Source organism: Pinus tabuliformis, chromosome 9, assembly GCF_031772625.1.
Source record: "Pinus tabuliformis cultivar Carrire ecotype Pingquan chromosome 9, CPIR1, whole genome shotgun sequence".
Taxonomy (NCBI): Eukaryota; Viridiplantae; Streptophyta; class Pinopsida; order Pinales; family Pinaceae; genus Pinus; species Pinus tabuliformis.
In genome coordinates, this window is record NC_142307.1 from 821,372,086 (window position 1) to 821,660,443 (window position 288,358).

Here is a 288,358-nt window from a genome sequence, read left to right on the forward strand (position 1 = left end):
TAACATAAACATTATATAAAAAAGTTGTCATCATTCAATGTTAAATAAATATAAAAAAAATTCTGGTTATCACTCTTTTCAATGTCAATTATATATATATATATATATATATATATATATATAATTGGTAGCTACCATAAAATCTTTAATTACATTAAAAAAATCACTAAAGAAAAATGGTTAAACAAATATCCATGTAATTTATTTTACAATTTTATTATTGTTGGGAGTACTTCTTACAACACATTATGAAATCAAAATATTTTATTTAAACTAAGCAACATGAAACACTAGCTATGGGGCGTTATTATTATTGCACTGGTATTTAATAAATAAGAAATGATTAAAATCACCTATAATAAATCATAGTTAAATTTATGAAGACCAATTTTGTTATAAATAATTATAATTAGATGATTGTTTTATGAAATTGTTTTTATAATTTAATAATTTAAAAATGAAAATTTAAATATTTTTCCCAATTTTATAGATTAACAAAGTATAAAATTATAGAAATTAGTGCTAATTTATTTAGGGATGTGTATATAGTTTAAATAATTTATGAAAATAATATTTTCAATCTTATATTTTAATTTTCTCATAAATTTTATCAATTTTTTGATATCGTAAATGTTTAATATAATAAGGCTTATAACAAAGTTTATGATGTTATTTGTGGGAATTGAATTTGAGTAAAGAGGAAACAGAATTTGAGTAAGAAAGATAATAATTATTCTTTCTACGCACCAAAGATAAATCCAATTGACATTGATATTTATAAATTATTTTCACACATTATTTATTAATTCCATATTAAAACCTATATATATATATATATATATATATATATATATATATATATATATATATATATATATATATATATATTGGGTAGTCTAACTCTTCTATGTTTTCATCTTTTTCTAGTCTAAAATATGGCAAAGATTTGTTGGAATCCCAAGTGTAAGTTGTGTAGTTAGCACAATGAATGCCTCAAATGTTTTTAGGGTGTTGAATCCATTTATACATTCAAAAATATATTTTAAACAATAAAAAATCATAATCTCAAAAAAATTGTAATCCCAATAAAAACCAAAATATAAAAAAAATCAGATTATACTTATATTTATTATTATTTTATTAATCGAATTAGTCACCGGAGATTCCACAGTAAGAACATTTTTCTGCCAACGTTTCAAATCCCAATCGGGATCCATCATCAGGACAACTTGAATGCTTGATAGAAGAAGAGCAGATTTTTAGGGTTTAAATAGAGATGAGGAGAGGAAAGAGGGGATGGTCGGCTCTCAATTTTTGAGAAGTCGGTTGCCTCTTGATTTAATTGATTCATTTAATTAATTAATTAATTAATTAATTAATTATTATTATTATTATTATTTTGAAATATTAATTAAAATAAATAATTATTAAGAATACTTGAAAAGGTTATAATGATTATAATCTAATAATTAGTAATTAGAAATATTAATTGCAATGATCAAATTTAATGATAATTATTACTTTAATTATTATTGTTAATATAATACTTAGTACTTAGTAATATTTATAATATCAAATCAATAATATTATTATTAAAATTAATTGAAATGATTATAATTATTATCATTATTCTTATTAATATAATAATTAGTAATTAGTAATTAGTGATACTTGTAATATCAAATCAATAATATATATTATTGAAAGGATTATACTTATTATAATTATTATTATTGATATAATAATTAATTATATTAATTATTATTAATATAATAATTAATTATTAATATAATAATTAATATAGTAATTAATATAATAAATAGTAATTAGTACTACTTGTAATATCACAACAATAATATATATTATTATTATTAAAATTAATTGAAAAGATTATAGTTATTTTAATTATTATTATTAATATAATAATTAATTATATTAATTATTATTATTACCATAATAATTAATTTTTAATATAATAATTAATTATATTAATATAATAATTAATTCATTTAATTATTATTAATTAAAATTAATTGTTAATAATTATTGTTATTAATAATTAGATATTAATTAATTATTAATTATAATTAATATTAATTAAAATCAATTGTTATTAATTGTTATTAATTAATATATTATTATTAAAATTAAAAGAAATGATTATAATTACATTAATTATTATTATTAATATAAAAATTAGTAAATAGAAATACTTATAATATCAAATCAATAATATATATTATTAAAAATAATGGAAAAGACTATAATTATTATAATAATTATTATTAATATAATAATTAATTATATTGATTATTATTAATATAATAATTAATATATTAATTAATTATTAATATGATAATTAATATTAATTATTATTGATTATTATTAAATCTTATAATTATTGAAAGAATAAATATTTAATGATTATTATTATTGTATTAAAATAGATATTTTTATAATAGGAAATTAATAAGGGTGATTAAATTAAATACCTAATTAATTAATATTGTAACTTTTAATGGAGAATTATATTATTATTATTATTATTATTATTATTATTATTATACTGATATTGGGTTAATCTTTCTGATTAGGGGAAACCAGCTTCCACTAATTTCCATACCACTGTCTCTGTTGAGATTGTGCGGGTGTTTGATAATTTCAAGAGCTTCTCTGATCTTTCGCTTATGGTGCTGCTCTTCCTTAGCGATAATGGAGGCGTTTTCCAAGAAGACATGGTGCTTAGTTTTGGACGAGTGTTCTGCGAGGGCGGAAGAACGAGACCTTTCATTTTTAATATCAGCTCCATGTTCTTTAAGTCTGGTCTGCAGAGAGCGACCTGTTTCACCAATGTAGCTTTTCCCACATGAGCAATCGATTTTATAGACCCCTTTAAGTTGATGTTTGTCAATATTATCCTTAACCGATCTCATACTTTGCCTGATTGTTCCAGGGGCTGAGAATTGCGTGCTTATGTTTTTCCTTCTTAGGACTTTCGCAATCTTATCTGTAACTCCATGAATGTAAGGAAGAAAAACCCTACCACCTTCAGGTTGATCTCGGGCTTTAGGTTCATGAGATAACAACCTTTTCTCGGCTTTCTGAATTGCTTTTTTAATCTCATTTTCTTTGTAGCCTAAACCTTTAAAGGTTGAGACTAAATGCTTCTTTTCTTCATCCAGATGATCAGCGTCAGAAATTCGAAGGGCCCTGATAGCAAGAGTGTTAAGAACACCAAGCTTTTGGGCTGGATGATGGTGGGAGTCAGCGTGGAGGTAGTTCTCTGTATGGGTAGACTTTCTGAAGACTTTGTGCCCTATGGAGCCATCATCTTTTCTCATGATGAGGATGTCTAAAAAAGGGATGCTCATGTTTTCTTCCAGCTCCATAGTGAACTTTATTTCTGAGGAGATGGAATTTAGGTGAATAAAGAACTTGTCAAGCTCTGCTTTACCATGAGTCCATTTTATATTAGTATCATCAACGAATCGCTTCCACCATGCTGGTTTCAAAGGGTAAGAATCCAAGGCCTTCTTTTCAAAATATTCCATGTATAGGTTGGCCACGATCGGTGAAAGGGGGGATCCCATTGCCACTCCAGTTGTTTGCTCATAATATGTTCCTTGGAAGGTGAAAACTGTTGATCGTAAGCAGATTTCGGCCAATCTTGCAGTCCCTGGATCAGTAACCTCTTTTATAACCTGAATGGCTTCTTCAAGAGGAATCTTGGTGAATAGGGACACAACGTCAAAGCTAACCAGGAGGTCCTCACGCTCTAATTTCTCATTCTTAATAAGATTTACAAAGTCATGGGAGTCCTTGATGAAAGAATCGGTGTTTCCGACAAGGGGCCTGAGGATTCTTGCAACGTATTTCGCGAGCTCATAGGTTGGGGATCCAATTGTATTGACAATTGGTCTGAGAGGGACACCTTCTTTATGGATCTTGGGTAGCCCATAAATCCTAGGGATGCATTCACTGGAGGGAATTAATTTCTTCTTTAATTTATCATCAAGGTTGGATTCCAAAATGGCCTTTTTCACCTCTTTCATAATCTTGGGGATCGGGTTCTTGCTCAGCTTCTTATAACTCCCACAATTTAGGTGTTCGTTCATTTTGCATATATAATCTTCTTTATCCAGAATCATTTTGCATATATATTTTATTAATATTATTACCATTTTATATATATATATATATATATTTTAAATTATATAAGAACTTTTTTCCATTTTCCTTTTTTATTGAGAAAAATTCTCATACTTTTATTATTGAAAATAAAAATAAATTTTGTGAATATTAAATCACATTTAGGAGAACCAAAATAACATAAATGAACATAAGCTTCATCCATACCCTAAATGAACATAAGCTTCGAAAGATCCATACCCTAGCAGAGAAACCATAAAAGACATACAAAAACATAAACCAAGGCCGAAGTCCCCAGAAAATATATAAAAGCTTAAAGGCCCGAATCAAACAACCCAAAAAGGGGCCAAGAAAGCCTGAACCCGAAAGGACTGAACCGAGAAGGAAGCAGATGTGGGCTGAATACCCTAACCAAACGCCAACAAAATCCATAGGAATTCCCGCAAACACATCTAGATGGAGACTTTTTAATATATCTTGTAATTTCCCGTTTTGAAAGCAATACAAATTTATCCTATAAAAACACATTAAAAATAATTTTGAAAACTTTAGGATATTCAACATTAATGATATTTGGAAGCTTTGATGTATTTAACATTAAAAAATTGTTAAATACATTTATTATGTATTAAAAATTGAAATTATATTTATGATCCTTAATGCATTAAGGATATTGTTAATATAATGACAATTTACAATTTATTTATGGATAACTAAATTTTAGTCAATAAATAATATTAACTATTTTTTATTTATTAATATTATTAGTTATTTATTAATATATATATATATATATATATATTTTACAAAATCGGTTGCTTGATATATTTAAAAAAGTTGGGGGAGTCTAAGCTCCGGTTTTACAATAGATGGAATTACAGAAGTAGCTTGTTTTTGTATTTCATTGTGGCAGTACACATGAGTACCTTTACTGCTCAAGTAAGGTCCTGGAACAAGTATAGATTCTTATGTATTGGGACAGCAGAAGACTGGTTTTGCTGTACATTTAGACAATAGTGTTAGATCTGATGAGTCAATCGGTGGAGGCCTCTGGCTGGCTGTTAAAAGTCACGAGTTCTGCTGAAGAGTATCTAATTTGATTTTTTTCCCAAGTCTTCAAGAATGAGAATGAACTGCGAAGACAGAGATTGTTGCAGATGGAGGTTAGATCAGACTCCTTGATAATAGTAGCGCAGTTCCTTGGAGAGTGGCGATTTGGCGCTGTCATATGGATCAAGGGATGAATTGGTGCAGGCTCGCTTGATTGCATAAGAGATTTCCTTTTCCCCGTGAGCTGGCATGACTAGCTCTCTTGTCCGCTTCCTGGTTGTTGGATCGAAGGACATGAAAAAATTGGCACTCAAAGTCCTGAGACAACATATTTTTACAGCGACTTATGATTTGATGGAGGAAGAGATTGGATGCTTGTCTATTGCTATTCATTAAGCTGACTATTATAGCCGAATCGCCAAAGACGAGGGCTTTGTTGATCCTTTGGTTCTGAAGCTGCAAGAGACCTTGGAACAGACCCAGAGCTTCAGCTCGATTATTGCTTAGTCTTCCCAGACCCCATTCAAAGGAGGACATCGTTGCACCTGAAGGATCCAGAATGATGCCCCCTGCGCCAGCTGCTCCCGGGTTCGATTTGGAAGCTCCGTCAAAAAATAAGGAATGAGTATTCTTTGAGAGAAGCCATTTACCGAAATCGTCTTTTGTGAGGCGGATTTTCCATTCTAGGTTGTTAGTTTTGCCACTGTACTTACTGATCTTTGCTGCTGATATGGTGCTGGACTTGTCTATCAGATTCCAAATAAATTTTCGCTCCTCTGTCCATAGACTGACGGGATCGATTCTCTTTGTTAGCTTAACTGCTATAGTTTCCGATGCAAGACTAGTAGCTTTAAGGATTATGTGCCTGGTTGTAGTAGCTTTGTCTCGGAAGATCAAACTGTTTCGGGCGATCCAGATGCGCCACAGAAGAACAAACGGAATGGCGTTCCAAACTCTTTTAGCTGGGTTTTGGTTCGCTGAGTGCCAAGGATAGCTTCTCCTCCAGTTGTTTAAGGCTTCGACAATTGAATGATGGGGATTCCAAATGGAGGGAGCAGAAGGTGCGATGTTGTTCCAGCAAGAGGCAGCAATGGGACAAGATATAAATAAATGATGTAAGGTTTCCTCCGCCGCTTGACAGTTGGGACACCTGGAGGGTCCGAAGATACCTCTTTTCCTGAGGTTCTCTGCAGTTAAAACTTTTCCATGGAGAAGAGTCCACATAAAAAATTTGATCTTTGGAATTGCTTCCGCTCTTTTTAGAATCTTCCCCTGAGCCCATACAGCAGTGGGGTATTCCTTGCTGCTCAAGTAGCTGTAACCTACTTTGATGGAGTAGTTTGTTCCTGAAGGGTCCCAACGATACTCGTCCTCTGCGCCTTTGATGGTGGGTGCAATACTGTGTAGACTGCTACAGAGAGAGCCAAAACTACCTTTGAGATGGTGGGGTATGGGTGGGAATTCCCATTGAACCCAGGCATTAGTTGAATCATTCCATTGAGAGATTTGACTCAGATTGAATATGCCTTTGCTGTGGAGATAACGAAGAATAGGATCGATATCTGGAAGGCTGTTTATGGGAGGGTTCCCCATGATTTTGTCCGAGCCTATATTCACCGTTTCACCTCCTTTTGGCACTTTAGAGACATTCTGCGCCATGAAGACAATAGTTTTTTTACAAAATTTCCATATCTTTGTACAGTGTCTATTAGGGATTTCAGCATTGAGAATTTGCGATCTTGGCTGGTTAAGATATTTTGATTCTAGGAAATTTGTCCACCATGCTGGTTGATTGTCCATAAGTCTCCAAATCAACTTCCCACCGAATGCTAAATTCATAATAGATGGGAACCTGATGCCCAGACCTCCATTCTCAGGGCTTTGTATAACCTGTTTCCAGTTTACTAAGTTGAATTTTTTCTTTTCATTCTTGCCCCCTTGCCAGAGAAAAAATCTAAGGATGCTATCCATTTTCCGGTGGAATGAAGCTGGAGCTTGGGCAAGAGAGAACTGGTATAAAGGAAGGGAGGAAAGCCCTGATTTTAGAAGAACCTGTCGTCCAGCTGGATTGAGCCACAAAGTTCCCCATCTCTGAAGTTTCCTTTTCATTTTGTCCAGCGTTAAGTCCCAGACTCCAGTCTTTGCTTTCCCTATGGTTACCGGCATTCCCAAATAACTGAAACAATCCCAATCTAACTTGTAGGGGACACCAAAAATATTGGCAATATTATGTATCATTTGGGATGAAGCATTCCATCCATAAATACAGCTCTTAAGGTAATTTATTTTACCTCCTGAATATCTCATGAACTTGTCAAGCAGGGAATTGAATCTTCTTGCAATAATGGTGGTCACCCCCCCCTAGCAGAAGGGTGTCATCTGCAAATTGAGAATGATTTATATTTTTAATGCCATCTTCAAACTTGATGCCCGTAATGAGGCCTGACTGCCTCTTTTGATCGAGGGCACAGCTAAATGATTCTTCCATGAGGATGAAGAGATAAGGGGATAAGGGGCAGCCTTGCCTCAGTCCTCTTGAGGATTGGAAGGAAGGTCCAGGTCTTCCGTTGATGAGGGGGGCGATCCAAGGCCCAGAAATGCAGCATCTTATGACATTAATAAGAAGAGGTGAGAAGCCCATCCTTTGGAGAACTGCAAATAAAAAATAATGCCTTAGCCTGTCAAAGGCATTGGCCAGATCTAGTTTTAGAATGAAGCCTTTCTCATTCCTTGCATGACTTGAGTGTATGGCCTCTTGGACTAAAAGAATAGAGTCTGAAATTTGTCTGTTTGCCATAAAGCCTCCTTGGTTGTCTGAGATCAGCATCGGTAGAAGAGGTTTGAGCCGAGAGGCTATGATTTTAGTGAAGATTTTGTATAATGAGTTGCATAAGGATATGGGCCTGAAGCGAGAAAAATTGGATGGCCGGTTCTCCTTCGGAATGAGAGCCAAATGGGTAGAGTTTGTATATCCGCCTATTTTTTCTTTTTTTTGGATCCACTTGATGTATTTTATGAGGTCTTTCTTTATCAACTCCCAGTAATCCCTGTAAAAGCTAATTGGGAACCCATCCGGACCAGGTGCCTTGTTGGGATGGAGGTTCCAGATTGCTTCAACGATTTCTTCCTCTTTTATTTCTGCTGTCAAATTTTTGTTTAGATCATCTGTGACTTTAGAATGCAAATGCTGTAACAGGTCATCATAAGATTCTTCCTCCTGCACTTCAGTTAAGAGGTCCTTGAAATGCTCTGTAGTTGCTTCTTTAATATCTACTTGTTCCACATGGTGTGTCCCTGCGCTGTCCGAGATGGCATTTATGGTGTTTCTGACTTGTCTTGCAGTGGCTTGCTTATGGAAGAATGACGTGTTCTTATCCCCACTTTCCAACCATATTTGTCTTGATTTGGTGCGCCACTTTTCCTCCTCCTGCCTTTTAATTTTGCTCAGTTTATTGTACAACTCTTCTTCTTGAAATTTTTTACTGTGGCAGTAATCATTTTGCTCGATTGTGCACTGGAGTTCAGCGATTTGAAGCTTTAACTCACGCTTTTCCTGTTCTGGCTCCTTGTAGTGCGATTTGGCCCATTGTCTAAGCACACTTTGCACATTCTTCAGTTTTCTCTCCCATATGTAGCCTGGGGAGCCTTCAACATGCTGCCTCCAAGTGAGCTGAATGATATTTCGGGCAACTTGCTGTTCACTCCAGATCTGATTATACTTAAAAGGCAGTGGACCAAGGGCGCAGTGGGTGTTCAAGGAGAGGGTAATTGGATAGTGGTCTGAGGCAGCAAAAGGCAAAATGGTGGAATTAACAGATGAAAAGGCTGACAGAAATGAGATATTCACCAAAAATCGATCCAGCCTCTCCATGATATTGTGGTTGCCCAGCCTTCGATTGCTCCATGTGAACTTGCGATTTTTTGGAACTATGTCTATCAGATCACCAATATGTATTACATTTTCCATTTGATTCATGAATGGGTCTGGCAGAAATTTCCCCCCTCGCTTTTCATTTGCATGCAGGATTAAGTTGAAGTCGCCACCTACTATGGTGTTGTTGCTGTCTCCTTCCATGATGTGGTTACTAAGAGTTTCCCAACATTTTCCTTTATCCCTATAGTGATTGGGGACATATACATTGAAGATGATAATCTGTTGATTGCTGATATTATTTCTCAGGACTGTTTTTATCCAATGCTGATCGATTACCTCAGCTTCACTTTGCTAGTCATTTTGATTCCAGATGGTTGTAATTCCTCCAGAAGCTCCTCTTGCTTCGCATATGCTTCCTTTGTAATTTTTATACTTTCCAATGATTTTGCTAATTTCTGATTCTCTTTGCTTTGTTTCCTGAAGTAATATGATGGATGGTTTCTCCTGCACTATAAGGTCTGTTAGAGCATTGATTTTAGTGGGGTGCCCAAGTCCCCTGCTGTTCCAAGAGAGTATTTTGATCATTTCAACCCTATGTTTCGAGGAGGTGCTCTGCCTCCCTTGTCTTTGCTTGCTACTTCTTGATCTTTTGTGGCCTGAATGTAAGATTCTATTGGTTGCTGCAGGCCAAGTGCTATGTCTTTCTGCGCGTTTTCATCCTTGTGCTGCTTTGTAGTCTTTCTCCCCGGCTTCTTTTGTCCATCAAAGGAGGGACCCTGGTCCTTAGAGTTGCTACGGGTAATTCTAGGGGGGAGAGGATCAGTTAAGAGAGGGGGATGGGCGCTCATAGAATGAGGGGAGGAGGGCTGGTCAGGAGGGCTCGAAGAGGAAGGGTCATCTTAAGGGAGGGAAAGAACATGGAAAGGGTTGGTGGATGGAGGAGAATGAAGGGGGTTTTCAAGAACAGGGGAATGCGATTGATGAGGAGGGGAAGGCAGAGGAGACGGGATTTGGGCAGAGGTTTTAAGAGAAGAGGGACCAGGTTCATTGGGTAAAGAGGGACTAGGGGCAGATTTTTTTTTTTTAACCACTTCCCATTGCTGATCTTGAGTATTATTATCCACATTAATAATCTTAGTGCAGCGATTGGCAAAATGACCATACTCGTGACATACCTTACATTTGAAGGGGATCTGTTCGTAGTCGAGCTGTTGTATGTGCGACCATTCGTCGACTTTGATCTTGATAGCTTCTGGAAGTCCTTTGCCCAGATCGACCTCGACGCAGATACGGGCGCATGCTTGCATGTTGTCTCTTGGTTCACTTCTGTCGATATATTTGCCGACCGCATTTCCAATGGCTCGCACAGAGTCATCTCCCTAGCAGTGTAATGGGAGATGTGGGAGACGAACCCAAACAGGAACTGCATTAGGGATGTCAAGCTCTGGATCGAAATCTGGCGTCCACTTGTTTAGGTACAGACCTCTGGAGTCCATAAAATATGGTCCATTGCGAAAAATCAGATCCTTGTCATTCCTTGTTTCGAAATGAAAGGTAAAGTAGCCCTTCCCGCAGAACCTAATAGCAATTTTTCCTTGGATTTTGTCTGACCAATTTCTTTCCACCCACCTCTGAACTGTTTTAGGTGAGGGCCAAAGACCAGCGAATTGTCCTATCAGACCCTTTTCAGCTAGAGCTAGAGCAGCCATTCTAGGCAAAGTAGGAGGAAGGGAAACCTCCTGAAGTCCTTCTATTTTTTTAACAAATTTTGAAAGTGTTGGGCGATCTCGTTGAGGCGGCAGGGAGCTAACAAGGGCTGAGAAGGCCTGCTGCTGTGCAACCTCCTCCGGTGGAGCCTCCGGAGGAGCCATCAGGATGAATGGGGGCGCAAACCAGAGAACTGTAGGCGGCAGGCGGCGCGCGCACGCGCTAGGTTTCTCAGGAGCGCGATTTTTTGGCAACACTCCTGGCATTTGTTTATATTAATATTATTAGTTATAAAAGAGTTTGTTAAAAAGATTAATGATGAATTTGAATAATTCCTCATATATGGAGTTTTAGAAATAATCACCATATATATATATATATATATATATATATATATATATATATATATATATATATATATATATATATATATATATATATATATATATATATATATATATATATATATATATTAAGTCTTGTATAACACTTTTTATGGAATCACCATTCTTAAGAATTTACATTCAACCACATTACACAAGACTTATTATGAAGTTACTTTGCACAGTATTCTTTGTGGAACCACCTTGTACAAGAGTACATTAGCCATTTTAATCGATCATTCACACGAATGAATAAATAAAGACATCAAAACTTTGTGAATAAATAATTCTTAATAATGAGAAGATCACAAAAATATTATGGTATAATAAAAAACTAACTGTCAAGTTGGTTGGATGCTTATTTTTTTCTCTTGGAAATAACTCTCAAGTACTTCCCATTAATCTGAGGATAGTACCTAGTGAAAAGTGGATAGCATGGAATTAGTGTTCTTTCCCTATAAAAATCAAACCAAGAACCTACATACTGTGTTATATTTCCAACGACATTCTAACAACAATGGCTCTATTAGATTGATCTAAAACTCTAAGACATAAAATGGGAATTGCATCCCTATATTAATTAATAAGGGCTCACATGAACGATCTACTAAAGGACCCCAATAATAATGCTTTATTACAAGTATACATTCCCTGGAAATTTTATACATTACAACTTTGCTCATAATATCGTTAAGCACATCAACAAATGTAGTCACTAGGAAAGTACATATCGGACTAAACAACACCCATACATCATTAACCTTAGTCTAGAAGATTAAAAATATTTTTATATTATAGCTAGATTAAAATAAAAAATCAACATTGTTAAAATAAGAAAAGACTCCATAATGAAACAAGATATTAAAATTTTCTAAAATGCCATTGGTTGAAAGATTTTTTTTATCTATACGAGAGTGAGAAATTTCATAATGAAGACAATGTCCTCTTAGAATGTCCTACATACCACCATATTAGATCTCAATTTCTAAAAATTTGTAACGATATTGCCTTCCTAACCTATTAACGTAACAAAAGTATAAAGGTAAACATGAAATCTTATTCCCAATATATTTAAGCACAAAAAAAAAATTCTAAAGGAACCAATTAATCCCTTACAATTTATATTAAGGTACATTAGACCAAAGTCAATATCGGTGAACATCACCATAAATTCCATATAAATGATGGTTTTAAATGCTACAACTACAATCAGATTAAAATAAATTAGATCATTAAATATGGCCACTAGAAAACTTCATGGGTTAGTCTAATATCCCCCTAATTTTGACTAGGGACTAAATACACATTCATAAGAGGGTGACAATATATTAACATTCCCCATTAATGCTAACTTCATTCTTTCCAAATAAATTGGAAAGATGAATGAAGTTTATTTCTTTCAAAGACTTGGTGAAGTATTAAAAATCCTCTTGATGAACCAATCTAGATTCATCTTAACCTCAAATCTATCAAGCGTCAAGAGAGATCAAATATCTTGAAGTGCAAACCTCATTCTTTAGTACAAAACTTGAGGAAAGTTTTCCACCTCAAGAGATTTGATCCCTCTCGACGCTTGATAGATCTGGGGTAAGATGGATTTAGGCTAGTTTCAGTCATTCACAGTTACACAAAATTTGTTGAACATCTAATTATTCTAGTCATTTTAATATGCTAAATATGTTTGAGATTAATCTGGTCATTTTAATTTTAAATTTACTTAGTTACCTTAATTTTTTGAGATGACAGAGACTGTTAATAATTTGAATGATGGAAAATGATGAAATAGATAATGTAACCATTTTGAATGATAGAAAATGTGAATAATAAGAGTAGTGAATTACAAATAGTCTTCATTATGATCATTATCAAACTATTTCCTTCTACTATTCTTATAGTCATACTTGTTAGTTATGTCATCTTTTCATATCGTTCATATGAAAAGGGTGGTTGAAATCGTAGGCAATTCAAATCTTTAACTCGAGCTATTATAGCAAACATCATAACTTGTCTCTCTCGCTCTCCAATATTAATAGTAGGTTTCTCCATTGTCAATCATTGTGACTTATGGTGTGTTAAACCCCAAGTAAGTTTCAATGGTAGTTATTTTATATTAGCCTCCATCTCACCTTCATTGTCTATATATCTTAGCACCCAAAACACACACACACACACACTCTCCATTTATATCTATCTCTCCATGCCTCCCTCCCTCTCTCGCTCTCGCTTCTTCCCTCTCTCCCCCCTCCATCTATATCTCTATATCCCTTCATCTCTCCTTATTTGTCTCTCTATCTCACCCCCCAAACATACAAACTCTCTCTCCATATCTACCTATCTCTCACATTCTCTCCATATCTCTTTCTCTCTCTCTCTTCCCCTTCTATGCCTTTCCTTCTCTCTCTCTTCCCGCCCACTCTCCTCTCTCACTCCCTCTCTCTCCATCTCTCCCTTGTCACCATCTCTCTCCTCCACCTTTCTCTTTCTATGTCGTTCTTCTTCCCTCCCTCTCTCTCCCCTTCCACCTCCATATCTCTCTCACTCCCTCTCTCCTCCTCTCTCTCTCCCTTTCTTTCCCATCTCCCTATGTCTCTCCCCCAATCTCTCACTCTCTGTCTTCCCTCCAACTCTGTCACTATATCCCTCTGTTATCATGAACATAAATTATGTAAAAATAAATAAAAATAGATAATAAATAATAATCATAATAATATAAATATAATAATAAATAAAAGTAAATTAACTAATGATTAGTTAGTTAATAATGAAAATGCATGTCTTAGAGACATGCTTGTTTGTGAAAGGGTACTTACCTGGCTATATATACAGGACCCTCATTCTCATTTGTACTCGTCCTACATCAATTCTTTATATAATATACAATTTACACTTACTATCCTACGATGGATGTATTTGTCTACGAAGTATTTTAAATATTTTCGTTGTGTATACGACTTTTGGTCATTACATTGGTATCAGAGCTGTTCGATCCTCTAGTCGCTCAACTGCTGCACAGATTCGTGTTCTCTGATCCAGGTCTTTGACCGTCAAATTCATCAACATTGTTTTCGTTGAAGCGTTTCGCTACAAGAATTTGGAGTTTCTCCATTTCACTATCAAGCATTTGGCCATTCAATAATAATAATAATAATAATAAAAAATTATATATATATATATATATATATGGAGAGAAAATAAAAAGTCAAAAAACAAAGATTAAAAAGAAATAAAGAAAAAAAAAATCAAATTCAAAAAAGAAAAAAAAAAAAAAAAAGAAGTACATATAAAGATTACAAAAAAAAGATTTAAAAAAATAAATAAATAAAAAAGGTTATACATTATTGATAAAAAGTGCATGATAAAGTTAAGAGAGAATATTTCCAAATATATTTAAAACTTACGTAAGAGAAGGAATAATATTATCTTGATTCTTCATTAAGTGGTTTACAAGCCCGTGGTTTTAGAAACCCATGGTATGTTAAAATTAAAAGAAAAACAAAATCTCTTTATGTGAATGGTATGTTTTACTTTTTACGTGGAAAACATTAACGAAGGTTTTAGAAACCAACCCATGGTAATTGCCCATGGTATTTTAAAAGTAAAAGAAAAACAAAAGGAATACAAAATTTCTTTATGTGAATGGTAAGTTTTACTTTTTACGTGGAGAACATTAACCGAGTCAAAAGTACATAAGTGAACATATATTTTATAATATACACCAAAGGTGAATAGCCACATTTCATCAGGGCTGTAACTTTTCAAAAAGAAAAAAAAATATTATAAATAAAAGATATATAAAGAGAAGTATTATATTATAAAGGGGTATTTAAAGAAAAATTCAAGTCATTTATCAAAGGTTACCTAAGGATAAATTGAAACAATATTTAAATATTATTTTTAAAGTACAAAGGAAAAACAAGCGTAAGTAGAATTATAGAAAAAGAATACAAAAGAGTTTTGAAATATTAAGGATAATAGGAAATTGGATTAAAAGAGTCTTGAAAATAGATATATATATATATATATATATATATATATATATATATTAAAAAGACACTTTTAAAGGAGGCTTGAAGTACAAAGTCCAAAGGAACTTTAAATATAATACCTTAAGTCATCACAACAAAACAAATGGGATCAATCATTGAAAAAAAAATGATGGAGCTCAATTCTAAAATGATGAAGGAAGAAAGGTTTTCCTATAATGGTCTTTCAGTTACAGATTGTAGAGTAATTACATTAAAAGGAAATATCCAAGGAAGAGAAGTTAATGTCGCCATCAACCCAAACAATGATAAAAATTATATCAACATCAACTTGGGAAATCAACTATTAATTCCAGAGCTAGGCATTGGTGTAAAGAAAAATATTTTTGACCAAAACGAGTATAAAATTAGTGATCTACAAGTGACAATAGGTCATTGTAATGACTCCACATATACCTATGGTAAAAAAAATTAAAAACTTAATAATTACCAAACAAGATTTGAAACTATATACACCCATGTTTTCATTTGTCATATCTCTATACTTCACTGTACAAAAATTGAAGTACATTCGTATTCATATATTATGGTCTCTGATTAAAGTTTCGGGGTTATCGCTTTGTTTTAATTTATGATTAAGTGCCAACGCTTGTTGGACCTCACTAATTGCATCCGTGCTATGGGATTCTCCACCATATCGTCTACTGTCCTACGCTCATGTGGTCTCAATCAACCCGGATTATGACCTGTTACACTCTACTATGGTGTTGATATTTTGGTTATGGCATTAAATTGCCTGCTCCGTCCTAGTATGTGGCACAGGCAGGCCTGTTATGCTGCGGCTGCGCACCTCGGCTCTCTCGTCTCATCGACGGTAGAGGACCTAGGAACACAATCCTACAACTGGGCTCCTTCTGGTGGTTTTCACATCTCTGTTAGCGATAGTATTGCCTCATTTCACTCCTTTCTTCCTTGGCGCCTGCTCCAGCTCCGCTCCTCCTCTCGCAGGCCTGCTCGGGCTGTTGGTCTAGAGCTACAATGCATGTGGAATCTCAGAATCTGGCTTATGGTTTCCGTTCCGGTGAGAGTTTCCAGGGTAAGTTTGCTCACAAAGGTGACTCATTTGTATTTATTCTACAGTTGATTTGTTTATTCTCTGTCTCTGTAACCTGTTGCTAACAAGGAATTGCTGCGTTTTTCTTTAAACTGTAGGAGTCTCGGGGTTCACAACTGTGACTGAAGGATGGTTTTGTCATAAGTTTTCATTGCCCGAGGGCCTCCGGGTAAGGTTTATCTCCGACCTGGTGCTTGTTGACTAAGACGGAAACTCTTTCTGGTTGTTGGTAGCTAGAGCTGTAACTCTCTGAGTATCTATAGCTTTTCTTTCTTGTTTTTGGTAATATAAGTAGTCTCTGTATAGATCAAAGTTTAAGATTATCGGGCGAATGCCTACTGTTGTTCTGAGGTGTAAACATGAACAATTATCTGTATAATCGAAGGTTTATTAATCAGTTGTGGGTCTTGAATTTTATGGCAGCGTTAGTATAGTTTCTATGTTAATTTCTCTTTTATGTAAGTTTAAATCTCTCTGATTAAGAACTGTAATCAATTTAGCAATGCTCCTGGGGTTTGTAGCTGTTATCGTTCTTCTTGTGCCTATGATACTGGTTCCATTTGGTTTGTAATTTAATGTCTAGTTCGAATGCATGATTTCTATGTGTTATATGGAATGTAATTGAAGTCTGGATGTTGTACAAGTGTAATACGTTGATGTTTCTTGAACTACCCATGATATTCTTGCTCATAAATTTCAATTCCGGTTGGAATGGTTAGAGTTTTGTTGTGGAAACCTCGAGTCAGGGTTTCTCCTTCTTTTCTGTTTGTTTCTTTCTAATTACACAGCTCTGCGTCGAGATTGACTTGGTAAATGCCATTTGCGAGAATAATATGTAACTAATTCTCTATTTTCCGATTAAAAACTAGTACTTTAGTTAACTTGTTCGATGATTGGTTTTGTCGATGTTAATAGTATGGGGTTTCAATCCCTCGTAGGGTTTTAGGAAGACATGGCAGGGTTTTAGAATTTATTTGGCAGTCCATTCTCAGGTAATCTAGCCAGGATGGCTTTAGGGTTTCTACCCTTATACCCCTTCTTTATCGACCCCTTCTATGGCTTCACTCTTCGGGTAACAGCATTCCAGCATTCTTAATCAATTTCTAATTTTTCTAAGTTTATACACTCTCAACATAGAAATTATTCACCAGTTCTTTTCTACAGCAATCAATTTGTCATGCATTAAAAGACCTGAACAAAATTATTTTTCTATAGTAATTCTACAATAATCAATTCTCCTGCAGTAAAATCCTGTACAGAATTATATTTCTATAGTAATTCTACAATAATCAATTTTCCTGCATTAAAAGACCTGTACATAATTATATTTATGCAAGTAGTATGTTCCAGATTTACAGGAAAATTCCCTCGCTCTGACAGTTATTAATTCTTCTGTAAAAGATTACTACACTTAAGTTTTCCGATTATGTTACTATGTTCTCGGTAGTTAAAAATGTAAAACAGAACCATATTATTATCATTTTCAATTATCACTCCAGCCTTAGGTGCGCCTCTACATCATTTCATTCACAGTAGAAGACACATAATTTAGTTTGTGCAACAGTATAATTTTCCAGAAGGTACCTCATACCTGAGCTGTTTTTAAGTAAAGAACTCCAATGGTAGAGGTCACCTCTGGGTTCCGTTGCTAGTCAATCCTCCCGTCCATGAGATTTGTCTTTCGGGACCAAATCTCCCCCCTAGCTTGCTCACAAGACCTTCTGTCTTCTGCAAGTTGCTCGCACACAGTGCTTATGCTATCTGGTCATCACCAGACTTAGCAATTTTCCCCTTTACCGCCTGACATTTCAGTGTAGTTTTTCCTCCCCCATACTTCCTTTTCTTTGGAAGCATTTCACAGTTAGGGGAGGTAGTTAGGGTTTTTCCAGCAACTGCTTTTTTCAACTTCCTTCCATGAGAAGTTACAAGATCTGCTGATACTTAAATCATTTCTCATTTTCAATAAATAAAAATATTATTCAATTCAAACAGGTAATAACACTAATTATTCAGTTTGTTCTTACTGCGGTAAATAAAATATTTATAGCTTTCTGGGGACATTACATCTCCCCCTCCTGAAATCAAACATCGTCCCGATGTTTTCCGGCCACAAACAGTCCTGGATAAGCTTCTCTCATGAGTTGTTCATCCTCCCAAGTGGCCTCATCTGGCCCAAAGTGCTGCCATTGCACTTTAACCTGGGTGATGGCTCGTTTCCGCAGCATTACTTCTCTCCGATCGAGTATATTCAGTGGCTCGACCAAGAATTCTCCTTCCGGCTCGACCTAAAACACACAATATTTTAAGTCAATTTTTCCTTTAACAACAAAACTGATTGGTCTACCTAAGATACTTTCTTACCTGTATGTCTTGCCAATTGATTACGTGCTTAGGATCATAAACATATTTTTTTAATACAGACACATGGAAGACGTTGTGGACCCGAATATGACTTGGCAGGGCGAGCTGGTATGCCACTGGACCAACTCTCGCTAAGATCTGAAAAGGTCCACAAAACCGGGGTGCTAGCTTGGTGCACCCACTCCATTATAATGTGCTCTTTTTAGCTCGAATTCTCACATACACATGATCTCCTACTTGGTATTCCTTAAAATTTCTCTTTCGGTCGGCGAAGTTCTTTTGCCTATCTTGGGCTGCCTTTAAATTGGATCGTACCTTCTTGACCATTTCTTCCATTTCTTTAAGCATTTCGGGGCCCAGCATCAGCCTGTCCTCTGGTCCCCCTAGCTTGAGGGTGTGCGGCATTTCCATCCGTACAACACTTCAAACGGGCTCATCTGCAGGGACATATGATAGCCATTGTTGTATGCAAACTCGACCAAGTGCAGATAATCTTCCCACTTGGATGGTTGTTGCATTACATATGATCTTAGCATATCTTCTACAACCTGATTCACCCATTCTGTTTGTCCGTTGGTCTGAGGATGATAAGCGGTACTGAAATTCAATTGAGTCCCCAATTCCCCAAACAGAGTTCTCCAAAAGACCGATGTAAATTTTATGTCACGGTCAGAGATTATAGTTTTTGGTAACCCGTGCAACCTAAAAATGTTTTGCATAAAGATATGGGCAATCTGCACTGCTCTGTAAGTGGATTGTACTGGTATAAAATGAGCTGATTTGCTTAATTTTTCCACCACCACCATGATGGAATCGTTGTTTCTTTTTGACTTGGGTAATCCTGTTATGAAGTCCATAGAGATGGTTTCCCATTTCCACTCTGGAATTGGTAGTGGATGCAATAACCCAGCAGGGTGCTGGTGTTCTGCTTTAACTTGTTGGCATTCCAGGCAACGTGTCAAATATTCTGCTACATCTTTTTTCATGCCCGACCAATAATACTCCTTTCAGAGTGCGGTAATCAGCTTCTGATACCTCGAGTGTCCAGCGTAATGACTTTTATGAAATACATCTAAAATCAAGCTTTTAATGTCAATTTGGTTGGGCACATACAACATTTTTTTATAATTCAGCATGCCAGCAACATCCATAGCGTATCCTTGCTGATTTTCTTTACTGGTTGGATTCTGAACTTGCTGTCCTATTTGCTGATATTTTGAATCTTGTTTTGCTGCCTTTTTAATCATTTCTTTGAAGGTACTCCACCCTTCGCTGCAAGAAATTTCGTAGAGACATTGTACTTTTCGACTTAAAGTGTCCGCTACTCGGTTCTCTTTCCCTTTTAGATGCTTAATCTCGAAGTCAAAACCACTTAGGAAATCTACCCACTATGCCTACCTAACATTTAAGGTAGGCTAACTAAAATAACTAGTCAAGCTGTGATGGTCCATCATTAATAGAAACTTTTTACCCATCAGGTAGTGGCACCGCATCTTTAAGGTATGAATAACAACTGCCAATTCTAGATCATAAGCAAAATATTTCTGCTCATGTTCCTTTAATTTCCTAGACTCATAGGCGATTACCTTTCCTTCTTGCATTAATACCCCTCCTACCCCTTCCTTACTTGCATCTGTGCACACCACATAGTCCTTACCTGGATCTGCTATGCTTAATATAGGCGCTGTGGTGAGCAGATGCTTGAGTTGTTCAAAACTTTTTTGGCATTCTGCGGTCCATTTAAAAGTTTTCCCCTTTTTCTACAAGGAAGTGATAGGATAAGCCACTCTCGAGAATCCTTCCACAAACCACCTATAGTAACCCGCTAATCCCATGAAGGATCTTATATCCGCTACGTCCTTTGGCACTGGCCATTCCATTATGGTCCTTATCTTCTCGGGATCCACAGCGATTCCATCTTTAGAGATTATATGTCCCAAGTACTGAATTTGTTCCTTAAAGAAGTCGCACTTGCTGTATTTGGCGTATAATTGGTGTTCTCGGAGAGTTTGCAATACCAATCTGAGGTGCTCCTTGTGTTCCTCCATATTCCGGGAATATATCAGTATATCATCAATAAAAATTAACACAAACTTGTCTAAATACTGATGAAATATGTTGTTCATTAAGCACATAAAGGTCGCGGGGGCGTTGGTTAACCCAAAGGGTAATACCACAAACTCATAGTGTCCATATCGAGTTCTAAAGGCAGTTTTGGCTATGTCTTCCTCTTTAATTCTGATTTGGTGGTATCCTGATCATAAATCAATTTTTGAGAATACGGTTGCCCCTTTTACCTGATCAAAAAGTTCATCAATACGGGGTAAAGGGTACTTATTCTTAATTGTCAATTTATTCAACTGATGATAGTCCATGCACATACGAAGGGTCCCATCCTTCTTTTTAATGAACAGCATAGGGGCTCCCCAGGGCGACACACTGGGGCAGATGTAATTTTTGTCTAACAGCTCCTACAACTGCATTTTTAATTTTGTTAATTCTGGTCTGCTCATTTGATAAGGAGCTCGGGATACCTGGGTTGTCCCTGGCACCAATTTGATAGTGAAGTCTATGTCTCTCTTGGGTGGCAGTCCTAGTATCTCCTCCGGGAACACATCTGCAAATTCTCGTATCACTGGGATACTTTCCAATGTGGCAGTCTTGTCTTTTGAGTTGGCATAACCCACTTGAATGGCATAAATCTGACATCTTTTCTTGATACACTTTGCCAACTGAGAGGCGGTTATTGGCCGAATCTGCACTAGCCTCATAATACCTTGCATCTCCTGCTTTTCCCCAAGTTCATCCCTGTAGCAGATAGTTTTTGTTTTACAGTTTATAATGGACCAACATCTTTCCAACCAGTCCATGCCTATCAACATGTCATACGATCCAAGGGGAAGTACGTTTAGATCTGCCATCACTGGCTAACCTGCTATCTTCAAGGGGCAGTTATTGACCTTAGCTAACACACGTCTCTTTGCCCCTGTTGCCAGCTGTACTAGCCAAGGGTTTTTAAACTTAACAGTTTGTAACTTACATTGTTCCACAACCTTAGGACTAACATAGCTTAATGTAGCTCCAGGATCAATTAAAACAGTTACAGTATAATCAAAGATCTTACCTTCAAACTCCACCATAGTCGGCTGGTATTCTGCCTGACGATCTTCTAGAGCGGCATTAATTCTTAGTAAACTTCGGGCCACGTCGCCAACCGTAGATGCTTCATGGATCTGCGAAACCTGTTCAATACCCTTTCGATGAGGACAATTTTTAATGTAATGAGGCCCTCCACAACCCCAGCATTGTACTGGAGGTCTCGCTATCCCTTCATTGTCAATTTTACTAGATTGTTCGCTGATTCTGGATTCAATGGGTGGCTTCAATTTGAGCGGGTTCTTATGCAGATTCCTGTTGTTTTTCCCTTTGGGAAATCCTTTGCTAACACTGCCACGATTTCCCTTAGTGCCCACAACAATCTTATTACCTCTCTTGTCAACCCACCTCTTTCCTAGAATTTCTCCCTTCTGCTTACTTTGCTGATAACATACCCTGGCCTTTCGTATCACCTCATCCATCATTTTTGGGTTATCAAACTCAATTCGTTCCCTCATCACCAAGGGTAGGCTACTGACAAACCGTTGCACCTTAGCCTTCTCCTCTCGTATGTAAGGCACATAACAAAGTAACGAGGTAAATCGAGTGATAAACTCATCCATTGTTTGTTGTCCAAGTCGCAGGTCATGGAATTCCCTTGCTTTCTCGTCATAGAATCGTTCAGTCAAATATCTTTCCTTGAAATATTTTTGAAAAATTTCCCAAGTTATATTTTGTTCACTTACCCCTCGTATAATCTTGACCTCCTCCCACCACAGAGTGGCCTTCCCTTGCAATTGGAAAATGGCTAGCCGCGCTTTGAGGTTGTGATCATATTCATATAATTGAAAATATTTATTCATATTAATCAACCAAGCTTCGGCTGCCTCTTCCAGCTCTCCATCGAAGTGTGGCGGTTTTATTTTCCAAAACTCCCCTTGTAATTCTATCCGCTGCCTTTTCGATGTCGGGTGTTCAGAGGCATTATCTGACTTTTCCTCTCGATTCTCTTCCCCTCCTTCTGTTTCTTCCTAATCCATGTGGTAGCCTTGTTCTTCTGACACTCGTAACTGTTCAGGGCTGGGGTTCGACTGGCATTGATTCTGCTTGTCAGACAGGCTTTTCATGATTTTTTCTTGTTCCATAGTTAATCTTGCATTGTCCTCCCGCAGGCGGGCCATCTCATTCTTTAATTCCTGAACTGTCTCTAATATCGTAAGATTAGTGTTGCGGGCCTCCTCTCCTAACTGCACCCATATCTCAAGATTAGTTTCAAGGCTTGTTGCAGGTCCTAGACCAGTCACAATCTTGTGTGGAATACTGTCCATTCTCCTCATAATCTGCTGTCGTCTGTTTCCTGTTCTTAACACAGGTAGAAGCAAAATATTAACACAATAACTGTTTATTCTTATTTAATATATTTTCCAAAGGCCACAGTTTTGTAACCTTGGCTCTGATACCACTTGTAATGACTCCACATATACATATGGTAAAAATAAATAAAAACTTAATAATTACCAAACAAGATTTGAAACTATATACACCCATGTTTGCATTTGTCATATCTCTATAATTTACTGTACAAAAATTGAAGTACATTTGTATTCATATATTATGGTCTCTGATTAAAGTTTCAGGGTTATTTCTTTGTTTTAATTTATGATTAAGTGCAAACGCTTGTTGGACCTCACTAATTGCATCCGTGCTATGGGATTCTCCACCATATTGTCTGTTGTCTCGCGCTCATGAGGTCTCAATCAACCCGGCTTACAACCTGTTACACTTTACTATGGTGTTGATATTTTTGTTATGGCATTAAATTGCCTGCTCCATCCTGGTACGTGGCACGGGCAGGTCTGTTCTACCACAGTTGTGCACCTCGGGTCTCTCATCTCACCGATGATAGAGGACCTGGGAACACAATCCTACGGCTGGGCTCCTTCCGGTGGTTTTCACATCTCTGTTGGCGATAGTATTGCCTCATTTCACTCCTTCCTTCCTGGATTCTTGCTCCGGTTCTGCTCCACCTCTCGTAGGCCTGCTGGGGCTGTTGGTACAGAGCTACAATGCATGTGGAATCTCAGAATCTGGGTTATGGTTTCCATTTCGGCGAGAGTTTCCCAGGTAAGTTTGCTCACAGAGGTGACTCATTTGTATTTCTTCTATAGTTGATTTGTTTATTCTCTAACTCTGTAACCTGTTGCTAACAAGGAATTGTTGCGCTTTCCTTTAAATTGTAGGAGTCTCAGGGTTCACAAATGTGATCGAAGGATGGTTTCCTCATAATTTTTCGTTGCTCGAGGGTATCTGGGTAAGGTTTATCTCCGGCCTGGTGCTTATTGACTGAGTTGGAAACTCTTTCTGGTTGCTGGTGGCTAGAGATTCAGCTCTCTGAGTATCTCTAGCTTTTCTTTCCTGTTTTTGGTAATATAAGTAGTCTCTGTACAGTTAAAAGTTTAAGATTATCGGGCGAATGCCTACTGTTGTTCTGAGGTTTAAACATGAACAGTTCTCTGTATAGTCGAAGGTTTATTAACCGACTGCGGGTCTTGAATTTTATGGCAGTGCCGGTATAGTTTCTATGTTAATTTCTCTTTTATGAAAGTTTAAATCTCTCTGATTAAGAACTATAATCAATTTAGCAGCCCTCCTGGGGTTTGTAGATGTTATCGTTCTTCTTGTGCCTATGATATTGGTTCCATTTGGTTTGTAATTTAATTTCTAGTTCAAATGCATGATTGCTATGTGTTATATGGAATGTAATTGAAGTCTGGACGTTGTACAAGTGTAATACGTTGTTGTTTCCTGAACTACCCATGATATTCTTGCTCATAAATTTAAGTTCCAGTTGGAATGGTTAGAGTTTTGTTGTGGAAACCTCGAGTCAGGGTTTCTCCTTATTTTCTGTTTGTTTCTTTCTAATTACACAGCTCTGCATCGAGATTGACTTGGTAAATGCCATTTGCGAGAATAAGATGTAACTAATTCTCTGTTTTCCGATTAAAAACTAGCACTTTAGTTAACTTGTTCGATGATTGGTTATGTCGATGTTAATAGTATGGGGTTTCAATCCCTCGTAGGGTTTTAGGAAGACATGGCAGGGTTTTAGAATTTAATTGGCAGTCCATTCTCAGGTAATCTAGCCAGGACGGCTTTAGGGTTTCTACCCTTATACCCCTGCTTTATCGACCCCTTCTATGGCTTCACTCTTCGGGTAACAACATTTCCAACATTCTTCATCAATTCCTAATTTGTCTAAAATTTTACACAATCAACAGAGAAATTATTCACCAGTTCTTTTCTACAATATTTCTACAATAATCAATTTTTCCTGCATTGAAAGACTTGTATAGAAATTATATTTATGCAAGTAGTATGTTCCAGATTTACAGGAAAATTCCCTCGCTCTGACATTTATTAATTCTTCTGTAAAAGATTACTATACTTAAGTTTTCTGACTCTGTTACTATGTTTTCAGTAGATAAAAATGTAAACGAAACCCTACTATTATCATTGTCAATTATCACTCCAGCCTTAGGCGCGCCTCTACATCATTTCATTCACAGTAGAAGACACATAATTTAGTTTGTGCATCAGTATAATTTTTCCAGAAGGTACCTCATACCTGAGCTATTTTTAAGTAAAGAACTCCAATGGTAGAGGTCACCTCTGGGTTCTGTTGCTAGTCAATCCTTCCGATCGGGAGATTTGTCTATCAGGACCAAATCTCCCCCCTAGCTTGCTCACAAGACCTTCTGTCTTCTGCAAGTTGCTTGCACACAGTGCTTATGCTATCTGGTCATCACCAGACTTAGCAATTTTTCCCTTTACCACCTGACATTTCAACGTGGTTTTTCCTCCCCGCACTTCCTTTTCTTTGGAAGCATTTCACAGTTAAGGGAGGTAGTTAGGGTTTTTCCAGCAACTATTTTTTTCAACTTCCTTCCCTCAAAAGTTCCAAGATCTGTTAATACTTAAATCATTTCTCATTTTCAATAAATAAAAATATTATTCAATTCAAATATGTAATAACACTAATTATTCAGTTTGTTCTTACTGCGGTAAATAAAATATTTACAGCTTTCTGGGGACATTACAGTCATTATGACTACATATCTCAATTTCATGTTGTAAGGATGGATAAAAACACTGACATCATACTCGGTCAACCCTAGTTTAAGGATTTGGGTACATTCATGTTAAACATAAAGAAACAAGTTTTGACATTTCCTTATAAAGGGAAGATGGTCATGTTTCGAGACATAACAAGTAAATCAAAATCAATAAAATCTTCATTAGAAGACCTTAAGGATATCTCAGACTTGATGTTTCAAGATAAAATTGAAGAAGTCATTTGCAGCAAAGACAAAGAAATTTTGCGCCTCAGAGTTCACCAATAAAAATTACTCGAACAAGTCAAGAAAGCTCAAACATTAAAGAAGGAACTCAAGGAGTGTTTAGTAGAACAAGAAGAAGAAAATTTATGTTTAAAGAACCTTAACCAAACATTAGTAGAACAAATCAAGTGTTTAAAAGACGAGAAGCATGAAGGCCAAAATAAAGTTGACTAAGAGAATGAGGAATGCTTATGTCTCAAAAATCATAATCAAAATATGCTCAAATAGATTAAAAAACTTAAGGACGAAAAGAAATCGTTGACAAATAGGTTCAAATAACTTGTCACAAAGGAAGCATCAAAATCTCCAGATGTAACAGTCCAAACTGAAGAAACAAACATCAATACCACTAATCTCGTAGTTCAGGCAAATCCAAACCCTATTGAAGTAAAAACGTACTCAGAGGTTGTCGTTCAAATAGAGGAGACACCAAATAAGGATTCAATAGTTAAGTCAACAACAACAATGCCTAATGGAAATCAGGAAAGTACCATAAAAATGTTTAAGGAAGTTTAAACAAGAAAAATTCCTTATCTACATCCGAATCACAAGAGTAGACACATTAATCAATCTACAAATCTATATCACGCAGAACATAAACAAACTTATGTTTCGAAGAATATTGAAGTGAGCTCAATCTGGTCATATGATAACTATTCACCACACATCTCCAAGGATCAAAAGATTCCCCAGAAGATTAATCTAGGATGGTCTGATCTGTTTTCAATACGAAATTTCTGTCTATCACTCAGAACATCATATCATCTTGTATCAACAAAGATAAAAGCTCAGAACAAGATATTCTGAACAACAGAAGAGATATGATTCTTTATCAGTAAGCTTTGAGGACAAAGCTTTTTGAAGGAGAGGGCAATCTTATGAACATAAATTATGTAAAAATAAATAAAAATTGATAATAAAGAATAATCATAATAATATAAATATAATAATAAATAAAATTAAATTAACTAATGATTAGTTAGTTAATAATGAAAAGGCATGTCTTAGAGACATGCCTGTTTGTGAAAGGGTAATTACCTAGCTATATATACAGGACCCTCATTCTCATTTGTACTCGTCCTACATCAATTCTTTATATAATATACAATTTACACTTACTATCCTACTATGGATGTATTTGTCTATAAAGTATTTAAATATTTTCGTTGCATATACAACTTTTGGTCGTTACATACTATCTCCTTCTCTCTCTCCCCTTCTCTGCCCCCTCAAACATCTCTATGTCTTCCTCTCTCTCTCTCTTTCTCTTCCCTCCTCTCCTCTCTTGCTCACTCTATCTCCATCTCTCCCTTACCACTCCCTCTCTCTCTCCACATCTATATCTCTATGTCTTTGTTCTTTCCTCTTTCTCTCCCCTCCTCCCTCTCTAATTATCTCTCTTAAGTCCTCTCTCTCTTCCTTCCTCTTTTCCTTTCTCTCCCAACTTCATATGTCTCTCCCCCTCATCTCTCTCTCTCTATCTACCCTTCAACTCTATAATGATCTCCCTCCCTCTCTCCCCCTCTCTCCCCCTCATCTTTATGTCTCCCTCTCACTCTCTATCTTCCATCCTCTTCTCTCTCCCTCCATCTCTCCCTTGTCATGCCCTCTCTCTATGTCTTTGTTCTTCCCTCCCTCTCTCTCCCCCTCTCTCTATGTCTTTATTCTTCCCTCCCTCTCTCTCCCCCTCCAATTTCCTCTCTCTCCCTCCCTCTATCCTTCTCTCACTACCCTCCTCTCTCTATTCATTCCTCTCCCTCTCTCTCTCTCCTCCCCATAATTGTTTCTTTCACTCTCACTTTTTCTCTGCCCTCTAGATTTGTCACTATCTCCTTCCTTCCTTCTCTCTCTCTCTCTCTCTCTCTCTCCATCCATATGATCGAGAATTGTCACTAATTGTCACTTCGTGTAATCAATGATATATGTACTAATATATTTTACATCTTAATTTTTTATTGTAAAATGAGTAATGGTTTTTGCGCGTAATATTGATAAGCCATGGGATTGGCACATGTAATTGTAACAAAACATATTTATATGTTAATAATATCCATGATTAAGAATCTCGTTATATTGTAAGTACTAAGTTCTTAAGTTCTTATTAATTAAATTTTAATATGGTTATGGAATCATTATTAGTCCTTGCCGAAATCTAACAATTGATTTGCCTATTGATAACTATTAGTTTAGCATTGAGCAATACAAATTATAATGTTTAACTTTTGAAAATAAATATTTATTTTCCAATTTATTAAAAAACTAATTTTCAAACATTTGATTGGACCATAAATTAAGGTCTTATTACAACCTTTGCATAATACATTGCCATGTGGACAACTATCTTACATATTTATGCCATAATTTATGGATATCGTTGCAATATTCATCTATGTTTTTTAGATATTTTTGTAGTGATTTTGTACTCTTAAGCTTTGCAAGAAAACCATCCACTTCCCACCATAATTTAAGTGGGTCTTTGGAAAAAATGGATAGGAATAAGAAGTAAATAAATATACTTACCTGGAGTTATTTCCCACCATTATTTATGTTTTTCTCAGCACTTATGTAAGAGTGCAAGCAATTTACTTATCCACTTCACATCTCAATTTATTAGTTCTTGCCAAAGCAATACTATATGATGATTTGTCTATCCACCTCTATTAATTTCTAACTTGACTTGGAGGGACTAAGCTGCCATAAACAAAATTACATTATAAAAATTTATATTTTATTATTTTAACTTTTTATTATTAATTGAACCAAGATTTAAGTGTTTACACTTATTTACACACACTAGAACATCTCCCCCATATTTGGCTCTATATTACTTTTAACTTATTATTTTTTAATTGAGTCCACATATAAATGTTCATGTTTACAAGCATTTACCCCTACACATCCCCCCCTATATTGGTATGTAGAGTGCCTCTCTTCACAATAATTTCATGGATAGCCAAATATTAAATTCATTAGTAGCGCAAATGTCCATAACCTTTGAAAAAAGAGAAAATCCTGATAGAATCTTCCTTGTATGTTAGATAGATCATCAACATTAGCACTAACAATTTCAACATATAACTATAAGCAATATGATAATGTCTATCCAATGAGACTTTCACTTGCTTTTATTTCTCTTCCCAAAAAACTAGATTTGTAATATATGTAGGCTTTTGGATTTTTTTAGGAAAATTGCTTTAAACATTTCTATGGTAGGCACATTAAGTATTACAATTCAAGGGCACTTAGAAGTTCAAATTTCATTTTGGGAAAACAAAAAAACTAAGCATTGAGAAAGGTGTGTAACCTAATTAGTGACTATAACAACAGGTTGGGGAGAGGCAAACTTTGTAATCCTACGACACTGCCTAATATTGCATATAAGAAAAGCAACTTAAGGACCCATCACATCAACCATTGGTAACCTAATAAGACTCATAATAGAAGATCTCATGACAAATTCTGGCTTGAAACACTGTATTCAAATGACATGAGCTAAACGATTGGGCTCACTGGCTCTATTTTCAAGTAGAGATTGCAGTCCTGTTTAGAGACTAGATGCTGTACCATTATTTTCCATCTAAATATTCCAGAGAGAAGGGTAATCCCACAAGATTTTTCTTGAAATATATATAATGTTTACATTCCATATTTCCATTTTCCTTTATAAGCATTATTCATGAATTTTATATATATCATCCATAATAAGTTGTAAAATCTACCTTGACTTTTGTCGATTCAATAATATTTCAACTAAAGTAATAGAAGTAAGATTAAAATTACAAATTTGTGGATGTAGTAATAATAATTGTGTCAAAATTTTAATTGATCTAATGTCATCCCAATGATTGGGATGACCAATTTGATTTTTCCATTGAGAAAAGTCTTTTCTTGGCAAACAAAACCACATTGAAACACTGCCAAATGAAAACACAATAAAGTTTACTTGTTGCATCCACTTCACCCTTGCAAATTTCTTTGAAGGTGATTTACAACAACCCCACGCTAGAGTTGATATAACATTGTAATATAGGATTTACAGATAAGTAGATGGCCTAGAATTGAATAATATATCTTTCATTTTAGTGTTGAAATTAAGAGTTTCCAAATTTCAAAAGTAGTTCTCTTCATGAATCTCCAACTTTTGATTCAATTAATTAATAGGAAATAAGTTAGTGTAAGAAAACATTATAATTTCTCATTAATATTTTTTAGGTAACATATTTTGAAATAAATGGTATTTATGTTATAACAAAAATAGCATCCATGGTAAATTCTTAATCATGTAGAATATAAGGTTAAGGTAACAATAATCAACTTTAAAAAATAAATATATTAGAAAGTGAGACTTAAACATGGTAAATCTTAAATTTTTAGGATACAAAGTCCACAATAATCAACTTATTAGGTTGAGAGGTGCTTTACAATATGAGGGAGATGTTGTAGTGCAATATTAGGTGAGAAATTTAAAACTAAAAAATTAATGTATGGGAGAAACATAGCAAAGCATTTGAAGAAAATAAAAATGAATGTCTACTCAATTCAAATAAAAATTAAAATAAATGTCTACTCAATTCAAATATTCATATTACTCATATATTAACATTATGCACCTATAACATAAATTCAAATTCAAGGCATCAAACACTTTGAATTGAAATTACAAAACAAAATATCATATTAATTGAAGATATGCCAAAGAGAATATCAAAAGATAAGAAATCAATATATTTCTCTATTATTAGTTTTGTAGTTTAAATTCGAATTGTTTGATATCTTGAATTTGAATTTATGTTATGTGGATAATGTTAATAAGGATGACAAACACTCATTTTAGTTTTACCCACAGAGAGCACCTACCAAGCTAATTATTGAACTAATATCTACAAATAATAGAAGAAGAAAGGCAAGACAGCTGAAGTAAGAATATATTAAATCAAATAAGTGGTTTTAAAATGCTTTTAAAATCAAACATTTTAATATATATATGGACAATCATTTTTTTTTTAAATCTAAGTTATAGATCCATTTTACTATAAAAATTGAAAGAATGATAATTTGTATTTGTAATCATGATATTTCCAAAAACTTGAAGTTTAAATTTAATTAATTAATATATTAAAACTTAATACTTATCATATTTTTTGGGTAGCTCTCTCTATATAGTATATTCTATGCATTGCATATCATATTAAAATAACTAAATTTAAAAATTATAAAATATATTAAAAGAAAACCTGATATGTATTATGAAAGTTTTAATAAAATTAAAAATAAGAATAATTATTTTTTAATATATTAAAAAAAAATGTTATATACATATATATAAGTATGTGAAGTTTATACTTAATATAAATAATATTATAGAAGTTTAGTATATATTTATTTTAATTTTAAATTTATATAATATAAATAATATTACACAGATTTAGCCTATATTTATTTTAATTTTAAAAAGCACACATATTTTGAAGGGGTAAAAGTTTTGAAAATTTTAATTTATAGTTGAAACAAATCTATACTAATTAAAAATAAATATAACAAATAGAAGGTAAAATAATAACAGTTTAAATCTTTTTTACGAGCTTTATTTAAGTCAATCTAGGTCAATACCAGTTTCGCTCAATATGATTTATGATCCATTCAAAACTATGTGGAGTATTTTCAACTGAAATATAGTAGTGAAAAAAGGAATTAAAATTCAGCCCATTTCATTGCATCCTGCAAATCAGGGAGCATAATAGACACTGTAATCGGTTACATATCAAAATCGATTTTGAAAATGCCTCAATGTGTATTATTGACATAACGTCCATAGACCCTATGGTAAACCGTCCATCGCAAACATTTTCGTTTCATATAGAAGAAGACAAGAATTGATGACGATATGTCCGGTCTGCAAAACCTGAAGCATACTTATTTTGAACTATCTTCACTTCGTTACAAGAGGCGACTGCATTGAATTAATCAATGAAAGAATTATGATATTAGAAAGAGGGTGAGATATGGAAGCTCCAACTTCCAGGTATATACAATTATATATGAGATGGGCACTTGGGTTATCATCATGCCTGCAAATTATGACCTAACCATGCATTAGCCGCTTGTGGTCGCAGAAGGAAAATGCAGACGTACACTAAACTGATGTCAAATTAAACATGTAACTTGGCTTTGACCAAAACTTAGAGTACGAAAATAAGTGTGTCAGCTTCCTTCATATACAATTACGATAGAAGTGTGACCTCTGCCCACACCAGCGGAGACTCCTTTAGATCTGTCGTCTTATATGATGGGTTGATACCAGCTTCAAGCACACTAACGATCTGATTCATGGAAGGTCTCTTTGTATGGTCATCTTTAATGCACAGCCTCACCACATCACAAACTGTTTGGAGGTCACTGTAACGAAAATGCCTGAGTGAAGGATCAACCAAATAGGAAATGACCTCAGGGACCTCCAGATACTTTTGTGCCTGCATAATCAAAGTTCAGCTTTAGTTTCCATCTAAGGTTTTATAAAATTTCGATGCAAAGAAAGTAGATGCCTATACCCAGTCAAGCAAGGATCCCTGGTCCTTGGAATATGGAAATCTCCCAGTGATAATCTCCAGTAGCAGGACTCCAAACCTAAACAAGTTCAATTCAATATCTGTTGCATCTCTTTCCGAAGATTCTACAGAATCACGAGCCACTGATGCAGTGCCCCTGAAGATTGACCTCTTTTCGTTCTTTGAAAACATGGTTTTCCATATCTCAAAGTCTGCCAACTGAAAAAAGGAAAAACAAAAGGGACTTAGTGTATTTACAACCGTTCAAAATACTATTCGTTATATATGGTATTATTAATTATTCAATGATTGTGCATTCTAAGACACCTTGTAATTGCGTTCATGAGAATAAAATTGACATCGACACCGTCACATTCATGAGCATAAAACTGATATCGAAACAATCAAAATGGAGAAGCAATAGACAAAAACCTAACCACAAATTTTTAAGTTGCACAAAATGGATATGATAAGAATCTTTCGAGCGGATATGGAAAATTTTAGAAAATCAAGTTACCATACATGTGGGATATATAAATGTATTTTATATATATAAAGGTTTAAAAAGTGAGCATTTTGCGTAGAAATTTTTGGATCAAATTTAACCAGCTTTTTTGAAGTTTTCGAGGAAGAAATTAGAGGATATACAAACGGTTTTGATATCTTTAAGTATATATTATTTAAAAAAAATAATTTTTATTCGTATTCAAATTCATATATATGAGATAAATAATTAAAAAGTTTATTATTCATAGAAAAATTATCTAGTGATGGAGCCAATTATTATTGATTGCTATTCATGACTGTAAGTTGACTTATCACTGTTATTCAAGGAAAACCACACTCACTGGTATTACTCTCTGGAAAGTAAGCTTTCACTCCTGCCAGATGCCTCTAAATTTTTAAACCATTAACGTATTTCCTTCCGATAAACTCTCAACCGAACAAAAGAAAGACAATTTTAAAACATTCTTAGCAATTTTAAAACATGGTTAACTTTTATTAAAAAAAAATTGTTGATCCGTATATATAATCTCAAGACATTTAACTTTCAAAATATCACTTATGGAATTTTAATCTGTTTAGGCTCTTTTAATAAGTTGATTTTTAAATTTTAATTATCTTGGCACAATCAAAACCGTGGAAACAATCGATCCGCTGACCAAAATAGCCGAAACGACAATGGGAACTCATGCCAATATAACGTTTCAAAAATCTGGAACGTCACTGAACATTTCGACCGTGTTTCAGATAAATTTCTTGCTTCTGAAACATGAAAACGCATTTCGTACAACTCGTGTTTATGCAATGTGAAAACGCATTTCCGAAGCCTCGTGGTCGAGGTTCGAATAACATAGCACAAAACGTTATATTGAATCTTATTTTCTTTTCTTGAGTTTGAGGAGGTTAAGAATGGAATTCACGTAACCAAATAGTTTCATCCTAAACCATCACCACCCACCTTTGGCGAGAAGTCTTCTGTCAGGTACACTGCATTGGAGTCCAAATCCAAAATAGCTACAGGAGGTACGAGTTCATGGTGCATGTACTGCAAACCGTGTGCCACTCCTACTATAATTTTCATTCGAGCAGACCAGCTTAACTGCCCCGGCTCACCATCTGAAAAACAATAACAATAGTCGACCTCTCAAAATCTTAATCAAAGCCTATGAATATGAGATGCACTAAACCAATAGCATAAGATGAAACTGTAAGCGACTCACAATGAAGATGCTCGTATAGTGTCCCATTTGAAGCATATTCAAACACAAGCATTCTTGTGAATGGCTCATTTTCTGCGCAATATCCCAACAATTTGACAATGTTTCTGTGGTTCAACTTTGCGAGGTCTGCCACCTGAATGACGTATCCTAAAGTCAACCGTTATTTTTAATGCAAAATTTAAATTCAAAAGCACCAGAACAAGATAAATTTTGACTTTAAACCAGTATTTATTAATGGGCCAACCTTCTATTTTAAAACTCAATCTAATTGCCTGCAATTTGGAACCGTCAAAACCCCAATTCACCCGCACCAATATTCCTGGAGCATGGTCCAGAAAATGTAAACTTCGGAAGTACTATTGAAATCTTAGGTTGCTATCCAAAAGCAACGTAACAATCTGAGGTCAATACCTAAGGGCCAAGTCATAGAAGGCAATAGTTTAGGATATATTCCCTGTAATAACCACAAGACCCTAGCTGGTCAATCTAATGCAATAGAGCATCCGGAAGGCATGTCGAGAAATGGAGAAAGACGTGAAGTTCCTAGTAAACTATTCCTCAAGATATTCTCGGTATGGGGTCATGTAAGAACACATTAATAAACTATACCTGCAAGCAAATACCGGAACAGAAAAGATTACATGAAGAAAGATGTGAAGTTCCTAGTAAACTATTCCTCAAGATATTCTCGGTATGCGGTCATGTGAGAACACATTAAAAAACTATACCTGCAAGCAAATACCGGAACAGAAAAGATTACATGAAGAAAGATGTGAAGTTCCTAGTAAACTATTCCTCAAGATATTCTCGGTATGGGGTCATGTGAGAACACATTAAAAAACTATACCTGCAAGCAAATACCGGAACAGAAAAGATTACATGAAAAACAGTTTGATGATTGTCAAATTATTACCTTTCTTTGAACATAAAGTTCTAATTGGGTGGTCCAATCTTCTCTGGCAAAGCGCATGCTTGTTACGGCAATTTCTGTTCCCTGAGATGTTATACCTTTATAGACCATACTATCAGGAGATGAGCCAATAACGTTGCTGAAATCTTCACATGCTGCTTCAAGCTCTTCTCGACTGATCACTGGAACGCCGTTGATATCTCCAACATCTGCTAGTAATGGAGAGAATCAGTTTCACTATTACAGTTTGTAGCGACCTTGTCACTTCCACGTTACATGAATTTGCGAACCAGGGAAGAATGGTCCATGAATTCAAGTTATATCCAGACTCCGTACATCCTTATGGTTCTATCCTTTAAGGTTTGTATATCTTATCAACCTATGCAGATCTTGTACACTAATTGAAGTTATATATATTTTTATATTTTGGTTTTTTATTATAAACAGTAACGTAGCATTGTAGATATTTAAGTAATTTTTCTAGTCATCTAATATGTTTCATCATCAAAGTAATACAATTGTAGTAATACAATTTACACAACAGGAAAACGAAAATATCTTTATTTCTTTGAATACATTGCCTATAAATTCAAAACGCCCCTTTTCCCAAGAAAAACAACATATTGTGACAAGTATTTTTTAAAGTTCCCTGCCATTTACTCTAAAGGAGAATGTCGCATGCCATTTGTGACATTCACAGCATGTCACTCTTATCTGATACACAAGAGAACCCTAGGAACATGGAGAAAGTAGGGATTACCTGTGATCAATGCCTTTTGTTCATGACCACTCAATAATTTCTTCCAAGGAATTATTATGGCAGCATTGGTTCTGTGTTTGAAGATGGTCATAACGCCAGCAATCACAAAAAACAAAGCCACAACACTTCCCATGATAATTTCAAGAGGCAGTAGCCAAAGAGGCTTCGAAATTTGCCTTCGTTCAGATGCTTCATGTTCTTGATTTCCATTCCTGGTATCGTTTCGTGCTTGGTTCCATCCAACAACATTAAATTCTGAAGAGAAATTACGAGAATGTTATTATTTTGTATAGTAAAATTAAAACTAGACGTCGGTAATAAATACTTTTCTAATTTTATGTCAATAAAATTGTTTGAGGTCCATAACCAATGTAAGAAAGGTTATTTGTTGTACCCTCTAGAAACCCAGTATTTCAGGTTATTTTCTCTACCTCTATAAAGCCCAGTATTTCATTTACCAATATAATGAAGTGCAAATTTACGCAAAATAGGCCACATGTTTCAACTTTCAAAATTAATTATATCCACAACCCATGACTTGCAGCGTAAATAACCCAGATATATGTGGTTGCATTACAATACATTTGGACTTAAACGGGGCTATGATAACAATGTTTAGAGTAATGAGGGCTATGATAACGGGGCCATATTATTCTGTTAATGAGCGAGAGTGCCTATCAGAGACTCGAAAATTCTAGCTTATTTTGTTTCTTTGCCTCAAACCATGCATGTTTAGAGCAACAGGCCATATTTTTCTGTTAATGAGGGAGTGCCTATCAGAGACCCGAAAGTTCTAGCGTATTTTGTTTCCTTGCCTCAAACCATGCATTGGACTTTTGCTAGTGTGTGGTCGATCCTTATATTTGATGGGTCTAATTTGGTGCCCAAAAATAGTTGGCCCCTCACAGCATTCTAAGAGATTTTACTATATTTCAGCAGGAATGAGTTTGTTTGTTTGTTTTTTTTGTTGGTCAAAGTTTCCTTTGTCATAAAGAAGTTAACAAGTCAAATCTGAACCCAAGGTTATGTATATATATATATATATATATATATATATATATATATATATTTATTTATTGTAGTGTAACTTATTGAATTTAACATTAGAATATAAGAGACTCTTAACTCGCTGATAAATCAAATTAGTCACACAAAATAATGAACACAAAAGAATTTTAGAAAAAACATTTGAAGTAGGATAACACCATGAATTATTCTTCAAGAAAGGAAAACACTCATTAAACAATGCTTGCTACAATTACAACACTCTTCGCAATACCATATATATATATATATATATATATATATATATATATATATATATTTTGTAGTGTAACTTATTGAATTTAACATTAGAATATAAGAGACTCTTAACTCGCTGATAAATCAAATTAGTCACACAAAATAATGAACACAAAAGAATTTTAGAAAAAACATTTGAAGTAAGATAACACCATGAATTATTCTTCAAGAAAGGAAAACACTCATTAAACAATGCTTGCTACAATTACAACACTCTTCACAATACCTTATTGAAATGGTTGTACTTTATATAGTTTTATCTATACCTACTACAAACATTTTAGAGAAACTTTGTAGCACACAAAACTATCTAATAAACCTTTTTATATTCACTGCCTTCACACAACTAGATGGGACTTGATTACTACAAATGCTCTCCATAAATAGCAATACATAACCATCTATCTATTATTGTTTCCTTTGGGTACCTCCATGGTTACCCCATATTACCCTTGGTATACTACATTCCACCTGCCTTCACATGTTTCATTTTCGAAACTTGGGAAAAATCCATACAATATGATCAATGAAGCAATGTAGCCAACTAGAACTGAGCACTAGCATCCATCCATTTTAGTGAAATGTGAACATGGGTCAAATTGCTTCCTTGCTACCTTGATTTGGATTTTGACTGGTCCTTGCTATGCTACTTGGATATCTCCATGCACTATTGTTATTCCTCCACGTACTTCTCAATTGGTGGTCTTTTTGGTGTCATGTTGGTCGATAATAAGTTTGTTGATGCACATGCGCTGGTGTTGATGACTATTGTTTTTCCAGGTGGTGTGGGTGGCGATATACATCAATCTTAGTTTTTGGGTTTTTTGCTTGGACTCTTCAACGTGGTGTTTCTTTGAGTCATTTAGCTCCTTCGCTTTTTCTTCTTGGGGCTTTTCTTCATGTTCTTCTATGTCTTCTTCTTCATATGGCCTCTTGGGCCCTCTTGTTTATTAAGAAGCATATGCTAAAATATGATTTCCTTTTTCTTATACAAAATACTTATAGTTTTGTGTGAGTTTTGCACATCAATACTGATTGTACCACTTGATTCCATCCAAAGATATCATCCACATCATTCATATCTATGGCATGAAAATCAATGTGTAAGACATATTTATCGATGGTGAGCTTCAAATCTTTAAAAATTTGAACAAACTCACCATCAACTTGTGTGCATTGGATATGTTCTATTGGAACTTGCATGCTATTATCCAAGTGAACATTGATAAAATTACACTAGCAACTAGGGTTAATAGAAACAATGACCTTCTCTTTATGAATACATCCATGAACTTATAATATAGATTTTACACACGAAAATAAACCTTTGGTCTTCCTTTTATCATTCTTATTAGCATGAGACCATCTATCTCAAAGTATTTGTTCAAAGGCTTCATAAAAGTTCCATCATCTTGTCAACATTAAACAACCTCCACCATAGTAAAGAATTTTCTTTGAAACTTATATTAAATTTCCACCCATTTCCCCATGTTACATTCCTTTAGAGAGGAAAATAATGTAATGTATGATGATGACAAAATGAAATGAGGGGAGTCTCTATTTATACAAGATTCATCCCACTCATTTCTACATTAATACAACTAAAGAAGCCCTAATTACAAGTTTAATAAGTGTTCCACAATATAGAGGTTACAAGCCAACCTCATAGCTCAAAAACATGACAAAAATTCCATAAACTCCCAAACGTGTGGGAGAAAAGAATTCCTCAAGCATGACATCATCCTCCAAATGAGCTCTAAATGCCACAAATAAGTGTCGTGGCATAATGAGTGCTCCATACTCCAAGATGTAGCTCCTAGATCATGGGCATGACTCCAAAGTGCCTCCATACCAAGACGTCACATCCATGGTGCCCAATGTCACCCTCCAAAGGCAAGAGGAGTGACACGATACTCTCTCACTCAAGAATTGGGGCTCAAAAGTAAGTCGTGTGCAAGCCGTCAACTATCATCACAAAGACGACCGTCATCATTCTAGCTTCGAAACAAGTAATGCCCATCTAACAGTGTCAAGGCCAGCCTGGGGGCATCTTGGCTCCACTAGGCACATCATTAATATCTCCAACACCAAGCTTCATGGGCTCAGTGTTTCAGAATCTGGGGGTACCTCGGAGTGTCAACCATCATGCAAGGTCATCCAATAGCTCAACATTTTTCTCTGGAGAGGCAATGCCAAATCAACAAGGTCATATTCTCTCTCTAGAATGGGTAAAACAACCTCTGCAATGTTTTTGAGAAAGGAGGACAATCATCTCAAAGGCCTTTGTTGTTGTGATGAAGCCACTTGATAAAATCCTCTTAAGATCAAGTGAAAATCAGCAATCATTAGGTACAATAACCATAAATGCATTATAGTGGACCATACCTAATGCTAGGGGCATAATAATACTTCACACAAAGCTTACCTTCAAATATATAACTAGATCGAGTCTTGTAAACAAGTTACCTCCTTATGTTAGGGATGGTTAGATGGATAACCCTATTAGGTGTTTCCAACCCCCAAGGGGAAGTGTCAGCTCCCAAGTTAGGCCATCAATCCACTTGTGTGTGAAATGGTAGCAACAAAGTGGAAATGAACCCAGGGTAGGGTGTTACAACCATGTGACTAGCTAATGGTGGTCCAACATCCTTAGTGTATAGATATAAGGAGGGAGAAATCATGGAGGAATGAGTTACCCCTTTCCTCGGCCTGCTTTTTCCACCCCTCTGGTGTACCTTTTACTTCTTAATGATTTGCTTTTATTTTGGGTGCATAGCTCAAGAGCCCAAGCTTGCTTTTTGAGATTTAGCATTTTAATACCCCTTAATGATGAATTGGATTGTTGCTCATCAAGGTTGGGACAATACAAGAGTTCCTTTTATGGATGGAGCATCATGTGCTTGAGGAACTAGGTAATGGCTAATGAGGGGAGTAGAGCTCATGCTAGAATTTTACCGACGCACTAATCAAATGTCCTAGCTATATTTTGCATTTTATCTTTTTATTTCATTGTGGCTTCCGAATGCTTTTAACTTTCTTTTAGCTGCATCAACCCCTAGGGCAAATTTTCCCAGCCTAGACTCAAGGATGAGGATGAAAAGGTGCCAATACCAATACCAATGACCAATGACCACTGGACTACTCATCCTTGAGTCCCACTGGACTCCTCATCCTTGAGGTCTCGGAGGTCCCACTCGACTCAGTCAAAGACTAAACTCCCAGGTGAAATGAAGGAAAAAGAATACAATGAAGATTAGTGAATCATCCAGTTCACCCCTTGATCCATATTAGTAATGCCCAAAAAGATCAAGTGAAAGAACATGATAACAAAATGGTTAAAGTACTTGCAATGGATGACCCACCTTCCTTCAAGAAGAAATTCCATGTCATGTACTAATCAAATAGGGCTACTAGCGAGTTGGCTGTCCAAAGAAGTTAAAAATTTTCTCCTATAAATTACCCACTTTTTGGTTGGTGAGTAACAAAATGACATGAAGATGGTTTGTCATATATAGCAGACTAGAAATTTAACAATTTTACTAGTGCCTGCTATACCTAAGCTAGATGTAGCTACCTAGACTGGGAATGCTCCCAAGCCTATATCGTTAAAGATTATGTTCAAGTATAGGTACCGTTTCCTCTTTAAAGATTTGTTTTCTTTACTTTATACTATTTTAAAATGGATCCACTGAAGAATAGAACAATAGATAACTATATATGTCAAGAGAATGTTGTTATCTGCATTACCATGTATCATATAATGAAAAAGTGAATGTAAAGCTTCTCACATACCACACTGCTCCTGTGGGCGTTGATGCAGATTGGCTCCATTGTCTTGCAAGCAGTTCCATTCAAAACTAGATCTGTATTCAAATTGTTTAGAGTTATCAGGAGATAATTCGTAAAGAAATGGATGGAAATCATGGGACAATTAAATTTATTTTCATATAAATGACAAATAGCTCTGCATGACAATTAGTGAAAGTTAGACTTTTATCATTACCTTGGTAAGTATTTCAAGCATATGGGAATTATTCCAACAAGAAAATTATGAGAGAAATTTGCGATCTTCAACTGCTTTGAATCGCACAGGCCAGATTTTCTTCCCTGCACATTGTACCTAACATGGGATATACATAAATGCTGTTACTAGCTTTTTAGAACTCCACACATTTCATTCAGAGATAAGTATGCCTGGAAATGCATAATAGCAAACATATGCCAATAAAATATAATGCTGCATGAATCATTTGCAACTTCAATGTATTTCATAGTGCAAGATGGTTGTTTTGGGGCATTCAAAACTCTCAATTTCCTGTTTCAAAAAATATGACGCATGATTCCATCATATTTTTATTCACAAGTATAACAGATATATTTGCATTGCTTGAATGGAAACTATATATAGAAGCCATCCATGTTCCATGAATACTTCCTTGATTAATGATTCACTGAAATTGATCCAAAGGTCTATGCCACGGTGAGCCTATCTGATTCAACCTTGGATGTGTAATGTCAAAAGTTAGAACACATTAGTAAAACTCAAAACAAGTTTTTGTTCATGCAAACGAGGAACAAATTGAATTTGATTTATTGTTTCTTGTTCCAAGCAAAGAACAGTACAAATTAAGGAAATACGTTTAACTTCTTCTAGGCTGGCTCTTCTCCTTTATTTTCTGCTTCGCAAGCAGTTTCCTAACAAGAATCATCTGTGAGAAGAAACTATGTCGTAATAATAGTAACTAGTTTAATATCTATTATAAACAGTGATCTGCTGTTAAAGTTTTGGTACAATATGATTATTATGTCTACAACTAACTCATGAAAGTCCTTTGTAATGCCCAATCCAACATTACCTGGATTCTAGTTAATGATATTTCAACAGACTATTCATAAAGCCTCCCTTTGCAGTTATCAACAGACTAATCATAAAGCCTCCCTTTATAAACTGCAATATTACACCACCTTTGGTAGTTCCCACGGATATCATTTTCAAAGCTACAATCTTAACATCTGTAGTCTGTTTTTGGAATTTGACCTAATATTATAGACCCATTGGAAACTACTTCCCAACGAAATAGAAATTCTACATCCTACTTGCACAATAGTTCTCAAACTCACCTATCACAGATTGGTCATGTTTGAAACCAACGGTATTCTTACTCAGAAATTACTTTTGTTATTTTGTTGCAGATCATAGTTTCTGCTACTGGTTCAAAATGCATGGCTCATTTCAATTTTCATGGGCTCTCCTCTCATGGCCTCACCAGCACAGCAGAGAAACCTTGGAGACAGTTGCAGGTTGCAACTTGGAGACATTTATCACTACCTCATTGCATCTTCAATGGAGTGTCCTACACATGGATGGTACCCAAGGGCTTAGGACCACACGGATGATGTAAGCTTGAAGGGCCCTGGATGAAGCACTACCTACCTTGGGAAAGTCCAAGGCACACTTATGGAAAGTTAGGGATCAAACAAAGGCCCAAGGAGAAAATGCCTACATTTAAAGGTGCCATGTGACACTAAAAGTGTACTTGGCATGGTCAAAGGCCCACTTAATGTAGAGTGCTTGTTACCCCTCATGTCAGCAAGAGTACATATGAACATTGTTGCAATATTAATCACCACCATTATAAGCTCAAGTTCACAAGTCAAAAGCAACGTAAAAACCATGTAAGGCCTTGAATTAGGTATCCTATGCCTTGTATCTTATCATTAAGTCTGTATCTTGTCGCTTTGGTTGGACCATGGCTGGCCCCTTGAGGTTTACTTCAGGGTCCTTTTGTCCTGTACAAGATTTGAGGGGTGTTACCACTCAAACCAGCAAGGGACCTAAATGGGGTTCCTAAGAGGGCAACTGTTAGGTTAAGGGCAACAGTGGAGGCTTAGCCCACTGTCACCATAGCTAAGTCTCCCTGCTCTTTACGGACTTTCACCAATGGGAGGAGTCTCGGTAGTGTAGGGATCACTTGTAAAGTATATGTCAATTGATAGGTGAGAAGTGACCCTGGAAACCCTTTCCCAAGGATGGAGTGAAGAATGAAACTTGCTTGCTCTTTAAGCAAGGGACTTGGTCCACCAAGGGTAAGGGGTGAGGATTGGAAGGTTGAGGGAGAAGGAATAGGCTTATAGGCTAAGTTCTCAATCCCTATCATCCTTGGGAAACTTGGATTCCCAAATGGTCCTTGACAAATAATCTTTATTGGGAAGTGGGACCACACGGGGCCAAGTATACCCAGTCCAATTTTGGGGATGGAATGTAGCAACCAATGATATTCCTATCCTAGACAAGGTGAAAGGAAAGGACAAACAAGAATATTTACCTCGAAAGGTTGAAATGATCCTGTTGAGGTCTAGTCTTGGGGAAGCCTAGGCAAAATTCGATCCTAGAGCTAGGGCTTGGGACTCCCAGAGATTCCACTGCTAGAATTGCCTCAAATTTGGAGGAGAGGGAGGGGACCCACCAACGCAGTAGCCTGTAGGAGATCGAAGTTTTTCCTTGGGTCAATTCCCGGGAAATTGATGCCCTAGGTGACCTAATGGGGCTAGACTTGGGGAAAAAGGGGAAAATGGTAAAAAGAGGGTTGAAATGATCACCCCTTTTAAGGGGCCAGTGCCTTTCACTTGGGGATGTGGAGTCAAGGATGGTGATGAGTAAGAACTTGGTTTCTTGATCAAGGAGGCCCAAAAAGTGAGCTTCATCTAATGTTGAGAGAAATAAAAGAAAAGTGACCTTCAAGCATTTATACTTCAAAGAAAACGATGCAAGTTTATCGATACAAATAATCTCTAGGATATTTCATTCATATAACATTGGCCCATACATTAAATTAGGTAAAACATGCTCAATTCCACATTTTGATTATGCAACAACTAGCCCTAATTTTAGTAGTATGCAGCAACAAGAATAATAACATCAAAATTTACTTACAATGTTATAGATTATATCCAACCAGCGTTTCGTTTACAAGACAAAGTTCCAAGACAAGATAAACAACCCAAATCCATACGTCAAAATTCACCCATCTCCAAAAAAATATCCTCCAAGGAAAAAATGTGAAGTTCTCTATGATTAGAGAGATCCCAAGTCAAGTGATGATACAAATGAATGTATCTAACATCAATATATAGCCTCCTAAGGAGTTCGAATTAGCCTATGGGCCTACATTAGCCCCTAATGATAAAATAATGTGCAAATAAAACCCCTATTTGTGACAAGCCCACCAAACTAGCTCAAAAGTGTAAAAATAAGCCTCACAAGGGGCCAAATAATAATATGTACATGTCATAAGGCCCTCCAAAGGCTCAATATTATCCTGAAGTGCCACATTGAGAAATAAATTCCTTAGAATATGATGGACAAGGGGGTGGCCCCTTCTTCTCCAAGTAGTAGACCTGTGGTGCTCCTAGTGGGTCCGAGGGCACTTAAATGACCCCATGGACCTCCATATGAATTAGAGATGCTTGTAGATCCTCTGCAAGGGTCCAAGTGGTGGAATGAATGTTGCCATGACATCGTACAAGTCCTGGGACACCTGTCAAAAGTGTGGGGTTCCTGTGGGGACCTGCTACGCATAATGTACCAAGCATATCACCATCATCCCAAAAGTGGATCGCGAGTAGTCTCTGAGCATCCATGAAGATCCGTGGAGTGTTGTTTGCTACTGTGGAGGCTCATGGCTCTCTATGCATAATCCACATGTGCCAATGTAGACCTCTGGGGGTTAGGATTCCATATAGGGAAACCAAACCCAAATGGAAACCACCTGTAATCCTGCATAAGATCCAATGCGTCCCCTAGGCTTCCAGTACAACCAATCATTAAAATAATTGGGTAAAAGAGCTTACAAATCATGGATAACAAAGTGGGCACTTCATAATGGCATGCCCTTCCGTAGTGGGTTTTGGCATGTGCTAGTGTCTCCAAGCTCCAAAGGGGGTTAGCCAAGTACCTTATTAGGTGGTTTCAACCCTTAAAGGGGATAGTATGTCCAAGGTACATCCCTCTAATGGGGCTAGCAAGTGACAAATAAGTGGAATGAAATAGGGAATGAGAGGGGCAATCTTAGGCCACATAGTGGGGCATAGGGGTAGCTAGATAAGGGGAAGCCCACAACTGGGTATGTAATATACAGGAGGGACAAATCGTGGTACATGAGGTGCCCCGACCTTGACTTTTCCACCCTTCTTTATATACCTTTTCCTTTTATGAATTTTCTTTAATTAATTGCTCAGGGCTCAAAGGACAAGAGCATGATATGTAAGATATAGCAGCACTTACCCCTTTCAGGTAGGGTGGTTCATTGCCCTCCAGGGGTTGGGAAAATCATGGGTTCCTGAATGATAGAGGAGGCTCATCTAGGGCCTATGGAACCACGGTGATGGCCATGGATTGGGTACAGCTCATGTAATGGCTTTTGGCCATGTGCTAATTATTTTTGTCATGACCATCTTTTGCATTTTGTGGTACAATTTCCTGTTAAATGTGGCCAATTATGCTTTTCACTTTTTCTTTTAATACCTTCAACCTTCAGGGAATCATTCTAGGCCAAACCCAAGGTGGGGGCAAGGGGATAGAGAGGATAGCCCTATGTGGAACTAGAATGGGAATGTGGACCCAAGTGGGAGAAAATATGAATGGGCGTATAGTGAGTGGAAAGGGAGTAATATGTGCATGTAAAGGAGCGAGACCATGCACCCAAAGTCAAGGTTTCCCAAGTAGTATTACCCTAGAACCAAATGGTCAATAAAGGAGATCCCACGAGACTAAGATCCAAGGGTAACAACCAAAAGAGATCAAGGGGACAAGAGCACAAACCAAGCCCACTCTTTCCGCCAAATCCCCTGATCAATCCATACCCAGAAGTATCCATGATAAGTAAACTCAATGCTCAATTACCAAATGACAAGACATACGTTTAGATTCAGTAGGCCCACCTTCAAACATATGATCAATACAGGTGGGTGAGGGACCACATGGCTGGCTTAGGTGGCAGAGAAATGGCACAACGAGCTAGTAGGAAGCATCAAAAGGCTGTTGGCTACTGGCTGAGGCTCATCATGGAGAAAAATTTCTTTTGGGATATCACCCACGAAGTGGTGGGTAACATCTGGCTCCAACTGGGACGTGATCTCTCGAAGAAGTGGACAAGGTTGCTCGAATGGGAGGTCACGAGAACTCCAACAATCTCTTGGCCACCATAGACCTGTCATCTGCACAAGTCAAAGATCAAAGCCACGGGGCAACATGTTTTTCATAGTGTCTTATGATCACCCATGCTTAATGTTAGCCCATAAAACCAACAAGAAGTAGAATATGCAATTTTTAATCTAAATGCAATCTAATCTATCATGAGAAATATCATATGCGGTTGGTTCTAATGGAAAAATCATCATGCAATGCATTCTACCCTAACATGCATATGACAAAGCTTCTATTAAGTGTAATCATAAAGCCAATGCAACCAACATGTCATCAAGTCAATATAAATATGCTTGCTTGTATGATTACTCATGCAGCAAACCCCAAAGCAAATGCAAACCCAAACACATGGAGGATGCTGCGGGTAGGAGGTGGGAAAATATGATGCCCAAACATGGATGATTATGTGAGAAGAGGTAAGAAAAGGATGCAATCTAGTCCATGAGATCTTCTCTTGCAACCAAAATATAGAGATGTCAACAACCAAGCTCATAAACTTTTGATGGATGGCCACCTCTGGCACATCACTTCCACCATTGTCCTTATTATTTATGTCATGGCTTATGGCCTTCATTGAGTTATGATTAGTAGGAAAGGGAGGCCGACGAGATGGAGAGACACAAGTAGGTTGCACATGATGATCACACTAGAGAGGGGATACCATGGAGTGATTAAAACCCTGAGGGTACGTCCAAGGAGGAAAAGTATAATCAATGAAGGTCTCTTCCTTGACACTATACTCAGGAGGGAGGAGGGGCTCACAGTTACTTGAGATCATATGACTAGAGGTGAGGGAATCATTTAATGAAGACTCAAGATGATGAACAATAGGAAAAAGGGAGGAAGAAGTATTGTATTCAACAAGTTTTGCTTTCCCAAGATCATAATCTAAAGGCTCAAGTGATTTGAACATAGAATCATACTCATGAGAAGTGGGAGCCTTATCAGTTTCCCTAGTATCAAAGATAGGGTTTCTCCTAAAAGGAAAATTTATCACTTCCAACTGCCCCTCTTTATGCAAAGGAAAATGAAGATTCTCCCCCCCAAGGGTATCAATGGGTATGCCATCACAAATAGTGCCCGAGGGGAAAGGAAGACCAATCCCATCCTCATCCTCCTTGTCGGTGTCGTAAATGGGAGCACCATCAAATTGAGGACCAACAATTTCCCATTTCTCCCTTTCAATGTGGAAATAATCCTCAATGTCATCTTTCAAGGGGCTAATGGGATCATATTTCTCAAGGTTTTCAGAAGAGGATTCATCGGGAGTAATATCCTTGAGAAAGGTAAGGTTGGTCTCAATTTCACTTTCCATAAATTCATCCTTCCCAGCACATGTCCTCAAAATCATTATTTTCATCATGTGGACCCAAGGAGGACTTGTCTTCTTGCTCATTACCTAGATTCTTAATGTCTTGATGATGCTCGATGAAGGCTTCCTCTTGGATGCATAATGCAGGGTGTACTTGAAAATGTCTAAAAAAGCCATCAATGAACTTTTCAATAGATGAGATGCTCCTAGGTTCATGATCATGCAGCCATGAGTTATGACCACTAAGAGATCCCATGAACAATAACATAAGGACATCTTGGTGGACAACCTTCTCTCTTGAAGCATGTGCATTAAATCTTTCTACGTGGTCAATTGCGGAGAGTGGATCACCATCAAACACGGGCATCCCACGTAGCATCCTTCCCGCGACATGATTAGGATGTCTAGGGATGCTAGCAATGTCCAAAGTGGGAAATTTACGAAAGAATGACAACCTATTTGAGGTATACATGAAACATATGTAGGAGTCGTCAGGGTGAAATTAAAGATGCCTAGAAAAATGCTTGCTTCACCCTACAAGCATCGACCTTAAAGTTCAATGAAGAACTAGGGCTTCGTTCTTCCAATGGAGTCGCCAATAATGATATGTCAATATGTCATATGAGAACAAAACACACGTTTCGTGTCCCTGACAACAGTGTCAGAAATGTTACCACTCAAACCAGCAAGGGACCTAAAAGGGGTTCTTAACAGGGAAACTACTAGGTTAAGCGCAACAGTGGAGGCTTAGCCCACTGTCACCACAGCTAAGTCTCCCTACTCTTTACGGACTTTCACCAATGGGAGGAGTCCCAGTAGTGTAGGGATCACTTGTAAAGTATATGTCAATGGATAGGTGAGAAGTCACCTTGGAAACCCTTTCCCAAGGATGGAGTGAAGAATGGAACTTGCTCCTTAAGTAAGGGACTTGGTCCACTAGGAGTAAGAGGTGAGGATTGGAGGATTGAGGGAGAAGGAATAGGCTAATAGGTGAGGTTCTCAATCCCTATAATCCTTGGGAAACTTGGATTCCCAAATGGTCCTTGACAAATAATCTTTATTGGGAAGTGGGACCACACGGGGCCAAGAGGACCCAGTGCAATTTTGGGGATGGAATGTAGCAACCAATGATATTCCTATCCTAGACAAGGTGAAAGGAAAGGACCAAACAAGAATATTTACTTCGAAAGGTTGAAATGATTTTGTTGAGGTCTAGCCTTGGGGATGCCTAGGAAAAATTCGATCCTAGAGCTAGGGCTTGGGATTCCCGAAGATTCCACCATTAGAATTGCTTCAAATTTGGGGGAGAAGGAGGGGACCCACCAACGCAGTAGCCTGTGGAGATCAAAGTTTTTCCTTGGGTCAATTCCCGGGAAATTGATGCCCTAGGTGACCTAATGGGGCTAGACTTGGGGGAAAAAGGGGAAATAGTAAAAAGAGGGTTACAATGATCACCCCTTTTAAGGGACCAGTGCCTAATTCACTTGGGGATATGGAGTTAAGGATGGTGATGAGTAAGAACTTGGTTTCTTGATCAAGGAGGCCCATAAATTCAGCTTCATCCAATGTTGAGAGAAAGAAAAGAAAAGTGACCTTCAAGCATTTATACTTCAAAGCAAACAATGCAAGATTATCAAGACAAATAATCTCTAGGATATTTCATTCATATAACACTAGCCCTGTTGTAGCGGCTACAACGACCATCCAAAATTTTGCCTTAGCCTATTTTGGAGCCTCCCTACCAACCTTACATAGCACTTTGTCTTGCCTCGTCAAGTACTCAAGCTTTAAGTGTTTTCCTCGCACAAAGGAAGCCTATCGATCACAGTTCATCCATTCCCCTCACAGGCTGCTCACCCGGAGTTGGTCCAGCTGCAGGCTGAGCAGCTTCCCCTTGAAAATTGCGCATTTTTGGAGGGCAACCAGCCTTCCCTCCAGGAATTGCGCAATCCTCTCTGACAGCCTGCTGGGCTCTAGGAGTGCGCAATCCTACCAACCAACCCTCCCAACAGGATTTGCACAAAATTTCCCAACAACAGGCTGTTCAGCCTAGGATTTGCGCAAATCTGGGCAGCAGTCAGCTGCTCTTGCCAGAAATTGTGCAAATCCCTCGGCAGCCAGCCCAGCTCCTAGCCAGAAATGAGCATTTTTCTCCAGCAGTCGAGCAATCTCTTGCATGTGTAGCTGAGTTGACCGGTTCCCTTCGGGACTAAGCAAAACAGAGTTGCATGCATGGGTTGCTTCTCCCAAGGCAGCATGCAAAGGCATCCCTTGTTTCAAGGATCTATGTTTAGCAGTTGGAGGTTACACGCAAGGAGCAATTCCGAAACCTCCCACCAAGTATCGCTTACCCTAGATTCGTGGCATGCGCATCACAACCTCGATGTTATCAAAACTCATCAACCAAATGCTGCAAAGCTCATTCCTCACATCAACCTTGTAGCTCTGACATCCCACATCACATCTAGGAGCAGTCGGCATATTCAACTCAGTTGTTTTGGGGTAAGCCCGCTTCCCATGCCTTGTGCTGCATTTCTGTCACTTTTTGTGTTTTCGCTTGTAGGAGTACTGTTTGCTTGATTTCTTTGAATGCTTGCTATTGTTTACATATATACTAGCTCGACCTAGCTCCGTTTCAGTTTTCGTTGCTATCTCATTGTTGTTGCATACATGAAACTGTTTTGCACGGACGTTCGCCCAACCGGCAAACTGCCTCACCCACATGCATGTTGATCTATTTGTTGAATCTTTCATTCATGTTTTGCATGCACTGTCAATCACTTCTGCTATCACTTAGTGTCACCATGCATTCACTGACTTACTTGCTTTCAGTCGCCCATCGGCGAGTCGGGCCAACCTTGGCTCAGGCTCTGCCTTCACCAAGGCTGCATTGCACAATCTGGGAAAGGAAGGCTCACCTTCCTCTCTAGATTTGTGCATTCCTGCCCGACACTGGCCTCCAGGACTATTTTGCGCATTTCTGGAGGACAGACGCTGCTTGAACCAAGAAATTGTGCAGATCTGTCCCTAGGCCAACAGTCCTTCCCAGCTGGAATTGCGCATTGCACAACCCCAGCAGTCAGCAGCCAGACTGGACTGTGCATTGCGCAGTTCCAGCAATCAGCTAGTCTCCCAACAACCCAGATTGTGCCTTAAGCAGTCTTGGCAGTCGGTTTCCCGACCTCCCGGCCAAAATTGCACAACCTTCATGATCATTCACCCAGGTATGTTGCAAGTCAATTCTCATGTTCATTTTGGTTTTTGACTGATAGATTGCTTGCTATGAGCGTTGCCATGTCTCTAGGTACCGCAGGTGTTCAGCTGCCTCTCAGCAGTACAAGTACAATGGTTTCCAGGAGGGCAGAGACGAGGACACTGTTCAAAGCTCGCTTGGGGATACAGTCGATCAAGTGTCTATGAGCTTGCTTACGAAGGCATCAAGTTGTTCGTAGACAAGGACATCAAGCGGCAGCATCACAAGAAGCAACATCATGAGCAACAGCTGAAGACAACATACCAAATGCAATGAATGCAAGAGGAGGGTTGTTGACAACACAGAGGCAGAACAAGGTTGCAAGCTCAAGCAGGTCCATTGATGATGAAAGCAACTTTGGAGACTCCAGTTATGGAGTGACGGTGCGACATGAAGATCGCGCGAAGGCAAAAGATGTAACAAAGAAGGAGTTGCATGTGCTGAAGTAGCAACTCAGGAAGAACATGAAGCTGCGCAGATAGACGAATGAATTGCAATAGGATCAGGAACAATAGTGGGCTCAATGTGCGCTTACTGATGAAACTGCACCCGACCAAGTTAAACATCCATCCCAACAGCTAACACGAAGCAGACATGGTGAGCAGTGTGGTTGATTACATGCAAGGGATTCAGCAGCATGCATGTCATTGTGCGCACGCGTGCAATCCAACCCATTCAACACACTCACCAAGGCGAAGACAAGAAGCAAGTCCAACTGGAGATGAACAGGTACTTCGGCAAGTTGATGTGCATGACCACCATCACACACTTGAAGATTAGCACGAACACTATGTGTCAGTGTGCTGCCGGTTCAGCCGCACCCAAGAAGACCATGCGCATGCTAGCAAACGAGTTGGATGAAGGGGCCGAACCAATGCATCGGTTACAACGAAAGCAAGAGTTCGCTTCAACAAGATGTCATGATGAGGTGCATGCACACCATCACGGATGACCAAGCTTGGCATCAGCTCACCATCACAAGCATGTCAAAGAGTTGGTCTCACCACAGCCAACGGAGTGTCAGTGATGTCTTGCAAGGCTTGCTCAAGCCATGTTGTCTCACATGAGTACATGTGCATTGTAATATTGAGTCATGTCAAGTGTCAACAGTTGGATGTAACAGTGATAGAGTAGGTGAAGAGTCATGAGGGTAGTTGAACTATCACAAAGGGGAATGTCAAGGGTCACCCCACCCTTTGCTATAAATAATTTCTCATAACTCATTGTATAGGCTTTTGGTCAGCCAAGCTTCTACTAAGACTATCTTGAAGAAGGCTTGGACAATATTGTAATGCGCCTTGGCTTCTCCACTGCACGAAACTAGTACATCTCTTTGGAGGAGCAGGCGGATGTGGCTGTAACGTTCCCCTGTTGGGGCTAGTAGGTTTACATGGATGTATTGTATGATTGTGACTTACACTTCTTTATATAATAAGAGCCAACACATTTTCATGCATATGTTGTTATTGTAGTTGGATCAATGTTGCACGAAGCGCCCCCCCCCACGGTTCCAAGCCCCGAAGCGCGTCCCGTACTGAAGCGCGTTTCCGAAATTCGAAAGCGCCGCTTCTGAATTTTTTGCCGCTTCCTGGAAATTCGGAAGCGTGGTATGGAAGCGCGCTTCGGAGGAGGAAGCGTACGCTTCCGGAAAAGTGTTTAGAAAATCGTTTTTTTTTTTCAATTTTTTTTTTAATTTTAGGTGAGTTTGCTTGTTGGGGGTGAGTCCACCTTGGGTTAGGGTGACGAATGAAGGCAAAAAAAAATATAAATATAGCATATGCTCCCTCATGGTAATGTTAAATTCTTAAAGTAAAAGTGACATTCTCCTTTATTTTTCATTTTCATCCTTTTACTTAAATTTTTAACATAACCATGAAATGACTCAGGATGTTTGAGAGTGGTTCCAGCCTCATTGGACTTCATATGGAGAAAATAGAATTTCATATCCTATTCAAAATTCAGCAGACTTAACAGTTTTCAGGAATTCAAGATCAATGGGATTGTGGCATTTCATTAGATTATATCAAGTATGAAGGTATGCGATTAGCGTTTAATCAAGAGCACCAAGCCCTATATGTACCCTAGTGTTGGTGGTGTTAATTGTTGAACTCCTTTGTCACGCGGCACGCCCTTAGCAAAAAATTACCTTTCAATCAAGTCAAAATCATCGATCAAGCATGTTAAGCTTTTTCTACCATATTTTAAGTCTTGAATTAGGTAGTTTGATCAAAATTGGGCAATCTTGACTAATATTCCTAGACAATCGAGGTAGAGGCAAAGGCTAGACAAGAGGAGAAGAATCTAGATTCTAGATGGTTGATGCATCTAAATGGTTGATGCTCGAATAATTAATCATTAATGTACAATGGATGTTATATCTATCTTGATTTATGCAAAAATATGCATGTTTTCATGTCTTCTACAATTAATTTGCTATTTGGGATGTTTGTTTTGAGTATAAATGCAAAAAAATATAAATATATATATATAGCAGATGCTTCTGCGGACGCTTCGCTTCCTAGATTTTTGGAAAATGACGCTTCTGCGTCCCCGCTTCCAAAAAATGCTTCTGCTTCGCCCCCGCTTCATGCAACATTGAGTTGGATTGCTCCAGTTGCTTTAATGATATATGTTGTTTAACTTACGTACTTGTGTATGAACTGATTCACATGCAAATATATGAATCTTGTTGTTAATGTGTTGCATATGTTTTTAATGCTGTCACCGTCCATGTCGACTACTTTGTCGAACATCAGACAGACCTTTCACTTGAACCTTGCCATAACAACCGTCACACTCATCTCGGACTGATCCATGAGTGTTGTACATGTTATCTTACCTTGTATGATGTGACTGCCGCATCCGAGTGGACTACTCCACCGGAAGCTGTGCATGTCCTTTGTGTTGTGTTTTCCTAGCCGAGTTGGGATTGATCCCTTTCAACTTGGAACTCACCTTCACCTCCTTCCCCCTTCGAAGTGTTAGAACCTCTCATACACCTTCCTTGACTCACTGTATCAGTCACACCCTTGCTGCTAACAGAGTTATTCTACTTGCCTCTGTGCGACATTGCGGTCAAGGCATTACCTTACGACCCACTGTTGGGAATCCTACACCAAACGGTCTGATGTCTAATTGGGATTTCTTATTGGGGAGATCCCCTTGACATGTTGGCGGGTCCAGCACCGTCAACATTTCTGGTGCTAGAAGGAGGGCCTGATGACAAGTTGTGTCCTCTCATCCAGTTTTGAACCTTTGCATATCTTTCATGGAGTCTTGCACTCTTCTTTCCCCGAGGTGTTTTTCGAATCGTGAAAATGTCTCCATCTTGGGGAAGCTTTTCGATCTCTTGTCCACTCACATGTATGATGGTGAAGGCAAAGTGGCCTAGCCTGAGCACTTATATAACTTTCTTTTCATGATTTATGGTGAGTTTTCTGACGAACAAGCCGGTTTGCTGCTTGCATACACACTTCGCGAATCTCCATTTTGTTGGGTGCTCAGCCTACCGGCTAACATCGTGCACTCATTTGAGCACTTCTGTGATCTTATTGAAGACACATTCTATCATTTTGATCCAGACCATCTTGACCGGAAACTGTTACAGCAACGGAGGGCTCTGCATGAATCCGTTATTGATTTTTGGTAGCGCTTCCGTGACTTGCAGTTTCAAGCTCCGAGGAGCTAGATGAAATTTGCTTATCTTTGGGACCAGTTCGAGTATTGCCTTAAGAAATCTGCCCGTCCCAAGAGGAAGCTTGATATCAAGCCTCGCTCAACATTCTTCATTGATGGAACTACGCAATCTCATGTGGGAGCGAGCACTGTCTCAACTGATTGTCCGCCTTCCTCTCATTCAACAGCTCCACCACTGCCCAGTGATGTTGAAGATCATGCTCACACACCTGTTCATCCTTCACACTCTCCCAACATCACTCCACTCAGTTTTCGCGCAGATTTGGTTAACCTTCGAGTTATCAGATGCATTCTTTTCGTTGCCCTCCGTCTCCGCACTCAAGTGTTCCTCCGGATGATGCTGTCTTGTGTTCGTCCATTCCGGACTCTTCACTTGTTGTGAACGAGGAACTACCCACTTACAGATTTGGTGTTGCACAACCAATATGCGCTGTCATCCATGAAGAGTATGAGTGGGAGCTTGAACATAAACACTCGGCGAAGGATGACTCCCTTCCGTCCGAACCCCCTCCGTTCTTTCCTAACATCGTTGGTGAATCTGCCATCCATGATTTCACATGTGTATCTTCATCCACGAATGCACCCATTGTTGATCACTCACAGGACTCACCGGATGTTAGTCCATCATTCGACAACAGAGAGGATAAGTTACTCATTGAAAATCCACTTGATCCTTCATCTGTCTTTTCCGGAAACACAAAGGATGAGTTTGTTTGCTTTTCATCTACCCCTTTGTGTGATTCATCCAACCATGAGGATGCCGACCAACATCCTGAAATTTCTGATCTTGGTTGTGATCTCTTCACCTCATCATTCGATTACAATATTGATTCACTCATTGTTAATCCGTCTAGGCCACTGGTCTACGAAGATCCATCTATCAACGAAGTCGAAACCCCACGGATCGTCGAGGCACTTCAACTCGAGCTGATATTTATTTCAAGCCCTCACTGTCTTGTGGTTGGTTCGCTTCTGATCAGGAAATTGTTCAAACACTCAAGGCTCCTCATCACTCATTTGTATGCACTCAAGATCAATCCAACACTCAGATTTTACTTCCTCCACTTGAACTACACGATCCCATTGCTCATGCATTTCATAGGCTTACATTGCAAGCACTCGTGCGCGACACAAGTTATCTTTGTTTCTTTCGTTTGCTTGCATGTCACAGTCAAGAGTGTGCTTATGCTTCAAAGTTGCACGTAGTGTCACACAACACCATGATAAGTCCGCGGACTGCTCGTCATGCACATGCACTCACTTATGTCCCGTGGGCACTTTGAATCACGAAGTGTGGTTGTCTTCATTGTTATATCTTTCTTGCTTGTTGGTTCGCACAACTGGGTTGCTCGCGGACCAAGCCTTCACCAACATGGGTCTACCAATGCGCCGGTGGCTGCATTGGAAGTATCACTTCATGTGATCAGGCCCATGTACCATTAGTGTAGGAGTAGGAGTAGTGTTTGCTTTCAGTTGTTTGCTTGCATGCTTGTTTGCTTACATGCTTTGTTTGCTTGTTTGTTTACTTTCTTCACTTTCATTTTTGCTTCTGCTCTTGCTTTGCTTTGTTGATTGTTAGTTCGTTTGCTTGTTTCGTTCATAGGTTAGTTTTACATGAAACCATGTATGACTCTTGAAGCGAGCTGGGTAAAGTACAAGAGGGCTTGTACAACTATCACTACTTGGTTATCTGTCATCTTGCCTCTGTATGATGAGCTTGTTACTTTTAGTCCATGATATGTCGAAGGAAAATATGTATTGTTCGAAGTGAACCTTGGTGTAAACACAACGCTTGCGCGCTAACTAGTGTCACCTTCTCTAGTCGATTGTTTTTGGGTTAACCCTTGTCAGCTCAGTCAAGTAGAGTAAGGTGAGGGGGAAAACCTTAACAGGCACGTCAGAGATATAATAAACTACTTCTCTGTTGGAACAACCTCTTCTGCTCTCAATAAGTCGGGATCCCTCTTCTGCCTCTGAAATGAATAAGTGCTATGCACAGTGAAAATGAAAAAAAAGGAAAAGTAAAAAAAAAAATGAAAAATGAATAAGGCGAAAGAAGAGAAAGGCTTCTTGCGTAGGGAGGTGATGCAAGTAACTCCGCCAGGGTACTGACCAGGCTCACTGGCAGCGGAGCCATGCTTGTGTTCCTATGTGACTCCACCGGGGTACTGTCCAGGCCTACTGGCAGTGGAGAAACACCAGAGATGAAACTAAGACTCTTACGACTGTATTGCTTGTGCACCTATATACACCTCAACCCCAATCGAAACAACTGGGTTGCCTTGGCTTGGAATGTGTGTCAATCAACCGAGAGTCTGGCAGATGCTACATCTTACAATCAAACTAGTGCGAAGCCAAGATGAGCTGAGAGCTGAACAATACTTCCGAAGGTGTTAGACTTGCTTTTCACGAACACAGTCCATTCATAGAGCTGGAGTTCTACTAGTGTGTCACCAAGTGTTGTAGCGGCTACAAACACCCTCCAAAATTTTGCCTTGGCTTGTTTTGGAGCCTCCTTACCAACCTTACACAGCACTTTGTCTTGCCTCGTCAAGTACTCAAGCTTCAAGTGTTTTCCTCGCACAAAGGAAGCCTATCGATCATAGTTGATCCATTCCCCTCACAGGCTGCTCACCTGGACTTGGTCTAGCTGCAGGCTGAGCAACTTCCCCTTGAAAATTGCGCATTTCTGGAGGGAAACCAGCCTTCCCTCCAGGAATTGCGCAATCCTCTCTGACAGCCTGTTGGGCTCCAGGATTGTGCAATCCTGCCAGCCAACCCTCCCAGCAGGATTTGCGCAAATTTTCCTAGCAGCAGGCTGTTCAGCCCAAGATTTGCGCAAATTTGGGCAGCAGTCAGCTGCTCTGCCCAAAAATTGCGTAAATCTCCTGGGCAACCAGCCCAGCTCCCAGCCAGAAATGCGCATTTTTCTCCAGCAGTCAAGCAGTCTCTTGCATGTGCAGCTGAGTTGACCGGTTCCCTCCGGGACTGAGCAAAACAAACTTGCATGCATGGGCTGCTTCTCCCAAGGCAACATGCAAAGGCATCCCTTGTTTCAAGGATCTATGTTTAGCAGTTGAAGGTTACATGCAAGGAGCAATTCTGAAACCTCCCACCAAGTGTTGCTTACCCTAGATTTGTGGCATGCGCGTCACAACCTCGATGTTATCAAAACTCATCAACCGTACGCTGCAGAGCTCATTCCTCACATCAACCTTGCAACTCTGGCATCCCAAATCACACTAGGAGCAGTCAACACATTCAGCTCAATTGTTTTGGAGTAAGCCCACTTCCCATGCCTTGTACTGCATTTCTATCGCCTTTTGTGTTTTCGCTTGTAGGAGTACTGTTTGCTTGATTTCTTTGAACGCTTGTTGTCGTTTACATATATACTAGCTTGTCCTAGCTCCGTTTTAGTTTTCATTGCTATCTCACTGCTGTCGCATATATGAAATTGTTTTGCACGAACGTTCGCCAACCGGCAAACTGCCTCACCCACATGCATGTTGATCTGTTTGTTGAATATTTCATTCATGTTTTGCATGCATTGTCAATCACTTTTGCTATCACTTAGTGTCGCCATGCATTCACTGACTTGCTTTCAGTCACCTGTCGGTGAGTCAGGCCAACCTTGGCTCGGGCTCTGCCTTCACCAAGGATGCATTGCGCAATCTGGGAAAGGAAGGCTCACCTTCCTCTCCAGATTTGCGCATTCCTGCCCGACACTGGCCTCCAAGAATGTTTTGTGCATTTCTGGAGGACAGTGGCTGCTTGGCCCAAGAAATTGCGCAGATCTGTCCCTGGGCCAACAGTCCTTCCCAGCTGGAATTGTGCATTGCACAATCCCAGCAGTCAGCAGCCAGACTAGACTGTGCATTGTGCAGTTCCAGCAGTCAGCCAGTCTCCCAGCAGCCCAGACTATGCCTTGAGCAGTCTTGGCAGTCGGTCTCTTGACCTCCCAGCCGAAATTGTGCAACCTTCATGATCATTCACCCAGGTATGTTGCAAGTCAGTTCTCATGTTCATTTTGGTTTTCGATTGATAGATTGCTTTCTATGAGTGTTTCCATGTCTCCAGGTATCGCAGGTGTTCATCTGCCTCTCAGCAGTACAGGTACAATGGTTTCCAGGAGAGCAGAGACGAGGACACCGTTTAGAGCACGCTTGGGGATGCAGTCGATCAAGTGTCTATGAGCTTGCCTACTCACGAAGACATCAAGTTGTTCGTAGACAAGGACATCAAGCGGCAACATCACAACAAGCAACATCATGAACAACAGCTGAAGACAACATACCAAATGCAACGAATGCAAGAGGAGGGTTGTTGACAACACGGAGGCAGAACAAGGTTGCAAGCTCAAGCAGGTCCATTGATGATGAAATCAACTTTGGAGACTCTGGCTATGGAGTGACAGTGCGACATGAAGATCGCGTGAAGGCAAAAGATGTAACAAAGGAGTTGCATGTGCTGAAGTAGCAACTCAGGAAGAACATAAAGCTGCGCAGACAGGCGAATGAGTTGCAATAGGATCAAGAACAACAGTGCGCACAACGTGCGGTCACTGATAAAACTGCGCCCGGACAAGTTAAAGATCCATCCCAGCAACTAACACGGAGCAAACATGGTGAGAAGTGTGGTTGAAACACATGCAAGGGATTCATCAGCATGCATGTCATTGTGCGCACGCATGCAATCCAACCCATTCAACACACTCACCAAGGCGTAGACAAGAAGCAAGTCCAACTGGAACTGAACATGTACTTCGGCAAGTTGATGCACATGACCACCAACACACACTTTAAGATCAGCACGGACATTATGTATCAGTGTGTTGCCGGTTCAACTGCACCCAAGAAGACCATGCGCATGCTAGCAGACGAGTTGGATGAAGGGGCCGAACCAATGAACCGGTTGCAATAAAAGCAAGAGTTCGCTTCAGCAAGATGTCACCATGAGGTGCATGCACACCATCACAGATGACCAAGCTTGGCATCAGCTCACCAGCTTCACCATTACAAGCATGTCAAAGAGTTGGTCTCACCACAATGGATCGAGTGTCAGTGATGTCTTGCAAGGATTTCTCAAGCCATGTTGGCTCACATGAGTACATGTGCATTGTAATGTTGAGTCATGTCAGGTGTAAGTCAAGTGTCAACAGTTGGATGTAATAGTCATAAAGTAGGTGAAGAGTCATGAGGGTAGTTGAACTATCACAAAGGGGAATGTCAAGGGTCACCCTACCTTTTGCTATAAATAGTCCCTCATAACTCTTTGTATAGGCTTTTGGTCAGTCAAGCTTCTACTAAGACTATCTTGAAGAAGGCTTGGACAGTATTGTAACACACCTTGGCTTCTCCACTGCACGGAGCTAGTACCTCTCTTTGGAGGAGCAAGCGGATGTGGCTGTAACGTTCCAATGTTGGGGCTAGCAGGTTTACATGGATGTATTGTATGATTGTGACTTACACTTCTTTATATAATAAGAGCTAACACATTTTCATGCATATGTTGTTATTGTAGTTGGACTGCTCTGGTTGCTTTAATGATATATGCTGTTTAATTTACGTACTTGTGTATGAACTGATTCACATGCAACTATATGAATCTTGTTGTTAATGTGTTGTATATGTTGTTAACGTTGTCACCGTCCGTGTCCACTGCTTTGTCGGAAATCAGACAGACCTTTCACTTGAACCTTGCCATAACAACCGTCGCACTCGTCTTGGACTGATCCGTGAGTGTTATACATGTTATTTTACCTTGTATGATGTGACTACCGCATCCGAGTGGACTACTCCGCCAGAAGCTGTGCATGTCCTTTGTGTTGTGTGTTCCTAGTCGAGTTGGGATTGATCCATTTCAACCTGGAACTCACCTTCACCTCCTTCCCCCTTCGAAGTGTTGGAACCTCTCATACACCTTCCTTGACTCACTGCATCAGTCACACCCTTGCTACTGACAGAGTTATTCTACTTGCCTCTATGCGACACCGCGGTCAAGGCATTACCTTACGACCCACTACTGGGACTCCTACACCAAACGGTCTAAGGTCTAATTGGGACTTCTTACCAGGGAGATCCCCTTGACATGTTGGTGGGTCTAGCACCGTCAACAGGCCCATACATTAAATTAGCTGAAACGTGCTCAATTCCACATTTTGACTATGCAGCAACTAGCCCTAATTTTAGCATTATGCAGCAACAAGAATAATAACATCAAAATTTACTTACAACATTATAGAGTAAATCAAACCAGCATTTCGTTTACAAGACAAAGCTCCAAGACAAGATAAACAACCCAAATCCATAGGTCAAAATTCATCCATTTCCAAAAAAATATCCTCCAAGGAAAAAGAGCGAAGTTCTCTATGGTTAGAGACATCCCAAGTCAAGTGATGATACAAATGAATGTATCTAACATCAATATATAGCTTCTTAAGGAGTTCGAATTAGCCTATGGGCCTACATTAGCCCCTAATGATAGTAAAGTGTGCAAATAAAACCCCTATTGGTGACAAGCCCACCAAACTAGCTCACAAGTGTAAAAATAAGCCTCACAAGTGGCCAAATAATAATATGTACATGTCATAAGGCCCTCCAAAGGCTCAATAATATCCTGAAGAGCCACATTGAGGAATAAATTCCTCAGAATATGATGGACAAGGGGGTGGCCCCTTGTTCTCCAAGTAGTAGACCTGTGGTGCTCCTAGTGGTCTGAGGGCACATAAATGACCCCATGGGCCTCCATATGAATCAAATATGCCTGTAGATCCTCTACAAGGGTCCAATTGGTGGAATGAATGCTGCCATGACATCATACAAGTCCTCAGATACCTGTCAAGAGTGTGGGGCTCCTATGGGGGCCTGTTAGGCATAATGTACCAAGCATATGACCATCAACCGAAAAGTAGATCACTAGTAGTCTCTGACCATCCATGAAGATCCGTGGAGTGCTTTCTACTGTTGTGGAGGCCCATCGCTCTCTATGCACATCCTACATCTGCCAATGTAGACCTCTGGGGGTTAGGATCCCATATAGGGAAACCAAACCCAAATGGAAACCACCTGTAATGTTGCATAAGATCCAATGCATCCCCTAGGCTTCCAGTACAACCAATCATTAAAATAATCGAGTAAAAGAGCTTACAAATCATGGATAACAAAGTGGGCACTTCATAATGGCATGCCCTTCCGTAGTGGAATTTGGCATGTGCTAGTGTCTCCAAGCTCCAAAGGGGGTTAGCCAAGTACCTTATTAGGTGGTTTCAGCCCTTAAAGGGGATAGTATGTCCAAGGTACATCCTTCTAATGGGGGTGACAAGTGACAAATAAGTGGAATGGAATAGGGAATGAGAGGGGCAATCATGGGCCACATAGTGGGGCATAAGGGTAGCTAGATAAGGGGAAGCCCACACCTGGGTATGTAATGTATAGGAGGGAGCAATCGTGGTACACAAGGTGACCCGACCTTGATTTTTCCACCCTTCTTTATATACCTTTTACCTTTTATGAATTTTCTTTAATTAATTGCTCGGGGCTCAAAGGACAAGAGCATGATATGTAAGATATAGCAGTGATTACCCCTTTTCAGGCAGGGCGGTTCATTGCCCTCTAGGGGTTGGGACAATCATGGGTTCCTGAATGATAGAGGAGGCTCATCTAGGGCATATGGAACCACGGTGATGGCCATGGATTGGGGTAGAGCTCACGTAATGGCTTTTGCCCACGTGCTAATTATTTTTGTCCCGACCATCTTTTGCATTTTGTGGAACAATTTCCTGTTAAATGTGGCCAATTATGCTTTTCACTTTTTCTTTTAATTGCTTCAAACTCTAGGCATCATTCTAGGCCTGACCCAAGGTGAGGCCAAGGGGATAGAGAGGCTAGCCCTATGTGGACCTAGAATGGGAATGTGGACCCAGATGGGAGAAAAGATGAATGGGGGTATAGTGAGTGGAAAGGGAGTAATATGTGTGGGTAAAGGAGCGGGACCATGCACCCAAAGTCGGGTTTCCCAAGTAGTACCACCCTAGAACCAAATGGTCAATAAAGGAGATCCCACGGGACTAAGATCCAAGGGTAACAACCAAAAGAGATCAAGGGGACAAGAGCACAAACTAAGCCCACTCTTTCCACCAAATCTCCCCATCAATCCATACCCAGAAGTATCCATGATAAGTAAACTCAATACTCAATTACTAAATGACAAGACATACCTTTAGATTCGGGAGGCCCACCTTCAAACATATGATCAATACAAGTGGGTGAGGGACCACATGGCTGGCTTAGGTGGTAGATAAATGGCACAACGAGCTAGTAGGAAGCATCAAGAGGCTGCTGGCTGCCAGCTGAGGGTCATCATGGAGAAAAATTTCTCTTGGAGATATCACCCACGAAGTGGTGAGTAACAAGGGCCTTAGGTGAACTTTCTTTACCACTCATGGTTTTATGAGAGTCCTAGGCATTATCACTGATGTATGGGCTAGTTCAACATGTGTCAAGGTGCACCTGTGTCTTACCACATGGTTATGGTCTATAGAATCTATAGGTAGCCTTGGCTTTGGTGCAATATTCCTTGGACAACTTTCATTCATTGCAGCCTCTTATTGATGACTTTTCACGTTTCCGAAGGTAGTTCATGATTCCTAATCTAAAGTAGTCCCCGTTGTCAAAAGGTCAACTTGGTCTCAAATTTTGAAGTTTGATGAGAGGAATCTATGCCACAAATAATTTTCCCAATCAAAGAAGGCAATGGCTAGTTATAACTTGGTCAAACTTGGCCAACATATCAAAGTAGGATTCCAAGTGGAAAAACAAGTGGAACATTGTGCAAAATCACACATGCATTACATCCAAACTGATTAGGAAAACGATTAGAACAACACCTTGGTGCCAGATTCCAAAGATCCATCAACGCGTTAGAGATCCAGCGTAGATGACAGAAGACGTGGCAGAGTAGGTGATGATGTGGTAATGCCTTGTAAGATATAGAGAGAACAGTACATATCCAATCCAGCAAAGTAAGACCTAGGTTCTAGAATTACCAGAAGGGAAAGGGCATTGGAGATATTGCCTCTAGATGGCTAAGTTGATTTACTAGAGGTAAAAATCATGTCAAATATAGCCATTGGTAAAATCAAACTAAGTCACCAGGTTCGGCAAATTTCAACCTATAAGTTCAAAATTCACCAAATTCCATTTGAATTTAAATTTATTCATTTTAGTTCATTGAACTTCAATGGAAACTCAAATCCTTACACTAAAAGTGAAAAACTTGCTACCACCAAGGTTCATTCTATCCAATTTAGTCCCAAATTAATCTTGTGGGTCACCTCCACGCTCCCAAAATTGTGCCTTCGGTCAATTCTAATAGTCCACCTGCACTTGTGGTGGTTACTACCAACTAGTTTCTCGTCGAATTGGATAGTAAAAGGTAGAGTTGGGGTGTGTACTTGTTCTATTGTTGGAGTCATCATGATATGCATCGTGGTCTATTGTCGAGTGTAGTTGTTTGTTGAATAGTGATCTGCTTCGTGGCTAGGGTTCGAGACCCACGATGGATTCATTGTACAGTTTTGGCTCTAGTTCCAAGGCTAGGTTTGAATTTAGTTATATATATATATATTAATTTCAAGGCTAGGTTTGAGTTTAATTATAGATATTTTTTAATTTCAAGGCTTGAGTTTACTTATATATTTTTTAATTTCTGAATTTTATAGTATGTAGAACTTAATGCCGAGTTTTATTCCCAAAAATTTTACTGTCGAATTTCAAGCTTGCCGAACTCGAACACGAATGCGAATGCGGTGACTTAGAAGTCAACCAGTTGTCAAAGGGTCTAACTAGTTGTTGGAGACCTGATGGACCAATTTATTGAGTAATGGACCAAGAGAGTAGCCATTAAAAGATGTAATCCTCCTCCAATGACCAAGTTAGACTTCTCTCCCAAGTTGCACCACTCAAAGGATTGAGTCGAATTCTTCATGGACCATCCAAGATGAACATTGAGCCAACCAAAGTGTACTATTTTCTATTATTGACCATGTTGAGCCATTAGCAAAGGAAATCAGGGACCAAATTGAGGAAACTTTTCCAAGTTGACCCCTTAGTGGGCAATGAAAAAATTGTACTGTAATGTTTTATGAAAAATTACTAAGTTGCCAACTTGTGGATGACTACCAAATTACTATTTTGAGGAGTCAAAACTAGTCATTATCTAGCCATTAGAAATTGTTCTATAAAAGGCTGGGCTCCCCGCATGGTATGGTTGTTGTTGTCATATGAGATTTGTGCTTTCAAATGATAAAGAGCTCACTTTTGCAAAGTCTATAATTTCTATATACATTGTGTGGAGTGGTTTTTATCTTCATTTTTTTCTTGATCTTGTGCTATTGCGGTTTAATTTAATAAACTTTACAATCAACAAAACTACATAGACATTAACAAATCATACCATTGAGGGGCTACATAGTCACGTGGAAGGGACGAACTAGGAGGCAACCCCACTTGGTCTTTTTTTTTGCAAGTGGATCAATCTAAGCCATTGGACTATTCTGAAGGGAAGCTTCAAATCATATAGGATTCCATATTCATCTTCAACACATGATTTGAAGACCGCAGATGCCACATTGGAGGGGCCACTACTAGTTGGGTTCGAACTTTATTAATGGTATTATGTCAATGATGGGAGTAATTTCTCTTTGAGACCAGACCCACTCCCTTGATTTATCAAGCTAGATCAACTTAAGAAGGTATTGATTTCACTCTTGCAAGGATGAGGTAAGTTGGGCACAAGTATAATCTCAATAACCATTTTTCTACAAAAAGACAAAATCTTTTATTTTAAGCATTAGTTTAGGATTTAATTGCTTGCGTTTATTCATTTATTTATTTTGTTAGCAAGCATTTCCTTTGGAAAAATGAACAAAATTGTTAGATCTAACCAAGGAGGTGTATTTGCACATTTTATGATTGTATGTAGTTGAATAATTTTGCATATCCAAGGATTTATTAGATGTAGCATATAGGATATTCAACAAAGGCAGGGGTTTTGGCACTTTCTCAAGTAAATTACACATCAAAAATCCCTCCTTTGACTCTATCTTGCTTAATATCACTTATTTCACTATTTACAACTGAGTTTATTTCATTTCCAACCACATTTAAAGCTAAAATACAGATCTAGAAATTTTTAGCACGCTAGAAACTGACTTTTTCATCTGTAATAGGTTGGGGAGAGGCCTCATCAGCCTCTATTTCGATCCTCAAACTTCTCTACCCCTGGACATAAAATCTATAAGTGCTTAAGAACTTGTAGGGTGGCTGATTTGGGTAAAAGGTTGTTTCCCTGTAATGTCCCTTCCTATTTTTTTTGGAACAGGATAAATTTCTACATTTTGGGGCCGATTTTGGAGGTGATGGGGTCCATTCAAATTTATTAGGAGGCTAGACTTAGTAGAAGTTATTTCACTGTGGTTAATTTGTACGTGTGGGCCACCCACACTAGGAGAATACACATTCCCTAGTTCGATTTGCATGGAGGGGAAATCGATGGTTAAGTGAGGGACTCATGATGTAGAGAAAATGGAGGGAAAAGTGCTCCACGAAATCTATATAAAGAAGACAACTCTCCTCATTTCAGCATCTTATCTTTCGACATATTTAACTCAATCTTAGTTGCTCGAGCTACTTAGTCGGGTTACTGTATTGTTTAGCACACGCGTGTCTCTGAGCGAAGATCTCAACCCTTGCTTCGGTAGACTTCGAGTGCCAACCCTAGAAGGGAGTTCTTCTTCATCTCAGTTCATAGCAGCAACAGGGAGACGAGTTACAGCAGCTGTAAGTCGAGTACCAGCAATAGGGGGAGTAACAACAACGCAGGGATTGCGCAGTCACAGCATGAGGCACTCCGGGAAGTTGGGGAGAAAGGAGCATCCTTCATCATTTTCAGGAGTATAGAGGGAAGCTACAAACAAGAGGGCCATCCTACACGCAGCTCTCATTTCATCACACATAAGGCCGCGTCATCTTCTCCATGACTGCACAGTCATTGGAGTGAGACTCTTTAGGGCAGCACTATCCGGCGGAGTTTGTAACTGGGAGGTTGGGAGATCATTTGGAGGGCCATTTGAGGAAGATTGTTGGAGTTAGAGAGAAGAAATTGACAGGATCAATCACAACAAAAAAATTCGAAATTGGAGGAAGGCCAAGCTATAAAGGGTCAATTTTTGAAGGTTGGAACCAAGGGAAACCCTTTTTTGGTTTTTCGGGGTTTTGGGCAAGGATCACACTCCTAATTTTATAGAATTTTCTGGGTAGATCTAAGGGGTCAAACAGGGGCCCCAACTCAGCGAGCAGCAAGAGGAGCTAAGGGGAATTTGGGACAAAATTCTGAGGTCAACATTTGGCCAATTCCTTCATGGGTTATTTTGGGTTTCTTACATAGAGGTTGGGATTAAATTGCCAAAATTTTCTGAGCAATAGGGAAGGCTCTAACAACATATCATTTCAGGTAGTAGATTCTTTCTGGGCAGTAACAGTGCAGCTCTTGGGCCGGATTACCAACAGATTTGAGGAAAGTGTTCCATTGTTCATTTTGGGCTTTTGCTAGCTTACCTAGAGCAAGCCTAGGTGCACACATTCCAACACCTTGTTGTAAACCTCTTCCCATTTAATAAAATGAGTAGACATTGCAGTTTGGTTGCCAATTTTGTGGTCTGATGGTCTGATTTAATTTTATGGTGTTGCTTTTATTGTTTTCTTTGCATAGCACTATTTTTCCTAGTTTGGAACATTATAGTGGTATCAGAGCATGATCTTGGCCCAACTGTGAGAAACTAGCCAGAAGATCATGGAAGCTTTAGGTATGAATGCACAGTGATGGGTGAAACTAGAGACAAACCCATGGTTCAAGGGAAATCCAATATGTAGAAATTATGGGATAGAATTCACTAGGACGATGAGTGGTTGGCCCAGTTGAGGAGGGTGACAGACCAAACCCATCCTCACCCTTACAACAGAGACGTTAGAGGTGAGCAGGCCGTGGGGGTGCAACCATCTACATCATGTGGGGAAAGTCGACCAAATCAAGGCACCAAATCTCCTGAAAAGGAGCAGACAGGACAGAGACAGTTAGAGGGTGAGACCAGGGGGCGCTTTTGCTGGTGGAGACCTAGCTTTAGATATCAGGAGCCTGAGGAGGAGGTTGAGCATGATGCTGAGAGCCCACAGGATGGTGAGGAGCACATCGATATACCCGGTGTGGCACAAGAGTCACCTTTATTAGAGACCTCTTTGATAGCCCCAGTTGACACCTTGGTGGAGAAGATAGAGCCTACACACATAGAGCCATCTGTTGAGGAGGAGCCACCCATGGACGAGATGCCAACAGTTGCTAAGGTATCTGGAGCTGTGACCGAGTTTAGAGGCGATAGTTTCCCGCAACAGTTCCACCAGTTTCATGACGACCTTCTAGCATTAAAAAGGAAGGTCGCATTAGTGCGTGAGCCTATTCTACAGTAGAATGAGGAGCTGGAGGGCACGAGAGCGGTTTGTGCTGATTCAATGGCCAAATTGACTCACGTTAGGGAGCGGTTGGATTCCCTACTGGTGCGGCTAGAGTGCACGTTGGAGAATGAGAGCAGCCCTCTTCGAGCATACATAGATGGGGCTAACAACATTTTTAGGTTATCTGGGCCCATTGGACAGAGAGAGACAGAGGTACCAAGTCAGATTTTATGTATTGACCAGGATAGCAAGATGAGAAGACCTGAGTTGCATAGGGTGCAGCACCCGCATGTTGGGGTTGTTCTATGTGCAGGAGTTTGTGCATTCGATCCCTCTCTTGGGGTTGGATGGTGAGAGATTCTGAGTTGGTACCCGGTGGAGTGGGCTATGGAGATGGCAGTGGAACCAGGTGAAGCTCAACAAGAGCTTCCAGGCATTGGGGATACTGGCAACATAGACTGGCATTGGGTTCTAGATGGAACTACCTATCATTTCCCAGGTATGCCGGTTTACTACAACCGGGATGGTGCAATTGACCTAGCAGTTGAGCATGCACATTCGCTAGAGGAGTCTCGGTCAACACCAGTGGCCGACCAGTTTATGGACAAACACTTTTGGTTTTCTTGGTATGGCATTTGTACACGGGATCACTGGGTGATCAGCATACTCTGGCAGGAGTTTGTCGGAGGAGGTGGCATTGGCAGGCCACTAGACGGTGCCTTGTATGGAGCTGGGGATTCTTCACTTTTGTGTGGGGCACAGAGGATGTAGAGGAGCAGCGTAGGGGCAACATCACTGCTGACACATAGGGAGATTCGCTTCTCAGATCCCTCAGGGGGGGTTTGGAGTGAAGATCCATTCACCGAAAGGTATGATGATGCGACGATGGAGGTGATGATACCGGTCGGGTGTGGGCCGACGCATAAGGACACAACTTTAGGCCATCTCATTCGGGGATGGGTAGGAGCATCTAGCCTGGAGCATTCATTTGCAGATGGGCATGGAGACACATGGGGGAGTGCCTCACATCGCATTTAGTACATGTGGGGAGTGACCAGTGATCCAGATGGATGTTGGTGGCCACCTGCCTATGCCACTTGGATCCCCACCACTGTCTCTTTCGGTTTTTCAGTTTCCTTAATTGTAGCATAGTTTACTATATTTGGCAGCTTTTCGGGTCCTGAACTTCCAGAGTTGTTTTGAGGCCCTAAACAACGTTTTTTTTTTGGCAAAATAGTTATCGTGTCGGGCAGCTATAGTCCTCAGAGAGATATTTCCAACGAGGTATCATACGCGTCAAACAGAGATAATATGACCAAGTTACGACCCCAGGAAGTTGGCTTCCCCACTAACCCCAACGGGGCCCATAAACTCTTGGTGTTACATCTTCTCGGGTTAGGATTTTGGTTGTTTAGGGTTTTCTCTTATTGTTCAATAATAAAAAGGCCTTGAGCCTCATTGTAACTGAGTTCAGAGGCATGTAGCCACCACATCTTTTCTCAGAGATAAGCTACCATCGCCCGAGCTATCTTATTTCCATTATGTTTGTAAGCATAGTTCAGTATTTTTCTATTAATGAAATGAATTATTTTTCTACTGCATCTCTGTGTTTATGATTATATCTGTAAGTTGTTGCGTTCCTCTTTAAGTTCAGATCAATCGGTGTAGTGAAACAGGCGGGACACAGGACGGTATAGGATGGCATAGCTGTAGCCGGGGGTATCTAGTGGTGTACAGGGACAGGTTGCGGCATATAGTGGCATGTCGAGGAATGTGGTGTTGTTTGGTGGTGTGCAGTGATGCATGGTGTGGCACAGTGGGCTCTTGGAGTGTTGCCTCCAAGGGAGCATATGGACATGGGCATTAGGTGTACCGTTGGATGCAACTCACCTAGGATCGATGAAGACATTGTTGAGCATCTGGGGACACCATGCTTAGTGGAGACAGGGCTTCGAGGGAGTTATCAGCAGATCCGAGGTTGAAAGAGTGTCGTTTGTAGGATCACTCTTGGGCATTCCGACAGAATTTTGATCATACCGTTTGGGGCATACCCCCCTATCATCCTCCAGTGTTGCTTACAGTCACAGAGTGTTTGGTTGTCTCCCCTTGACACTCTCCATTCAGGCAGCAGGTTATGGGAGGCTCACCCTAGACAGTTGGATGAGACACTGCGTGCCATGAGCCAAGAGGAGACTCTTCAGTTGAAACTTGAGATCCTTGGTAGGTCCACGAGTTGTTGGATACAGGTTTAGGGATGACATGGTTGATAGTCGAGGTAGCATATATTCCACCCTTGAGCTCACACTTGAGGGATGGTGGATGGTAGACTTTGTCTATAGGAGGGTACCTAGACTCCAAGCAGCGTCGAGGTGTATCATCAAGAGTTGGGATAACGGATTTCACTGCGTGGTCTGGTAGGAGCAGGGTAGGTTCACAAGCATGAGGCCTACTCCTTATACTTGGGGTCCACCCATGGAATACATACAGGGATCGGAGATGAGTGCTAGATGGGTTCTAGCTGGTAACAACGTTAAGTAGTGACATCCTATGCGGAGTGGGAGTTGTGAGCTCCTCGTATGTTTGAGGAATCCGGGGATCTAGTTGGCGGGCAGATCACTCCACTTTGTGACGAGCAGGTTCATGGCAAAGGATGATCTAGTTCACTTTGGGTTTGACACATGGGGGATCACTGAAACCTCCACTGCATGGCAAGGCAGACTAGTCCTGTTATGGCTTAGAGTTGAGATTGGCAGTGGAGAGGTACATATTGGCATCATGGAGATGGCCAGACATGACGAGCTTGACTCTCACAGATTTTTCGCCACTAGGCCTCAGGAGGGAAGGATACTATCTGCGCACGATGGGGAGTATGTCATAGTCAGAGTAGCGCAACGTCAGCATGGTGGCACCACTCTGGGACTAGCAGGGAACTGGGGCATCACAACTCTTCACAGCTCAATAACCTTTAGGGATGCGCTGGCTACTACAAGGGGAGATCATACAAATCTTCCATTGGGCTTTAGCAAGTCACTGATGGAGCAGGGGACTTCTGGTACTTGCACCAGGCAGGATAATGAGTGGAGCGAGGGGAGCTTCATGTTGGACAGGATGGCCTGGGATCCTGGTATTGAAGGATTCTTTCATATCAGGACAGTGCAGAGGTCAGGCACGATCCAGTGGCACATCTGGGACCTTGGCACATTTTGTAGTGATAGTGGGAGCAACACAGAGAAGGATGCTTGCTCAGGCATTGCTTGAGGACAAATGATTTTTGGTGCATTGGAGGAGCTTGCCGGATGAGGATGCTACTTGGGAGGGCAAGCACATACTTGAGCATCCAGCACTGAAGTTGCTTGGGGACAAGCAACATTTGGGAGGGGAGGACTGTAATGTCCCTTCCTAAATTATTTTGGAACAGGATTAATTTCTACATTTTGGGGCCGATTTTGGAGGTGATGGGGCCCATTCGATTTTATTAGGAGGCTAGACTTAGTAGAAGTTATTTCAATGTGGTTAATTTGTACGTGGGGGCCACCCACACTAGGAGAATACGCATTCCCTAGTTCGATTTGCATGGAGGGGAAATCGATGGTTAAGTGAGGGACCCACAATGGAGGGAAAATGGAGGGAAAAGTGCTCCATGAAATCTATATAAGGAAGGCAACTCTCCTCATTTCAGCATCTTATCTTTTGACATATTGAACTCAATCTTAGTTGCTCGAGTTGCTTAGTCGGGTTACTGTGTTGTTTAGCACACGAGTGTCTCCGAGCGGAGATCTCAACCCTTGCTTCGATGGACTTCGAGTGCCAGCCCTAGAAGGGAGTTCTTCTTCATCTTAGTTCATAGCAGCAGCAGGGAGATGAGTTACAACAACTGTAAGTCGAGTACTAGCAGCAGGGGAAGTAACAACAACGCAGGGATTGCGCAGTCACAACGTGAGGCACTCCAGAAAGTTGGGGAGACAGGAGCATCCTTCACCATTTTCAAGAGTATAGAGGGAAGCTACAGAAAAGAGGGCCATCCTACACGCAACTCTCATTTCATCACAGGTAGGACTGCGTCATCTCCTCAATGATTGCACAGTCATTGGAGTGAGACTCTTTAGGGCAGCACCATCTGAGGGAGTTTGGAGATTATTTGGAGGGCCATTTGAGGAGGATTGCTAGAGTTGAGAGAGCAGAGATTGATAGGATCAGTCACAGCAACAAAATTCGAAATTAGAGGAGGGCCAAGCTGTGAAGGGTCAATTTTTGAAGGTTGCAACCAAGGGAAACCCTTTCTAGGTTTTTCGGGGTTTTGGGCAAGGATCACACTCCTAATTTTCTAGAATTTTCTGGGCAGATCTAGGGGGTCAAATAGGGGTCCCAACTCAGCCAACAGCTAGAGGAGCTAAGGGGAATTTGGGCCAAAATTCCGAGGTCAACATTTGGCCAATTCTTTCGTGGGTTATTCTGGATTTCTTGTGTAGAGGCTTGGATTAAATTCCCAAAGTCTTCTGAGCAACAAGGAAGGCTCTAACAACAGATCATTTCAAGCAGCAAAACCCTTCTAGGTAGTAACAGCGCAACTCTTGGGCCGAATTACCAACAGATTTGAGGAGGGTGTTCCATTGTTCATTCTGGGCTTTTGCTAGCTTGCCTAGAGCAAGCCCAGGCACACACATTCCAACACCTTGTTGTACACCTTCACTTTCACTCCTTTCACTTAAACAGTTCTTTGATCATCAAGAGTCATTAATTCAAAAAAAATTAATAAATAACACAATTTTTTTTCCTTGGTTTATTGATTTATATAAATCATTTGATTTCTCACAAATCGCCAGTCAACCTCATGGTCTTCCCAATTCCGTAAAATAACTACATAATTTCAAGGTAGATCATTCACAAATTACACAAGAGTTTTGGGATTTATTTACTAGAAGCATGCAAACATTGCAAGCTTGTCATGTAGATGTAGCAATGAAATGTTTTGTACTTTATTTAAGTGGTGATGCATCTAGATGGTTTTCTAATTTTCCAGATAATAGCATAAGTTATTTTAATATTCTAAAATACAAATTCTTTGAAAGAAGGGCTGAAAAGAATACGTTAGGTTCCTTTTGAATGCATTGACTAATAATAAGAGAAAACATAAAGAATATATAGAAGAATTTAACATTAAATTTGCTAAAATGGTCCAAGACATTCCTGAAGATCCTAGACCCCTTGATAAAGCAATTCTAACATATTACCTTAATGCATTTAAAGGAAATTTTGCATTTTTTCTCATTCATTTTAAACCTAACAATATCGGTGAGGCCAAAGAGAATGTCAACGCCATTGATGACAATTGGGCATTATCTAGTAGACCCAACATGATAACTCCATCTGAATCGAGAATCAAATGCAAACCCAAGAATTTTGAATCAAAACACAAAGCTTCCACATCTAACATTTAAAACTCTGGTGATCCAATTTCCCTTTTAGCTCCACAATTAAAGATTTCAAATTAACCATGAAAGATATGATGCAAGGCCAATAGTCTAGTTAAAACAAAATCATTCAATTGGAAATCGGTTAGCAATATTTCCCCCCTAGAAAAAGTTCCCCGCCTAAAGGGATTTAAAAGGTGTGAAATTTTTTTAATCTACACATCATAAATCCTACTACAACCACTGGCTTATCATCTCCTACTTGATTTTACATTCAACAAGTTTATTTAATTACTTAAACAACGATGAAAACACTATTGCAGACTACACATACATATAGATCATGAACTGAAATAAAATGAGACAAGCACACAAGGGACAACACTATTTTTGGATAATCATCCCTGGAAAAACCCAATTTGGGAAAACTGGTGCAGCATATAGAGGGTTTGTATTATTAAGAAGACTTCTAAATACAACTAGGGTTCCAAATTCGGCTCACCCAACAGAGAATAAACCCAGCAGAAGTACCTATATCTGGAGACAAATATTTTGGCAAATCCAGCAACTAGATGATCAAACCCCACAGATGACAATGTTGTTCCCAGTGTTGGGCAACGATGGTTGCTCCAAGCTCTGCGCTGGAACTGCGTCACCTTCCTAGTGAGCCTTCCTTGCTCAGAAATCGATATACTGAACTGTTGCTCTCTCTGCCTCACAGATACCCCAGCGCTGCCTCTAAATCACTGTGTCAGCCCCTTTGGCTTCTGTGTCACCCTCTCTGGAGTTGCGTCGTCTCTCCTGGTGTTGCTCTACCTCTCTGCTATCTATTCTTGGCCTTGGACTGAAGTCCCTCTGCCGAACTTCCCCTCTCACTACTACTCAGATCACTAGATCAATTTTCTTAGCAAACCTTGCCCCAGAAAACTTGAATTCTTTGATCTCACAGGTGTCTCTCCAACTGACCCTCAAGCCTCCTCTTATACTTTTCCTGTTGATGAATCAATGGCCAAGATTAAGTCCCTAATCAACAGCTAAGATTAAAACAGACTTGATCCTCGTCAGCTAGAAGTTTCTCACCCATATTCTTATTAATACCCATTAATATTTTTGTTTTCCTAAGTTTAGACTTAGGAACCCATTAAAAATATTAATTATTTTAATAACTCCTTATCCGGGTGGAATTTCTCCAAACGATTTTTGGGTTCTGGAGATCTCATGTATTCTAGCCCTTCCACAAAATTTTGGAGCTAGAACACATCCGATGCTACCCAAAATCAACAAAAGGTTCCTTATCAAGGATAGAAACCTCCAAACTCGTTGGAGTCTAACAATGCCTTAGAATAGTTCAATCCTCATTTTTGTAGAGTCTGTGACTCCATCCACTCAGAGCTCACATGTGTGGCCTTTGATGAAGCATGGAATGCACATAATTATGATGGTCCAAAAGTACCAAATACATGCACCTTGTCCTCTTTTTTAAGGATTGGTAAATTGTTTAGTGAACTAGAACCAATGGAAAAGGTGCTTGAAATTGATAGAGCCACTCAATTGTTTCGGGAGATGCCTTCTTCTAAAGAAATTCAACGTTGTATGTCAAAATTTTTAAGGTGAAGACTTTTCAAAGAAGACCTAAAGATACATCCCTCCCAAACCAAAACCCTGGTTAAGCTCCATCTTCTTCTAAGACGTTCATAGATAAACCCGATTCTTTAGACTACAAAGAATTGGATGTAGACATTTTTGGATGGGCTAGTAATGTCAAAGTACCTAGCCCTTTCAGTGAGGTTGTTAAGTTTCCCACTTTTAAGAGTCAAATAAGGATGGTCCTAGGTTTTGAGAATCCCAAGGTTGATAAGAGCATTAAGAGTAAGCAACCTGTTGTGGATCAAGTTGAAGATCCTCTGCTTTCCCTCACCTCCACCATTTTTAATAATCCAAGCAAGCCCCCTTCACATGAACCATTTTGTTTCAATGACTGTGACTAATTGGATCCTTCACAATTGCATGCTGAGTTCAGGGGTCGCAGTTAATGTCATGAGCTTAGAGGTGGGAAACAGGATGGGACTTAGAAGTTAGAACCTCACATCCATATAGAAATATATGTGCCTTTGATTCCCATAAGATCCCATTCGTAGGCTTAATCAAGGATTTACAAATCCACCTCATGGAACATGCCAATGTTTCCTAAGTATGGATATCGTGGTGTTGAATGTGCCCCCAACTTGGAAAATGATTCTATATAGAAAGTGGATGGCGAACATAGGTGGCACAATAAAAATGGATCTATCATACATCATGCTACCTACCCTTGAAGGTGAGCCAATTTGTTTGTATAGGGAGGAACACTGAAAAGATCATCTGGAAGACCATAGGAAACCTCATGAGATGAAATTTATAGAAGAGAGTATGGGATTGTACACCATTATGGCTTTTGATGTCCCTCCAAAGAAGGATGCCAATGGGTTATGGAAGATGAATTTTGATGGTGCATCCTCGAAGTATTGAAACAAAGATGGGATTTTGTTTGTGTCCCCTGATCAAAAATTGATTCATTTCTCATACCAATTGGAGTTCAAAGCAACAAATAATGTCGCCAAGTGCAAAGCGTTATTTTTGGGGTTTGTTGTTGTTATCGCTCAAAATGTATAGGTAAGATGCGACAACTAATAGGACAAGGGTTGTCACTTTGATCTTCGGCCTCTCCGTTCTAGCTGTCTCCCAACAACAAGCTATGGAGGGTAGTCCCTATGGAATGTGAGAATGCGAGATTTGTTGGCAACCAACAAATCTGGGAGACACAACTGAATGGCCTAGCCACTTGGTTGATTTAGCAAGTTTTAGAGATTAAATTAGATTATTGCGTGAGACCAATGCCTTATGGAGTCAAACACTTGCTTTATATCAATTATATACCAAATGACCAAATGAACAATTGCTGCTTGGAGATGCTTTGCTATCCTATATGTTATGCAAATCCTACAACCTAGGTGAGATGCAAAAAATCTTGGTTTATTTTAATTATATGCCTAGCTAAATGTATCCCTTAATATTTAGCTATTTTGAGGCTAGTCTCTAAAGTAAGTTGTAGAGAGAAGTCACAGCGAAGCAAGTAATGGTTTGATTAACGATACCTCCCCTTGAAATCTAACTATCTGATGCCTCTGGCGTTGTAGAGACTATGGCTCTGATGACTGCAAGGTCATCGTTTTAACCACTAGAGAGGATCTAACCTTCGCAAGCTACAAGAAGAAGGGTGGCCCTATCTTTCTATCAACCAAACTTATTCTTGGAAGTTAGATAATTAATGCAGGACTAGACCTAGGATGCAAATGCAAGATGATGAGTTAATTAATGCAATATTAGACCTAGGATGCAAACGCAAGATGATGAGTGCTCTGAAGGTGAGATTGCTTAATGTTCTTTAAGTACTTAATTACAATGATCTTCGATTATGACAACGGAGTACTTAAATGATGAGTGAAAGTTAATCCCAACCACAAAAGAAAAGTGCTTAAACTTAACAATGTGAGGAGATATAGCCAATGGACAATTGCTTAAATGATAAATGAGACAAGATTAATATAAGCCACAAGTAACCAATATGGCAATTAGATATACAAGAGATAGAATCAAATGTCTTACCCACAAGAGATATTCAATTTAATCATGAACTATAACTTCACTTATCAATAGAGAATTTATCCACAATGTCACTTAAAACAATTAGCCAAGGCACTTATCAATTAATTAGAGCACTTATGTGAGATAATGCAAGAGTGAAAATAGATGCCAATGGTGTAAAACAAAACTATAGATCAGCGAATAAACATGAGATGCAGCAATAGAAAAATGATTCAATCCCACAATTAAATGCTTATCCAAGTTTCATAAAATGTAAGGAACATAAAGCAAGTGAAATTCTATAAGCTTCAACATTTTTAGAACTGCTGCAAATTTTTATATCAGACCTTAAACAAATCTCAACAAAAGCATCCTGCAAAGACATAGGCTTATAAGCCCTCACCCATCTGCGCAAAGTCTCTGACAGCCCCTCAATAAATAGCATAATCAACCTTGCCTCCAAAATGTCAGAAACCATCACGGCCAATCTCTGAAACTCTTCCATGTAAACCTCAACATTGGATGTCTACCTCAGATTTGCTAACTCCAGGAAGTGCAACTTTGGGTCCTTTCGGTCAAATCTCTCTATAAAACTCCTAGGAAACTTTGTGTAAGAGGTGATGGTCGCATGCATTAGCATAACCATCCCATGGCACCACCACTCATGCGCATCTCCATCCATGTGAAAGGTGGTGAACCTAATCGCATTTGTCTCTCGCATAGGGTTCAGCTAGAGGTAAGTGTCCAACTTTCGTATCCACACCCTAGCTGAACTCTTTTCCAACCCATCAAAGTTGGGATGCGTGATCTTCCCTGCCAAATTCTGTGTATCTTGGCTCTGTTGGCTTCCTCTATATGATGTCCCAGCTTCTGTTCTATGTTTCTCCTTGAGGTGACAAAACTCCCCAAATGATAGAGCCCTCCTGATCCTAGGGTCCTATTACTGCTCAAACTATTAGGGGGACCTAAAGGGGATCCCTAGAGGGCAAATGCTAGGCCAAGGGAAACAAATGGAGACTTAGACCATTGTCACCTCAGCTAAGGCTCCCTTATATTTACGGACTTTCACCGATGGGAGGAGAACTAGTATATTACGGAGTCACCGATGAAGGATAAGTCAAAGAGATGATGGTGGGTGACCCTAATAATCCCCATCCTGGAAGAGTTAGAAAGATAAGGCTGGCTTGCTTTCTAAGCAAGGTACAATGTCTTCTAGGGAAAGGAAGGGAGGATTTGAGGGTTAGGTTTATGGGATGAGACTTGTGAAGGAATTCCCCAATCCCTAAAATCCTTGTTAGAATTGGTATCCCGAATGGTTCTTGAAGAATGATCTTTCAAAGGAGCGAGACCACACGAGACCAAGTGGACCCAGTGTAGGGTATGAGGAAAGAATGTAGCAACCAGTGATATGCTTAACCTGGACAAAGGTGGGGAAAGGATCAAAGAAAGAATTTTCACTTGAACATGTTATTTTGACCCTATGAGGTACTAGCCTTGGGGATGGCAGGGCAAGTTTTGATCCTGGAGCTAGGGCTTGGCTTTTCTCCCAATTCCACCGTCAGAATGGCTTCAAAATTCGAGGATACCTTGAGGAAAGGCCAGCGGAGGAGACCCTAGGAGATCGAACTTTTATGGTGGTTAGCTTGTCGGGAAATTGATGCCCTAGGTACCCCAACTTAACTAGACCTGGAAGGAGGTGAAAGAATATGATTTTTAGTGACCACACTTGGTAGATTAGTGCTTTAATCTTTGGGAGAATGGACTCTATGATGAATATGAGTAGGATTTCTTGGTTCCCAGTCAAGGAGGCCTCAAGATCACTTCACTAGCCTTTCTAGGTCAAGGAGAAGTAACCTTGCAGCTTTTATAATTCGATGTGAAAAAGGAATAGATTATCAAGGTGAAATTCATTAATAGAATTACCCCTAGGATATTTCTCTCATATTAAATGGCCCATACATTGAGATATGCTATAATAGAGACAAATTCCACAATTTTAAGCAGTAAATGCATGTAGTAATTAGCCCTAGAACATCGAAAATCCCAGTCCAACGTATATGAAAAAAGTAAACAAGAATAACATTAAAAATCATGTACTTACATGTAACAAAGTATATCCAACCATTCGCAATTGACAAGAGAGAAGCTCCAAGAGAAGATAGACCAATATCTAGACGTCAAAACTCATCCATAAAGCTCCAATTCATCCTCTAGAAAAAGTGACAAAATCTCAAGAGAGATAAGATATCCAAACCAAAGTGATGATGAGAAAATCAACTCATCTCACTTGTATTTACACACTAATAGGAGTTTGAATTAGCCTCCTTGGCCTACAAGAACCCCAAAAATAAAATAATGTTCTAATAATTCAATTTTTGGTGACAAGCCCACCAAACTAGCTCATAAATGAAAGAATAAGCCTCTCAAGAGGTCAAATGATAATTCATGCATGTCTTAGGGCCCTCTAAGAGGCCTAATGAGGTCCATGGGTGCCATAATGAAGAGTAGACTCTCAAAAGCAATGGACAAGGGGTTGGCCCCTTGTAATAACCTGTGGTGCTCCAAATGATATGTGGGGGCACACAAGTGTCCTCATGGGTCTCCCAACAAATAGAAGATGCTTGTAGATCGTCTACAAGGGCTAAGATGATGGTGTAGGTGATGCCACATCATTGTGCAAGTCTTGGATCATTTGCCAATTGTATGGGGCAAATCTGGGGCCAACTGGGCATGATGGATCAGGTGCATTTTCCTCGTCCAGTAAATGAACCACGAACAATCTCTGAATGGTTGTGTGGATCCATGGAATGTTGTCTGTTGTTGTGAAGGCCCATGACTCTCAACGCACACCATACATGTGCCAATGTAGCCCTCTGGAGGGTTAGGACCCTATATAGGGAGACCAAACCCTAGATGGAGTCCATCTGTAATCCTGCATAAGATCCAAGGCGTCCCCTAGCCTTCCAGTACAACAAGTCATTAAAGAAATCGAGTAAATGAGCTTACCAATCATGGACCACAAGTGGGGACTTCATAATGGCTTGCCCTTCCATAATGGGCTTCGGGATGTGCCAATGTCTCCTAAACTCCAAATGGGGTTAACCAAGAATCCTATTAAGTGGTTTCTACTTCTAAAGGGGATAATATATTCAAGGAACATCCTTCAAAAGGTGGTGGCATGTGACAAATAGGTGAATGAAGTAGGGGAGATGAAAAGGGGCAACCCTGAGTCACATGCTGGGGTACAAGGGTAGCTAATAAGCAATGTGGAAAAAGTCGAAGTCGGGATTAATTCGGCAAGGGTCCAAAAGTTGAAAAACTCGGCAAAGTCGGGAGTTTTTCGAAAAAGTCGGCAAAAAGTCGGCAAAATTAAAAAAAATACAAAAATATTCATTTTTAAAAAAATCCGGACTTTTTCAATAAAATCCAGACTTTTTCAATAAAATCCCGATTTTTTCAATAAAATCCCGATTTTTTCAAAGAAAAAAAAATCATTAAAGAAACTACCACGATTTTTTGGAAAAAGTCCCGATTTAATCCCGACTTTTTCGATTTAATCCCGATTTTTTCGTTTCTTAAAAAGTCGGCAAAAAATCGGCCGATTTAATCCTTTTCTTGAAAAAATCGCGTTTTGGGGAATAAATCCCGATTTTATCGGGACTTTTTCCACACTGCTAATAAGAGGGAAGCTCACACTTGGGTTTATAATGTATATGAGAGAGCAATCATGGTACATGAGGTGCCCTGGCCTTGATTTTTCCACCCTTCTTTATATGCCTTTTGCCTTTTTATGATTTTCTTTGAGTAACTGCTCGGGGCTGAAGGGGTAAGAGCATGATGTATAAGATATAGCAGCAAATACCCGCTTTAAAGGTAGGGCGGTTCATTGCCCACCGGGGTTGGGACAATCATGGGTTCCTATATGATGAAAGAGGTTCATAGAACCTGTAGAGACGAGGGTGATGGCCATGATGATGGGGTAGAGCTCATGTATTGGGTTTTGCCCACGTGTTAAATGTGTATGTCCCAGCCATCTTTTGCATTTTGTGGTACATCTTCCTGTTGAATGTGGCCAATTATGCTTTTACTTTTCTTTTCAACTGCATCAACCTCTGTGGCATCATTCCAGGCCTGACCCAAGGTGTGGGCAAGGGGAGGGGAAAGGCTAACCCTATGTGGACCCAATGGAGGAACTTTGACCCAGGTGGGAGAAATGATGAATGGGGTTATAATGAGTGGAATGGAAGTGATATATGTGGCTGAGGGAGCGGGACCAGCAACCAAAATCAGGGTTTCCCATGTAGTACCATCCCTAAAGCCAAATGGTCAGTAAAAGAGATCCCACAGGACTAGGATGCAAGGTTAACATCCAAAAGGGGGTCATGGAACAAGGGCACGGACCTAACCCATTCTTTCCACCAAATCCCCCCATCAATCCATGCCCAGAAGTGTCCATGATAAGCAAACTACAATACTCAATTACCAAATGACAAGGCATACCTTTAGGTTCGGGAGGCCCACCTTCAAACAAATGATGATGGCAGATGGGTGAGGGGCCACATGGTTGGCTCAGGTGGCGGAGAAAAGGCATAATGAGCTATATGGTGGCTGCAAGGGGCTACCGGCTGAGGACCATCTTGGAGAAAAAAAAGGAATCTCTTAATGATATCACCCACAAAATGGTGGGTAACAAGTCCAACACATCATACTCATCTATCCTGTCCAAGAAATACCTCAACAAATCTGCAAAGGTATCCAACTCTCTCTCCCTTTCGGGTTCATCCAACAACTAGGGCATGGTAGGGCAACAAGACTGACCATACGCATGGGTGTTGTTCTGTCGAGTTGTGCATACATGTGTGTGGCTTCCTTCCCTTGTCCGGGAACTGCCTTCCCCATTGTTGGCTTGACCTTGCTAGTTCTGCAAATGCACCCCCATCAACTATACTAGAATGTCCATCATGACTCTATTCTACCTTGCCAACTCCTCTAGAGTCAACCCCCTTCCACCCTGCTCAGGTTGCTCCTGGTTCTCTTGGTTATCCATGTGCTCTTCGTTCCAACCTTCACAATCCCTAGCTTTCTTTAACTCTGTGTTTAAGAAAGGGTCATAACCTAATCTTCTACCTCGACCACTCCTACCTCAGGCTCTACCTCTATGAAATACTACTTCACTGTATCTAGGTGACATCACCTGCTCCTATGCCCATAGCTAGCCAAGCACATGCTTTGATACCACTGTAACATTCCTACTAGGAAATAAACAATAAATAAAGAGCTATGAACTAGGAACAAACACATAAATCAGTAGGCCAATAAATATGAGCAGAAATCTAAGCCATTTTATTAATATGGACAATCTGGGTACAAAGAGTGAGAACAATGGAACCTGGGCCTTCTCATGTAAGCTATGCAAAACCCAAGTGGAAATATGATGTCCCAAGTGCTAGAATGGATCGCCCACAAAATATGCACATTGCCTAGAAATTTTGTCAACTACTGCTGGAGTGAAACTGAAATTCTGCCCTCATTATTGCTCAGAAAATTCTGCAAAAATAACCTTGACCTCCTCTCACAAAACCCACAAAAACCCAGAAAGGGGTTGAGCTAATTCCAACTGCCCCAAAAGCCACCAAAAAGTGTGAGTTGCCCTCTCAGAATAACTAAGTCCACTATAGGAAATACTCTGCTAAATCGTGCCCAAATCCTCAACTAGAAATGCCTTCTATCTCCCTGCAAAATCTCCTTTGGAAGCACCCTTCTTCTTCAACCCCAATCTCCTTGAAACTCCTCTTCCTCAACCCCTGCACAGGCTTTGCCAAATGATCTCTGCACACTGCTAGAATAATATAAATTCAAACCTCAATATCCCTGCACTTCGGCCCTACAAATGCACCACAAAATCTCTAGCATAAGATAGGAAAATCTTCTGCAAAATGGTCGGTCTTTAACTTGTTGTAGAAGATCCCCAAATGAATAATTCGAGTTGCCTTTGCACCTAGGAAATGCGCAAAAATGGGGAAAAAATCCTGCTATGAAACTCTATGAGTGCCTTGTTACCGCTCAAACTAGTAGGGGACCTAAAGGGGATCCCTAAAGAGAAAATGCTAGACCAAGGGCAATAGATGGAGACTTAGCCCACTGTCACCTCAGCTAAGGATCCCTTCTATTTACGAACTTTCACCGGTGGGAGGAGACCCGGTATATTATGGAGTCACCAATGAAGGATAAATCAATGAAAGGATGTGGAGTGACCCAAATAATCCCCTTCCTAGAAGAATTAGAAAGATAGAGCTTGCTTGCTTTCTAAGCAAGGTACAATGTCTTCTAGGAGAATGAGGGGAGGATTTGAGGGTTAGGTTTATGAGATATGACGTGTGAAGGAGTTTCCCAATCCCTGAAATCCTTGTTGAAATGGGTATCCCTAGTGGTTCTTGAAGAATTGTCTTTCAAAGGAACGAGACCACACAGGACCAAGCGGACCTAGTCTAGGGTAGGAGGAAAGAGTATGGCCACCAATGATGTTCTTACCATAGACAAGTGGGGGAAAAGATCAAAGAAATAATTTTCACTTAAAGGTGTTAAATTGATCCTATGATGCACTAACCTTGGGGATGTTAGGGCAAAGTTTGATCTCGAAGCTAGGGCTTGGCTTTTCTCACAACTCCACAGTCAAAATGGCCTCAAATTTGGAGGAGGTCTTGAGGAGACACCAACACAAGAGAGGCTAGGAGATCGAACGTTTTGGAGGGATAGTTTGTTGGTTAAATGGTGCCCTAGGTGACCCAATTTGGCTAGACCTAGGAAAAGTTGAAAAGCATATGATTTTAGGTGACCATCTCTTGGTAGATCAGTGCCCTAGTCTTGGGAGAATGGATTCTATGATGAAAATGAGTGAGGACCTTTGGTTCTTGGTCAAGGAGGCCTCAAGACTACTTTGCTAGCCTTCTAGGTCAAAGAGAAGCAATCTTGTAGCTTTTATACTTCGATGTGCAAAAGGTGATGGCTTATCAAGATCAATTCATTGATAGAATTACCCCTAGGATATTTCGTTCACATTACATGGCCCATACATTAAGAGATGCTATAATAGAGACAAAATTCCACAATTTAAAGCAGTAAATGCATGCAGCAATTAGCCCTAAGAATAGCGAAAATCCCAATCCAATGTATATGACAAAGTAAAACAAGAATAACATTAAAAGCATGTACTTACATGTAATAGAATATATCCAACCATCCACAATTTGACAAGAGAGAAGCTCCAAGATAAGATAGACCAAATCCACACATCAAAATTCATCCATAAAGCTCCAATTCATCCACTAAGAAAAAGTGCGAAATTCTCAAGAGAGAGGAGATCCAATCCAAAGTGATGATGAGAAAATGAACTCATCTCACTTGTATTTATACACTAATGAAGAGTTCGAATTAACCTCCTTGGCCTACATAAGCCCCAAAAATAAAATAATGTTCTAATAATCTAACTTTTGGTGACAAGCCCACCAAAATAGCTCACAAATGAAAGAATAAGCCTCTCAATAGGTCAAATAATAATCTATGCATGTTGTAGGGTCCTCTAAGAGGCCTAATGAGGTCCATGGGTGTCATAATGAAAATTAGGACCCTCAAAAGTGATGGACAAGGGGTTGGCCCCTTGTTCTCCAAACAATAAATCTGTGGTGCTCCCAATGGGTGTGGGGGCACAATAATAACCTTATGGGTCTCCAAATGATTTGAGGATGCATGTAGATAGTTTGTAAGGGCTTTGATGATGGTGTAAGGGATGCCACATCATCCTACAAGTCCTGGGTCAGCTGCCAAGTGCATGGTATATCTCTGGGGCCGATTGGGCAAAGGTGAACCAGGTGCATCATCCTCGTCCAATGGGAGTATCTTGAGCATCTTTGATCATCCTCGAGGATCCATGGAGTGTTGTCTACTTTTGTGGAGGTCCATGGATCTCAACACACACCCAACATGTGCCACTGTAGCCCTCCAGAGGATTAGGACCCCGTATCGGGAGAGCAAACCCAAGATGGAGACCATCTGCAATCCTGCATAAGATCCAATCTGTCCCCTAGCCTTCCAGTACAACAAGTCATTAGGGAAATCGAGTATATGAACTTACCAACCATGTACCACAAGTGGGGACTTCATAATGGCCTTCCCTTTCATAATGGGCTTCAGGATGTGCCAATGTCTCCTAAACTCCAAATGGGGTTAACCAAATATCCTATTAGGTGCTTTCTACTTCTAAAGGGGATAATATGTTCAAGGTACACCCTTCAAAAGGTGGTGGCATGCAAAAGATAGGTGAATGAAGTAGGGGATGAGAAGGGGTAGCCCTGGGCCACATTCTGGGGTACAAGGCTAGCTAATAAAAGGGAAGCCCACACTTGGGTTCTTAATGTAAAGGAGGGAGAAATCGTGGTACGTGAGTTGCCCCGACCTTGACTTTTCCACCCTTCTTTATATGCTTTTTGCCTTTTTATGTTTTTCTTTGATTAACTGCTTGTGACTCAAGGGGTTGTTAGAGTCGGTCTAGTAGCCCTCCACCAGAGATCAAAGATCTTTGCATTTCATGATTAGGTGTCCCATCAGTGTGATCATGTTGCATTCCGTTAGGCATGCCATAATCTTGGTGGAGGGAGTTTGTGTCGTTATTCCCCTCTTGTTTGGCACTGTTGGATCATGTTTTCTTGAGTAAATAAAATCTTCACAAGGTCATTTCTCTGTTTTAAATGTCAAGGTCTTAGGTCTAGGGTTGAGTCAAGCTTTGTCTTGAGATGTCATAAAGGACCAGCAGGCCAGAGGGATGTCCGTCATAAAGCATCATTTTAATAACTCTTATCATTGTACAACTAATTTTTACCTTGTTTTCAAAAACCCTGTTTTTGAAGACAAAGGTCATTATCTCATTTTTGTAAAAATTTGTAAAAAGTTCAAATTCTACGAAAGTTGGCATGCAGCCTTGGTCTCCTTTGCCAAGACATCTCAGAAGCTATCCCTGCAAAAATTTTCAAGAGAAATCATCATTTCAACCAATTTATTTTGAAAAAAGGAAACCAGAATCCAACTTCTCATTGCCGGGTATAGATTAGTTGCCGGGTAACCTGACTTCCTTCCTTGCGACTGGACAGAACCTGACTTCCTTAACTAACTTTGGATGGCTCTAACTGGAAGGTGTTGCTAAACGAACTGCCGGAGGAGGAGTAACAAATAAAGGAGCGGCGGAGAAAGGATGGATGGAAGAAAGCTAGGCCGGCTGTCCTACCTTTTTGTTCTCGGGGCATCGATTAGGAGTGGGGCATCGAGTTCTCTGACAAGTCAGCAGCAATTAATTCAAAAAGTGTCATTTCAAAAACATTATAAAGTGGGTTTTGGGCAAATTAAATTCAAAAGTGAGCCTATAAAAGCCCCTCCCTCCTCATTGGTAACTCATTTGCCTCTCAACACTTCAAGAGAATACTTGTCAAGTCGATTTCAAAGTTCATTAGGCGAATTGGGCAATTACAGCGGCGCGCTACGCGTTGGGGGCGCGCTACGCATCAGCGTGCATTTCCCAGTGCAAATTAACTCACGCGCTACGCGTTGGAGGCGCGCTACGCATCAGGCTGGGCGCGCTACGCGTAGGGTTTCTTGCTCAGGAAATCGCCAGCAAGCCACCAAAACTACTTCTCTCTCAAAATCTTTTCAGGTAGGCCTCTAATCCATGGTGATTTTGGTTTGGCTAAGATGAATGAGCAATGAACATGCAAAAAATGCCATGCTAATATGGAGTAAAAACCCTACCTTGCTGTGTCAAAATTTAAAAATGTAAATGTGCTAGGGTTTCATTGAAATTTGCTGCCCAAGGTTACCCATTTTCCATTCCTCTTTCCCCATATTTTCATCACCATTTTCCTTGACCTTTTTCCATGCAATCATATAATTTCCCTATTAAAAATCATTAAAATCCCTAAACCCTACTAATTCCTAAAACCCTATGTAAATTTCCTAAACCCTACTTCCCATTAAAATCCCACAAATTATGATTGTATATGTTCCATGTTCCTTTCCTAAAATTTCCTTTCACATTTGTTTTCCCTAATCCCCTCAATGTTCCCTTTTCCCTAACATTTCCCATGTGTGTTTGTCCCCTTGGTAACAGCATTTAAACAAGTCAAAACAGCAGTTCATTGGGTGCACAGTCAGCATTATTTTTCAGTCACTTGCCTCCAAAACCATGTCAGAAACCGAAACAGATTATGAGCAAAGTGATGACCGTGAATCAACACCAGAGGTAGAGGTGCCAAGGAGGCATCACAGGGGTGGTAAAGCTGGTCAGCATGTCAGGGAGGAGCCCACCTCTTTGGCTTATCTACAAGCTTGTCCACTTGCAGTGACATGTTTCCGATACCAATCATGTTATGAATATTGCGAGAGAATCTCCCAAATTCAACACCACAGGGAATTGGTCCACTTGTTTGTCCTACATTTGCACAATGGGCATGTGAATCTTGCAGGAGTGGACTTCACATTGTCACCCGAGATTGTTGCTCAAGCAACAGGGATACCCAATATTGGAGAAGAGTGGAACAAGCGCCAGCAGTTGGACAGATTTCATTATGAGCCATATATCAAACCTGTATATATGAGGCACCTAACTGTTGTTTTTCCCTTCAGATTCTTAAGAGACGAGTATGCACCTTTGATGAGGATCATCATTCGCTATTTCACTTGTCAGGGCAGATTTTCACGTTTATATTCGTACCATATCCGTTTGTTGATGCATTTCACACGGGTACGAATGATGAACATTCCATTCTTCATGTGCCGAAATATTCGTACCATATCCGTTTGTTGATGCATTTCACACGGGTACGAATGATGAACATTCCATTCTTCATGTGCCGAAATATAGAGAGGATGGTGCCCTTGGTGCAAAGAAAGAGCCCAACACAACAACACAAGAGCATCTATCATTATGCACTGATCAAGATTGTGGTCATGCATCAGTTGGCACAACAGGGTATTCCATGGGAGGATTTCATTTCTCGTGACTTGTTCACAGTGCCACAGCCACCTCCTGAGGTTGTCCGTGATGAGGGAGGGCCTTCACATCAGTTTGACATTCCAGAGCCAGAACATGTCAGCATTCCTCCAGCTTATGTTACATATCAGAGAGGCCACAGGGCCTTATTTGCATCTGCACGGCGAGTATTATCTCCACATCAGGTGGAAGGGGTCTCGCCTTCTTCATCAGCACAGCGAGTGTTATCTCCACATCAGGTGGAAGGAGCCTCGCTTTCGACAGCAGCACAGGTACCAAAGAGAGGCAAGCAGCCCAAGATTGATGAGGGGCCATCAGGTGTTCCAGGCATAGATGTTGTTGACCTTGATATCATTTCTCCTAGCCTAGAGTCAAAGGAGATCATCCAGCAGCTAAGGGCTGAAAATGACTTGTTGCAGCAAAAGTTGGAGATGGCAAATTGGACAATTACTTATTTAGAGCAGTGCAACAAACAATTAGAGGATGAACATTCTCTTGATGAGTTGCGGAGGATCCGAGAAGACCGGAACTTGGCTCGCAAGAGACCTGGTGATTTGACACCTAAGGAGCAAAGCTCTATGCTCATTCAGGTGAACACACATTTAGAGAGGTTAATAGCAAAGGCAAACAGGGACAAAGACATGCTCCGCCACATGAAGAACCATTATTGGGCTCGAATGCATGTGTGTAAAGCAAGAATGAAGGTACTCAAAGGACGGTTGGCCAAGGCACTAAAACGGAGAAAAAGGCCCGATCCCCTTCATATTTTGGCTGAGGCTTCCTTGAAGGAACATGGCACTAAATGACACACCTTCAGCGCAAATTTCAGAGAATTTGGAGCACTTTTGGTCATTTTTGAATTTTTTTTGTCAAAAAACAGGTTTTTGCCCTCAACGCGTAGCGCGCCGCGCGCTACCCTGAAGATGGGCAAGTCCATTTCTCAAAAACTCAGCATTTTTGGATTTGTCATGACAAATTACACTTGCTCAGCAATTGCCAAGACATTTCATCAGGTTTTGAGCCCTCAGAAGGTCAAAAAACATGCAAAAAATGACTTTCTGCCACTTTTTGGACACACAAGAAGCAGTCTTGGGAGATTGCAATTTTGGAGGGGCAAATGGACACCAAATTGAGAAATTCCACTTGGGTTGGAAAGTAGACATCCAGACCTTTCCAACAAGCCTACTTTTGCCTCATTTGGATGCCGGGAAGTGCCTCAAAAGTTGGCTCAAAGGCGCGCTACGCGTAGAGAATTGGGGCGCTACGCATCAGGGAAATTTGCCAGATTTTCACCTATAGCTCAGCAAAACGCAGATTTGACTAGTTTTGACTTTTTGGAGTGATTTTTCATCCTCCTTGATGTAATTGATGTAATTTTATGATGTCATGGCACTTATTTATCTCTTCTAGAAGATTCATTCATAAAAAGTCAAAAATTTAATGAATGAATTGGTTTCCTAGCTTATAGAGGCAAGTTGTTTTGACTGCCTATATTTTAGTGCTCAGTTTAGAATTGGTTGAAACAGCTCCTAGAAGGATGAGCTCGACTCCTAGAGGCAAGGAAAGGTGTTAGCTTGCCTATATTATGTACTTTCTTAGTCATTTTCATGGTTGGACTCTTGAGGGATAAGCTTAGACTGTATTACTCTTTGTATCTCTGCAATTTTGGCAAAGGAAAGACCAAGGTTTTGCAGCACTATTTGGGATTCCTGTGGTTATTTGTGTTGATGGTGTGCTTCTCTCTTGTACTTGTAAGTGTGTTATGTGTATCATTTTCCAACTTCTCTTTTCTGCACATTAAGTAAATGAAGTGTTAAGGTAGAATTCATAATTTATATGCTCTGCCTTTAAGTTTGCTTAATATCTATGTTTTCCTCTGTCTAAAGAGAATTCTCGAAAGTTTCTTGCTCTCTTTAGCCCCTCACCGGTCATTTCTATCCATTCACTTAATTCAAAGGCATCAAGACAATCTCCTACCTTGCCCCAAAAAGACCTCTGCAAAAACTGTGTCTCATCCCCGCACCCAAAATTGTTGTGCTCAGTTTTCCACCAAAACTCTAAAAACTTAAAATCAAACTTCCCCTATCAGTTTACTAGCCTAAAATCTAGTGTTCTATATTGGTCATCTCTACCCTTTTGAAAACCTTTTGCAGAGATAGACCCGGAGAGAGCCCTCTCCTGCCCCGTAGGGCTAGCTACGAGGCTAAGTGGTTTGATGTTGCCTTGGATTTTGTCTTTTTCAGCCTGAGGCCAAATTCAAGCGCTAACAGGGGTAAGAGCATGATGCATAAGATATAGAAGTGAATACCCCCTTTTAAGGTAAGGCGGTTCATTGCCCACCAGGGGTTGGGACAATCATGGGTTCCTATATGATGAAGGAGGCCCATAGAACTTGTAGGAACCAGGGTGATGGCCATGATGATGGGGTAGAGCTCATGTATTAGCTTTTGCCCACGTCCTAAATGTGTTTGTCTCGGCCATCTGTTGCATTTTGTGGTACATTTTCCTGTTGAATGTGGCCAAATATGCTTTTGTCTTTCTTTTTAGTTGCATCAACCTCTGAGGCATCATTCCAAGAATGACCCAAGATGTGGACGAGGGGAAGGGGCAAGCTAACCCTATGTGGACCCAGGTGGGAGAAATGATGAATGGGGTAATAGTGAATGGAGAGAGGGTAACATAAGTGGATAAGGGAGCGGGACCATGCAACCAAAATCGGGGTTTGCCATGAAATACCATCCCTAAAGCCAAATGGTCAGTAAAAGAGATCCCAGGTGACGAGAATGCAAGGTTAATATCCACAAGGGGTCTAGGGGACAAGGGCACAAACCTAACCCATTCTTTCCACTGAATCCCCTATTAATCCATGCCCAAAAGTGTCCATGATAAGCAAACTACAATACTCAATTACCAAATGACAAGGCATACCTGTAGGTTCAGGAGGTCCACCTTTAAACATACGATCATGGTAGATGGACGAGTTACCACATGGCTGGCTCAGGTGGCGCAAAAATGGCACAATGAGCTCGTTGGTGGCTACAAGGGGCCGCTGGTTGCCGGCTAAGGACCATCTTGGAGAAAGAAAAAAAATCTCCTAGGGATATCACCCACAAAATGGTGGGTAACATGCCCGAAATGAACACCCAAATTTACTCACTAAGGAGACAATCAAACTTCTCCGAAATGAAGGTGGAGATTCCACTTAGAACTCCTGTGCTAAACAAGACTCCTCTCCCTATGCTAAATACGTCCAAGAGAGTTCGATTTCTAAAATGTGGTAGACAAAAGATCCCTAAATGAAGGTCTCCTTGTCTTATTTATAATTGTTGGCCCTCTCTCCCTTGGTGGACCCCATTTTCCACTAACTCGCACCTCCTTTTCCTCTCTCCTCCTCCACAAGTCCGAATTGCCTTTTGGTGTTTGAATTGCCTCCTTATGGCCCCCATATTCCACTAAGGCTGCAATTTTCTCCCTTTCTCCTAAGTCCCAATGTCAAAAATGCCTCCAATGCCAAAATTTTCAAAATTGGTTATTCCTATGAAATTCAGTAAATTGGGGATATCACAGTGTTGCTAGAAAGTTACTCATGGAGAGGTATTGAAGCTTCTATTGGACTCCTTGTGTTACCCATTGCATTGACTTTGATGTTAGAGGACATGGGAAAAATTATTTGTATCAAAGAAATTGTTAAGTCGGCTAGGAGTGTTAAAAAATATATTTACAATCATAAATTCATTCTAACACTCATGAGACAATTCATAGAGTGCAAGGGGTTGGTTTGTCTTGCTATCACATGTTTTGCAACCAATGTTTTAAGACTCCGACTCCGACTCCGACTCGGCCGAGGATCGACTCCGACTCCAACTCCGAAACGGTAATGACTCGGCCGGCTCGATTTCAATGACTCGGTCGTTGTAAAAGACACATTAAATATTTATTTTTTTTATTAAAAAACATAATTTTAAATATTTTAAACATAATTTTAAAGATTTTCATTCATGTTTCCAAACACACAGCATTATAATATAGATGGAAGACAACATATGATCAAAGTAGGCTCATGAACCAATCCACTATATCAAAATGGTACCCAATGGCAATACATAGTCAACTGTCATACATGATCAAAGACTCAAAACAAAATACGAAATTACAAATAACCAAGGAGGCTAGAAATGGCCTCTACAACAAAAGTAAACTGTGATGGTGACCAGACTACAATACTAGTACTACTGGCTAGTAGCTACTGCCAGAGGAGCCAAGATCATCTCGACCAATCTCTGGATCATCATTATCAGAGTCAGACAAGGGGCCCCATGGCTCCTCATCATAGAAATAGCTTAGAGTGAGGAAAGATTTGGCATGTTTCTTTGGTTGTTAACATTTCACCTTTTGATCTTGATTCAGTTCTAAGCCTCGCCCTAGATGAAGAGTGCAGAGGTGGTGTCACTGGGGCAGCTGATGAAAAAATTGTGTTTTTCTCCTTGGATTATGATACGGTATGCAATTGCTGCACTATAATCCATGCTATTGATATGCAGTTTGATCTCTCAGATTGCCATGTTTTCTGTAATAACAATTTTTTTAATGCTTGTTCCATTGGTGGCATAGGAAAAGTGTCTTACGTTAATTATCAAAACAGGGGTAAAAATTAGGCTTTAGAGTTCTAAGAATTAATTGGAGATTTTCAATCATGTGAAGGACAAATCTAACTCTTTGAATAACGAAGTCTCAGATTGTTAAACTCTTTTGTTTTGAGTAAGGCTTTTTGCATATTATTACACTTTTACTGAAACGTTACTTTAGAACACTGCATTGGGGAAGATCTTAGGGGTTATTGGGTCTTTAATATCTACAGGGCCTATCATCTACTCCTGAAGGCTGAAACATAGTGACTTTAATAAAATAATTATGGTGTTAGTATGTTCACACTTAGTATTTCACTAAAGCAAGGTAACAATCAAGTGCAATTTTCTCTGATAAACTGCATTAAACATTTGAAAAAATACCAAAAAAATGAATTTTTTCTAACTTTTTACGCTGCCCAGCCGTCCCAAGTGTGACTCGGCCGAGTCATAACGGACTCGGCCGGGTTGACCGAGTCACACATGACTCGGCCGAGTCATGTGTGACTCGGTCTACCGAACCGGTTAGGTGGCCGGGTCACTCCTCAGGCTAATGACTTGGTTCGACTCGGCCGAATCGGTTTCGAATCGGCCGGCTTATAAAACAGTGTTTGCAACTAACTTCATTTCTCTTCAATCTCTCCACAATTTGATGATGGTGTTGTAGAGGATGTTTCTCATAGATGAGTGGAATGCTTGTGTCTATAGCACTAAAGTGGATGGGAAAACCATAGTCCAACGTGTGAGACATAATTAGAGTTTTTGGATGGGAATGGAGGAGTTGTGTGCTATCAGTGAACCTTTAGTAAAGGTTCTTTGCTTGGTTGATGGTGAGAAATCCATAATAGGCTACTTGTATGAGGCCATGGATAAGGCCAAGGGAGTTCTCCATCGATACTATGAGGACAAGGGGGAAGAGGCATTCACTAGACGAGATGAGATATGGGGTGTGATTGATGAGTGATGGAACACCACTCTCCATCGTCCGATTCATGCAACGGGGCTCTACCTCAACCCTGCATTCTTTTATGCAAGTGGATTTAGGTTTGATGCAGAGGTTATGGATGGATTTTACCAATGTATTTAGAGGATGGTGTTGACTTCTGCTAAACGCAATGAGATTTCCAAACAACTTGAGGTATATAAGTTGAGTTCTGGGACATTTGGGTATGATATGGCTATCCAAGATAGGACTGCTAGGATGCTAGGTAAGCTACAAGTAAAATTTATTTCAATTTTCACTTTCAAATTTCAATGTGTTTCCTTTCTATGACTATCTATGATTCTATTTGAAATTTTGACATTTTTTACTTAATGGAAAATTGAAATATAAGTCATTATCTTTCCTTGGAAATTTGAATCCTTTCCATTTATTTGTTGTAGATGTTTGGTGGGAAAACTATGGTAGAAGAGTCCCAGAGTTGCAAAACTTGTCATTCGAGTGCTAAGTCAAACTTGCAGCTCTTCAACGTGGGAGCGCAATTGGAGTGTCTTTGAAAAGATACACTTCAAGAAGCACAACAGGTTAGAAACTTCAAATTTAAATTTAATGTTGTTTATAAGTTCATTAATTTAATTTGTGGCATACGTGGGACATCTTCCTGGATCTTGATTCCTCTAATGATTAAGCACAAAATGCCCCTCATGTAGGCTAGATGTCCACTGCCTCAATGACATGGTATATGTCTACTACAATCTCAGGTTATGGGTCAAGCAGATAAACAAAGTACGTGATATAGAGGCCATTTCATTGGAGGCATTTGACACCACGAATCTGTTGAGGGTGGAGACTGAGAAGCTTATCATGGAAGAGGTCGAGGAGAAGGAGGATGCTCCACTTGTAGGAGAGACTAATTTAGAGCAGGGGGGTGAATTTGAGAGTGTGCCAGAGCCACAACCACTGCTACCACAACCACCTCCACAAACACTGCCAACTAGGAGAAGAGGCAAAAGACATCACACTTCATCTTCCAAATTTCCCCCAAGAGTTTCACCTTCCACTTCAAGCTCAGGCTCAACACATCCACCTACTTCTTCTAGAAGAAGAATGACCTTTGCCCATAAAAGGGATATAGGGAATCGTTGAAACTTGCTATTTTAGTGCATCATGATTAGCCTTGTAGACTTGTAGTATCTAGATGCCTCATGATGATCATCTCATGAGATACACCTTTTTGTTTTGATACAATTTTCTTTGATCTTATTAAGACTTTTGACTTAGGAGAGTCAAGACTGCCAGTTTTTGTAGCATCGGATGTGTTCTAGCCACAAAATTTTGTGGAGAGGCTAGACTACATGAGATCTCCAAAACCCAAAAATCGTTTCTGGAAATTCCACCTAGAAATGACTTAATTAGATTATTAGTCGTTTTTTAAATATTTCCTAAGTCTAAACTTAGAAAATATGACTAATTAATCAGAATTAATTAAATTATGGTGGGAATGTTCTAGAAACTCACACGGATCGACTTTAAGTTAATCCTAGCCATCGATTAAGATCTAATCTTGGCCACTGAAGTCTCAACAGAAGATTTAAGAAGTTGATGGGGCTTGGAGAAAACACTTGAACAGTTCGATTTCATGAGCAGATCGATTTCCTGAGTAGCAGCATTCAGTTGTCGAAGAGAGAGCCATAGAAATCGAAGCAGTGAGAGAGGGGCAGGGATAGTGAAGCCAGAGGAAGATTTCTTGATCCGGTGAGTGCATTTGCAGAGAGGCAGAGAAGCCACAAAGAGGTTGACGCGGAGCAGCGCAGTAGCCTTTAGAGGCAAAGTCGAATTGTTGGGGAGAAGCAGAATTTCAATGCCAGAAGTTGGGCAGAGGTTCCAAAGGCCAGGAGAGACGTTTTCCCAGAAAGCAGTTGATCAGACGGCTTGAGGAGAAGTTGTTCCAAGTTGAGAGAAGCAACAATTGTGTCAGGGTTATGCAGTGACTGCGTAGAGGCAGTTTGGACAGCTCAATTTGAGCTGAGGTCAGTGCCGAGATTTTCCTGTGGAGTGAGTAGTTTCTCCTCACTAGATTTTCTTGCTAGTATTTCTCTGTAGGATTGCCAGTTTCGGCATCCAATTGTACTCAGATTATTTCACTGCTGCATAATAATAAAACCCTTAGTTGTTGCACTGGTTTTCCCGAGTTGGGTTTTTCCAGAGACATTGGTCCAAAAATAATTGTGACATGTGAAAATTCTATCACTACAGCAACTGATTTATTTTTCCTACTTATTCCACAATAAGTTATTTATGAAATTACTTCAATAAACATTATAATAAACGCTGCTACAGATATCACACCATAATACAGAAACAAACATATGCACAAGCATTAACACATTGACACAGATATTTTGGACAACAGTCCCTGGAAAAACCCAATGTGGGAAAACCGGTGCAGCAAGGGAGGATTTTATTATTCAACAATTCTTCAATACAACAAGGTGCCAAACTGGCTTACCCACAAAGAGAAATAATTATATAGCACTTCTCCCAATCCTAGTGTCAGCCCGGTTGACCTTTGCATGGCTCTCAAACCCTCTGCATCAGCCCCTGCTTGACTGTGTTAGCCCTGGGCCTCTCTGTGTCACCCATGCAGGCCCAGCTAGTGACTGCGCAGTCTTCTGCTACTTCTGCGTCTGCCTAAAAAGCCCTGTGTCTGCCTCTCCTGCCTCAACACTGATCTCTAGTGGTTGATCCCACCTCTTTGCTCTGTACTTGCTGCCTCCTGACTGCTCACCAGACCACTGCTTCAATTTCTCAGATAACCCCGCTCCAGAAATTGAACTGACTGGTCTCCCTCAGTGTGTTCTCCAAGTGACCCTCAAGCCTCCTCTTATACTTTTCTCGTTGACAAATCAACAGCCGAGATTAAGTCCCTAATCAACGGCTAAGATAAGATCTGGCTTCATCCATGACTTTTGAACCATTCTAACATAGTTTTATATTAATTCACATTAATATTTTATTTTCCTTAAGTTTAGACTTAGGGACTTCATTAAAAATATTAATTATTTTAATATCTCCCAAACTGTTTAGAATCTACCCAAACCCTTTCAGAGTATTGGAGATCTCATGTGCCTTAGCCTCTCCACCAATTTTCGTGGCTAGAGCACATCCGATGCTACCCCAAATGAGCATGACATTTTATGTGTGTGTGTGTTAGTATTTCTTCCAATGTTTATGTGTTTATTTCTTCCGCAGTTTATTTGTATAGGTTGCAGTGTGATTGATTCAGTATTTGTTGTAGCTCATAGTAAATAAATTGTTAAATTTAATTAACAATTAGGAGAATTATTTCCAGTTGCAGCAATAAGAATCGGGGGACCGTTTTTTCACATGGTATCGGAGCTAAGTTGAGCAACCAGAGTGCTTAGTAGCAAAGGAGGAGTTTCGTTGTTCATTGAGAGGCAGAAGTTCAAAACCCTAAAGGCAGTGTAGTCACCTTGGCCAAGAGGACAAATTCTTGAGGAGAAATTGATTTTTTTGAGAGGGACAAAAAAATTTGATCTCTCCAGACGAGGGTTTGCAGAGGCAGAGGGAGCAGCTAGTATTTTTTGCAGAGCAAATCTCTAGCTGGATACAACAGTTTGTTGGATCAGAACTAGCGTCAGAAGGAAGAAGAGCACACACTGAGGGAAAATCTTCCTTAGGGAACTTCTAGTCTCAAGAAGTTCGAATTCCTTAGCAGATCAACAGTCGTTGTGTGCAGAGTTCCTCACTCCAGAAGGGAGGGCGAATAGATGAGCAACAGCTAAGCAGAAGGGAAGAGGAGATTTTCGACATCATTTTGAGATGGCCACTGTCGGACTTCGAGATCAGGACAGGTTGGACGGTGCTTCCAACTATGTCATCTGGAAGGCAAGGATGTCCTTCCTTCTAGATGAATATGGCCTGAAGCCATATATTGATGCAGTGGTAGCTACCCCCATGGATGCAAATCAGCTGAAGGAATACCAAAAGGAGATGGCGAGGGCGAAGAGATTGATCCTAGATGGTGTCCAGGATCATGTTGTATCACACATAGTGACCAAGGGAATAACCAAGGAGATGTGGGATATACTTTCCACGCTATACCAATGCACTTCCGAGCAACGAAAGATGTACTTGGAGGAAAAGTTGAGATGCACCAAAATGGAGAAAGGGGAAAGCATAGACCCCTTCCTCACTAGGATTCAAGAGATCCGGGATCAGTTGTCAGTTGTTGGGGCAGCGCCTCAAGCCACAAAGCTAGTGTGATTGGCACTCAACAGTGTCTCCGAGGAGTGACAGGGATTCGTCAAAAGCATTTTGGGCAGAGAAACCTTGCCAAGGTGGGACGGGATGTGCGTCGATTTGCAGCAAGAGTAGTTGAGATGAGCTCTATTGAAGAGCTCCATCAATGGCAGCAACAACGGATCGAAGCAGGTGAAGGAGGAGGAGAATGTGGCCCTCGGATCAAAGGGTCCCAGTCAAGGATAGGGGGAGCAGCGAAAGAAGAAGGACTTGTCAAAGGTCAAGTGCTTCAGATGTGGTGAGCTTGGCCACTATAGCACCCAGTGACCTCTTAGGAAGAAGGACAAGGAAGAGAAGTAGGACCAATAGGCAACATCAGTAGAAATCGATAGGCTTTCCTCCAGACTGGAAGAAGACTTCACCATGTTTGCTGACATACCCCCAGGAGTCAAATGGGGTGACTTGGTGCTATAGCCCCAGAGTGCTACAAATGGGCAGGATTCTTGAGGAGGTCCACCTCTTGAATCAATACCTTACTACAGGGCCCACAGTATCTTGTAGCAGGATGGATCAATGGAAGTAGATGCAATCAGATGCCACAATGACAGATGCAGAGTCTAGTTGCAATCAGATGTTAGGGAGGGCAGTGCAAAGTTGGCAGCAGTGCAGGTGGCACAGTGCAGAGTCAGCAGCAGCGCAAATACCTCAATGATAGCGCAGATACTAGCAATAGTCAAAGACTCGGGAGAAATACGCATCATATTGATCACAGTTGATTCAGTGTTTAGGATGCTATTCAGTTGTATATGTTGCAGTTGCAGCAGCAACAGATGGAGAGGGAGTTGCGGTGCAGGTGCAATGCTGGCAATAGTTTTGCAGGGTCAGCAGCAGCATAGATGCAACACATATCAGAGTTGCACAATAGTTGGTGGGTAGTAGCAGCCAGACATCAATAGCGTGACAGGAGATGATGCAGAGACAAGGTATTGCTACAGGACGCAGCAGCACTAGAACACATTCCTCGTTAAGAGGGAGTGTTAGTTTTTGTAGCATCGGATGTGTTCTAGCCACGAAATTTTGTGGAGAGGCTAGAATACATGAAATCTCCAAAACCCATAAATCGTTTATGGAAATTCCACCTAGAAATGACTTAATTAGATTATTAGTCGTTTTTAAAATATTTCCTAAGTCTAAACGTAGGAAATATGACTAATTAATCAGAATTAATTAAGTTATGGCGGGAATGTTCTAAAAACTCACAAGGATCGATTTCAAGTTAATCATGGCCATCGATTAAGATCTAATCTTCGTCGTTGAAGTCTCAACAAAGGATTATAAGAAGAAATCGATGGGGCTTGGACTCTGGAGAAAACACTTGAGCAATTCGATTTCATGAGCAGATTGATTTCCTGAGTAGCAACATTTAGTTGTTAGAGAGCCAGAGAAATCAAAGCAGTGAGAGAGGGGTAGAGACCGTGAAGCCGAAGGAAAATTACCTGATCCAGTGAGTGCATTTACAGAGAGGCAGAGAAGCCACAGTGAGGCTGATGCAAAGCAGCACAATAGCCTCTAGAGGCAAAGTTGAATTGTTGGGGAGAAGCAAAATTTCAATGCCAGAAGTTGGGCAGAGGTTCCAGAGGGCAGGGGAGACGTTTTCCCAGACAATAGCTGATTAGATGGCTTGAGGAGAAGATGTTCCAAACTAAGAGTAGCAACAACTACACTAGGGTGACATAGTGACTACGCAGAGGCAGTTTGGACGCTCAATTTGAGCTGAGGTCAGTGTCGGGATTTGCCTGTGGAGTGAGGAATTTCTCTTCAAGATTTTCTTGCCAGTATATCTCATAGGATTGCCAGTTTTGACATCCAATTGTACTCAGATTATTTCACTGCTGCATAATAATAAAACCCTCAATTGCTGCACCGGTTTTCTCGAGGGTTTTTCCAAGGACATTGGTCCAAAAATAACTGTCATTTTATGTGTGCGTGTTAGTATTTCTTCTGGTGTTTATGTGTTTATTTCTTTCGTAGTTTATTTGTGTAGGTTGTAGTGTGATTGATTTAGTATTTGTTGTAGCTCACAATAAATAAATTGTTAAATTTAATTAACAATTAGGAGAATTATTTCCAATTGCTACAATAGGAATCAGGTGACCGATTTTTCACGAAGACAAATATCATATTTAAGTATCGATGTTTGATGTACCACTTGACATCTTATACATTTTATAGAGTAGTTTTATCTTCATATATATGTGACAATGTGTTTGTTTGATGTTGATGTTGCTTTACAAGTTTAAAAAATTGAGAAAAAATGAGTATTTTTTTATTTTTTAAGTTTCCGGATAATTTCCCCGATATTGCTAATAACTAAGATTTGGGACCCCTGGCGATAAATTGCCGATAACGAGAAATGTAACATTGATCCAAGGTCCACAACCTACAAAGAGCATTTTCACAAGTTATTCACAAACACTTGTGAAATAATATGTCAATCACATAACTTTATTATTGAGAACTATTCCATTCCCAGCCAGGATTTCACACAACACCCATGACCGCAGAATCAGATAACATCCATATCTGGATTTTAAGAGAATTTATGGTGAGTGAAAAGGGAGAATGGTGCCCATATCTTGTAATTGTTGTTACATGCATGGAGTCATTTCCTATCTAGGTACTGTACAGCAGTATATTATTTTATTATTTGCGTACTTTATTTTTTTATAATTAATTTATTCTGCACTCTTGCTAGTCCTAGTTCATCTCATACATGAAAGTTAAATTGATGAACATCAATACTCTTGGTCACTCTACTTCATCTCATTCATGAAAGTTAAATGTAAACTAGTGTTGTGCACTCACGGTCCTTGAAGCTTTGGAGTCATATTCATTGGTTGACTGTCTCCAGGAATAGTTCCTTGCAGCCTGTTGCTCTGCAGACGCAATTCTTCAAGTTTCTCCAAATCCCCAAGTTCTGGAGGTATGGTGCCTGCCAAATTATTGCCCTCCAGGAATCTGCACAAGAAGGTATATACTTATGTGAGTGCATTTAAAATAATCAAAAGAGAGACATGCTAATGCATTTGTTAATAATATCCAGCATCGGGGTCGATCAAAGTGCACCAGATTGGATTTATCTTACATTCTGGCAATGTTTGACAAATTTCCAATTTCATTGGGAATGGCACCACTAAGCCGATTCAAAGCCAGATCCAAATTCTGTAGATTCTTTAGTCGACCAAGTTCTCTTGGTATGGTACCCAGAATATTGTTTGCACGAAGGTTCCTGCATAAGATACCAATTTGCTCGAGGTTGTTCATGTCAACAGTTCGGCAAACGTGTTCATATTCCTAGATTAACTTATTACTGTACAAAAACTTGGCTCATGTGCAAGCTTCATTTGAGTAATAGGCACTTACAGTGTCTGCAGCGAAGCTAGAAGGCCCAATTCTGGTGCTAGAACCCCTTTAAGAGATGTGTATGGAAGATTTCTGCATATAAATTTCTTAAACTTATTCGAGTACTTTGAATCTCAAGTATACAATGCATCAAAAGAAAACAACTGATTCAAACAACTTGGAGAGACTCAACATCAAATGTTCTTCCAATTCTACTCATTTGAAATTAAAAATGGATCTGTGATTCAATTCATCATGGGATTCTAGGTGGCACAACACCAGGACTTGGGACATGCAAGAGACGTGGATACGAGCGTCCAACACAGGACACAGCAACATTCGAAATGTGACAAGGATATATATATATATATATATATATATATATTCAAAAAATTTAGAACATTTACAAAATATTAATATTGATGCAACTAATTCCTACATCAAACATACAAGAAATTGGAGTATTCAAGAATCAACACACATAAAATAGTAGTTTAGAAGTTAGAACTACAGTTTTCTCATTGAGTCCCTTGATGTCATCGAAATCACAATGTATTACATAGACACTAATATTACAGGTAGACATGCCAATGGCAAAATACAAAATAGAGCAGATAGCAGATACGGTGGATATGTTCTTTCTTGAGCTTGGTGTCTTGTTATAGCAAAGTGGTTTGCAGTGCCGGCAGTTTCTCCTATAGCATAGTGGTTTGCAGTGCCGACAGCTTCTCCTCAAGCAGACAGAGTAGTGACAGCAGTAGATGGACTTGGAGAAGGGGATGAACACCAAAATTGGCGTTCTTCCCTTTTTCCTTTAACCTTTGTGGTATAAAAGAAGAACACTAAAATTGGAGAAACGACAATTTCACCTCCTTTTTTCTTCTTTACCTACACAATGTTAGAGCATTTTCCTGTGGCTGGAAGTGAAAAAAGGAGGTGAAATTGCTTTTCTAGTTCTGTTTTGGTTCCTTGCACGTCCAACACTCAAGACATGATAGGTCATGTGTCAGAATCAAGTTTTCCACGTGTCTTGTTTTTTTTAGGAAATGTGTCAAACTCATGTCCAACACCTGCCTAAGTGTGTCATGTATTTGAGACATGGGATACAGACATACAGACCCTGGGGGATGTGTCTGGCCTCTTAGGAGATACATATAACATGGCCTCACACTATACAATTCTTGGCTATTCTGAATCCATATTAACTATATTAGAACCATGATAACCATTCAATTGTTGTTGATGTTGCTTTTGAAAAAAAGTATCCATATTAACTATATTACAACCATGATAACCATTCAATTGTTGTTGATGTTGCTTTTGAAAAAAAGTGTCCTATTTAAAGTAATAAAAGCACAACATAACATTACATCTGCTCTAGAATGTGCACACTATTTTTTGTGTTCTAAATTGACTCTCTATTGTCAATGCAACTAGATATAATGATCATCTGATTGCCCTCATTTTTCTAGGGAAAATAAAGGTTCCCTGGAAACACAAACTGACTTTCACCAATTTAAGAGTGACATAGTGGGTGAGTTCTAGGCACCTACCAAAACATGGTCGAAATTTTTGTGCGCTTTGCAGGTTTGATAAAAGCAAAAAAAGCATCCTGCAACTTCGGAGTGCAATAAGATTTGCAAACTCTGTAAACAAACTTTAGAGAAATGTAGTTTGAGAAGTGTTATTTTCCTGATAAATAATTGGATTGCTCAAAATTTTACAAGGTTGAAGCCAGGCAAAGAAGATCCAACTATAGAGCTTCATAGGGCAAATGGTTGCATATATAAAGGCATACATTCTCAAGTTCCAAGTTCTCTGTACAATTAACGCTTAGAAGCCATCCAATTAAAAGGGAACTAGGGAGGGTACATTGTCACCTATTGTATACTCCCTCTACACTTTGGGCTAGTGCTTTTCTACCCTCAGGAGAAATCCTTATGTGATCTAAAGTGCAAAAAAAATGACTTTGACCATCAACGACACTTTGTATCGGAAAATTAGTTTGCTGTAATTCAATTGTTACACTTAAATTCTGCTGAGAAATTGATGGGACATCAAGCTAATGTTCAGATCAGCTCTTATAATCATTAATTTGCTAAAATTCTTTGTGCAAATCTGCTCTCAAACACCTCAAATCTGCACTTACGAAGTGCAGACCCACATGTAAATCTCCAAAAGCAATGATGAGAAACTCTTAAAATTTTGTTTGTGACTGTAGTGCCTTGAATTCTGTGGGTTATGGAGACGGGTGTAGAAGAAAATTAACTGAGCAGGAGTGATTCCCAAGGCCAACCAACTCAGAAAATTCCAAGTAATAAAAAACACCGATAAAATGAGAATTAGCCTCCAAGTAACTGTCACCTTTATCCAATGCCATGCGTACAAGGTTTAGAGATATTGACTTCAAATTCAAAGTGGATGTCAACAGTCAGATTACTTCAAAAGCACCTTTTCCCACCAAGTTCAATGGTGCAGACGCATCATCACCACCCCACCATGGTTGCAGCATCCCGTGAACATTGAGAAGAGGTCAAGCGAGATAGCACTGTGGAAGAGCTAACGTGACAGTGGGTAATTTTTGTCCCAGGATTCATCCTCCACCATCCAAATTCCCTTGCTTTCATCTGACAACCCACGGTTTCCCAGACCCAAGGATTCTCGTAGCCAGCTGGAACTTCTGTTTCAAGAGGATTCGATCAGTATTTCTAATGTTTACATTTTGAGCAGTCCAAGCTGTAAAAAACCCCATGAGAAAATGACCATTTCTGCGTTGCATCATCTCTAGTTAGTTCCTTGTAATCAGCCACACTTAATTTGAATGATGGCTATTCTGCTGCCACATTACCAAGTGAAAACATCCTTCTGAGCCTTTTCTTCGAAATCTGGGTCTTTGTATATGTAATGATTGAATTTTGCTCCTAATCTTCCAGTCCTCATCTGAGTTATCCATTCTTGGAGCTGATAATGATGACGGTCCACCTTTAAATCACATCTATATGGCTTGTCCGGAAGACTTTCTGCAAAACAGCATGCCAAAGACAGCAGCCCTGTCTCCAGATGTGTTCATTGCATATTCCAGGCTTCTAAACAATAAGTTTGTAGATGAACAAAACATTTTGGAGGCTGCTTTCAGGATCAAAATATGAGACTAATTCCTTCAGTTGCTGGACTCAAACAAGCATCGTGAAGAAGAACATTACACGCAGCAGTCATGTTGAGACTAAGACTTCCAGCATTCAGGGATACTATCATTACAGCATTGAAAACTTTACTCTGAAGTAACCAGGACTGTTTATAACATGGACCAGTGTGTTCCACCATTGCATAATCAATAAGCCATGCCAGATATGACATTTAAAACCTTAGTTTGCCTTTGTACCTGGAACTATGAACCTGTATCCTCCAAAATATCCTGACAAGACCTGAAATAAGCCTCATCCCTTATGTCAATAACATGTTCGGAGCAGTTTCTTTATCACTGCCAAAACGGATTCCTCAACTGGAGAGGGCAGTACCATTCTGCTGTCAGAGTTGTATCTGTAATGTCCCCATTTTCAGTTTCCTCTATAGTACAGCCAAGATGGATTTCTAGGGTATGTGATGGCCAGGCCACAGGAGCAGTATTACATCATCAAGGGTCATGGAGGGGTTTTGAGGGATTTTTATGGGATCCTGTTATGAATATAATTCATATAAAAATAATAAATATAAATATAATAATAATAAATAATAATTAATTAACTAATGGTTAGTTAGTTAGTAATGAAGAGGCATGTCTTAGGTTTTTGACCAGATTCTCATGTATGAGAAATCAAACATGTCTTTTAACAATCTTGTCTATCCCCATCCTACCATTGCACCATTTAGGAGCAAGTGGGGATGGCACAATATCCACTAGGAAGCATTTGTCAGATAGGTCTTGTTGTCGCTGCGACAATGACCCTCCAAAATTTTTCCTTATTCATTTTTGGAGCCTACATGAACCGTCATTCCAAGCTATCTTGTGTCTTCTTGTTATTATTTCATGTTTTCCTAAGTGTCAACCATCCTTTGATCATTCCTAAGTGTTTCTTTTCCTCCTAGGTCAAAGTTTCCTAAGTGTCGTCTTCTTATCTTTGGAAGCACTTGTGTCATCTTTCTAAAGATAGGAAAATCACTAGATTTTCTTTGACTTAGTGTTAGCTTTTTTCACTTGACATGCATTCCACACAAAAGCAAGAAAGCACAACATTTTCTCCTAGAAAAAGCGTACTTTCTAAACTTAGTGATCATACAGGAACTGTTGGAGGAAACAATGCCCTCTTGAGCCTAAGTTCACTCTTATATCCCAAAGAAGTGCACTTCCTTCTCTTAGTTAAGTGCACTTCTTGCTCTCAACAATTGCGCCCTCCTTGTAAACATAAAGTGTGCCCTCTTGTTTCTCAAATATGTGCCCTTCTTTGCATGTTGAGGGCGTTCCTAGAAAATAGGGGCCCTCTCCACATAATGTAACTAACTCACTCATTAGTCGACAAGTGGTGATCATGCATTATCTTGCTTTGCATGTTGATTGTTTTATAAGTTGTCCAGTTCATTGCTCATTCTCACAATCACTATTCACTTCGGGCAGAGTGCATTTTTTCACCACAAGGACTTCTTATTCGATCTTGGTCACAAGTGCAGTGATTCTTGGTAAGTTTTGCAAAGTGTCATTTTTGTTTGCTTTAGTTGTTTTTTAGTGGCATTTTTGTTTTCCTTAGTGGTGTTTCAATCTATATTCTGTAACAGCCAAAAGTCGTATACGTAGCGGAAATCTTTAAAATCTTGATTTTGGGTAGCATCGGATGTGCTCTAGCCTTGAAATTTGGTGGAGAGGCTAAGGCACATGAGATCTCCAAGACCCAGAAATCGTTTGGAGAAATTCCACCCGGATGAGGAGTTATTAAAATAATTAATATTTTTAATGGGTTCCTAAGTCTAAACTTAGGAAAATAAAAATATTAATGGGTATTAATAAAGATAAGGGTGAGAAGCTTCTAAGAGATGAGGATCAAGTCTATTTTAATCTTAGCCATTGATTAGAGACTTAATCTCAGCCGTTGATTCATCAACAGGAAAAGTATAAGAGAAGACTTGAGGATCATTTGGAGACACACCGGTAGATACTCAGTATCCCAAGGAAAATCGATTCTCAAAGAGAAGGAGATCGATTTCAGAGGGAGAGTTGCAGGGTGGAGGAAGAGGAGGGCATCAGCAGCAGTCAGTGACTGAGGAGGAGGTGACGCAGGGGCATTGAGAGACAACGCAGAGGGAGACACAACCCTCACGTAGAGGGATGCAAAACCACGCAGAGTGATGCAGAAGTGATGCAAAAGTGGGAGAAGGGTCTCCAGGGTGTCAGAAAGTTTCCAGGGGAAAGTCTCAGGTGTTTTCTCTCAATTTCTCTGTAAAATCATTCCTTGTAAAGCGATTGTTGCTGAAGATTAATAAAACCCTCATCTGCTGCACCAGTTTTCCCACATTGGGTTTTTCCGGGGACAATTGTCCAAAAACAATTGTGTTGATGTGATTGGTTCTTGTGCATGTATATTGCTGTTATTTTCTCTGTGTAATTATGTGATAACTGTAGTAGAATTTATTTTAATGTTTGTTGAAGGGATTTCATAAATAACTTATTGTGAAGAGTAAGTAGGTGAAATAAATCAGTTGCAGTAGTAGAATTTCAAGTTAGAAATTTTCACATGGTATCAAAGCAGAGATCCGGCAACAGGAGAGAAGAATCAGCTATGGCTCAGGAGCATGATGCAGAGGCATCAACCCAAAGGGACTCACGCAGATTTCCAAAAGAAAGCACAAGGGACATGGATCACGGTTATTCTTGTTAGCTTCCAGACTGAAAGAAGAAGTCGCTTGCCTAGCAAACTCTGCCTCCTCTGAGGTTTGGTATATAGATAGTGGAGCTTCTTGGCATATGACGGGAATTCGAGAATGTTTTTCAAATTATCAGGAAGAAAGGATGAACTTTTAGATCACCATGTGAAATAAGGCAAAGTGTACCCCCATAGGAAGAGGTATTGTAGTCTTTCAAACTGTAGCAGTAGAGCGGCTTTGAGCAACCAATCTGCCGCATGTGCTAGGATTGGGGGTGAAATTACTCTCCGTATCTCAACTTCAAAACAAGGGCTATGACATTTTCTTCATTAAGGGGAAAGTATATGTCAAACACCCGAGTTGGAAAAAGAAGGCCCAGATTGGTATCAGAAGTAACAGGCTATATAGATTATAGTTAGAGTCTCCAATAGCATTGATAGGCAGCAATGGAGATAAAGATTTGAATGAACTATGGCACAGGAGGATGGGACACTTACACCATGGGGCTCTGAGAATTCTTAGGAAAACAGTACCAGGAGTTCCATAATTAAGTACCAAATGAGATGATGTATGTAGAGGCTGCGCTCTAGGCAAGTATGCCAAAGCAGCGTTTTCCAGAAGTAACAATAGAGCTCAGAGTGTTCTAGGATTGATACACTCAGACATCTGCGGACCTATGTCCATAAATGCTCTTAGTGGTGCCGAATACTTCGTCACCTTCATTGATGACCATTCCAAGAAAACTTGGATCTACTTTCTAAAAACCAGGGATGAGGTTTTTGGTCGATTCAAAGAGTTCAAGGCTCTAGTAGAGAATCTGACAGGAAAGAAGATAAAAGTGTTGCGCTCAGACAATGGTGGAGAGTACGTTGACAAGGACTTCACCGATTTTTGCGCTAGGGAAGGCATCAGAAGAGAGTGGACAGCTCCCTACAATCCAGAGCAGAATGGAGTAGCAGAAAGGAAAAACAGGACTATTGTGGAAGCAGCTAGGGCAATGCTGTATGATCAGGATATGCCCAAATTCCTGTGGGCAAAAGCATGCAGCACGACAGTTTATGTCCAGAACAGGACTCCACACAGGGCATTGGGCAAAATCACTCCGGAAAGGGTCTTCACCGGGAAGACACCTAAAGTCAGTCATTTCAGGATATTTGGGAGTTTGGCGTATTGTCGTATACCCGAAGAAAAGAGAAAGAAATTAGATCAAACTGCTGAGAAAGGATATCTTGTGGGATATAGTGAGAATGCTAAGGCATATAGAGTCTATCTTCCAGGGAGTAGGAAGGTAGTAGTTCAGCGGGATGTAAAGTTCATGGAGGACAGAGCTTTCAGGAAATCCCGAGAAATGCCTTCCGAGGAGCAGTCAAAAGACAATCCATTGGTCCAACCACTTTGACCAGTAGAAACTAGTACCAACAATTCTCCTAAAGGCAAAACTTCAGAACAGGATGAATCTCAAAAAGAGGAAGAGCTGATAGATGTACCCACTACCAGTGGAAAAACGAGTTGGGAACTCTGACAGATTCTACGAGATGTAGAGGACTTCATTGGTGCACCCAGGAATGATAAAAGGGAGTGAAGACAACCAGAAAGATACCAAGCCCTAGTAGCTCAGGTTGGGGAACCCTCTAGTTTCCTAGAGGTCAATCAACATCAAGTATGGGTAGATGCTATGGTGGAGGAATACAGTTCTATAATGGTCAATGATGTCTGGGAAGTGGTACCTAGGCCTCAGGATAGGTCAGTGGTAGGTTCGAGATGGATCTACAAAGTCAAATATGTTGTAGACGACAGTGTGGAGAAATACAAAGCCAGGTTTGTGGCTAAGGGGTATGCTCAGAAGGAAGGGATAGACTACGAAGAAACCTTTGCCCCAGTAGCCAGGTATACTTCTATTAGAACCGTGATATCCCTTGTAGCACAGATGGGGTGGGAGATTCACCAGATGGATTTCAAGACGGTGTTCTTGAACGGGGTGATAGAAGAAGAAGCATACATTGAACAACCAGAGGGTTTTGAGACACATGAGAAGAAATCTCATATATGCAGATTAAAGAAATCCTTGTATGGGCTTAAACAGGGACCTAGAGCATGGTATGGTCGAATTGATGGCCACTTGCAGAAGATGGGGTTTGTCAAGAGTGACGCAGATCCTAATTTCTACTATCTTGTCGTAGAGAATGAGCCTTCAATCTTGGTGTTATATGTGGATGATCTTTTCTTGACAGGATCATCCAGCCTCATCAAAGACTGCAAGAAAAGCTTAGCCACAGAATTCGACATGAAGGATATGAGGAAGTTTGATGGCAAAGATCCAGTAAATTGGATACTACAGATGGAGCAATATTTTGATCTACATGAGGTGCAACTATTACAAAAGGTACGTATTGCATCTTCATATTTAGAACCAACATTTGTCATCCTACTACTGTCATTCGGGGCTCCTGTAGCCAGATATGATCCAAGAATTTGGGTACCTCAAGGATCCTGCCCCTCATCTTCTGTAGTCCTCCTGACTACAACTCGATGTCTCCCCACCTCTTCTCTAGAGGTGCATGAGCAGTCGTGGCACAGTCGTCATCCGTCTCGACTTCTTTCTTCGCCTTAATAGGCGCTGCCTTGGAGTCAGAAGCCTCTCCCTTATTCTTCTTCGTGGGACACTTTTTTGCATAATGACCCAGCTCCCCACAATGGAATCACTTCACTTTGGAGATGTCCTTCTTCCTCTTCCCTTGTTGTCTTGCAGATGCCAAAGTCGCATCCTCCTCCTATTTCTTGATTCGACCTCCTTTGCTGCTACTTCCTGCCTTGGTCAACCGTCTGATCTCTTCCCATCCTAGAAGAATAGCTCAGCCCAAAATGCCTTGGACAAATGTCTCCCATTCCTCGGAGACTACATTCAGGGTGGTCCTCACCCTGCACTCTTGATCCGGTGTGGCCCCTATGGAAGTAAGTTGGTCCCAAATCTCCTGCAATCTGAGGAGGTATAGGCCTATTTTCTCCCCCTTCTGCATTTGATACGACCGTCACTGATTCTCTAATAGCATCTTTCGCTGCACGGAAGTGCCCTGATACAATGTCGTTAAAGTATCCTACATCTCCTTTGCCGTGTTCTTCTCGATAATATGTCGTACGGCATGATCCTTGACCCCATCAAGGATTATGCACTTTGCCTTCGCCATTGCATCCTCATACTTCTCATTATCAGCTGGGTCTACTGGGATAGCCATGGTTCTCAAAGCGAAACCCTTGATGCGATTTCTATCGAAAACAGACAAGATCCTGGCCTTCTAGATGACAAAGTTGGAGGCCCCATCCAACCTGTCTTGATCCCTCAGTCCATTCATTGCCAACTCCGCTCCTCTTCCGGACTCCCTCTAAGTCTCGACTTCCCTCCTGGAAGTTCTCTCCTAGACTCCATCTACCTTGGTTCTGTCCCATTAGGTACTGTTCTGCTCTAACAAAAACAACACCCCACCAACTCCACAATCTACCCACAGCTCCCTAGGCCCGACAACTGAAGAAACTGAGCCTTCCAGCGTTGCGCAATCCCGGCAAAGGCTGAATCACTCCTCTTGCCAACTACGTCAAGCCCACCTGGCTGAGTAGGATGACGTGGCTCTTCGTGAGCCTCTTCTGCCTCTCTCTGCCTCTGCGCTGGCCCTCTCTCTGGCTCGAAGTGATGACGCAGGTCCTCTGTGTCACTCCTTCTATGCTGCCTTCTGCTTAGGAGCAGCTCTATCTCTCGAGACAACTACTACTGCTACAAATTTCTGATATTGTTGGTGCCTTCAGTCCTCCTGTGATATGCAACACTTTTATACCATGTTGAAATTTCTAAATGTTACCCATTAGAAATCCCTACTGCATTATCTGGTTTATTTCACCTACTTGTTTATTCCTTAACAAGTTATTTATTCATATAAATACTGAAAATAAACACAAATGCAGCCTTAACTCATATATAGATCAACAACTGAAATACTAGACAAACACACAAGGGACACCGTTATTTTTGGACAATCATCCCTGGAAAAACCCAATGCGGGAAAACCGACGCAACAGTTCTAAGGGTTTTATTATTATGCAGATTTCTTGACTACAACTAGAGTGCCAAATTGGCTCACCCAACAAAGATTTTTACATGGCAGTAATACCTCTTCTCGAAGACAGATATTCAGCAAGTCTGCCCCACGAAAACTTTTCTGGTGCTTCTCCAAGGCTCTGCATCAGCCCTGCTAGCCTCTGTGTAGCTCTGGAACCCTCTGCGTCAACCTTCTGCCTCTCTGCGTCATCTTTCTGGCCTTCTGTGTCAACCACGCAGGCCCCTCAGCCTCTACACAGTCTCTAGCTGCCTCTGCGTGGCTCCTGCTGCCTCTGCGTAGCTCTGACTGCCTTTGCGTCAGCCTCTTCAGTCACTGTGCTGACCCTCTGGCACTATCTCTACCTATCTGCTATGTACTCACTGCCCCTCGCTGCAATGGATCACTTGTTTGAATTTTCTCAGCAATCCCTGCTCCAGAAAATCGAACTGACTGATCAATCTTGGTGTATCTCCAACTGACCCTCAAGCCTCCTCTTATACTTTTCCTGTTGAGTCTTCAACTGCCGAGATTAAGTCTCTAATCAATAGCTAAGATTCGATTTGGCTTGATCCATCTCATTTAGAACATTCTCACCCAATTTTATATTAATACCCATTAATATTTTAATTTTTCTATGTTTAGACTTAGGAACCCCATTAAAAATATTAATTATTTTAATATCTCTCTAACTGGGTGGAATTTCCCCAAACCATTTCTAGGTCTTGGAGATCTCATGTGCTTTAGCCTCTCCACCAATTTTCATGGCTAGAGCACATCCGATGCTACCACAAATCAACAGTAGCCTTATGAAGGGGTCAAAATTCTAGTTGCATCCTGTCTCAATAACATCATGAGGTTGACCGCACCTATACCCCCTTACAACGATGATATTATGAGGGGAGTTTTCAAACTGATAGTAGAGACCTTTCAGGACTTGGATAACACCGTGGGTCCTACCTTTGGGAAAAAGCTCTAGATTTTAGAAATCATGGCCATGATCAGATCATATGACATCATGTTTGATCTAGAGTGTGATGACCTAATTCTTCAAATGTTCCAATGCTTCTTCAGCATTAAGAAACATCATCCTGACATGGTCAAAACACACATGCAGTCCATTTTGTCTTCAGTTATGGGAGATTGTGATGCCATCTGCAAGTGCAGTCTAAATTGTTGGCCATTTAGAGGAAGGAACAGATGGTCTCACCCGCTGCTTATGAACTAGTCGAAAGGTTGGTTGAGTAGAACATAGGGAGGAGTTGTTGAGGATTTGTGGACCATGCAGCAAGAATGACTTATGGAGAAAGGGACTTTGCTTCATTTGCAAGGAACCTTGGGGGCCTAACCACTCATGTTTGAGTGACACTGAGGAGATGAAAGAGGTAGCTCAAGAGGAGATTCCTTCTGACTTTCCAGATGAGGATTCATCTTTTATAGTTGAGTCCATGGGTTTTTACAAGGATACCTCTGAGGAGGAGGAGCAGTCATGTGGAATTATTGACAGTAGCCCAAATGTGCATTCATGTTTGAGGGACAAGTATGATGAGTAGTCAACAGTCCCCATGAATAAAGAAGACCGAGTTGGAGACATTCAGGGAGATGAGCTACTAGTGCTAATTCCGCATGGAGAACACGTAGAGGGACGTGAATTGGATGAGGATGTTATGCATGATGAGCTATGTGTGGAGAGGCAGTTAGTGGCTCATGTTGAGCCCATGGTGGAGAAGGATGAGCAACCATCTTTTGGACCGACCATTGATGAGGGGTAGACAAATGCATAGGCAACCAGCGAAGCTGTAGCACTTTTAGACGTTAGGCCTTTCCAGGGGTACATAGACAGGGCTTGTAGCATGGTTTGCCCACTTTTGTCCATTATTGAAAGAGGGGCAAGGTTTCCTAGATGGATCCTACTGGTTGACTAGGAAGAGTTGAATGAGCTAAGCATGATGCGGCATACCGGAGCCCATACATTTGATCCTTCCCACGAGATGGATTAGTGGGAGATCATTAGTTGGTGTCCCACTGATGCGGCGATATTCTTTAGTTAGGGGCATAATACAATAGGTGCCTTTAGACATGAGAAATGCTATAGGCACCAATTGGCAGTGGGAAGTACGTCGACGACTCATCAACATTCCAATTGCACTAGCCCCGCATCAACATAGTGGTGTTGACCTTGGTTTGTGCCAGGAGTTGGATTAGAGAGAAGTGATGAGTTGGTATTTGATTGGTGGAGCAACATCTATGGCCAGAGGCAGAACACAACCAGAGTCATGGGGTATGGGCAATGATGAGTGGCCATTGCAGGGCTTTGGGATCCAGGAGGATCCATTGATGGCAGATTGAGTCAGCAACTTTTTTGGGACCCAAGTAACGAGGGAACCATTCATTTTTATCTAGCATGGAGGCATGATGTGACCCAGTGGTTTGTATGGGATCCTAGTATCAATGTGCAGATGCCTCTGTGATGGACAGATACAGATTGCTTGAGGGCAAGCAATCTTGGGGCGAGAGGACTTGTAATGTCCCCATTTTCAGTTTCCTCAATAATACAACCAAGATGGGTTTCCATGGTATGTGATGGTCAGGCCACAGGAGCAGGATTACATCATCAGGGGTCCCGGAGGGGTTTTGAAGGATTTTTATGGGATTCAATGACATTTACTTGGCATATTCATCATCAGGAGAAGTTCCACACAACTTGTTTTTGGTTTCGTTGCTTTCTAATAATTCCCATAAAACAGGGTTATTATTGAGCATAACTTAATTAATTATGCTTAAGGTGGCATTCCGAGAGGAATATTTGATGGAACACTTTAATGTAATAGCTCATTGGAACCAGAACGAGAAGATATATAGGATGAGATGCTAAGAAGTGACTTCTAGTGGCCAAAGAAAATATGGTGGGCGATTTACCATTTTCCCAAATTAAAAGTGACTTTAATTAGTCACTTAATTAAAAAGGGAAAATATTAATTAAGGGGAAAAGGCCAAAAGTGACTTAAATAAATTAAAAAGTCACTTAGGATGAAATCAAGGAGGAGCTTCTAGAATAATAATAAAATAATAAAAAATAAAATACTTCTAGAAGATTTCAGATCTATCTATCAAGCCTCTAAAATGAGGAGGAGATCATTTGGGACACCTTGGATTTAAGTATTTGTCTTTGGTGTGGGTTGGAGAACCTAGTTCTCTGCTTCTGTATCCCCAGGACAAAAACCTTTGGGTGATTTTGTGAGAGTGGGCGAGAACCCATCTCTTCCCTTGGAGAATTCATCCAGAATTCACAGGTTCTTTCATCAAATCAATTGTTATAGACGCTGATGCAACATTATTGTAGATCTCTTTGGGGCCATTACTTCAGCCATATTCCTGTCTCTTGTACCAACATATTTCCATATTAATAAAATAAGGCTAAGATTCTCTGCATGTTTATCTTGTTTATTCTTCAGTTGCAGATTATATTTTCGAGTTTTTTGTCGTTAATTTTATGGTCCAATCTACGTAAATTGTTTTTCAAATTGATAGTGTTAATTTTCGAAGCAAATTTATAATTTGGTATATTACAGTGTCCTCAAGCAAGGTTGTTAACGCGCACTTCAAGATTTCAAAATGCCTAATCATTTTGAGGGGTAACAAATGTTATGGATTACTAATCTTATGAGATTGTATGTGATGATGTGAAATATGGTTGGGCGGTTTAATCATTAGCAGGTTGTCGACCTTCCTTTTTCGCTTATAATCTCATGTTATAAATTACCTTCATTGTTTCATGGTTGCACGTTATCTCTTGTTTGCAAATTCTTAATGTTGACAGTACATCTTGCATAAGGGCCATCATGTACTCTCATTTAACCTACAAAAATCTACTAGGACTAGTGGTACATTAGTGTAAAGCTTGACTACATCTTTTCCATGTAAAGCCAGACCCTGTTTGTCCATATTTCTTGACTCCATACCTCTTGGATTGGCACTAGTCTCAGAAACCCACCATCCGTTTCTCATAAAATATATAATAAATTTACTTAGGGAAACCCCCCTTGTGTTGAAGGAGAATTGGCCTAAAGAGATAGAGGGCATTGTCATGGTGACATGGACAACCCCTCTTCATTCCTCTAAAATTGTGCTTTTGTTGTAGGGCTTTACCACATAAGGTGTGGGTTTGGGAGTTAACACCTCCCATTTTGTGCTAGTTTATTTAGATGTTATGTGTAGGCATCCTTGATTTATTGTGTTTTTGAGATTTAACTAGCACCCTCGTGGTTGTTATTTCCATGACATCCTCAATCACACCATTCAGGAATGGAATCACATGAATAGGATTGGAGTGACCCTTACACTCACTGAATAATCTGCTCTCCCACATTCACCTGAAATGAATGGAATGGCATGGAAGACTAGAGAACTCAAGAGAAATGGTGATCCATCATCTCAACTTCACTCTCAAGCGCTTATAGAATGAGCTTAGGAGTTTACAAAAAGATAGTTCCCTAGAATAGAATGAGAAAAGAAGCTTTAATTGATCCAGCGAAAGCATCGTACTTTTTTTGAGAATAGAGAAAAGAAAAGAAAATCTCCAAGGAAAGCATCTCCAAGGCCCACTAGTCATAGAAACTGTGGAGTAATTATTGGGAATTATAGCCAAGACAGAAACTTCCACACAGGTTTAGTGCGAATATGCGAGAAGTGATTTGTGATATTTTGAAAAGTAATTTTTGAGAAGTAATTGTATTTCCAAAAAGTCATTCGATTTTGAATTCACTTGAGTAAAAAATTAAAATCTTATATTCAGTTGTTATGTCTAAAAAGGTGTATCTCATGCATGCATAACTTAGACTAGGAGTAAACTCCAAAATAAACAAGGTTCTGGTCTCAATTAAAAGTATGAAGACATATCAAGATAGAGGTTTTCAACACACAATTGAGCAGTTGAGCAGGTTGAATGACCAAAAGAAAGAGAGAGGGAAAGGATTTAGGCAGAGGTGAGTCTGGGCAATGTGTAAAGGTCATACAGGGATCCACACAGTTTTGTACAATAGTACAGAATAATTCTACAATTGTAAAAAAGTCCATATAGTCATATGAATGGGACCATACAAATCTATATGATCTTACAGATGAATGAATCCATACAAAATGTACAAGCATGTTGTACAGTCATCCATACAACTTGTATAGACAGACCATAAAGTCTATACAACAAACCATACTTCTTGGGCAAGTCATTCCACTCAATTCAAAGTGATTTCAGTACCATGTAGTGCTGATTTTTGGAAGCTTGTGGAGATTTTCCTTGTAATTTTTTCCGAAGGAATGAAAATTTAATTTGGGAGGAGCATTATCTATGTATGTGTGAAATTGATTTTATACTTTTCTTATTTAATTGCTAGCAATTGTGTGATTGATGCTATGGTTTGAATTTGATTTCAGCACTAATTAAATTAAACAATTTGTTTAATTTAGATCATAAGGATGCCATTCATCTAGGCTTGGAATTTTTACATGGCATGAGAGTTAACTTCTCTTATTGAGATTCTCAAGGATTTGTAATAGTAAATCAACTGCCAAGAAAAAGGACCAGCAGTTAGAGGATTTAAATGTTTTATTTTCTGATTTGAGATTTTGTACAATAGATCTTAGATAAGTTAAGATAATTTTATTAATGTCTGACAAGTGACCACAAAAGTAGACCAATGGGATTGAAGAGTACAACTAGTATGAATACAATGTGGGAGTGCAAGTGCGTCTCCTAGAAAATGCTAAAAACAATACAAAGAAAGAAACCTACATAAGAATATTAGCAGAACATACGTATAAAACCATGACAAAGGGGCAATGATACAATAAGTGAGCATCCTGAGATTGATGGCCAAGGGCATGGAGGGTAAAGTGGGCATTGTCTCATTGTCAGAGTCCCCTAGAACTCTGAGGGAGCCAGAGATGGCACCAGTGAACCTTAGATTTGAGGATAGATTGAATGATGCCTCAAATTTCTTATCGTGGAAGGTGAGGGTTACACTCTCACTAGAAGAGAATGATCTCTGGGATACTATCAATGACACTATGACTCTACCTATAGATCCACAACAATTGGAAGCTCACAACAAAAGGAAAGTGAATGCCAAGCTGATGATCTTGGATGTTATATGTTATAGTGAAATATCGCACTTCCCAAGATGAAGTCCAAAATCTCAAGTGAGAGACCCACTACACCTCTAAGGGAGACACTGTCACCTCACCAACCCTCTTCTTTCTTGTGGGAAGCTCTCTGAATCGAGGAGGGTTCTCCCTGGTAAATCTTAGGCATCTAATGGCCCAATCAAACTAATTTACGAATCCCCAAAGCTTTCTACTTCAAATACCACCTTTCAAAGGATTGCACCGTTTAGGGCTTAAGGTGGATAGGATTGCTAGGGTTCTTGGGTAATTTCAAGGTTTTACTTCAAAGGGAAAATACCCAAACACACTGATCCAAATTTAAGAAGCGAATGAAATGAAATTTAGATTTAAAACCAAACACAGAGATACAATCAAACTGAACTTCAATTAATAAATAGATTTATTAAAACTATTTACATGCAGAATGAAAGAAAACTAGCTTGAATGGTGGTAGCTTATCTCTGAGAAGAGATGTGACGGTTGCATGTCTTCCTAAACTATGTTATAATAAGGCTCAAAGTCCTTTTTATCATGAAGAAACAATGAGAAACCATAAACATCAAAAACCATGATCCTAGGAGATGAAGTGCCAAAGGCTTATGGGCCTCGATGGGTAAGTGTTGGAAAATATGGAAACTTGTAAAACATAACTTACTTTCCTTATCTTCATTATTACATGTCATGTTAGTTGGTATTTTATTACTTCTTTAAATCTGTTCATCAAGCAATTACCAAACACAATGAAGATCACAAAGAGACATAGTACACAAGATGTAGGCTCCAAGCCAGGGCAAAACCCCTCCAAGGGGAAAACCAAGGAAATGCTTATCTTCTTATTTAGAATCTTCTTACAAAAGAGACTTCCAAGACCTAAAGACCCAAGCCAATAAACCCTCCAAGCCCCAAGCTAGCCCCCAACAAGATCTTCCTTGAGTCAGCTTTCAAAACTTCGATATTGCTACACTGCTACTGCAACTTTGACCCCTGCAATAGAATTTTGGCCCCCTGCATCTGCTACAGAGTTTCAACCTCCTGCAACACGCAGCTTCAAAAACCCTAGAGATAGAAGAGAAAACTTTCCTTGACAAAATTTTCATTTCTGCTCTTCTTCTTTGTCCTCCCAGCTACTCTTATTCTCCTTCGCTATTAGGGATTGAACTTGCTTGAGATGTGTGTCCAAATGAGTCGAATTGCACTTCTTTATATAGCCTTTTGTTGAGGGTTGAATTCCCTCCTTTTAGGCCAACTTGATCTACTCCTTGGGCCTGTTACCCACCATTTTGTAGGTGATATCCCTAGGAGAAGTTTTTTTCTCCAAGATATTCCTCAGTCGGCCACCAACAATCCCTTGCAGCCACCAACTAGCTCATTGTGCCATTTCTCCGCCACCTGAGCTAGCCATGTGGTCCCTCACCCATTTGTCATGATCATATGTTTGAAGGTGGAGCTCCCGAACCTAAATGTATGCCTTGTCATTTGGTAATTGAGTACTGTAGTTTGCTTATCATGGACACTTATGGGCATGGATTAATGGGGGAATTTGGCAGAAAGAATGGGCTAGGTCTGTGCTCTTGTCTGCTAGACCCCTTTGGGATATTAACCTTGGATTCTAGTCCCGTGGGATCTCTTTTACTGGCCATTTGGATTTAGGGATGGTATTTCACGAGAAACCCTGATTTTGGTTGTGAGGTCCCACTCCCTTATCCGTATATATTACCCCCTTTCCACTCATTACTTCCCCATTTATCATTTCTCCCACCTGGGTCCACATTCCTCCACTAGGTCCACATAGGGCTAGCTCTCCCCTTGCCCACACCTTGGGTCAGGCCAGGGATGACGCCCCGGACGTTGATGCAGTTGAAAAGAAAAGTAAAAGCATATTTGGCCACATTTAATAGGGAAATGTACTACAAAATGCAAAAAAGATGGCCAAGACCATAGTTGCAGGAAGCTTCCCCCCCCGGTTCTAAGGCCCGAAGCGCGTCCCGTGCGGATGCGCCCAAGAAGCATCCTTGGAAGCGTGCTTCCAAAATTCGGAAGCGCGCTTCCGCCTGTTTTGGATGCTTCCTGGACACTTCCTGAACGCTTCCTAAATGCTTCCGCCTGTTTGGGATGTTTGTTTCGAGTATAAATGCAAAAAAATATAAAATATATATATATATAGCAGACGCTTCGCTTCCTACATTTTTGGAAAATGACGCTTCCGCGTCCCCGCTCCATCCTCGCTTCATGCAACATTGGCCGAGACAAACACATTTAGCATGTGGGCAAAAGCCAATACATGAGCTCTACCCCATCATCATGGCCATCACCCTAGTTCCTACAGGTTCTATGAACCTCCTTCATCAAATAGAAACCCATGATTGTCCCAACCCCTAGTGGGAAATGAACCGCCCTACCTTAAAAGGAGGTATCCACTGCTACATCTCATACATCATGCTCTTATTGAGCCCCAAGCAGTCAATCAAAGAAAAATCATAAAAAGGAAAAAGGCATATAAAGAAGGGTGAAAAAATCATGGCTAGGGCACCTCAGGTACCACGATTTCTCCCTCCTATACATTATAAACCCAAGTGTGGGATTCCCTTTTATTGGTTACCCTTGCACCCCAGCATGTGGCCCAAGGCTGCCCCTTCTCATCCCCTACTTCATTCACCTCTCTATCACATAGCACCACCTTTTAAAGGATGTACCTTGAACATATTATCCCCTTTAGAAGTAGAAACCACCTAATAAGATGCTTGGTTAACTGCATTTTGAGTTCAGGAAACATTGGCACATCCCGAAGCCCATTATGGAAGGGCAGGCCATTACGAAGTCCCCACCTGTAGTCCATTGGATCTTATGTAGGATTGCAGATGGTCTCCATCTTGGGTTTGGTCTCCCTATATGGGGTCCTAACCCTCCAGAAGGCCACATTGGCACATGTAGGGTGTGTGTTGAGATCCATGGGCCTCCACAGCAGTAGACAACACTCCATGGATCCTCGAGGATGTTCAAATATTGCTTGAGATTCACCTATTGGACGAGGAAGAAGCACCTGGTTCACCTTTGCCCAGTCGGCCCCACAGATGTACCATGCACATGGAAGCTGACCCAAGACTTGTAGGATGATGTGGCATCACCAGCACCATCATCAGAGCCCTTACAGGTTATCTACAAGCATCTTCGACGCATTTGGAGACCCATGAGGTTATTATTGTGCCCCCACACCCACTGGGAGGACCACAGGTTTATTGTTTGGAGAACAAGGGACCAACCCCTTATCCATCACTTTTGAGGGTCCTATTCTTCATTATGGCACCAATGGATCTCATCAGGCCTCTTGGAGGGCCCTACGAAATGTATTATTTATCATCTGGCCTCTTAAGAGGTTTATTATTTCATTTGTGAGCTAGTTTGGTGGGCTTGTCACCAAAATTTAGGTTATTAGCACATTATTTTATTTTTCGAGCTTATGTAGGCCTAGGAGACTAATTCAAACTCCTCATTAATGTATAAATACAAGTGAGATGAGTTCATTTGCTCATCATCACTTTGGATTGGATCTCTTCTCTCTCTTGAGAATTTCACACTTTTTCTTGGAGGATGAATTAGAGCTTTATGGATGAATTTTGATGTTTGGATTTGGTTTATCTTATCTTAGAGATTCTCTATTGTCAAATTGTGGATGGTTGGATATATTCTATTACATGTAAGTACATGCTTTTAATGTTATTCTTGTTTTACTTTGTCATATACATTGGATTGGGAATTTCGCTTTTTTAGGGCTAATTGTTGCATGCATTTACTGCTTAAATTGTGGAATTTTGTCTCTATATAGCATCTCTCAATGTATGGGCCATGTAATTTTGAATGAAATTTCCTAGGGATAATTCTATCAATGAATTCATCTTGATAAGCCATCACCTTTTGCAAGTCGAAGTATAAAGTTGTAAGGTTGCTTCCCTTTGCCCCAGAAGGCAAGCGAGGTAGTCTTAAGCCCTCCTTGACTAAGAAACAAGGTCCTCCTTCATATTTATCCTAGACTCCATTCTACCAAGACTAAGGCACTGATCTACCAAGAGGTAGTCACCCAAAAATCAACTCTTTTTCACCTTCTTCTAGGTCTAGCCAAGTTGGGTCACCTAGGGCATCATTTTCCCGATAAAGTAGCCCTCCAGAAAGTTTGATCTCCTAGCCTCTCATGCATTGGGGTGTCCTCGAGGCGTCCTCCAATTTTGAAGCCATTCCGACGATGGAGTCGTGAGATAACCCAAGCCCTAGCTCTGAGATCTAACTTTGCCCTGTTATCCCCAAGGCTAGTGCCTCATGAGATCAATTTGACACCTTTAAGTGAAAATTCTTGCTTTGATCCCTTCCCCCTCCTCGTTTGGGTTAAGAACATCATTGGTTGCTAAATTCTTGCCTCTTAACCTAGCCTGGGTCCACTTGGTCCCGTGTGGTCCCACTCCTTTGAAAGGAAACTCTTCAAGAACCATCTGGAATACCAATTTCAATAAGGATTTTAGGGATTGGGAAACTATTTCACAAGTTATATTCCCTAAACCGAACCCTCAAATCCCAACATCCTTCTCCTAGAAGACATTGTACCTTGCTTAGAAAGCGAGCAAGCTCCATTCTTGACCCTCTTCTGGAAGGGGATTGTTTCGGTCACTTTATATCCATTTGTTGATTTATCCTTCATTTGTGCCTCCATATATATCGGGTCTCCTCCCATCGGTAAAAGTCCTTAAATAGTAGGGAGCCTTAGCTGAGGTGACAGTGGGCTAAGTCTCCATTGGTTGCCCTTGGTCTAGCATTTGACCCTTTAGGAATCTCGTTTAGGTCCCCTGCTAGTTTGAGCGGTAACAGGGCCAACTTGGTCTCGGACTTATCCATGGCTTTTTCTTGATAAAATAATTATTTTCCTTCATTAAAATGAGTTCAAATGGGACTATGACACATGACCAATATTATTTTTTATCCTCCTAGAAGACCTAAAAGCAAGAAGAACATGCTTTTGACTCAAACTTGAGTATGAACCCCATACTCCAAAAATATAATTTATTTTCTTTCATTTTCTTTCTTTATAAAGAATATACGATGTCATGATTACAATTACAGCATAATGAAGACAGAACCTAGTTACAATTTTCAACACTCCCTCTTAACTAGGGAGGTATTCATGGTACAAGGAATCTCAATCTTGAAGCATTCTCATTAGAAGAGTCGGATTGATAAGCCATCTTTGTCAAGCATCTTTTAATCATAACTAGCATTGTCCCTGAAGGCCTTAACTGGGCAAGCTCATCTTTAATTATGAGCATTATGCTGGGAGGCTTTACGTGAGCTGCCACACTACCTCTCAAGGTACATACCCCATCTGGATGTCTACAAGGTATGTTCTTTTAGGAATATTCTTATCTTGGATTCCCAAACCTGGATCCTCAAAGAATATTGGTCCTCTTCAACTACTCTTATCTTGGATGCCCTACCTCATCCTCAAAGAGCATCGGTCAACAACTTCTTTCCCTGGATTCTATAATCCATAAGAAGTTCCAATCTAGATGCTTATCCAATCCTCCGGACTCCATTCTTTCTTTATGGCCTTCACTAAGACTTACGGTTGTTAGTCCTAGTCTAGTGCCTGACCCATAAAGACAAGAACTATCTGATATCACTCCCTCTCAATTAGGGAGGATATATCCACCAAACCAAGCTTACCTCTTAGGTACTCAATCTTCTTGTTTGGTAATACTTTAGTCAAAATGTTCGCTACCTGCTCATCTATATGTAGATAGTGCAGCTCCATGACCCCATCTCATACCAAGCTTTTGATGTAGTGGTACTTGTTGTTTATATACTTCATCTTAGCATGAAACACCGGGTCTTCTGTCAATCTTATTCAACTCTGATTATAACAATGTATCCATGTAGGGCTAAGCGGTACTTCAAACAAATCTAATAGTAACTTTCTGAGCCAAATTGTTTCCCGACAAACCTCACTTGCAACAACGTATTCAGCTTTAACCCTACTCAAAGCAACCATATCCTACTTTCTGCTCATCCATGAGACCATGGAGGTGTTGATTTGGGGTAGCATTGGATGTGCTCTAAGCCATAAATTTTGCAGGGAGTCTTGGGCACATGCATTCCAAAGAACCCAGAAACTGTTTTGGGAAATTCCACCCAGAGACGATGATATTAAAAAGTCAAAATGATCTGAGCCCTTGATTAGGAGTTAATCTAGGTTGTTGGTTATCCAACAAGAAGATATAAGAAGGGGCTTGAGGATCATATGGAAAACACACCAGGCAGATGCTCAATTGCCCGAGTAAAATCGATTTTCTCACTGTCCGAAGTTCAGCAAGAGAAAATCGATTCAGAAGGAGAGTTGTAGGTGGAGGAGAGACAGAGAGGGTCCAACATCAGTCAGAGAGACAGGGATGAAGACGCAGAGCAGTAAAAGGAAAGCGTTGGGCAGATTGATGCTGGGAGAGGCAGCGCTGGCTTGGGTGACGCAAGCATTGCGCAGGCCAGTCCAGATGCCAGAGAAAGTGACACTGGGCAAGCCAGAGAGATGCAGAGGGTGGAGGAACTTCTCTCTCAGGTCAGATACTTGTTCAGGAACGTCTATAAATTTTTCTCAGAAAGCCTTGTTCTATACTACTGGGTGTAATTTGTACATGAAGATTTTTGCTGAAGAATAATAAAACCCTCATCTGCTGCACCGGTTTTCCCGCATTGGGTTTTTCCAGGGACAATTGTCCAAAAATAACTGTCATTGTGATTGTATTTGTGCCAGCATTTTACTTACATTTACTTTTTGCAAAGTTTTAATTGTGAAGATTGCAGTAGAATATATTTCGATATTTGTCGTAAGAATACAGTAGATAACTTATTTCTGAGGTAATAAGTAGAAGAAATAATATTAATCACTGCAGTAGGATTTCTATTTAGAAATTTTCACATGGTATCAGAGCTACAGGGAAGCAGAAGAGAGAAGCCAGAGGATCCAGTGCTAAGAAGAGAAGGGAATTCGAAATTCCTGTAGGGGCAGAAATTCGAATCTCCCAGAGGATTGCACAGTTCACACCAAGGAGATTGGATTTCGTGGGAAAACTCTCTCTGAGTGAGTCGACAGAGAGGTAAGTCTTTTCCAATCGAAATTTATCAGTGGTAGAAGGGACAGCGCAATAGAAGATTCAGCAAGGAGGATTATCTCAGGTGGGACGCAGTTTTTCCTACAGCAGTTGCTGGGATAGGTTAGCGTTAGAAATTGGCACAATATGGATACTCAAAGTGTCTCAGATTTATCTACTAGATTAGATGAAGAATTTGCATGCCTAGCTAATTCAGCATCAACGGATGTTTGGTACATTGATAGCGGGGCTTCAACTCATATGACTGGAGTACGAGAACATTTCTCGAGCTATCAAGAAGAACAAATGGACTTCCAAATAACTATGGGAAACAGAACAAAATGTACTCCAGTAGGGAGAGGCACCATAGCTTTTCAGACGGAAGCAGGGACCAACATCCGAGCCACCAATGTTCTGCATGTGCCAGGATTAGGAATGAATTTAATTTCAGTGTCCTAGTTACAGGACAAGGGATATGATGTATACTTCATCAGGAAGAAAGTATACGTTAAGCATCCAAGCTGGAAGAAGAAAAAGCAATAAGGGTTCGAAGCAACAAGTTGTATAGGTTGCAGCTCAAATCGCCAATGGCACTGATAGGCAACAACTATAATGGTGAGAAGGAGCGAAATGAATTATGGCACAGGCGAATGGGGCACTTACACCATGGAGCACTGAGGATGCTCAGAGAGACTATTATAGGGGTACCAGTCCTTAGTAGTGAACATGATGACTTGTGCTAGGAAAAAACGCTAAAGCAACTTTTTCCAGAAGTAACAATAGAGCAAAGTGTGTATTAGGATTAATACACTCTGTAATCGGCAGTCCTATGTCCACAAGGGCTCTTAGTGGTGGTGAATACTTCATCACTTTTATCGATGATCACTCCAGAAAAACCTGGATCTATTTCTTTTTGACCAAGGATGAGGTCTTTCATCATTTCCGAGAGTTTAAAGCTCTTGTTGAAAATATGACAGGAAAAAAGATAAAGGTATTGTGTTTAGATAATGGTGGAGAATATACAGACAAAGATTTCACAGATTTCTGCGCAAAGGAGGGCATCAAAAGAAAGTGGGCAACTCCATATAATCCAGCGCAGAATGGAGTGGCAGAACAGAAGAACAGAACTATTGCTGGAGTGACCAAAGCCATGTTGTATGATCAAGATCTACCTAAGTATCTATGGGCAAAAGCTTGCAACACGGAAGTATATATCCAAAGTAGAACTCCTCATAGAGCATTGGGAAAGAGAATGCCCGAAGGAGTGTTCACAGGGAAGAAGCCAGAAGTCGGTCATCTTAGGATATCGGAAGCACTTATTGCCACATTCCAGATGAGAAGCGCAACAAACTGGATCAGGCTGCAAAAAAGGGGTGTCTCGTAGGATACAGTGAGACCTCAAAAGCATATAGAATCTACATTCCTGGCAGCAGGAAGATTGTAGTAAGACGAGATGCAAAGTTCATGGAAGATAGAGCTTTCAAGAAATCTCATGAAATGCCAGCAGAAGATCGGTCAGGAGATGTTCCGTTAGTCCAAGAGCAGCAGGGGCAGCAAGAAGGACAGGCAGGAGAGCATACACCTGGGTCGAGTACAATGACCAACACCAGTATCTCCTCAGAGGGAGGAAATGCAGATACTTCTCAACAAACGGAACGATAGGATTAGGAGGAAGAGTTGGTTGAGCCTACCACCACCAGTCGTAGAATGAGCAGAGAAGTGCGACAAACACTGAGGGATGCAGAGGAGTTTGTTGGAGCTCCTAGAGCCAAGAAGAGACAACATAGACAACCAGATCGATACCAAGCATTGGTAGCTCAGGTTGAAGAACCCTCTAGCTTTCAGGAAGTTGTTCAACACCAAGTATGTGTGGATGCCATGATGGAAGAGTACCACTCCATCATGACGAATGATGTTTGGGAAGTAGTACCTAGACCAGAAAATAGATCAGTTGTAGGATCACGATGGATCTACAAGATCAAGTATGTTGCAGACGGCAGCATAGAGAAGTACAAGGCAAGGTTTGTAGCAAAGGGGTATGCTCAGAAAGAAGGAATAGACTATGAAAAGACCTTCACCCCAGTTGCTCGATACACCTCTATCAGATCTTTTATATCCCTAGCAGCTCAAATGGGATGGGAGATTCACTAGATGGATGTCAAGACAGCATTCTTGAACGAAGTGATAGAAGAGGAGGTGCATATAGAACAACTCGAAGACTTCGAAACTCAAGAGAAGAAATCTCGTGTTTGCGGGTTAAAGAAAGCCTTGTACGGGCTCAAGCAGGCACCTAGAGCATGGTATGGTCAGATTGACAGTTACTTGCAGTAGTTGGGATTTGTCAAGAGTGATGTTGATCCCAATATCTACTATTTACTGGTAGAGAATGAGCCACTTATTCTAGTACTATATGTAGATGACATGTTCCTAACTGGGTCATCTAGGCTCATTCAAGACTGCAAGAAGAATCTTGAAGCCGAATTCGACACGAAGGACTTGGGATTGATGCATTATTTTCTGGAGTTGGAAGTTGGCAAAAGAATGGGGAGATATTTCTTGGACAAGGAAGGTATGCTATAGAAATTATGAAGAGATTCAGAATGCAGGATTGTCGACCCATGGCTACTCCCTTGATCACCATATAGAATAAAATAGATGCATCAGAGGACAAAGAAGTAGATCCCACCTTGTACAGGCAACTCATTGGGTCGCTTATGTATCTGGTCAACACTAGGCCAGACATTTGTTTTGCTATCAACACTCTTAGTCAGTTCATGGTGGAACCAAAAAGGGTGCATTGGGCAGCAGCAAGACACATACTTAGGTATGTACGTGGAACAGTCGGATATGGGTTGAAGTACTCTAGAGGGGAGGACATCAGTTTGAATGGGTTCACCGATACAGATTGGGCAGGTAAGTAGGCCGAAAAAGTACCTCAGGGTACTGCTTCAGTGTTGGATCAGGGATGATATCTTGGTGCAACAAGAAGCAGAAATTGGTAGTACTGAGTTCAGCAGAAGCAGAATATATGGCAGCCAACACAACTACATGCAAAGCCATATGGTTCAGAAAATTGCATATGAGCCTATTCAGAAAAAGGATGGAAGCAACCAAGGTTTACTGCGATAATCAGAGTTGCATCATACTCTCTGAGAATCCAGTGTTTCATGATTGGTCGAAACATATAGATATCTATTGTCACTTTATCAGAGACTGTGTTTAGCGTGGGGCAGTGCAACTACAGTATGTTCCCATGGAATAGCAGGTGGCCGATATACTCACAAAGGCTCTCGGAAGAGCTAAGTTAACTCAATTCAGAGAGCAGTTGGGTATGGTTGAAAATTCGTTTCAGTAGCAGCAGTAGTTTGCACAAGGACAGTTGGCAGTGGCAGTGCCAGCAGCAGCACAGATGCAGAAATTTAGAGGGAGTTGTAGTACAGATGTAGCATTGGAAATGGCAGTGTCAAAGGCAGCAGTACAGTTGCAGTAGCAGCGCAATAATTGGTGGAAAGCATGTCAGACATCAGCAGCGCAGAGGACGATGCTTCAAAGTCAGAGTAGTATGCAATAGTAGTATATTGCTAGAACACATTCCTCGCTAAGAGGGATTGTTGATTTGGGGTAGCATCAGATGTGCTCTAAGCCTCAAATTTTGCAGGGAGGCTTGGGCACATGCATTCCAAAGAACCCAGAAACCGTTTTGGGAAATTCCACCCAGAGACGATTATATTAAAAGTCAAAACGATCTGCCCTTGATTGGGAGTTAATCTAGGCCGTTGGTTATCCAACAGGAAGATATAAGAAGGGGCTTGAGGGTTGTTGTCGCACAGAATGTCTAGGCACCGCAACAACGGCTCAGATCAGGGGCTGTCACCTTGATCCCCAATCTCTCCATTTAAGTTGTCTCCCTACAGCAAGCTAAGGGGGGTAGACCCTGCGGAAAAGTGGAATGAAGAAGAACTAGTTGGGAACCAACCAGTTCGGGAGACATAGTGAAGCGATCAAGTACTTGATTAAGATTTAGCAAGACTTATAGGATTTGATTAGATTTTAAACGATTGATACCAGTGCCTTATGGAGTCAACGATCTTACTAGGGAAATTAAGACCAAGTAATCGATTAGCAACTGTTGCTTAGATGAATGACTAATTTATATGAAATGCAGATCCTAAAACTAATGTGAGATGCAAGAATCTTGGTTAATTTTTGTTAAATGCCTATTTAAATGTGAACCCTTCAATCTTTTCTGTGTTGAGCCTGATTTCGTAGTAATTGGCACAGAGAAGATCATGAGAAGCACATTAAGGTGTGATTAACGATACCTCTCCTGAAATTCTAACATACCTGGTGCCTCTGGCGCTGCAGAGAACTGTGGCTTTGACGACTGCAAGGTCACCGTTTTAAGTACTATTAAAACAGGCTTCTCAAGAAAAGATGGATGGAGATCTATCTGTCTATCGACCAAGCTTATGCTTGGAAGTAAATTTTATCTATGCAAAGTTAACTTATATGCAAATGCACTGGAAGATGAGATGAAGTTAGACTCGAGAATGGGAAAACACTTATGCCGCAAAAGCCCTCAATTACCCAAATGAAATGCTTGCCTTTTTTTAGATGAAGACTTAGAAAATAAACTCTTGAAGATACTATAGTTAAAACACCAGCTTATTTCAAATCTTTTTGATACAATTTAGCTCAAAGAGAACAAAAACAACTTTCCAATTCGATATCAATGCCAAAAGATGCTCAAAAAAATACTTAGTTTATGAAACAAAGGATATGCATTTTATCACAATTCCATGACAGAGTACTTAATTTTCAGAAATTAATTTTTAGAACAGTAGTAAGAAAAACTTTATGACAGTAGCAATATGACAATGAAAACAATAAGCTAGCTATCAATGATATCTTTATGCCAAAAATTTACCGAAATTTTCCCAAACTTGGCCACATAAATTATCAAAAATTTTCAGCCTGTTGTGATGTGATTTCCAGAATTATATCAGATCTGATGTACTTATTACAGCTAGCAATTAAAACATGAAATAAGCCTAATGATGAATGCCCAACTCGAGAATTAATTCCTTAATGTATTAGACAACTTAGGAACTGATTTTAGGCTAATCCACATGAAATTTTTCCACTGTTATATTTCAGATTTCAGAAACAAAATTATTCAAAGATAACAGTGACCCAAAATGTAAATCTAGGCCAAATTCTTGATACACATCAAACATAAATGACTTATTAATGTATTTAGCAATTTTTTAGTCAATTTCAAACCACTTAGATGTGTTTTTCACCACTATTAGAAAGGTATATGATTGTTGTAGCAAACAGTGAAGAAAAAGATGGTTTAGAGATCAAACCCTTTGGCCCTAGGCCTTGAAGATCACTTGCCCAAGTTGCCAAAAAAAAATTAATATCTGAAACACAATTTTCACCAAATTTTCTACAAAAACCCACCAATGATTAGCTTCAGAAAATCAAATATTCAAATCAAAAATGGAGCAAGGGAATCTAGGGCCAATGAGAGCTAGCACTAGGCCCAATAGAACTAGCGTTGGGCTAGGAGAAGGTAGATCTGGGCTTAGGAGCCCCAAAACTTGAAACCCTTGTTCTAAAAAAAATTATTTTGCTTCAAATCTTCAGATTCATTGCAAAATCTTTAATGGCTGGCCTTGTAAAAAGATTTGGGATAAGATATTGCCCTCTAGGGCCTAGATCTGTCTCAAAACCCCAGATCTGCTTGAAAATCTCAGATCTGAAGATTTACTTGGCTGATTTCTCAGATCTATTTATGCACAAGTGAAAAGAGAAAAACCCAATATCCAATATGCACAAAAATAGAGAAAATCCCAAAAAAACCCAAGTGTTAAAATTCAAAATTATGTTACAAAATTTCAGATCTACACAAGTAAATAACAGATCTATACAAATAATTTACAAAGCTATACAAATAATTTACAGATCTATCAGTTCTGAGGAATATGAGTCCAACTCCACTCCTAAATCTATAATCTACAGCTCTTAATAGCCAAATCTATCAAAATTTCCACAAAATATTTAAAAGATTTTGAAATTTTAGAGAGGTACTAGCCCAAAAACACCCTGCAGAAAAAAGATTGTTAAAGAAATCTTGAGGCTTATATGAAGTAGGCTCTTCAAAAAATATGTGTTGAGAATTGGTTGGTCCAACCGAGAACTATCCCCAAACGCTCAATGAGAACCTGAGAGATCTTCTGAAAACACTAGATCAACCATCAAATAGAGAAATAGAACAACAATAAAATTCTGAAGAAATAGAGATACCTACTACTTCAATCAAAATTAAAAATGTTACCCTAGATCCAACAAACTGAATAAGATACATGTATTCAAATTATTCTAATAGAGCTATTGATTGATAGTTTTCACATAATATTAAATAGAAATTAAAACAATGTTACCATAAATTCATGAAGAGGAACACTACAGCACGTTGAAACCCCAAAGACTTTGAATTATTTCGAAAAAGCATATAAGAGAGCTTGAGAGCTTAGTACACGATCTAGAGATCGGATAGACTGACTAACAAATGACCTCCTATTTAAAGATAAATTCCCCAACGGCTAGTTCGAGTGATCCTCGTCAAAGCAATCTCGATTGTTGATGAGGATTAAAATTTCTTTTAATCTCATCCGTCGAAATTCTAAATTCTTGAGGAAATTCAAATTTTTCAGTTAAATGCATTTTAATTTTCTCAAAAATAAAAATTTTGAGTTAATTTCCTAAAAAATTTGACTGACTTAAACCCATGGACCAAAGGCTTAAAATTTAGCAAAATAATTAATTTACCTCAGTCCTGGGACCTTTTAAAATTTGAATTTTAAGGACCCACGAATTTTGCCTTTGGAAAATTTAAATTTACCTAGGACCTATAATTAATTAAATTTCTAGCTTAGGATTTTAATTAATTTTCGCCCAAAAAATTTAATTAATTAACCTATGAGAGGATAAATTATTTTTCCAACCCTCAAGACACTTTACATCATTATTTTCATATCTTTTACATCACAAGGGGGAAAACCCATCTGAAATAGACCCTCACAGACTACCCATTTCTGCGACACAAATATAATCCAGCAGACTAAGCAATTTGTAATAAAATAACCTAACCAAATAGTTAGGATTATTCCCAAATCACTTTTACATAGACTCGATCTATAAAACTAGGACTCGCCTAAGATCCCGATGACAAAATTCATTCCAGCTTTGGGGTAAGGCTGAAGGAAAACTCTGTCAACCATCCAAGAATGGATCGGTGAGACAAAAAACCTCCTGGAATGTAGATCGTCACCAGAAAAATAGGTTTACCTAGGCAATTACATACATGACATAGATCTGCTGAGATTATTTACATCATATACATGCAAAATGGGTTTACATTATAACATGACAATCAGGTTGATGATGAAAGCTGGACGGCACAGACACATCGATCAGGCGCTATCCCTCTTGTGAAAAAAGGGGGTGTACTACTATGGACCGTTGACACGTAGTGGTCAACAAGGGTCATTTGGAAAACACACTAGGCAAATACTCAGTTGCCCGAGTAAAATCGATTTTCTCACTGGTCGAAGTTCGGCTAGAGAAAATCGATTCAGAGGGAGAGTTGTCGATGGAGGAGAGACAGAGAGGGTCCAGCATCAGTCAAAGAGACAGGGGCGAAGACGCAGAGTAGTAAAAGGACAGCGTTGGAAAGATTGACGTTGGGAGAGGTAGCGCTGGCTTGGGTGATGCAAGCATTGCGCAAGCCAGTCCAGGGGCCAGAGAAAGTGACACCGGGCAAGCCAGAGAGATGCAGAGGGTGGAGGAACTTCTCTCTTGGGTCAGATACTTGTTCAGGAACGTCTATAATTTTTTCTCAGAAAACCTTGTTCTATACTATTGGGTGTAATTTGTACATGAAGATTTTTGCTGAAGAATAATAAAACCCTTATCTGTTGTACCGGTTTTCTCGCATTGGGTTTTTCCGAGGACAATTGTCCAAAAATAACTGTGTCATTGTGATTGTATTTGTGCCAGCATTTTACTTACATTTACTTTTTGCAAAGTTTTAATTGTGAAGACTGCAGTAGAATATATTTCGATATTTGTCGTAAGAATACAGTAGATAATTCATTTCTGAGGTAATAAGTAGAAGAAACAATATTAATCACTGTAGTAGGATTTCTATTTAGAAATATTCACAGGAAGACCCTAGGCTGAAGCACCTATCTATTGTGTTTTATCCGTCTGTCTCACTGCCACTCCAATCTGAATTTGTATATCCCACAAGTTGGACTTCATTACCAGTGTACTAGAGGCAGTGATATATAGTTCCACGTAAATATCTTAGGATATGCTTGGCTGCAATCCAATGATCATGTTTTGGCTCCATTTGAAACTAACTTAGGACATTTACTGCAAAACAAATGTCTGGTCTAGTATTTACTAGATACATCAAGGACCGAATCAATTATCTATAGCAACAAACTATATTCTGAACTCCTCAACTTCTTTAAATTGGTAATCATAGGAGTCATCATAGGCTTGCAATCCATCATGCCATACTTTCGATGCATCTTGATCACATGCTTACCTTGACCAAGTTATATCTCTCCTAGCTTCTACCATACCTCTAGTCCCAAATAATAATGCATAATCCCAAGATCCTTCATATCGAATTCTACTGCTAATTGCTTCTTGCATTCCTGAATCTAACGCTCTACACCTGTAACTAGTAGATCATCCACCTACAAGAGTATGATAATTGGTTCATCCTGGACCACTCTAATATATAGGTTAGAATCTCCAGTACTCATGGTAAAATCAAGTCTCAATATATATGCATCCATCCTAACATACCAAGCCCTAGGTGCTTGCTTTAAGCCATATAGAGCTTTCTTCAATCTACAGACATGAGTCTCCCTCTAATTTATTTCAAATCCTTGAGGCCACTCAATGTAAACCTCCTCATCAATGGTCCCATTCAGGAAAGTTGTCTTGACATCCATTTGATGGGTGTTCCATCCCATAGTAGCACCTAATGAGTTCTAAGGAGTTGATCTGCGCTTGGTTGCTCTGTGTATAGTTCTTTTAACTGCATCTTCTAAACGACCTAGCGATCTTATTGTTGTAAAACCTAGTTGTGGGAGCAAAGGTTTCTTCATAATCAATTCCTTCCTTCTACGAGGAGCCTCTTGCTACAAACCTTGCTTTGTATTTGTCTATGCTCCCATCTGTAGCGTGCTTTATCTTGTAAATCCACTTTGAAGTGATTGTAGATTTGTCACTTGGCCTAGGGACAATCTCCCAGACATCATTCTTCATTATGGACTGGTATTATTCCTGAATAGAATTCCTCCATTCTTGATGTTTAGCTGCATCTTCACAGGAGGAAGGTTTTGCTTCAATAAGCCTTGTCATATATGTTACATATCCATAATACCTCTTTGGTCTTTTACTTTCCCTAGATGTCCCTGATGTTGTATGTCCTTCTGCCTCTTGAAGAGTAGTTTTTAGCCAAACAGGCCTCTTCCAATTTTCTAGAACAATTACTTGTTGTATAGGCTCACAAGGACCTTCAACATCTTCTTGAGCAGGTCTTGGTTCTTGACCATCATTATCCCTAGAGATATCCTCAAAGATAGGTATCTCTTCTTCATCAAAGTCAACTGAAACATCCCTTGATTTCTTGTAAGCTATGCTCTCATCAAAGATGACATCCCTACTCACTTCAATTTGACGATCCTCCTTGATATAGATTCTATATGATTTTGATGAAGCACTATATCCCACAAAGATGCCTTTTAGACTGGTAGGATCTAACTTCTTCCTCTTGTCCTTGGGTATATGAATATAAACAAGACACCTAAATATCGAAAGATGATCCACACTTGGATTCTTTCCTGTTGATGCTTCTTTTGGAGTCATGTTGTTAAGAACCCTGTGAGGACTTCGATTCTGTAAGTAGATAGTTATATTGCATGCCTCTCCCCATAGGAATTGAGGGAGATCTTGATCATGTAGCATAGCCCTGACACATTCTTCAATAGTACAATTCTTCCTTTCTGCCACACCATTTTGTTCAAGATTATAGGGAACAATGAGCTCCCTCTTGATTCCTACTTCCTTGTAGAAAGTTATTAACTCTTTGGAGGTGTATTCTCCACCATCGTTTGATATTAGAATTTTGATCTTTCTCTCAATTAGGTTTTCCACTTCATTCTTGAACTCCTGAAACTTTTCGAATACCTAATCCTTGTTCTTGAGAAGGTATAACCAAGTCTTCCTTGAGTAATCATCAATGAAGATTACATAATACTTATGTCCACCAAGAGACTTGACAACCATAGGTCCACATACATCCGAGTGTATGAGATCAAAAAATTTCCTTAGATCTGGTACCACTACTTGCAAATGGTTTCTTAACATTCTTTCCTAGAGCACATTCCTTATAGATCCCTTCATGATCTTCCTTTATTTCGGGGATGCCATTGACCATTTGACTCAAAGATGGCAAAATCTTGTAATGGAGGTGTCCATAGCTTCTATGCCATAGTTCGGAAGGAGTCACTTCTAAGTGAGTTAGGGCTTGAGTTAGAGGTGTATAGAGTCTATACAATGTCCCCTCACGAAGCCCAATCACCCATGCTTCATTAATGCTAGAGCCCTTACCCCAAACCAAAACCTTGCCACCAACAAAAAGCAACTCTATCACCCTTATCCTCTAAACAAGAAATAGAAAGTAATTTTTTCTTCAAACCTGGAACATATAAAGTGTTGTTGAGGTGAATGCTTCCACCTGACTCGAGCTCCAATGATGTAGATCCAATGCCTTTCACTAGATAGCTCTTGTTGTCTCCAAGTTCGATAGAGTGAGATGTGTTTCCCTTCGATAGGGTTTGGATTTGAATGCATTCTCCCGTCATATGTCTGGAGGCACCACTGTCAATAACCCATGTTAGTGTCAGTCTTTACAGCCTTCCTCCAGTGATCAAATGTGCTCTTACATAGTGATTTTGAAGTGTCAAGGTCAAATTTTGTCATTTCAGTGAGTCTTCAAGCAAAATTTGGTCACTAAGCATTAGGTCTAGGGTTTGCCCAAATGTCAGTCCATGTCATCATTCAGCTGAGCCTATCATCATTCAGAGGGTTTTCATTGTCATGTCAGTGTCTAATGAGTCATTTCACACCTTGTTCATGCTTCAGTTGCGCCCAGGCAAGGTCATTTCCCTCTCTTAGGGTTTTGAAGGCAGTTTCTCTTGGGCGGCCAAATCACCGGAAAAACTTGTTTCCTGATGTTCATACACCTTCCCCTACCCTTCACCTACCTTATCAAACACTTTCCAACACTCAGATCCCCCAAATTCCTCATTTTTGCACAAACCCTAGTTTCTAGCTACAACCTGGCAATTTTCTAGGTTGGGCCTGTGTTTTGCCCTTTTGAACCCCTTCCCCTCGCTCAATCTCTGAGATTCCACTTTCCCCTGCTTCCTAACATCCCTCCCCATTCCCAAAAATTTCCCCAAGAATTTAGAAGCCTTCTGTCCCCTTCATTCCGCTTCATTTCGACAAAATTCCTTGTTTCACACATCGGGACAAGTTTCACTCAAAAGCTGTTTCTGAGCAATCAAAGATGAATTTTTCAAAACTGAGAGAGGTTTTTGTCCATAACATGCCAAATAAGAAAAACCTCCTTCAATTTTTACACAGGTGTCATGGTTTGAGAGAAATGTCAAAAATACCGGCGAAAACGAAGGTGCTCCAAGGACGGTTGGCCAAAGCACAAAAACGAAGGAAAACGCCCGATCCACTCCAAACTTTGGCCAAAGCCTCTTTGACTGAGCATGGTACTTGATTGGGAACTCCCAGCCCAAATTTCAAGAAATTTGGAGAAAATTTTGTCATTTGTGAATTTTTTGTGCAATTTACAGGTTTTGGTCATTGGAATGGTCTCACCCCGGGTGAGACCATTTTGGAGGACTGCTCGGAATTTTGAAAACTTGGCATTTTTGGAAAGGGCATGCAAAGAGAAAAATTACCAATACTTGGGAGAAGCCTGATTTTGAGATTTGAGCCTCCAAAAGCTCAAAATACATCAAAAAAATGACTTTCTGCCCACTTTTTGAGTTGCAGAAAGTGACCTTGGGAGAAATGGTTTTTGAGGGGGAAAAACAACTCCGAATTCGGAAATTCCACTTGGGATGGAAAGTAGACAGACCAAGCTTTCCAGTGAGCCATCTTGCACCTGATTTGGACCAGTGGAACCCACTCAAAAACAGCTGTGAAGGGGCGCGACCAGAACTTCCAGATTTGCCAGAATTCACATTTTTGGTCAAAAAACACTGTTTTGACTATGGTTGACCATTTTTACTTGTAGATGATGGATAAATGTAATATTTTTATGACACTTTGGTAGATTTTATCTTTCTTTACCCTTCTAGAAGCTTCCATGATGTAAAAAGTGAAAAATTAATGCATGGATGAGTTAGCTAAGTAATAGAGGCAAGTTGTTAGGCTGCCTATTTTCTAGTTCTTAGTTTAGAATTAGTTCAAACTGCTCCTAGGAAGCTGAGCTCGACCCCTAGAGGTGGGGAAAGGAGTTAGATGGTCTAGATGGTCTATATTATGCTCTCTCCTTCTCATTTTCATGGTTGGACTCTTGTGTAAGGAAGCTTTATTGTATATTGTGCATCTATTTCTGCAATTGAAGGCAAGGAAAGCCAGGGTTTTACAGACATCTTTGAGGATTCTTGTGGATCTGATTGTTGATGGTGTATTCTCTACATGTTCTTGTAAGTTTGTTTATGTGTTTCATATCTCTCTTATGCTTCTAAATTGGACAGATGAAGTGGTAAAGTTTGAACTCATGTTTTGACATGCTCAGCTTTTTAGTTTGTTCAATTTTAATGTTTTCTACTGTCTAGAGAGGATTCGAATTGTGTGTTTGCCCTCTTTAGCTTCTCCTCTATCATCTCTGATCATCCATCTCAGATTAAGACATCAGCACTCATTCCTACCTTGCCCCTTAGATCCCCCTGTGAAAACTGTGCTCAATCCCCGCACCTTGAATTGCACTTCCACCAATTGCCACCAAAAACCCCAAAAATCATTAAATCCAAACCCCCTATCAATTTACTAGCCTAAAATCCTTATTCTTAATTGGTCAGCCTAATCATATTGAAAGATCTATCGAATCTGACCCGAGAGAGCCTTCTCATACCTCGTAGGGCTAGCTACGAGGTGAAATGGTTTGATGTAGCCTTGAAGGTTTACCTTCCTCAGCCTAGGGTGAAATCTCAAGCGCTAACATATTGGCGACCATACTGGGGAGAACAAAATTGTTTGTTGATTGATGTGTTTGTTTCATAAGTCTTAGACGGAGCCTGAAGTTACGCCAGAAGCCTTCGAAAACGCTCTTGTTTTACATCAGCGTTAGTAGATAAACGCTGCTTCAGTCAATCTCCGTGAGCTTGTGAATACGACCACTTCATTTGCATTTCACCCCAGTACATGTATCAAGTTCAGATCTGATTGTTGATAGTGGACAACGATCAGACACTTGAAAGGCTGAAATCATTCACTGGTGACTCCTTTCACTGAAGAATCCAGCAATCAGTGCTTCATGGTGACTTCACTGCAGAGAGATCAGTAGCTTTGAGATTTCTCAAGATGGATCGGATTGCAAGAAGATATGCTCCCTTGAGCCGAGACCACATTCCAGGTTTTCCGAATAAGATGCCCAAGGTAGATTGGTCAAGGAATCTGCCCACATTTAACGCTGATGGTAAGAAGGATGCTGCTTTACATTTGATTAGATTTCATATGCATGTTCGCAAGTTAAAGATCAATTTTCCTGAGGACTGTTTGATGAAAATGTTTATGGCTACTCTAGAAGATGAAGCCCGATTCTGGTATGAAAGTTTGCCATCTGCTTCAATTTATTGTTTAAGGGATTTTCATACCGTGTTCTTTGAAAAGTATAAAGAATCATATCCATCTTTGATTTTAGTTCAGAACTGTTGTAGCCATGTACATAATTTTATTGAAAGCCTTGAGAAGTATTATGAAGATGATAATTTTATGGATGTTGAGATCATGGAGGCTTTGTATGAGAATCCATTTCAGCAACATGAAGAGAACCTAGAGGATTCCCATAGAGACGATCATGAAAATTTGCAGCAGGACCAAGATCTTAGTATGGTGGAAAATGAAAAAATTTCGCCTCTTGACAATCAACAGAAATTGCATGAAATGAATCAAAAGTATGAGGAAAAGCTATATTCTCCTTCACTTGAAATCAATGAAGACACTCACTGTGTGAACAAAAGAAAACAAAAGGCATTATCTCCTTTGTCCGAAGAGGAGATAGATCAGCTCTTGAGAGGTCTTGCTCCAGCTCAAGTTAACGCAGATTTGCAGTGCACACATGGTCAAGAAGATGATGGTGGACCTTCTTCCTCTTCTGAAAAGGATGACAGTCTTGTAAGCAGCTTTATAGATCAGCAGGTTGAAATTTGTTATATGGCTGAAGATGGTGAAAGAGAAGAGCTCATTTTAGATCTGCCCACAGAAGAAGACAGCATGCAAAGCCTGCATGAGGAGGTAATTCAGTCAGTTCATGAAAAGCAAGATGACATCTTCATTCAAGTAAGTGAAACAGTTCCTTTGGATGAATTTGTGGTAGATGATAGAAATGTCATTTGTGCACTTCAAGAATCAGCTGAAGTTTCTTTCCTTATGATTGAAGGATGTAATAAGGAACTAGATAATTTGGTTGTGATATCATATGAAGATGACCTACAACACATTCACACCATAGAAGATCATAGCATTCAAGATTTCCATTCAGATTCTTCATATGTCTCATGTGTTGAAATGTTATTCCAAGAAGAGATCTGCTCATCCATTTGTTCGGAGTTTTTTGAAGCCCATGAGCATACTTTCACCGTAGCACATGAGGAAGGCAAATCAGAATTTGAAACAAAAGACACCTTGTTCTTTCAGCAGGAGGTGGCAGTGGCAAATCTTCATGTTTTTCACGATACTCTAGCAAGTTTGTTGCAGCCAGCAGTGATAGTGTTTATTGCAGTCTTCAGTGATGAAGGAGATCATGGTCAGCTATGTTTTTGGATGCCCGGTTACCAGTATCTATTGTTGATCATGAGATCTGATTGGGAGAATCAGTCAAGAAGGCATTTGCTTGATTGGTTGCATTGGCATTTTGATATAGTTTGATGGTATTTTGTCTTGTAAGAAACACAGGTGGTTGTCATCATGATTTCAAATCTTGATGGACTGCTGCCCTTCTCTTGTTTTAGTTAAGTCAGTCATGAGTCATTTGTGTTTGGTTTGTTGAGTGAGTTTTTTCAAGTTATTTCAGTTTGCCATCGAGTCGGTTTGAGTCAAGTTCCAGTTAAGTTTCAGTCAGTTTTCAGTCAAGTTTTCATTCAATAAATGAGTCAAAGTCTTGTGTCGTTTGCCGAAATAATGACTCCATTGCCCAATGAATAAAGCACTGGTCTGCTCTCCCAGAGGTCTAAGGTTCTTGGCACCTCCAAGGAGCTACCATCCCCATTGGAGCCAATGTTAGTGTCAGTCTTTACAGCCTTCCTCCAGTGATCAAATGTGCTCTTACATAGTGATTTTGAAGTGTCAAGGTCAAATTTTGTCATTTCAGTGAGTCTTCAAGCAAAATTTGGTCACTAAGCATTAGGTCTAGGGTTTGCCCAAATGTCAGTCCATGTCATCATTCAGCTGAGCCTATCATCATTCAGAGGGTTTTCATTGTCATGTCAGTGTCTAATGAGTCATTTCACACCTTGTTCATGCTTCAGTTGCGCCCAGGCAAGGTCATTTCCCTCTCTTAGGGTTTTGAAGGCAGTTTCTCTTGGGCGGCCAAATCACCGGAAAAACTTGTTTCCTGATGTTCATACACCTTCCCCTACCCTTCACCTACCTTATCAAACACTTCCCAACACTCAGATCCCCCAAATTCCTCATTTTTGCACAAACCCTAGTTTCTAGCTACAACCTGGCAATTTTCTAGGTTGGGCCTGTGTTTTGCCCTTTTGAACCCCTTCCCCTCGCTCAATCTCTGAGATTCCACTTTCCCCTGCTTCCTAACATCCCTCCCCATTCCCAAAAATTTCCCCAAGAATTTAGAAGCCTTCTGTCCCCTTCATTCCGCTTCATTTCGACAAAATTCCTTGTTTCACACATCGGGACAAGTTTCACTCAAAAGCTGTTTCTGAGCAATCAAAGATGAATTTTTCAAAACTGAGAGAGGTTTTTGTCCATAACATGCCAAATAAGAAAAACCTCCTTCAATTTTTACACAGGTGTCATGGTTTGAGAGAAATGTCAAAAATACCGGCGAAAACGAAGGTGCTCCAAGGACGGTTGGCCAAAGCACAAAAACGAAGGAAAACGCCCGATCCACTCCAAACTTTGGCCAAAGCCTCTTTGACTGAGCATGGTACTTGATTGGGGACTCCCAGCCCAAATTTCAAGAAATTTGGAGAAAATTTTGTCATTTGTGAATTTTTTGTGCAATTTACAGGTTTTGGTCATTGGAATGGTCTCACCCCGGGTGAGACCATTTTGGAGGACTGCTCGGAATTTTGAAAACTTGGCATTTTTGGAAAGGGCATGCAAAGAGAAAAATTACCAATACTTGGGAGAAGCCTGATTTTGAGATTTGAGCCTCCAAAAGCTCAAAATACATCAAAAAAATGACTTTCTGCCCACTTTTTGAGTTGCAGAAAGTGACCTTGGGAGAAATGGTTTTTGAGGGGGAAAAACAACTCCGAATTCGGAAATTCCACTTGGGATGGAAAGTAGACAGACCAAGCTTTCCAATGAGCCATCTTGCACCTGATTTGGACCAATGGAACCCACTCAAAAACAACTGTGAAGGGGCGCGACCAGAACTTCCAGGGGCGCGACTAGAACTTCCAGATTTGCCAGAATTCACATTTTTGGTCAAAAAACACTGTTTTGACTATGGTTGACCATTTTTACTTGTAGATGATGGATAAATGTAATATTTTCATGGCACTTTGGTAGATTTTATCTTTCTTTACCCTTCTAGAAGCTTCCATGATGTAAAAAGTGAAAAATTAATGCATGGATGAGTTAGCTAAGTAATAGAGGCAAGTTGTTAGGCTGCCTATTTTCTAGTTCTTAGTTTAGAATTAGTTCAAACTGCTCCTAGGAAGCTGAGCTCGACCCCTAGAGGTGGGGAAAGGAGTTAGATGGTCTAGATGGTCTATATTATGCTCTCTCCTTCTCATTTTCATGGTTGGACTCTTGTGTAAGGAAGCTTTATTGTATATTGTGCATCTATTTCTGCAATTGAAGGCAAGGAAAGCCAGGGTTTTACAGACATCTTTGAGGATTCTTGTGGATCTGATTGTTGATGGTGTATTCTCTACATGTTCTTGTAAGTTTGTTTATGTGTTTCATATCTCTCTTATGCTTCTAAATTGGACAGATGAAGTGGTAAAGTTTGAACTCATGTTTTGACATGCTCAGCATTTTAGTTTGTTCAATTTTAATGTTTTCTACTGTCTAGAGAGGATTCGAATTGTGTGTTTGCCCTCTTTAGCTTCTCCTCTATCATCTCTGATCATCCATCTCAGATTAAGACATCAGCACTCATTCCTACCTTGCCCCTTAGATCCCCCTGTGAAAACTGTGCTCAATCCCCGCACCTTGAATTGCACTTCCACCAATTGCCACCAAAAACCCCAAAAATCATTAAATCCAAACCCCCTATCAATTTACTAGCCTAAAATCCTTATTCTTAATTGGTCAGCCTAATCATATTGAAAGATCTATCGAATCTGACCCGAGAGAGCCTTCTCATACCTCGTAGGGCTAGCTACGAGGTGAAATGGTTTGATGTAGCCTTGAAGGTTTACCTTCCTCAGCCTAGGGTGAAATCTCAAGCGCTAACAACCCATACATTCTTGTCCTTGAATGTGTCAGATAAAGCGAAGAACAAGATCCCATCTGTTACTTCCTTTGCGAGCTTGTAGATGATCTTTAATAGACAATTCTTGATAGATGTAGTGATATTTCCAAGAACCTTGAAATCCTTCCTTATAACCCTTGCCATAGTGCCAACAAAGATGTGATCTTCATCCTTCTTCTTGCACCTTAGCTCTGATACCATGTTGGAAAATATGGAGACTTGCAAATTATAACTTATTTTTCTTATCTTGATAATTACTTGTGATGTTAGTTGGTCTTTTATTACTTCTTTAAATCTGTTCATCAAGAAATGACCAAACATACTGAAGATCACAAAGAGACAAAGTACACAAGATGTGGGCTCCAAGCCAGGGAAAAACCCCTCCAATGGGAAAACCTAGAAAATGCTTCTCTTCTTCTTTAGAATTTGCTTACAAAAGAAACTTCCAAGACCCAAAGACCAGAGCCAATAAACCCTCCAAGCCCCAAGCCAGCTCCTAGCAAGATATTCCTTGAGACAGCTTCCAGAACCTCAATACTGCTACCGTATCTTCGACCCCTGCAACATAATTTTGGCCCTGCAATTTCGGTCCCCTGCAACTACTACAGAATTTCGACCTCCTGCAATGGCAGCGTCACAAACCTTAGCGAGACAAGAGAAAAGTTTCCTTGACAAAATTTCAACTTCTGCTCTTCTTCTTCGTCCTCCCAGCTACTCTTCTTCTCCTTCACTATTGCAGATTGAACTTGCTTGAGATGTGTGTCCGAATGAGTCGAATTGCACTTCTTTATATAGCCTTTCTTAAGGGTCGAATTCCCCCCTTTTAGGCCGATTTGATATGCTCCTTGGGCCGACTTGGTCTTGGGCTTATCCATGGCTTTTTATTAATAAAATAAATATTTTCCTTCATTACAATGAGTCCAAATGGGACTATGACATATGACCAATATTATTATTTATCCTAGAAAGACCTAAACGCAAGAAGAACATGCTTTTGACTCAAACTTGAGTATGAAACCCATACTCCAAAAATATAATTTCTTTTCTTTCATTTTCTTTCTTTAAAAAGAATATACAATGTCATGATTACAATTACATCATAATGAAGACCAAACCTAGTTAAAGTTTTCAACAGTAAGATGGAATGTTAACTTTCCAGGGTCGTAACTTTTGATTGTCGATGACATTTGCATACTACTGTTGCCTCTGTTGCCACACAATCTAGCAGGGGTCCTAAGAGGGGTACCTAAGGGACAACTACAAGACCAAATGACAACAATGGGACAAAGACCCACTGTTACCTCAATCAATGTCCCCTGCTCTTTATGGACTTTCACCAATGGGAGGAGTCCCAGTATAAGGGAAATCACTAGGATGATAGGATCAATGGCTAGGTATGGGTATTTCCAAGGCCCATTCAGAGGAGAGGCTCAAATAATGGCTCAATTGCTTCAAAAGGAAGCTAAATGGCTCTCCAATAAAGACTTATGAGGATATCTAGACCTAGGAGGGAAGGTTATTCAATTGCAAAGGATACTCCTAGACCTAAGGCTTCCTAGGGAGGCAAGATCTTTCTTAGTGTTTTGTAAGATAACAACCATATAAAGTTTTGGGACCACAAAAAAAACCTATAGGGAATCCAAGCAAGGCCTAAGGCTAGAAGATGATCCTCAAGGAGATATCTAGGTTAAGAAAGGATGAGAAAGGTCAACAAATGATTAACTTCTTTTGAGTTTTCAAGAGTATGTGACCTTTGGAATGCGACTAACCAAAGAAGTTGAAGTGTAGAATCAATTTTCAAGCTAGGGCTTGAGATTTCTTTCAAATTAGCCATGGGAATTGCCTCAAATTTAGAGGGTCAGTTGAGGACACTATAGCATAGTAGCCTACTAATTCGCTCACCAAAAGGCCTCTCCTAAAGCATATCACACTAAGTCCTAGGTGACCTTCTAGGGTTAGGGCATGAAATTGAAAAAGGTGAAGAAAGAAGTATGAGGGTTGATCACCTAGGAATGAGACCCAGGGCCCTGACAATTGGGAGAAATGGAGTCAAGACTTGCTTTGATGAATGAATTTTGCTCTATCAAGGAAACATATGCAACTTTCACTAACCCTAGAAGGCAACAACTCGACTACAAGAGGTATTTATACTTTGTTTGGCAAGAAATGATGGAGTTTCGAGGATGTAAGATAAAACAAGCCTCTAGGAACATTCATTCACATTTCCTAATGAGTAATGCATGCAATACTTCAATAATCCAGTGCTTTTCATGAATTTGCATCAAATTAGGGCACAAACAAGATTATGACAAGATATACCATACATTAGACATGTAGCAACATAAAGATATAGCATCAAAAACACACAATCAAATGCGAGTATATCCATCCATCATAGTTGCATTTAGAAGCTCCAAGACAAGATAGCGAAAATCCCAAACATCAAAATGCATCAATAACATCCAATTTCGTCCATCAATTGCAGGTCTGAATTCTTTTACAAGAGAAAATCCCAATCCAAATGATGATGAGTTACAAATGAGGCTCTCCTTGTATTTATATGAGCCTTTAGGAGTTCAATTTGGTCTAATTAGCCTAATTTAGCCCCTAATCAATATTTTAACGTGCAAATAATAACCCTATTCGTGACAAGCCCACCAAATAGCTCAAAAGTACAAAATAAGCCTTCCTAATGAGGCCGAAATGATAGAATAATGGTGAAAAGGGTCATTGGAAGGCCAAGATAAGTCCTCCATGTGCCATGATGAAGAGGAGGGCTCCCAAAATGATGACCAAGGGGTGGCCCCTTGGTTTCCAAGCAAAACATCTGTGGTGCTCCCAAGTGGCTGTGGGGCACAATCAATGGTCTCATGGTCTCCAATTGGATCAAACATGTTGATGCTCCATCAATAAGGGCTAGAATGATGACACATGCCCTCCCATGTCTCTCTGGATGAGACATACCCCATTTGGACCTTGGATCAGCTGCCAAGTGTCAGGTGCAAGTGTGTGGTTGGTTGGGCAACATGGTCCAAGTACATCATCATCTTTGTATAACTAGGGCATGAACAAGCAATATGTGGTGCTAAAGAAGCCCATGGCGTGGAAATCAATGCTCTATTGTGGTGGAGGCCCATGGCTCTCAACGCTCACCCTACAAGTTCCATTATGACCCTATGGAGGAATTAGACCTCGTATAGAGAGACCAAGTCCAAATGGAGACACACCTGCAATCATGTATAAGATCCAATGCATTTCCTCACCTTCCAGTACAACAATTCATTAGTGCAATTGAGTAAATAAGCTTGCAAACCAGGGGTAAAAGTGGACACTTCATAGTGGCACGCCCTTCGAAATGGGATTTAGAAGGTACAGGTGTTTCCTTGCTCAACAAGAGAGGTTAATAAAGGACCCAGTTGACCACTATGTGTCAACAACCCATAGCAGTACACCCCCTTTTTCGCAAAAGGAATAGCGCCAGATCGATGTGTTTCTGCCATACAACTATCATCATCAGCCTGACTTCCAAGATGTTATGTAAAACCTTTAAAACATGTGTATAATGTAAATAATCTCGGCAAATCCGTGTCATGAATGTAACGACCTAGGTAAACCTACTTTTCTAGTGACGACCTCCATTCTGGGAGGTTTTATGTCTCACCGATCCATTCTCGGATGGTCGGCAGAGTTTTCCTCCAGTGTTACCCCAAAACTGGAATGGATTTTGTTGCTAGGATCTTAGGCGAGTCCTAGTGTTTTAGATTGAGTCTATGTAAAAGTGATTTGTGAATAATCCTAACTATTTGGTTAGGTTATTTTATTACAAATTGCTTAGTCTGTTGGATTATATTTGTGTCGCAAAAATGAGTAGTCTGTGAGGGTCTATTACAAATGGATTTTCCCCCTTATGATGTAAAAAATATGAAAATCATGATGTAAAATGTCTTGAGGGTTGGAAAAATAATTTATCCCTTCATAGGTTAATTAATTAAATTTTTTGGCCAAAAATTAATTAAAATCTTAAGCCAGAAATTTAATTAATTCCGGGTCCTAGGTAAATTTAAATTCTCCAAAGGCAAAATTCGTCAATCCTTAAAAATAAAATTTTGAAAGGTCCCAGGACTAAGGTAAATGATTTATTTTGCTATATTTTAAACCTTTGATCCCTGGGGGTTAAGTCAAAGTCAAATTATTGAGGAAATTAACTCAAAATTTTAATTTTTGAGTTAATTAAAATACATTTAATTAAAAAATTCGAATTTCCTCGAGAATTAAATATTTTGACGGATGAGATTAAAAGAAATTTTAATCTTCATCAACGGCCGAGATTGCTTTGACAAAGATCACTCGAACTAGCCATTGGAGGATTTATCTTTAAATCGAAAGTCATTTATCATTCGATCTATCCGACCTTTGAGTCTTGTGCTAATAAGAAGCTCTTGTGTAATATTTTTCTGGATAATAAAAAAAGACTTTGGGGTTAAGTTTTGTTGGTGCTACTCTTCATGGGAATACTGTAAGATGTGTTGTTTTCATGCATAATTTTTTTCTAAAGCCATTGATGATAGCTTCTAAAGAGCGATTTGAGTACAGGTATCTTGCTCAATTGCTGGGGTTTGAATAATAATCTAAATTTTGAAGTTTGAACGTAATAGCAGGTATCTCTATTTGTCTAAGTTTTATTATTATTTTCTCGCTTTATTTTTAATGGCTGGATCAAGTTTTGCATGGAAATCTTGATTTTAGTTACTTGGGCGTTAGGGGGAGTTTTTAGTTGGACTAGCCAACTCCCGATCCGTGTTTTCTGAGGAGCCCAGTAAAATTAATCCCGGGCTTATCATAAGATTTTTTATTGGTGATGCACGAAGGGTTTTGAGTTAGCACCTCCTTAAAATTTAAAAATTTAATTTTTATGTGGGAAATTGATAGATCTAGCTGTTGAGAGCCTTAGATTATCAAATCTGGGAGCGGAGTTGGACTCATACTCCTCAGATCTGATAGATCTACCATTCTTGTGCATAGGTCTATAAATTTTGTAATTATTTTTCTAACGTGGGTTTTTTTGGGTTTTAGTTTTTATCATTGTATATATTGTTTGGGTGTTTTCTTGTTGTCGTGCAGCTACAGATCTGAGGAAGAAATTTGTGTAGAGTCCAGATCTAGGCCCTAGAGGGTAAGATTTGGATCTCTGGGGTTTATCAACATAATTTTGCAAGAATATTATTCAATTTTTTTTTGCAATCCAAGGGTTCCAAAAGTTTTAAATCCGGAAAATTTCATAAGGGTTTAACGGATAAATCTGAAGCTGAAGCATTTCATTTTAAAATAAGATTTTCTGGGAAATTTTCTTAGGTTTTTGGTTACCATTTTTCTCTTGTTTGCTGCCGCATTGAGCCTCTAGAATATTTCAAATTTTTTTTGTGTTGTCTACGTTTTGGGGTTTCTGCAAAATTTTGAATAACCTGCTACAAATCTGCAAACCTCTCACGCTGCCTATCCGTGTCTTTTCCATCTGTTGTGTCCTCCTCTTGCTGCCCACCTCACTCAGCTGCACGTTTCCCTTACCCTTCTCCTCTGCTCGTTGCTCCCTCCATCCGTAGCCCATTTCCTTAGCTCCTTTTCCCTGCGCAGTCCCACCTCTCTCTGCTGCATGTTCCCTGCATCCTCATCCCGCAACTGCTTCTCCTCTGCCTCTCCCATCAAATCCTCATCCGTCGTCGTTCCTCCCTTTCCACAACTACGCTTCCCTCGCTTCTGCCCATCAAGCCCCTATCGCCGCCTTCCAAGCTCACACCTGCACAACACTAACACAAAACATTCGATTTATTTTATTTTATTTTGTGTCTTTACGTTATGCATTAGGTTTAGTTTTTTTTTTTTTTTTGAATTTCTGTTATTTACTCTAGTTTAATTTAGGTTTCTTAAGTTATTCGATTATTTAGATTTATTTTATTTTTCATTTGGATTTATTTTAATTTGATTTCTGATTTTTTTTTTTGGGGCTTGTTTTGATTTCACATTTTCTTGTTTTATCTTTGTTTTTACATATGGTTCTTTGATTTTGATTTTTTTATTTCCTTTTTCTTTTTTATTTTTTGATTTGATTTTTGTTTTGCATTTTATCATTTTTTTAATTTTAACCTATGATTTTGATTTTTTTAAATTTCATTTGAAAAACCCTAAAAATTCTAAAATTTAAAATAAAAGCAAAAAAACATTTAAAAATCTAAAAAGTTATAAAAAAAAATTAAGAAATAGAAAAAATCATTTTTGTGACTATGAGATTACTAAGGAATTAAATCAACAGGACCTACACTTTTGCATCTAAAAAATTAAAGTCCTTTTGATTTTATTATTTTTGGTCACATTAAAGAATCTAATTTCTTCATTTTACACATTAAATTAATTACCTAAGGAATAATTAAAATGTTAATCTAAAGTTCCTTGGTGTCCTTTCGTGGTAGTGTTTTCTCCATGGTCAAGTGCGATTAATGTTTTGAAAATTATATTGGCTGTAGGAGAAAGATAATTAATTCTAGATCTAGGTTATTGAAGAAAATCATTTTTAATCTAGAATCATTGCTTAGCAGTTAATTTTCATAATTCTTCATGGGATTTAATTGCTAGAACATATTGCAGATTTGGGTGTTTATATTTAATCGTTCATGATTATCACTATTCATCACCACATTATAAATTGCTATGGGTAACTTGTTTTTATTTAGTCTTTGGTTAATTGAATATAAAGGCACTGGTCTATAATCATTTCCATTTTGTGGTTGTGTCTTGGTTGTGTTAATGTTTAATCTATTCATCTCAGTTAATCGGGACTCATTTACATTTGTCAAGTTGTCCATATTTAAGTCTCCTAGAGCCTGTGTTCCACAGGCTATTTTCATTCATTCACCTTACGGACTACCCACTTGACTTGTCTAGGAGAGAGTCTAAACAGAGTGAGTAAGGATTAGAGTGACAGCCCTTACTCTGAGCGTTGTCGCGGTGCCTAGACACTTTGTGCGACAACAAACCCTATTAGGAGGTTTCAACCTCTAAGGGAGCAACAAATCCATGGTACATCCGTCAAATGGCAGGTGTCATGTGAAATGATGGTGGAACAGAGTGGGGCAACAGGGAAGGCTCCAAGCCACATGCCATGGTACAAGGGTAGCTATAATGAGGGAAGCCCACACATTGGGTGTATAGATGTAGGAGGGAGCAATTGTGGTACATGAGTTACCCCGACCTTTGTTTTTCCACCCTTCTTCATATGCCTTTTTGCCTTTTATTGATTTTTCTTTCTTTTAACTGCTCGGGGCTCCAAGGGATGAGAGCATGATGTGTATGATAAAGCAGTGATTACCCCTGAACATGGGGCAGTTCATCGCCCACCAGAGGTTGGGACAATAATGGGTTCCTTAATGATGATGTTGATTTTGGGTAGCGTTGGATGTGTTCTAGCTCCAAAAGTTTGTGGAGGCGCTAGAACACATGAAATCTCCAAGCCCCAGAAACCATTTGGAGAAATTCCGCCTGAATGAGGAGTTATTAAAATAATTAATATTTTTAAACGTAGGAAAATAAAAATATTAATGGGTATTAAGAAGAATATGGGTGAGAAGCTTTTAGGTGATGAGGATCAAGTCTGTTTTAATCTTAGTCGTTGATTAGGGACTTAATCTTGGTCGTTGACTCGTCAACAGGAAAAGTATAAGAGGATGCTTGAGGATCAGTTGGAGATACACCAAATGATCAGTCAATTCAATTTTTCTAGCGCGAGGTTTGTTGAGAAAGTCGAATAGGTGATCTGAGTTGCAGCAGAGGGGTAGGGATAGTTGGGGTTGGAGGATCTTCTCCGGGACCCCGAATACTCAGCAGAGAGACGCAAAGATACACCAAAGGAGGCAACGCAGACCAAGGGAGGTAAACACTGGGCCAGGAGGGCCCACACATTGCTTGACGTAGTACCAACACAGAGGAAGAGTTTCCCTCCTACAGAAGTTTGAATTCAGCGGGGAGCAGCAGGATCAATCGAGAAGGCTGACGTCAGAGCTCTAGGAGGCAGAGGAGGCAGCGCAAAGCTGACACAGTGTCTCAGAGTGCTCCACGTAGGCCCACGCAGCTACTGTGAAGGGGCAATGCAGTTGTAGCCAGGGATGGTCAGTCTAGTTGCTGGATCATAGGGATTTTGCCAGGTGAAGTGAGGTAATCTCACTTAGGTTTCTACCAATATATTTTATCTCTATAATTGGATAGCCGAGAGGGCATTCGGAGTTGTATTCAGAACTATTGCTTAATAATAGAAAACCCTCAGAGATGCTGCATCGTTTTTCCCGCATTGGGTCTTTCTAGGGACGTTTGTCCAAAAATAATGGTTTCCCTTGTGTGTTTGTCTCATATCTATTTTATTTTATGATCTATATGTTAGTGTAGTCTGTAGTAGTGTTTTTTATTAGTGTTTAAATAATTAAATAACTTTTTGAATGTAAAAACAAGTAGGAGATGATAAACCAGTGATTGTAGTAGGATTTTTGATGTGTAGATTCAGAAATTTTCACAGATGCATGGGGCACTCATAGGGGCCCTAGGAACTAGGGTGATGGCCATGATGATAGGGGCTAGAGTTCATGTTTGGCTTTTTCCCATGTGCTAAATTTTTATGTCCCAGCTATCTTTTGCATTTTATGGTACATTTCCTATTGTAAGTGGCCAAATTATCCTTTTAACTTTCTTTTAGTTGCACAACCTCCGCGACATCTTTCCAGGCCTGACCCAAAGTGTGGACAAGGGGAGGGGGAGGCTAACTCCTTGTGGACCCAATGGACAAATGTGGACCCAAATGGGAAAAGTGTGAAAAGGGGTTATAATGAGTGGAGGGGAGTGATATATATGGTGTCGGGAAGTGGGACCATGCAACCAAAATCAAGGTTTCCCATGTAGTGCCACTCCTAAAGCTAGTAGCCAATAGAGGAGATCCCATGGGACTAGGATACAAGATTAACCACCAAGTTGGGACAAGGGAACAAGAGTATAGACCAAGCCCATTCTTTCCGTCGAATCCCCCCACTAATCCATGTCGAAATGTGTCCAAGAAAAGTAAGCATAAACACCCAATTACATAATGAAAATCCATACCTTCGGGGTTGGAAGGCCCACCTTCAAACATATGATCATAACAGATGGGCAAGGGCACATAATAGTTGGCTCAAGTGGCGAAGAATGGTGGCACATCGAGCTATCTGGTGGCTGCAAGGAGATGTCAACTGAAGACAAATCTAGGAGAAAATTCTCTTATAAGGGTCACCCACTAGTGGTAGGTAATAGACCCATTTGAAGTTTCCCCAAAAAATTTCGTTTAGGGCCTCAAAACAACTCTAGAAGTTTGAAACATGAAAACTGCCAAAATAGAAAATTGTCAAAATAAGAAAATTGTGTTGTGAGCCAATGGAATAGGGGGTGGCCATCAATATCCTCTTGGATCAGTCCTCCCCACTTAAGAAGAAATGGTCTCCAATGTGTTGAGTGCCTCCATGAGATGGGGAAACTTCTATTGAACTTGGTCCCTAGTGAGCCACTTGCCTTGGTGCAGGAGCTGGCCTGCTTTGACAACCCGATATAGTTGGATCCTCTGTTGGCGAGTGTTCTTAATTTGTGTGTCCATGATTTGATTGATTGTTTCATGTTCAATGCAATCTAGGTTGAGCTATGTCAGTGTCAACTACTTTCCAATTTCCAATGTGTCTAATAATGGTGGAAAGTATGATTGAAGGTGGTCCACATTGAACATTAGGTGCAAGCCAAGGAATGGGGGGATACTTAGCTCAAAAGCATTGTCACCTACTGCCTTGGTTATGGTGTAAGATTCATAGAGGAGTGGTTGAAGCTTCTGATGTGCCCCTACAAGTCATTCCTTCTACAAATGTAACCATACCTTATCTCCCACATGAAACTTGTGTGGAACCTGATGTTGATCATGGTGTTGTTTGTACTTAGCATTGGCTTTGTGCAATATATCATGGACCTGCTAGTGGATGTGCCGAATTCATTAAATAAACTTGGTAGATTTTCTAGCATTAGATTGAACATGTGCAGATTCTACCTGGGTAGTTGCAAGGGGTAGTGCGACATCAATGGGACACAATGGTTGAAATCCCAAGCTCACTTGAAAGGGGTTGGGGGCAGTCGAGGTATGGATAGCTCCATTATAGCTATGTTGAACATAGGGGAGAATCTCATCCCATGTTCGTGGATGCTTGGAGTTGTACATGCGTAAAATGTGCACGATCATCCTATTCACGACTTCTGTTTGGCCATCATTTTGTGGGTGGAAAGCAGTTGACCTGGTGAGCTTGGTGTCCAACAATGACCAAAGGCTCGACTAGAATGTACTTAGGAATCTATTATCCTGATCTCATATGATGGTTTGCAGGATCCCAAAATGTACCCACATTTGTTAGAAGAAGATCTTCGCAATGGCTTCTACTATGATACTCTTCTTGCAAGCAGCTAGAATTCCCATCTTAGAAAATCTATCAATGACCACAGGTACACAGTCATCACCATTGCTTGGTAGAAGGAAGGCCAGACATATAGTCCATCAAGATGGATTCCCAAGGTCGGTTAGGAGTAAGCAGAGATGTGTATAGTCCTTGCTTCTTAATGGTTGGTTTGGCGATGGTGCAAGCAATGCAGGACCTGATATACTTGCCAGCATCCTATCAAAATTTTGGCCAATAAAAATACTCCTGCAGTACTACCACTATCTTCTCCACACCAAAGTGCCCTACGATCCAATTGTAATGCACCTCCCAGATCAGCTTAGCACACTCGCTTGAAGGAACGCAAAGGCGTCCCAAGTAGCACAACAGTCCATCTTGAATGTGGAAGTCTGGAACTAGTTTGCCAGTCATCAACATCTTGTAGGTGGTAGTGAATTCTAAGTCATTGTCATATAACTACGGCCATCTAGAAGTCTCGTGCCCACAAGAGTTGAGAACTATGTTCAGCGCCACAATCGGGGGCCGACTGAAGCAATTTCCAACGTGATTGATGCTACCCTTCTTGTATTTAATGTTCAAATGAAATTGTTGCAAGTATATGGACCATTTTTTATGGCGATCATTCTGCAACTTCCCTTGTGTTTATATAAAGTGAAGAGTTCAGTGATCCATGTCAATGATCATCTCCTTTTCCAAAATATAACGTTTCCATTACCAGCGCTATACGATGGAATACATTTCCTTATCATAGGTGGGGTATCTTCGAATAGTATCAAAGAGTGTCTCACTGTGATAGGCCATTGAATTCCCTTGTTGAGTGAGGACTGCACCTATAGCATAGTCAGAGACATTTGTCTCAATCTCAAATGGTTGTTGCAGGTCTAGTAGGGCGAGTACCGGTGCAAAGCAAAGGCGGTGTTTCAATTCAATGAATTCCTTCTATTATGACTTGGACCAAAAAGCTTTGTTTTTGCTCTGCCCTTGGTAACTTGACTTAAGGGCCAAGTGATATGAGAGAACCCCAACATGAATCTTTGATAGAAATTAGAAAAGCCCAAGAAGCTACGAAACTTTGTTAAAGTCATCAGGGTCGGCCAATCCCAAATAGCTTGGATCTTAGCTAGATTCACATGCACACCTTGCTCATCAATAACATAACCCAAATATTGGACCTTGTCCATGATAAAGGAGCATTTTGCCAAGTTAGCAGATAGCTTGTGTTCTCGCAAAGTGTGAAGGACCTGCCAAATATGTTGTAAGTGCTCTACCCAACTCTTGCTGAAGATGAGGATATCATCCAGATATACAACAACAACTGAGTTGGTGAAAGGCTACAAGATGTCATCGATCAGCCTCATGAAAGTTGCGAGGGTATTCCTCAAACCGAAGGGAATGACAAACCACTCAATAAGACCCTCCTTGGAATTGAAGGTGGTCTTCCATACATCCACAAGTTTTATTGGCACTTGGTGATAGCCATATTTCAAATCAATCTTGCTAAAGTACTTGCCCCCCTTGAGTTGGTCAAGAACGTCAAAATCCGCGGAATCGGGTATATGTTCCTAACTGTGATTTTGTTCATATCCCAATAATTAATGCAGAGTCTCCAAGGTCCCATCCTTATTTTGTAAAAGCACAATTTGGGCTCCCACAAGGTGAGGAACTTGGTCAAATGCTCCATTTTTGTAGTAACTCCTAGATTTGCCACTTTATTTCCTCGTTTTCCAAAAGAGAGCAACGGTAGATTGGCCTATTAGGTAGAGGTCTGTCGAGGGTCAAATTGATCGAATGCTTGACCTGAAAGTGTAAAGATACCCCCTTGGGTGAGGAGAAGATGTCCTTGTATTCTTCCATGACCTTATCCACTTACTTCTGCTGCACAAAGGAGCCCTTTTTGGAGGCCATGGATGTGGCCATGATCTTCCCCTTACTTTGAGAGTGAATCAGGAAAAAAACAAATTTCCCAGTCTGAAAGATGATCTTACTGCATTTCTTAGTAGAGATCAAATAAGTCGCATTAACCAAGGCTACCTTTGGTATCCTATATAGTTTTTTGCCCAAAGTAATAATAAGAGTACGAGGTCTAGACTCATACATAGCATGACGTTTCCACAAGTATGGTTGGCAAAAAAAAACATCACAAACTTCAAGGGGAGAAACCTCACACTATACCTCGTCTGTGAAAGGCTTGATGCTATAGGGAAGGCGACACTATTCACTGACACGGAGATCTCGCCCTTAGTGGAACCACTTGATGGTGCATGGCTATGGGTGTGGTATTGTCAGCAGGCCCAATTCCTTAATGACCTCTGCTGAGATGAGGTTTTTTTACTCCCACTATCAATAATGAGACACAGTAGAGCACCCTTCACCCACATTTGTGAGTGGAAGAGATGCTCACCTTCCTCCGAATCTTTGGGCTCACTTTTTTGCATATTGGTGGTGGAAACGGTGGCATTAGGTTTTGCATCAATGATTGTTTCCCCTTGTTGGGTTCTAGTTCAAAGTCAGAACCTACATCTGACTTTGAAGCGTTTAGCTCAACCACCAGTGATTGCTTTGCGCAACATTCATTTGGGATGAGTGGGACCCTTATGGAACTCACACCACTTTCTGGTGTCTTTCTTCATCTTCCCATTACTATTCTTTGCTTATGGCTTCGATGGGTTGTCTTGGGGTGTTCCACCCTGGATCTATCCTTTGTTTTATGGTTTGGGGTGCGCTTTCCCTGCTTCAGATTCGCAGATTCAACGTCTCGCTTCTTCTGTTTAAATTTTTGCTCGATTTTGACAACATATCGGTATACTGCGCCAAGCGAGGAAATGTCCAGGAACTTCATTTCTGTCTGGATGTATTTGTGCAAACAACCACAGTACTTGAGCACCAGATGTTGAACAAAGTCCTTAATACCTAGCTTCGTGCATAGGGAATGAAAGATATTCGAGAATTTTGGCACTTCTTGGTCCCTTTCCTACCGTAGGGTGGCCCATTTTATGAACTTGTCTTCATAGTTTCCAACAGGGTAATATTGTGCCCTAACAACATCCCTAAAAGAGTTCCAAGAGAGTGTGACTGCAAATCATGGGGATTCCTCTATGGCCCTTTACTCATAATAAGTTTCCCACCAGGTCTTAACATGGGGAACGACCTTAAGGAGTGCAAAAGCAATCTTTTCTCTATTGGAAAAATTATGGACCGAAAATATCCTTCCAGCAAATTTAACCATTTATCTAGAGCATCTGCATCTATCTGGCCTTTAAATATAGGAATATAAAAATTAACTTGTACCTTAAAAGAGGTGGCACCTCTGAAGTGGTTGTTGGATGAAGATGCGTCACCTTCTGGGAAAAATTATCCATCATCTCGTTCCTTTGTCACTTGAGGGCTTCTTCGTGCAACAATTTGAAAAGATCTCCTAATCCCTCATCTTTCTTTTCTTCCACCATGGGAAGTCATCGAGGTGAGTTTTGAAAGGGCTCAAGAAGTTCGAGTCCCAATTCCTTATACCCCGACCTTGTTGGGGACATGCATAGAAAAACAAAGAAAGAGCAGACCTCTCTGATACCACTGATCCAAATTTAAGAAGAGAACAAAATGAAATATAGATTTAAAATCAAACACAAAGATACAATGAAATTGAACTTAAATTAATAAATAGAAATGTTGAAACTATTTACATGCAAAATGAAAGCAAACTAGTTCAAATCATGGTGGCTTATCTCTGAGTAGAGATGTGATGGATACGTGCCTTCTTGAACTATGTTACAATGCAAAGGCCTTTTTATCATGAAGAAACAATGAGAAACCTTAAACATCCAAAACCCTAACCCTAGGAGATGAAGCGCCAAAGGCGCCCAATAGGGTTGCGGGGGAGCGCTCCCCCCCTCAAATATGCTCATGAAGTACACTCCCTTCGGGAGCACATCGGGAGCGACTGCAGGAGCACACTCGAAATTCACTCCCTAAAAATTTTGCTCCCTAGCTTTTTTTGCCAAAAAAAAATTGCAAACACGTTCCAAACGCAAATATTTTTCAAAGAAATAAATTTTTTTGAGTGGGACAGTCTAATGATCAATCCTATGGCTCTAATATTGATATACAATTCATGGTAATGTTAAATTCTTAAAGTAAAAGTGATATTCTCCTTTATCTTTCATTTTCTAAATTTTTAACATTACCATGAAATGCCTCAAGATGTTTGAGAGTGGTCCTGACCTCATTGGATTTCATATGGAGAAGTTAAATTTTAGATCTCACTCAAAATCTAGCAAACTTTCAGTTTTTCAGGATTTCAAGATTGGGGAGATTGCAATGTTTCTATTAGATTTTGTCATGTACTAGGGTATGGAACTCGTATTTAATCAAGAGCACCAATCCCTCTATGTACCTTGATATTAGTGACATTGGTTGTCGAACTCCTCTATCATGACCCTACTAAAAATGTACCCATCACTCAAACAAAATATTGAATTGACATGCTACATTTTTTCTATCTTAAGTTAATGTTTAGAGGATGATATTAATGACAAAGATCCCAAGATAGGCAATGATTTTGATGATATGCAGGTATTTATTACAGTGTGATTTTTTTGGATGCTAGAGGCCATCTAAAGCCTGCTTGTTGATGTATTTTCAGTTCAGATATGGATTGCACTCAATGTTATTTTGGTTATGTGCACCCTTACATGCTATATAAATCAAAACTTGTAACTTGTGGACCTGTGGTTGATGAAGATTGTAGCTACTAGATGATTGATGTTATATGGTTTAATCCATGTTTTTATGCTTTTTATAACTAATTCATCATTCTACATGCTTTCTCAGAAATTAGACATTTCTCGTGGCGGCAAGAGGCCCAAGCATTAGCAATAGATAATAGATTTACTTGTCTTTTCTAGTTTCTAGTAGTTTTTATAATTGTTGACTCTTTCATATTTATTACGATGTTATTTGTAAACAATATATGACAATTTAAGTTTGAAGTTTGAAGTTGGTAATTATAACTCATTGGTAATGAATTATGAATATAATGCTTCATGAAACTTGAAAGTTGAAACATTTCATTTCATGTTACATAATCTTTGTTATCATTTGGTTACTTGGTAATGGTAATGGTTACAAGTACAAGTTACAACATTAGTGATCAATGATGGTAAATGTTATATATCGAATTTTGAAAGCTTGAAACTTTAAGATTGACGAATCATGAGACTCGATATGTTGTATGTTACTAACTTGTTGACATGGTTGATGAAGATTATAACTTCTAGATGATTGATGTTGTATGGTTCAATCCATATTTTTATGCTTTTTATATCTAATTCATCATTCTACATGCTTTTGTTGACATATATTCATCAAAATATATAAAAATATATATTGTATAAAAATTTGCTCCCGCACCAAGAACTTTTGAAAATGTCGCTCCCCGCTCCCACTTCCAAGCAACCTTGCTATGGGCCCCAATGGGGTAAGTTGGAACATCAACTTCCCGGGGTTGTAACTTTGGCATACGATCTTTGTTTGACGTGCATGATAGACCATTAAAAAGGTCTATCTGAGGAGAACAAATTTTGACTATAGTTGTTAATCATAGACTGCCATATTCCTGTTTCCCCAAAAAACACCATTTAGGGCCTCAAACGGCTCTAAAATTTCAGGACCTGAAAACTGTCAAAAATATAAAACTGCCAACAAGTCCAAGCTCGTGGGTGTCTCGTCTGGTAGGTTTGTTTTATCCACCTAAGCTCTATTATTCTCTCAAGTCTCCATTTTTCCTAGGTGTGAAATTTTTTGTTATCCCGACAATTCGTCACTCTTGACTTCTTGTTTATATTCTCAGGATTCTTCCATGGCCCCTGGCTCACTTCAATCTATTTGTTCCCTTGTTGTGAATCCACGAGAAAGATTTGAAGATAGGTTGGCCTCCCATGGTGTCGCTCCTTCCTTTTGTCTGAATTTTGACCACTCTATATATGTTTGTTTCTTTTGTGCTTCTTTTCACTGCCCTATCATCATCCCTTTGAATCCCCAAGCCCTATCCTCTTTGACACATGACCCCCTCTCTCCACATCATCAATTATGCTGACCAAAAAAGGAAACTCAGTCGTTGTTGGGGGAAACAGTATATGTAAAGTATGCAATCAACAAATTGGAGCCCTTCAGTTGGAGAATATGGACATCAACTAGAAACTTCACCAGAATATGACTTCTTCCATCTCTCTCATGGAGGAAATTCAGTCCCTAAAAGACAAGACGAGCCATCAAGATGACAAAATTGATGCACTTCGATGACAAATTGAGGACATATTGATCATGTACATGTCAACAGTCTAGGAAGCAGGGTATATAGCAGCAAATCAAAATTTTTAAGTCAATGTCATCATTGTAATCCCAAATTCTACAAAATTATTCTAAATGATTCTAGTATGACTATTAAGCAATGTAACAACACCTATGTAAGCCTATGATTCTTCTCAAAGGGTTTCATCCTAGGGAGTTTTTTAAACTCCACAAATTATGTGTGTTTGTAAAAACAGATAATTGGCAGAGTTTTTCTCCCAGATATACCCCAAAGCTAAAGTGGAACTCATTGACGAGGTCTTAGGTGAGTCCTAGTGTTTATCAAGTCTATGTATTTTTCATACTAGATCATGTGTCTTGTCGCAAAATTTGGTTGAGTCTCAAGAGTTTATGTCTATGTGTATTTCCCCTTCTAAGGGTTGATATTGTAATATTTTGATGTAAAAGTGTTATCTAGGAATATTTTTGGTGAATGGTTCCTCATAATTAGAACACCATTACCAAAATATTTTTTAGATACACTTAGAGGGTGGAAACATAATTAATCCCCTCTTGAGTCTTTTTATTTTCTAGCAAAAATAAAAATTAGATTATCCAAAAAATAAAATGAAGGGAAATTTAATTACCCTCCAAGTGGGAAAATCATCAAAAAATTATTTGAGGCTTTGTTCAAAAGAAAAAATTCAAGTCAAAGATAAAATGCTTCATTCCAAAGGCAAAGGGACCCGGTCTAGAAATTCGTTGGGGCAGAAAAGAACATTTTCCTAGCAGTTCGAATTTTTTGGACCAAGCAGAGAATTATTTTGCACAAGTAAGGATAATTCTATTTTTTTGAGTTCCTCCATGTGGTCTAGAAGTCAAATTTTCACCCCTCCAACATAGTGAACAAAGAAGGTCGAATTATTTTGGAGATTTATGCCAGCTAATCAAGGGTTCGAATTTTTTTAGACAAGGACCAAGCCATGGATTGGGCTACTAGCCGTTATTTCCACTTGGAGGGGTCATTCCCTTTCATTTTTTCTATATAAGGAAGCTCTCAAGCTCCTCTTATCATCATGATCTAACTAGATCGATTTTTTTGTATTGAGCGAGACTCTACAGGATTTTTGTAATAAAAGCATAAGCCTTTGGGGTTCAATTCAAGGTGTCTCTAGCTTGTTGATCTGTGGTATGTGATGGATGATTTATTTTATATGCTTTGAACTATTATATTACATGATTTTAATTTCAATTGCCCGTAGTAAGAATATCTATTAGCACAAGTATCTTGCTTTAGGTGTTGGGCTAGAGTAAGCACTCTAAGTCTAGTAGATCTAGCAGGCATCTCCAGATTTCTAGATCTCTTGTGTGGATCAAACTCATTTTGATCTAATAATCTATTCTTTCGAAGTGCATTGAGTTACAGGTTGATCCAGCCCTTGGAAACCCCAAGTTCATAGACTATGAAGGGAATACACTTTATTTGGCTCGAAGTCTTGATCTAACGAATATTTGATGCAAGAGGGTTTTGCAAAATTTTAAAATTTTAAATTTTCTCACACTTATTTCAAATTTATTTACTTGTGCTACAAGGATTTAATATGCTAATAAGAGCAATTTCATTTTTGTAAATATTTTTGAATCTAACCCTTGTATTTTAATACTAACCCATTGTTTCTATTTTATAGCATTGGGGTTTATTTGAATTTTTGCATACATTGGGTATTTGGGCTTTCTATTTTCATTTGTGCAAATGCTAGCTCAGGCAATTGAAGAGAAAATCGATTTTTGGACAGCCGTAACCTCACCTAGCCTAGACGGCTAGGGGTTCAAGGGCTATTTAGCCTCTAGAGGAACCATCTAACCCAAGGAAGCAAATCATTCAGGGAAGGAGGCCTGATCCAAGGCCTAGAGGGCTAGATTTATCTTTCCCAAGCCCTATATTCTCAACATTCGGCCAACAAACTAAGGCTGCAGCCCTTGGAGGGTTTCTAGAGGTGGTTTTTCTGTGAAGTTTTGGCCTAGACTGACCTTACCTTGTTTTGTAGGGGCGTCATGTAAGTTTGGAGCCTCTTGCAGGCTAGCCGCAAGCCCCTTGACGTCTCATCCTCCTAGCCATATGTCTTTAGTGGGCTTAAACCCTTAGCCGCAACCCCTTTGTGGGATTTTACTTGTGACTGCATACCTAATAGGGCTTGATCCCCATAGCCACAGGCCTTAGAGGGCTTCTACCCCTAGGCCGCAGGCCTTTCTCCTTCTCTAAACCTAATGCAGGCCTCACTAGGCCTTTATCTCCTTAACGCAGTCCCTTATTGGCTCGTATTTTGGTTTTGCAATTGATTTTGGAACTAATTTCTTGCGTTTGCAGGCTTAAGGTAAGTTTGGCAGGGGTTTGAAGTTAATTTTTGCATTGTTTTGCCATTGATCTATTATGTTTCAAGCTAACACTTTGTTTTGCAGACCTACCGTTGGTTTGAGGAAGGATTTCAGGGGCTTGAAGTCTCACTAGCCCATCAATTAGCCCTAGAAGCCCTAGCCACAGTCACCAGAGGGCTGATCTATCATTTTGTGGTTTCTATCAAACTAAAATTGGTGTTGCATGTGTTTGGAGGAGTTCAAGTGCACATTGGAAGTCCATTCAACAAGGCCTCTAGTCCTAAGGGTTTGCCTCTTATTGGCTCTTATCCTCTCTGTTTTGATAATCAGATCATGAAGCAGCTATTAACAGTGGTATAATTTCTCAATATAATCACCTCTTAAAAGCTCTAAGATACATTCATAATAACCCTAAGATATTGCATACTAGGTACAAGAGGCTAAACAAACATTTATGCTTTTCTATTTTTGACATTCCATGTGTTTCTTGAGGTCTGATATAATTTTTCTGAAGTCGGATGTCTTGTCTCTAGGGTCTGATATGAGCATTTAAGAGTCTGATATATAAAGTAACAGTGCCAAGTGGTAAGAAAACATCTTGCAAAGGCTTAACACTCATAAGAAATCATCTCTAAGTCTTGGGAACATTATCTCTCTCATTCTAAGCTATTGGTAAGTGTTAAAGTGACTTCTTTTATAACGATTTCTTTATCTTTAAAGTGGTAAAAAAGGACCCTTGAATGTCTTGATCTTGTTCTCCTTTCATCTTATTGCACATTGGAAAGTGCATCACTCGCATAGCATACTTGGGTAGAATTTATCTTCTTGCACTCTTGCATTTCATTAGTGTCCTCTATTTTTGAAGATCATTGTTAGCAATCCCATTTCCTGTTGGTTGTGTTTTAATTAACTCTCATCATAAGCAACAAGATAATTGACTCTCATAATAAGCATCGGTTTCATTACTGCAAAAGGCAAACCTAAGTGGCATCAATAAGAAACTTGGATAATCATCTTGGATAATTATTGTAAAAACACATTGTCTCTTTTGTTCCTAATTGACATTTCAAGTTTTAGAGAGGTATTTCTATTGTGATCATAACAACTCTTGCTATTTGTCAATTGAGAGAAACTGGTTCATTTATGGGACTTGCTAATGCTCTAAAAGTGCTTTGAAATTACTCCTAATTACACAATAAGAGATAGTCGTATTAATATTGTCATGGAATATCATTGAAGAGGATTGACAGATCTCTAACACTTTGATATTGCAAGTGGGGCATCATATATTTAAGCACTTTCTTTTGTAGCATTGTAATCTCAAGTTTCTTTTGCAAATTGTGGATCATTGAAGAATAATATCTTCTCATTAAATCACTAAATCATAATCTTGCATTGTCATTCTAGGAGTAGTAATGCATACTTTAAAATTTAACCTCCAAGCATAAGCTTGGTTGTAAGAAGATAGGACCACCTTTTTCAAGAAATTTGAGGATTATAGACCCTCATTCGCAGTTAACATAGGTGACCTTGCAGTTCTCTTGAGGTGCAATCCCTTGTAGGAACGAAGGCACCTAGGTGGTTAGAACTCCGCGAGAGGTATCGCTAATGAGGTTATAGCCTCCTTCCTTTGGAATTCTCTCTACAACTTGCATTCGAGACTAGTTCCAAAATAATTGAGAAGGATAAATCTAGATTAGGCATATAATTAACCAAGAGCTTGCATCTCACATAGAACTAGGTCCTGCACTTCATATAGGATAGAATTTGCATATTGCAGCAACTGTTCATCCAGTGACTTGGAATTGTAATTCAATAATTGTGCAAGTAATCAATCGTAAAGGCACTGGTCTCTAACTAACAACATTAATAAATCTAACCAAGTGGTGCCTAATAATTATAATTGCCTATTAATTTTCACCAAGTTGCTAGGCCATTCAGTTGTGTCTCCTTCACTTGTTGGTTTCCAACAAGTAATTCATCTCTTCATCCATAGGGGCTACCCCCTTAGTCTGCAGTTAGGAGACAACTTAAATAAAGAGGGAAGGAATCAAGTGACAAACCCTACCCTGAGCGTTGTCGCATTCTGGTGTTCAATTTGAGCGACAACAGGACCTGAAGCAGCAATTCAAAGCAAATTATAACTAGAATATTACTAGCACTGCTTCAAGTCGACCCAAGGGAAAATTGGAGTTAGATCTTAACAAGCCTCTAGGCGAATCTTTATCTCCTCTTTACTAATGGTTTCCTATTGTAAATGTGTCCTTCTGCTCAGTCAATTTTGTAGTCTATGTATGTCAATTTGTTGCAGTAGTTTGTTTTCAATATAGTCTTTTTGTTTCACTAGGAAATACCTCCTTGGAGGATCCTCTACAAGAAGATGCAATGTATTCAATCTCCTATATAGTTGTTGTGTCCGGCACAAATTTTAATAGAATCTCTACTCATTATTATTTTTTTAAAATAATTTTTGAAACCTAAATTTTAAATTCTAAACATAACGAACATAAGTTCAGATGTGCTCTTCCATGCACTCTGCATCTTTGCAACCTGCCAATCCATTTAGCCCTCTTCCTTCATCCCTACACTCACTAATCCCCACCTCAGTTGACTCTTCGCTAGTATGACGACCTCTGGGGGAGGAGCCCCGGGCTCTTCCATCCCCCTGTGTTAACCTAGTAACTCTACTCATCTTGACCCTAATCCCTCTGTGATTCCCATGGCATTTGCGTCCAATGACTCACAACAGTCCAAAATAACTGACGCAACCATTACAGACCCTCTAGTTGGTCCAGAAGCTAAGCAAAGAAATACGAGCACCTGCAGGAAAAATCCTCAAAGATCCCTCCGCTCACATACCTCCAATAAGGCTCAACAACAACATTAAGTTTATGCAGGACCACACCCTCATTTGTAAGTATCTCCTGCACTAGATCACACAACAGTGGAAGCCTAAATCCCACTACAATGTCAAGCTCAGGTCCAAAGGATTCTTCACTGTGATTTTCTCGCAGTAAGAGGACCTCAAGGCAGTGATGGAGGGTGATCCCTATTTTTTTAACTCAATAAACCTATATATGAGGCAATGGAACCCCAGATTCATCCCGAACAAAGAGCATTTCTCCTGGGCTCCAGTCTGGATTCGTCTTTATTCTTTACCCTACAAATAATGGGACCTAGAAACCCTCCAGGACATTGGAAATCGAGTCGGTAAATTCATCTGCATCTCAAAACAGACTTGACAAGGCTTCTACACAGCATATGCCCAGATGTGTGTGTATATGGACATCTTTGGATCCCTCTCTGAGGCCATTGCTCTGGAATCAGAAAACAAAGACTGGTTCCAAATGTTGGACTACCAGCATGTTTCATTCAAATGCAGGAAATGCCACCAACATGGTCACTTATTTAGAGACTAGCCTCTAAACAATCCCAAACCAGATTCAAAAAAGAATGGTAGTACAGATGTTGAGGGCTTCATGAAAATACCTTCCAAGCAACACCGTACTAAGAAATCGGGACCCCCAACTCAGCCCAAGTGTTATGAAACTAGCTCACAAAAAGATAGAAAATATAGATCAACGACTTCAAAATCAGTCTCTTCGAGGTTGCAACCTCCTTTATATTACACAAATGAACAATTCTTGGATGATACAAATGACAAGACCTCCTTTCTATATATAGGATTCTAAGGGGTCCCAATACAATCAGAGCCTACATAACAATAATATTGTAGGGGCACAACAATAACAATAGTGGGCTTCTATGGGGCATAATAATAACAACATGGGGATTATATGGGCACAACAATACAATAAGGGGGTTGCACTAATAACAATAAGGGGTTACACTAGTAGTATAGGGACCTAATATGCCCCTCTCCTTCAAAAATTGTTGTCCTCAATGCTTGAGTACTGGATGCTTCTATATAAAATTCTCATCCTCCCATGTGGAATCTTCAGCGGGTAAGTTCTTCCACTTGACAAGATACTCTGAAATTGATCGATTTCGTATTTGTCGATTTCTTGTTTTTGTCACTGCTTCAGGTTCCAATATGATTTTTCCTTCCTCGTCAAGTTCTGGCAATATTGTTTGAACTGGGATCTTCTCACCTATAACCTTCTTTAAACATGAAACATTGAAAACTCGGTGCACTCAAGAAGACGCGGGAAGCTCCAATTTGTATGCCATAGTACCAATCTTTTGTAACACCTTGTACAGACCATAATACTTTGGTGATAATTTATTATCCTTCTTAGCTTGCTTGAAGGACATTTATTTGTATGGTTGTAGCCATAGAAATACCCAGTCACCTACATCAAAACTTCTTTCACTGTGATGTTGATCTGCCTGTTGTTTCATTCTATTCTGCGCCAAAGTTAGGTTATCCTTTAAGAGTTTGAGAACTTGTTGTTGATGCTCAATGTGATCTTCCACTGCTTGACCCTTAGAATTTTCTTTTAAAGATGATGTGATGGATGGTGGATAATATCCATAAAGTTCCATAAATGGGGTCATTTTTGCTGCAGTATGGAAGTGTCATACCACCATTCAGCCAAAGAAAACCATTTGACCAATTGTGTCTGTTTATCAGATACAAAGCAACGAAGATATCCTTCCAAACATTTATTCACTATCTCAGTTTCCCCATCAGATTGAGGATGATAAGATGAGATATGAGCTAACTGAGTACCCAAATATTCCACCTCTTATACTCCAAAGAAACATTTGGAGCTTTTTGCATATAATTGTTTCTCCTCCAATAGTTTGAGCACCCTGTCAACATGTTGAACATGATCCTTCCAAGACTTGCTATAGATTAATATATCATCAAAAAATACTAACACAAATTTTCTAAAGAAGGGTTTGAAAATGGAATTCATCAAACCTTGAAATGTAGAAGGTGCATTGGTAAGGCCAAAGGCATGACCAAAAATTCATAATGACCCTCATGAGTTCTAAATGTTGTTTTTAGATTGTCTTGAGTCTTCATTCCGATTTGATGATATCCTGAATGAAGATCCAACTTGGTGAAATAAATTGCTCCATGTAATTCATCCAATAATTCATCAATGACAGGAAAGGGAAATTTATCTTTAGTAATAAGCTTGTTGAGCTACCTGTAATCCGAACACATGTGTCATGATCCATCCTTCTTGTGTACCAATACCACTGGAGCAGAGAAAGAACTTTGACTAGGCTGAATTATACCAACCTCTAGCATTTCTGCAACCATACGTTCAATTTCACTCTTTTGGGAATATGGATATCTGTAAGGCCTAATGTTTGAGGGAACACTTCATGGAATCAAATAAATAGCATGATCATGATCACGAATAGGTGGGAGGCCTTTCGGAGTCTCAAATACATCGGAATGATTGTCCAAAACATTTTGGAGATATGGAGAAATAGATGATTTCGTCATGGGAACCTCTAGTGAACATAATTGTGCAATTACGCCCCATTGTTATTTCTTTAGAAGCTTTGTCATGCTGTTAGAGCTTATTATCTTTCCCAGTTTCCCTGCGATACCCCTTAATTCAACTTCCTTTCCTTCCCAAAAAAATTTCAAGAAAAGTTCTTGAAAATTAAAAGCTATCGTACCCAAAGATTGTAGCCATTGGACTCCTAGTACAACATCTGCACCACCCATTAGAATGGAAAGCATTGGACTATTCAAGACATATTCTCCCATGGATAGCTTGATATTATGGCACTTTCCAGAGCAATTTATGGTTCCTCTATTTGCAACCATTACTTGACACTTTGGTGCTGGATATAGGAAGCAATTCAATTCTTTGGCTATCTTACAATGAATAAAATTACGGGTACTACCCGAATCAATCAACACTATTACCTTTTTCTTCTTGATATGCCTTTCTATCTTGAGAGTTTAAGGAGTGGTAATTCCAATCAATTCATTACAAGATATGGTCAGATTCGTTTCTTCTTTGATTGGTTCCTAATGTATATCCTCTTCTTTTGACGTTTCTTGTTCCTTTTCTTGCTCCTCTTCCCGATCTATGTAAATTAATTTCTTCTCAGCACACTTATGACCTTTAGTGTATTTTCTATCACAATTTTAACAAAGCCCTTTTGCCCTTTTTTCTTCCAATTTGTGTGGTGTCAACCTTGTAGGTGGTGAAAGGCTAGGAGCAACAACACTTCCATCTTTATAGCTATGAGTGGTAGACTTCCTTGTGGCCATAATTTTGCTTTCAATTTTTCTTTCCAACCTGTATGCCTTCTCCAATGAATCAGGTTCCCAAAGGCAAACCTCATGTTGGATGTTATCATTTAAAGTCCCCATGAAGACTTCAATCCTATGTTTTTCTGGAATATCATTTACCCTTATATTCAATTTTTGGAAGTCCTCAATGTGCTCTGTCATTGAACCCTTTTGTTTGAGATTTATCAATTGGCTAAAGAAGGCGTTGCTCTTTGTATCTTCATAATGTGCTATCATTTCCTCTATGAAAATTGACCAGGTGACGAGTGGTTTACGAGAACAAATCCCTCTATACCATACAAATTGATTCGGTTCTAAATATAAAGATGAAATACATAGCTTTTGTGGCGGTTGCACATCATGTAAATCAAAATATTGCTCCATCTGTAGTATCCAAGTTACCGGATCCTTGCCATCAAATTTCCTCATATATATATTTGGAATATGGTGGGTCTTCAATCCAACGTTAGAGTCTATGAAATCATGATTAACATTTCTTTTGTTCTCATCATGAGTTTCCTCTACTACCTTTTCGGCATTAGGAAGCCTTTCTTGTAGTGACTTTGTCCCACCTTCCTTCAAACCTTCCATGTCTTTCTTCAAATATTCCATGTTGCCATTCAATTTTTCTTCTATACCATTTATCTTATTGATCATATCTTCGATCACATTCTTCAAATCATCCCTCCAATTTTTCTTACTAGGTGTTTCTATTTTCTTGATTCGAGTCATTCTTTTTCTTGCTTTTAGGAGCTCGATCTTGAATCTGTTGTATCTCTGAAATTTTGGATCTCCAAGGTCTGAAATTGTGATCTGTGGTAGCCCTCTGCGTCCTCTTTCCAACACCACCAATTTGATCAAAATTGGATTCTCCAAGAAAGAGTTATGCCCAATCTCCCAAGATGGCCTGATTATATACTTTTTCAATAGAGCGAACTTGTATGAAGTGCCATGTGTCACTGTTTCGACCTTCGGATCTGAAAATGGTATAAAGAAAACTACCGTCTATCCTCTTTCTGTAACTTCTTACGAAATTTCAATCCGATGCTCAGAGAGAAAGTTATGATGATTTTCCCAAGGTCACTTGTTTGGGATGTAATTCAGGAGCTTGCAAAAACCCTAATTTCCTTGGATCATATCTCCGAAAATATAGCGAGACAAGATCTGAAATTCGGACCTGAGATTTATCAAGATTTCGGCTCAAATGGGTTTTAATTTTAGCTTCTGAAACATCGTAGAAAAAAATTTATTGCGAAAATTCCACGATGACCTGAGCAGCGAAACCCTAGAATCCAAAGCTGTGATACCAAATGTTATGAAACTAGCTCACAAAAAGATAGAAAATATAGATCAGTGACTTCAAAATCAGCCTCTTCGAGGAGGAAACCTCCTTTACATTACACAAATGAACAATTCTTGGATGATACAAATGGCAAGACCTCATTTTTATATATAGGAGCCTAAGGGGTCCCAATATAATCAAAGCCTACATAATAATAATATTGCAGGGGCACAACAATAACAATAGTGGGCTTCTATGGGGCATAATAATATCAACATAGAGACTATATGGGCACAATAATACAATAAGGGGTTTGCACTAATAACAATAAGGGGTTACACTAGTAGTATAGGGACCTAACACCAAGCGTCAAATGACTAGCAACAGGTTCGAAGCACTAGGGGGCCTCCCAGAGAACCCATAAGAACAACAGGAGACACAAAAAGAAGCCAAGCCCACAGAACACTTAGGAAAACAACCTACAAAGGACAAAGGCAAAAGACCTTTTACCCACCACTAGTGGGTGACCTCTATAGGAGAAATTTTCTCCTAGATTTATCTTCAACCGGCAACCAATAGCCCCTTGCAGCCACCAGATAGCTTAATGTGCCACCATTCTCCACCACCTAAGCCAATCCATTATGTGCCCTCACCCATCTGTTATGATCGCATGTTTGAAGGCGGGCCTTTAAACCCCTAAGGTATGGATTTTCATTATGCAATTGGGTGTTTGTGCTTGATTTTCGTAGACACATTTGGACATGGATTAGTGGGGTATTCAGCAGAAAGAATGGGCTTGGTCTGTACTCTTGTTCCCTTGTCCCAACACAGTGGTTAATCTTGTATCCTAGTCCCATGGATCTCCTCTGTTGGCTACTAGCTTTAGGAGTGGCACTACATGGGAAACCCTGATTTTGGTTGTGTGGTCCCGCTCCCTAACACCATATATCTCACTCCCCTCCACACATTATAACCCCTTTTCACACTTTTCCCATCCGGGTCCACATTTGTCCATTGGGTCCACAAGGAATTAGCCTCCCCCTTCCCTTGTCCACACTTTCGGTCGGGCTTGGAACAATGACCCGGAGGTTGATGCAGCTAAAAATAAAGTTAAAAGCATAATTTGGCCACTTACAACAAGAGATATATCACAAAATGCAAAAGATGGCCGAGACATGAAAATTTAGCGCGTGGGCAAAAGCCAAACATGAGCTCTACCCCCTATCATTATGGCCATACCATGGTTCCTAGGGGCCCTAAGTGTGCCCCCTGCATCATTAAGGGACCCATGATTGTCCCAACCCTTGAGGGGCGATGAACTGCCCAACCTTAAAAGGGTAATCACCGTTTTATCATACACATCATGCTCTCATCCCCTGGAGCCCTGAGCAACTAAAAGAAAGAAAAATCAATAAAATGAAAAAGGCATATGAAGAAGGGTGGAGAGACAAAGGTCGGGGTAACTCATGTACCATGATTACTCCCTCCTACATCTATACACCCAATGTGTGGACTACCCTCATTATAGTTACCTTTGTACCATGGCATATGACTTGGAGCTTTCCCTATTGCCCCACTTCGTTCCGCCATCATTTCACATGACACCTACCATTTGATGGATGTACCATGGACCTATTGCTCCCTTAGAGGTTGAAACCACCTAATAGGGTCCTTTTATTAACCTCTCTTCTTGAGCTTGGTGACACCTGTACATTCTAAAGCCCATTTGGAAGGGCATGCCACTATGAAGTGTCCACTTTTGCCCGTGATTAGCAAGCTTATTTACTCAATTGAACTAATGATTACTTGTACTAGAAAGGGAAGAGACACATTTGATTTTATACAGGATTGCACGTGGGTCTTCATCTTGGACTTGGTCTCCCTATACAGGGTCTAAGCCCTCCAGAGGATCATAATGCACTTGCAGGGTAAGCATTGAGAGCCATTGGCCTCCATCACGGCAGAGCATTGATTGCCACACCATGGGCTTCTTCAACACCACACATTGTTTGTTCATGCCCCAGTTATACAGAGATTATGATGTACTTGGACCATGTTGCCCAGTTAGCCACACACTTGCACTTGACACTTGGCAGTTGATCCAAGGCCCAAATGGGGTCCAATCTCATCCGGAGAGACATGGGAGGGATTATGTCATCATTCTAGCCCTTATTGATGGAGCATTGACATGTTTGATCCAGTTGGAGACCCATGACACCCTTGATTGTGCCCCATAGCCACTTGGGAGCACAACAGGATGTTTTGCTAGGAAATCAAGGGGCCACCCCCTTGATAATCATTTGTGGAGCCCTCCTACTCACCATGGCACTTGGAGGATTCATTTTGGCCTTCCAATGGCCCTCATGATCATTATTCTATCATTTTAGCTAGCTTTGGATGGTTTATTCTTCATTTATTGAGCTATTTGTTGGGCTTGTCACCAAAAGGGTTGTTATTTCCACATTAAAATATTATTAGGGGCTTAATTAGGCTAATTAGACCAATTCAAACTTGTGAGAGGCTCATATAAATTAAAGAGACCTCATTTGTATTTGAACATCACAATTTGGATTTTTGACCTCTCTATTAGAGAATTTCTGTCTGTACTTTGTAGAGTGATTTGGATGATTAAATGCATTTTGATGTATGGAAAATTTTCACTATCTCTCTTGGAGCTTCTTGTTGGAAAGATTGTGGATGGATATATTATTCTGTCTTATAAGTTCAATAATATGCTATATTTATGTTTTAATGGATGTCTAATGCATGGAATTATTTTCTTATGGTGAAATAATGTGCCCTAATTAATGCAAATTAGTGGAATCATTGAAACTATTGGAGATTTTTGCATGTGTTACTCATTAGACAAAGAATGAATGAATGTTCCTAAGGGATAATTTGGATTTGCATCCTTGAAACTCCATAATAATTGCCATTGAAGTGTAAAATTCTAAAGTTGTCGTGTAGCTGCATCCATAGATAGTGCAATTGCTTCTTTAGGCCTCCTTAAAGAGCGAAGTTTGCCAAATCGAGATCATTTTGACTCCAATCCTCCCAATTGTTAGGCACTGGTCCTAGATCCTTGGTGATCACATTAACTCAACGAAATATCATTCTTTCACCTCTTTTCTTCCTCTTTTCTTCGTCCGTAAGGATAAGGAGATTTTCTAGGGCTTGGTGCGAAATTTTAAGGTGGAGGAATTTTGGGATTCCATCTAGAAAAATTTCTTCATTTGTGTCTCCTCTAGGTGTCCTCCAGTTTTAAACGAATTCCAACAGTGGAATTTCAAATAAATCGATGCCCTAGCTATCACACCATGTGGGAACCCTTGAAGTTGCTTTTGACTTGGGGATTTCTTGAAGGTTTGCACTTTGTAGTTCATCATTCAAAATATTTTCTCTTAACTATAGTTGACCATTGGATGAGCCTTTACCTCGGTGTATCTATCAACCCTAGGCCTCTTATAATATTTCTCTCAAGGGGGTTTTCATAGAAAGTCATCCTAGCTTCTCCCAAAGCTCACACCTTGATTGAATCTTTCCTTGCCTCACTTTGAACACTAGTATAGACATATTAATCACAAGTGAGGAAAATTGGAAGTCTTGATCTTAGGCACCCATCATTATCAAACATTCCTAAGCCCGAGGTCTAGTCATCCTTCATAGGTCTTTCTTAGAGGTCCTTTCAGCTTCTCGTGAAGAATTTTAACCATTAATTGAGCCTCTCCTTGAATGGGCCTTGGAAATCATTTTACATATCATCATTGATCCTATCGTCTTAAGTGATTTCCTCCATACTGGGACTCCTCCAGTTGGCGAAAATCCGAGAAGAGAAGGGGACATAGGCTGCGGTGACATTGGGCCTTTGTCCAAAATTGTTGTTGTGCCCTCTAGTTTTAGCCTATTAACTAGGCCTGTTAGTTTGTGCAGCACAAAGACCCATTGAGCCTGAAGCCTCCAATCAAGGGAACACCCAAAATCAAGAAGAGGATGCCCCCATGACTGAAAAAGAGGACTTCACAGATCTGGGAGGGTTAGATTTGATAGCCCTAGAGGATGCATGCCAACAAAATGCCACAAGCACCATTCCAGACAAGCAAATCCACCTAGTCGCCGCTCTTCGAAAGCCAAAGCCAAAATGTAGCTAGGAGTCCAAACTATCACTATAAAGGATGAAAATAAAAGAAGCAAAGAGTTCAAGAAAAGAGGTTGAAAGTCTACTCTTCAGCGACTGGACACCCTAGGTCGAAATCCAGTTGAATCAAGGCAATACAAGTAGATCTCAGAGATCTACTCCTCTCACACCAGGGTTTCTCCTGGAACCTACGGGGTCTTAATAGCCCCTCCAAGCAACCCATTCTTTGTAGGAAGATCTAACAGGGTCTCACGACAATCTTGCTAATTCAGGAAACTAAGTGCTCCAACACAGATTTTGTATCCTTAACGGCCAAAATATGGAAAACGGCACACAACATAGGAGTGGACGCAGAGGGAGCCTTTGGGAGCTTAGGCATATCCTAGAACCCATCACAAATAGTATGGAACCCCTTTCCCTCAACCCTGCTATTCTTACTGCTTCCTTTCACTTGTTACATACAGACATACATGACTTTCTCTCCAATGTCTATGGCCCCCCAAGCCCCCTCCAATAAACAAGATATGCTACATCAGCGTCTCTCCCTGAAGGACCATCTAGATCCATCCAAATGGATCCTAGGCGGTGACTTCAGTATCATCACCTCTTTGAAGGAAAGAAAAAAGGAGGCAGAAGATAGTTAGAACAAGAATAAGAAGATCTAAGAACCTTCATAGACGAGGCAATCTCGGTGGACATGAAAACAATCAACGGCCTCTTAACATGGAACAACAAAAGAGGTGGTTTTGCTCAAATCTCGTCACGCTTAGATCACTTTATGGTGTCCGAGCCTCTCCTCACCACCAGGCAAGAATTTTCGGCAAAGATCCTCCCTTCCTCTGGATCAGACCACTGGCATATTTCTCTATCATGGAGAACTTTTGGCAAGCCCTTAAAGTGCCCCTTTCAGTTTGAACAATTTTGGCTCTCAGATGCTAACCTCATCCTCAATATTGAAAGCTAGTGGAAAGGAATGGACCACTTCAAAGGCTCCAAGATGTACATCTTTCAACAAAAGCTCAAATAGATCAAGATTCTACTAAAAAATGGAACAAAGAAGAGTTCGACAATATCTTTCAAGAGAAAGAAACCCTCAAGAGAGCCATGTCCACTCTCCAATAGGAAATCATTTTGAATGGCCACATCGAGGAAACCGATGCCAAAGAGGAAGACCTATCCAAACAACTAGAGTATTAAAATTGGAAAGTAGGTCCAAATTACACTTTAGACAACTCAAATGATGGAGATGATGATTGCAGTGAATTCCTCTTTTCGATAGGACCAAAATCGACCTAAATATCATCAAATTTGGACAAGGGAAAGTATATTTTTGAATTATGAGCCCACATGTGCATATTCGATCAGGTCGACCCTAAAGCAAATTGGACACGTTTGGAAGGCTATAAATACAAGTGACCTCAACCTCATTTGGACATCATCATGAGACATTCTTCCATTCTCTTTCTTGTTTTTGGCTCGCACGGGTATAAGGCGAATCTGCGAAGGAATTGGTTCGCTCGAAGATGAAATTGCAGGGTCTGAAGCTCGCATCTCTATTTTAGGGTTTTGGGCCTCAGTCACAGGCATGACACAGGAAGAACTCGACCATAGTCGCTCGCTAACCGGCTCATCAATGCGACCAAAGCATTTCAATCGCACGCACAACTCGTCCTCCATGTGACTGGCATCTAGGGTTTCAGAATCACAGTCGCAGGCTCTACAAACATTGAATTTGACCATAATCAATGGCTTTCAGGCTTAAGGGAGCGACTGGACCTTTCCAATCACACGCATGACTCCTCCATGCGACCGGGACCTAAATGTTGGTTTTTCAATTATCCGAAGTTTTGACTCGTTGACAGCGGTGTTCAACAGTTGACTGCAGATAGTGACAGTTCATTACAGTCTTCTAAATCAGGGTTTTGAGTATTGGCATGGTTGGGTCCATCTCATGGATAATTGTTTAGTTGCTTTTTGCTAGATAGTTGTATGGATGAAGATATTTATCATTGTACTCTCTTTTGTTGAATCATTCAATGACAATTTAATAAGAAGAAGAATTTGAAAGGGTTTTCCCCATAGTGGGTTTTGCCCTGGTCTTCGACCAATCCTGGTGTCTCTATGTGTGAATGTTTTTCTTCTATTGTTCCTTTATGTTCTGTTGCATTGATGATGATATTGTTCTTTCTACATAGTTGCATATGTTGTTGAATAATGATGTAAACCTGAATAATGTTATGATGGTATGGGGTGAATCTAATGTGTAAATGAAGAAATGCAATTATCAAAGAAAAGAACAATATAGCCCTAAGAAAAATTAACATGGTATCAGAGTTGGGCTAAAGAAAAGTCATTGAAGATCACCCCTATGATGACACCATTGATGGAAGCAGGAGAGGATGGTGGAGACCTAAAAGAATACTAGGGTTTGAAGGTAATCCTAGGCAATTTGGCTATTAGGGTTTGACAGATATTATGAAGTTAGGGTTTGATCGAAATCATAGTTTATGATTTGAGATATGGAATCTAGAAACACTAGCATGGTCAATGTGAAGATGCTCAAGCACTTGTGTCGGATTTGATGAAGTCATAGATGGGATAGTTTCTATTAGGCATGGCTGATGATGAAGTTGATGCATATATATTGAAGACAACAAGTGGACTATGAATAGTGATGGTTCAAGAGGGAGATGATCACCTCTTATTGAAGATAAGTATTTCTTGATTTATGATGCTCCTTTATGTCTTTACTTTTGTTTAGACTTATAGATCTGATTATTGTTTTGATTATTACCTATACTTCCTGCATGTATATTTGAGTATTTGATGCTTCTAACCTCTTGATGAGTTGTGATAAGTGGATCCTTCTTGAGGATCATGGCTAATGCAGGAAGAGAGGAGCTAGTAAAGGTAACAAAGTGCTACAAGCTGCCTATGCAAAATAAGAAGGTGCACAGGTATTTGAATACTACAAGGTATGCATGGTATATTGTTTCAATGTTATGTTTCAGCTGTAATATTGGATGGCAAGGTAAGTCCTAAGGTATGATGAGTATATCACCTTCACAAATGGCTCATGTATGATGAAATGATGCTCTTGGTAGTGAACAAGTATCTTACCTTTTAGACATAATGAACTTCTTGATTCTATTTAATATTGATCTATGATATATTGGTATACTTGATGGAGGCTAGCACCTTGATTCTAATAGATAGTAACTTGATATTATTAATAATGTTTGTGATAAGCATGGTAGCCATGATGATAGAAGTGTAACAATGAGATTGATATTCAAGATCTTTTGTTGACCGTGGTTATGTTTTGATGTGTTTAGTAATTATGGCATATGGAAAAATTGAATGCCCTGACTTGATGGATTGAGTTATGTGACAAAGAAGTAATGTTGTGATCATGATTCTTGAAGTATACTCCTATTAGCTATTTGACACTAACCCTTGATGAAAAGATGCTAACATATATGACCATGATGAATATGTGATATAGTCTGACTTTATGATCTAACAGATCTGCTAATGCATGACAGTATTATAGATAGGTTGATGCCTTGAATGAAAATGATTGTAGCCTCAGTCGCACGGAAGTAAGCTCAAGGGTGCGATTGTAGCCTCCTAACCGCATGGAGGAAGGCCTATGGGTGCAATTATGCCTGCAGGTCACAAAAGTGAAGCTTTATGCATAAGATCAGAAGTATAGATGAACGATGTCAGTCCTACAGACATGAGCAGACAACATAAAATTCTATGAGCAAGAAACTTTAAATGTTTGACTTATTATAATGTGAATATGTTGACTAAACTTGTGTTTGCAGGTGACCGGGATATGCATATAAATATGTCATTGTGATTTAACATTTGAGGCTTGTGTATGACAGTGTTTGATAACAGTTGCAAGGGTTTGACTAGATTTGGCTGATTGATATAGATAAGCAACCACGTCACAGGACACGACCTCCAAGGTCCCATGTCCCGTATTTAACGTGTCGGACACGAAAACGGCCCTAAAACGTGTCAAAAACGTTTTTTATCGTGTCCTATAAAACGTAAAACATATTCAGGCATTTTAGTGGTGTCCTACTCCTGGAAAGTGAGTATTCGGTGTCTAGAATACATTTCCCTAACGTTTTTTCTCTAGTTGAATATGTACCCCACGAAATCACTAGTTTAAAGCCCACGCAATTATTTTTTCGGGGTTTTCTTCCTATTTTCCTCTGTCGTTTTCCTCGGTCATCGCTCTCCTTTGCTGTATATTCGTCGTGTGGAGCCGAGTGTGGACTGAGTCATCTCCGTGGACTCGTGGAGTTGTTTGGTCGCAGCGTGTGTGAGGTTTGGCAACTTGGCAGGCTGCAGCGTTTAGGTAAACTGTGGTTCGTCGCTGTATATTCATCGTGACGTGTTTTCTTACAGAAATTGTGTTAGTTGCTTTAGAAGCGATGCTGGCTCTCACGCAGGTTTTCTTTTAGGTAGCTTGATATCACTCTAGATGGTTCAGTTATTTCTCTATCTTTTTGGTGAATGTGAATGATTATTATTTCTAATGGATTGAATGTGCTATCACTAAAAGACATTTAAGCCTTAAAGAAATGCGCTTCAAAAACTTGTGTCAGTCTATCAGACTGTTCTTCGAGATGGGCAATTCATAAATGTGGTCTATAATTATAACTCTGTAATTGCTCGGTCGTAAAACAAAAATACATCTTAGAATGGACAGAAGAAGAATTCTTTCCTAATGCTTGCATCGTGTATACGTGTGAATTCAAGTAGTTGCCCATCTTGTCATCTTTTAAGATCTGGGAACTTCTATGGTAATTTTATTTTGCGAGTAATGTATGATTATAATATCATAAAATGCAAGCTTCTTGACTTTCTCACCTATAATTCGAGTAAAGCAAATTTCTACTTGTGTACTCACCTGTTATGTTTCCGATTCAACCGTGTTTAGAGGCATGTTTCTGACTATATTTTGAATCTCTTTTGTTAAAATTGGCAACCAGGGCAAAACTTCATGTGGGTCATCTTATTCATGGCTAATAATATTTTTATTAGATTCCTCTCGTCGAGAGGTGTAGGATTGATATAAAGATCATCCAATTCCGATAAGTATTCATGGAGATATGAATTTATTTTGATTATGGAATTATTATCAAGCCAACCTACAACTCATGTAGGCTCAGAAGCCCAACAGTCGCATCTATTCACCCACCAACGTTGTGTATAAATATAAGAGGACTTTTCCTCAATTGGACTCACTCACCTCATCACATCTCTCTCTCTCTCTACTGCGCAGATATGAGTCTCTTCTCTACTGCGCTGAAATGGGTCTCTCTCTCTCACACATGTGAAGTCGGAAACTGATGAAATTGTAGCTGCAACTGCAGAAGTAAAGATTGACTTGCGTGGCCTAGAAGATCTCCTCTTTGGAACTGCGTTGTAGGTTCATCTGAACCTCCTTTGAAAGCCGCAACTTTTGGTGGTGGAATGAAGTCAATCCGACGAACGGTTTGCAAGATATCGACTGCCCTAGTTTGAAGCCGGAAACTGCTGAAACTGAAGCTGCAACTGCAGAAGTAAAGATTGACTTGCGTGGCCTAGAAGATCTCCTCATCTGAACTGCGCTGTAGGTTCATCTGAATCTCCTCTGGAAGCCGAAACGTTTGGTGGTGGAATGAAGTCAATCCGACTGTCGGTTTGTGAGATATGGTCTGCCCTAGTTTGATAATGAAGCCGCTAATGCTGATGCTACTGATCTAGGGTTTGCTACTGCTGATATGAATCAGATTTATTGTACTATTTCTCTCTGCTAAATTATTGAAGATAAAAGAAGATTTGATCAAAGGGTTTCCCCACACATTGTGGGGTTTGTCCCTGGCTAGCCGCCACATCTTGTGTCTCTTGTCTTGGCTTGTTTTCTGTCGATCGTTTAATGTTCTATCTGCACTTTACTTTATGTACATGTGATTGCTAATCGGTGGAATATAATAAGAAAAAGAAGTAAACTGTTATAAGCATAGAACATACCATAACTTAACATCTTTACTCTAAAGGGATAATCTAAGTTCTGATGTTCCATTAACTCTTTTTTTTTGTCTTCTTTTTATTACATTTGTCTAACTGTTCTTTCAGCACTATGTAGCTCCCACCATACATGTGAGATTCATATTTTGAATGCATTCACTAATTGTGCATAACTTTAAAGTTTAAGCTTACACTATGATTGAAGTTATCGAGAAAATCAGTAACAATTACTTTGAAGAGACTAGGCAAGGATAAATGTGATGACCGAGATATTTGAAATGCATCAGCAGACGTGAAGCACGAGTGAACAATAAATATGTAGTGGCATCAATGACATATACCTTCTTTGACAGAAGTATTGAACTATAATTGCAAGTTGTATAACCTTCAATTTATTACGCACGAAGGATATCTTGCCATATAGATGGCAAATTTTTTACCCATTCCCATGCCTCCAGACCACAGAAAATTCTCTTTCATAGTCTTATAGATACTATTACAAAAATAAATGGACCTTAATTCCTCAAAGGAAGAAGGATCATCAGATTTAAGATTAGGGCTATAAAAGTGGCATTGAAGGTGGCAATCATCTTCCCAGTTCTCCCAGATTCATCAAATCTTCCTCAATGAACATTGAATATTCAAGAATCAAGACCGAGCATATCACATTCTAATTTCTAAATAGCAAATTCTGATTCTATTTATTTTTCTAAAATGAACTATGAACTTTGAAGTAATTATATTTTAATTTGATTAGATAAGCTGCAGCATGCAATTTAATATGGATCAAAAACTATATTTCGGTATATATATATATATATAAAACGTGTCCCTCGTGTCCTGTTTCCGGGTCCCTATGTTTCGTATTGAATACTCGTATTTACGTGTCCTCCATGTCTCGTGTCCTCGTGTCATGTGACTTAGATAAGCAGTGTTTGGAGTTTTGACATGATGATTGATAATGATTTAGAACTTTGACTTGATGATTGAAATATGTTTTTGGCTATAGATCTCACTGTGATAGCAAATTTTGGATTTGACCTGATGACTAATGATTTGATTTGACAACTGATGATTTGCCTTAATAACAATGCTATATGGGCATAGTGACTTATATTGGTATTCTACGTTGACATCATTAGCTTTGACACAATGGTTGAAGTATTGACAGTTATGGAACTGGCATGACTTATTCTTGGTGTATGCATTTGCATCTAGTGACTTATATTATGATCATGAGGATGACTTGATGAAGTTTGGATTGATATTGCTTGGTAGATGACAACTTGTTGGCATGATAAAGTCATAATTTGATATTTGGATGTGAGCTCTACCTGTCACTTGGTCTAAAGAATTTGTTACAGTGATATTGATGATTTTGATATTATTTCTGTTTTGGAATCTAAACTTTGATAAGCTGATTTAGTTGATTTGATTGCACAATATTGACTCATGTAAAGCTGAGCGTATTGGTTTAGTAAGTGTTATGTTTGCAGAAAGCATTGTATGAAGCAATCTCCCCAAGTCGGGTATGTCTGCATTGACAGTTACCTGGTGAAGCCAAGAAGATGTGTCGATCCAAACTTCAAAAGGGGTCCAAGGTATGTCTTTGATTTTGGTTTTTCTATACACTGATGATCTACTCTTGACAGGTAATGATCAAAGTAAGAGGGTGATGGCTTTTGAAGCTCGAAATAATGAATCATGGCATGATGAATCGGTTTCTGAAGTTTGGAATAGAAAATCTATATCGTGAAGCTATTGAAGAGTTTTTGGAAAGTGGAAATGCAAATCCTTGGACACTCCAATCAAATTTTAAGAAGTTATGAAGAGACATTGTTGAACCTGACTTGGCAACCAACAGTAAAATGAAGCATTAATGTTCCATGTGAACACCCATCCGTATACACATATTAGTGCGTAGAAACTGAGTGAATTCATGATTAAGCCGCTTCATACACATTGAGTTGTTGCCAAGCACCCTTCGAGATATTTGCATGGGACAATCAATTTTTGGTCTGAGATATTCATCTTACGATATGTGACTGCATGGATGTACTGATGATGTTTGGGATTTTTATTGATGAGCGCATATGGGTGTTGCCTTAGTATGAGATCTGCCATAATATCTTGGATGAGAGGTTCATAGCACAACCGAGGTTGAGTACAACGTTGCTAGCATGGCTAGTTGTGAGGTAGGATGAAGAAGCTTTGTGGAGAGTCATTTGAACAAATTCTGGATATGACAGGGATACATTGCAATAATAATGAGTGGGATCTGATTGCCAGAAAATCCCGTATATAGTTGGGACTGAGATGCCCTCATATATTGAGACAGTGCTGCTCTACAAGACAAGCTTATGCTTGTACCTCCGTGAGAGGGGGATGACTATGGTATCCCTTTTGTGATATATATATTTATATTCTAATATGATATTTGATTTGATGTCCTATATGAACAGGAGACAACTGCTATTGAGACATGATGATTACCAGATATGAGTACGATGATATGTTGTTGATCTACAAAGAGCATCATTGATCGAGGACACTAAGCCAGCTATTCCCCCTTTGTTTGAGCTCCTAGGGTGTGGAATCGAGATGGAGAGCTCTTGGGGTTGAGGGATCTCTGGACAATAGGGTATAACCCCTATCTGTTACCCATAGGGTTGGAGATGTTTCTCCCCTATCTTGGTCTTTGCAAAGTATACCCCAGTTGGCATCATACCCACAAGTCGGGCTTGTTGGGATTGTCCCTCCCCATCTAGCCAACAGGTTGAGGAGGCTTGGGGGCATGTGATCCTTACCTTTTGGTAAGTCAGGTATCTCGCCCAAGCTCAGATTATGATGCAGGTGTTCTACCACATGACTCTTGAGGGTCATTGTTGGGAAGATTGGTAGGCAATAGGATGGGTTGAGATGTGCTCCCCTATATCACCTATTGCTCGATATGGGGTCGTAGATGTTTAGCTCCCCCATGAGATTCTGGGTTGAGATGTGCTCCCCGATGTGGTTCTAGGTTGAGATGTGCTCCCTGATGATATGCTCTCCGATGATGATGCGAGTCATAGAATTGGTTCCCCGTTGATGTTTCTCGGGTGGTAGCATTGGGCTCCGCATTGGCAGTGATTCCAGGTGGTAGCAATGGCTCCCCGATGGATTGAGGGTCGTAGCTTAGGCTCCCCTCCAATGTCAAATTCTTCTTCTTTTAGATTCAAGAATGTTCAGCATATGAGCAGGGACAATCAAGAGATAAGCAGGAATAAGCAAGAGATGAATTGATACGAATAGTGACAATATGTGATGATGAGATTCTTGAGATTGGAAATGATTTGATGACATGATGTAGGTGGAATTCCCCCTAGTTGAGAGGGAGTGTTAAAATTGGCAACTAAGGCCATATTCCACTTTGGACAACTCATTTGATGGAGATGATGATTGCATTGAATTCTTGTTTTCGAGAGGAACAAAATCAACCTAAAGATCATCAAATTTGGACAAAGGAAAGTATATTTTTGAATTATGAGCCCACATGTGCATATTCAATCAGCTCGAACCTAAAGCAAATTGGACACCTTTGGAAGGCTATAAATACAAGTGACCTCAACCTCATTTGGATATCAACATTAAACATTCTTCTATTCTCTTTCTTGGTTTTGGCTCACACAGGTCTAAGGCAGATCCGCAGAGGAATGGGTTCGCTCGAAGATGAAATTGCGGGGTCCAAAGCTCGCATCTTTGTTTTAGGGTTTTAGGCCTCAGTCGCAAGCATAACATAGGAAGAACTCGACCACAGTCGCTCACTAATCGGCGAATACATGCGACCAAAGCATCTCAGCCGCACGCATAACTCATCCTCCCTGCAACTAGCATCTAGGGATTCAAAATCACAGTCACAGGCTCTCCAAAGGCTAAATTCGAGCACAGTCGCTGGCTTACAGGCTCAAGGGAGTGACTGGACCTTTCCAATCACACGTATGACTCCTTCTCCATGCAACCAAGACTTAAATGTTGGTTTTTCAGTTATCTGAAGTTTTCGCTCGTTGACATCAGTGTTCGATAGTTGACCGTAGACAGAATTCATTATAGTCTTCTAAATCAAGGTTTTAAGTATTGGCATTGATTGGGTCCATCTCATGGATAATTGTTTAGTTGATTTTTGCTAGATAGTTGTATGGAAGAAGATATTTTTCATTATACTCTCTTTTGTTGAATCATTCAATGACAATTTAATAAGAAGAATAATTTGAAAGGGTTTTCCCCATAGTGGGTTTTTCCCTGGTCTTCGACCAATCCTGGTGTCTCCATGTGTGAATGTTTTTCTTCTATTGTTCCTTTATGTTCTACTGCATTGATGATGATATTGTTCTTTCTACATAGTTGCATATGTTGTTGAATAATGATGTAAACCTGAATAATGTTATGATGGTATGGGGTGAATCTAATGTGTAAATGAAGAAATGTAATTATCAAAGCAAAGAAAAATATAGCCCTAAGAAAAATTATCATGGAGGATCGCTACAAGCAGAAAGAAATCTACTAGAAGCAAAAATCTCAGATCCATTGGCTCAAAGGAGAGCACAACACCTCCTTTTTTCACAGATCGACCATTCAGTATAGAGCTTCCAACCACATCACCCATCTCAAAACCGTGGTTAGAGACATAGCAAAAAAACAGGAAGAAACAAGAGCTTGTCAACTATTTCTCTAATATCCTTCAGGAACCTCAGCTGTAGCGAAGGGAAGCCATTGTCCAGATTGCAACAAACATTCCTCAACTAATAATTGAGGATTAGAACCTGGCCCTCATCAGACTGGTCTCAAAGACGAAGGTCAAGGAGGCCCTCAATCAAATGGCAGACGATAAATCCCCTGGACTTAATGGCTTCACTGTTACATTCTTCAAACAATGCTTGCATTCCCTTCACAGCGAAATTCTTGCTATTGTGGAAGAATCAAGATGCAACAGAACCATCCTCCCTGCTTTCAATGCCACCTTCTTGGCTCTAATTCCAAAGGAAGACAATGCAGCTACTCCAGGTAGAGATACCAACCCATAGCCCTTTGCAATGGTATTTACAAAATCATAACTAAAGTCATTTCCAACCGGTTAAAGCCCATCCTTCCCCTTCTTATCTCTTCAGAACAATCTGGCTATGTTGAAGGCAGGCAGATCTTGATGGTATTATTTTATCTCATGAGGCTATCCATTCTCTCAAAACCCTCAAGAAGTCTGGTATGCTCATAAAACTTGACATCTCCAAGTCTTTTGACAAGCTTAGTTGGGACTACATTGAAAGCACTTTCAAGGCCTTTGGCTTCTATCCCTATTGGATCCAATGCATTATGTTGCTAATCTCCACATCCTTCTTCTCCATACTAGTCAATGGCTCCCCAACCGACACCTTCCTTCCCTTAAGAGGTATTAGGCAAGGGGATCCTCTCTCCCCTTTCCTCTCTTCATTCTCATGTCTAAAGGCCTTGGTCGAGCCATAAAAACCGCTCTCCAGAATGGTTCCATTAAAGGTCTCACTCTCCACGACAACATAGCTCACACCCACCAGTAATTTGTGGACGATACCCTACTCTTGAACCATCTTTCAGTCCATGAAGCCAGAGTTGTCAAAGTTATCCTTGGCCTCTTCTCTCTTGCCTCCTGTGTTGATTTGGGGTAGCATCGAATGTGTTGTAGGCCTCAAATTTTGTAGGGAGGCGTGGGCACATGTATTCCAAAGAACCCATAAAGCTTTTTGGGAAACTCCATCCAGAAACAATTTTATTAAAATTATTAATATTTTTTTAATGGGACACTAAGTCTAAACTTAGGAAATTAAATATATTAATGGGTATTAATCTAATTGTGGGTGTAACTTCTAGAAGAAGATGAGGATCAAGCTAAAATGATCTTAGCCATTGATTAGCTTTTAATTTGGGCTGTTGAATGTCAACAAAAAGATTATTTAATGGAGCTTGAGGGTCATTTGGAAAACACACCAAGAGATCAAGAGATCAAATTTCTGAAGTGAGAAGTTCTCAGGAGGAAGTTTTGATCAAGGAAAATTTCTTGCAATTGAGGGGCAGGGACAACATCTGGAGAGAGAGAGATTTTCTCAGCCGGAAAATCAGCAGCAGAGAGTGATCCAGTAGCCCAAACGCAGAGGCTGACGCAGGGCCACGAAGGGCCACACAGAGGCAGTGCAGAGGGTGAGAGAGAGTCTGAGATTTTGTTGGGGAGAGTCAGTTTCAGAAGCCAGGAGTCGGGGTGTGAGACCGAGAGGCTGAGAGCAGAGACTCCAGGCAGCAAATCGATTAGCAAACTGGGTGATGCAGTGCCTAGAGAGGTTGACACAGGGACTGTGTGAGGACTGCGCAGAGGCAGCATAGGGCCTACCAGAGGCACTTCATCCAAAGTTCGGATCAACTAGGATTTTCCCAGTGATTGTGTGAGGTAATCTCACAAATATTTCTGCCAGTATTTCTCTTTGTAACTGAATAACCTTGTGAGGTATTCAGAGATATATTCAAAATTTGCTACTGCTTAATAATAATAAACCCTCACAGCTGGTGCACCTATTTTCTCGCATTAGGTTTTTCCGGGGACATTTGTCCGAAAATAACGGTGTCCATTGTGTTGTATTTTCTTTCTTGCTCAGTATCTTGTTTCTGCTTATAATTTAATTAAGTGAAGGTTGCAGTAGTATTTACTTCGATATTTGTCGTAGCACACAGTAAATAACTTGTATGGATTAATAAGTAGGAGAAGTAACATCAGTTTGTTGCAATAGGGGTTCCTGTTGAGGAATTTTCACATGGTATCAGAGGAGTGTAGGTGAAGCAAGAAGAGCAGAGCCACTAGATCCAGCGTTGAGCAGAAGAGGGAGTTTGAAAAAGCTGCAGGAGGCAGCAATTCGAAACCCCAGAGAGTTTGCGCAGTTCTTAGCCGGAGCGTTGAAATTTCAAGGCAGTCTCTCTTCGAGAGAGTCAACGGAGAGAAGGGCTTCCAGATCGAATTTTTGTCGAGGCAGAGGGAGCAGCGCTAAAGCCTCAGCATGAGGAGAGTTGGTGGGACGCAGATTTTTCTGCAAGCAGTTTGCTGGGCAGAAGATCGTCAGAAGAAAGAGGAGAAGCACAGCTGAGGGAATTTCTTCCTCAAAGAATTCCTAGCCAAGGAATTCGAATTCTCTAGAGCTGAGCAACAGCAAGGGGCAGCAATTTTACTAGCTCCAACAGGGATTGTGTAGGCTAGCTGAGCGCAACATAGAGGAGAGAGTAGGTCATTCGACTTTCTATTTTTTGGCAGAAATGGCAACCAATGGCTTGAGGGATCAGGACAGGTTGGACGGAGCATCCAACTATGTCATCTGGAAGGCAAGGATGCCATTCCTTCTAGATGAGCATGCCCTCAAGACATATGTCGATAGCGTGGTGGTTGTCCCTGCAGATGCAGATCCATTGAAGAAATACAAGGTTGAGATGACGAAAGCAAAAAGAATGATCCTCGACGGAGTGAAGGATCATGTGGTCTCTCATATTGCTAGCAGAGGGACTGCTAAGGAGATGTGGGACGCTTTGTCTACGTTATATTACGGATCTTCCGAGCAGTGGAAGATGTACCTTTAGCAGAAACTGAGATCTGCCCAGATGTAGAAAGGGGAGTGTGTGGATCCATTCCTCACGAAGTTGAAGGAAACCCGTGATGAGTTGTCTATTGCAGGGCATACATCTTAGGATTCAGAGTTGGTTAGACTGGCCCTCAATTCTGTCTCAGATGAGTGGTAAGTCTTTGTCCAGAGTATCCTGGGTAGAGCAGCATTGCCGAATTGGGATGAGATGTGGGAAACTCTAAAACAAAAGGAGCTGAGGAGAGACTTAGTCAAGGTCAAACTTGACGGAAGCAGCAACAACAGTGGGTCGAAGCCCAAGGAGGAGGAGGATAATGCAACCCTTGCATCGAAGGGATAGCAGGAGCAACGGAGACGTAAGAAGGACGTCTCGAAGATCAAGTGTTTCAGGTGTGGTGAGATGGGTCACTACGCTACACTGTGTCCTCTCAAGAAGAAGAACAAAGATGAGAAACATGATCCGAAGGCAACGCCCACGAAGATCGAAGTGGAGGATTTCGCCATGATAGTCGGGATACCTCCAGGAGGGAGGTGGGATGATTTGGAGTTGTAGTTCGAAAGAACTACAAATGAGCAGGATCTTTGAGGAGTCCACCTCTCTTATCAATACCTTGCTACGGGAGCCCAAATCAGTAGTAGCAGGGTGGACTAGTGTCGGTTGGTGCCGAGGAGTGTCGGGGAGACAGTTGCACTGGCTAGGAGCGCCAGAGATTGAACAATGCAGAGTAGAGTTGGCAGCAATGCAGATGGCACAGAGCAGAGGTCAGCAGCAACGTAGTAGATTCAGAGGGTGAGTACCGAGACTAGCAACAGTCAGACTCCAGTATTCACGTGGAATCATACTAAACACAGTTAGTTCAGTAATTTTGGATGTTTTTCCGTCGCTGATAGAGTAGTAGCAACAGCTTGCAGTGTAGTGGCAGATGGCAATGGCAGTGCTAGTAGCAGCACATATGCAACACTTGAGAGGGAGTTGTAGTACGGATGCAGTGTTGACAGTGGCAGTGCCAGCGGCAGTACAGTTGCAACAGCAGCACAGTAGTTAGTGGAAAGCATGTCATACATCAGTAGCGCAGAGGACGATGCTTCAGAGTCAGAGCAGTATGCAACATCGTATATTTCTACAGCATATTCCTCGCTAAGAGGGAGTGTTGATTTGGGGTAGCATCGGATGTGCTCTAGGCCTCAGCTTTTGCAGGGAGGCTTGGGCACATGTATTCCAAAGAACCCATAAAGCATTTTGGGAAATTCCACCCAAAAACAATTTTATTAAAATAATTAATATTTTTTTAATGGAACCCTAAGTCTCAACTTAGGAAATTAAAAATATTAATGGGTATTAATCTAACTGTGCATGTAACTTCTAGAAGAAGACGAGGATCAAGCTAAAATGATATTAGCCATTGATTAGCTTTTAATTTGGGTCGTTGAATGTCAACGAGAAGATTATTTAAGGGAGCTTAAGGTTCATTTGGAAAACACACCAAGAGATCAAGAGATCAAAATTCTGAAGTGAGAAGTTCTCAGGAGGAAGTTCTTATCGAGGAGATTTTTTGTAGTTGAGGGGCATAGATAGCATCCAAAGAGAGAGATTTTCTCAGTCCGAGAATCATCAGTAGAGAGAGGCACAGAATGATCCAATAGCCCAGACGCAGAGGCTGACGCAAGGCCACGAATGCCACGCAAAGGCAGCGCAAAGGGTGAGAGAGAATCTGAGATTTTGCTAGGGAGAGTGAGTTTCAGAAGCCGGAAGCCGGGTTGTGAGACCAGAAGGCTGAGAGTGGAGACTCCAAGCAGCAAATCGATCAGCAAACTAGGTGACGCAATGGCTAGAGAGGTTGATGCAGGGACTATGTGAGTATTGCGTAGAGGCAGCGTAGGGCCTGCCATAGGCACTTCATCCAGAGTCTGGATCAGCTGGGATTTTCTCAGTGATTGTATGAGGTAATCTCACAAATATTTCTGCCAGCATTTCTCTCTATAACTGAATAACCCTGTGAGGTATTCAAAGATGTATTCAGAATTTGCTACTGCTTAATAATAATAAACCCTTCCCCGGATGCGGGTGATATGTGAGACGGGACAGGAGTGGGAGGCTGGACACATGCCGCCCCTCGGCCATCACGTGGCACCCACAGCGAACGGAAGGAAAGGACGAGGGAGGTTTAAGGCGCGAGGGCATGGGATAGTTAATGCCCGGAGAGCGTATTCGACCCAGCGGATGGCAGCAGTAATGGCGGATGTGATCCCGAGCAGGGTAGGTGAGGAGGTTGGGAATAAAACAGGGTGTGAGCAGGGAATGTTGGTAGTTATGCAGACGACTGGCCTCTCTGTCTCGGTTGTGATCCCTTCGCAGACGGACGGGTTCATCACGCAGTCGACTCTGGTAGCAGAAAGTCTGGTGCATTTCGCGGCTTGCTGGAATTCTCATCCCTCAATGGTGAGACCTCGACAGCGTATGCTCAGCCGTCGAGGCTCTTCCAGAGGAGGGGTCTCACGCAGGCATGAAGGGGACAGAGTTGGCCATTGCTGCCACTGCAATCTGGCTAGCTCTACTGGAGCCATCCCCCTACATTCCAGTCAATTCATGGATGCAGGGGCTTCAGGCTCGGCCACATTGCCAGCCTTTGGCTCCACCATCTTCAATTTTACCAGCTCAACAAATAACCCAAGGATCAGCGCGCATGTTTCTATACTGTTTATTGAGAACGCTCAGGACGATGACGACCCCATGGTTGAACAAGGGCAACCGATGCAAGTCGACCCAGGGCAAGAAGTGCAGGCTCCGGAAGCTGTTATGGAGCCGGAAGCAGAGGTACCGGCTACAGACCCGGAAAAAGCTAAGCACACTCAGAATGTTCAAAAGGCGGAAACTGGGGAAGAGGCAGCGACTTTTCCAACTGAAGATGAAGGAGAAACCTATGGGTGGTGCCGAATTGTGGAAGAGCAATTGGACGAATGAGGGCGCTCGCGCTCAAGGTTCTATTGGCTTTTCACCTGGTCTACTAGTCTTACCGGCAATTTGTCTTTGGTTCAGTTATAGTCTTTGGCGTTTTCTGTTATGTCATCTCTGTTTTGTAATTTTTGCTAATGTATTGGGCAAGAACAGTCTATGGTGGTCAGTCTCCTTTTTATCTGATGCCCCTGCGCGGGCCTGCATCTACGTTCAGCCTTGGTTTTTAGTATGTTGCCCCTGCGCGGGCCTGCAGCGATGGTCAGTCTCGGTCTTAGTCTGGTGCCCCTGCGTGGGCGAGAGCTTGCTTTTGTGTCTGGTGCATTATCGGCTCTTGGGTGTGATGCCCAGAGCCTGTCTCACACTGGTTTCGCCATGATGTATTTTCGACCTCTGTACATATTTTAATAGATTAGTTTTTTACCGAGAAAAAAAAATAATAATAAACCCTTAGAAATGCTACACCGGTTTTCCTACATTGGGTTTTTCCGGGGACATTTGTCCAAAAATAACGGTTTCCATTGTGTTGTATTTTCTTTCTTGCTCAATATCTTGTTTCCGTTTATAATTTAATTAAGTGAAGGTTGCAGTAGTATTTACTTTGATATTTTCCGTAGCACACAGTAAATAACATGTATGGATTAACAAGTAGGAGAAGTAACATCAGTTTGCTGCAGTAGGGGTTCCTGTTGAGGAATTTTCACATCTTGTTGGTTTTTGTAGCATTAGATGTGTTCTAACCATGAAATTTTGTGGAGAGGCTAGAATACATGAGATCTCCAGAACCCAAAAATCGTTTCTGGAAATTCCGCCTAGAAGTGACTTAATTAGATTATTAACCAATTTTTTAATGTTTCCTAAGTCTAAACTTAGGAAAACTGGTTAATTAATCAAAATTAATTAAGTCAAGGTGTGAATGATCTAGAAACTCACACCGATCGACTCCAAGATGATCCTAGCCATCAATTATGTTTTAATCTTGTTCGTTGGTGCTCCAACAGAGGATTATAAGAGGAGGTCAATGTGGTTATGGAGAAGACACTTGAGAGATTTGATTTCATGAGCATATCGATTTCCAGAGTAGCAACAATTAGTTGTCAGAGAGAGAGCTAGAGATCGAAGTAGTGAGAGACGGGCAAAGACAGTGAAGCCTGAGGAAGGATTCCAGATCCGGTGAGTGCATTTGCAGAGAGGCAGATGAGCCACAGAGAGGTTGGCTCTGGGGCAGCACAATAGCCTCAAGAGGCAAAGTAGATTTGCTAGGAGAGATTGACGTTTTCAGTTCCAGAGGCCAGGAAGGAGTCCTAGAGTGTCGGAGAAGCATCTTTCTGGTCAGCGAAAGGAAGAACGACTTCATAAGAGTCCAGCCTGAGGCTAGACATCTAGCCAGCTATGCAGAGCAGTGCAAAGGCTCAGAGGGCCAAAATTCTGAAGGAAAATTGTGTCTGGAGATTGCCTGTGGGGTGAGGAAAATTCCTCTCCAGATTTTTGCCAGTATTTCTTTGTAGGATTTCCAGTTTTGGCATCCAGTTGTACTCAGATTATTTCATTGTTGCATAATAATAAAACCCTTAGTTGTTGCACCAATTTTCCCAAGTTGGGTTTTTCCGGGGATTTTTGTCCAAAAATAATTGTGTTATTTTTATGTGTGCGCTAGCATTTCTTCTAGCGTTTATTCTTCCACAGTTTTATTGGTGTAGGTTGCAATGTGATTTATTTAGTATTTGCCGTAGCAAACAACAAATAAATTGTTAAATAAAATTATCAATTAGGAGAATAATTTCCAGTCGTTGCAATAGGATTCCAGTTTGGAATTTTCACAAGGTATCAGAGCATAGTTGATCAACCAGAGAGCTTAAAGGCAGAGAAAGAAGGAATTTCACTGCTCATTGTGGGCAGCAAGCCAGAATTCCCACGGCAATGCAATCACTTTGCCAAGAGGCCGAGTTACTTGATGAGAATCGATTTTTTTTAGTGAGGGGCATAAAAATTTGATCTCTCTAGATTGAGTGATTCCAGAGGCAGAGGGACCAGCTCAATATTTTCGTGGAGCAGATCTCTAGCTGGACACAGTGGTTTTGCAACAATTTGCTAGAGAAAAACCAGCATCGGGTGGAAGGAAGAAGAGCACACACTGAGGGAAAATTTTCCTCAAGGAATTTCTAGTCTCAAGAAGTTTGATTTTTCCTTGCAGACCAGCCGTCGTTGTGAGCAGATCCTCTCACTCCATAAGTGAGTGTGAATAGCTAAGCAGCAACTAAGCAGAAGGAAAGAGGAAGTTTTCAACATTTTGTTGAGATGGCCATTATTGGGCTTCATGATCAAGACAGGTTGGATGGGGCTTCCAACTATGTCATCTGGAAGGCAAGGATGTCCTTCCTTCTAGATGAGTTTGGCCTAAAAATGTATATCGATGCAGTGGTAGCAGTTACCCAGGACATAAATCAACTGAAGGAGTGCAGAAAGGAGATGGCACGGGTGAAATGTTTGATCCTAGATGGTGTCTGGGATCATGTTGTTTCACACATAGCTGGCAAAGATACTGCCAAAGAGATGTGGGATGCTCTCTCTACATTGTACCAAGGTACTTCCGAGCAACGGAAGATGTACCTAGAGGAGAAGTTGAGGTGTGTCAGGATGCAGAAGGGGGAAGGCATAGACCCCTTCCTCACCAGGATTCAGGAGATCCAGGACCAGCTTGCAGCTATTGGGGCAGCACCTCAACCCACAGAGCTAGTACGATTGGCACTCAACAGTGTCTCAGAGGAGTGGCAGGTATTCGTCCAAAGTGTCTTAGGCAGAGATACCTTGCCAAGCTAGGACAGGATGTGGGTCGATCTGTAGCAGGAGGAATTGAGGTAAGCTCTTCTAAAGAGCTCCATCATTGGCAGCAATAGTGGATCGAAGCAGGTGAAGGAGGAGGAGAACGTGGCCCTCGCATCGAAGGGTCCTAGTCAGGGACAGGGGGAGCAAAGAAAGAAGTACCTGTCAAAGGTCAAGTGCTTCAGATGTGGTGAACTTGGTCACTACAGTACCTAGTGTCCTCTCAGAAAGAAGGACAAGGAGGAGAAGCAGGACTAGCAGGCAGCTTCAGCAGAGATCGATAGGCTTTCCTCCAGGCTGGAGGAAGACTTCGCCATGTTTGCTAACATACCTCCAGGAGTGAGGTGGGGAGATTTGGTGTTGTAGCCCTAGAGCACTACAGCGGGGCAGGATCCTTGAGGAGTCCAACTCTTGGATCAATACCTTGCTATGGGAGCCCAGTAGCAAGATGGATCAGTGACGGTTGATGCATTTAGATGCCAAAGTGATAGTTGCAGAGACTAGTAGCAGTCAGATGTTGGAGAGCGCAGGACAAACTTGGCAGCAGTGCAGAGTCAGCAGCAACGTAGATTCCTCAGTGACAGTGCAAATATTAGTAGTCAAAGACTCGGGTGATAGATGCATTATACTGATCACAGTTGATTCAATATTTTGGATGCTTTTCAGTTGTAGATGTTGTAGTTGCAACAACAACAAGATAGAGGGAGTTGCAGTGCAGATGCAGTGTTGGCAGCAGTATGTCAGTGTCAGTGACAGCACAGATGTAGTGTATATCAGAGTTGTGCAGTGGTTGGTGGGCAGTATGCCCAAACATCAGCAACGTGACAGGAGATGATGCAGAGACAGGTGCTGCTACAGGGGGTGCAATAGCACTAGAACACATTCCTCGCTAAGAGGGAGTGTTATTTTTTGTAGCATCGGATGTGTTCTAGCCACGAAATTTAGTGGAGAGGCTAGAATACATGAGATCTCCATAACCCAGAAATCGTTTATGGAAATTCTGCCTAGAAGTGACTTAATTAGATTATTAACCAATTTTTTCATGTTTCCTAAGTCTAAACTTAGGAAAACTGGTTAATTAATCATAATTACTTAATTCAAGGCTTGAATGATCTAGAAACTCACACGGATTGACTCCAAGATGATCCTAGCCATCGATTATGTCTTAATCTTGGTCGTTGGTGCTCCAACAAAGGATTATAAGAGGCGGTCAATGTGGTGATGGAGAAGACACTTGAGAGGTTCAATTTCATGAGCAGATCGATTTCCAGAGTAGCAACAGTTAGTTGCTGGAGAGAGAGCTAGAGATCGAAGCAGTGAGAGGGGCAGAGATAGTGAAGTCAGAGGAAAGATTCCAGATTCGATGAGTGCATTTGCAGAGAGGCAAAAGAGCCACAGAGAGGCTGACGTTGGGGCAGCGCAGTAGCCTCTAGAGGCAAAGTCGATTTGCTGGGAGAGATTGACGTTTTCAATTCCAGAGGCCAGGAAGGAGTCCTAGAGTGCCGGAGAAGCGTCTTTCTGGTCAATAGAAGGCAGAACGACTTCATCAAAGTCCACTTTGAGGCTAGACATCCAGCCAACTACACAGAGCAGCGCAAAGGCTCAGAGGGCCAAAATTCTGAAGGCAAGTTGTGTCGGGAGATTGCCTGTGGGGTAAGGAAAATTCCTCTCCAAATTTTTGCCAGTATTTCTCTGTAGGATTGCCAGTTTCGGCATCCAATTATACTCGGATTATTTCACTGTTGCATAATAATTAAACCCTCAGTTGTTGCACCGGTTTTCCCAATTGGGTTTTTCCGGGACTTTTGTCAAAAAATAATTGTGTTATTTTTATGTGTGTGTGCTAACATTTCTTCCAGCGTTTATTCTTCCGTAGTTTTATTTGTGTAGATTGCAGTGTGATTTATTCAGTATTTGCCGTAGAAAACAACAAATAAATTGTTAAATAAAATTAACAATTACGAGAATAATTTCCAGTTGCTGCAATACGATTCCAATTTGGAATTTTCACACCTACAACACCTCCATCAACATGGAAAAATCGCAAATATTCTTTTTCAACACCTCCATCATCACTCAAAGAAACATCCAATGCATTATAGGCTTCTCCAAGGCATCCCTCCCCTCCAAATATCTAGGAGATCCCCTCACGGGCTCTGCCATCAAACACTCTTCCTGATGTGATCTTCTCAACAAGATTTCCTCCAAATTAAACTGTTGGACCTTCAGAGCTCTAAATATTGCTAGAAAACTAATCCTCCTCAAATTTGTCTTGCAGGCCATGCCTATTTACTTGTTTTCTGTATTAGCAGCTCCCAAATGGGTTCTCAAAAGTATCAAAAATCTCCAACGCTCATTCTTCTGGGGAGAAGCGGATTTGAAGCACAAATGGCGTCTAGTAAAGTGGGAAACTCTCTACCTCCCAAAGGCCTATGGTGGATTGGGATTGCGCGACCCAAAAACAACTAACAAAGTTCTTGGAGCCAAACTCGAGTGGAAATGGATAAAGTACAAAAAGGAACTTTGGGCCCAACTATGGCATGCCAAATATGCAAGGGACTCTCCTCAACATGTTCTCATTCATCTCTCCAATCATTCTCCAAGCTCCCACATTTAGAACTTAGCTAGCCATAACAGATCTCTAGTCCAAACGCATTGCTTCTGGGAAATAAGATATGGAAGAACTGCCAAATTTTGGAATGATTCATGTCAACAATAACCAAGCCTAGCTAATGTCCTTTCTACCCCTCTCAGCCAAGCCCATGCTCTCAGCTCTATTCGTTCCTCAATCCACCAGTTCTATACCAATCATGAAGACAGTACCAATCGTCAATGGGCCCAGAACATCTTCTGCGAAGAGGAGAACTCAGAGACCAAACAAACTCACCTTCAACAGTAACTTCACAAAGAACAATTAGACCTAAAGAAGGGCATGATATTCTTTGTTGGGGTTACCAGAATGCAAGAAAGTTTTCGGTTAAGGAAGCCTACAACCTCCTCACTCGTGAAAATCTCCAAGACCCGAACCCTTTCTGAGTTGAGCTCTGGTACATGAACACCTGGCCCAAAGTCAAAACCTTCACCTAGCTTCTCACCAAACGAAGAACCCTCACATGGGACAATTTGATCAAGAAAGGCTTCCAAGAGCGCTCATGGTGCTACCTATTCCAAAAGCAACAAGAGACAATAGACCATTTTTTCATCTCATGTCCCTTTGCCAACAACCTCTAGAGAAGACTTGAGCATGGATTACAAAAATCATCTAGGGGGAGGGTAGCATTTCTCAAACTATCAAGCAATGGCCCAAAGCCCCATTCATCAATCCCATTCTTAATTTCCTTTGGTCTATTGCCCCAAGTCTCAGCTTGGGAAGTCTAGAAAGAACACAACCAACGAATCTTCAACAACTCCCAGAAATCCCCTAAAAGCACGAGGAACTTTTTCCACAGGTACCTTGAGGAAGCCATTGCCCTCACCAATTGGTCAGCCTACAACTTTCAAGCACCACCGTCTAAAAAAAAGATTCTTGCTTGGTGGAATCTCAAACCTCCAAAACTCCATGGATCTTTACCATTAAACAAATTGAAATATCCCTTTCCCATTTCCTAGAAACTACCTCCCCTCCATCACTTCAAGCTTAACTTCGATGACGCCCCAAAAGGCAATCCCAAGGATGCTGGCATATGAGGCGTTATCAGAAACCACTTAGGGGAAATTCTCTAAATCTACAGAGGCTACATAGTTAATGACATCAATAATGTAGCAGAGCTGGTGGCACTGATAAAAGGCATCAACGTAGAAAAACAACAACATTTCTTCCCTTTAATAGCTAAAGGGTATTCGCAAATCATAATTCAAATAGATCAACGAATTCTCAATGGTTCACCGACATCTAAACATGCAATCAGCTGGCACTTGGGCTACTACATTCAACAATTGGAAGACCTCATTACATATTAGGAGGCCATAATCTTCTCCCACACCAAGCACAAAGCCAACTCATTGGCAGACTTCATAACCAATAGAGGGGTTGAAGACCACTAGCAATGCGAGGATTGGCCGCCCTCCTCTCCTGCCATCAAAGCTTGGTCCCCACTGCCAATATCTTGTTGAGAAATATCTCCAATCCCCGGAGCTATGTGTCTCCATTAACCATGCCACTTGGCCAACGACATAATAACGATGCCCTCCATCTGGCGTCCATCAATATTGCCGCATCCTATCATGCCAACCATGCTCTTTATTATCTGCCTCCTGCAGCGCCTCCACATGCTTGGCCTCAATGATTGTCCAGTCCTCCCTCTCGACATTTTTACTCCTCGCACCATGGCCTCGATCTAGTATTTCCCTTTGGCTTCCCCGCTCAACGTTTGGTCTCTCTCACCTACCTGCTTAGCCCCTGCAACCATCGCCACTCTTGTGCCTCCTGCACAGCCCACGAACCCGAATTTCTCCACCATGAGCTGCAAAAGAGGAAGCAATCGTCGAGTTGTGCATGGAAGGGGCAGAGGTCGCCTGCCCACCTCCCCTATCACAGACGAAGAATGGACTCTCTATGACAATGCCATTCCAGCCCATACCCGATGCCAAGTCTTCGATTTAGAAGCTGAAGAGGTTCACCAGGATCAGAATGCACTTTGGGTGCTCCACAACCTCCTTGCCCACCGCCTCCTTGCTTAAGAACGGAACAAATCCAAGACATCCTGCTGGATCGATGAGCTCTCCTCCAACAACAATCATGCCACCACCTCCCTACAACACCTCTCCTGTAACCTTGGCATTGATTTCCCTCTTGGCATTCCCACCTCCTCCTCCCCTAGCCCCTCGACCTCTATCTTTGTTCCCCTCGGCTCAACTTCTCCTTCAACCATATTGGCAACTGGTGGTCGCCCCTCTCCAACTCACAGACAACATGAAGTGGCTACACCTCTAGAGGACACTCAGTCGATGGCTCCCAAGCTTTCTCCTTCTCGTCCCAGTCCGCACGGGTGCTACATCATTGAAGAGTCATCTGCAGAAGCGGTCATTGCCAGCCCTCTCAGAGACAGACACACGCAATTGTCGTAGGTCTCTTCAAGTCCTCACAGCGCCAACTAAGCTCCCTCAAGTTCTCTCCAACAATGTTTGTTTTGGCACTTTGTCTACTCTTCAATGTCTGCTATCCAGTGGCTTTGCTCCACCATAGAATGTTGGTCTCGAATTTTGTTTTTCTTATGTACTGCAATGGGTTTGAACTGCAAATTTCGGAAAAGTTTTTTGGTTTCCCCTTCAAGGGGCAGAAAACTATGATGGGTGATGGGTGAAGACCCCCCAAGACTGTCTATGCTCTATGTATATTTCATTGTTAATATAATGTGATCTTTTGCCAAAAATAAAAAATAAATACATAAAAAATTCTAATTTTGAGTAATGATTATTTTCACTTATTAAAATTAAAATTAAATTAATATATATGCAAGAGAGATAGTAAAATTAATTTTTTTTTTGTGAATATTTAAAATTAGAAAATTTTGACCATATAAATGTAAATGTAATATTTAATATCAAGTGGGTGTCGCTGGGGTGTAGGGAGGAGTCACTCTTATCCTCCCCACCTGGGTTCCAGCCCCACCGAGATTAACATGCTTGCTTCTTTAGGGTAATTTCCAGATGAAAAATAATCGGCTCACCTAAACAAAAGTGGGTTTTCTATGGATGTAAATATAAAATTTAATAACAAATATGAAAACAAAATTAATAAAAATAGATCAATAATATTATTAATATATTTTAAAGTTTTATGTATACTTATATATTTTATTCATGTGATGAGAAATATATTTTAAAGAATTTTTTAAGCACTTCTTTCATTTTGAAGATGGTATTTAAGTAAATCTTAAATTCTAAAAAGCATAAGTTCAAGTTAACAACTCATAAATAACTCATTTATAATTCATCAATAATTGATTTACTAATTATAATAAACATGTAGCAAAGTGAAATTTGAATCCTTATGGGAAAGTAACCAGTTTTCCTCACAATTCAATTGAACTACTCTAAAGTAACAATACCCTCATATTGATATACACATAAGATAAACATTATTATTTAAGAACTTGATATTAAGTTAATATTTAAAACAATAAATAATTAGTATGATATTATTCTAGATAGAAATAAGATAAACATTATTATTTATGAACTTGATATTAAGTTAATATTTAAAACAATAAATAATTAGTATGATATTATTCTAAATAGAAATAAAGGAAAGGAAAATAAAATCTAATATAAAAACAATCAAATTTAAGATTTGAAAATTAATAATTAAATAAGACAATTCATTTCAATATTGAAATTACTATACATAAAATAAATAATTATTCTAAATAGAAATAAAGGAAAGGAAAATAAAATTTAATATAAAAACAATCAAATTTAAGATTTGAAAATTAATAATTAAATAAGACAATTCATTTCAATATTGAAATTATTAGACATAAAATAAATAATTAAAATAAAATAGATAGAAAAGTTAAGAAAAAAGAGTAATCTAATAAAACAAATTATATTAAGGTTTACATTTTTAATTAAATTTTTTATTTTATATATATATATATAAAAGTTAAAAAATGTTTATAAATCATTTATAGGTCTTAGAATAGATGGTGATAGGATGTTTTATTAAGGTAAAGGTCACTGGTTCATAGGTAAAATTCTAGCCATATTAAAGGTTGGGGTGGCCCAAGTGATGTGATTTTGACAGCTTAGATGCCCTTGGGTTGTGGCGAGATAAAACAAAAAATAAAAATAAAAATAAATAAAATAAAAAAATAAAAATTGTTCACAAGAAAATAAAAACCAATTTATTTCCCAATTTCTACATATAAAAGATTATTAACAACATATAATTAACATTAAGTTACAATGCACTATCAAATCAGGCTCAGATATTTCACTCCAACACTAATTTCTCAAATCAAAGATTTTCATTTCAAAATCAATTTCTGTTCTGCCATAATAAATTGTAAACCACCTTAAAAAAAAGTTGTGTAAAATAATAAGAAAGTTACGTAAAATAATACTTTAAAGATAGCATCTAAATCACATTTATTTAATTATTATTATAAATTTATAATTATTATAATGCACATAAAATTAAATAGAAATTATTAATATGAAATAAAATTTATAAAATACATCACAAATAAAAAAATTCTAAAACAGGAATGAAATTTATAAAATATGAAGCAAATAAGTTTTTTCTATAAAAGATGGTTTAATAAAATTAAATTTACAAAATATAAAATAACGACAGACCTTTTCATATAAAATTTGTGAAGTTTCTGATTTATAAAGTTTACAAAATTATATTTAAAAAATTATACTTTCATATCATATCCAATTAGCATATGAATAAATATTATAATTAAAGGAGAAAAAAAACCATATAATTAAAGGAGAAAAAAAACCATATTATAAAAATTATAAAGAACAGTCTCCGAATTTTTACCCTTCACAATTTTTATAAATAATTTTCCTTTCCAAATTGACCATTTATTTAATTATTTTAAAATCTTATAAACAAATTTTATCCATGTTACTTCGAAACCCATACCCAAATTACACCGTTCAAGAACCTTATTAACCGATTTTTTTGACACAATTATTATAAATGTGGGTTATTCCATTCGAGTTTATTCGAATCGGGTTCAGTCATCTCGAAAGCAAAATCTAATAAAAATAAAGTAGACGGTACCTGCAGAACCTCTGGATTAAAAGACTTACAGAACTTAAACTAAATTAGAAGACTCACAGGGCTTGGACAGCTCCAGAAGGCGCACAGTTGATCCCGGACCAATTGCAGGGTTGTTGATCAAGACCGTTCCAATTCGACAAAACCAAGTTAGGATCGTCGTATATGGCATCTTTGAATGCCAGCAGGGCCAGACCTGCATGTACATTAAATATCCATCATTCATTCAAACATTCATTCATTTAGCCGGCTGAAAGCGCCACCACAGATAAAATGGTATTCTTAGAATTCTACCTGTATCGATCGCGTTTCGCATTTAACCTCACCTTCGTCAGAAATAGAGCTGCACCCCTGCAGAATAGTGCCGCATATCACCGCCATTACTAACAATGCTTTCATCGTATCTACCTCACAATGAATTCTAAGACTAAATCACCAAAGAATCAAGATGAATTCTGGCATGACTGAACCGCTCTTTAGATCGAAGCCGGAAACCTCCTCCTGCGATCCCAACTAGGCCATTTTACAAAAAAGATTTCAAGAACTCGCATTATGTATTATAATTTAGCTCCGCCTTCGGTTCCCGAGGGTAAAGATTTTGCTAGCAAATAATGTATGCCTACAATCGGCCAAGGTTCGACCCTCACATCGCCTCTAGTAAAAGCAGACACAGCCGATTAGTCTTGCAGCGGCCTGTTTCTGTTTCTTGAAACCACTGAGTTTTCTTCTAGGTGCCGTGGATGCGAATCTGGGACTCAACTCCATTCCTACCTGGATATCTTGATTCTGCAGGCTCACTACTCTACAAGCAGAATACTTCCACTGTCAGTAAGTGAAGTAAAGAAACAAAGAACGAAAGAAATGCATTGCCATTGCCGTTGCAACGGAGGTTTTGGGTTCGAACGCAAAGAAAGGAAAAAACAAGCGATGGATGATAAGAGGAGTAAGTAACAAGGTACCAAATCGAGTCGGATCGTCGTCAATTGACGTAAAAACAAAGTCGGAACAGCTGGGCTCCTTGGTATGATAATGTCGGGAACTTGGCCACTTACCCTCAGTTGTACCATACGGATACATATACGTACACGAGGAGAATTTATTATAAATAACCACACTCCCTCTGACGCTTCTTTCGCTGCCGAGTAGAAGAGACGGCGAGAGTTCGTTAGTAACGAAATTACTTCCAGGTCCGACATTGCCGAACTGAGTTGTTAAGCCGGTTACGGTGGTAGGCGTCAATTAGGGAGAGGGTTCGAATCTCGCTCGCGCTCCGTTAGAGGCAAGGTACAGGAAAACGTTAGCGATGTCGTGGACTGATATCGCACTGCCTCGTTCCTCAGTCTTTGGGCGCGCCATAGGATTTGGTGGGAGTGGGACCGACAACTACCGCGCCGATCATGACGCTGACTTGTCGCTCCCTCCCCTTCTTCCAACGTACGGACTTTCGTTTTATTTTTTTTGGAAGGGCTCCCTCCCCATCTTCCAGGATACAGACTTTCATTTTATTTTATTTGGAAGGATTTGTCTTTGGGCTACGAAAGATGCCGATAACTCGTTTGGTAATACAGGGATTTATTTGTTTGTTTTTATAGCGGAAAGGAATTTTTCTTTGTCTGTTGTTATTTTTGGAGGAAAATTTTTTATGGAGGTTGGTGTTTGGAAATGATTTGTGTGTACAAATTTAATTATATAGAAAGTCAAAATTTTTGTTAATTTAGAATTTTATTTTATTTTTAAAAATATTTTAGTAGATTTATAATTTAGTAATATTTGTAAGTGTATCATCTTATTTCATATATAATTCATAGTTTATATATATATATATATAAATCAATTTTGTGATATTAAAATAATTGAAAATGAATCTTTGAATGGAGTGATGAGGCAAGAAATAAATTGGGGTGATTAGGTCGTCGTCACTATAGATAATGAATGAGGACTATAAAGAAATACATAGGGGAGTGGCAAGGCCACTATCACTCCACGCAATGAATGAGGATGGCGTGCCTCACCATCCTCCTCCCACTTAGCAATAGTCCTCCTTTTTGACAACTTTAGTGTAATGAAGTCCATTACTCTCATTGATTACACACTCATAGCTACTTCATGGAGTTATGCTCATCCTTGTTTCATGCTATGATGGAAGTCTCCTACAACTTTAGTGTAATGAAGTCCATTACTCTCATTGATTACACACTCATAGCTCCTTCATGGAGTTATGCTCATCCTTGTTTCATGCTGTGATGGAAGTCTCCTACTTCTTCTCGCCATCCCCATGTTATAAGGGTGTTCCCTCCTCTTTGCATTCTCTCGTTGACTTCTCTAATGTGAATAATGGATGTTTCCTTCTCATCTCTCACTTACTCAATTGACTTCATAGTTGGTTTGTAGTAGGGTGATTTAATTCACCTATTCTTGTCTGACACCTTTTGTTCTTCCTCGAGGTCAGGCCTCACCACTCTTGTTTCCCCTTGTCTCAAACCCTATCGCATCACCTACTTCTTGTCAAAGCTATGACTTGCCATCGTGCACAAAGATGCCAAGGTAGTGGAGGTCAGGGTTTTCAGGAAGGTTTGTGAGCTCACTACAAAGCCAAGCTCTCTACAAGAGTGTTCCATTGTCATATATGTTAGGAAATACAGTCGGAGCTTCAGGAAGTTGAGGAAGTCGTTAAGAAACAAGATTTCCATTCAAACTCAAACATCTTCTTGGAAGTCGTGACTTGGGTTCCAGACACAGGGCATACCAGGGGATACCAAAATCAATATCTTCATGCCATCGATCTTTACTAGAAGAAGACTCTTCTTGGCAAGGTTATTTTAGAAAGAAATAATGATAAAGATGAAATCATGTTAATGCTTGACGAAATGCAACTCCAAATGAAAGCGCTAAACAACAAACTGAAGTGCATCAGGCTAGCTTGACCCCAAGATCTAGTCTAAGAACCACTAGTAAAGATGTTACTACTCCCATTGAGGTGGAACCCTCTATCTCTCTTAATTTTCAAAATGACTATGAAGCTCGCTCTTTAGTTTTTTAGTTTTTACATACATTTCAACCTAGGCAAGCCTTATATGTTAGTTTTTGTATATAATCACTTGTTTAGGCTCAAGTACACTATCACACTGTATAATTTTTTACTACAAAACTCTTATGGCAAAAAAGTTCACTGCATTGCCAATGGTTTAGATTCTCCAGTGGATTGGCTAGCAAAAATTCCAACATGTAATTTTGTGGAATATCATTGAAATTAACTTACCAAAAAAGAGAGAAATTTGAAAATCAAAAATATTTATTCTTAAAAATTTTAACATATAGCCAATTTATATGTGCATTTCAAAAGATCTATCACATTACCAATCTTTTTAATTATTTAACTTAACAAAATTATAGTAATTTTGAAAACTTTTTCTTAATATTTTTTAAATAAAAAAATAAAATTTTAAAGAAAATTTAATTTAAAAAAAAATAAAAATAAAATAAAAATTAATATCCCATTATTTTTATATAATTAACATTTTTTTTAAATTTATCACAATTTAAAATTATAATTATCAAAAAAAAACCAAACCATTTTACAACATTTACCTATCATTAATGTTAAAAAAATCAATAATATTAAACATTCTTAAAAATAATCTCTATAAAAAAATACCTTATAATATATCTTAGGTATCTAATAGTATATAAAAACTTTATCATTATTAAATTTAAATTTCAAATTTTAACTCTATTTTACAAATAATGTCTATAAAAAATACCTCATAATATATATTATATAAAAATATCTCATAATATATCTTATGTATCTAATAGTATATAAGAACTTCATCATTATTAAACTTAAGTTTTAAATGTCAAATCTTAACTTTATTGCTTTCCTAATAGAAGGAAATATTTTACAATATATTTTTATTTAATTAATAATATTATTATTTATTTAATTAATATATAATATATTTTAATTTAAAGTTATTGTTGTCATGATAGTAAGGGAATTACATTATTCTATTAAATAATATTTTTATGATTCAAATTTTAAATGTAATTAAAAAAATGTTGAAATTGAAGTGAGTAGTTTTTCTATAAGTTTTAATTTTATTAAATTATATTGTTATGATTTAAATTTGAAATTAAAAAATTAATAAAAAAATTTAGTTTAATCTAATTGTAAATATCACCCATTAAGATTTTTAAACAATTGGGAATTTAAGGCAATTATATTATTACCCATGAAAAATACACTGTTCAGACTAATTGACATAAGGGACTGTGGAATTTGATAAAATAGAAATTTTGAGGAGCTAATTGAATATAATTAATTTTTATTATTTTTTATAAATAAAACAATTTTAAAATTTCAATTCTAATAAGGAAATAAAACTACATGATTTGAAATTAGCTATGACTTAACCCATGATAACTAACTAATCATTTCCCATTAAAGTTTAAAACAACTTTTGACTTTCTTGAAATAATGAAACCATTATCAAAGCTCCAAGTTTCCATTTCAGTGTGATTGGTTGTCTTGTCTTCAAAGGATTTATGTGAGGCCATCATTACTGGCCATTCATGTTGACACCAACAACTTCAGCTACAGCTGGGTAGCTCAGTTACAGAGGTCAAATGTAAATATGAAAATGGACTCCAGCAATGAGTAGCTTGAAAGTTTGGTAATCCATGCTCACAGTTGTTTCATGAGTACTGAAGTCCACTCAACACATGACCAAACCACCTTTGATTCCACCATATACAACTAATCATTATAACTTAGAATTATAATATTCAGGAGCCACTATGTTTGGTCAATGACATTGGGAAAAGTAGTTACACTAATTTGTGTGATGTTATTTTTAAAAAAAGAAAGTAAAGATTTGAAATTCACAAGTGCAAAATAAATTAAGCTAAACATTAAAAAAAATAGGGTTGGTTTTGTAAACATTTGAGATAATATAATAAAATAATGTTAAAGATCTTACTTTATGTGGAATTTGACTTTTGTTTTTATTATATTTGAAAATTGAATTATATAATTTGGTGAAGCTTGACCTTGCGCGGAATTTGAAGTTTGAATTGCAGAAAGCATCGACTGATTTTTTGAGAGGTCACAATATTAATGTGCTTATTGTTATTTTAATGATATAAAATAAGAAACCTCCAATAAAGTTAAATTTACTAAGTCTTGGATTATTTTTTATATGATAAAATAAGATTTTATAATATGAAATTTAAGATAGAATAGTAGTAAAAGTTTACCAGTTTGTAAATGAATTATTAATTAAAAGTTAAATAAAGTTAAATTTACCAAGTGTTGGATTATATTTATGGGATAAAATAAGATTTTATAATATGAAATTTGAGATAGAATAGTAGTAAAAGTTTACTATTTTGTAAATGAATTATTAATTATTAATTATTAATTAAAAGTTAAATTTTTAGTGTTTAGATTTTTATATTTTGTGTCAATTTTTTAAAGTAAATTGTGTATAAGTTTTTGAAGTGTAATTTTTTTTATATTATAAAATTTGAAAAAAGATTACATTTAAAAAAAAAAATTTTTAGAAATATGATAGATTTAAAATTAAGATGGATTTGCATTTATATATATATATATATATCTGCCATATGTTAAGAAAAGGAATTGTTTAACTTAGAAAGAGATAGATTTCAAGAGATTGTTTACGAGAGATAGATATCATGAGTCAATTCCATGTTGAAATATTTTACTTTAAAAGAATATTGAAACTTTTATTTATAATTAATATTTAAATTTTTATTTAAAGTTCATATTAATTTTATTTTTGTTATGAATATTCTTTAAATATTAAGAAATGAAGGAATTACACATCTCTCTTGTGGTAAGTAGTACGTCCTTAAAATGTTTCAATCACAAAAATAAAAATATATAAATAATTTTCAATTATTTTATAGAAAAAAAAAGAGAATTGTTACTTAAATATTTTATTTATAATTAATGTTAAAATATTTTTTGGTTAATATTTTTCCTAAATACCATGCTTTAACTCCATATATAATGTTTATTTTAAAATATTTTATTTTATTTGTATTTTATTTGAAATAATTTTATTTATTAATTAATTTTAAATATTATATGTTAGCTCTATATTAAAAAGCGATAGAATTACACATTACTTTTAGGTTTTTTTTTTGCTAATGCAAGAGTTGAACCTTCTATTTCATTAAACATAAATTTTTTTACATAAAATACATCAAAGCTTCGAAAAGCTGTGGACTAGGGTGAGAACCCAACAATAACTGAAAATGGTCCAAAGGCAGATGCCCTGACCCCTGCCCCCAAACCTCCCTTCTCTCTTAAGCAAAAACTTTGGGAACCGGCTAGCTAGATTCTAGAATCGGACCCGAAGCGGAACATAAGTGTCAAACTATAAGGATTTCAAATCCGCATAACTCACTGACCCATGAATCAATAGAATTCATAGACATCCGCTTCCCGCCAAGAACAATATGCTTCCCGCCATGTTCTTGACGAGCCGCTTTGATCTCAACCGTCAAACCTCCACATCCGATCCTATGACTATGGCTAATATCGATGCGCTTAGAAACATGACGTTTTCCTGTGGGGGCCCACCAACATGCTCAATCAAGCCCATTTGTAGATCTACCTAGCAAGATCCGACGGCTGCGGTTCATATCGCACCGGTCTACTCCACCAAACAATAGTGTGCGATGAGAGCGGTAATCCATTAGACCCCACTGCCACGTGGATCTCGCTGAATGGAATCGCTCCCAAATTAGAAAAACCACTTTCCGCTTGTGAGGCGTGCGATCACCGAAAAATCGCTTTGGGCACGGTTTTACGAACAAGGGAGAAAATTCCTGGTTTTGTGGCTGCTGAGAGTTCCCAAATTCCGACCTTTCGCTGCATTTTCTCTACCTGAACCAATGTGTGCATAAGCACCCGATATCCTGTCTTTCATACCAAAAACCAAAACGCTCGCACTGTTACCTCTAGGAGCTACTATGAAAGTAGAAACTCGAGTAGCAAAGGTTGACCTTTGCTTGCAACCCGCTGTCGACCCGACTGTGTGCAGACCGCTAAACATCAAACTACTGGGTCATTTGAACTCCGCCTCCATGGCTCTGTTCTAAAACACCATCTTATCTTCATCTGCTTGGTCGTAACATTTCTCTTTTAATCTATTCTGAGGGAGCTCTTGCCAGCTCATCACAACCCTATTTTCTGTGTAGATCACTCCTTGATTGGCCAGAATATCCGCTAGTTTATTGGCCGATCGTCGCACATGTTTAAAACTGACTGTTCTCAGGCTCTGGAGGTGACTGTGAATCCGTTGAAAGACTTGGATCAACCTCCAATTTCTTGAGGCTTTTTTTGGCTTCGTACCCCAGCTGATTCTCTTGACCGAGTTAATGATTAACTCAGAATCCGCTTCAATAATCACATTTTGACGGTTATCCTGAACCAGGAAATCTAGACATTGCTCCATTGCCATTAATTCTGCCATATTGTTGGTGGCTCTTCCTAAATGGCAATAGAAGATGAAAAGAATACTTCCATTTTCATCCCTTAACACCCCTCCATGCCCGGATTACCTTTTGAAGCACCATCAATGTTGAATTTCAGAAAACCCTCAGGGGGAGGATGCCAAAAATCTAGCTCAGGATCCAAAATTGAAACCTTCTTGTCCAGACCTTGAGGAATAAGTCCCTGCAATCCAAGCTGACTACGAATTCTCAAATCTGCTACGAAGGTGGATTCTTAGGGAGATTTCGAACTATAATACCAACCGTTTCCTGAAGCTGTTTTAAGATCTGATCATACAGGAAATGGGAAGGTTTCTTTACATTCTTGAAATTTCTATTGTTCCTTTCTTTCCAGAAATTCCAAATGATGAAACTTGGCATAAGGGCCCAAGCTGAGTTAAGAACTTCATTAACTGAAAAATTTCTTCTCCAGTTGTTTAGGGTGTTGATAATGCTTCCTTTGTCTCTATCAGATTGTTTGAAGATGGAGGTAAAAGAATCCCACAACCTAGAGGTGAAAATGCAATTGTTGAGAAGGTGCTCCATTGTTTCCTCTTGAGCTTCACAGAGCTGGCATCTGGAAGGCCCCAGGGCACCCCTCTTCCGAATGTTATCCTAGGTCAAAATTTTCCTATGCAAAATCAGCCACATGAAGAGCTTGATTTTCTTCCAACCTTGATGCCTCCATAGGTTTTCCCAAATCCTATCCGGAGCCTGGGAGTTTAAATCATATAGTATGAGTTTTGCTTCCTTAAGATTAAAGGTGCCTTCGTTGTTGTTGCCCCATCTCAGCTGGTCATTCCCCCCTGACACTAAAATTTTCCTTTGTTCTAATACTTTCATTAGAGTCTCAGCTTTAGCCTTCAGGGGGTTGTCATCTTTGAAATCAAAGTTCCTCCAGGTTCTCCATTGTTTTGATCCCAAAAATATTTTACCTTGGATAGCCCTTTAGTATCTGCATCTAACTTGAGGTCCTCCAAGTCCTCTTTTAACAGAATAGGTTCTTGCTGCCATCTGTCCTCCCAAAATAAAGCTAAGTCTCCCTCTCTGATTTCCCAGAAGCTGTTTTCTTGCACTAAGCCCTTGTTATCCCAGGCCTTATTCCAAATGTGTGATCCCTTTATATTTCCATCCATCCTTATGTGATCATTACTGTGCCATGTGCTAGCATATTTTTCTTTCCACATGATAGCCCACTAAGCCTTTGGTTCTTTTACCCAGCGCCACCATAATTTTGCCCCTAAAACCTTGCTTAGAATCTCAGGATCATCCAATCCAAGACCCCCATGGTTTTTAGGTTTGCAGATTTTTTCCTAGGCTACCAAGGCCCATTTCTTCCTTTCTTCCCCCTTGCCCCAAAGAAAGTCTCTTTGAATGTTTCTGAGTTGATGCAGGACTTCTTTAGGTGCTGGGAGAGCTGAAAGCATAAAGACTGGAATTGATTGAAGGACAGCCTTTGTAAGCACCAACCTTCCAGCCAAGTTTAAGTATCTCATAGTCCATTTCCTAGTTTTATCTTGCAATTTATTAGTCACCGGCTCCCAGATGTTCTTGTGTAATGGCTTAGCAGTTAGAGGAACTCCCAAATATATTGAGGGGAGAGATTCTCTTTGAAATCCCAGAATTCTAGAGATGTTCCTTTGAATAACAATATTAGTATTGAAGAAAAAAATCTTAAGACTTGGAGAGGTTAACTTCCATACCTGAAGCCATGGCAAAGTCACTTAGGATTTTTTTTATATGTAAGAGCTTCTTTGACTGTGGGGATTCCCTGCAGCATGGTATCATCAGCGAATTGTTAATGATTCAATGCTTGTCCATTGTTAGAGAGTTGGAGACCTTTGATCTTGGCAGCTTCTTTTGCATGCCTGATAAATCGACCCAGTCCTTCCATCATGAGGATGAAGAGAAAGGGAGAGAGTGGGTCACCCTACCTAAGGCCTCTAAAAGGAATAAAAGTCTCAGAGGGAGAACCATTGACTGGAATAGGAAAGCTATAAGAAGTAACCAGAGCCAGGATCCATCTCACCTAGTTGTGATCAAACCCAAAAGCAATTAGAACTTTCCTGATATAGGTCCAATTCAGCTTGTCATACGCTTTGGCTATGTCCAATTGCATGATCATGCTAGCCTTTTTATTGCTAGTTAGAGAGTGCATCACCTCGTGAGCTTGGATGATGTTCAAATTGTTCCACTGAAACTAGGGTAGGGAGAAGAGGTTTGAGTCTATTGGCTACAACTTTTGATATTATCTTGTAAACCACATTGCACAAAGCTATTGGTCTGAACCTATCAGGGGTTTGAGCACACTCCTGTTTAGGGATTAGGGCGATGAAAGAGGTGTTCAACGCCTTCAAAATAGTTCTATTCATCCTGGAATCTTCAACTACATTCATAATATCTTGTTTGACAATATTCCAGCAAGCTTTAAAGAAATCTACATTGAAACCATCCGGGCCTGGCACCTTACCATTCTGCATTTCTTTGAGAACCTCACTAACCTCCTCTTCAGTCACTGGCCTGTTAAGGTTGAAATTGTCCTCTCTAGACACTAGTCTAGGTATATGTCTAGTGAAGTCCTTGATGGAGTGTTCTCTATCATAACAGGTTTCCTTTGCTATGCTTCGAAAGTGCTGAACAAGGACTGCCTCTATTTCTTCATGAGAATTGAGAAGATTTCCTTCTCCATCCTTGATCAAAGAAATCCTGTTATGAGCTCTATTCGCCATAGTGGATTTGTGGAAAAATATAGTGTTACGTTCTCCTTCTTTTAGCCACTGAACTCTAGATTTTTGTCTCCAAAATATTTCCTCTTGTTTGCATAAATTCTCCCAGTCTTGAAAATTGTGAGGAACACCGAGGGACGATCAGCGGAATGGCGATGGTAAGGGTTTGCGCAAGCAGGTTCTCTGGTGCCGCAGCATCGAATCCCAAGCACGCTTTAGGGCTCGATCTCGAGCCAGGTACTGGGACGACGGTGAACAATGCGGGCTGCTTGCCATTCCCGCAAATGCTCTCAGAGAAAAGGCATGCTTATGGCAGGGAAGCGCCTTACAAACCTCCAAACCAGAGCGGCCATACTTTGGGGATATTCGCTGCCGATAGGAATCATATACCCTTGCAACGGAACGAAAACTTCAGCCTTCAGCGAGAATGGGAGGCGAGGGTAACAACGGTGATTTATTCTCTCAGCTGGAAATGCGAAGAGACCTGGCTCTTGCGGGAGAATGAGGCCCTTAACAGTTTTTGTATACAAAGGAATTGCTGTGACGTATGGACCTCAGAAACCAGCCATCGCCAAACCCAGAATGCGCGGAAAACCGGCAGGGGAGGGACGTATGGGGCAGATCCGAACCCCCCCACAGCGCAGGTGCTCAAACAAAGTTGTCTCGGCTCAGATCGAGCCACTATCCGAGCACAGCGTGCTTCCAGGCAACAGATCGAGGGTTCAAAGCATAGATCGAGCAAAGTATTACCAGACCCAGAAAGTTTCAAGGAAAAACAAACAAAATCGGCATCAGATCTGGAGGTTTGCCCGCAGCCAGAGCAGGTAAAAACTTCTTGGTTTCAGATTTTGATTAAACCTCCTCAAGGAAAAACTCGTGTAGTATGGATCCATGCAGATAGCACCTCCTTGGAGCTGAAACAACAGATCTGGGCAGAAATGGGATACCCAGTACAAATCCAACACCTGGTCAATGGAAGGTGGTCTCTCCAGGATAATAGGACGTTGGATAGCTATGAGATCGGATCAGGATCAACCATTTCTCTAAATTTTAGACTGAGAGGAGGGGCTCCGTCTAAGGGACAGCCAGGCTCCTTAGGGGGAGACAGGGGTAAAAAACCTGCTCCCCAGCACCAACCCAAGGGAGGGCTATCCTACAAAAATATTCTCCAGGGCAGCAGAGACACAGGGTCCTCTTCAGACCAAGGCGGGAATATACCCAGGCCTTACATTGTAGATCAGTCAGAGACAACCCCAGTTTTAAATTTAGATGCACCAGGGCTCGACGATTACGTTAGGTCCTATGAAACGCAAGCCCTTATATGCCGTTTCAACAGCTTTTGGCCCAAGCCATTGGACCTATTCCATTGGATTTTCACCAGCTGGACCATGGAATGCGATATTCATCTATGCTCAAAGGGATTTTTTATAGTAAGATTCACATCCAAGGAAGTCAGAGATACAGTCATCAGTTCTGGGCCATGGTTCTGGGGCACATCGGGGCTGTTTATGACCCCATGGTTTCCAGATTTTGATCCAAACAAAATGACCGTAACCAAAATGCCGGTATGGGTTAGATTATTCAATCTTCCACTGCATTTTTGGAATGAACAAGTCCTGGAAAGCATTGGGAACAGCATAGGGAAATATATCAAAACAGACATGGATAGGATTGATGAAAGGATCTATACCTACGCACGTATCTGCGTGGAGGTAGATTTAAGCAAAGGGTTGCCGGAAAATATAAGGCTGATCTACAAACAACAAAATTGGCTGCAAGTACTGGATTATGAAAACACTGCTTTCAGATGCAGGCTTTGTAGACAGACAGGCCACCTACAAAGCACATGTCCAGACGCCAAGAAGTTAAACAATAAAAAGAAACAGAAAGGGAAACAGAAGAAAGGATGGAAATTTTCATCCCCAGATTCAGAGGAAGAAGAATCAGAAGCCGAGGTGGAAGAGATTCCTGCAGAGAAGACTGAGGTATCCCCAGAAATGGAGTGTCAGAAGGAAACCACCCTAAACAACCAGACAGAGATGACAAGAGAGGATCCAGCTTTGGGAGGCATCAAACGTCAACATCAATCTGATTCTTCAGACTCAGACAAAGAAGCTGGACCTCCGAATACAGAAACTCAGATAGTCATAGTACCGACCGAGCCCACTCAAGGAGAGTGGCGTAAGGTCGAAAAGAAAAAAGGGAGAAAGACTTGAAGCGTGGGACTTTCAGTTTTTCTACCTTTTTTCTTCTCTCTTTCTCTCTTTTCTTCTTCCTTTTTCATTGTGCACGTTAGTCTTCTAACGTTGTGGGGGGTGCGAAAGCATCCGAGCCTTTGTGGCGTTTATTTGTGCATATGATGTAACTTTTCATTATTTTATTAATAAAAGTTACTGCTTTTTTCTTCGGAAAAAATAAATTCTCCCAGTCTTGATGATATTTGGTAACTTGATCACATCTGACTTAATCAAAGCCATCCTTGATAAGAGCTTGGTTGAGTTCCTGCATTTTACCTTCAACAGATTTTTTTCTCCTCAAAAATATTGCCATATTCATTCTTGTTCCAATCTTTGAGTTGGAGTTTGATGTGTTTTAGTCTTTTCTGAAGAAGGAACATTCTAGTACCCTGAATGTTCAAATATTTTGACGACCATTTGTCGATGTTGCTAATGAAATCTGGGTGGGAAAGCCAGATATTCTCAAATCGAAAAGGTATGTTCCTTGGGGTACCAGTACTCTGAATATCCAGTTGGACCGACCAGTGATCTGAGCCTCCAAAGGGGAGAATTCTTGCTACTATTTCCTTGTCATTGAGCATAAGGTCCTCTGAGATTAAGAATCTGTCTAGTTTTGAGGCTACCTGAGACTCTCCTCCCCTTTTATTGTTCCAAGTAAGGATAACATTATTTGTTACAATGTCCACAAGCTTCATATTATCTATAAAAGTTTGAAATGCCGAAGAGTCTTTACCTAGAACTCTGGTTCCCCCTTTTTTCTCCGAAAGTGATTTTATCACGTTGAAATCACCCCCAAGATCCATGGTATTCCTGCATATCTGTCTCTAAGATTCTCCAGAGAATTTAGAAACCTAAGTTTATCATCCATTCTTTGAGGGCCATACACATTCATTACCAGGTAGGTTTCCTTATCTCCCACAGGTTGAATGACCACAGATAAATAATCCCTAGATGCCTCAGCATCTATTATGCCAATTTTTTGTGGGTTCCAAAGAGTGAGTATTCCTCCTGTTGTATTCTCTGCTTTGACTTCTAGAAACTCAAATCGATTGAGCCATTTACTATGGATTTCTTTTATTTTTTGAATGGAACACTTTGTTTCCTAGATGAAGATCATATTCAGAGTCGCTTGTTTTATTCTATTACTTAGTAATCTTTGTTTTCTTTTACTACCTAGACCCCTGATATTCCAAGAAGTGAACTTCATAATTAAAGATTTGTAAAGGAGTAACTGGATAGGTCTTTCATCTTACCTGAATCTATCATTAGCTTTCCACATTCCATCAAAAGCTCATTCTACTTTTTTCTGCCTCTTTTTTTTCCTAGGTTTCTGGGTGCTAATCCTGCTGTGGTTTTCATAGTTTTCACTCCTTCGTTGCCTGGCCTTTCTTTGTTTCTTTGCCTCTCCAACCCTTTGGTCTGGGTTTTCCATATAAACAGCTGTTGAACTCTATTGAACTCCTCTAGAGGTAACGAGTCTATCCCTTCTCTGGTTCCTTGATTCAAGAAACTTTCCAGATCTAGGTTCTCTTTCTCAAGAATCTCCTGAAGTTCATGGTCCTTTGTTTCCATCTCACTCTGGGTCATTTCATGGTCCATCTCTGGCTCTGCATCACTCATCATAGTTTCTTTCTGTTTATTATTAACTTGTGTTTTTTCACTGTCTTCTTCTTTCCCCTCCTCCACTGGACTTCCTCCTTTTGCCTGATCTGCCTTTGTTATACCTTCATCCTCTTCGAGAACTTGGAACCTATTCTGACTAGCTTGTTGCCCTTCTGATTTTTGTGTCTTTGGCCCTCTTTTGCCTCCTTTTCCTTTATGGGCCACTTTATGGAAGCTTTTGGTATCCTTCATTGTGTTAGCTTTGCTCTTATTCTCTGTTTTACTGAGAGGGCAGTCTCTGAATAGGTGCCCATGCTCGTGGCATTTGCGACATCTGAATGGAATATGTTCATAATCTACTGTTTGCACCCATTCTTCATCAAATACTTCCAAGATAACCTCATCCGGTAGAGCTCCAGAGAGATCCATCTCCACACATATTCTAGCAAAGGAAGTATACTTCCCCCTTCTAGTGGCCTCAGAAGCTTTGACAAAACGTCCTAACTTATTTCCTATAGCAGATAAGGATTCTGTTTGCCAGTAATCAAAAGGTAGAGAGTAGAGTCTTACCCAAACCGGGACTGAAGTAAAAGTCTCTCGCTCCGGGACAAAATTCATGATCCATGGTCGCATGTAGAGGCCTACTGCAGCATAAAAGTAGGGCCCTCCTTCAAACACTCTATCCTTATCTTCAATATTAGCAAATACCACAGTGAAGAAACCTTTAGATCCAAGTTGTAGGTCAATGCTTCCTTTTGGTTTCCAGTGGTATTTAATCCACGTTTGCAAAGCTTTTTCAGTGGGCCATAAACCCATGAATTTACAAATGATTGCATATGTTTGCATGTGGTCCCTGTGCGCTTGCAGAGCAGGATCATTTAAAATGACTCTTGGTGTAACTGCCGCTTTGGGTTTACATGGTCCCATTTGTGCTTTGTCTTTTGTTCCCTGTTCCTTGTCTTCTTCCTCATTTTCCTTAGTACTATTATGCTCCCTTGATTTGTTGCCATCTTGTTCCTTTTTGCTATTTCTTTTCCTTCCTTCTGAAGGGTCTCTATCATTTTCCATTGATTTTTTGCCCCTGCTGGCTACGGCTCGCTTGTAGGAGGGAGTGGAGCTCCCTCCTTTGCAACCTTTCATGGAGAACAACCTCTATAACAATCTGTAACCATAGTTATTCGTCTTCAGCTCCCCAACTCCTTCGTATTCTGGATGTCGAATCTCTGGAGAAGTCAGCTTACTTTTAGGTATATAAATACCTAGATATGAAATAACAATTTTTCACTCTCAATTTTATAGGTATATGTGTATATGGATATTAAAATATTTATTTATGACCCATATTTAAAACAAAAAAAAAATGTTAATGTTATTTGTTAAATATTTATTTAGTATAAGAGAAATTACACATCTACCTCATATTTAGTTACAAAAAGGACTCTTCACCTTAAAAAGCAATTTAATAAATAAATGCAGAATGAGATCCATCTTAATTTCAAATATATCATGCAAATTAGGTGTAAACCCTTCCTCGATTTTTTTAAATATAAAAAAAATCTCATATTTAGTTACAAAAAGGACTCTTCACTTTAATAAGAAATTTAATAAATAAATTCAAAATGAGATCCATCTTAATTTCAAATATACCATGCAAATTAGGGGTAAACCCTTCCTCGATTTTTTTAAATATAAAAAATTTCTCACCTCATATTTAAGCTAATTTTATTATATATAACACCTATTAACAAAATTTTATTATATATAACACCTATTAACAAAATCTTGAATGTGGAAAGAATTACATATATCTTTTATATTGGGCATCACACCAGCGAAATATTTTAATCATATAAAAAAATTTAAAAATAATTTACGTTTAATTTAACTTTATATATATATAAAGTTGATGTTATATATATACATATATAAGTTATATAAGTTGATATTGAAACTTTTGTTTAACATGTATATAAGTTGATAGTGAAATTTGTATTTAACATGTATATTGAAATTTTAACTTTTTTATTAATATTATTTTAAAACTTTACAAGTAAGTTTTATTTTAATTTTTTATTTATTTATAGAATATATATTTATAAAATGGATATAAAATTATGTTTTTTTAAAGATTCTTCTTTTCATTATCTTATCAATAATTTATAATTGATTTGTCCTTGTATTATTGATCTGCCCATTGAGAAACCAGACCAATAATACGAGTTTAGAGTCTTGGGATTGTTGAGGTCATGCTTTACAAGAGAATTTGACATGACAAAGACTATCTTATAAGTGTGCGGAGGATAGGCACACATGCCTTCACTCATGATGAATTTGTTGTTACCTTGGAAACTGCTATCAAAATTGGAGTTGTTGTTACCTTGGAGGTTGTTGTTTCTTTGGAAAGTATTATTGCCTTAGAGATTGTTGTTTCCTTGGAAACTGTTGTTACTTTGGAAGTTGTTACCTAGGAAATTGTTGTTACCTTGGAAGTTGTTGTTTCCTTGGAGATTCGGGGCCACTGGTTCCAAGAATCTTCTGAGAGAAGAATTGAATTACGATTTCCCAAAAATAGTGGTATTAGATGAGAGATTTATTATTACAAGTCACTTACCAAAGATGTGATCCTTAGGGGATACACAACTAATCTAATAAGCTGCGTGCTTAGAACTCTTAGAAAAATATAAAATTATGTTAAATTATATATAAAAATATTTTATTAATAATAAATATTGAATTTATTTTATGTTATTAATGGTTTATATATATTATTTTTCAATTCTATATTAAATTTAAATAAAAAAATAAACATATTTCGTTTATACTAAATTATTAAAATATATTTTTAATATAATAATTTTTAAAAAATAATTATAATTATAATTTTAAATATTTAAAATTATCAATTAAATATAATAATTTTTATATAAAAAATAAAAATAATAACATACTAAACATATAATAACATTATATCAATAAATATATACTTAAAAATTTAACCATAAGATAAACATCATTAATAAAACAAACATATCTCAAAATTTAGTCATTAAACATCATAATAACAAACTTAGAATTTAAAAATTAGATCATTATAATTTGACACGGTAGAGATAAATACTACAAATCCATATAATAACGAACTTAGACCTTAAGAGTTAAGCTAAGTTATAAAAATATATAGTACATACGTGAAATAAACATATAAATCCAATACCTTCAACAAACTTAGAATTTAAAGTACTATACGTGAAATAAACATATAAATCCAATACCTTGACCTTAGGTCAAACGATGATGATGATGATGATGATGATGATGATGATGATGATGATGATGATGATGATGATGATGATGATGATGATGATGATGATGATGATGATGATGATGATGATGATGATGATGATGATGATGATGATGATGATGATGATGATGATGATGATGATGATGATGATGATGATGATGATGATGATGATGAAATAAACATATAAATCCAATACCTTGACCTTAGGTCAAACAATGATGATGATGATGATGATGATGATGATGGTGGTGGTGGTTAACCTTCGCTGAGACCAAATAATGGTCTATCGGACTTAAAGAAACAAATTATCTATTTTGATTTAAGATTTTATTCCTATGCTCAAAAAGCTTGGAGAGAAGTCTCCCGAGCTCACTATAATTTTGACATTGTAAAAGGCTAGGAAGGTCAGTATTGTAACAAAGATTGTGAAACTGAGATCTAATGTGGTTATACGCGGGGCACTCTAAGAGGAAGTGGTTTTCATCCTCGATGTTCCTATTCTCACATATATGGCAGATCCTTTCCATCCATGGCATTTTAGGAACTGCCCAACGACCTGTTTCACTATGGAGCTCATGAGAATTCGTTCTAATCTTTGCTATATTAATTTTCTTCTTTGAGCTAGTTAAAATATAGAGATACTTTTGATCTTCTAGGGTGGGGTTGATGACCTTCTTATAATAACTTAATTTTATTTTAGCCGCTAAGTCTTTCTCACACCACATTTTTTCTTTGAACTTAGAAGTAACAATATCTTTAATGTTATTTATGTTTTGCAATGCATCATTTTCGTTGATCTCCCAATAGTTTAACCAGGCCCTTGTGTCTTTATGCCACCCTCGATTGAGCCTTAGGTGGTTTTGGCTAGAATTTAAAGCTAGCTTAGGAAGTCTATGATCGTCTATGTTACTGATTTTGTGCTTGTACAACAGAAACCTAAGCATAGCTAGGCTCTCAATAGGGGAAAGACCTGCTTCTATAAGGAGAATAGGATAGGGTGTATTACTTTTAATTTTCAGGTTATAAGTTATAAAACGCTTCTGGATTTGCTCAATCTTTCTCCATGATTCTCTGGAGATGTTGCAACCCCAAACCTCATAGCCATATAAGATAACAGGAGTGACTAAAGTTTCAAAGCGGAACTTCTTTTTATCCCACATTACAAGGTTTGCTATTTTACAATTATTTTCAAGACCAAAGTAAGCTTTCCAATAAATATTTATAAATATATAAATATTTATATATTTTAAATTACAATAATTTTATGGTGAAAAAGATGTAAGAACATTTTAAAAATATAATGATATTAAATAATTTATCATTTTATAATATGATAAACATAAATATTTATCATATTTCATTAAAGTATTTTTAATTATATTTATATTTATATTATAATTATTTAAAGAACATTTTTATAATATAATTAATTTATATATTTTAAATTGTGATATTTTTTTATTGTGAAAAAGGTGTGATAGTCATTTTTAGAATATTATGTGATAAAATATCAGTTTATGAGTTACTAAATGAAAAATTAAAAGCGTTTATCTTCTTTCTTTTTTTAACATAGTCAGTTACTATTTTTCTATTCCAAAAAAAGAAAAGGGAGGCATGCTCTCATTACATCAAGGCAAAATGGAGAGGGGCATCCTGGAAGAAAAACAAAGGGCAAACAATCCTTATCTTCCATGCCTTCTCCCTTTGATTCTGAGACTACCAATTGCACTATCCTTATAAATACATACAAACTGATTCAACAAAAAATTATAATTACTTAACATAGAAAACTACTAGAGGAAGAACTTTGCAGAAAGAAGTGGAATGGAGAATTAGCATCTATTTTTTGTTGACTGAAGGCTCCTGCTGAGAATGAGGCCAGTTCTTGTTACTTTGGTAGTTAGAATTTTCTCCCGTCTAATTGATTAGTAAGCTCTTTAGGTAGTTGATAGTGTCATCCATGTGCACTTATGTTTTAGTGCTGCAATTTCTTTCCTCTACTCATCGAGTTGTCTCTTAAGGAAAGAATTCTCAGACTTGGCATCAAATTTTTTTATCCTTGACGGTTTCTCTTATCTTATCGATCATGTACTTGTTTGTTCTACATACTGCGCAGCTCTCACACTTTGGGACATTTGCTAGAGGATTCCAATCCATATTTTCTGAGGGCTGAAGGCGACCTCTCCAGAAGGGAAATGCAAGGGCAAGAAATAACAGGAAGGAGGAACGAATACTTCCACAAGTGAGGCCTACAAAGGCTGTCAGCTACCAATGAGAGGGATACAGAATTGTGGTGACTAAAGTGACTCTCTTTAGAAATAATGGATCAAGCCAAGTATCTATTTTGGTATTAAGCCACAAGAGTTGCGCGGGGGAGAGGAACCCAACAAAGGCACAGTGGATGAGCTCATTCACCAAAGGAGCACAGTAACAATTACATAAAGTTTGAGAACAGCTACTGAGGCAAGGAGGATAATATAGGAGGACGAAGATAACTATCCTCATGAACAGGAAGACAACAGAGAGGAAAAGAAGCGATGAGTTGAGATCGATCGAAGGGAGGGGATGGATATATAGCTGCGTGGAGGGCCACTGCAAGATAAAAATCTTGAGCATTCACGGGAACCATGAATGGCTATTATTCTCTTGGTAGACAAAATCTAACAATGTTGTCTGTTCATGGAGATTTTCTTGATTTTCTTGTGATTCTAAGTTCTTGATTTTCGAGCTGAAACGACTGTTTCCCACCTTGATGTCCTTGATTTGAGTGTGATTCTATGCATATGGTGACTTGAGGTCCTACGTAATTTGTTTTTGGGCATTCTCATTGTCTATTCTGGATTCTCCCATAGGACGTGAAATTGTAAGATTAGCCTGCTTATCAGCATTACAATTATTTTCTCTTAGGATGTGCTTGAAGATGACTTCTCCAAGATAGAGAAAAAAATTTTCCACCCTTTTTGTTATTTGGCTCAGAGCCTTATTCTTGAGGCTTTTTCTCTCCAGCATCAAATGAATAATTATTGCAGAGTCCCCCATTATGATTGGATTCTTCATTCCTCGTTGCCTTAAGATTTCCATTCCCAAGAGGAGGTCGTATGCTTCTGCTATTTTGTTGGATAATTCTCCTAATCCCCATTCATAAGTGATGGGATTTATTCCTCCTAGATTGAAAATGAATCCTCCTGCTCCAACCTTGCTTGGGTTAGACTTAGAAGCCCCATCAAACAATAAGCAGGGTCTTTTTAAATTATCTGACCATGTTTTGAATTCCTCTTTTTTCACTCTGATTTTCCAGTTCTAAATGCTGATAGGAGATTTGCTGATGTTTATTTTTTGTTGCTTGCTCATCGCAAATTCGATCCAGGTTCTTTCCTCAAGCTGCATGTGTTTGGCATCTATTGCTTTAACTCCTTTGGAATTGATAAATTTTGTTGTCATGCTCCAGGTTTTAGCCAAAACTGTCTTAATACTTGGAGAGCGTTCTTTGAATATCCTCTGATTTCTTGCTAACCAGATTTGCCAACACAAAAATGAGGGCAAACTCATCCAATACCTTTTAATTGTTTCTTTATTTTTAAAAGTATATGGATACTTTTTTTTCCAAGTTGATAGCAACTCATGTAGAGGCAGCGATTGTTGAGAACAAACCTCCAGGGGCCTTACTAGCAGTAGCCTGTAGTCTCGAGCAAAAGGACATCCCACAAAGAGATGTTGGATGCTCTTCACTCACCTGGCACATTGCACAGCGAGAAGGGCCTTCATATCCTTTGTTTTTAAGGTTATCAACTGTATGGATTTTGCCTTTGAGGAGAGACCACATGAAAAATTTGATTTTTGGCAGGCTTTCTATTTTCTATGCCTCCCTCCAGTGATCCCAATCATGATTTTCAAGCTGATGTAAAGTGGCATATCCAGATTTGACTGAATAGTCCTCTCCATCAGGATCCCAACGGAGAGAATATTTTGTGTCCTTGCTCAATGGTGTTGCACCCTTAAGATGTGAAATTAAATTCCTCCATTGAGGGACCAGGCATTGGGGAAGGTTGTGGATCCTACAATCTTCCCATTCTCCACCTCTCCAAATAGATATGTCTTTCGGAGTACTGATTCCTTTTGTTTTCATCCACCTTCTCAGCTCATGAAGATTTTCTTGAAGGGTTGTAGGTTGATTTCCCATTATTTTATCCTTCCATATTTTTGTAAGTTTACCATTCCCATGGATTTTGGAGGAATTTTATTTGATGAGGGAAAGGGTGTTTTTTATCAAACTCCAGACCTGGGAGCAGGGCCTTATTGGGGAACCTTTATCCAGTAAAAGTTTTCTATTATGGTTCATGTATTTTACTTCCAGGATTTGCTTCCACCAACTACTCTCTCTAGTTATAAATCTCCATGTTATTTTTGCTCCCAGTGCCAAATTCATTATCCTAGGAAGTCTTATAGCCAGACCTCCTTTCTCATAAGGTTGTGTTACTTGATCCCATTTCACCAGGCTGAGCTTCTTTGTTTCTACTTTACCTCCTTTCCATAGGAACCCCCTGATTACTAGCTCGATTTGTTTATGTATACTTGCTAGAGCTAATATTGCTGCATACTGGTATATTGGGAGAGCTGTGAGTAATGCCTTGATTAAGACCACCCTTCCTGCCATGTTGAGCCAGTTCATTCCCCAGTTTTGCACCTTTTTTTTTCATTTTCTCTATGTACTTATTCCATATCTCGGTCTTCAGATTTTCTTTGGAGATTGGGAGGCCAAGATAATGAAAATGGCTCCATTTTTCTTGAAAAGGAATTTCCAGAATTTGTGAAATTTTTTGGAGAGAATGAAGAGGAGTGTTCCAACCGAAAATTATGCATTTTTGATTATTTAGAAGTCCACCAGAGGCTTCCATAAAACTATTAAGCACCTTTTTTATTCTTCTTGCTATAATGCAAGAGGCCCCTCCCATGACCAAAGTATCGTCTGCGAATAGAGAGTGGTTTATGCTTTTTACTTCCAGAGAGATTGAAAGACCTATGATGGCCTGATCTTGTCTACTTTTCTCTAGATTTCGGCTCAGAGAGTCTGCCATAATGATATATAGAAAAGGGGAGAGAGGGAAACCTTGTCGAAGCCCCCTTGAACTTTGAAAAAATTCACTTGGTCTTCCATTGACCAAGGGAGCAATCCAAGGTCCCACAATACAAGCTTTTATTATATCTATAGCCTTTTTTGAGAATCCAAATTTCTGTAGAACATTTGAAAGGAAGCCTAGATTGACCCTGTCAAAGGCATTTGCCATGTCAAGCTTGAAAATCATTCCCTTTTCCTTTTTTCAGAAACCTAGAATACAATGCTTCCTGTACTATTAGAATATTGTCAAGGATTTGTCTCCTTGGGACAAATCCCCCTTGGTTTTCTGAGATTATTTCTGGGAGCACTACTTTTATTCTATTTGCCAGAATTTTTGTAATGATTTTGTAGGAGGAGTTACATAGAGAAATAGGCCTGAACCTGCTAAATGTATTTGCATTCGACTCTTTTGGAGCTAGGGCGAGAAAGGAAGAATTTGTAAAACCTCCTACCTTGCATTTCCCAAAAACATTTCTAATCATTCTTATCAAATCTTTTTTGATGATGTTCCAATTATTTTTATAGAAGGATATAGGAAACCCATCTGGGCCTGGGGCCTTATCCAGGTGTAAATCCCAAACAACAACAACAACTTCCTTTTCTTCAACTTCTTTGGTGAATTCATTGTTTTCTCCATCGTTGATTTTTTGGGATATGTTGTAGAAATTGTTCATACTCATTGTTTGTTGTTGAGTGTGATAACAGATTTTTGTAATATCTAAATGCATCCTTCTTTATTTCTTCTTTCCCTCTCACTTCTTTACCTTCATTATCCTTAATGCTATCTATTTGATTTTGGATTCTCCTTATCCTAGCAGTATTATGGAAGAAATTTGTATTATTGTCTCCTGCTTTAAGCCATATACTTTGGGATTTTAGTCGCCACTCCTCTTCTTCCATTTTGTTTTGCCTGTACAATTCCCAATACGCTTGTTTTTCCTGCCATAAGCTCTCCTACGTTTCCTCTTGCTGCTCTTTTTCCACTTGAATTCTCTCAATTTTTTCTTTTATTTCTAACTTCCTTTTTTGTGTTTCTAATTGTTTGTTCCTTGCCCAATGTTTCAACTCTTTCCTTAGGGCTTTAAGTTTAGATTCCCAGACATAGCTTGGGGAGCCAATAATTTGATTTTCCCATACCTCTGCAATAATATTTTTGACTTCTTCGTTGTCATTCCAGGTGGAACTGAATCTGAAAGGGATTGGAGCAAGGTTCCCCAACATCCCTAGTGAAAGCATCATCGGTTCGTGATCTGATGCAGTGTTATGGATGATTTTTTTATTTTATCTCATTGAATGAGGTGGCAATTTTATCTTGAATTAGAAATCTGTCGAGCCTTTCCTTTTTATTATTTTTACCAATTCTTTTGTTGCTCCACGTATACTTACCATTGCTAGGAGGCATGTCCATTAAATTGCATGTTTCCATGATTGATTCTACCATTTCCCTTGATGGATCAGCATGATATTTCCCCCCAAACTTCTTCTCTGCATTCAATACCAAGTTGAATTCTCCTCCTAAAATTATGTTGTTGTTTTTTTTTTTTTTTTTTTTTTCCGGGGAAAATAGAGTTCATAATTTCTATTAAGAGGTATAATAGAGATTACATGCTGTAGCCTAAAAAATTATGTTGTTGTTTTCATCCAGCAAAAGATAATTTTTAACGTGATCCAATAGGATTCCTTGTCCATGTAGTGGTTAGGTGCATAAATATTTATAATGCAATATATCTCTTTTGACTTTTTGTTGTTCAGGTCTATTTTTATCCAATGCAACTCTTTTTTTTGCTGAATAAGCTCCCAATTATCTATTTTCCATAATGTACGTATTCCTCCTGAAGCTCTAATCGCTGGGATGGATGTTCCTTGATAGATTTTTATTTTTTGGGTCATTGTTTCCATTTCCTTTTCATTTATATTTCTCTCCTGGATCATAAAAATATCAGGCTTCTCTGATGCCATTAAGTCTTTCATTGCCTTAAATTTTGGCATATTTCCCATTCCTCTGCAGTTCCAAGAGACTATATTCATTATCACTTTGGTTGAGGGTAGAGGGACATTTCCCTCTAATAGGGTGAGCAATTTTCTCCTTGCTTTTTCTAAGAAATTGTCCAGTGTTTCTGGGTGCCTAGTGTCATTTCCTTGGCCGCAGCTTCATCTCTAATTTCTCTGTTGGATTTCCTACCAGCCCTTTTTGGGTGGTCGAGGGAGGAGAGGAGATCTTTAGAAAGGGTTCGAGTGATTATTCGGTCAAAAGAGGGGGGAGGAGGGCTAAGGATAGGATGGGAGAGGAAGGGGAGGGAATAAAGGGGAAGGGAAGGAGAGGAGGGGAGGAAGGAGGGGAGGAAGGAGGATCAGGTTCCACAAGAGAGCCAAAGGGGTTAGATGCCAATAGACCCGATGAGGGGGGGGGGGAGAGGGGATAGAAGAAGGTAATAAAGATGAGGAGGGAGAGGGAAGATCTTTGTTATGAATAGGCAAAGAAGGAGAGGAGGAGGGGAAGAGGAGAGGAAGGGTCGAAGAAGGGAGAAAGGATACAGAAGAAGGTTAGGAAGAGGATTTGTTTTCTTCTTGACTTGCTCCCATTTTGGTTCCTAGTTTTCTGTTTCATCTATTTCTTGTTTTTCAGCATATCTATTAGCAAAATGACCATACTCGTGACATACCTTGCATTTGAAAGGAATTTTTCATAATCTAGCTGTTGAATATGAACCCTGCTATCAACTTTGATCTTGACTGCTTCCGGTAGTCCTTTCCCTAGGTCAACTTCCACACATATTCTTGCGCATGCGTGCATGTTTTCCTTTGGCTCACTTCTGTCAATATATTTCCCAACTGCGTTTCCTATTGCTTTAACAGAGTCATCTCCCCAGCAGTGCAAAGGAAGATGGGGAAGCCTTATCCACACTGGCACAGCATTCGGCACATGCAACTTTGAATCGAAGTTTGGGGTCCATCTATTGAGATAAAGCCCTCTTGAATCCATGAAATACGGTCCATTTCTGAAGATTAAATCTCTGTCCTCTTTTGTTTCGAAGTGAAATGTGAAATAACCTCTTCCACAAAACCTGATCGAGATTTTCCCCATTATGGAGGATGCCCAGTTTCTTTCCACCCATTTAAGAACCGATCGGGGGAACACCAGAGGCCATTAAACTGTCCAACCAATCCTTGCTTAGAGTGAGATAGAGCAGTGCGACGAGGAAGGGAAGGAGGGAGGATTATTTCTGGTCTTTCATCGATCTTCTTTACAAACTTGGATATTGAGGGTCTAGGTCGAGATGGAGCAAAGTAGGAGATCAGAGAGGCAAAGGCTTCAGCATTTTCACCCTGTTGAGCTGAAGATTCAGGAATAGAGGCAAAGATCGAATCACCCACAGGAGGAGGCTCCACATGGGCCATCGCAGGCCATTAACAGGGCAGCTAGCCTCGGGAGGAGGGTGTGCTCAGAATTTGAAATCGCTAAGGCGGGAGCAACACAACGCTTCGACTCGCCCATTTTTTTGCGTCACGCACATTCCCAAAAGTATTATTTAAATGTGCTTATCTTAAAGGAATAATTGAAAAGATATTTTTATGTAGTAGTTAATACATTTTAAAGTAATAATTATTTATAATTAAATATCGAACGTTTCTTGTAATGTTAGGGAAAAAATTTGTTATCTTTGTGATATTATGAATTATAATATTAAAAAGATGGAAGATGAAAAATGTTTTTATAGAGATTAAACTAGTATCTACACTAAAAAGGTGCAAATACATGCCAATAAAAGTGTAGATGAATGTAGAGTGATGCAGAGGTAGCACTGGAGTGACGCAGAGGTAGCACTGCAAGAAACAAGGATGTCACATTCTCCTCAACTTCAAGTTTTTGTTAAAAAACCCTCCACTTATCACCATGGTGGGAAACTGTGATATCCCCAATTTTGATTTTTTATTTAACAGGATTAACTAAGTTTACAGGAGAAGTGGTAAGCACAACACAATTTTGTAATCTAGGCATTGTAGACATTTTTGGTACATGGGGCCTAGGAGAAATCAGAAATTTCAATATTAGTGGAATGTGGGGGCCACCCCTCAAGGAATACACACCCCTTGGAGGAAAAATTGATTTTGTGGGAAGGAGGTCGAAATATTTGGACAAGGGACCCACAAGGAAAGGTGAGGCAACACTTATAAATAGAGGGTTGAAGGCAGTATTGAGTACCTTTTAATAATTTGACATTTACACATTGTTGCTCTAGTTGTTCAGCCGAGTCACTAATGTTCTTTAGCACCAGAGGTTTCCAAGGGGAAATCTCACACTCTTCTTCGGTGGACCACACGTGCCACCCTAGGGAGGTATTGTCACAACTTTGTGGAGGCTTGGGGGACTAGTCTCAAGTGGTACGACTTGCCTTAGCTTCAGCCTGGGCACAGAAGAAGAGCCACGCAATTCTTTGGTGAAGTGGGGTACTGAAATTAGAGGTTATACCATTACTGGGAAATTCCTTGTCCTAATTGCAGGTGAAGGAAGAGAATTTATGGGAGTTGAGAGTGTCTTTCTCAGCAGGATAAATTTCTTTGGTTGGGCCCCAAGACTGTGTAGTCATTGGTGGAGCTGATTGTGGGGAGGGTTGAGAGAACGATTTAGGAGCTAAGTTGTTGGGATTTCATTTCGATGGTGATTGTGGGGAGATTGCTAGCATTTTGGAGCAACAAACATCATTTTCTGCTACAGGTGGAGTTTCCTAGTTTTGGAGGAGGGCCAAGTTCTTTGGGGCAGAATTTGGAGGGTCAAAACTAGAGAAAACTCTTTCTGGGTTTTTCTGGGTTTTTGGAAAGAATAACAACCCTAAATTTACATAATTGTCTAGGCAGTTTTGAGGGGCCAAGTCAGCCAACAATGCTAAAAAACTAGGTCAGTGCAAATTTCTGGAGGGACAAACTATTGCAGCAGTTGGGCATTGATAAATTGATCACCTGGGGCTTGTAACATGCCTTGAGTAAGCCCAGGTTCACTCCTTCCAATTTTTATTGTACCCAAACAATTTACATATAATAAAATTGGCCTTTTGGCGTTCCAGAGGATTTTCTATTTATGGGTGTTTACTGAAATTTGTTTGTGTTTTTATTGTTGTGCATGTTGTTATTGTTGTGCTAGCAATATCATGGAGGATTTGATGAGGCAAAACCAACAATTAGTGAGGCAGAATTAAAAGATTCTAGAGGGGATGCAACGACTGATACATAACAAACACAGAAGCCAAGCACATACACGTTCATCCCAGTAGTAAAACACCCACACACATGGCCGGTCTCTCCATCCTACCATGCCTAATTCCTTGGATGCGAACAAGAGAAGGAGAAGTATAGTTCAGGGGTCAGATCATCATGTAGAGGTGGGCAGTTAGAAGATGATACTAGGAGGCATTTTTGCTGGTGGAGACTGGGCTTTAGATGTAGTTTGAGGAGGAGGTTGAGTAGGAGGACACGCAAGATGGTGATGGGAACATCAATGTACCCAGTGTGGCACAAGAGTCACCATTGTTGGAGACCTCTTTGATAGCACCAATTGACACCTTGACAGAGAGAGTGGATCATACACCTATAGAGCCATCTGATGATGTGGTGTCCATCGTTGATGAGGTGCCATCCGTTGCTGAGGTATCCATTGATGAGGTGTCCAAGACCATGTCCAAATTTTTAGGTGATGGCAACCCACAACATATTAGGGAGGTGAAGAGAGACACATTCATTAGTGAGGTGTTTATGGGCATGGAGGTACCCAGAGCCATGATAGAGTTCTTAGACGACAACTATGTACAACAACATGGAGAGCACCTTGACGAGCATGAGCTAGATGAGGATGTTATGCTCGATGAGCTACTTGTGGAGGGATACCTCGAGACTCATTTTATGCCCATGGTAGAGGAGGATGGACAATCATTTGTCGGACCTACCATCGTTGGGGAGCATATAGATGCACAAGAAGCCATCAAAGTTGCAGTACTTCCAGTCAGTAACTCTCTTTCGACTTACGTAGATGGGGCTTGTAGTAGGGTTAGGTTACCTCCGCACGTTGGAGGGATATTGGTTGGGTTACATAGACATGTTTAATATGATGATCGGGCCAGTGAGATGAGGCGACACGAGTTACGTAGAGCACAACACTCGCATGATGGACTTGCTACATACTCATGGAATCTTGCATTTGATCCCTCTCATGAGGTTGGGTGGTACGAGGTATTGAGTTGGTACTTAATAGGGTTGACTAGGTTTTTGGATACATCCATGGTCGAGAGCATAGTTCAACAAGGGTTGTGGTTTTCTAGTGGGGCTAGAGGTTCAAATCATCATTGGGACCCAGATAGGACTCCCCACCACTCCATGGATTGGGTCAGTCATGGTAGTACTAGGATGATGGATCCAGTGATTGGACTCACCCCTATTTTCATATTTCCACCAGAGTTGTGGGCAACACTCGTGATAGGTCGAGTTGAAATAGGAGCAGGTAGACTCCATGAGTTGTATTGGAATGATGGTCATGTGTGGGGGCATAGGCGATCAGTGTACCTTGGCAGGAAGTTGCCAGAGGAGGTGGCATCGACAAGCCACCAGATAGTTCCTTGTATGGAGAGGAGTATTTCTCATGTATATATGGGGCACAATGGTTGTCGAGGAGCAACACCTTAGGGACACCCCCACAGGTACATAAGGAGATTCACATGTTAGATACCTTAAGGGGATTAGGAGGGGAGGTCCACTTATCCGAGGTTATGGATATCCATTCATCGAAGGACCTAATGATGTGACTATGGAGGTGATGATGTCAGTCAGGTGCAGGTTGAAGCGTATTACCACAGCTTTATGCCATGGCACCCAGGGATGTGTAGGAGCATCCATCATTGAGTAGTGGTTGGTAGGTGGACATGGAGGTGCATTGTGACGTGTCGTAGTGTGTTGGATTTCTTTGTGGAGTAGGAGGAGTGGCTCACATCGCATTGAGTACATGGATACTTGGTGGTATGCAGTGGAATATGGTGCGGCACAATGGGCTCTTGGATTGTTGCCTCCAAGGAGACTTATGGGTAAGGACATTAGATTTACCATCAAGAGCAACTCACCCTAGACTGATGAGGATGTTGTTGAGTATCTGGGTATGATATGCTCAGCAGAGACAGGTTCGATTGGGTTATCAACAAATCCGAGGCAGAGAGAGGGACATCCACAGGATTACTCTTCTGTATCCCGACAGACTCTTGATCATACCCTTGGGGACTTACCCACCTATCACTCTCTAGTAATGCTTACAGTTGTAGGGCATTTGGTTGCTGCCCTTTGATGCTCTTAGTACAAGAAGAAGGATATGGGAGGCTCACCCTAGGCAGTTAGATGGGACACAATGTGTCATGGGCAAGAGGGAGACTCTCCAGTTGAGACATTTGGTGGGTGCACGAGCTGACAAATATAGGTTTAGGTATGGCGTGGTTTACTACCGAGGTAGCATATGTTCCACCCTTAGGCTCACACTTGGGGAGGTGATTGCGAGGGAGCTGCATGATGCACTTTTAGGGAGACAGTCTGAGGCATTATATGAGCATGACGTGCAGTGGATGGTAGACATTATCTACAGGTAGATGTTTGGACTCCAGGTAGTATCGGGCTGTGCTTTTAGGAGGCTTGAATCACAGATTTCACGATGTGGTATGGTAGGCACAGGGAAATTTTGAGTTCACTTGGTTGATTCACGACATGTAGAGTTTATACATTGATTTCATACAGGGAGAAAATCTATGGAACATGAGGGTTCCAACAGTCATCAGGGCTATGTCGCAGCGAATCTGGTTTTGGGATCTGGGGATTTAGTCAGCTGAAAGGTTACTCCACTTTGTGATGATCAGAGACATGGCAAAGGGTGATCTAGTTCACCTTAGATTTGACACATGGGGGATCACTGAGACCTCCATTGTATGGCAATGCAAATTTATCATGTTGTTGCTCAAGACCGAGATTTCCAGTGGATGGGTAGACATTGGCATCATGGAGATGTCTGGGCAGAATGAGCTTGGTCTTCACAGACTTTTCACCATCAGATCCCAAGAGAGGAGGGTATAGTCCGGTGATGATGGGCAGTATGTCATAGTCAAAGTGGCGCAGCACCAACATGGTGGCACCCTTCTGAGACTAGCAGGGGACCCGAGCATCACAATACTTCACAACTAAATGACCTTTAGGGATGAGTTGGCTACTACATGGAGAGATAATTTAGATCTTCCATTGGGATTTAACGAGTCATTTATGGCGTGGGTAACTTCATTAGCATGGTAGTTTGGTCACCGGGATTATATCTGGAGAATCTCATGTGAGCGAGATTTTATCTTCGCAGGGATTGGGAGGTATCTTTAAGAGTTTAATCTTGGAGTGTATGAGATGGACTACTTGGTAGTGCCACTTCGTGAGGATTTCGACATGGTGTCACATTATCATGATTCCCTACTGTTGTAGGGAAAACCCAACACCCCCCATTTTTGACTTATTTACTTCAAATAATGGAGACCCTTTCCATTAGTTTTTTGTTAAAACACATTTTGTGATTCTCATCTACTTAATTGTTCTACAATTTCGCCATTTTTTCATTTTCATCGGATTTCTATTTTGAATGTTTCATTCAATTCACCTTTTAGCAAGCTTTCCATCGATACTTGTTTCACCTCATTTGGTTAACTGGTTTGCAAAATGACACTCTTTTTAAGTTTGATCATTTTGTCGCTTGGGTTGAAAAACGTACAAAATGTATAATATTTTAATTTTTGTAATTAAAATAGTAATTCATTATAAATATTAATCCCTAGTTAATTTTATTTTATTTATTTTTATTTTTTTCACTAACGGTCCTACAAAATGTCCCAGCCAAATTGTAGAACAATTAAAAAACGCGTTTTCGGGATCTCGATAATTTATTCAAATTTCTTATTTTAAAACAAATTGCCAAACTCGAAATCTCAAAATTGCAAAGTGATTGTAGTTCATTTTATAGAATTTTTAATTCCACGTGGACTACACTTCACTTCACCTCCTCCCTTCCGAAATAAAACTTCTGATTTTAAAAACCCAATTTGAAATCCCTGATTTTAAAATCCCTATTTGAAATTCCCAATTTAAAACTAACGATATAAAAACTCTAACATCACAACATCTCAATATCACATATCACAAACTCTTTGTGCGATCACTTTAAAATTTGTGATCACTGATTTGAAATTTTATACAATGCCTATTCAATTTTAACCTAAGATTTAGGTCAACTGCCTCCTTATAACTCCTGCACCTGTGTCACCCTTACGTCACCCTCCTTATCTCTCCACCTCACCCTCCACTCCACCTCCTTATTCCTCCACCTCACCTCACTCACTTCCATCCTCCATTTTCGAATAATCATTCATATGGTTTAGTTGAGTTTTTAAAATATATTGTATTATATTTTTATTATAATATGTTATATTAGGATTATAATTTTAATATAATTAAATTATAATATTAATATAATATATTCATATTTTAATGAATTTTTCAATTATTTTATTTAGATTCTGTTTATAATCAATTTTGTAATTAATTAAGTTTAATAATATAATTACAATTAAATTAATACTAGTTAATAAATAATTATAATTTAATTTTGGATTTAATTTTAATTAAAAAATGATTTTTAGCATAGCAACAGATTTTTCGGAATTCTGGTAGTTTTTACACCTCAACTTTAGAAGCTCATTAGTTGAGTTTTACTTGGCCAAATGAGGCCCAAGACGGCTCGTTGGATAAATAAAATCATGAAGAATATTTTTGAAGTGGTTTCATAATCAGATTTGATCATTTAATGGGTCTAAAATTCATCAGAAGATCAAACTACAAATTTTTAAACAAAAATATTTTTCTAAGTTTAATTTTCTGCATTTTCATTTGCTCATAGCTTGAACTGAGTGCAGAACTATTCGTCTATGTTATCCTTGACCAATTAGATCTTCACAAGCATCAATAGAAAGCCCATATTTCTTTTTATTTATTTATGTAATTAAGTTTTGATTGGATATGTTTTATATTCCAGATTTGGTATTTTAATTTTAATTTGCATTTTAATTAAATTTTGATTGGTTTTTTGCAGGAAAAAGGTTTGAAGAGATGAGGAGAATATTTCAATCAATGAGAATACTACAACAATAGAAGAATAAAAATTTGGGCTAATGAAAATTGATTGAGCAGAACTACTCTTCAACAACTTTCTATTTGGATTTTTTTTTGTAAAATTATAAATAGTATATGGTAGAATGTATTAAGGGTTTCTCTTCTCTACAATTCTAGAATTCTTAAAAAGCATTATTGTAATGAGGATTTAGAGTTGTAGGTGAGAGGAGAGAAAATCTCAGATCTGGAGGATTATTGAGGATTTTTCTTTTGCATTCTGAATTATGTATGGAGCGCTGAGCTTGCACTATTGTAGCTCTTGTTTTAATGCAGTAGAGTTCAAGCATTGTAAAGAATTGTTAGAGATTCAAAGAATTGGGCAAGAGACTAGGTTTAATTAATTTGTATTTTCAATACTATTATTTTTTAATACAAATTTCATTTCTTTTGACAACAGAATTATGTTATTGGACTTATATTTGTGCATTTATGTCAATATGAATTCTTTTCTTACAGATTAGCTATTTACTCTGTTTGTCTCAAGAATTTGTTAGCAATTTTGTCTTTTGATATTGTGCATTGAAACCAGATTTCCGAGTAATTGTTTACTCATAGATTTATTATTTAATCTTGATTTAATTACAAGTAACATTATGTGATTTGTCTCCTAATGTTATTGGTTCATCTTTCATTATTAATAGTTTAATGGTTGTTAACATTATGAAAACTACTTCCTAATGTTAATGATTAATTTTTCTTGTTAAGAGGTCTCTAAAAAGAATGTGTTTTGGTATTCATAATGTCAGTTAATTGAACTACTTCGTTAGCTTGATATTCATTATAAACCAGACATGTTTAAATCCCAAATCATTTAAATACTTTTTCTCTCAGTTGGGTTAGATCTATATCTTCTTAATCAAGATAAGATTATGATACATTTCTTTTTTGTTTGTATTTTAGGATAATTTAGCATTTAGATTTAATTCTACATTCCTATAAGTCCTCTTATCAAAGAGGCAAAATTTTAGTTGTGGCTTGGCTGAGCCCTAGATCAACTTAAGGATCATTTTCTTGCCAGATCAGCAAGAGGGTTGATTTGATGTCTCTTTTCTATTGGTAAGTAAAATTTATACTTAAGCCGACAAAGATAGAGAGAAGGTAATTAGACTTCGTTTAACCAGTTGGAACCACCATTCCAAATGAAAAATGAGCTGCTTTAAGGTCCGAACCGAGTGGTCTCCCTTGTAGTGTTGTAGACAGATAATTTCAAGCCTTCAACATTTTTTGGCACTAGAAGGAGGGTTTGAAGACTTGTTGTCTTTTCGATTTTTTATATTTTAAAATGGTTCCTATTAGACTTCCAATTTGGAGTTGTATCTCTAGACGTGCATATGCTAATACTCCACCAGAAATAGTAAGACATTTGTCAAAGGTATAGTTTAACAGTAAGATAAATGTTTTTGCTTTTAATCATGCTTTACAATTTATTCAAAAATTTACAAATTCTGATTTTCAAGTAATTGATGAAGGTATTTTATGCAAGATTTTTACTTTTACATTCTCGGGAAAAGCCAGAAGCTGGTGCCAATTTCTTCCAGTTGTCTTTATTCACAATTGGGATCAATATATCACAATTTTCCTTTGTAAATTTGATTACGAACAAGTATGTTATGAATTCAAAGATCTACGAAGGTTTGAAAATGAATCTTTTATGGATTTTACCATTAAATTTCGATTAAATTGTTAAAATTCAAAATTGAAAATAAACATTCGGAAGACAAATTATTAGATTGGTTTGAATATATTTATACTCTTCCTCCCATTCACAATCCATGTGGAATTATTACAAGTTTTCATCAATCTTCTTCAAATTCTATTGACATAATTGAGAACTTTAATACAAAAATACATATTAATTATGACGAAGTTGCATCTAGTATGTATGATAAATTCCTTCAATTAATACACACCTCTTTTAACATTAATGAAAATCTTTCTCATGTTAATGAAATACAATTTCAAAGCTTGCAAGATTTTGTTAAACGATTACAAAAAGATACTAATATTAATCTTGAAGAAAATGTTGCAATCAAATTTGAAAATCATTCTGTAATAAAGTCAGGAAATCATTCATTAAATGAGCAAGTAGAAGTTAAAGAATCTAATAAGAAACCTACTGTAGAATTTTTAAAATTCTTTCATGATGATCAAAGGCCAAATTCAGGGCATCCATACAACATTTTTCAAGAAAGCACAATTAATCAATTGAATGATCTTAAATTTGAAATTTATAACGAAGAAAATACAAATAGAGAATATTTCAGATTCATTTCTTCAAATTCACATTTTTCTCTTTATCCCGATATTTTTGCTGATAGAAATTTGCGTTCTCATTGCATAAATATTGTTCCAGAAAGCAGAGAGGTTGATCAAGATAAATTCTCTATTAGATTTTATCATAATAAAGAGTTATTTATTAATCATTCTTTCAACATTGATGACCTTGAGCGTAATTTTCCTTCTTGTTTTGATTTGTTATATGCGAATGAAGAAAATTTCAATGAAATTCATGAAGTCATTTATGATAATTATTCTGACATCGAGGATATTGATTTCTCTTATTCTCAATTGAATTCTCAGGATCAAAGATCAATTATATGTGGGAATGAAGAACACTCTAATTCAAAAATTGTTCCAACCAATTCTCATTTTCAAGCAAAAAATTATCTTCATGATTTCAGCATTCAAGGATCAATCCTAATTTATGATTCTTATGATGATCAAAATCTCATTCATATTGATAGTCATGATCTTCTCTCTAATTAACAAATTGGTGTTGGCGATCATTCTAATTGCATTATTCTGGCCAATCCTTGTGAAAATGAAATCATTTCAAATCAATCACAATTGTGCTATAACACTAGTTGTACAAATTATGATTTATTCTTATTGTTGTTCCTTCACTTATTTTGTTTAATTTCACGGTTGTTTTTTGTTTTCGTTTTTCAGCTTTTAGATACTTTATGATGGCATATTGAGCATCTTAATATTAACCACTCAATTGATGCATTGCCTGAATGGGAAAATGAAGTTTCAAATCACAATCATGAACATCAAGAGCTACTTCTCTTCCAATTTCAATTGATGTTCATATCTTATCACTTACTTCTTTCTTATCAAAAGTAGTGCCAACAAAAGAGTGTGTATTCGCAATATGACCAACAATCTAATTCTATTAATGATCTTTCGTTGAAACTAACAGACTTCCATTCATATTTCATTGACCCATTTGAAAGATATTTGGAAAGTTTTCCTTTACAGAAGATTATTAATAATTTAACATATATATGTAAGAGTAACAAAATTTTTCAAACCATTATGTCTAAAAGTTCATTTCCACAATTTGGCATGTTATCCCCTCTTTTGAACCTCTCCCAATCATTAATGGAAATCCATCTAGATTTCTATGATCCGATTGAAATTTCGCTGAAAGGGAAATTTCAAGAGAGGGCGCTTGTAAATAAGTTGCTTCATGTAACTATATTGATAATAAATGTACATTCTGCATTCACAATTAGTTCAGCTAGTTTAATTATATTTGTATTTTTTTTTACTAATGTTTCATTTACACATACATGCAAGAATTAGAATAAGAGAATGATTACATTGGAAGTATGACTATACCTAATCATGTTTCGTTCCATTTAGTTAGCAATTAGGAATAGATTAATTTAGATCTAGATTCCCTTTCTATTTGCATTTATTTCATTATTTCATATTTTTAATAAGCAAATAATGCATCCGATTTTTTTTTTTTGGCACCCCTTTTCATTTTCTAGCAAAGTGGCTTAGAACATATCAAAGTTCTTATGTAGTTAGATCATAAACACTTGTGAACTACTTAATTGTTTTGTTTTTGAAAAAACTTTGTTACATTGACAAAAATGTTTTAAAATCATGTATGAAGAAATTCCAAAGAATTTCTATGGATTGGCAATCCTTGATTCATGAGTACTTCTGAAAAGCTCATAGTCACCACTCTTGTCGTCTGATATAAATTTGAGGTGGTTGCAATCTGAAAGTTCATTAATTAGCATTTTAGATTGAATACATAGATGGTCTTGAACATATGAAAATTTTGAGAAATGCATGGGAGAATTTGAAAATTTATGAGGTAAACTTACAGTGAATATTCTTCCAGGCATGCATTTTACAGGCTCATCTTCATCTATTGTTAGTTTTTCTTTTTTCATGGTTATTTTTTTTTTTTGTTCTATTTTTTTTTTTTGCATGCCTTCATTCACTTGATTTGGGAAACTTGAAATAAGTAAGCAACCAACCCTTTGTAAATCTGCAGCATGTTCAAGGAAGTATTTTTTGTTTCATCAAAATTTGAAAATTATTTAGTTCATTAAAACCCCAAGAGACATTTAATACATTATTGGAAGATTCATATGAGATCATTACAATATCGCAACTCTCCTCAGAAGAAATTTTCGATAAAATCATTCTCTGATCAAATATTTCCGATAATCAATATAACTATTAAAAAGGTTTTTATTAAAAAAGAAAAGTTGAGTTGGGCGCTTTCTTTCGAATTGAATACTTTAAAAAACTCCCAATCCCAAAGGATTTCCATGTAGCATTGTCGGAGCTTCGAAATATCAGAGTATCCAATATGAACCTCATTTCGCCGATATCCGATATCCCGATCCGCCGATCTTCGATATCCCTTCCCGCTCATTCTCCGATAGATTACTTCACTGATATTGTGATGTCCATATATCTCTGATACTCCGATTGCAGATCTATGGTATTCCCAATCCTCTCATCTTCGATAAACTTCCCACTATCCATATCGAAACTTTCATATCGGGACTTGCGATCAACTGTTACTCTTTCACACCCTCGATGTTAAAACTAGGATAAAAGACCTCTGATGTCCCTTCCCGCTTATATTGTTTAGCCATTATGTTCAAAAGCCTATTAGAATGTGAGAATATCACATGTTTCAAAGATACAACCATAAGATTTTTCCGATAATTTCCTTCCGATATGCTCATGTGTGCAGAAACTCCGGAATTTATGTTTTTACGTAGCGATATGAGTAAATAACCATATTCTACTTCTCATTGGTGCAGTTGGAATGAAATACTTACACTCATTATTTCTCTAATTTTCTACAAATCGAGGAAATTTTCGCATAAAACTCTTACAACAAATGATTCTATTCGTGATATTATCTATGCCTATTCTGAATCTTACAATTGTCAAATCGAGTAGAATAATTGCATCTCACTCATTCATATTGTTTTCCCTTTAATCACATTTATTTCTTACGAAGGGACTAAGAGCCTCTAATTGATGAAATTTGGAATTTCAATCCTCTGCTTTTCATTTTTCAAGATTTTCCTCTGAATTTAAAATTTGTTCACTTATTGGATTCTTGGGTTTGTATTATATCGGAAGCATTTAAAATGAATTCTAATATTTACTTCTTTGAGCTTCACATTTCATTTTCTTCCACTATCTTTTCTATTACATTTAGCAAAGGAAATAACCCCTATTTCACTATCTTTACTGGAATTTTGTGGTCTCAGAGTTTTGTAAGTTGATTTTGGCTTCAGAAAAATTTTTGAGATCTGTGGCACCCAATTTATTCTCATATGTATTAAATCTCGAATTCCTCTCCTCGGAGCTTATTTTACATAAACTCAGAATTTCATTACTTTAGTATATCAGGGTAAGAATCTTCGAGGGTCTCTGATCAAATCATTTTGATTTTTCACTATGTTCACATGAAATCTTGTTTGATTATCTTTGTATATATATGTTGATTTCATGTTATCATGATGATCAAGAACTTGAATGTATTTTAATCATAAATTCATCAAATCCAAGTAACCCTTCATCGGGATGACTTTATGACTATAGGGATATACATTCTTTATGGTGTATGCATATGGGCCTCTTTTACTTTTCTCAACAATCTACTTCGCTAATAAGAAATTTCGTCATCTTTGGTTTGATTACGTTTTTTCCTTTGAATCATTATTGGATGCAAATCTTATTATCTCAATCATCTTTTGGTGAGCATATTCATTTGCTTTTCAAGGCACTCTTGAGCAACCACCTTGGTAATGTAACAATTGATAAGGAATTTGGAACATGTAAAGATATTGAACCATGGTTAATTCATGTTTAACTCTCTTTTATTTAAATTTTTGATATTTCGCTCCATACTTACCATATAAAGGTTCAAGTCCTCTTCATATACATAATTTCTACATTATTTGGGATTTTGAATCGATATCAATCTTTTGGAGTTGATATAAATTCATAATGACAAAACAAAAAGAACAATCATCGTTGCAATTCATTAAGAAGCATATCTTCATTCTCATTTCTGATGGATTTGGTTTACTTCTTATTCCTTGAACATGAAACATTGATTTCTTTTAATTTACTGCTTGCTTTAGTTTATATTTAATAAATGATGATTTTGGGTCAATAACATTTTAGTGAATTCAACTTCTTCATGCTTTTAATTCTAATTAAAAGAAGAAGTTATCTTTTTTTGGAGAAGATGTTATCTGTTAGGCAAGGTTAAATAAATTCTCCAATGGTAAGTTTCATATGCCCACTTGCTTTCTTTCTTTTTAGTTTTAATTTTATTTTTAGTTTTGTTGATCTTAAACTCTGTTTTTACAGGTCTTCATAAACCTTTCACACCTCTACCAGATCAATTTTGAAGTTCATTCTCCTTTTTCTGGTTTGCTTTCAAGTTTTTAAAAGAAGCAGTAATGATCCTCATTGAATCAGCTAAATTGGGAAGTTTTTGAACCTTTAGTCTGTTTCTTTAAGCATTACTTTTATTAGAAAATGGTTAAGATGTTTTTTGCAGGTTTTTGCTTTGAAAGAAGAAAATTTATAACGAAAAAAAACTTTTTCATTTGGGCTGAATTTTATCGTCAATGTTATCAGAAGCTTAAACACCTATAACCATACAAGATAAAATTTATCTAAATCTCAACATGAGAATGAACATTCACATGATTATCTCCTTTTACTCTTTTGTTGAGACATTTGTATAATTGATCTTGTTGAGATTGCTTCTCTAAATTTAGATTTTTCTTTCAACTTTTACTTTCGTCATTTTTACAATTTTTAAAGTTTGGTGATTTTTTTTTGGAGTTTCTTTGCTTTTGCTTTCGGTTTTGACTTAATTTTGGTGACTCCCCTGAGATTTATATGGAAGGCCTTTTTCTCACCCAACAATGGTTGGCATACATGGGAAAATATTTACTCTCTTTATTTCAGTGAATTTCATTTATCATTAAAAGCATATCCTTATGGAACCATAAAGCCCTTTTGTTTTAAATATTTTTCATGGAGGAACACACGTCCTTACGAATTAATATAGTTTACCTTTTCAAGGAAAACACTGATTTGAGTTTAACATAATGGATCCTTCCCACCCCTCCACTTTATAAAAATATCTAATTGATAGTCGTGGGGAAAGAACTTAGAGTCAACATTATGAAAGTATTATGTCCATTAAACATAAGTCTCTATTACCATCCCACCTCTTTCACTCAAGTACATCATAAACTAAAAGCTTGCAAATGCGCTTATCAAAAGGGTGATCAAAATAGGAAGCATGAGAAATACAAGTAAACTTGTCGAAGTTGTGAACGCTTGTTGGTAGTGGAACTAGGCTTGTATGGCATAAAAGACAACTTCGTCGGGGTATTGTTCAGGCCACTCGCAGCGAAACGATGTTAGAGACCATTCATAACAATGGATATATGATTTATCAAAAAACTCTTATCTATACCTTCTCCTAGTTTTCATATGAGGTAACTTTAAAATATTTTTTCCCAAATTTCGATTCATAACTTTTACTCGAGTGTTCTTTGAGTACTTATCTTTATAAACTCATATTGCTTAATCTATTTATATGAAACCCATAGAAATGTTTTACTATTAGACAATTTCGTGATCACCATTATTTTTAACCTTTGGGTAAATTAAACTTCATTATCTTTAATCAGAGATAACTAGTTCTTCCTAGTGTGTCGCCATTGTCGTAGGGAAAACCCAACACCCCTCATTTTTTAATTATTTACTTCAAATAATGGGGACCCTTTCCATTAGTTTTTGGCTAGAAAACCTTTTATGATTCTCATTTACTTAATTGTCCTACAATTTTTGCATTTTTTCATTTTCGTCAGATTTCTATTTTGATTGTTTCATTCAATTCACCTATTAGCAAGTTTTCCATCGATACTTGTTTCGCCTCATTTGGTTAGCTGGTTTGCAAATGGAACTCCTTTGAAGTTTGATCATTTTGTTGTTTGGGTTGAAAAACGTACAAAATGCATAATATTTTAATTTCTATAATTAAAATAGTAATTCATTGTAAATATTAATCCCTAGTTAATTTTATTAATTTTTTCATTTTTCACTGACGGTCTTACAAAATGACCTAGTCAAATTGTAGAACAGTTAAAAAACGCGTTTTCGGGATATCAATAATTTATCTCAATTTCTTATTTTAAAACAAATTGTCATACCCGAAATCTCAAAATTGCAAAGTGGTTGTAGTTCATTTTGTAGAATTTTTAATTCCACATAGGCCACACTTCACTTCACATTCTCCCTTCCGAAATAAAATTTCCGATTTTAAAAACCCGATTTGAAATCTCCAATTTTAAAATCTCGATTTGAAATTCCCGATTTTAAAACCCCAATTTAAAACTCGCGATAGAAAAACTCCGATATCGCAATATCTCAATATTTCATATTGCAATTTATTTGTGCATTCACTTTAAAATTTGCAGTTTGTGATGGTCGATTTATTTTTAACCTAAAATTTGGATCAACCGCCTCTTTATAACTCTTGCGGCTGTGTCACCCTTACGTCACCCTCATCTCCTTATCCCTCCACCTCACCTCACTCACTTCCCTCCATTTTCGAATAATCATTCATATGGTTTGGTTATGATCTTTTAAAATATATTGTATTATATTTTCATTGTAATATGTTATATTATTATTATAATTTTAATATAATTAAATTATAATATTAATATAATATATTTATAATTTAATTAATTTTTAAATTATTTTATTTAGATTAATTAAATTAAGTTTATATTTAATTAAGTTTAATAACATAGTTGCAATTAAATTAATATTTTTTTTTTCTCGGTAAAAGACTATCTAAACTATTATATTATATGTACATGTAAAGTTTACAAACAGTAAGACACGCCTACCAGGGCCTGCAGTAGCACCCTGGATACTTTGGCTCTAGACCAGAAAGCTCCCACGCAGGGGCAGCACCGACAGAACTTCCCATAATCCCAAAAGCTCCCACGCAGGGGCAGCACCGTTCGGACTTCCCATAACCAGGGCCAAATCTAGCAGAGTCCCTCCAAAGACTAGACTTTTCTGGAGGCCCAATAGACATGGATAAAATTGCGCTGAGGGTCAACATTGCGCAAAACAGACTCAGGACTGCCCCCGAGGGGGCTTTCTACTAAAATTGACTGATTGCCAAGGCATTCAATTAGCTTACAGTGAACCAGCATGAACCGAACAATATAGCGAATGGACCATAGACCGGACAAACTTAAACAAGACAGAGACACAAGTGTCAGCTGCCAGTAAACAGAGCCGAAAAACAAAACCAAAATACCCGCTGATGCTTTAGTCCTGGAATCGGGCTGAGGGTGGAAGGCGTGTGGCAAGATGTGCGTCCGCTTCCTCACAGAGGCTTTTGTCCTCGACGATGTATGCCCATCCGTGGCCCTCTTCGACGCCTTCCCACATTGTCTTCCACTTATCCTCGGCAATGCCCGGTGGCGCCGGCCCCATTGGATTTGAGGGGGCTTGCAAACTCTCCTCCCCCACGCCTCCTGCTTCAATCGGTGGTTGCACAGCAGCAGTTTCCTCTCCAGAACCTCCCGGTGGCGTCTCCAGCGTGCTCTGAGGATTTCCAGCATCAGTTCCTTCCGGAATTTTGGTGAAAAGGACTGATATCCACCGACCTAAATTCCCTGTGCTGCTGCACCCACCAGCTCTCAACATGCCAATATTCCTTCTTCGACGCATCGAACCCATAATATGCTGCTCCCTTACCCCGTTGCAGGCGCTCATTAACCACGCTCTGTACCACCATCGAAATCCCGCTTCTGTAATTGAATGCATTAACTGTTCTTCTGCGCAGAGGCTATGTTATTAAACATTTGACGGCCTTCTCCGTGGAGCCGTGGGTTTAACACGGGGCAGCACATGCTGGGCATGTGGCTCATCCCCCCTTGACATGCCATCACCCGCATCCGGGGATTCGGCGTCTCTGTGGAGGAGACTCTCACAGTCCTGTTTGTGTTGATTGCTAGGGATGATGTCCAGGCTGCCCTCTAGGAAAGGCTGGTCAGAGTCTACCCCAATGTTAGCAAGGAGATCAGCAAGCTTATTACCCTCTCTTTTTGTGTGTTGGAAGGAGATGGCATTATGATTGCGCAATTCACAAGCCATGTTGCTTAGCCTGGCTTCTAGTCTCCAACTGTTGGCAACCTTCCTGGCTTGAGAGCCATTCTGAATGCGAGTTGCCATGTTTATGAGGATTTGCGAATCTCCTTCCACGATCAGCGGTTGAAGATTGTGTCGTCTTGCTGCGAGGATCCCCTGCCACAGTCCTTCCAACTCTGCAGAGTTGTTAGTATCCCATCCTATATTGCCGAAGTAGATCTGCTGTAGGGTACCTTTGTGATCCATGATGATGCCCCCAAAACCTGCTGGCCCAGGATTGCCTTTAGAGGCTCCATCAAAATTGAGCTTGTACGAGTGAATGGGTGGTGCAACCCATCCTCTGACCTCCTTGCCTTTGCAATTTGCGGTCTGATGCAAGGTGGGTTCTTGTGACATCTGCAACCTCCAGTTGTTTAGGATGTTTTTCTCGTTATCTGCAGTGGGGAAATCCTCTTGAGTCCAAGCCTTCTGTAGCATGGTTTCTTGGAGGTTGTCGTGCATTCTGTTCCATATGTCCTCTATATTCGAGCTGAGATTTTTGAATATACGCCTATTCCTTTCCTTCCAGATGTTCCATAGTAGGATACCTGGGAGAATGTTCCACAGGTGGTTGAGAAGCTCACAGTTATAAGGTCTTTTCGGCCATTGACGAATGGTGTCTATAATGCCACCCGCCTCTCTGCATCTCTTTTGACATCTGAATTCTACCTTCTCCCATAACTGAGTGGCAAGCGGGCAAGTATCCAGAAGATGCTGCAAGGTTTCCTCATTTTGGAAGCAGTTGTGGCATAACGAAGGTCCGTGGAAGTTGTGTTTCCTTAGTTTGTCCCAGGTAAGAATCTTCTTGTGCCCCACCATCCAGAGGTAGTGAGATATTTTGGGCCAGGCCTTAAAGCTCCATATTCTTCCCCATAGAGGATCCGGCATGGTGGGGACGTCATCTAAAAGATTATAGGCTTCAGAAGTGGAATAGGAACCTTTCGGTAGATAACCCCATCTAAGAATGTCCTCACTGCTGTCATACCTGATGCTTCTCTTTTTTAATTCATTTTCGAGTGTTGCAACTTCTCGGGTGCTGGTGATGTTGGTTATTTGATTGCTTGGTAGCCATTTCCTGAAGCCAGTTCCCATTTCCTGTGTCCAGAATTGATGCACCGTGGCCTGCTGCTGCTCCTGCCTGCCTGGAATGATTGCTGCCGACAGAACACTTGAGAGTTTAGGCAACTGGTTCCAAGCGTCATTCCAGAATCTAGCACTATGACCATTCCGTATTTCCCAAAAGCTGTGTTTCTGAACCAGCTGATGATTTTGTTTGGCAGCGTTCCAAATGAGTGACCCGGTGATAGTGGGCTTGAATCTTATGAGCTCTGCTTGGGGCATGTTGTTGGTGTATTTGGCCGTCCATATTTTGGCCCATAACTTGTCTGGACTTGTCAACCATTGCCACCAAATTTTGGCGGTCATGATGGTGTTACTATGCTCAGGATCTCGTAGACCAATGCCTCCCTTGTGTTTGGGCTTGCAGGTAGTGTCCCATTTTACTAGTGCCCATTTGCGGTTGGTAGCTGAACTTCCCCAGAGAAAGTCACGTTGCAGATTTCTCAGTCTTTTTAAGACCCACTTTGGAGCTGCCAGGATGGAAAACAGATAGAGAGGCATGGCTTGGAGGATGGATTTGATAAGCACCACCCGGCTGGCAAGATTGAGGGAGCGATGCGTCCATAAGGTAAGCTTGGATTCAAGCTTCTCAAGGAGGCTACGCCATGCAGGCTGCTTAATGGCCGAGGCAGTCAGAGGCGCACCCAGGTAAATGGAAGGGAGAGAGGCGGTTTGAAACCCAAGGATACGGGAGACGGCACGTTTAACTGATGGAGGGGTGTGGAAGAAAAAGATTTGGGATTTGGAGCTATTGACCTGGGTTCCTGAGGCTTGTGAAAAGTCGTTGAGCAAGGATTTCAAACAGGAGGCTTCCTGAGCAGAAGGGTAGCCATAGAGCATGGTGTCATCAACAAATTGCTGATGAGAGGAAGCTGGGGTGTTATGAATGGAAATTCCTCGAAGTTGATTGGAATGAAGGGCTTGCTTGATGTGCCTGCCTAGTCCTTCCGCCATAATCACAAATAAGAACGGGGATAAGGGGTCCCCTTGTCTGATGCCCCTGGAGGGTTTAAAAGGACGAGAGGGCAAACCGTTGACGAGAATGGAGAAATGGGAAGAGGAAATAAGGCTCATGATCCATCTTACCCAGGTTGCACAGAAGCCAAAGGCTTTCAGCATATGCTGAATGTAAGACCAACTGAGTTTGTCGAAGGCCTTGGAGAGGTCGAGTTTAAGTAACATACCCGCTTGGCTGGATTGCTTGAGCGAGTGAATGATTTCATGAGAGAGGATAATACCATCCAGAATCTGTCTGCCCTCAACATAGCCGGACTGCTCCTGAGAGATGAGCTTGGGAAGAAGAGGTTTTAGTCTGTTGGCAATGACCTTGGAAATGACTTTGTACAGGACGTTACAGAGGGCAATGGGCCTGAATTTATCAGGGGTGATGGAATTCTCTTCTTTGGGAATGAGAGTGATAAAGGTGGAGTTAAGTGAGGGGAGCAGCCAACGGAGGGCTCTAGATTCCTCAACTATTTGCCAAATCTCTACTTTAATCATGTCCCAGAAAGCATGGAAGAACGTAGTTGTAAAACCATCAGGACCAGGAGCCTTACCTTCTTTGAGCTGCGCCATTGCTTCATCAACCTCTTGGATGAGTATTGGGCTCATGAGCAGCTCGTTTTGTTCTTCTGTTACTAGCCTGGGAATGTTGCTGGTAATTTTCTCAATCGCTGGCCTGCGGTCCCTCGTCTGCTCTTGGTGTACCTGTTGGAAGTGATTGAGGAGGATTTCCTCAATCTTCTCATGCTCCTCTTCTTTGGCCCCGTCCTGATTCTGGATGTAAGAAATTTTGTTGTGCATTCTTCTTTGTACTGTTGTATTATGAAAGAATTTAGTGTTGCGTTCCCCTTCTTTGAGCCACCTGATCCTTGATTTTTGTCTCCAGTAAATTTCTTCCTGCTTCCTTCTTTCTTCGAGCTGATTATATATGAGCTTTTCTTTGTTTAAGGTTGCCTCCGTATGCCCTGTGTTGATTACTGTCTGGTGGAGTTGCTTGAGCTCCTGATTGAGCTGCTGTTGGGCCTCAAAAATATTCCCAAAGGTCTCCCGATTCCAGCGTTTGAGGTGGCTTTTTAGAAATCTCAGTTTCTGTTGTAGTTGGAACATCTTTGTGCCTTCTGGTGGGACAAAGGAGGCCCATATGGTTTTGACGAAGTCCTTGAATGCCGGATGTGTTAACCAAAAGCTTTCAAATCGAAATGGCTTCCTGGTACTGTTCCCTGGTCGCTGCCAATGCAGAGCTATCGGCCAGTGGTCCGATCCAGAGTGAGCCAAGATCTCCGCAGTGAAATCCCCACCTAGGTGCACTGCATTATCCGAGATCAGAAAGCGGTCCAGTTTGGAGGCGATCTGATGCTTGCCCCCTCTGTGATTGCTCCATGTGAAGGTTCCGTTGCAGAAAGGCATGTCTATGAGCGAGGCGTTTAGGATGAAGTCCTTGAAGTGTTCTACCTCAGGCTCCAATCTGGTTCTTCCTCCTATTTTGTCCTCGATTTTGGTGATCATATTGAAATCCCCTGCAACTATCCATAACGGATGCTGCCTGTTGGTACTAAGCGCTTCGATGGTGTCGAGGAGCGCTCTTTTACTACCGCCGTCCTGCGGGAAATAGACATTGGATAGGTTTCCATGTACATTAGTGCCTAAAATGTGAAAGGCAGCTTGAATGAGATGATGGGAGGCGTGGAAGTCAGTGAGTGCTATTGCCTGGGTGTTCCAGGCTATGGCAAGCCCTCCCGAGGCTCCTGTGGCATCCACGGCCACTGAACGGCAACCTGGCCAGGCCTTTGATAGTATTCGACCCAGCGTGAGACTATTGCATTTGGTTTCTTGGAAGAAACACATTTGCGGATTCTCCATCTTGATCATGTTTTTGAGCATCTTATATTTTGCGGGGCTGTTGAGCCCTCTTAGATTCCAGGAGATGAGCTTCATGGATAACTAATTTGGGTGGGGCTAAAGTACTTCGTGAGCTTCGCATATCTACCTGAGTCCACTAAGATTTTGCCGACTTCCATTGTGCGTTGAAGATCTGTCTTCCTCCCCCTTTTTTTGAAATCCTTCGGACGCAGGCTGCCATCCCAGGTACTGCCAGCTTGGATGCCGAGTTGGTGTTGGTGGTAGGCTTTGGAAATGACCATTTCCAATTTTTCGATCTCTGTCTCGGAGATGGAATCATACGCCTCTTTCCTGCAGGCCAACTCCAGCTCGATGATGTCCAGACCATGGAGGTCTACATTTTCAGTTTCTTCCTCCATTATTTCGGGTTGACTGGTGTCTTCTTGAGCGATCTCTGAGTTCTGATTGGGAGTCGACATCCCATCCACCTCCATTTCCTTGGGGGTCTCCACAGGAGCCTTCTGGTGCCTGCTTAGGATGGTCAGGATTAGAATAGGGGACTTCGATTTGGGAGGGGGGCTGGATGGGGGATGGGCGGAAGAGGAAGGGCGAGCGGAGTTGATATTATTGTCCAGGGGTTGATCTTCTGGGATATCGCTGAGGGTCTCAAAGCGGTTCTTAGAGGCAGGATTGTGGATCTTGGAAGGCTGAGATTTAGAAGCATTCAGAGGTTTTTTATGCGCACGCTTTCGGTTTGAGACCTTGGTGAAGCCATCCTGAGCTGGGGATTCAGAAGATTCAGGAGGGCTAGCTTTTGCATTGAGAGGACAATCCCTGAACAGATGCCCTAGTGCATGGCATCTTCTGCATCTGAAAGGCACATGTTCGTAGTCCAGGGGTTGGGTCCATTCCTCGTCGCGATGGGTAAGGGTTATGGATTCAGGGAGAGCTTCATTCAGTCGGATATACACACAAATTCTTGCATAGGAAATATACTTACGGGTTTTTGTTTCTTCTGATGCCCTGATGTATTTTCCCACCCCATTGCCAATGCCCATTAGGCAGTCTTCTTCCCAGTACTCATCGGGGAGAGAGTATAATCTGATCCAGACCGACGCCCAGGTAAGATCTTCCTTGTCTGGGGTAAATCTGGGCTTCCAATTTGTGATATAGAGCCCTGCCGAATTGAAGAAATACGGACCCTCTCCTAGGATCCTATCTTTATCTTCTAGGCAGTAGAAGATGGCAGTGAAGAAACCCTTCGGCCCCAGCTGGAGGGTGACATCTCCTTTGGGTTTCCACTTTGCTGCTATCCATCCATTCAGGGCTCGTTCAGTTGGCCAAAACCCTATGAATTTACCAATGATCGCATGCGCTGTCATGAACTCAATCCTGCTATCGATCTTATCACCAGGTAGTTCTATTCGTGGTCTGACCTTGGCTACCGGTCGACAGGTAGAGGAGGTGACCTGGGGTTTGTTTGCCTGATTCTCTTGTGCTTCTGGCATTTCCTTGTCGTCTTCCTGTTGCTTCTGTCCTTTGCTGAATAGATCTGGATCTACTGATCCAAAAATAACTTCAGGACCCGTGCTGTGCCATGAGGGGGAGGGCTTTGACGCCCCCCCCTGGGCCTGATCCATTGTCGAACGCTGCGCTTCTGCAGCTCTGCCCCACTGCAGCGATCTTGATCAGAGCCTGTACTTGATCCACCTTGCAGATTGCGCTGTCGAGGGTTTCGCCATCATGCCCTAGCTTCCTCGCTCCCGCTCCAAAAAAACCTCGATTGTGCAGTCTCAATTAAATTAATATTAATTAACAAATAATTTTAATTAAAAAATTTGAGTTTAAGTCTGGGCAACAGAGTTTTCAGAATTTTGGTAGGTTTGACTCCTCAACTTTAGAAACTCATAAGTTGAGTTTTACTTGGCCAAATAAAGCCCAAGATGACTCGTTGGATAGAAAAAATGATGGAGAATATTTCTGAATGGTTTTATAACCAAATTTGATCATTTAGTGGGTATAAAATTCAGCAGAAGATCAAGCTACGAATTTTTAAACAAAAATAATTTTGTGAGTTTAATCTTTTGCATTTTCATTTGCTCACAACTTTTACTGAATGGAGATATATTTGTCTATGTTCTTCGTGACCAATTAGATCTTCACGGGTATCAATAGAAAGCTCATATTTCTTTTTATTTATTTATGTAATTAAGTTTTCATTGGATATGTTTTATATTCCGGATTTGGTATTTTAATTTTAATTTGTGTTTTAATTAAATTTTGATTGGTTTCTTGGAGGAAAACAATTTCAAAAGATGAGGAGAAGAATATTTCAATCAATAAGAATGCTTCTGCAATAAAAGAATAGAAATTTAGGCTAATGAAAATTGATTGAGCACAACTACTCTTCAACAACTTTCCTATTTGGAATTCTTTTTGTAAAATTATAAATAGTAGATTGTAGAATGTATTAAGGGTTTCTCTTATCTACAATTCTAGAATTCTTAAAAGACACTATTGTAAGGAGGCTTTAGAGTTGTAAGTGAGAGGAGAAAAAATCTTAAATCTGGGGGATTATTAAGGATTTTTATTTTGCATTCTAAATTATGTATGGAGAGTTGAGCTTGCACTACTGTAGTTCTTGTTTTAACATGGTAGATTACAAACATTGTAAATGATTGTTAGAGATTCAAAAAATTGGGCAGGAGACCAGGTTTAATCAATCCGTATTTTCAATACTATTATTTTTTAATACAAATTTCATTTTTTTTTACAACATAATTATGTTATTGGGTTTATATTTGTGCATTTCTGTCAATATGAATTCCGTTCTTACTGATTAGTTATTTAATCTGTTTGTCTCATGAATTTGTTATCAATTTTTTGTTTTGCTCTTGTGCATTGAAACTAGATTTCTGAGTAACTATTTACTCATAAATTTATCATTTAATCTTTATTTAATTATTAGTAACATTATGTGAACTATTTCCTAATGTTATTAGTTCATATTTCATTATTAATAGTTTAATGGTGGTTAGCATTGTGAGAACTACTTCTTAAGGTTAATGACTAATTATTCCTATTAAGAGGTCTCTCAACAAAATATGTTTTGGTATTCATAATGGTTAATTGAACTACTTCGTTAGCTTGATATTCATTATAAACCAGACATATTTAAATCCCAAATCATTTAAATAATTTTTCTCTCAGTTGGGTTAGATCTATATCTTCCTAATCGAGATAGGATTATGATACCTTTCCTTTTTGCTTGTATTTTAGGATAATTTAGCATTTGGATTTAATTCTACATTCCTAGAAGTCCTCTTATCAAAGATGCAAAATTTTAGTTGTGGCTTGGCTGAGCCCAAGATCAGCTTAAGGATCACTTTCTTGCCGGATCAACAAGAGGGTTGATTTGATGTCTCTTCTTTATTGATAAGTAAAATTTATATTTGAACCCAACAAAGATAGAGAGAAGGTAACTAGACCTAGTTTAACCAGTCGGGACCACCATTCCAAACGAAAAATGAGCTGCTTTAAGGTCCAGATCGGGTGGTCTCCCTTATAATGTTGTAGGCAGAGAATTTAGAGCCTTCAACACCTACTCATTGATGGTATGTGGACTGTTTATGGTACTTATACCCAGAAGGATAGTGAATGGAGAAAGGGGAGCTTCATGTTGGACAGGATGGCTTGGGATCCTGGTCTTGAGGGATTCCTTCATGATAGGACAATGAGAGGTCGGGAACGATTTAATGGCACATTTGGGACCCTGGCATATTTTGCAGTGACAGTGGGGATCAACAACTAGAAAGGGTTATTGTTCAGGCATTGCTTGAGGACAAGCAATTTTTGGAGGGGAGGACTATGATATCCCCAATTTTGACAATTAACTGAGTTTACTGGGGAAGTGCTAAGCATAACACAATTTTGTAATCTGGGCATTGGAGACATTTTTGGTACATGGGACTTAGGAGAAATCGAAATTTTCATTAGTGGAATGTGGGGGCCACCCCTCAAGGAATATGCACCCCTTGGAGGAAGAATCGATTTTGTGGGAAGGAGGTCGAAATATTTGGATGAGGGACCCACAAGGAAAGGTGGGGCAACAATTATAAATAGAGGGTTGAAGTAAACATTGAGTACCTTTTGATAATTTGACATTTACACATTGTTGCTCTAGTTTTTCAACTGAGTCACCAGTGTTGTTTATCACTAGAGGTTTCCAAAGGGAAATCTCACCCTTTTTCGGTGGACCATGAGTGCCACCATAGGGAGGTATTGTCACGACTTTGTGGAGGCTTGGGGGACCAGTCGTAGGTGGCACCACTTGCCTTAGCTTTACCCTGGACGCAGAAGAAGAGCCACACAGTTCTTTGGTAAAGTGGGGTACCGAAATTAGAGGTTATACTATTATTGGGCAATTCCTTGTCCAAATTGTAGGTGATGGAAGAGAATTTATGGGAGCTAAGAGTTCCTTTCTCAGCAAGACATATTTCTTTGGTTGGGCTTGCGCAAACTTGTCCCAGGACTGCGTAGTCATTGTTGGAGCTAATTATGGGGAGGCTTGAGAAGGATTTAGGCGCTGAGCTACTGGGATTTCATTTGGAGGGTGACTATGGGGAGATTGCTAGCATTTTGGAGCAACAAACATCATTTTATACTATAGGTGGAGTTTCCTGGTTTTGGAGGAGGGCCAAGTTATTTGGTGTCTAATTTGGAAGTAAAAACCAAAGCGAACCCTTTCTAGGTTTTTCTGGGTTGGAAAGGATCGCAGTTTTAAATTTACAGAATTTTTTGGGCAGTTTTGAGAGGCCAAGTCAGCCAACAGTGCAGAAAAAACTGGGCCAACGCAAATTTCTGGAGGGACAAACTATTACAACAGTTGGGCATTGAGAGATTGATCACTTGGGGATTGTAGCTTTCCTTGAGCAAGCCTAGGTGCACTCCTTCCATTTTTTATTGTACCCCAACAGTTTACATATAATAAAATTCGCCTTTTGGTGTTCCGGAGCATTTTCTGTTTATGGGTGTTTACTAAATTTTTTTTGTGTTGTTATTGTTGTGCATATCTTTGATTATCGCTATAAATTTTCTATTTGGAACATAAAAAAAACTTAGTTATCCCAACCTCATGATCAAGAACTTCCAAAACTTCGTTCTATGTCAGAGAGATTGAAAGGGGCATGGGGTAAGACCAAGCCCCAAAATAATGAATCAGCAATCTCTCCCTTATGCCATGATAAGCAATGTGGCAAGCCTTGAACTAGGAAAATAGGGCGAGAATACCCATCTCGTGTTGCACAAGCAAGATACAACTAATTGAGATATTACATTCTTGCATAGGATACAAGGAGGTCATAGTGAGATGGTAAACCTGAAATTTACATGTTACAAATTTCCCCTCGGATTACTAACATCCTCAAGAAAGAGTTCTATAAAAGAGCAAGGAGATCGCCATATTAATACAATCATATTCCGGTAGAGTCCAAGAGAGTTATGATCACTTCAGATAACCTTTTCCTTTTCCTTTCTGTATAAAACTCCTCACTTAGTAGAACACTAGATGTCAGCCATACGTCAAGTTTGGAGTGACAACATCTCCAGAAAATACTAATGCTTGATTTCCAGGGTTGGTAATGAACAGTAAGGATTCCAAATCCATATCATTCACATGATACACTATAAGCTGGAATAAACTTCTAACAAGTTATCAATATGCATCAAAGTAGTAAGAAAGTTGAAATGAAAATAATAACGGGGGAGGAGCGGGGCAAAGTTTTTAAGCCTTCATCAATTGGATAACTGAACCATGTCAATGCCCTTTCTTTGTCCGCGTGAGGAATCTACTAAAACCTCCTGCACATGTACGCTTTTTAGCTGAATAAGGTTCGATTGCTCCAACACTAGAAGATTCATTTGTTGAGCTTTTTTTCTTCATACTAAAGAATTTTGCTAGAGATATGGTTGAGGTGGTATTTGAATCTGCGTGAGAATTGTCTCCACTAGTATGATTTTGGACATGTTTGTGAGCATCAATATTTGGGGAATCTGTCGGTATCTGTGAACCATAAAGTAATCCACTTTTACTCTTCCTTGGAGTATGTGACTCTTGCTGAGAATTTTCATCATTCTCTGCTCTTGGATGTAGAACTTATTTTTGTTTTGGCGACTCAGGTGGACAGTCCTGAGATTCTTCAATTGTACTTTCAGCTTGCATGCGGTAAAAAAGAGAGGCACGTGATTTCTGCTCGGAGTATTTTTTTCAAGTGATGATGAACCTGAAGATGACTGAAATGAAAAATCTTTAGCATCACTTGGAGCAACAAGAACCTTTAACTGCTTCTCTAAAGCAAGTATTGTTTGTTTGCATTCACTAAGCTTCTTGGTAGCAGCTGAAATATCGCTTTCTCATCCTCGTCAGCGTAGTGTAAAGATGGAATATTTTCATCTCTCGAGGTGTCAAGTTTGTGTCTACTCTCTAACTGTAGTTGTGGGTCACATGTGGTCTCTAATTCCTGGAAACAGTTGCCTTTCTCTTCAAATTTTGTTTGTAGTGATGCATATTTTTCTTTAAGCTGATTTATGTCAGCTTGAGGAACCTTGAGTTGGAATTCAAGCTCTTCATTCAATGACACTTGATTTTCAAATCGATCCTCCCTCACTTGCTTCATTTCCTTAGTCGCAATAAGTTTTGTCTGTAAATCTGCAACTTTTTTCTCTGATTCTAGGAGTTGAGCTTTGAGAGCCTCTAGATTGTTGCTTGCCACTTGAAACATCCCTTCTAGTTCTTGCTTTTTAGATTGTATGATATTAAGCTCATTTTTAAGTTTGTTGATTTCTTCATTCAACTGGCATTCAAGAGTTTCTTTTTCTGATGAGATATTTTGAGCCTCCCCAAGCTTGATAAAGCCATTTGCAACAGAGCTCGACTCAAAATCTCCAATAGCTAGTGTAGAAATTAAAGATATGTTTTCATATTTCCCCTTTTCCATCTTATTAGAAATTTCCTGCCCAGATGTTGGGCCATTTGCAGTTGGAGCTTCTGATTCACTGTCACTGTGTGATTCATCATCCCATTCCAGTTGTTTATTGATTGTGGCCCTCATGGTTGATACATCTTGAAGTGAAAAAATTGATTTACAAGCCAGTCCAATGCAGAACCCACTTCTTCCACAAAATTTACTATTTGAGCCTTTCCTTGGAGGAGATTACTGCAAACCTTGACAAGGCTTTGAATGATAGAATCCAATTCTGAATTCTGCCACTAGAGGACACGCATGGTATATCCTGGAACAGATGCACTAGAGGACACGCATGGTATATCCTGGAACAGATGTAGATTTTCAAAAAAGGCAGTGAACCAGAAGCAGTGAATGGCGTGCTCTCAGAATGAGCATTATCTGCACAACTTGAGTCGAGGGATGATGTTTACGTAAGGCGGGTTGTGGAAGCGATGACATAGTTACGCAGAAGGAGGTGACAATGATGGAAATAGGGGTGCCATGCTGGCAGGCATTAGAGAATTAATATTCACCACGTAAGTCCAGGGTCGTGCAAACACTCACTAACAGGGTGACACGGCTGAGATTTTGTTGAGGACCACGAATGTCAACAGTGTCACCAACAAGAACTTCATAATATAATGCCTATAGGCATAATAAATAGACACATTAACATCATACTTATCTTTGTCTACAATTTATACATTGTGACATTCATATAAATTCATAAATTATGACATTTGGCCATTAATTATTACATTATTGGATATTAAAAAAGATGTTATTGTGTTAAAAATAGACACTCAATAAATAAACACCCAAAAAAAAAGGTATTTCATTAAATTGCAAAAGTATCCAATTGTTGAGTCTTTATACATTAAAATTGTTAAAACAATAAATTAATAATTTTGCTAATAAATGTTATACTCTCCATACTAATAATCCTTATGATTACCTTGTTAATAACTTTTATAGTGTTCAACCTAAAAATTATTATAATCCATATAACACTTAAGAAATATATATACTTTCTATTGTCTTTAGGATTATTGTATTAATAATATTTTTAATTTTTTTGTATAAAAACTTATATAACTTTAGTCAAGAAATATTTGAGGATTTGTTTAATTGGTCGATTCCTCATTGTTAAAGCACCTTTCCTATTGAGAGGTCACGGGTTCAATTCTCTCAACACTCTTGAGGTCAAGCTCCATTATTGAGCCGATAGGAAGTGATCCCAGATAGATTTTCAGAGTACAAATATTTTGTAAATGTCAAAGTCACCACTCTCTAGAGTCCACGAACCACATTTAAAAAAAAAAAATTCATCTAACCCATATCCCTATTACACTAATCCTTATAACCTCTATTAAAAACTTTTATAATCCTATTCTTCACACTCATAACCCTTATATAAGATTTTATAATCCTTCATAATAATAACCCTTCATTATAATAGCTTTTAAGAATCATAATATCCTTATAATAACCACCCTTATAGTGTTAATGTCCTCGAGATAATAACATGTGTAATCTCATGGTCTATGAGCAAATAAACTATAATTTTTTTATATGTTTCCTATGTTAAAAACTCAACCTTTGGTATCCTTGATCTAATAGTTCTTTTAATCCCAAGGGTTTTTATATTAATTACCCTTCTCATAGTTCACCTATCGATGATGAGGACGATGAATGACATCCACCTAAACTGAAATTAGCTTATTGGACTTTAAGAAGGTAATGGATTACTTATTTTTTCAAATTTATTTCTATGCTTAAAAAGTATTAATAGAAGCATTCCAAGATCACCATAGTTTTGTTGAGTTAGAAAGTTAAAGTTGGTAGCCTGAGAAGCCTTTTGAAATTGAGATCTAATTTGTGTATAGGTTGTACATTCGAAGAGAGTGATTTTCATTTCCAGCCCTCTTAGTGCAATAAAGATGATAGCTTATACCATCCCACGATGTTTTGGGAACTGTTCAATATCAATTTTCACTATGGAGCTTGTGAGAATTAGTTATTATTTTAGCAATATTGATTTTCTTCTTTATAGTAGTCAAAACAAAGAGACAATTTTGACCTTCTAGATTAGGGTTGATCACCTCCTTATAATATATTAATTTTATTTTTCTCTCTAACTCTTTGTCACACCACAACCTCTCCTTGAATTTAGATGTAATAATATTTTTAATAATACCGTTATTTTATAGAATAATTTCTTCCTTTATTCCTTAGTGGTTTAGCCAATATTGGACATACTTATATCATCCTCATTAAATCCAAAGGTGGTATTGTCGTAGTTTGAAGCAATTTGAGGAAGCATCTTGTCTTCCATTTTGTTTAACACTTTCTTATACATTACATGCCTCGTCATAGTCATGCTCTCAGTGAGGGAAAGGTTTTCTTCCATGAGGAGGATATACTAGAATGTATTGCCTTTAATTTTGAGATTATAGACTATAAAATTCGTTTGGATTTGTTTTATATTTCTCCATGATTCTCTAGAGATATTGAATCCCTAAGCTTCACATTCATATAAAATAACAAGAGAAATGAAAGTCTCAAAGAATTTTATCTTATCCCATATCAAAAGGTCTACTAATTTACGATTGTTTTCAAGCCCATAATAAGCTTTCTGCACTCTGTTTGTCTTTTTCTGAATGCTATAGTTCTAGTTGAGTTTATGATGAATATTGATTCTGAGATATGGTCTTTATGTCAATCTCTTATTGTTCTTAAGATACTTGTGCTAATAAACCTTATAACCATTATCGTCACATATTAATCACTCATATAACTCATAAGATCCATGTGTCAACTACCCTTATAATCTATATAGTCCTTATACTAATAACACATATCTTATTTGCATGGATAACTTATACAATTAGAATGGGCCTAATGATTAAAAACATGTATTTCCTCTTAAGAAGTCATAGGTTTAAATGTGAAGATAGTAGAAATAAACTTTAATAATCAAATCATTTCGTGGAAACAAATCATATATCCTACAAACAAAAAAGTATTATACCTTAATTTAACAATTAAGGTAATTATAATCTTAAGAACTTATTAATATTATAAATCCAGCCCATACAATTTATCTTAAAAAATAATAAAAAATCTTATTCATATTAATAATAATTTATTGTATTATTCTAAACAATCTAGAAGCTTAAACCAAATCGAAGCACGAGCTAAAAAGAGGTAAAATGATTGATCAAAACACAAGTGTATACAAGCATCTTAAATGATTGTCCTTTCAGCTTCTTTTGTTTTCTTTTCATTCATTTTGTCTGGCGTGCTGTTTTGGGGTTTGTGTTTTGTTATATCCGTTTAATGCTTTTATATAATTAACTCTATTCCTTTCTTTTCGCGGTGTCTTTTCATTATTTTTTTATTTTATTTTTAACTCTAAATTATTTTTGTTATTTTTTTTGAATTTCTTTTTGGTGGGGACGGAATCTTTGTTGTTAATAGTCATAACAAAAATTGATATACTGTTTTGAAATTATTCATAAGTTTTTTATTTTATTTTTGTCCAGATTATTTATTATTGTTTTGAAGACAAAATGTTTTATTTTAGTTTCAAATATTTCATTAAGAATTATTAATAATGTGGTTTATTTTAGAATTCATCTTCTTATAATTTATATTTATTTTATGTTAATAATTTATATTATTATTTTGTGTAGATTTCAAATATTTCTTTACTAACTCATAACTAATAATAATGTAGTTTACCTTGGAATTCATCTTCCCATAATTCATTTTATGTTAATAGCTTGTGTAATTTTATTGTAGAGTCCTTAAATTGCAAGAAGAAATAAATGATGATTCCTTATCATCAAGTGTACCAGTGGACTCTCACCTCGAAAAAAACACTAAGCAATAAGTTTTGGTAGGTAATTAAGAGATTAGTTTTGTTAGCCATTTAATTTTAATTAAATATGAAATTATGATTCATTTTAAGTTGGGTTTTAAAATAGATTAAAAAGGAAAAGGTTGCCCACAAGCTTAAAATGACTACTTAAGTGCATTACCCTTTACCACTCAAATTTTGCGAACCCCACTTGCATTATACATTAAGGAAAGTGTGATGATTCATCGTAATAACATATATCTCATATGAGGACTGGGGTAATCAACACACTAGCACCAAGGTAATAGTGGTATTTGACTACAAAACATGTTAACCAAGAAATCAATCATTTAGAAAGGGTTTTCAAAGAAATGTTTATAAAGAAAATCAAATCAAGAAGGAAATCCAAAGAGCGAGAACCCATCAAGGAAAATTCAATGATGATTTTGATGGCACCAAATTCACTTTTCCATATATGCAAGGGCACAACATATTGAATTGTTAATATCCTCATGAGAATCAATATTAAGGTGACCAATTCCCTATTAAATACCATCAAGAATATGGTTGATTTGATGAATATTATTTACACCCTAGACATTAAAATAGATTTATTCCATCCCTTTCTTATGCGAGAAAAAGTATATTGGTGAGTGATTCAAATGGATTTGGTGTAATGAATCTAGTGCTCACACCTAAACTTAGCCCCAGTTATATACACAGAATTCTACAAATGCATGGGAAGGTGCTACAAAACAAAGGCATGCTACAGAATGCAATCTTGATGTTGCAATTATCCAAATGCAAGATGATCATGTTTATCCTCAATGTTCATCTTTTTAGAAAAGTCTATGTTTCGAATCCTTAACTGCACTCATCTTTAGAACCAAAGGTGAAGAAAGGAAAAGGAAAATATTCTTATTCATAGAGACAATTAATAGAAAGAGAGTGAATTCTATTAATAAGAATTTCTTGCATCAATTAGTAAGAATCTCTCCATTTTCCTATCTTCACCTTTTGTCCTAAAGATGAATCTAGTTAACAATTCGAAATGTATACTTTTCCAAAAAGATGAACACTATGGAAATTCTTTGAGAAACCTACAATCTAACAACCCTTCCCACAAGAATGTTAAATTTGTCATGATCATGTTTGTTGTAGGAGAGTGAAGTGGCCATGTAATAGGTTGTGGTATATTATGTAAAACGATGCATAAAATCTCCAATATGCAATTGTTGTAGCAACACCCATTAGGGGAATTTTGAGGTATAAATTGGGCCTCCCAAGGAAAATAATAAAATAAGAGTTATCAATTTTTTTTTTTTTTTTACAAGATCAGTTACTGATATATTATAAAACAACAATAGGGGGACTAGGTCCCAGTACATATGGAGAGGGAAGGTCAGTGAGGTTGGAGCAAAATGGGAACGCAATCCCATCTTCCAAATCACTAGTCAAGCTTCTTAAAATTTGAAATACATAACGACTATATTGTCGAACGAACTGCCCTAACAGTAAACAAAAATTACATATCATAGGAAATTATCAAAGGGGTCACCAAAACTGATTAACAGTATCCTCTGGAGGCTTGTCTTCCTTGTTGTTGAGCTTGGTCGAGGCTTCGCCTTGCTCGCTTTGATTTAGTGTCTTTATATATCTTACTGCTTCTTCCAGATGTTGACATTTTTCTTTTAGTCCTTCGATTTCTGCTTTTTGCTTCTCGAATTTCTTCTTCTTGGATTTATTTTCAGACTCCATTTCAGCCTTGAGCTCATTGAAATTTTTGATGAAGCGTCCGATCATGAAGCAGTTTGCCTTGCAGAGCGCGCAGTTGCTATTGCTCTCGATCTGATCCAAAGGATTGCCAGACATGTTGAGAGCAGGGGGGGAGCTCTTCTTGTCCTCGATGCAGTTCTGTGCTTGAGATCTTCTGAATATGGGTGAACGGAAGGCAACGATTCTGGAGTTATTGGCCGAAGTTTTTCCCTTGATCCGAAGTCTTGTGCAGCTCGAGTAATGCTTGGAGAGCAGATCTTCACTAATGGCTGACTGTTGCTGATGCCTGTAGGAGAGAGTGCTTTGAGAGGAAGGATGAGGCAGCGGGGAAGGATCAGCCTGATAGGGGGATCAGATTTACTGCTGGAGCCCAGAGAAACTCTTGTCGCTGAGGGAGGGAAGAAACTGTGAGGATGGGAGAAGATCTGGGGGCAAGGAGAGAGATTGAACTGCGAAGAATAGTGAGTCACCATTGAAATAGCTTGAAAAGCCCTGAGCTCAAGACTAAACGAAACCACAATAACAAGTAGGGTGTTATCAGAAAGATTGCACAGAAAAATAACTAAAACAACAATACCTCTGCCAACACGCAAAAGGAAATAAGAGAAGTTAAAGATGCTCCTCGGACACCTCCAGGAACAAACACTGGAACCTGAACTTCTGCAAGCGCTGTTGAAAGGCTTCTTCATATGAGGAAACCTGGTCCCTGGAGAGTGATTAATTTCTTTAACACCTCGTGCAATTCTTATGCCTGTAATCTCCCTTCTCAAACACTGATTTTCCAGCTGTATGCTAAGAGTTTCTGCCATAATAATGTACAAAAAAGGAGAGAGCGGGCATCCCTGCCTCAGTCCTCTAGAGCTGCGAAAGTATCTATTGGGTCTTCCATTAATCAGAGGTGCGATCCATGGGTTGGAGATGCATGCTTCGATGATCCTAATAAACTTGTTTGATATGCCAAACTTTTGTAGAACTGCTGCAAGGAAACGATGGCAAACACGGTCAAAAGCGTTAGCCATATCCAACTTTATAACCATTCCTCTTTCATTGTTTTGGACGCTGCTGTGTATGGCTTCTTGAATGAGGATTACATTATCAGTTATTTGCCTTTTTGGGACGAAGCCCCCTTGGTTCTCCGAAATGATACAAGGAAGAATTTTTTTTAGACGGTTTGCCAAAATCTTGGTGATGATTTTATATGAAGAGTTACAAAGAGAAATAGGCCTGAATCTATCAAAGGAGACAGGATTTGGCTCTTTAGGGATAAGGGCCAGGTGAGAAGTTTTCGTATTTTCCCCCACTTTGTGCTTTTTGAAGACATTCTTGATCATATGTACCAGATCTTTTTGGATTGTCTCCCAATGGCTCTTGTAGAAGGCGATGGTGAATCCATCGGGGCCTGGAGATTTTTCCGGGTGCATGCTCCAAACAACTTCCCTTATTTCTTCCACTGTTACCTCCTTCTCGAGCTCACTGTTTTGCTGATCGCTGACTTTGTTGTTAATTTGATGGAGAAAATCAGTGCTATCCACTTGCTGATCCTCAGCTGTGAGGAGGGATTTAAAGTGGTTAAACGCTGCTTCTTTTATTTCCTCTTTCCCCTTGATTTCCTGCCCTGCCACCTGGATCTTGTCAATTTGGTTGCCTGCACGACGAATCTTGAGGTTGTTGTGGAAAAAGGCTGTGTTCTTGTCTCCAACTTGGATCCATAGGCATCTGGATTTTTGTCTAAGTTCCTCCTCTTCGTTTCTATTTTGCTGATAGAGGGCCACAAACATTTCTGCTTCGTGAGCTTTGTCTTGTTCAGTAACTTGCTGACTTTCCTTTTCTTTGTTCCACTTCTCCAGCTTATCTTGCAATTCTGATTTTCGTTGCTTGTCCCTTAAAGCTTCTTCTCTGGCCCACCTTTTAATTTTTCCTCTCACATTTTTGAGCTTAGTCTCCCAAACATACTGTGGGGAGCCCAAAACCTCTTCTTCCCAGCTCTCTTTGATCAAATTCCTGAAGTTGTCCTTGCTGTCCCAAATTTTGTTGTACTTAAATGGAATCGGACCCTGATTTTCCCACTTGTCCAAAATGAGCGCAACCGGCTTATGGTCAGAAGCTGAGGCATGCACGATTTTACTCTTTATGGATGAGAAACTTGCTGCAATATCCTCCTGGATCAAGATTCTATCAAGCCTTTCTTTTATGTTATGAATGCCCATTCTTTTGTTGCTCCATGTGAATTTTTCGTTGTTGGGATGGATATCAAGCAACTTATGTTCAGCAATAATATCCTCCAGTGTAGCTCTTGACAGATCTCCTATGAATCTGCCTCCCAGCTTTTCCTCTATATTCCGGATTAGATTTAGATCCGCTCCCATTATTAGGTTGTCAATCTGGGCATCATGTACCTCTTCTTTTAGAGACTCCCAACATAAGGCTTTGTCTTTATAATGATTCGGTGAATATATATTTATAACCATATATGTGATGTTTGTATTCTTCTTTATTAGATCTGTCCTAACCCAGCTACTGTTGAGTTTTTGGTTGATAAGTTTCCAGTCCCATTTATTCCACAACATACCAATGCCTCCTGATGCCCCGTTTGAATCTGTTGCTATTCCTTCATAATTTTTTTGGGTTGCTATCAAATTTTGAAATTCTCGGTTATTGATTTTGGTCTCTTGGATCATTAAAATATTCAGTTGTTCCTGCTTTATTAGATCTCTTGTTGCATTGAGTTTTAAGGCAAAACCCAACCCCCTGCTATTCCAAGAGACCAAGATCATTATTTACTTGGTTTATGGTGGTTCCCAACCTTGTCCTTTGGCTGCGTTTTCTCCACACTCCCTTTTTGTTTGCCCAAGAAGGTGTCCATAGGCTATTGAGTTCCGATAGCCATGTCCTTAGCTGCAGCCTCATCTCTAAGTTCCTTGTTGGATTTCCTCCTGGATTTTTTTGGCTGTTCCAGAGCATTGGTTGTTTCTTTGACTTTATTTCTGGTGAGGATTCTATCAATTGAGGGGGGGGGAGGCGAGAAGCTGGGGGGTGGGGAGGAAGCACTGGCATTAGCATTTAGCTGGGGAGGGGAGTGAGGAGATGGAGGGTCATCTTCAAGGAGTTCGAAGGGATTAGAAGATGGTTCAACCGGAGGAGCTAGGATGATGAGTGGGTGAGAGGAAGTAGCAGTATTTTCATTTGCTTGAGGAGGGATCTGGGCATTTTGTTTATTACTAGTTTTCTTCCTTTTCACTTGTTCCCAGTTATTTTCTTGGGTTTCTGCATTCTCCACTGTCTCTACATCCTTAAGCTTGCTACATCTATTAGCGAAATGACCATACTCGTGACATACCTTGCATTTGAAGGGGATTTTCTCGTAGTCCAGCTGCTGGATGTGCGTCCACTGGTCCACCCTGAGTTTGATTGCCTCCGGGAGCCCTTTTCCCAAATCTACTTCCACACAGATCTTGGCGCAAGCGTGCATGTTGTCTTTTGGTTCACATCTATCAATATACTTGCCCATTGCATTCCCTATAGCTTTGACTGATTCGTCCCCCTAGTAGTGAAGTGGGAGATGTGGCAACCTAACCCAAACCGGCACTGCGTTTGGGATGTCCATCTCAGGGTCAAAGTCCGGAGACCACCTGTTCAAATATAGGCCTCTCGAATCCATGAAATATGGTCCATTCCTGAAAATAAGGTTCCTATATTCTTTAGATTCAAATAAAAATGTGTAGTAGCCCCTTCCACAGAACCTGATAGCAATTTTCCCTTGTATATTGGCGCTCTAGTTTCTCTCCACCCATTTTTGAATTGCTTTGGGGGAGGGCCATAGACCTGTGAACTGCCCAACCAGTCCCCATTTGGCCAGAGAAATGGCTGCTTTCCGAGGTAGAGTAGGGGGTAAGGCTATTTCAGGAATTTCATCTAGTTTTTTAACGAATTTACTTGCAACTGGTCTGGCTTTTGGAACTCCCTGATCAGCTATTAAGGAGGCGAAAGCTGCTTCTTGGTTTGATTTGCCATTCGGAGAAGAAGGGCCATCCCCCGACTGATGAGACATTGGGCAGAGGAAAGCTCAGCAGCAGAAGGCTACCAAGCCTGGGACAAGAGAGGTCAGCGCGAAAGGAACCCACCAGCAGGAGGCCAGAGGGGAGGAAGGAAGCCTGACAACAGCAGGCTGCCAGACAAGGCAGCTGTAGGAGGCAGCGCGGAAGGCAGGGACGTGGGCTAGGTCACTAAGATTTATAAATTTTTAAAATAAAAGAAAGAAGACTATTTTTTAATTGTATCTTTGACTTATCTCCTTATAGGTCTACTAAAATTTCAAGTGTGCACACTCATTGGATGTAGAATTAAGAAACACATTTTTTTCATGTTTTTTAAAATTTTCTCAATTTGGGTCTACCAAAAAGTTATGCAAAGTGGGCACTCATTAGATGTGGAATATAATTATGTATCCAACAAGTTCCAACACATGAAATTTGAGTAAAGATATAAGAAGATGAGTAAAAAAAATATTAAAAAAAGGTAGTTTTCTTCATTTACTTCCATAAATATTTACCCCTGGGGATGGCATCATCATTTTGAATTATATTGGTTCTTTTAAACTTGATTTTGTTAGTAAATTTTTCAATTTGAGGCCCTTTTTTACCTCAAAATTCCCCAAATGCTTTTCAATACAAAAGAAAACTAGTGTTAAAACCAATTTCATATTCTCATATTAATGAGGGTATATGAATTCCAATGAAGCCAAAATTTTTGTTGGGTTCATTTAGCACATGTCTAGACATTTCCACCAAAAATAAGCCTCGTATTCATTTGTTTGGCCCACAAAAATGTGAAATTGATGTAACAACAAATTTTCTCTAACTTGAACATATGATGTTAATTAGTAGTGAAATTATTAGAGAGGGTATCTAACAACCATATCCACATGCTCTCCATTTTTTAGGGTTAAATTCATACATTTCCCCCCTAAAAGGTGAAAAAAAACCTGTTTCTGTTAGCTGTAACATAAATGGGAGGCTCTTGGCATTCTTGGAGGAAAAAGGTTTTGCATCTCTCCAAAGGGAGCATAACAAATTGGGAGAGGACTATGAATAGTCATCAAAGCTAGGGAAAGGAAAAGGATGGTGATTAAAACATGAGAGTTGTAGGACATAGGAGGCATTGGAGAAGAATTGGGAAGGGCATCTATTGGTAAGTAGAAGTTGAGCATAGAACATTGGCCTATACACTAAACGGAATAGATAATGTTGGTCCATATTTGAAGGCATTGAATGAAGCATGGTAGAGATCTAAGGGAATTTTTCACTTGCCCCGGGTCCCTTGGAATTAATGCATAAGATTTTATTTAAGAGGATAGAGGAGGAGGAAGTTAATAAATAATTTATTGTATAATATTCTTAAAAACATCATTAAAGAAGACCCATTGCTACAAAACATAGCAATGAGCACATCGACTTTGCTTTGAAGATAGAAGATTTGTATGATCATGACAACATGTTCCAAGACTGAATGGATGAAAGGTTGAGATCTCTTCCATGATAAAAAGAGCAAATTTTGGTGTTGGCACTAAGAATATATTTTCTAGAGAAGAGAAAGAAACCCAAATTCAAGTTGGAGTTGTTGCAAAATATTGAGAAAATGATTGAGACTTTGGGAGGCCTAATCCATAACATTGAGATGGCATACAAAATCTTGTAAAATAATATTACATAGAAATAGTAAGAACACTCCAAAATCTCTTATTAAGGGAGTGCAACTATTTTATATCCTACATGTAATTTTTTCATATTGCTAAAGAGTGAAGAAGCCATCATTTTTTTTGTTTTACCAAGATTGGGTTTCTAGGGTATAATTTTACATTATTGTTGCATGGGTGATTATTTACTTTAAAGATGCTTTATTCATTTAAATTTAGTGTGCAAGTTTTATGATAGTCATTTAATACAATGAAATAGCAAGCATAAATATATAGATTTATTTCCTCACTTTAATATTTATGTTGGTGAGATGAATGGTCCATATTCCTATCATTTACAAAGTGTATAGTATCATATCCCAAGTTCAAGACACTAGGATAAAACTAGTGTCATAACATTTACAAGACTCAAAATCCTAAAATAAGGAGGTGTGAAATGATTCCACTTTTCATGCCTAACTTTATCCTGAGTTAAATACATAGAAGTCACCAAAAATGCATGGGAAGATGTTGTAGAATGAAGTCATGCTACAAAATGTAGTATTCTTATTACATTTATTCTAAATGAAAAATTCTCATGTTTTCTACAAAAGAGTGAATGCTAAAAGTTGTTTCAAAGTCTACCATATAGTGCATAAAATATCCAAAATCATTTGTTGTAAATGGACGAGTGTTAAAACTTGTTTTATATATTAGTTTAATGGGGGCATATGAAGTTAGATGAAGAACAAAATTGAAATATGGTTAGCTAGCATATATCCACACATATCCATCAAATTAGCCTTATATTCACTTATTTACCCATAAAATTGTGAAATGGTTGTAGACTCTAGTTTTGTTATAAATTCATTCTGCAACGTCTATTAGTAATGAAATTTGTATAACAGGTAGCTAATAACCATCTCCACATGCCCACCAAATTTCAACATCACATTCTTCTGTTTTAGTCACTCAAATACATAAGCATAGTCAAACATGTTAGTTGGAAAAAATATAGGACTCTCGGAGGATTCTTGGGCGAAAATCATTTTTCTTCTCTCCCAAGGGAGCATAAATGAATTGGAAGAGGAATGTGAATGAATTGGACCGAAGGAAAGGATAAGAATGTGTTTAAAAATTAAGGGCTTCAAAACATAGGTGGCAATGAGGAAGCATCATAAAAGGGAATTTATGAGTAAGTAGAAGTCAAGCAAAGAAGGTTTCCCCAGACACTGAACGGATTAAAAAAAAAATCCATGGTTGAAGAGTTGGTCTATCTCATAGTGAATCATGGTAGATATCCAAGTGTATTGTTCACTTGTCACAAGTCCCTTTTCTTTCCTACATAAGGTTTTATTAAAGAGGATGAAGGAGGAAGAAATTTAGAAAGAATTCTCTATATAAGTTTCTCAAGAACATTGTTGAAGAATACCTAGTTTTGCAAAGAAAGAAAATGATGATAATGACTTGGATTTGGAGATATAATGAAAACATGTTCTGAGATCAAATGGCAAAAGGTTAAGATCTTTATCCATGCCAGAGGGAGTAAAATATTTTCCTAGCATCAAGTATATATTTTGTAGAGAGGAGGAAGAAAACAAGATTCAAGTTAGAGTTATTTGTTGAAGACAAAGAGGAGGATTAACACCCAAGAAGGCCTTGTTCATCACAATACAATGGTGTATTGAATCTCATGAAAATCCACATTACAAAGTAATTGTAAGAACACTCTAAAATATCTTATTAACAAAGTGAAATTATTTTATTATCCTGCATGTAATTTCCTCTTATTGCTAAAAAAAGCTAAGGAACCATTTTTTTTTTATGTTTTCCCAAGATTGGGTTTCTAGGGTATATCTATCTTGTTGAGTGTGGAGCTTGATTATCTTCCTGATTGTTCAAAAGTTTTTGTTTCAGTCGTGTTGGATCCCTATTACTAACGGAGTAATCACTATAAGGGGGGTCTAAGGGGGGTGTCGACTACTTTTATGAGCCCCCCCACCCCTCGAAGCTAAAAATAGATGAAAATTTTCCTTGTTAAATATTCCAATTTTGTAGTCAATCCGGGTCGTTCATTAGGCAGATGATATCATGGTAGAAGTTATGTTAATTTAGGGTTTTTTGTTCTAGAAGGCAACCCTTGGTTTATATGAGGGAATTGTATTGCGATTGTGTATGGCTATATTGATCGAGAGAGAGAGAGGAGGTTGTGTGAGAGCAAAGAAGGAAATTACAGTAGATATGTTGTAGGTTGTATCTCTTCATGTTGGATAATATAAAAGGAAGGACTGGTTGTTTCTTCGTGGATGTAGCCCAAGTTGGGTGAACCACGTATATTTGTGTCTCTCTTGTCTTATGCGTTTTTAGTGTTTATGTTTCCGTAATATTTTATGTGTTCCATTGCTCTGTAATATATAATTTTCTAACGTATCTTACTATCTTACTTTGTGCAATTGATTGTTTGCTTCAAGATGTTTTATGTACTTAAATCCAATTTCCAATTTTTATTACAACCATTTACTACAACAAAATAACAAACATAAACATACCAATTTAATTTCATATTTTGGAATCTAAGTTGGTGAGATTGACATGCCATAGGCCTATTGTTTATGTATCAAATAGACGAGCCACACACTATAAGGTTAAAAGAGCATAGTGTTGATATTGCACACAAATAGGTAGGTAGGTCCACTCTCATAGAACAATCCACCAAAACAAATCATCATATATGCATTGAGAACTGAATACAAAGGTTAAGAACTATGGAAAAAGTTGAACAAGGGAAGCAATTAAGGTTGAAAAACATGATAATAATTTAAATAAAATTGATAAAATCAATCTCATCAAATCCTAGAAAATAGTCATCAATAACTTAAGAAATGAAATAATCTATATAAATGATTAGGTTAACCATTTTATATCATTTAGATATTTTTTGAGTTTTTATATATATAATTGTGCATGTACTTTTCTCGACCACATTAAATAGCTCAATCCCTAATAATGAACCATCAAGTACCTCAATATTTAATAATGAACTATCAAGTGCCTCAATCCTTAATTACGAACTATCAAGTGTCTCAATCCTTAATAATGAATTATCAATCATAATATGAAAAGTTGGAAGAATAAAACCCACATACAAAATTTCAAACTAATTTCATTTATATCAAAAATAAGAAATAAAAAAGATTATTTTTCTCATTCAATAGAATCTTCGTGGCAAATTTATATGAGGGTTTTAATTTAATATCAAAACTTTATTTAATGCACACAATACACGGTTAGTTTAATAAAGAAAATATGTTGAACCAAAAGTCTTTCAACGAGAAATCATGGTATACCAAATACGACAAAATATACCCTATATAAATGGCTTAAGATTTCTTCATGGAAAAAAATATGTAGGATTTTTGCTAATGAGCAAAAAAATCTCAAGAAATTCATAGGAATTGTCACCCAATATATTTCATACGTGGAGATGGTTTACACACAATTATAACTTTTCTATAAATTAAGTTTCCTCGGTCCAAGAAAAGACCATTGGGATTCATTTAGTATATACTATTCCTAGTGATTGCTTTTGCCCTTTCTCCATATAGGACTAACATCTTTCATTAGAAATGAGAAGAATATATAATTTTTATAAATTGATAAGGGGATAATAGTTTGAATGTTCAACATATTCAAGGGAGGTCATTAATGTATGGTTTAAAGATAAACACTTTATGTATTTGACCTTAGTCATCTCTAAGGAACTTAAGCTCCTAGTTGCCAACAAAGAAATAGACCTTGTGCGGCTTGTTGATAATGATCCTCTAATCACTAAATGGGTACCCGCCTCATATGACCATAACTAGCCTCCTCCCACAAATGACACGATTACTTCTTGGTGTTTTTAAATTATTCTTCATTTTAGGCTTGATTTACTTGCATAAGCTAAGACATTTATCATATCAATCCAAGATTTGTAAATTGATGAAGAGCATTTATCGTGTGTGAAAGAATTAGCTTAGTTTCATAATGTGTCACTTTAATAAATATTGAGCTTAACTAATCTTTCAAGACAAAATGGAACTAATCATTTCCAATCAACACTATTAATATTTGCATAGGTAGAAAGTTAGGTTGTGGGATATTGTGCCTCAAAAGGCTCACAAAACAATGATTGTGGAGATTGTTGATTGGGAAAGAAATTCTAATTGCTCATGTATTGAATTGAAAAGTTATTCTAGATCAAATAAAAGGAAATCAATGGACTTAATTCTATCTAGCTAATCAAGCATACATTGGGGTCTCAACATGTGGAAAATCAAGTTGTACTATCTCTATTCTACTCCCATGGGTGAAAGAGGCTTGCAACAATACTTTGCATACCATTCCATTCATTACCCAAAATCGAGATTTAGACTTGTTTTAAAAGAAAATTATACAATAAATCAAAGGAACTATTTTTTGCAATATAAAAAACGCTAATTTACACATGGTATCAAGAAAGTAAAGAAAAAGTAAATAGTTATTTACCAACAACACAATGCACATGAAACTAGAATAAACTAGAATATGTACACAATAAAAAAAGGTGCACATGCGTAGAGATTAGGGGCCCTCCATGCTTTTACTTGCACACACTAAGAATATTATGGACTATAAAACCTTAGAGTTGTTGTATATATAATGAAAAATACAGGTATAGCACTTAATTAAAAGTTTGACTGAATGAAGGATCTTAATCCCCATGCCTTCACTTCTTTGAGTATTTATATAAATAAAAAGTGAAACTAAAATGCGAATAATCCTCCACAAGCTAACTAAATGATTGATTTAGCATTCATCTCTAATAGATTCTACTTTTGTGGCAACCAAAATCATGCCAAAACACAGACTGTAGAAAATGGGGTGGATTTGTTTGCTGTGAAAACATGATTTCCCTCTACGTGGCAATGTTGACCATGCGTTGATTGGGAATTTGCATGTTGGGGATCCAAGAGGTAGTTGTCCATATCGTGAATGCTAGGAACAAAACCCATGTTCTGTATTTTCTCCAAGCTTCCTGCAATATGTTAACAAATAAGAAATTGTGAGATAGAACTACTTGTAAAAACTAGTAAAAACAACTTTTGTAAATTTAAAATTAAAAAATGATAAAAAATAAAATAAAATAATTCAAATACCTTTTCATAGTTTTGTTTGACTTTATTGAACAAATGTAAGAGAAATGAAGCAAAAGTGAAGGCAAATAGGGTAAATATGGCTAAAATAACGATTATTTAGGTGGCTTTTTGGTGACAAAATTGAGGACCAACATCTCCCCTAAGGAGGGAATTGCATGTCCCCACACAATCAAAATTGTATTCCTCTCATATTTACAAGGCCCCTACTACTCTCAAGAGGACATCCACATTAGATGTAGACCCTCTTTGTATTGGTTTCCTTGGTTTTTGTATGAGTACTTTCACCATCAAACTTTGACTTTTATCCTTCATTGCTTGTCTTTGGTTGTACTATTGGTACACTTACTTTGATACAAGGGTGTTTTCCTTTTGTAACCTCTCATTCTCTTCCTTTAATCGTTCATTTTCTTCAATGATGGTCATGCTTTGCATAGGGAGCGTCTCATTATGAGTTCTAATATACCTTTCCAACACTTTCATTTCTTCAACTTCTCTTTTCACCCTCCTAATTTTCCTTTCTTCTTATTCATATCTATCTCTAAAAATGACATAGGATATTTTCTCTTTGGATCTTTAGGAGCGCCTTGTTGACTATTGGTAAAGGTAGAAAAGTCCCTCTTTTCAAATGGTGTTGGTTCCTTTTCATTTGTTGCAAATGTAAAGTGTTCTTCTTATGATGTTGCAAATGTGGATGGTTAGCATTCCTCTCTCTCTAAAGTTTCAATATAGGCATATGAAATATGTTGATCCTTATCAACTTTCAATGTAGATGCTTAAGGGGTAGAAATATGTTCTTAGTCTTTTAGTAATGTTTGCAAATGCTTTTTATTCTTGTTGATTGTCTTGTTTACCTTACTTATTAAGCTCCTTGGTCATAGCTCCAATGACAATCCTTTGATATGAAATTGGTTGTTTAGTGGGATTTTCTATTTCCATCTTTCTTTGACCCCAAGAAATTTTCCTCCCTAATTATCTTTTTTGTACAGAGTTATCTTGTTGGCTCTTATTCATATTTAATTATGGTATCTTCTTCATTTATCTTGTCCACAAACCCATTCTCAATAACAAATTGTTACCAAGTGATATCATTCTTTTGAAATTCATATTGAACAATCATTTAATGTCCATGATGGTAAAGGATTCAATTTATTTCTTGGTTTCCTTTGGATGGCCTTTACCATCTTTGTTAGGTTGTTTAAGAAATAGTAAGGCATATTGACAAGTTTTTCATTTTTGAGATGAAAAAGTATATATGGTATAAAAACATCACACTATATCTCCCCCCAAAGGTTATGTACTTCAGGATGAGAAATACTAAGTATTCCCATCAAATTTTAAACTAGTTCCTTGAGAATCCTGTGGCACAATTGGGTTTTTCTCTTGATTTATTGAGAAAAGGGATCCAATCCTTCTCCTCTATGCATTATTTTTAACCATTTGTATCCGTGTTGAGGTAAACTAGTGATTTGAAACAATAAGTGCTTAGAAAGATGAATAATTAGATTACCAACTTGTGCACTCTTACCATCAAAAGTTTGAGGAATTTCTCTTGTCACCTCCATGGTGTGCCCTTGAAACCTATGGAAAAATTCAAGCCAACCTGCATTTTGAAGAATTGGTTGGCACTTTGAGTGTAAATGGGTTATTTCAAGTTCACAGGGTTTATATCTGACTACCATTACCATTGTTAGACATTGTGCACTTCCAAATTTATATAACTTTGTACCAATATCCATCTGTAACCAATTTTCTCATATTACAATATTGAGATATAGAAAATGCATTTAAAACATTTAGTGTGAAAAATGATTTTTTTTTTTTTTTAAACCATGCAAATGTGACTATCACTAAGTTTCACAGGGACTTTGAAGAACACCTTGTATAAGTCATTTGAATTTCTCACAACACCTTGTATAAGTCATTTGAATTTCTCACACAGGCTTACATAACTCATTTAAAATCCCTATTGTTAAAGTTTAAACACGTCTCTACCAATACTCATTCATGGATAGACTGGAAATCAACACGTATTTCATGGCAATTTTGATAAAAGCATACCTCGTACGAACCTTGTTCTTTTTCTCATGCAACCAACAACTTGTCACATTGAGAAATGACCTTGATTATGAGAGAGAAGCATAATGTATCATAATTCCAAAATGTAATAGCATATGTTGTTTACGGTGATAGTAAGGTCGCACGGTATTTTCAAATGGCCGTCAATATTTGTGGAGCTATAGTTCCATTAATGCACGGGGGAAGTATATTTCAGCCATTGGATTTAACCAACTACAAAATCCAATGGGTTTCATATAATTCCCCAATGCATTAATGGAGATATAGCTCCAAAAATATTGGTTTCCTTTTCAAATGCAAAAGTCAAGGTGGAAGACTATAACATTCAAAACAGAGCATGTCTTTTCAAAGCATGTGAAATAAACCCTTGTTTCGAAGTATATGAGTTCAAAATAGAGAGGTTGTTGCTCTTGGTTAAGATTCAATTCGGGTCTTATTGTGATGATATGTCTTTAGAGAGGTACTGAGAGTAATGTCAAGGCTATGATGAGGATATATTGGTATAGAAGTAATGGGTAGGTTGTAATAATTACAAGAGTGAATATTTATAGGGATAATGAATTGATGGTTTTAGAAAAGTAATTATGGAAACGATAGATAAGTAACATAGATACAAAAGGATTTTGTATGATAAATGAAATTTAAAATCAAGTATGAATTTGGGATTTTGAAGAACTAATGTGAAAAGAAATTACCACAAAAATATTCTAGGGTAATTGTAAAAAGGTGAATGGAAAATAAAAAGGTATAATTGTCTATTTCAATTTTGATTATTAATAAAATTTAATGTATTGAAATTTTTTTCCTACCATACTTGATATCATAGAAATAATTTTTGGTGTCTTCTATCATGTTGTTTTAGAGTCTTCAATTCTTCACTCATTAGTTGATAGTCTTCACTTATTCTTGGTGATTGCATACTTTGGGTCTTTGTTTTCATACTTTGAGTCTTCAATTACATACTTTTGAGATTATCCTTGAATTCTTTTTATTCTAGACTAACTTGTGTTCTATTAGTAGGTATGAATACAACTTATTTCCTTCTCAAATGGATGATGATCAAAACTTGTTCCCTTTTGAATGGATAATGAAACTCAATGTCCTTTTCTAGAGTGGATGATCAAACGGTTGCCTCTATTTTGCATAAGAAATTACTCTCCCGAAAACTTCAAATAGAGCGATGAGACTTTCTAGTTGAAAAACATAATGCTTTGTATAAATTGATGTAAAATAATTATTGAGCTTCTTAAAATAAATTATGAGGAATGTTCCTATTTGCAGGTATCCATTTTAGATCAATATTTGATCCTAATCGGAAATCAATGACAATTTTGTACATTGATTACAAGATATTGATGATTTTGGTACTCACTTGGTAGGTCTTTTTACTAGGAATTTTCCTAAGTCAATTTCTCGGTTTGCAACAAAAAATCAAGTCTATGTTGTACTAATAACTAGGATTTTCACAATTAGACTCTTTTATTTTTTATTTTTTTTTTTATATATATATATATATATATATATATATATTTTTTTTTTTTTTGAAAAAGTAAATTCAAGATGGAATAAGGGGAGGATTATTACTCCCTTAACCCATAACTTGCATCTTGGATTGTTGAAATAGTAGGAGAATAAAATCATTTTGATCGATGGGCCTATTGTAGAGTTTCATCCTATGACCATTGACCACAAATGAAACTCCTTCCTCATCAATTGTCATTTTATATACATAAGCATTGTCAAACACTTATTGGATCTTATAAGGCCCAAGCCAATGAGTGGTGAATTTACCTTTGAAGTCCTTAAATTTGGAATCAAAGAGAAAATCCCAATCACTAAATTTAAATTGTTTCTTCTTAATGAACTTGTTATGCCACTTCATTCTTTGTTGTTAACAAAATTAACTTGTTGGAGAGCTTTTTTTCGGATTTCATCTAACTCATTTAGTTGTGTAAGTCTTTTCCTCAACTTTAGTTAAGTCCACTCCTAATACAATAGCAATTTTGAAAGTTTGAAATTGAAATTCAATAGGAAAAAATACTTTCTTAATATATAACAATTCATAGGGAATACAATGAGTGGTATTTTTCCATGTTGTCCTACAGGCCCACAAATATTTTGGAAGTCAATCTACCCAATCCTTCTAATGATCAAGTTGGACTATATTGGTCATTATTTCTTGCAAGTATTTATATGTAGACTCCACTTGACCTTTAGCCTACATATGGGTAGAGAAGACTTATGATATTTAATTTTTTACTTTTCAATAATTCATTCCACTAGATTTGAAGTAAATTGTGCTCCTTGGTTAGTAACAACTTCTCAAGGGACACCAAATATGATGAAGTAAACTGCACTCCTTGGTCAGTAACAATTCCTTTTGGGTCCCCAAATTTGACAAAAATGTCTTCAACCAAAAAATTTATTGTTTCTCATGTTAGGGATTTTGCTTCCACCCACTTTGTCACATAATCAATGCACACTGATATATATTTTTTTCCTTTAGATAAGGCTTTATAGGTCCTACAAAATCCTGAGCTCACTTCTTATAAGGCTCCACAAGAACTTGTGGCTGAAAGGACATTTCATCTACTGCTATTGGTTGACCCATTCGTTGACAACTATCACCACCTCTCACACACTTCTCAACATATCTCAAGAGAGTTGGCCAATAGTATATAAGGTGCAATATTTTGTAAGCAATTATCTTATCTACCAAATTCCCATGGGATGGTTCATTATGAAATTATTTTAAAATTTCAAAGGATTCATCTTCTCTAACACATATACATATTATAAAATATGCTCCTATATAGAAAAAACTCCTCTAATCCAAGAATATCAAGCACTTTATTTGATCATTTTCTTTTTCTCTCGAGGTGAAGAATGCAATTGTATCTTTTTTTTTTTTTTTAGACAAATTTCGGTTGCTATGTTATAATCTGAAAAAGAGAAGAGGCTGTTCGCCATACATACAGTATTTCCTGAACTTCATGGATCCAAGGAATTACAAAAAGGGTCCATTCCTTGCTCCTTGTTCTAGTTTTCCTGCCTCTAAGGCTTCTTATACTACTGTAAATCCTTACATATTGCAAGCACCAAAATTTACAACTACAGAACATAATTATTCTATTTCTATATGGCTAATCTTCCTTGCTGTGGACTCTTTTGGGTATGGGTCCGACTCATTCTGTTTTGCACTGGAGGAAGAAGGGGTTTCCTTGAACTTTTTGTCCATCATGAACTTGAGGGCTACTATCGATTCTTCTGCATGGCTGCACCGATTGGCCAAGTTGCTGAACTGTTCATGAAGAGAATTGACTCTGTGTAGGAACAGATTGATCTCTGCCCGATACTTCTCATTGAGAACTCTGAACTGGTCTTCCATTCGCGTTTCTAGGCTTCGGACTTGGTCCTCCAGTGCACGCTGTTGCGCTCTCAGCTCCTCGAACTCTGCTTGAAGGTCTCTGCAGTGGAAGCAATCTTCTGAACGGGCCATTGTCCCTGAAAATTCCTTGTCCGCACTGTTGGCTTCTTTAGCGCGGGTCCTCTGAGTTCTTAGCTGACTGCAGACTGCAACCACGACTCTCACAGGGTTGTTATGCTTCTGCTGGACGCTATAACAACTCCCTCGGACTGAATGGAACTGAACGGGAGCGATAATGCTCTGATGCCTAGAGAAACTGGTTTTCTTAATGTATTGGGTATTTCTGCCATCTGAGGTATAAATAGAAACGATTTGCATGCTGTGTGGGCGGGAAGATGCCCGGCTATGGCTCGAAGTAGTCCACGGGATGGTCAAATGCGTATCATGAACCGCAAATGGGATCCTACTGCAAGGACGATTCTCTGCTGGATTTCTCTTGGTTTCCATGTAATGAATCGATGTTCTGATCTCAATGCTGATCCAAATCCTGCCTACCTTACCTGCTCCGTCATCGGCTCTGACTTCTTGTCTGATGTCATTAATACTGTCAGTTATGGTACACCTGCTGTTGACTAACCGTTGTAGATTCATGGTAATGGCTGCAGAGAGACAATGTTATTACAACTCAGGCTGCCCTTGGAGCGCGCGCATGCCCTGTTGGCATACTTATCAGCCTCCTTGTTCAAGCCCCGTAAGATGTGATAGTATTCGATCTCTTCCATTGAAGCATGGAGAATCTGATTCCGGTGGTTTATCTGCTGGAGGAGGATATTCGGTGTGCTCTGTCTTTGCGCCATAAGCCTGATAATTGTTGCTGAGTCCCAAAAAACCACTGCTTTTCGTATCCCTAGCTTTAGCAGCTGCGTGAGGCCCTGGTATAATGCTAATCCCTCTGCCCTGTTGTTGGAAATCTCTCCTAGTCCCCATTCGAAATGAAGCATGCTCTCTCCATTTGCGTTGCAAATTAGACCCCTTGCGCCAGCTTGGCCCAGGTTCGATTTAGAAGCTCCATCGAAAAATAAGTAGAACATGTTACAATTTGTCGGCCAATTCGAAAATTCCTCGTCCTTTAGCCTCAGTTTCCATGGGCTACTTGTTTCTTTCAGCTGTGTTCTTGCTTGATTTGCTTCTTGAGCGCTTGCAGTATTCTCTAAAACATGGCTGATCAGGTTTCTCTCTTCTATGCTATAGTTAGTTGCCTCAATCTTGCCTTTGGTATGATTTGTGATTGTCTCCTCCGCTAACATTTTTGCCTTGTGACAAATTATCCTGGCATTACATCCTTTCTCCTGGAAAACCTTTCCATTTCTTGCCAACCAAATGCGCCATAAAAGGGTTAGGGGAATGGTGTTCCATACCCTTTGCACCAATTTACTCCTTTTCTCTTTCCATGGACAGTTCTTTCTCCATTTGTGTATCGTTTCTGCTATAGTTGCCTGAGGCTCCCAGGAAGCTTCCCCTATTGAGGCCATCTTTCTCCAACATTCAACAGCCACCGGACATTCTACAAACAGGTGCTGGATTGTTTCCTCTGATCTACAGCAGTTTGGGCATCTGGATGGCCCCATTATGCCTCTTTTCTTTAAGTTTTCCGCTGTTAATATTTTTCCTTTCAAGAGCAACCAAATGAAAAATTTGATTTTGGGGGGAGCTTCTGCTCTCCAAACAAGTTTCCATTGGTTCCATATTTCCTGATGGAAGTTTCTCTCACATAGAAATTGGTGTCCAGCTTTAACCGTGTATTGAGTTCCAGTTGGGTCCCAACGATATCCATCATGCTTGCCTTTTTGGATCGGAGCTTTGCTGTGTAGGAGATTCTTTAGGACAGTGAGGCTAGTGTCTAGCTCCCTGGGATGATCCGGGAAGTTCCAACCTGTCCATGCTTGAGAGTGGTTGTCCCATTGTGATATTTGGGCCAAGTGCATTATTCCTTTTCCATTGAGCCAATTTATGGCAGGGATTGCCTCCATGTTTGTTCCAATGGGATGCTGCCCTAAAATTCTGTCTGTGGAGAAGTTGATGCTGCTCCCCCCTCCTGGGACCTTTGATATATTCTGAGACATAAAGGTAGTGGCCTTCTTCCAGAGTTGCCAAATTTTTGTACTATCTCTGTTGGGTATATTAGTCTCCAAGAGTTGGTGCCTTGTGCAGTTCAGGTATTTTGCTTCTAAAACCTTCTTCCACCACGCTGCAGGCCCAGTGATCAACCTCCATACTATTTTAGCTCCAAGTGCTAGATTTAGCAATTTTGGTGATCGGATGCCTAATCCTCCTTTTTCCTGAGATTGAATGATGTTCTTCCAGCTTACAAGATTGAATTTCTTTTTTTCCGATTTCCCCCCTTGCCAAAGGAAATGCCTGAGAGCTCTCTCCATTTTCTGATGAAAAACAACAGGAGCTTGATATAAGGAGAACCTATATATGGGAAGAGAAGCTATACCTGATTTTAGAAGAACTAGTCGCCCTGCTGGATTCAGCCACATGGTGCCCCATTGCTGGATTTTTTTCTTTATTTTGTCAAGAATTTTGCTCCAGGTATCAGCTTTCAGCGGTCCCATACTTACTGGCATCCCTAGATAGGAGAAATGGTTCCAGACTAGTTTGCAGGAGACTCCAAATATACTTGCAATGTTATGGATGATGTGACTTGGTGTGTTCCAACCATATATACAACTTTTTATCTGGTTGACCTTCCCACCTGAGTAATCCATGAATTGGTCTAAAATCTTCTTAAAGCGCCTTGCAATAGTGGTGGAAGCTCCTCCTATTAAGAGAGTATCATCTGCAAATTGAGAGTGATTGATGTTCTTTGTTCCCTGTTCGATCTTGATGCCAGTGATTAGACCTATTCTCCTGTTGTAATCCAAGGTTTGACTGAATGATTCAGCCATGAGGATAAATAAGTAAGGTGATAGGGGGCAGCCTTGTCTAAGGCCGCGAGAAGATTGGAATGCAGCACACGATCTCCCATTAATTAAAGGGGAGATCCAGGGATCCGTTATACAGGCTTTGATCATTGTGATAAAGGAGGGTTCGAATCCCATTTTATGAAGAATAGCATACAGGAAGGAATGCCTTACCCTATCAAAAGCATTGGCGAGATCCAGCTTAAGCACAAACCCTTTCTCTTTTCTACTTAAACTTGAGTGGATGGCCTCTTGCATAAGAAGGATAGAATTAATGATGTGCCTATTAGGGAGAAAGCCCCCTTGGTTTTCTGAGATCAGAGATGGAAGGTATGGCTTGAGCCTGGATGCTAGAATTTTTGAAATTATTTTATATGCTGAGTTGCATAGAGATATTGGCCGAAATCTTGAAAAGGTGGAAGGTCTGTTCTCTTTGGGGATTAAGGCTAGATAGGTGGAGTTTGTAAATCCCCCCATTTTGCCTTTTTTAAGAGCCCAACGAATCATCTTTGAGAGGTCTTTTTTGATCATCTGCCAATATTCTCTATAAAAGCTGATTGGAAACCCATCAGGTCCTGGAGCTTTATCTGGGTGTAAGCTCCAAATTGCTGCTTGGATTTCTCCTTCTTCTATTTCTTTTCTGAGACTGCTGTTCATTTCTTGAGTTACTCCTTTGGACAGATGTTGCAGCATGCTTGAATAATCCTCCTCACCTTTATCCTCAGTCAGAAGGCTATTAAAATGATTGATGGCTGCTTCCTTTATAGATTCCTGAGTGTTGTAACTGTTCCCCTCATTGTCCTTTATTGTGCTAACTGTATTTTTGGCCTTTCGAACTGTGGCCTGCTTATGGAAATAAGCTGTGTTTTTATCCCCCTCTTGCAACCAGAGTTGCCTGGACTTCAGTCTCCATTTTGTTTCTTCATCCCTTATAGTTTGACTCAGCTGAGAATATAATCTAGTTTCTTGCTCTTTAGTTTGCTGGGATAGCCCAAGAGCTTCAATTCTTTGTTGCACTTCCTCTAGTTCTTGCTTAATTTTCTTTTTGTTCACCTCAGGCTCTTGATAATTGTTCTTTGCCCAATTTTTTAGAGCCTGTCTTACTCTCTTCAATTTTGTCTCCCAAATATAAGTTGGCGATCCTTCCACATGTTGAATCCAAGCCTGCCGCACCACATCTTTTGCTGCTGGGGAGCGATTCCAAATGGAGCAGTATTTGAAGGGTATGGGTCCTAACTGACATTGGTTATGAAGAGTGAGCGTTATTGGGTAATGATCAGAGGCTGAAACATTGAGAGTATTTGAATGGCTTGTAGTGAAGGTGGACAAGAATGCTATACTTATAAGGAACCTATCAAGACGTTCCATGATATTGCCAGTGCCAATTCTTCTGTTACTCCAGGTGTATCTGCGGTTTTTGGGTCTGATATCAACAAGTTCTTGCTCCTGCATGATAGTCTCCAGTTGACTTCTGAAAGGATCAGGGGTGAAATTCCCTCCTCTTTTTTCGTTGGCGTGCATCACCAGATTTAAGTCTCCAGCTATAATGAGATTATTGTTCTGCTCTTCTTCGATACTTGCTTCCAATGTGTTCCAACACACTTCTTTCTCTCTGTACTGATTCGGCGCATATATGTTGTATACTGTTACCTTTGGGCCGCCAGTTTTTCTTTCCAGCATGACTCGAATCTAGTTCTGATGGACCCTAGTGGAATCACAGATCCATTTATTGTTATCCCACATAGTTAGAATGCCGCCTGAGGCTCCTCTTGCTTCGCTTGCACATCCATTGAAATGCTTTTGCTAGCTTATTACTCTGTTAATTTCAGTCTGGTCTTGCTTTGTTTCTTGGATAAGAACAATTTCAGGTCTTTCACTGTGTATTAGATCCTTGAGGGCAGCTATCTTGGAGGGGTGCCCTAATCCCCTACTATTCCAAGATAGTATTTTCATCATGATTTACTGGTTACATGGAGAGGTGCTCGCCTCTCATTGCCTTTGTTACTATTTTCTTTTTCCAAGTGTCCAAGAATGAATGACTCTATTGGAGTCTGGGAACCCATGGCTATGTCTTTCTGAGCATTTTCTTCCCTCTGTTGCTTAGCCGATTTCCTGCCAGGCCCATGCTTTTTAGGAACATCACTAGGCGCTCCATGTTCCTTTGAAGAGCTCCTGGTAATCCTAGAAGAAGGAGGATCAAGAGAGGGCTGAGAGGTGAGAGGAGAAGAGGGATGGAGAGGAGGGTCAGTGGAAGGGAAATCAGGCCCAGAATCAGCCTCGGAGAGGATCACGAAGGGATTAGAGGATGGAGGGATAGGAGGGTCGGAAATCCGAGGAGATGAGGGAGGATTCTGAAGGGGAGGTTGCTGGGAGGAGGAGGGTTGCTGAAGGGAGGGTTGCTGACGGGAAGGATGCTGATGGGAAGGACCAGGGGCCTCAGGTTTGATGGGTGGAGATGATTTTTTCCTTTTTACTGTTTCCCATTGCCCATCCTGCTCATCAGATTCTACATTAACTATTTTAGTGCATCTATTTGCAAAGTGTCCATATTCGTGGCATACCTTGCATTTGAAGGGTATCTGCTCGTAGTCCAACTGCTGAATATGGCACCAGTCATCAACTTTCAGTTTGATCGCTTCCGGCAGTCCTCGACCCAGATCGACTTCAACACAAATCTGCGCACACACCTACATGTTGTCTTTGGGTTCACTGCGATCTATATGCTTCCCAACCGCATTTCCTATTGCTTTAACCGAGTCGTCCCCCCAGCAGTGAAGGGGAAGGTGAGGCAATCTAACCCAAACTGGGACCGCATTTGGTATATCAAGTTCTGGATCAAAATCCGGAGTCCATTTATTGAGATAGAGGCCTCTGGAGTCCATAAAGTAAGGCCCATTTCTGAATATTAGATCTTTATCCTCTTTGGTTTCAAAATGAAAAGTATAATATCCTCTGCCACAGAATCTGATGGATATTTTACCCTGGATCTTGTCCGACCAGTTTCTCTCGACCCATCTTTGCATTGTTCTGGGTGATGGCCACAGTCCTGTAAATTGCCCGATTAACCCTTTCTCTGCTAAAGAAATGGATGCCATGCGTGGAATGGTAGGAGGTAGCTGTACTTCCTGTATTACATCAAGCTTCTTCACAAACTTTGTTGCTGTTGGTCTAGGTCTTTGCGGAGGTAGTGACTTTACCAGATTGGAGAAAGCTCTTTGCAGTTCCGGATCCCCACCGGGTGGATCCGGAGGGTCCATGCTGAAGTTCGATCAGGCGATCCTAGGCCGAGGTCGATCTCAGGTTCGCGCGCGCGCAGCAGCAGCTTGACAATATAAGAATGCAATGGTATCTTTCTTGTTGAAAAATAGTTGGGTTTATCTGCAAATCATGGAGTTGTAATAGATATAACAAATACATTCTCATCTAGGAAAAAATCAAATATTGGAACATTCTCATCACGATTATTAATGTAAGAAAGAAAATATGTTACTAATTTCCCTTTCCAAGTCGATCTATCATAGTAATATTGATTCCTTAAAATAATAATAATCATCTTGTGACTCTACCATTAGTGATAGGTTTATCCATTAAATACCTAATGGTAGAATGGTACATATGGACAAATACTTTGTAGCCAATGATATAATGTCGAAATACATTAACATCATGTATAACTACTAACATCTCCTTTTCCATAATAATATAATTGAGTTCAAAAATAGTTAAAATTTTACTACTAAAGTAGATAACATAGATTCAAAGGTTTTATTTTTGACCTAGGAATTCTCCTGTTGTTGTACCAAATGCATCTATTGAAATGTGAAATGGCAAGGTCCAATATGGAGATCTTGATACTAGTGTTGTTGAGAGTTTCTCCTTGATAATTTGGAAAGTGGATTGAAAATTAACATCGCAACAAAATTCAACATCTTTAGCAAGTAATTGAATCAATGAAAAGACTACTTTACTAATTTTTTCAATAAATCGACGATGATAGACTACATAGCTTAGAAACTTCTGATATCTCATTGGGATGGTGAAATTGATAATTTGATGATCACCTCTCTTTTGGGTAGATCTACCTTTATCCCTATAATGGACACATGATTCTCTAGTACAATTTCCTCAATTAGCAACTTAAATAATTTTCCATTACTAGGGACTTTATACTTATATGCTTATATGAACTAACACTTATATCATGAACATGCTTTCAACTACTGCTGGTGTATATGCTTTTCTTGAATGAGTTGCAGGTTTTGAAGCATTGGAGGAAGTAGAGGGTTCGGACCCTATGGGAATGACCTCAAGCGTAGGACCTCCGAGTAATGCTTCTTCTTCCTACTTCAGTGGTTTAAGTATTAAGGTTGCTTGTTTGTTTTCTTCTTGTTAGTGTATGCCCTCTGCTCTGTTGTGGTGCTCAACCTATACCCTAGGGTGTATTATTCTCGTAACATAATTTTTGACTCCCCTGGGGCATACTTCTAGTATTTCCTAGTTTGGGTTGTTTCTTACTTGATCTGGACCTTCTTGTTTAGTTTCTTGTCTTTCCAGTATCTTTGACTTGTCTGCAACCCGGGCAAAAACTCTGATCTTCTGGATCAAACCTAAAAATTTATTTTTCCTTACTGAATTTTATATACGCGAGTTTTAGTTTACACAACAGCATATACAAGTGCTTTTGTCCAAAGAAACACGTGTATACACGTGTTTCCTTGAGAATAGTCACCTATACATGCCGGTTTGTCATTGCACGGTCGCGTATGCCTGGTTTTATTTGAATTTTTCAAATGCTGAGTCTAGTAAAAGGTTTTTCTTAATGTTTCTTGCTTCTGTTTAGTCATTGATTGTCTTGGAAAGTCCCGCTTCTAGTAGTTTATCAGTTTCCTATCTCTCTATGTGAAAAGACCTAATCAACCTAGCGTTTTCTTTTTCTTAAGGTGTTGGTTTCTGTGTTTGGGTTCAAGGCTTCTCAGTGAAGTTCTTGGCTGTTATGAGCCTTTGGAACAGATAATTGGTTTCAATACGTTTATAACCTAGCCTTTGCATCACTTTGCGTTGCTTTCCTGAAAGTTGGTGTTCTTGGTTTTTTCTTGTTTTTTGAGAATTTTTTCTTGCAATCTTGAAAAGTTTCTTGGTCTTCTTGAATTCTTTCTTGTTTGTTGGAGTTTGTGTGCTACTCTTCAGATCATTTCATTTGAGTTTGTAGCCTCTTGACACTTTAAGTCGCACCATGCTTGTGATATCTGTGGCTTGTGAAGTTTGAGGTTCTTTATACTTGAATTTGATGTTGAAGCCTTTAGTAGTTTTTATTTTCTCGAAAACTTTTTGTTTCCTTAAAAAGAAAAAGATAAAAACATTGTTTTGTTGCCTTTATTTTTCCTTTTTGGATTTTTTTTGGTCTCTTTATCATTTTGAGCAAGTGTGAAGTCTTTTCATTAGGTTGAATTCCCTTGATTTTGGGAAGAGTTTGTGATTGAATTTTTTCTTCCTTTTGTCAAGTTTGGCCTCTTGATCGTTTTGAGAAACACATTTTCTTGTTTTTAGAGTAGTCTTTTGAATCTTGCATTAAGCATTTAGTTTGCATTAGGATAGTTTCACTGTAAGCATTTTTAGTCTTTTTGTAGAGTTTGAATGTGTGAGCGTGTGTTTTGAAAAAGAAAAATAATTTTTTTCTTTCATAGTTTGTTCGTAGAACCTTGTAGAAATCTCTTTTCATCGAAAGAAAAAAGTTTCATGTGCATGTATCTAGGTTTTCTATTGATTTATTTTGCATCCATAACATCATAAAGTTTCACTTCCATTTTACCCCTGACCTAAGAAAATCCATTAAAATCAAGCGCTTAATTTAAAATGAACTAGATTTTTTTTATTATTTGTCATAGTAACATCAACTAGTCTAGGTCATATTAGGGCCTTGGAATAGGCGAGTGGAGAGTTAACTCTCCAAGGCCACTTTAATTTAAAACATAGAAGTTGATTAAAAGAGTGAAATACAGTGTCGTGAAGTTGACCGGAAATCTCTTCTCTCTGGGAGTTAAGCACGAGGGCGAGTGAAGGCAGGAAAGAAAGATACCGCCTCTCCAACTTGTTGGATCTCGACCAAAGACTGTTCCACTTGGCTGCCGATACAAACTAGTGACCTTAGTTTCCTTTCCTAGGGACCACATAGGTGATTGCGGGGGGGAATAGCCATGGTACCTGAGGTGGATGTTGTATTACTATCATTAGTACTTTTGGAGGGTGCCCTTGCGAAGCTTGGGTGCTTGCACCGACAAAGGCTTTTGATTGAAGGTCAACATAGCTGTTTTTGTTACCTTCGTTGGTAGGCTTGGGCTGTCATTATCCCAAACTATCTTCAGAAGGTCCTTATATCATTTTCTTGTATTTTGGTGTTCGGTCTTAATCAGTCTGAGTGGAAATACTTGAAAGTAGCTTGATTGATTGTATCTTTAGGGACATTTTAGTGAGTGCTCTTTGATCCTAGATTGCCATAGCTTTATAATTTTTTGATTCTGTACAAGTTCTCATAATAATTAAAAGTGGTTGATCGACCAGTTCGTTAATCTGGGAGGCTTCGTGGGCTCTCACCTACGAGTGTTGAGTCTTCTTCTAGAAGGCATAGGAGAAATTCTGCTAGTGATTTTCAATCAGTAGCAATGAACGCATTGGAGATTGATCCTCCGCATCAGGCTATAGTTTCACAGGGTAGACCTAGTGCAAGTCGTGATTTGGATATGGATACTCCTGTCCTTTCTAGGGTCCTCTTCCAGTCGGAAGACGAAGTTGAGGTTGAAGATATTCCTGAGTCACTTGTGACTCCTTCTTCACCTCTTCCTCCTAATTATATAGACTTTCTATTGTACGTTGGGACCCCGACTCACAGGCCAGCAAACCCTGGTTTTTATCGTCCTTTTCCTTTGATGGCCACTGTTGGGAGCAGGAATCCGATTATGAGTGCTACTAGTGAGCATACTACTCTTTTCAGTTCAAGGAGGAAGTACTATTGCTATATATACTATCACTCCTAGTACTGCAATATTTGGATCTACTTCAATTCCATCTATGAGTGGGGGCATCCAAGCTTTTTCTTCCCACACTGGTTCCTTCCCCTTTGGGATGCCCTCTAGTGAAATTCCCTTAGTTCCTCTATCCATCCCATCCGTAGTTTCCATAGCTATGACTTCTATGGCTAGTGGTTTAGCCTCATTCTAGGGTTTTCCTTTTGGAAGTAGTCATATACCTCATTCTAATCCTTCTTTAGGATCTCTTCCTTTTTCCACTCAAGGTCAAAGTTATAACCCTTTTCAAGGGTGGACTAACCATGTTTCTAGTGGCTTAGGAACCGGGAACCAATTTTATTTTGGTCAACAGGGTAACATACCTTACTCATCCGTAAGTTCCTTTCAGGGTTTTTCTCCCTTTGCTAATGCATGGAACCCTTACCAAGGGCTCTCCTCTCCTTTTAATACTTTGCTTGGGGGAAATATTCTTGGTTATGGTAACATTTTGGCATGAGTTGGTCAAACTCTGAATTTCTCTGGATGGCAAGGTTTTCCTTACGATTCAATTTCTTCTACAAGCAATCCTTGGCAACCTGGTGCCTCTACAAATCCAAGATATTATTTTTAGACTGTTGGGAATCTGTCTCATAGTGGGTAGAATTCTTAAGCTCCTTTGCGCTTACCATTCCTGGCAACCCTAAATTTTCCAGATCTCTCAAAATTAACAAATGATCCCATCCAATATAATCCAGTTGGGCCTTCGGTTCCTACCATACTTCCATAAGATATTCAAAAATTTGAAGGAAAGTCTGGGGAGGATCTGGTTGACCATATAACAAGATTTCATATATGGTGTTCATCTAACTCCCTAATTGATAATTCGCTCAGGTTGAGATTGTTTTAACACACCTTAACTAGAAATGTTAATGGTATATAGAGCTATTAGCTAGTTTCCAGCAAGATACAACAACTCACATTTCTGACCATATTCAGGAATGGTGGAGAAGGAAGAGGCTCATCAAAGCTTATATTCCTCATGAATTCCTTGTCGAATGGTTTTTAAAATCTTTACAACCAGAAATTTATAAGGATGTATCACTCTCTAGATTGTTCACCGAAGAATAGGCTATCTTTGGAGCCTAGCAATTAGAACTTATATATCCTAAGTTCGGGATTCTTGAGAAGATTTTTCCTGATGCTCCTCGATCCAAGATTGATTTAGCTAAACCAAAGCCAAGTCCCCATGCCAGTGAGATTGTCCGATCGATTGATAGTAGCATGGATACCTTACTAAGTCAATTGCAACAGTTGTATCTACAAATTTCTTCTTCAATTCAGGCATCATTGTCACTGTCTAAGCCTTCTCAACCTTCAGCTATTAACATTTTCCAATCTTCCAACCCAAAGGAAATCAACAATCCGATGGGAAG

General features: G+C 39.0%; 2 protein-coding genes across 3 annotated transcripts; both read right to left on the reverse strand.

The window, feature by feature from the left end:
- Nucleotides 1-31,717: 31,717 nt before the first annotated feature.
- On the reverse strand, nt 31,718-202,031 carry LOC149151315 (putative LRR receptor-like serine/threonine-protein kinase At1g63430). Of its 2 annotated transcripts, XM_089439383.1 has the most exons (14): nt 201,780-202,031; nt 201,147-201,622; nt 200,881-201,016; nt 101,648-101,719; nt 101,370-101,513; nt 101,090-101,242; nt 41,359-41,475; nt 41,148-41,218; nt 36,054-36,308; nt 35,297-35,502; nt 34,384-34,516; nt 34,122-34,279; nt 32,663-32,878; nt 31,719-32,584 (listed from the first exon to the last, which is right to left on the reverse strand). In XM_089439383.1, the coding sequence occupies exons 2-14, from the start codon at nt 201,217-201,219 to the stop codon at nt 32,336-32,338; spliced, it is 1,983 nt and encodes a 660-aa protein (XP_089295509.1). In that variant the 5' UTR covers nt 201,220-201,622; nt 201,780-202,031; the 3' UTR covers nt 31,719-32,335. The 2 variants fall into 2 exon arrangements, with proteins under 2 accessions (XP_089295510.1, XP_089295509.1); XM_089439384.1 differs by lacking the exon at nt 201,780-202,031 and having other exon boundaries at nt 31,718-32,584; nt 201,115-201,760.
- A 41,701-nt stretch (nt 202,032-243,732) lies between these two features.
- On the reverse strand, nt 243,733-248,046 carry LOC149151316 (uncharacterized). The gene is made up of 2 exons (XM_089443122.1): nt 247,165-248,046; nt 243,733-246,960 (listed from the first exon to the last, which is right to left on the reverse strand). Exons 1-2 carry the CDS (start codon nt 248,044-248,046, stop codon nt 243,733-243,735), a joined length of 4,110 nt encoding a protein of 1,369 aa, XP_089299248.1.
- Nucleotides 248,047-288,358: the final 40,312 nt, after the last annotated feature.

Coding starts and splice junctions, on each gene's coding strand:
- LOC149151315 (XM_089439383.1), bottom strand. CDS start 201,219: ATGAAAGCATTGTTAGTAATGGCGGTGATATGCGGCACTATTCTGCAG. Junction 201,017..201,146: donor CAGCTCTATTTCTGACGAAG/GTGAGGTTAAAT, acceptor ATGTACATGCAG/GTCTGGCCCTGCTGGCATTC. Junction 34,517..35,296: donor AACTTTATGTTCAAAGAAAG/GTAATAATTTGA, acceptor TACGTCATTCAG/GTGGCAGACCTCGCAAAGTT.
- LOC149151316 (XM_089443122.1), bottom strand. CDS start 248,046: ATGGAGAATCCGCAAATGTGTTTCTTCCAAGAAACCAAATGCAATAGT. Junction 246,961..247,164: donor TCAAGCAACTCCACCAGACA/GTAATCAACACA, acceptor TCTTACATCCAG/AATCAGGACGGGGCCAAAGA.